Genomic DNA, 243,793 nt, shown 5'->3' with positions numbered 1-243,793 from the left:
ATTACTATGCAATACCAGCACTGGCCAGTAGGGGTCGCTGTGTATGGAGAGAAGCAGGGATAGGAAGTATCAGCATATCCCTCCCTGCCTATCTCTAATCACTGATCCGCAGGGGAGCAGCTACAGAGAGTCCAGACAGCAGCTCCCACCCTGCAGAGACAGCCTACAGCTCAGGGAAGTAAGGGATGGGGGGATAGGCTGCAAGGAGACATACACTGAGACACTAAGGGACATTGGCAGACATTATGACACAGAGACACATGGGGACACAGAGTCCCCATGTCTCTCAGTGTCCCCATGTCTCCCAGCCAGTGTCCCTGGCGTCTCAGTGACCCCTAGTCTCCCAGTGCCCCCAGTCTGCCAGTGTCTCAGTGTCCCCATGTCTCCTAGTGCCTCCATGTCTCCCAGTGCCTCAAGTGTCTCAATGTCCCCATGTCTCCAAGCTAGTGTCCCTAGTGTCTGTGGCCCTGGTGTCTCAGTGTCCCCATGTCTCCCAGTACCCCCATGTCTCAATGTCCCCATGTCCCCCAGCCAGTGTCTCTAGTGTCTGTGTCCCTGGTGTCTGTGTCCCCATGTCTTCAAGTATCCCCTATTTTTCCAGTGTTCCCATGTGTCCCAGCCAGAGTCCCGTAGTCTCCCAGTGTCACTGGTGTCTCCGTGTCCCTAGGTCCCCCCGTGTCCCCAGGTCTCCCCGTCTTCCTAGTGTCCTAGTGACATGGGGACCCTGGGATACATGGGGACACAGGGAGACATGGGGCATTGAGACATGGTGATACATAGGATCACTGGGAGACCTGGGGACACGACACTAGGGACACTGGGAGACATGGGGCACTGAGACACTGATACATAGGAACACTGAGACCTGGAGTAATTGACACATGGGGGCACTGGGAGACATAGGGGCACTGGGAGGTATCCATCTATACAGCAGAATCAAACTAAGTAGTTTTTTGGTGATTTTACAGCATTTTCTCTTATGTCACTCCTTGTGATTTACATCATGTGATGTCACCCATCCATATTTAATTATGCAAATTAGCAAGGTCGGTATGTTTTTCCAAGAAAGGTGGCAACCCTAACTACTTTTCACATACTCTTACTTAAGTATGGAAACTTAAGAGGGATGCATGGGAACAAAACTTGTGTGGACTGGCTGACAATGAATATAGTTAAAGGGACACTATAGTCACCAGAACAACTACAATTTATTGAATTTGTTCTGTTGAGTAGAATCATTACCGTCAGGCTTTTTGCTGTTTTCAGAGAAAATGCAGTGTTTACATTACAGCCTAGTGATAACTTCACTGGCCACTCCTTAGATGGCTGTTAGAGATCCTTCCTGGGTCATGGCTGCCTAAAATGCATCCAAACATTCAGTATCTCCTCCCTCTGCATGCAGACACTGAACTTTCCTCAGAGATTCATTGATTCAATTAATCTCTATGAAAAGATGCTGATTGGCCAGGGCTGTGTTTGAATCATGCTGGCTCTGCCCCTGATCTGCCTCTTTGTCAGTCTCAGCCAATCCTATGGTGAAGCACTTCTCTTGGATCAGGCCACCACTTCTAATGATGTCAGCAGACTGCTTGTTTTTCCGAGTCTAACAGCATGCAGAGTTACAGCTTCAGGCTTGAATACAGTAATATTTTGCTATATTAATGGAGGCATGAGGGGCTCAGGGGGGCTAGATGGTGGTGTTAACACTATAGGGTCATGAATTCATGTTTGTGTTCCTGACCCTATAGTGATCCTTTAAGGTAATGCAGACGTTGGTCTCTCTAACACTGTGGCATGTTCCCTTTCACTACACACAGCTTTTCTCTGTCCCAGACTATATACTAGGAGCGTCTGCTTGCTAGTAAGAAGGTAAGGAGACAAGTGGACCAGCGAGTGCTAGGGGACAGTCCTTAGAAAGCGTTGAGCGAGCGCATCATTAGATGCATTTATGCCAAGCTCAGGGTGCTGTCTGCATAGTATGCCCTTAGTTGGCCAGCTGCATGATTGGCAGGCAGCCTGACATGCATTCATGCCAGGCTGGCCTAATTCATTGGGCAGACATGTAATCTTTTTGGGCATGTTCGCCCCTTTTGGCAGGTTACGTGATTTGTGTCAGTGGCACACCCTTTTACTGTGCCCATTGACTTCCTGCTTGACTGGACACTGCTGTTAGGGGTTATGGATTTGCTTGAAAGATGAAAACATCAATTAGTGAGAGATTAGCCTAGGGTATGTGTTTTCTTATAGCTGCTGTTTTCTTTCTCTCCAGCACCATCTCCAGATACATGACGCTTGGGAGTGTTTTACTGTTTTTGGTCGATATGATCATGTAATTAGGCCCATCATAATTGTCAGCACCAGGCCCACTGGGCTCTTAATCTGGCCCTGTGTATAACGAATAAAAATATACACAGACTACAATGAGAAGGGTTTGCCCTTTCCCAAGGAAGAACAAAGTAAAGGTGCTGGATGCTTCTCATTACACTCATTATTAAATTTTATAACATGACAGGAGGCTTCGTATTTGCTTAAGTCTCTCTTTACTAGAACTCCACAGCAGCACAGAAAAACAACCAATCAGAAAAAAGTTAGGTACTATAAAACTCCCCTCCCCATGCATCATTTCCTCTTTCTTTGCTGCTCCGCATCAGTACAGGTCAGAGTACCACTGCCTCCTGCTCATAGTGGGTGGCTTTGGGGTTTTTATTGCCTATTTTCAGTATTTTATATTGTAGATTGCCTTTGTGGGATTTAGCTATATTTGTATATATATAGTCAGTAATTTATTTATTTTCCCTTGTGAGATTTTTTCTTATGTATTCAGTTTTGTTTATGCCCTTGTGTGATTTCATTCTATCAATGTATTTTTCCTATATTTGTGGGGGGTCCTTGGGGTCCTTACTGTTTTGTCTTTGGACTTGTGCCCCCTGTCCGTTCCCATTTCTGTGTTCATGCGTTTTTCATGCTATTTTTCCGCATTTATCCCGCGGTGTGCCTGCCGCTCTGGGGCTTCAGGGGGCTGACTACTTCTGCCTCCTTCGACCCCCGAGCTCCGGGACCGTGGAGTTCAACTCCGGCGGTCCCATGTGCCTTTTCGGTCGCGGGGTACTCGCGTGCGCCCAAGTACCCGGCGGCCGGATCTTTTTCCCCACGTGGCCGCCTCGCCGCGGACGCCTCCGCCCGTGAACGGCGTGTGTCCGACCGGGCGGGGGAGAGTGCGACCGGGGATGAGTGCGACCGCCCGCAGCCCCCTCCCTCGTCGTACATTACACTTTGGAGGTCTGCCTCCATCCAGCTCAGTGCTTACCTTCTGCACTTGGAGCTGTATACAGACCTTTGACTGCATGTCAGTTTAGTTTCACTAGTGACCGTTTTGAACTTGAACCTTCTATTAAGGGACACTCTGAGTGACATTCTCCTATGGATTACTATCCATATATGTGTGGGTGTATATATTTGCATATACGATTTTTTGTTACATGTCAGGATTGCTGTGAGTTTGATTGACATATTTACCTAAGTGTACTGTGATTTTACTGTCTAGTGTATATCAGATTACTGTATATCACAGAATACTGTGGGTTTTTGCTGACAGTGTATATCACAGGACAGTGTATATCACAGGTTGCTGTGTGTTTGCTGACAGTGTATACCTCAGATCGCTGCGGGTTTTTGCGGACAGTGCATATCGCTAATTTTGTTTGATCTACTGTCAGGGTATATCACAGATTGCTGTGAATTTCGAGTATTTATAAACTCAGTTATACAGGCTCTGTACAGGGGTGTACATCCTACATCCTACAGTTAGCTCTGGGATTCATTCGCTTCTCAGTATATATATTTTCTTTCAGATGGGACTACTCTGGTACGTATTCTCTGTCCATGGCATATATATATAGTTAACAGACTTGGCTCTGACTCTAGCTGGTATGGGAGACCAGTTTACACCAATACGATACAATCTATCAGGTTCTTGGGGGGACTAATTAGGTTGGCTGTTGTTTAACCCTACTCCTTGTGGTGTCCGTGATTACATTCCCCTTCACATGGTGTGCGGATGGTAATCTATAATATGCTAAGATATTTCAAATAGATCCGTGTGCGCATGTGCATACCTATCCACAGTTCATGGACAGTAGCGCTCAGTGTACCTTACATTCATGGACATGATGGTCACTGGACTATTTCCGCTTGTACCCAATACAGCTGGAATACCACTATTTGACTGCCGGGCACTTAGGGACTACCAGTCCCGGTTCAAGTTACTCACACAGCATTACGCTGTCTAAAAGGGTTGATTGTCTAAGGGTCCTATGTCACAAGATCCCCTGAGGATCTACAATTTTTAGGGACCTCTATCCGAACTCAGAGGTCCCCGTTACTCATTCAATAACCACTGTAAAGCGCGACGGAATTGGAAGTGCGCTATATAAATACATGTTAATAATAATATTGTGGTAATACACAACCCATTGAATGGCCTGCTATGTCTGTGCCCATAAGAATGACCTGCTATGTCTGTGCCCATAAGAATGGCCTACTATGTCTGTGCCCATAAGAATGGCCTGCTATGTCTGTGCCCATAAGAACGGCCTGCTTTGTCTGTGCCCATAAGAAAGGCCTGCTATGTCTGTGCCCATAAGAACGGCCTGCTATGTCTGTGCCCATAAGAATGGCCTGCTATGTCTGTGCCCATAAGAACGGCCTGCTATGTCTGTGCCCATAAGAACGGGCTGCTATATCTGTGCCCATAAGAACGGCCTGCTATGTCTGTGCCCGTAAGAATGGCCTGTTATGTCTGTGCCCATAAGAACGGCCTGTTATGTCTGTGCCCGTAAGAACGGCCTGCTATGTCTGTGCCCGTAAGAACGGCCTGCTATGTCTGTGCCCATAAGGACAGCCTACTATGTCTGTGCCCTTTAAAACGGCCTGCTAGGTCTGAATGGCCTGCTATGTCGGTGCCTACTTGAATGGCCTGCTATGTCTGTGACTATTTGCTTGACTAACCGTTCTGTGTCCATTCGTTTGGCCTGCTGGGCCTGTGCCCTACTGACGGGCCTACACTATTGGTACTGAACCCCCTCTTGGCCGCAGGCCTGGGGTAATATCACTGAGGAAATCCCAGTGCCCACCAGTGACATGGAGATAGGCGGTTGTCCAGACAAACACCATTGCCATAGTGTTCAAGAGGACACCAGTATACGGCCATCTGAATATGGTGGGAAGGGTGAAGGCCCTTAACCTCGTGCCTGAAGGACAGAGTTTCTTATGAAGACCCCGGACACATCCACGGTTTACTCCAAACCGGCGATGGCACATCTCCAAGGAGAACTTCGCACAGGCAAGGACCGGTACTCAGACTCCTACAGGAGAAAGCAGTGTGTTTTCCTTGTCTTTGCCAGCTACTCCGTATCTGCCCCCGGAACCTCATAGGTTCAGTAGTTTTTTCCTGCGTTGGGTTGGCTCCTGGCCCTGTCCGGTGGGACTGGGACTTACTTTTTCTTACCTCCCGGCCTGCTGTTTGCCTTCTATCCGGATAGAATTGGTGTATTTTTCTCTTATCTACATTGATTGTTGCTTTTTTTTTTTTTTTTTTTTTCATGACTTCCTTTTCCTTTCGCTCGGGTCGTCGTGAGGCCTGACTTGACCTCATCCGGCCTCCCGGGCACTCGTGGATCGCGGAGAACGTCTCCAGCTTTCCTCAGACTACCAATGGTCTACCTGGACCCCGCGCGCGTGCATGGGATCCAGTTAGTCGGTTGATAGTTTTCCATTGTTGTTTCCGAAGATTGCCCTCAGCCTTAAGCTGACATTAATATTTGGTGCGCCCTACAGTTTGGTCACCCTGAATCTCTAGGGACTCTAGTGTGCACCACGGGAGGGTGCGGCCCTCCATCACCTCTATCCGAGTATATATTTATTTTCAGGAACATAGGGCGAACCCTCTCATGCAGAGCCGGATAATGATTTGTTATTAGAGGGCGCAACCCCTCACTCGTCCTCAACTAGATACTGGGCTGGATACAGAGGACAGATTGGGAGGACCCATTCTCATAGAGGGAACCGGTCTCGGATGTAGACTCTGCTGTTGGTTACTAACGGGCACGGCCCGCTCAGGCTAGCAGCCGGACGCTCTCACGGTATGCGACCACAGTAGTAGAGAGCGCGGCTCTCTCATACACTCGACGCTCTACAGTACCGCCCATCTGTTCATCGCACAGGCTTGTACCTGTGCAGGACATTAATGACTACATAGAGGGGCGTCCCTCCTGCGTTCAATTGGAGCTGACATCCACGCTACTGACTTCGTCCTAGAGGACTGCCTGGTCCTGCAAGAATTGCATATTTAGACTAGATACCTTTGTTCTATCTCCTGTAATGGATCTACTGGATCCGGACCGCTGTAACACGCAAGAAATACTCAGAGGTATAACGGGGGGAGTCTCCCACTTATTTACACGCACTCCTGGAGAGGGTGCGGCTAACGGATGGCCCTCCGGTATTCTGAGAGTGCAGGTTTTGGCATATTCTGCACCATTTAATACAGAGATTGTTTTCGGTTTTTGGATATCCAGACCATTACGAACAAACTGCGCAGACAGTTTCTCCCATGTCAAGAGGTCAGGAGTTACGGTGACCTTCATGGAGAAAACGAGCACTGCCTTGCTCGGGTAACTAGATTATGGAAGGCCTATTACCCGGTCTGAAGGTGAAACCGTACGTATGGATCACATGGTAAGACCAGAAACCCCGGTTGCCTTGACTTCCCCGGCCATTATGACCTTGGGATAGATGGCAGACTGCCCCGTCTCCTCGGAGCGCGTGCCTGGTGAACATGGTTCGGAGATAGAGGACCCTCCGTTTATGCTCTACTTATCCCTCACGGGAGCCGTTTTGTTGCATTCGCGCTATCCTATTTTTCAACTACCGTCGAGGAGACCTACGAGACTTTATGGAGGTGCTTGGTGTGCCCCGACTCCTACACAGACATCTCTCACTCTTGGACGAAGGCATCTCTGGATGGAAATCTGCGTTCCGGCTTGCCTTTCCCATTCCTTCGAAGATTCTGGGATTCACTATTCCCAGAGTAGTCGACCACCGTTCCTCCACACCAGTTCAGTTCGGAACCTTGAATGGACGTCCTTTGGAGTCTTTTCTCTACTCCGTCCGAGGATTACACAGTCCATTTGGAATATTGGTATCACTTAGAGTACGGATGGTTTGGCCACACTCTTGCCTGCATTATGTATTTATCCTCGGATGAGACATCTCACCGGGTAGGACAGGAAGGAACGGAAGATCCTCCTCGGTTTTTCTATTGCGATTTTGGTGGTGGTCTTAGGTGCATTCCTTGAGATTGGAGATCTACCTGCAAGGCCGCATCGCCGAATGGCCCGGGCACGATCGGAGGAGCCGCCTTACGGATCATGAGTTGAGGCTTGGTGTCAGTTTTCTTCTCGCGACCCTAAGTCCTAGATCGGATTTCGAAATTCTACAACTACAGGAATGTGGCTAATAGGTCAGCTTGCCAGCTCATGGACCGACTTCTAGGAAACAGGTTGCAACACCACGTACAATGGATTTACCGGCGGATGGTGCTTTTTTCCGTATTTGAGATGCTTCGTCGGTTGGCATCTTCTTTGACCCGTCGGCTGTCATTTATCGTATTTGGAATGTCCAATTAGGATTACTCTGATATTTCCTGGAATAGATACCAGCGACACAAACAGCGTTGGATTGGTGAACTGAGCGTTGAAACAGCAAATACGAAGCCTCCTGTCATGTTATAAAATTGTAGATTATGCTAGCTTTAGTGTACCTATAATCTTAATTTTATTAATGACAGGAGGCGAGTATTTCCCACCCATTCTTGACCCTCCCTTGTTTAATGTTATAGTCTAGATTATCAGGTACGTATGCAACTCTGTTTGTTGTCTCTGCTACCTGTCGCTTGTTCCTTATGTCTGTGTTTTTTTCCATAAGTAGGGTTGGGATATTTACATATTAGGTTAATTTGGTTGCTACATTGGGTACCTACATGTTTATTCAGAGTACATTTCATTGGATAATCAACCTGTTCGATTCTGTTTTTCTCTCGTTTCAGTTTCCAGTCCATCTACACTATCTAGTTTGATGGTTACACTCGGATGGTGGACATCATTATATTCATCGTATCTAGGACTTCGTTTCTTCCCCATGATGTTCTCTGCCTTTTATTCTGTTTTGTCGCAGCTTGAAAGAGGAAATGATGCATGGGGAGGGGAGTTTTATAGTACCTAACTTTTTTCTGATTGGTTGTTTTTCTGTGCTGCTGTGGAGTTCTAGTAAAGAGAGACTTAAGCAAATACTCGCCTCCTGTCATTAATAAAATTAAGATTATAGGTACACTAAAGCTAGCATAATCTACAATTTTGCTTGATGAAATGCTTTATGCGTGAATGGAGTGTTGCCTATCTTTAATTTTACAAAAAGTGAATTTTTCAATGGATATTGGCATTTTATAAATAAACCTTGTTACATTCACTGGCACTTAATAACACAACTTTCTTGTATTAATGGCTCTCCGTAATATATTATTGTCACCCAAAAATATTAAAATCTATTCTGACATTCCTTATAAAAAAAAAAATACATTTATTCTACTCCTAATGCAGACATCAATACACATGTAAAAACTTAATAGATATTACAGCTTAACAATCAGTGGCGTACATACTGGGTTTGCAGGGGTCGCGGCTGCGACCAGGCCCGGCCCACCAGGGGGCCCGACCACCCTGCGACCCGGTATGTAGCCACTGTGGCAAGCCTCTTCTCCTGGGGGGCCCAGGAGCCGGCCACCGCATGGCCCCCCGAGGCTGGTCCTCGTGTCACCCAGCGGGCAGGCTGGCGGGTGCGCCAAGGAGCACTCTCCCTGGCTGAGTGCTTCCTCTTCAGCTCCCTCACGCACCGCACTGATACCGGAGCCGGAAGATGACGTCATCTTCCGGCGCCAGCATCCCTATGTGGCACGCGAGGGAGCTGAAGAGGAAGCACTCAGCCAGGGAGAGTGCTCCCTTGCGCGCCCGCCAGCCTGCCAGCCGGGTGACACCACTGGACCCCAGGGAATCCCCTCAGCTCTCCCACAGGTAAGGAGGCTGGGGGGGATTATATTTTTTTAAAAAGTGTGTGTTAGTTTTAGTGTGTGTGTGTTAGTGTGTGTGTGTTAGTATGTGTGTGTTTGTGTTAGTGTGTTAGTGTTTGTGTTAGTGTGTGTGTCAGTGAGTGTGTCTCTTATTGAGTGTGTGCCTTCTAGTGAATGTCAGTAAGTGTGTTACTGTGTGTGTCTGTTACTGAGTGTGTTTGTGTGCCTGTTAGTGAGTGTGTGTTTGTCAGTGAGTGTGTATGTCTGTCTGTCGCTGACTGTGTCTGTCAGTAAATGTGTGTGTCTATTAGCTAGTGTGTATGCGTCTGTTCGTGAGAGTGTGAGTGTGTGTCTTCAGCAATTACCTTTCTCCAGCGCCGGTCCCCTTGGCGCTGGGGATCCCTCCGCCTCTCAGCTCCGAATGTGCATGCGCATTACTCAATGCTTTCCTATGGACGTTCAGTGTCTTCTCACTGTGATTTTCACAGTGAGAATCGCGGAAGCTCCTCTAGCGGCTGTCTATGAGACAGCCACTAGAGGCTGGATTAACCCTCAGTAAAACATAGCAGTTTCTCTGAAACTGCTATGTTTTCAGCTGCAGGGTTAAAACTAGAGGGACCTGGCACCCAGACCACTTCATTGAGCTGATGTGATCTGGGTGTCTGTAGTGGTCCTTTAGGTGTGTGCATTTGCATGCACTGACCCTGCAACCCCTGCGACCAGGTGCCCGCCGCCATGTGTTCCGGCCCTCGCAGAGTAAGCGCGCGCGGGGAGTGGGGGGCACAGATCAATTTTTGCACCGGGGCCCCATGGGTCTTGTGTACGCCACTGTTAACAATGTTACAGAGAGATAGCTTTGATTAAAAGTAGTCATCTTTGTCCAGAAAATCAGAGGAACATTAGAAGAGTAGAACTTGGTCATTTGTCTAATGTTCTTTATATAGATTTGACTATAATGACTGCCGCTTCAGGGAGAGCCCTCAGTCACTAGGAAAAGGCTCCATCAAACTCTAATTTCAGGAGAGTTCATGAGATACATAATTTCCTGGAAATGTTCTATTCATCAGATAGTAAGTTCTCTATAAACTGATAATATTTATACCACAGCTGCCATAAGGTTATACATGGTCTTGTTCACAGTTTTATGAACCAAATGGTTTGTAGTAACAGGATGTAGAAAGGACTGTATTTTCTTTGTCGATCTAGGTAGTGCCTAGCATGGCACAAGTACTGTGTTAGCAGAAAAATAATTAAAGGTACACTATAGTCACCAGAACAACTACAGCTTATTGCATTTGTTCTGGTGAGTAGAATCATACCCTTCAGGATTTTTGCTGTAAGCACTGTCTTTGCAGTGTTTACATTACAGCCTAAGGATAACTTCACTGGCCACTCCTCACAACATATCAGTATCTCCTCCCTCTGCATGCAGAAACTGAACTTTCCTCATAGAGATTCATTTATTCAGTTTAATGAGGAGATGCTGATTGTCCAGGGCTGTGTTTGACTTGTGATGGCTCTGCCCCTGATCTGCCTCCTTCACAGTCTCAGTCAATCCTATGGGGAAGCATTGTGATTGGCTCAGAACAACACTTCTGATGATGTCAGCAGACATCTATTCTGAGGCAAACAGGGGCAGAGCCAGCAGCTTCAGGCTTGAATACAAGTAAGATTTTACAATATTTAGAGAGGCAAGAAATGGGCAGCGGTGCTAGATAGTGGTTTTAACACTATAGGGTCAGAAATATAAGTTTTGTGTTCCTGACCCTATAGTGCTCCTTTAAAGCAAATAAACTTTTTTTCTGAAAGTCTCCCACCTTTGCCAAACATATCACATTTTTATGCATGATTACTCACTTCTTTTCTATGTCAATCTGTAAAGCATAATATCCTTGCACCTGGCAGTGTACTGCTCAATATGGTTTGGGGGTGGAGTCTCCAAGCTTGGGTCTCCCTGAGGGTGTGTGTGGGAATGGTTGTTTTGGCAGGTGGTGGTCTTATTTAATCTAGTAAGTCACTTTGAACATGGTGGGGGCATTGCACACTGAGAAAGGCCATGTGCCTGAAATCACTATAGGTAATAAACAGCAATTGGATAAATACTTGCAAAAACATAACATACATGGATATCATTTCTAATTAGTGGTTTAATAGTTCCTTGATCCAAGGAGACATCTGACTGCCATTTTGGGGTCAAGAAATGATTTTTCCTAGTTTGTTGCAAAATGCAAAGTGCTTCAGACTAGGTTTATGCCTTCTTTTGGATAGACAGCAAAAACATAGGTGAGGAAGGCTGAACTTGGTGGACACAGGTCTATTTTCATCTATCTAACTATGTAACTATGTAATATGCATTTGTTTATTTGAATAAACTTTGGGCAACACTAGTGGCTCTTTGCACGTATAGCTTAATTTTTCTTGTTCGTTGGTCTCTTTGTTGTACTGGATGATGAAAACACTGCTGTGTTTTATACCCTTAAGGACACAACTTCTGGAATAAAAGGGAATCATGCTGGAATATTACCATCATGTATCCTTAAGGGGTTAAAGGTAGCAGTAGTGGAACATATTCTAACTTTTACAGGTTCTGCAGTCACCTTCCTCACAATCTTTTTTTGATTACTGTATTTAAGGAGATGGTTCTTTACTGAGCAGAGGGTGCCAATTAATTGTGCCACCTTGAAAAATCCAGACAGCTGTTTGTTTGCCTAGGTCAAAATTCACATCCAAAAAGTCATGAGTCATCAGCGGTCAAGTGACTTATCATGCCAAGTAACAGTCTCCTAATGGCTTTATCCAATTATCCAGATCGCAGTTTTCCACTATAGCAATGGGAAGTAGTGTCTGTAATTATGTAGAACTAGTGAAGTACATGGTGTTTCTTCAAATCTTCTTTTGTCCTGTGGAATTATGAAGAAAACAATGAAATTTAAAAATTTCACCCATTCAGATGAGTTCCTGGAACAACACTTCTTTGGATAACTTTTTTCTCCTTAATCCTGATCTCTTGACCACCCTTCAGGTACTTGTTGCTACCACCATCCACAGCCTCATTACCTCTGCACCCTTTTGGTCCTTTCTTCTTTCTCCACATCCAATCAATAACCATATTCTGCTACTTTCATCTTAAAGAAATAACATGTATTTCCCCCTGACACAAGGTGCAATAAAATTAAGTTTTCATCCACACATTTTTAAAAACTGCAGCCCACTGACTCTTCACCATACACATTTTCAAATTACCCTCTAACAGTCCATAGAGAATGCTGCTTCCAACATTATCTTTCTTGTTCTGCTCACACCTAACAACTTTGCCATTTATTGCACAATCTTCCTTAGGGAAGCACAAATGCTAACCAAGCAGTTTCTCTTACTACAGCACTCTAACTTCACTGTCTGATGTGGAAAGTCTGCTCAAATCAATCCAACTGTTATCTACTGTATGTTATGTTCCGAGTATAGTGAATAGATGTCCTATCTTCTGGATAACTTACACTTGCACTTGTGTATAATTATTGCCCACTTCCTTTAGACTGCAAGCTTGTTTAATCGGTATCTACATCACCAATTTTTTTCCATTCGCTGTACTTTTATTGTCACAATTACTTGTCTTCTCTATGTACCCATTTTACAGTAGCAAGTATTGGCGCTTTAAAAATGGAAATAATAATCAAAGAACATGAATAATAAGGTTAAGTGATTAAAGATACTTTTTTGGGTCCTGTATCACCTGGACATACTCAACACCTGCCTCAGAAGTGAGATCTCTTGGCCTTTAACCGTCATGTCTCCTTTTTGGAGGGGCAGGATGATGCTAATAGACTTAAGTCTTAAGTCTAACATAAGATGGATTAATCATGAGGTTTTCCTTGGTCTCTTTTATTTAGTCCCTCAGTTTCTTTAAAAGGACACTGAAGGCACCCAGACCACTTCAGCTAACTGAAGTGGTCTGGGTGCTGTGTCAATTTTGCACTTAGTGCTGCAATGTAAAACATTGGAGTTCCAGAGAATGTTTACATTGCAGCTCTAAGTCTATCCTCTGTGGCTGTCTAACAGACAACCACTGGGGCGCTTCCAGATTCGTAATGGACGTTTGGTCCGTGATCTGACGCTTGACATCCTCACGGACCTCCAGCATCAGATTTTCCCCATAGGAAAGCATTGAATAAGGTGAGTTATACTTACCTGAACCCAGGCCCGGACTGGCCATCGGGTAAACTGGGCAAATGCCAAGGATCAAAGGATCTCCCCGGCAGGCCCCTTAAGGGCTGGTGCTGCCTGACCTCCCTACCATAGAGGGAGCTCTGTACGGTGGGGAGATCAAAGATCTCTCTCACCAGCCTGCACACTGATGCACAGCCCAGGCCCTGTGCACACGGTCTACATCTGTCAAGGGGTGTAAACCAGATACTTCTTCCACTGGACCACCAGGGAAAATAATTCCTTCCCAGCATCCTCTCGTGCCAAGGATCAAGGTAAGGAAGAGGGATGGGTGAGTAGGTTTTTGTTTTTTGCCCCATGTCGTCCTTCCTCACCCAGAAGTCCCTGCCCCTCCTTCTTTTACACCCTGCCCCTTTCACCCAGAAGCCCCATGTATCTACTCACACCCTGCAGCCCCTGTCTTCCCCTCTCACCCTGCAGCCCTCGCCCTTCTCTCACCCTGCAGCCACTGCCCCACTATTACCCTGCCATCCCTGCCCCCTTTCACCCTGGGACCCCTGTCACAATCTCACCCTGCATCCCCTGCCCCCCTCTTACCTTGCAGCCCTTGTCCTCCTCTCACTCTGCATCCCCTGCCCCCTCTCACCCTGCACCCCCTGTCCCCTCCCACCCAGCAGCCCCTATTCCCCCACCAAGCAGCCCTGTCTTCCTCTATCAGCTTGCAGCCCCATGTCCCCTTCTCATACTCAGCATTCCCTGTCTCCCTGCATTCCCTGTCTCTCTTATACCCTGCATCCTCTGTCTCCCTCTCTCATACCATGCATCCTCTATTTCCCCCTCTAACCCAGAAGCTTCTGTCCCACCACCCAGCACTCCCACCAGGACCCACCTCTCACACAGCAGCCCCTGCCCCCCCCCCACACCTCACCTTGCAGCCCTTGCCCCCTCTCACCTTGCATCCCCATGTCCCCTCTCACACCATGCCCTTCCTCTCACCCAGCAGCCTCTCTCATATCCTGTATCCCCTGTCTCCACCTCTCAACCAGCAGCCCATGCCCCCCCCACCCACAGCCACTGTCCCCACCTGTCACCCAGTAGCTATTGCCCCACCTCTCACCTAGCAGCCCCATGTCCCCTCTCAAACCATGCAGCCCCACGTCGCCTTTCACACCCTGCAGCCCCAATGTCCCCTCCCTACACCCTGCAGCCTCAATGTCTCCTCCCTACATCCTGCAGCCCCATGTCCCTTCTCAACACCCTGCAGCCCCATGTCCCCTCTCACACCATGCAGCCCCATGTCCCCTCTCACACCATGCAGCCCCATGTCGCCATTTCACAACCTGCAGCCACATGTCCCCTTCCTACATCCCTATGTCCCTTCTCAACACCCTGCAGCCTCATGTCCCCTTCCTACACCCTGCAGCCCCATGTCCCCTCTCACACCATGCAGCCCCATGTCCCTTCTCACACCATGCAGCCCCATGTCCCTTCTCACACCCTGCAGCCCCATGTCGCCATTTCACAACCTGCAGCCACATGTCCCCTTCCTACATCCTGCAGCCCTATGTCCCTTCTGAACACCCTGCAGCCTCATGTCCCCTTCCTACACCCTGCAGCCCCATGTCCCCTCTCACACCATGCAGCCCCATGTCCCTTCTCACACCCTGCAGCCCCATGTCCACTCTCACACCATGCAGCCCCATGTTGCCTTTCACACCCTACAGCCCCATGTCCCCTTCCTACATCATGCAGCCCCATGTCCCCTCTCACACCATGCAGCCCCATGTCCCTTCTCACACCCTGCAGCCCCATGTCCCCTTCCTACACCCTGCAGCCCCATGTCCCCTCTCACACCATGCAGCCCATGTCCCCTCTCACACCATGCAGCCCCATGTCCCCTTCCTACATCCTGCAGCCCCATGTCCCTTCTCAACACCCTGCAGCCCCATGTCCCCTTCCTACACCCTGCAGCCCCATGTCCACTCTCACACCATGCAGCCCCATGTCCCTTCTCACACCCTGCAGCCCCATGTCCCCTTCCTACATCCTGCAGCCCCATGTCCCTTCTCAACACCCTGCAGCCCCATGTCCCCTTCCTACACCCTGCAGCCCCATGTCCCCTCTCACACCATGCAGCCCCATGTCCCTTCTCACACCCTGCAGCCCCATGTCCCCTTCCAACACCCTGCAGCCCCATGTCCGCTCTCACACCATGCAGCCCCATGTTGCCTTTCACACCCTGTAGCCCCATGTCCCCTTCCTACATCCTGCAGCCCCATGTCCCCTCTCACACCATGCAACCCCATGTCCCTTCTCACACCCTGCAGCCCCATGTCCCCTTCCTACACCCTGCAGCCCCATGTCCCCTCTCACACCATGCAGCCCCATGTCGCCTTTCACACCCTGCAGCCCTATGTCCCCTTCCTACATCCTGCAGCCCCATGTCCCTTCTCACACCATGCAGCCCCATGTCCCCTTCCTACACCCTGCAGCCCCATGTCCCCTCTCACACCATGCAGCCCCATGTCGCCTTTCACATCCTGCAGCAACATGTCCCCTTCATACACCCTGCAGCCCCATGTCCCATCTCACACCATACAGCCCAATGTCCCCTCTCACACCATGCAGCCCCATGTCGCCTTTCACACCCTGCAGCCCCATGTCCCTTCTCACACCCTGCAGCCCCATGTCCACTCTCACACCATGCAGCCCCATGTTGCCTTTCACACCCTACAGCCCCATGTCCCCTTCCTACATCATGCAGCCCCATGTCCCCTCTCACACCATGCAGCCCCATGTCCCTTCTCACACCCTGCAGCCCCATGTCCCCTTCCTACACCCTGCAGCCCCATGTCCCCTCTCACACCATGCAGCCCATGTCCCCTCTCACACCATGCAGCCCCATGTCCCCTTCCTACATCCTGCAGCCCCATGTCCCTTCTCAACACCCTGCAGCCCCATGTCCCCTTCCTACACCCTGCAGCCCCATGTCCACTCTCACACCATGCAGCCCCATGTCCCTTCTCCCACCCTGCAGCCCCATGTCCCCTTCCTACATCCTGCAGCCCCATGTCCCTTCTCAACACCCTGCAGCCCCATGTCCCCTTCCTACACCCTGCAGCCCCATGTCCCCTCTCACACCATGCAGCCCCATGTCCCTTCTCACACCCTGCAGCCCCATGTCCCCTTCCAACACCCTGCAGCCCCATGTCCGCTCTCACACCATGCAGCCCCATGTTGCCTTTCACACCCTGTAGCCCCATGTCCCCTTCCTACATCCTGCAGCCCCATGTCCCCTCTCACACCATGCAACCCCATGTCCCTTCTCACACCCTGCAGCCCCATGTCCCCTTCCTACACCCTGCAGCCCCATGTCCCCTCTCACACCATGCAGCCCCATGTCGCCTTTCACACCCTGCAGCCCTATGTCCCCTTCCTACATCCTGCAGCCCCATGTCCCTTCTCACACCATGCAGCCCCATGTCCCCTTCCTACACCCTGCAGCCCCATGTCCCCTCTCACACCATGCAGCCCCATGTCGCCTTTCACATCCTGCAGCAACATGTCCCCTTCATACACCCTGCAGCCCCATGTCCCATCTCACACCATACAGCCCAATGTCCCCTCTCACACCATGCAGCCCCATGTCGCCTTTCACACCCTGCAGCCCCATGTCCCCTTCCTACATCCTGCAGCCCCATGTCCCTTCTCAACACCCTGCAGCCCCATGTCCCCGTCCTACACCCTGCAGCCCCATGTCCCCTCTCACACCATGCAGCCTCATGTCCCTTCTCACACCATGCAGCCCCATATACATTCTCACACTCTGCATCTCTTATTCCGCCCTCACACAACAACCCCTATTGAAGACAGCTGGGGGAAATGACAAAACTTGACGTTGGTAGTTCAAGTTTCATCAGACATATAAAAAATACAGTAGTACAGTTGTTCCTAGTGTGTCTTAGTTTATCTTTGACTGAGTTGGAATTACAGTGAAATTTCAACACAGGCAATGTGAGTATTTCATAAACATTTTAGAAATACTCATTTTGGAGGGGGTGGTGACAATGCCACATTACACTTAATTGTGTATTGCTTGAAGCCTATAAAACCTCAGAGACTGTTACTTGTAGGATGATTTTCAGAGTTAGATTATCAGTGGGAAAGGGTGAGGCAAGAAAATGCAACTTAATTTAGAGAGAGTATATTGGTTATACCTGGTTTTCTTGACATCAAAATTCTTGAACTCAGCCTTATTGGTCCCAGTCATTTCCTCCTCCTCTTCTATATTTCTGTTTGAAACCTCAGGAATCTGAAGAACCCACACACAGGAATATACATATAAATTTAACTCAATATTCCTGTTGTACATTGTTCTAACGTTGTGGACTTATTGTATGCATCTACATTTGTATATAATCTCAACAGATAATAGTCAATTGATACTTAAACCAACTAAACAAATCTTACATTTAAAATACAGGTTTGCAACAAGCATATGCAATTGCACAACAAATAATCCCTCTCTGCACTAACCCAATTTGGTCAATAGGGGTCACTATTTGAGTCTCATTATTCCCGAGTGATAAGTACTGTTCTAACCCAGTTGATAAAGCCAGAGTGAGCTAAATTAAAAATTAAAAATAAAACACACAAAAGACTGCACAGTATCATAAGTAGTCCAAAATCTGTGGGTTTACACCAAGACTGAAGTTACAGGATGCAAAACTGGCTGTTCCCTATATTGGCCATTAGCACAAAGGCTAAACAAGCAAGATGTCACGGCACAGCCCGAGCCCTGCAGACAGCAAGGCGTGGCCGCCCCTTCAAGAGACTGAGTTTGAACTCACAGCTCCAGCATCCCAGTCAGGTTTTCTGCCATGACATCCACATGACGTCTTCAGTTTCTGTTTGCATTTTTTCTGCTTCCTGACCCTTTGCCTGGATTAAGCAGCACTGATCCACCTGCAACCCTTTTCCAATTAGGGTCAGCTGCATCTAAATAGCAGGCTGTAAAAGAAAGCCCTTCCCGAAACCGAGGATCTGGTCATTTTGCCTGTTTGGTATTTCCTGCCGGATCTCTGCTTCGCTACTGACTGATTTCCTGGACTCTGACCTCTGCCTGATTTACTGACTTTGTTACTCCACTGCCAGCCCTGACTTCTGCTTCTCGCCTGAACCTGCCTTTGGATTTCCCCTTAATCTGTACTGCGCTTCTGATTTTTGCCTCCTCCCTGTGCCATCTCCTGCAACTGGGCTCCAACTCCTGGTAAACTGTTACATAAGTCCCCAGGTGACTGTTACACAAGACGTTCCTGTTTAATGGCCAGTTGTCGTGCACCAAATACAAAGATACATAAACTAAAGGAAGGGAAAAAGAAAACCTAGTGAGTGCACTAAACGCGCATTTCACCCACTACACCGGGATCATCAGGAGTGCTGGCCTTGCATCCTGTAGCTGCAGGCCTGGTGTGTTATTCAGTTAACCAATAGAGATGTCCCAAACTATTCGCCAGCGAACATAGCTTGTTCACGTTCGTGGCGAACACATGCGATGTGTTGGTCTGCCCCCTATTCGTCATCATTGAGTAAACTTTGACCCGGTACCTCACAGTCAGCACACATATTCCAGCTAATCAGCAGCAGACCCTCCCTCCCAGAATGTGTCTGCTGACTGTGAGGTACCGGGTCAGAGTTTACTCAATGATGACGAATAGGGGGCGGACCAACACATCGCATGTGTTCGCCACGAACGCGAACAAGCTATTTTCGCCACCGAATAGTTCGGGACATCTCTATTAACCAATAGATTTGAGGTGTCTTATGATACTTTTTTTTTTACATTTTGTTAACCAGCTAAGACTGCTTACCACACAGGAATAATAAGACTCAAATAGTGACCCCTAGTAACAGAATCGAGGTAGTGCAGGGAGGAATTATTGTGTAATTACATGTGCATGTTGCAAATTTGTATTTTAAATGTAAGATTTTGTTGACTTAAGTATCAATTAACTATAGCGTTCATTGACATAGATATCTTAAAAAGGTTAGTATGATAGAAACATACGCCATTTTTAAAAGAAGAAACAAAGGATTTTTGACGTACATTCGTTTATGTCTTTTTTAATTTTTTTCCATATTTCTTGTTTTAAAAATCTGGCATAGATAGAGGATTAAATGTCCCATTGTTCACTACCAGTATGGTGCTGCATAATATCTTGATATACAGGTAAAAAAGGGTATGCATGATGATGCAGAGCTTCTGGGCTAACACAATTCAGTACCTGTAGGAACCTCACCAAATGGAATTGTATATTCTTAAGCACATTCATGTGTACAACAACAAATTTGTTTCTATAAATAACATTTTCTTAAAAAAAAAATATATATATATATATATATTTATTTTTTTCCCCCATGAAGGTTGGGGTATGCAGGTGGGGTGGGGTAACAGCTTCAGTTCAACAGACAAACCAACACAAAGGCAGCCTGTAAATATCATCCCTTATTCTTTCAGAGCCCTGATATGATTAGATTCTACTTACCAGTGGATGCTTCTTCACAGAAAGTCGTGTGCAGACTTTTTGCTGCAAAGACAGAGAAGTTTAAAAAAATATTATGTGAATTAGATCCAACTATATACTTCTCCCCAGTCAAACTTCATAGCATAAGAGTGCCTCAAGCAGACCCCATTGCTTGGCCAAGCCCCTACAAAATACAATTCCTGGATAATTTTTATGAAGTCATCAAACTATAGATGAAGGTAGAAAGTGATTTTTGCTTTAAGCACCAAGATCAGTCATGTTGAACATTTCCTATTTACTTTTTCTTTCAGACAGACCTCTCAGGAATAGGGGGGCTAAGATGCGTCAGAATGATTTCTTCCAAGTAAGTCATTTTCACTTACATCTTGACGGGAAAATAATTGACAGAATGGATGTGTGTATGCATGAGGCTGTTTAGTGTATAGATGTATCATAGTTACATAGCTGAAAAGAGACTTGCGTCCATCAAGTTCAGCCTTCCTCACATATGTTTTTGCTGTTGATCCAAAAGAAGGCAAAAAACCTAGTCTGAAGCGCTTCCAATTTTGCAACAAACTAGAAAAAAAATTCCTTCTTGACCCCAAACCAGCAGTCAGATGTATCCTTGGATCAAGCAGCTATAACCCCACTAATTAGAAATTATATCCCTGTATGTTATGTTTTTGCAAGTAGTTATCCAATTGCAGTTTAAACATCTGTATGGACTCTGATAAAACCACCTCTTCAGGCAGAAAAGTCCATATCCTTATTGCTCTTACTGTATAAAAACCTTTTCTTTGCCTTAGATGAAATCTCCTTTCTTCCAGCCTAAATGTGTGACCTTGTGTCCTATGTATAGCACTGTTTATGAATAGATTTCCAGACAATGGTTTGTACTGGCCCCGAATATATTTGTATAGTTATCATATCCCCTCTGAGGCGTCATTTTTCCAAACTAAAAAGATTTAAAATTTTTCTCATACATCATGTATGTATAAGGCAGTGTGTCTGTATGGATGTTTCTATAATGTTGTGTGAATGCATGCGTGACGTTGTATGAGTGTGTATGGGGATATGTACAAGGCTGTGTGAGTATGAGTATGTGTGTGTGTGATAAGGACGTGTAAGTGTGGATGGATTTTTGAATAAGGTAGTGCGAATTTGGTTATGGTGTGTGTAGGGTACAGTGTAAGTTTTAGCATTTGTGTGAGAGTATAAATATATGGCAGTGTGTATACACATGTGTCTCTATTATACAGTGATGACAGTCTTCCTTCTTCTCCGTGTTATGTGCAAATGCAAATATTACAAGTTTTAGAATGAAATGTTGTATTTGTTAAACTGTGCACATTGTCTTTAACCCCTTAAGGACACATGACATGTGTGACATGTCATGATTCCCTTTTATTCCAGAAGTTTGGTCCTTAAGGGGTTAAGAGATATTGCAAACTGACAAGGTGTTAGAAATGGAACATATTGTTTTTCATAACGGTTTCTTTAAGCAATAACCTCTTACCTACCTACAGTGCATATTATGTTTGTGTCATTTTGTCCCAGACGAATTACAATAGCAATAATGCATAAACAAGCTTCAAGGCTATTCTGACTCTTTCAGTACACAATATACTGTGGTAACCTTAAGTAGATAAGGATGTTCAGACTTTAAGATACCATCTTGAACTAAGTCAGGAAAATTTCCATGACATAAACACCCTTTAGTTATGGACTTTTTGTCAAGTTAAGGGAGGTCCTAAAATGAATAAAGTAAAAGAAGTGCGATGTTCGGTCCGCCCCCTATTCGTCATCATTGAGTAAACTTCGACCCTGTACCTCACTAAAATTCTAAATGCAAAACATTGTTATATAGGGGAATATTCACTAAATGCCAAACATTGTTATACAGGGGAATATTCACTAAATGCCAAACATTGTTATACAGGGGAATATTCACTAAATAGCAAACATTGTTATACAGGGGAATATTCACACTCCTCCCCCCGCCCCCACCCGTGAGCGTTGGGTGTGGGCCATAAAAATAATGAGGGGGGACCTACTGTCCTCCCCGCCAGCCTCCACCCCTGCGCGGTGGGTGGGGGCCATAAATCACAATGGGGGGGGACCTACTGTCCTCCCCCCGTCCCCACCCGTGAGCGTTGGGTGGGGGCCATAAAAATAATGAGGGGGTGACCTACTGTCCTCCCCCCGGCCCCCACCCCTGCGCGATGGGTGGGAGCCATAAAAATAATGAGGGGGGACCTACTGTCCTCCCCCCCCGGCGCCCACTCCTGCGCGGTGGGTGGGGGCCATAAATCACAATGGGGGGGATCTACTGTCCTCCCCCCTGCCCCCACCCATGAGCGGTGGGTGGGGGCCCTAAAAAAAACAATAAGGGGGGACCTACTGTCCTCCCCCAGCCCCCACCCCTGAGTGGTGGGTGGGGGCCCTAAATAAAAATCCCCCCCAATCAAAGGTGACTAGGGGCCCCTAGTCACCCACCCCCCCCCACCCCCAAAAAAGTTATCCCCTACCTAACCCCCTTACACTAAAAAATAGTGAGGGGGGAATAAAATAACTAACCTGTAAAGAAAAATTCAACTTACCATTTGACGTCTTCTTTTTTCTAAAATCTTCTTTTTTCAGACCCAAAAAAGGCCAAATAAAAAAGCCATCATACCTGTCGAATTTAAAATAAAATAAAAAAACCCGAGCGCAAAAAAAAAATACAGTCGAAAAAGAAAAAACCTGACGCTAAAAAAATTAATCCATCTTCACCCATGGAGGGCTCCGCGCAGACTGAGCTCTGCAGGGTGGGGGGAGGCTTATAAAGCCTTGACACGCCCTGCAATTATGCGAAGAACACTCTGATTGGCTGGTTTAAGCCAATCAGAGTGCTCTTTGTCATTTTACACAGCGTGGGAAAATTCCAAAGAACTTTCCCACGCTGTGTAAAATGACACAGAGCACTCTGATTGGGTGGCTTGAAATATGTTTCATTGTAACGTGAAGAGACACTGACGAACGCTATGCACCATTATAATTGTGTGTTCCATCAGTGCCTGTACGCACTGCTAATGTCTCTAGTTTAGGAACAACGTGCTGCTAACCATTCGCTCCTGTAAGGTCTCTGATTACAAGGTCCAGTGACTATTCCCTCAGACCTGCTATCTCTTCCCCATAAACCCTCTTCCTGAATCGCTTCAATTTGACAAAGGCCTGCCTCTGGACACTCTCTTTGCTACTTCCTTAAATGTGGATTGCTTTCTTTTTGTTGACTGGACCTAAGGATTAACGTTAACGTCATCTGATTCATTTATTATTCTTGACATCAAATTTAATTGGATTTCATTGCTATAAATCGGACTGATTTTTAGGTACCCACTCAGATTGTATTATTGGATTTTATTATTCTTTTACACTCGCTTTTTTGACAGTCTCCGATTTTTCTGCACATACAGGATAAAGGACTGCTTAGCTGTTCCTTTTTGTTAACATACTTTGTTTTAAAGTGATATACATGTTTGTTTGTTTTTTGTTTTTTTTCATTTTCAAGTAAATTAATCATTCATCATAGAGATTCTAACCTCCTCTTGCTTGACTCCTCTCTCCACTGGATCATAATGTAACTCCCTTTCTTCGGGAATCTAAAAGAAAAGAAAGTTATTTTCAATTCCTTCCAAGTAAGTCATTTTCACTTACAGAATCTTGACAGGAAATTACTTGACAGTATGGATGTGTGTATGCATGAGGCTGTTTAGTGTATAGATGTATCATAGTTTGTCAGGATATTTATATCGGCAGACATTTTGTGCTATGATAGAAATTAAAATGTATATTGTCATAGTCACTCTGAACATAGCAGACTCCATTTTGTTATTTCAAGCCAACAAAAGACACAAGATTTCTATCCTTTCTGTTACACTAACTACTGAGCCAGAGCTAAGAATGTCTTATATAAACAAATAGTGATAAGCAATGAAAGCAGGGGGATGAATATAAGACTGTCTAGATGTAATGGAATAGAATAATTCTAAACCCAGACATTCATGACAGAGAAGATTAAATAATTTAATTTTATTTTCTATATCTTACAAGATCCCATTGTAATTTAGGGGTCACATTTAGTTTATAACTGTCATTTTTAGGAATTATTACAGAATTTGCCGACACAATGTCTGGAAAAAATTCCAAAGAAACATTTGAAATAACAAGTAAATGTAAAATATAGTAACCATAAAGAGAAGACAAATGACGTCGAAATCGTCACCAGGAAAAGTTAACTCTTTCCTGGATAGGAATGTTTAGTTAGGCAAGACTGCCCTCTATAGACCAAATACTTAAATTGCGATCTGGAAGGTAACCACCCCTCTAGTTTTCTATTGGTCTATCAACTAGTGATGAACAGAAAATCTTTCCCTTTAAAAATTAGAACAAAGGGAGGGAGTGGGCAGTCAGGAAGCAGTCGGAGTGAGCAAGTCAGGAAGCAATCAAAGTAAGCAGTCGGGGGCAAAGCAATGAGAAGCAACTAAGAAAGCAAGAAAGAGTCAGGACAAGAAAGAGACCCATGACAAACAAATTCCTGAGACTACCTAAGAGCATATGAAGAGAATATCCACTAAATTGGTAATTATACTGGTTTTATTTAATTAATTTAAATTAATTAATAATATTCTAATAGCATGATATATGACTGGATAAATCACAATCAGATTTCAATATTCAGAAATCTTAGTTAACTAAGGAATATATGGTTATAACCATTCCATTCTGCAAATGGAATTAAGGGTAATTATATATTAATGTGACTTATCACATGTGTTAGCATATCGTTGTATTTATCCAGATGTATTGATTTGCCCTAAAATAGGATAAAATATATTTTTAGGCAAGTTAAAATTCTGCTTATAGAACATGGTAGATTACTCTTATTGGATGGTTCCAGGAAATGACTAATGAACTGGTTTAGATGTTATTTTATTAAAAATTACATGAGAATAGATCTTAAATACCTAGGAGGTCTAACCAGCATTGAAAGGGTTACTTCAGTTGTTAACTGCTAGCTAAAGTTTTATTGCCTTACGCTGCACTCTGTGAAAGAAAGTTTTCTTTGTCTGTGAAGTACCGTCATAAATCTTGTCTTGACAATTGATACTGTGTTAGCTATTGGAACGTCTTTGTTTTAACATTCCATTGTATTGCATACTGATGTTATACTAAATATTCATTGATTATTATCACGCATGTTACTTGTTATTATTTAATTTGTCACAATAAATTATATCTATTTTTAAAACAAATTGTGATTTTATTTGTATGGAATACATTTCACTTACATGATAACAAATCTTTGGGATCTGAGAATTGAAATAGTGGGCAATTCTCAACTGTTTACTATTATTATCCCATAAATATCACCACAAGTTACATAGCTGAAAAGAGACTTGCGTCCATCAAGTTCAGCCTTCATTACACTTGTTTTTGCTGGTAATCCAAAAGAAGGCAAAAAAAACCTAGTCTGAAGCACTTCCAATTTTACAACAAACTAGAAAAAAACTCCTTCTTGACCCCAAACCAGCAGCCAGATATCTCCTTGGATCAAGCAGCTATAACCTCACTAATTGGACATTATAAACCTGTATGTTATGTTTTTGCAAGTATTTATCCAATTGCAGTTTAAACATCTGTAGTGACTCTGACAAAACCACCTCTTCAGGCAGAGAATTCCATATCCTTATTGCTCTTATTGTAAAAAAAAACACCTTTTCTTTGCCTTAGATGAAATCTCCTTTCTTCCAGCCTAAATGTGTAAACTTGTGTCCTATGTATAGCCCTGTTTATGAATAGATTTTCAGATAATGGTTTGTATAATGTTATCATAACCACTCTGAGGCGCAATTTTTCCAAACTAAAGAGATTTATTTTTTTATCATACATCATGTATGTATAAGGCAGTTTGTGTGTCTGTTTGGGTGTATGTATTGGGCAGTGTGTGTGTCTGTATGCATGTATGGATGTATGGATGTTTCTCTAATGTTGTGTGAATGCATGCGTAAAGTTGTATGAGTGTGTGTGTGTGTGTGTGTATGGGGATTTGTACAAGGTTGTGTGAGTATATGAGTGTGTGTATAAGGACATGTAAGAGTGAATTGATTTTTTAATAAGGCAGTGTGAATTTGGTTATGGTGTGGTTAGGGTGTGTAGGGTACAGTGTAAGAATGTTAAGATTTGTGTGAGCGTATAAATATATGGCAGTGTGTATACACATGTGTCTCTATTATACAGTGATAACAGTCTCCCTTCTTCTCCGGATAGAATTAGCACATGTGCAGAAATTCACGTGAATGCGCCAATAAAATGCAATAATCTCCAAATAGAATGTTTCTATAGGAAAGAATTAAACAAATGCTTCCTTGAAGAATCTGTCACTTCCACTTAAAGGAAAATTCAAGCATGATGAATAAGGACGCCCATCTGGCTGCCAGGTTGCTGGCCACTCGGCGTTTCTAATTCAATTCACAGAAAAGATTTATCTTGAATTTGAATTATTTAGGAATTGAGTAAGGGAGACATGCAGTAAACCCCTAATGCACTTTAGCAAGCAAAAGTATTTAAGGGGTCTGGTGGGTCCCTTTCAACAGAGAGGAATGAAGAAGAAGGATGATCAGCCATGAAGACTGATGGTCAATTCGCTAAATACCAAAGTGCAGTAAATTGAAAATTAAATTGTGCAATCTAAAATAGTTTATTTAGAAATACTCTCCAGCTCAGCTGCAGTCACAGCTGAAACCAGAATTTAGCAAATCTGCTTTATTCACAGCAGTTTGGAGTTTAGTGAGTAAACCCTGAGATGATGAAGGTGAACTTACAAATGGGTGCTAAACTATATTAAATATTTCCCTTTTTTATTTGACCCCCATCCTGCTTACCTTTTGGAAGGATCGGGGAAAAAGGGGAGATATGTAGGGAAACTTCCCCACACTCAACTTTCTTCTTCAACACACACATGGTTGATGCAAGTATTTTTGGCTACACGGGCAAGATGCATTTTGCTGCTACCCCGCCCCACAAAAAAAAAGCATCTTAACCTGTGTGTCTCAACTCCCTTTTCAATTACCGTACCCCTTTTCGTGTTTCTTATCCACTCTTTTGAATATCTTATCCCTGTAGTGTATTTTATCGCCCCTTTGTGTGTCCCTTTCTCGTCCCATCACCTGTCTGTCTCTTCCCCCAGCACCTTCATGTTCAACAGATAAACCAACACTAAAAGGCAGCTTGCAAATGTCATCCTAATCTCATTCGTTGAGAGCCCTGCCATGATTAGATTCTACTTACCAATGGATACTTCTCCGTCGAAAGTCGTGTGCGGACTTTTTGCTAAAAAGACAGAAAAGTTTAAAAATATTACTTGCATTTTTTTCATATATACTTCTTTACTCATTTATCTCTTTATCCATCGATTGGCGCAACCTGTGTTTGTGTATTTTCTATAATACCAGAAAACCCTCCTGTCATCTGACCAACCTCTTCATAACTTACCGGCATAGCTGAATCCAAGGAATAGCGTCGTTTAGCTTTTAAACTCTGTGTCACCTTATCTTCTCTCTGTGCACATAGAGGAGAAACAATGTATTATCCGAAAAAGAATTAAAGAAAATTGAGGGTTAATGATGTGGTTATTTGCAGACATTAGTTCAATGAACATTTGAGGATCTTTTTTAAATTAAACCTTTAAAGGGTCTGTGTTTTGCTGCATTTTTCCAATGGCTGCAAAAAAAAGCTCAATATTTTTCAGGGGAAGTCCCATTCAAGTGTACGAGAGTAACACCATACAACGTTGTTTAAAAATATGCAAGATGTTGAGATTAACCTTCAATCATAAACAGGGATTTCCACAGACACTGATCTGCCTCATTCCAAGTACATACTGCTGCCCCTCATCCTACCAATATCACAGTTTGTAGAATCCTCACATACCCACCTGGGCACCTTACCACATATGCAGTTCATCTCCTCATGTTCCCCAGTCTAGCTCTCCACTCACTTCCAACACATTCACATATAACTGACATACTGCCTCATACAATTCAGAGATGTGGAAATTAACATAAAAATGTGTGTAATGTGTCTGTATGCTATGTTTTGCTCCCTTCCTGTATAGAAGGGGATGTGATCTCTGGTGGGGTAAGAGGGACTAAAGCTCTTTGGTAGAGTTAAGCGAACCCGAACTGAAAAGTTCGGGTTCGTACCGAACATTAGGTTTTTTAGACCCCGAACATGGACACATCACTGTATGCTCGGGTTGGAGTTCGGTGTTCGGTGATTTAATGGCGCGTTTTTAAAGGCTGTGGGGCAGCCAATCAACAAGCGTTTGACTTGTGTGCCCTTAGAAGCCATCACAGCCATGCCTACTAATGGCATGGTTGTGATTGGCCAGTGCAGTATGTGACCCAGACTCTATATATAAGCTGGAGTCGCGTAGTGCCACAGGCACACGCGGTCTTATTAGTGTAGGGAGAGGATGCTGCCGCTGATAGGGACAGCTTAGGAAATAATTCTGCAAACTAGTACATTAGTGGGGTGGGGTGCACTTCATATCTGAGAGTCAAATAAAAGCTTCAAATACCGCGGTTACATAAAAGTAATTTTTATTTTGGTTCTAAATAGTACATTCGTGGGGTGCACTTCATATCTGAGGGTCAAATAGAATCGTCAAATACTGCTGTCACATTGCAGTTTTAAAACGTAAACATTTTTGGGTGCTAAAAAGTACATTAGTGGGGTGCACTTCATATCTGAGAGTCAAATAGAAGCGTCTAATAGTGTGCTTACTGCGCAGTTGTAAACATTCTAATTGTTTTGCTGCTAATCTGCTAAATAGTACATTTAGGGGGCCTGCGGTGCACTTCATATCTGAGAGTCCAATAGAAGCGTCAAATAGTGCGCTTACTGCGCACTTGTAAACATTCTAATTGTTTTGCTGCGAATCTGCTGCTTACATTGGAGTTTTAAGAAGTCAATTCTTTTTTTTTGGCGCTAAATAGTATATTTGCGGTGTTCACTTCATATCTGAAAGTCAAATTGAAGTGTAACTTTGATTTGAATTTACTACATTGGTCACTTGTAATATTGTTTCACACCTACAACACTTGTTACACAGATCTAAGTGATAGAAAACATTGGTATTTTCTACACTAGAAACTACCAGATAACAAGCTGCTATATTTAAACCAGTGATCAATAGCTAAGAAGTACTTCAACATAATTGTAACTCTGGGGCAATACCCTCACAAGTCAAACTGAGAGGTCAGTTAATAGGGAAAACTGTTGCCTGGAGGAAATTCTAAAACAATTTCCATATGTCCTTTGCAGACTTAACATGCTGGAAAAACACAGGTGCCAACTGCTGTGGCTTTCTGCAGTGTGCATACCGGCAAGGAGGGCAGGGTTGAGGAGTGGGTGTAAGATGATGTGGAGGATGATGAGGTCCTAGACCCCACATGGAATCAAGGTCATGAGAGTGATGTGTGCAGTTTGGAGGAAGAGGCGCTGTGGCACAGAGGCACCAGCACAGCATAAGAGGGAGCAGGGTGCAAAAGCGGAGCGGCCGTCCCCTAGCGCTCGTCAGCATTTATTAGCTAGAGAATTACTCGTTATCCAAGTAATACATGTTGCGATCAAAGCATCCATAATAGACTTGAGCGAACCCGATCTGCAAAGTTCGGGTTCGTACCAGATTTAACGATCCATTCGTAGTTTCACAGTGAGGTGGGCAGTCCGGTGACCAGGACCCAGACACTGTCAGGATGTGACATTCACTGTAGCGGCTGTGCATGCTTTTGGCATTGTCACCCTGCTGCTGCTCACCTGTCTGTGCTGCAGCGTAACTTCGGCATTCCCGCTCACCGTCTCATGAGACTTTGTGAGCAGCAGCAGGCGATAGTGGAGTTTCAGCTGCAGCACGCATGGGTCAGTGGCTCTGCACCAGACTTCCCTCCAATTGATCAGAGTTAAAGGATTTCAAGTGGACTCATTACAATTACAGGGCCTCTAAAGAGTCCTGTATTGTTATTTGTCATCACTACCTTCCCGCGTCGGGAGTGGGTCATTTGCGTCCCTGCTGCCTTCCTTGCATGTGGTAGCCGTTTCTAAGGGTCCCTGTACGGAATGGAATCCTGATTCCCCATTACCTGTGGTCACCATGGTAGGCGCAGAAACTGGCATCGAAAGTTGATATGAATGACATCTGCATGCAAAGTCGCCGCCACGGGGATGTGCGATTTGCCCGAGGTTCTCTAGAGTCAACAAAGTTCCTGCGCAACTATAATGTCAACAGCTACTCTGCGGAACAGAGCTGTCTTTTTTATATGTCCCAATATTTTGGGGGCTACCCCAATAAAAAAAATATATATATAACAGTGTTGGCTACCTCATCCTCCACGGTCACCTCCTCCTCAACCTATGGGTCACTTAGTATAAACTAGGTACACATTAGCAGAGGCTTGTGAAGGCCTTTTCTCCATGCATCAGGAGTTGAGCATTTCTCCATGCATCAGGACTGCAAGAAATGCACCGCAGGCTGCAAATGTTTATTTTTTTGTATGTCCCAATATTTTGTGGGCCACAATAAAAAAACAAAAAACATTAAAAACAGTGTTGGCTACCTCATCCTCCTCCTCTACCCCCACAGTCACCGCCTCCTCAACCTATGGGCCACTTAGTATAAACTAGGTACACATTAGCAGAGGCTTGTGAATAGACATGTGCAATTTGTTTCGGTCCGAATATGAATTCGGACGAATTTCGGGCAATTCGGACATTCGGGTACTTCCGAATGTCCAAAGTTGCCGAGGTCCCGAAGTTCCGAAATTACCGAATTTCCGAAGCACAGTATTGCCTAAGTACTAATATACTTATCCAGCGAAAGAAGAAGAATATTACATTGTATACAATTTTAAATAAAAAGTATACAAACATAGCCAGGATTCAGCTGTAAGCTGAAGCTGTAAGCATTTGCAACACAACAATTAAGTAACATACATTCATATAAAATGTAAGTTACATAGATAGTCAATGTAATGACAGGGATGAATAAGTAGATAACTCCCTAATTCTCACGGTATTAGGGAGCTATCTACTAAAAGGCTGAAAGATCTGAATTGGTCTTTCAGACAAATTTACTAATACTAAGTAAAAATTACTTGGTATTAGTAAATTATGCCCCTACTCGCTATACCGTGAGCAGGGGGATGTCTATTAAACAGTAGTGATGTCGCGAACATAACATTTTCGGTTTGCGAACGGCGAATGCGATCTGACTCAAAACGTTCCCAAACCGCCATAGACTTCAATGGGCAGGCGAATTTTAAAACCCACAGAGACTCTTTCTGGCCACAATAGTGATGGAAAAGTTGTTTCAAGGGGACTACCACCTGGACTGTGGCATGCCGGAGGGGCATCCATGGCAAAACTCCCATGGAAAATTACACAGTTGATGCAGAGTCTGGTTTTAATCCATAAAGGGCATAAATCACCTAAGATTCCTAAATCACAATGGATATGGATTGACACCTTGACATATGGATTGACACCTGTCCTCAGAGACCCTGATACACACTGACACAGAGCAGAATAGGGACTGTTCCCCCTACATAGGGTCACTTGGCAGATATGGATTGACACCTGTCCTCAGAGACCCTGATACACACTGACACAGAGCAGAATAGGGACTGTTCCCCCTACATAGGGTCACTTGGCAGATATGGATTGACACCTGTCCTCAGGGACCCTGATACACACTGACACAGAGCAGAATAGGGACTGTTCTCCCTACGTAGGGTCACTTGACAGATATGGATTTACACCTGTCCTCAGAGACCCTGATACACACTGACACAGAGCAAAATAGGGACTGTTCCCCCTACATAGGGTCACTTGGCAGATATGGATTGACACCTATCCTAAGGATCCCTGATACACACTGACACAGAGCAGAATAGGGACTGTTCCCCCTACATAGGGTCACTTGGCAGATATGGATTGACACCTGTCCTCAGGGACCCTGATACACACTGACACAGAGCAGAATAGGGACGGTTACCCCTACATAGGATCACTTGGCAGATATGGATTGACACCTGTCCTCAGAGACCCTGATACACACTGATACAGAGCAGAATAGGGACTGTTCCCCCTACACAGGGTCACTTGGCAGATATGGATTGGCACCTGTCCTCAGAGACCCTGATACACACTGACACAGAGCAGAATAGGGACTGTTCCCCTTACATAGGGTCACTTGGCAGATATGGATTGACACATATCCTAAGGATCCCTGATGCACACTGACACAGAGCAGAATAGGGACTGTTCCCCCTACATAGGGTCACTTGGCAGGTATGGATTGACACCTGTCCTCAGGGACCCTGATTCACACTGACACAGAGCGGAATAGGGACTGTTACCCCTGCATAGAGTCACTTGGCAGGTATGGATTGACACCTGTCCTCAGAGACCATGATACACACTGACACAGAGCAGAATAGGGACTGTTCCCCCTACATAGGGTCACTTGACAGATTTGGATTGACACCTGTCCTCAGAGACCCTGATACACACTTACACAGAGCAGAATAGGGAATGTTCCCCCTACATAGGGTCACTTGGCAGGTATGGATTGACATATGTCCTCAGAGAACATGATACACACTGACACAGAGCAGAATAGGGACTGTTCCCCCTACATAGGGTCACTTGGCAGATTTGGATTGACACCTGTCCTCAGAGACCCTGATACACACTGACACCGAGCAGAATAGGGAATATTCACTAAATGCCAATCATTGTTATACGGGGGAATATTCAGTAAATAAGGATAAGGGGGGGACCCAACTGTCCTCTCCCCCGCCCCCACCCGAGAGCGGTGGTTGAGGGCCATAAAATTAATGAGGGGGGGACCTACTGTATGATGTTGAATCGACCAGGTAGTGTAAGGGTTACACCTGCTTCACAGTGACAGACAAAACTCCACGTTTAACACACCACAAACAACCGCAAACAGTCCATTTCAACAGCCGCAAACTCCCCATTTGCACAAGGTTGGATACCAAGCTAGCCATGTCCCGTTCCTTGTCCTCACTGATGTCATTGAAGGTCTCTTCCTCCACCCAGCCACGTACAACACCAAGGGTCTCCGAAAGGTGACAACAAGCCCCCTGGGACATCTGCTGTGTTTGGTCTTCCACCTCCTCAAAGCCACCTTCCTCCTCTGACTCCTCTTCTTCAGACTCCTCTCTCTGCGTTGCCTCTCTCTGCATTATTATAAGGTGTGTTAAGTAGTACTATTCTTATCAGTTTAATCCCTGTTGCGTCCCCTATCAGGGGACGTGTATATGGCATCGATTTTAGGAACCATGAGATGGAAAAAGATGCTTGGTCTGTCCTCCTAACTGGAGACTGTGTTGCTGTTTGGGTGGCAGGGGGAGCCATTTATAAATTACCCACTGCCAAGGTACATTTGAATTGTGGAGCGGGGCACGGAAACGTGGAGGTGTGGATGATGCAGGCAGGACCTACCCGCTGACGTTATTTTGGGCAACGACCTGGGGAGCTGACTTCAGCTTTTGTTCCTCAAACCGCAGTACAAGAGGCGTATCCGGTTGTGAGCCGGCAGCAGGCCCGCACCTCAGCTCCGCCTAACCACTCTGAGGCTCAGGTAAGCAATGTAACCCCCATGCCCAATGTCACGCCCTGGACATCCCCCCTAGAATTCGGTTCTGAAGTGGCCCTAGATCCCTCCCTGCAGATCTACAAAGATCGTATTAATAAAGACCAGGCAGGATTAGAAGGGGAAAGGTACACCTGGGACAAGGGGCTGCTGTACCGGCACACAGAAAAAATAGTGTTCGGATCCATTCCCTTACCCATAAAGCAATTGATAGTGCCGAGAAAATATAGACTGGAGTTATTACACATCGCCCACGACAATCCCCTGTCTGGGCACTTAAGGATCAGCCGTACTGAGCACAGGCTGACCCAGAACGTCAATAAAAACAATAAAAAAGGCTGCGCACACAAAATAAAGTCCAATTAAAAGGAAAGGAAAAAGTCCAACAGTTTTTTCTTACAAGTGTCCTTGGTTGATGAGGTCTTCTACTATTGTAGTGGTTCCACTTGTTATGAAAGATAAAAAGAGAAAGAAGGGCAACCAATGGTGTAGTATGTAAAATTCAAATGTAGGCGTAAAAAATAATAGTATAAAACTCACATTTACCAGAGCTAATGTCCAGCTCTGGAGTTAAGCACGTACAGCGGTTTAATCCCCGCTTATGGGATATACAGCAGGTTCCTCTTCGTGAATGGTATCCAATTCTCGGGATAAAAGAAACAGCCAATAGTGCTCACTGTGTGGCAGTATTGATAAAATAATAAAAGAATGTACTTACAAAGTAAGAGCAGACCCACTGCTCTATGATGACAGCTTGGGTGGATTGATCCCCACCTGAGGATTTCTTTAAGTGCAGGAAACTTCCAGGAACTTTCAAGGTTTCTTATAAAACCAGTAAAAATAAATAAAATAACAATAAAAGGCCAGGGTAAAAAACAAAGGTTATGTGTCTATAAAAAAGATAATTGGCACAAACAAATGACCAAAAATGCTTTAATATATAAAAAACACAATATTTAAATTTCCATAACGCGTTTCATCACAAAAGGACTTTTTCAAATTGTGACGAAACGCGTTATGGAAATTTAAATAGTGTGTTTTTTATATATTAAAGCATTTTTGGTCATTTGTTTGTGCCAATTATCTTTTTTATAGACACATAACCTTTGTTTTTTTTACCCTGGCCTTTTATTGTTATTTTATTTATTTTTACTGGTTTTATAAGAAACCTTGAAAGTTCCTGGAAGTTTCCTGCACTTAAAGAAATCCTCAGGTGGGGATCAATCCACCCAAGCTGTCATCATAGAGCAGTGGGTCTGCTCTTACTTTGTAAGTACATTCTTTTATTATTTTATCAATACTGCCACACAGTGAGCACTATTGGCTGTTTCTTTTATCCCGAGAATTGGATACCATTCACGGAGAGGAACCTGCTGTATATCCCATAAGCGGGGATTAAACCGCTGTACGTGCTTAACTCCAGAGCTGGACATTAGCTCTGGTAAATGTGAGTTTTATACTATTATTTTTTACGCCTACATTTGAATTTTACATACTACACCATTGGTTGCCCTTCTTTCTCTTTTTATCTTTCATAACAAGTGGAACCACTACAATAGTAGAAGACCTCATCAACCAAGGACACTTGTAAGAAAAAACTGTTGGACTTTTTCCTTTCCTTTTAATTGGACTTTATTTTGTGTGCGCAGCCTTTTTTATTGTTTTTATTTATCTTGTCTTAAAGGGTTTGAGGGATTCCCTTTTTTAAGGTTGCTGCCTAATAGTTATCTAGCACTGTCTCATTCTTTTTATTTATTATCATGACCCAGAACGTCTTCTGGCTAGGTATCTCACAGGACGTCAGGCGATACTGCCAGACCTGTGATACCTGCCAGAGGGTAGGGAAGAGGGGAGACTGATACAAAGCCCGGCTCCGTTCTCTTCCCATAATTGAGAAATCATTCAGTAGGGTAGCGGTAGATATTATAGGACCCCTGTAATGGACCGTTTCAGCAGACAAGGGGTTAAAATCCGTTTAGGCGATATGCCCCTTTCTGAGAGACAGGCACAGCTACTGCAGAACACCAAACTCCCGAACTGGATACAAAATAGCACTCCAAACTGGGACCTCACGAATAGCTGCTAGCAGACGAACAGGAAAAGCAGACATCAGCTTACACTCCTAGCAATCAATCTCCAGCAGCATACAGTGAATCCCCCCAAGAACGAGACAAGGCTCCGTGTTGAGGGTCAAGCAGTGGTCTGAAGTGCTGGCACACCCAGCCTGGTTTTTATTACGGTTGTGCACATACAGGACACACCCAGGGGGAGGCATAAAATAACCAATCAAGTAACAGTACAACCCACACATCCCCTCCCCTCAGATAAACAGTTAACATAATTATTACATACAGTAAAAATACAGTTTCCACACATACTCTGTAACTTTAAAACATACATCACATTCACATAAAAATACATATCCACAATCAATCCATTCAGGGGAACAACATATTAAAAATTGGCATGAATCAGACCAGGGGTTCAAAAATTAGTAAAAGTATCTTTTGGGCCCTGGCTGGCAGCATGGCAAAATCTGGCTCACACAGGTTTTACAGAGGCCTCTATCCTGGAGAAAATGGGGGGAAGTAATTCAATTATCCAGGGATAGAGGCAGACTCCATTGAGCACATGGTTACACAAAGACAGTAAAACACTTTAAAATACATGAAGTTACTTTTTATACATAACACACAGACATGTAACATATCCCCAGATAGCTGGGATCTGAACGCACAAAACTAGCGAACAGCGCGGAGATCCCATTCACACAGTTCAATTGCCATGGAGCTAAAGTCTTTCCCTCGGTCCCATCTCCACCTGCCATCTGTGTGTGTCTCCAGGACAAATCTATGAGGTCCACTACCTCAGGTACCTCTGGCTGGTGGAGGAGAGGGAGGCCGGTTGCCTCCACTCCCCAGGACGCTGGTTGCTGTAAGGTGGAGGGATCCACCATCACCTCCTCCTGGAAATCAGGCTGCCGCTGGGAAGAGAGACCGGTTGTCTCCTCTTTGGCTAAACAGCCCGGTCGCTGGGGGCAGGACCGACCATCCCTACCCCCTGTGCTGTATGTGCAGAGACCACGGTCCCATCTGCACAGTTGTGGGGCTTACTGTCTCCCCCTGGTACATTAAGCTGCCGCTGGGGAGAGGGGGTAACCAGCTCCTCTCCCATACATACTTCCAGCCACGGGGAGGGAGACCGACTGTCTCTGCTCCCAATACAGAGTCCTGCTGCTGGGGAAAGGAGACTGGGCTCTCTATTCCCGGTAGGACACTCTGCCGCTGGGGAATGGAGACTGGGCCTCCCAATTCCCTGTATATCACACTGCCGCTGGGGATCTGAGCCGACCGCCCAGCATCTCTGTAGCTCACCTTGCCGCTGGGAAGGGAGGACGCTGCTCTCCTCTCCCTGCAAGGTACACTGCTGCTGGGGGACAGGACCACTTGTCTCTGCCCCCTGTAACTCAGCCTGCCGCTTGGGAATGGAGCTTGGGCTCCCAATTCCCTGCAATACCGGTGGAGAGACCTTGGTCCCATCTCCACCTGCCGCCTGGGGTTCCTCCCAGTAAATCTCAACAATATCTTCCCAGCTGAATGGGTCTGGAACTGGATCTGTCTTCTTGCTGTCCTGCTGAATCTTCTCAATGGAGTGGAAGAGACCTCGGTAGTCCTGCTCCAGTTCCCACTCCATGTTTGCTAGGTGAAGCAGGTCTTGCCCTACCTCATGGGGGTCATCCCAGTCATGCCTAGCCTCCCTTGTGTAGAAAATGTCCTGAAGTCTGGTCTGCGCAGGGCTCCCGAAGTCCGTCTCTGCAAAGGACTCCCATAACAAGCCAGGACCATCAAACTCCTCTCCCTCTGGCTTGTCATGCTCGGCTGTCCAGGGTATATACTGTGCCATATACCACCAGAGTGCCTGGTAGGCATCTTCCAGCCAAATCTCCTGCCATACTCGGAGCTCCAATTCCTTCACCCATTCCTCCAGGGGCTGCTCTCCCAGGAAGGGCATCCGCAGGGCCACTTGCTTCTGCAACCGCTGCTCTTCACTGGGGAGACTCTCACCCTGCTGGTATTGTACATTATCCAGGGCCTGGTACCAGATGCTTTTCCTTAATGCATCCTGGCGATCCAGGTCCTCCTCCTCGTATAACATGCTGGTTCCATTCTGTTGCTTTTAGAGTCGCTGTACTGGGACATGCGTTGCCCCCACTTGTAAATCCAAAGAAATGGTGTTTCCTGTAGCTGTCCTTCTGGCTGTAGGAACGATCCCGCCGCTTGCCACCAATTGTAACGGACCGTTTCAGCAGACAAGGGGTTAAAATCCGTTTAGGCGATATGCCCCTTTCTGAGAGAAAGGCACAGCTACTGCAGAACACCAAACTCCCGAACAGGATACAAAATAGCACTCCAAACTGGAACCTCACGAATAGCTGCTAGCAGACGAACAGGAAAAGCAGACATCAGCTTACACTCCTAGCAATCAATCTCCAGCAGCATACAGTGAATCCCCCCAAGAACGAGACAAGGCTCCGTGTTGAGGGTCAAGCAGTGGTCTGAGGTGCTGGCACACCCAGCCTGGTTTTTATTACAGTTGTGCACATACAGGACACACCCAAGGGAGGCATAAAATAACCAATCAAGTAGCAGTACAACCCACACATCCCCTCCCCTCAGATAAACAGTTAACATAATTATTACATACAGTAAAAATACAGTTTCCACACATACTCTGTAACTTTAAAACCATATATCACATTCACATAAAAATACATATCCACAATCAATCCATTCAGGGGAACAACATATTAAAAATTGGCATGAATCAGACCAGGGGTTCAAAAATTAGTAAAAGTATCTTTTGGGCCCTGGCTGGCAGCATGGCAAAATCTGGCTCACACAGGTTTTACAGAGGCCTCTATCCTGGAGACAATGGGGGGAAGTAATCCAATTATCCAGGGATAGAGGCAGACTCCATTGAGCACATGGCAACACTTTAAAATACATAAAGTTACTTTTTATACATAACACACAGACATGTAACATATCCCCAGATAGCTGGGATCTGAACGCACAAAACTACCGAACAGCGTGCAGATCCCATTCACACAGTTCAATTGCCATGGAGCTAAAGTCTTTCCCATAGTCTTTCATTACATGAATAGGCTCCATGGCATAGCTATCTGGGGGTATCACCGCTCACACAGGGCAAGTACCGAATGGCCCCACTGTGTTCAAAGGGCCAGAATGAGTGACATGCACTCTGCCAGGGCCGAATAAGTTTTTTTAAAAGGGCCCAATCTCCCAGGGACCATAATCACATGGCAAGAGGCTGGCAAGCAGTCCTCTCCAGGCCCAAGTGGCGAAGGGCACTTCGTCACAACCCCTATCCAAGCCCAGCCCCTCCGGCAAGAAATAATTACTGACCGTGGTGGACTATGCCACCAGGTACCCAGAAGCAATAGCTTTGACTAATGTGCACGCAGAGACGGCAGCGGATGCCCTGATGCGAATATTTTCCCGGGTGGGATTTCCCAAGGAAATTATTTTGGATAGGGTCACCCAGTTTACCGCCAAAGTTGCACAACAACTCTGGAAGATATGTGGGGTTCAGCAAATACTGAACTCCGCTTATCACCCCCAGTCCAATGGGCTCTGTGAACGGTTTAATGGAACACTTAAACAGATGATCCGTACGTTCATAGACACTCAGACTTGGAAAGGTTCCTACCCCACTTGATGTTTGCCTATAGGGAAGTACCTCAGGAATCCACCGGGTTCCACGAGCGCACGGAAGAGGTAACTGTGATCTGTGCACCTGCCACTGAAGATTATGATAATTTGCCACTCCCAGATCTCCTAGACCAATAGGGCCAGAGCGGAGACCTGGGAGAAGTACAGTTAGCCCCCAGGAGCGAACCCAGGTCCCAGGACAAGGGGGCCACGTTTCCCAACCTACCTGGGTACACTCCATTAACCACTCACAAAGTTGAAACCCTAGACCAGACCCCCCTTCGCCAAACCGCCTATCCCATACCCGAAGCAGTTAAAGAAAATATACGGAAATGCTGCAGTTCAGGGTGATAGAACACTCTGACAGCCCCTGGGCCTCCTCGGTAGTACTAGTACCGAAACGGGATGGCACGACCTGTTTCTGTGTGGACTACCGGAGGCTAAACGATAAAACAACCTCAGACGCCTACCCTATGCCCCGGATAGACGAGCTCCTAGACAAAATGGCCAGAGGCCAGTACCTCACCACAATAGATCTGTGCAAGGGGTACTGGCAAATTCCATTAGCCGAGGACGCCATCTCCAAGTCGGCATTTGTCACCCCGTTTGACCTGTATCAGTTTAAGGTCATGCCATTCGGGATGAAGAATGCCCCGGCTAACTTTCAGAGGATGGTAGATCGGCTACTGGATGGGTTTCAGGAGTATGCCTGCGCCTACTTGGATGATATAGCCATTTTTAGCTGCTGCTGCTGGGCCGAACACCTGACCCACATAGGACCCGTACTAGACCGGATTAGGGAGGCCGGACTGACCCTAAAGCCCTGTTAGTGCCATATAGGAATGGCAGAAGTTCAATCCTTAGGGCACAGGGTCGGGAGCCTGCTACAGAAACCAGAACCCACTAAAATAGAGGCAGTCGCCAAGTGGCCAACCCCCCGCACTAAAACCCAGGTCCTCGCATTCCTGGGTACCGCAGGGTACTACAGGAAATTCATAGCTAATTACAGCACCCTAGCTAAACCTCTCACGGATCTAACACATAAAAACCTCCCCAAGATAGTAGTATGGGCCTCAGGGTGTGAACAGACCTTCCAACAGCTCAAGACGGCGCTCATTAAATTACCTGTACTTTCTGCTCCTGATCCAACTAAACGCTTTCTCGTCCATACAGATGCTTCTATGTTTGGATTGGGAGCAGTACTGAGCCAAGTCGGAGCAGATGGCGGCGAGCAACCCGGGGCTTATCTAAGCCAGAAACTTTTATCCAGGGAAGTAGATACACTGCAATTGAAAAGGAGTGCCTGGCGGTGGTGTGTGCCCTCAAAAAGCTGCAACCTTACTTGTATGGACAACTGTTTACCTTACTCACAGATCACAACCCGTTGGTGTGGCTGAACAGAGTGTCAGGAGACAATGCCAGGCTGTTGCGCTGGAGTTTGGCGCTACAGCCTTTAGACTTTACAATTCACTATCGCCCTGGGAAGCAAAATGGCAATGCTGACGGGTTATCCAGACAAACAGACCTTGAACAGTGATCTGTGAGTACTCCTCCGGACATCCCCAATTCGATCCTGGCCTGCTTCAGGACGTCCTGTAAGCCTGGGTACTTATGCACAAAGCGTTGTACGATCAGATTACACACATTTTCTTTTTAAAGGCACACTATTGTGACACCAGATATGAGTGGCAAAGTGCACTGGCAGAGGTTGGCAGAATACACACTGAAGGCCTGACACCCGCTTGAAGGACACTGACTGCTATTAGCTTACAGTGAAAAACTTTTTTTTCTTTTTAAAGGCATGCAATTGTGACACCAGATTAGAGTGGCAAAGTACACTGGCAGAGGTTGGCAGAGTACACGCAGAAGGCCTGACACCCATATGCTTGCTGCTATTCTATCTATTACAGTGAAAAAAAAATGTTTGTTTTTAAATGCAAGCTATTGTGACACCAGATATGAGTGGTGGCACTGGGCAAGTGGGCACAGTATCCACTGTGAGCCTGACACAGAAGCTGGCAGGCAGGCAACTGCAATTAGATTACACAGGAAAAAAGCAGACTGATGTTCTAGCCCTAAAAAGGGCTTTTTGGGGTGCTGTCCTTACAGCAGAGATCAGATGAGTCCTTCAGGACTGTAGTGGACACTGAATACACTGAATACCCTAGCCTAGCTATCCATCAAATCATCAGCAGCTACACTTTCCCTTCACTCACTAAGAATGCAGCTTTAGTATGAATCTAAAATGGATGCTGTACAGGAGGTGGGAGGGTCTGGAAGGGAGGGTCTGCTTGCTAATTGGCTTTAATGTGTCTGCTGACCGTGAGGCACAGGGTCAACGTTTACTCAATGATGACGAATAGGGGGCGGATCGAACCGCGCATATGTTCGCCCGCCGTGGCGAATGCGAACACGCTATGTTCGCCAGCGAACCGTTCGGTACATCACTATTAAACACTATTAAACAGCCTGTGGCTGCTCACTGTTAAAAAAAAAAAATAATTAAAAAAAAGGACCTGTTGCCGCCCCCGCCTCAGTTACTTAATCCACCAATCAGAGAGTTATGAGTCAAATTACACAGCGTGGGAAAATTCCAAAGAACTTTCCCACGCTGTGTAAAATGACACAGAGCACTCTGATTGGTGGATTTAAAACCAACCAATCAGAGTGCTGTGACAGGTAAATGTAGAGACTTACCTGTCAGTCTCTTCATTTACCTGTCAGAGCACTCTGATTGGATGGCTTAAACCCACCAATCAGAGTGCTCTGAGCCTAATTGCAGGGCGGGGCAAGGCTTTATAAGCCTTCCCCCGCCCTGCAGAGCTCAGTCTGCGCGGAGCCCTCCATGGGTGAAGATGGATTATTTTTTTTTGCGCTCGTTTTTGTTTATTTTAATTTTTTTTAATTGCGTCGGTTCTTATGGATTTTTATTTGTCCTTTTTTGGGGCTGAAGAAAGAAGATTTTAGAAGAAAGAAAACATCGAATGGTAAGTTTTATTTAATTTACAGGAACTTAGTTAAAGGTCCCCCCCTCATTATTTTTAGGGTGAAGGGGATAGGTAGGGGGATATTTTTTTTTAGGGGGGAGGGGGTGACTAGGGGTTTGGGGATCCCTAGTCACCTGGGGGGAGGTAACTTTTTTATAGGACCCCCCCTTTTTACTGTAGGGCCCCCACCCACCGCTCAGGGGTGGGAGCCAGGGGGGAGGACATTAGGTCCCCCCTTATTATAATTTAGGGCCCCCACCCACCGCTCAGGGGTGGGGGCCAGGGGGGGAGGACTGTAGGTCCCCCCTTTATTTGTATTTAGGGCCCCACCCACCGCTCAGGGGTGGGGGCCAGGGGGGAGGACATTAGGTCCCCCCTTATTTTACTGTAGGGCCCCCACACGCCACTCAGGGGTGGGGGCCCGGGGAGCAATAGGACCCCCTTTAGATTAAAGGGGGGACCCTATTTTTTATTTTTTATTTGTAACAGTGAGCAGCCACAGGCTGCTCACTGTTTACTAGACATGCCCCTACTTGTGGTATAGCGAGTAGGGGCAAAATTTACTAATACTAACTAATTTTTACTTAGTATTAGTAAATTTGGCTGAAAGACCAATTTAGGTCTTTCAGCCTTTTGGTAGATAACTCCCTAATACCGTGGGAATTAGGGAGTTATCTACTAAGCGGCGGCAAAAGAGGTTCCGAAGTGCCGAATTGCCGAAGTCCCGAATTGCAAAAGTCCCAAATTTCGGAATGCCGAACTGGACCGAAAATTTTCCCCATGCACATGCCTACTTGTGAAGGCCTTTTCTCCATGCATCAGGAGTTGAGCTCAGTTTGAACAATGAAAGAGAATACCCTGCACTCCAACCCTCTCTCAAATTAATAATTCTGTTGATCCTCCTGACAGCCATGCTTTAGATTTTGATTTATGTTCTTCCAAAGCTAAAATCAAAGATTCCATCTAGTGCTATTTTATGGCTCAGCTGTATTTTTAATTTTTATGTTATTTTAAAGGACCACTCTAGGCACCCAGACCACTTCAGCTTAATGAAGTGGTCTGGGTGCCAGGTCCAGCTAGGGTTAACTAATTTTTTTATAAACATAGCAGTTTCAGAGAAACTGCTATGTTTATCAATTAGTTAAGCCTTCCCCCTAATCCTCTAGTGGCTGTCTCACTGACAGCCGCTAGAGGCGCTTGCGTGATTCTCACTGTGAAAATCACAGTGAGAGCACGCAAGCGTCCATAGGAAAGCATTATGAATGCTTTCCTATGTGACCGGCTGAATGCGCGCGCAGCTCTTGCCGCGCGTGCGCATTCAGCCGACGGGGAGGAACGGAGGCGGAGAGGAGGAGGAGAGCTCCCCGCCCAGCGCTGGAAAAAGGTAAGTTTTACCCCTTTTCCCCTTTCCAGAGCCGGGCGGGAGGGGGTCCCTGAGGGTGGGGGCACCCTCAGGGCACTCTAGTGCCAGGAAAACGAGAATGCTTTCCTGGCACTAGAGTGGTCCTTTAAGTGATTTCCCTATCCACATTTGTTTGCAGAGCACTTGTCCTACTCTTATCCCCATTTTACTTCCTTTTGCAGCTCTCTAGCCCTTTCCAGGAGTTTTTTAGAGGAATTTTTGTGGCCAAAAGTTCGGGTCGCCATTGACTTTAATGGGGTTCGGGGTCAAGTTCGAGCCCGAACACGGACTTTTTTTTCAAAGTTCGGCCGAACCCGCCAGACCCGAACATCCAGGTGTCCGCTCAACTCTACTCTTTGGTTGTCTGGTAGAGGAGCATGTGGTCTGCACTTCTGGAAGGTAGAAACCACAGTAGTCACTCCCTCTTGGTCCCGTACGCCATACTGTGGATCCATCCAATACAGACATTTTACTTCAAGTTTATAACTCTGTATTAGTTTTACTACCTAGTGTTTTACATTGTGTCCATTTAATATTTCAAATGTATAAAGTATGAATAACTGTGTTTTAAGGGGTTTGGCTAGAAAGGGGGCCATCACACAAAATCTCACTTTAGTTTGAATTCTATTCATAGCCGCTTTACTAGTTTTGCCATTCATGAAAGGAGCAGGACTTTGTTTACAACAGCTTTGAAGCTCTGTTATGCATTCAATTTACTCTCTGTGAGTTGTATTGCTGCTGAGCTCTGTTATACACTCATACACTATGCACAATGCTGTGAATTGTTATACTGTGTAGCTCTGTGAAACACCCATACACACTGCACATAATAGCGAGAGTTCTGTTGTAGTGGATCTCTGTGATGTACTCATCCATAAACAGTCTTAGTTCCTAGAGAAGAGGAACATTGTGGTAGGAAAAAGTCATCTGTGCTATAAAATGTGTCTTTTTCACCTAAAAATGTGACAGTTGGTAGGTGTACAATGCTTAGCATCCCCGCACCAAGCTCTTATAAAACCATCACTATGTTACACTGTGCCATTCAGTGTAATGGGGTTTATAAACCAGGGACCAATACAGGACATAAGAGGCTGAGTTCCTTGCTTCAGTATAAGGCCTAAGATAGGTTGGGATGCTGTTCTGATGGATAAAGGCATTTGAAAAACTGGCTATGCCAAAGAAGATTTATCAGGTGGACAAAGGACAAACCCCTATAACGTGTAACTATGGTAAAGTTGAACAATTTTTGTGCCATTTTTGTGTCCTTATCTCGTATGCAGATTATGACACCTTGTATCTTATCATGTGGATCTTTAACATATTACATATCTCCATACCTTGTTGACTACCATCCACTCCAATTAGGAATGCCATATTTACAAACTAAATCCATTCGGTGCTTACCAGAGAAAAGCTCAACAAATGTTTTCTTGCAGGCCTCGTGATTGGAGTGTCTTGGTTTTCCTGTATGGATTAAACAAAGTGGAGATTTCTGAGACCATTTGGAGAATTGACGTCTTAGTTATAACAGGTATGGATTCCTTAACAATGTAGTTGTCAATTAATACCAACACTAATGATCATCTGAAAATATAAACAGATTGACAGTGTAATTAAACCCTAAACAGCAACTAAAATGGCTCAATTTTATTCTGACAAATAACCACAGTTTCACTCATTTAGAAGGATAAATAATTATTTGCATTACTTTATTACTGGGAATTATAATTACGCTTAGGTTAATTTGGCCTGGGTTTTGTTGGCATCAAGCAGTCGTAAATAGGGTTATGCTTTTTTTTTAAATTATTATATTATTCCATGAGCAGCGGCAGTGCAGTGCCAGCGAGAGGTTGACACTGCGATGGGAATATGCAGAATTATTAGGAGCCAACAATTGCAGTAATTGGCTTATAGCCTACACGTAAATATATCTATGTTGATCTACATCGTCAATCACCAGCTCTCATTTCACTTCTTGGGGCCCTGTAATGTATCATATCTAAATGAGAGCACAGGAAGCAAGTTTATCAAATTACTAATAAATAGATCATTTAATTCTGTTCCCGGTGTTTGCAACAATGTTGGATAAACCTTTGCTTTTACTGCAAATATAGCTGGGCCATTGAGTCACTACATTGTTGTGCCATTATTTGTTTAGGTATTTACGTTTTTCCAATAAAGACAGGGGATTATTCTCTTTTAAATTATATTCTGTCAATAAAGCTATTGCAAATCTTATTTTATATATTTTTTATTCCTTAAATTCTATGTGATTAGGACTAATATCTTGGATCTTTTAACTGATTTTTAGGTACTCATTCAGATTGTATTACTTGATTTTCCTACTCTTCTATATTCCCCTTTTCACAGGCTTTCATTTTTTTCTACACATACTGGATAAAAGACTGCTTAGTAGATTTTACCTTCTTCTTAATTTAATTTGTTTTCAGGTGATATACACCTTTTTATTTTATTTTCAATCTGATTAATCAACTGTCAAAGATTCTTACCTCCTCCTGCTTGACTTCTTTCCCCTGTGGATAGGAATATACCCTCTCCCTCTGTTTTCCTGGCCTCTATAAGAAACGAAAATAAACTAATTGACAACTCATTCTAAATAAGTGATTTTCAATTACACGATCTTGATAGGAAAATAGGAAAATACTTGACAGTATGGGTGGGTGTATGCATGCATCCATAATGAAAAAAAGCAGATTATAGAGAGCGCACGGAAATTGGTAGTATAGTGGATATTCTAAGCAAATGCTTCAAATTACCATTATCCACAAGAAAAAATTAATATACAAAAAGCTGCTAGATACACCAAAAACCTTCCCAAGTTTTAAAACATCATACACGACACAAATGGATAAAAACAGTATCAGCGCTTAGTTAATATACCCCTATTTTTTGTATAGGGGTCAACAAAAGAAATTTATTAAATAAAGAGTCCCGGTAGTAATCTTAATGGGGTGCTTTCAAATGTATGCAGGGATTTGATAGTTGTAACAGTAATTGATGTAGAAAGCCTTTGTCTCTATATGTTTCCAACCTTTAATAAAAAAGATACTTTCATAGTGTAATACAGTTACAACATTTTATTTCCCATACGATAATCCCCCCATAAGTAGACCTCTTACAATAAAGAATGGTGAAACTTATTTCTAAGGTTCACAATAAAAGTGTAGAAATGCAGAATATTAGTTGGTAGATGTAAGATTACCGCTCCGTGGGTGTTAATTCCAGACCGGTCCTGTGCACTCGGATCGATCCTCACTGAGACGTCAACTAGCCAGTATTACTGCAGTCTCTCCAAATTCAAAAATCCCGCCAGAACACGATCTACGCGTTTCGCTCGTTCAAACAAGCTTTCTCAAGATACAGTTTTCTGGGGGATTGCAGTTACGTATATATCTCTAGCAATTATAAAATTTCAAGGATAGAAAATCATCTGGTGCATTTAAATTTATTTATTTATTTTTTATTTTTTAATTCTTTATTTTATTTGTGCTTGGAATAACAGTAAGCGTGCAGAGCCACAACAGCTGCTGCAAGCGTAGTCGTAGCATTGTACATTGCGGCATTTCAAAACAGCACATTTTTTATAATATGGAATTAACAAGACCTGAGGTATCATCGATTAGTAGTGATTAATAAACATGCTATAATACGAAGTAATCAAGCTTGGTAGCTAAAAGTAAGTGGCAAACACGCCAACATGCTAGTCTAGGTATGTATACAATAAAGGTTGTTGATCGTAGGATTATGCATCTGAGAAAGCGTTTCTATATATATAGAGGCCTAACTGGGTAGTCGGTAGTGCTTCAGCAGAGACATTAGAGTCACAGAGTAAATATGCTTGGTCAGTTATGTCAGTAAGTCTGTGATGTCGATCACAGTGAGACTAGTCAAGATTAAAATGTTGGTCAGTATGTAAAACTTAACAGTATAGTGTGCAGGCTATATTGACTGACCGGGTCTATTACTAAACAGATAGGCATGTTTTTGTCTACATATTCGCTAGCAGTATAGCATGCTGGCAGCTGTGGGGTATGTCGTGTGTTTACTGCCTGAGTGATATTCAAGAGCGGCAGCCTGTGAGACACCTATTAAACTCTGGCTAAGCATGTAGTGTGAGTTTGTGATGGTCTGTGTAGATCTGAGTGCCACTAGGCAAGGTGAGCTGCTCGAGCAACTTAACAACAACTTAACAAGGAAAAAGATAAGGATCACACGGGGTTTGTGTGCTGGCGCCTGAGAGTAAATAATAATAATAAAATAAAGCTGTAGGCATAACACGAGTAATACATTTCAAGCTGTTAATATCTTGATCTGTCAGGCTGTTAAGGCATCTAATATCTACCCCTGCCGGAATGTGCTATATAGTAGGCTATTATGATATTGGCCTAGGATTGCAAAGTGGCTAACTAAGCATGGAAACATAAGAGTAAAAAATCAAACAAGAAAGGTTACTAGTGTAGTGCACCAAGCATTAGAGTAGCACGAGGGAGGGAGCACTTAGTCCTAAATAAGTTCATGGTCATTAATTGGTAGTGCGGCCAGCGGCCGTTCCTCTCAGTGAAGCAGTCCAGTTTCAGCCGACAGGCAGGTATGTGCTTCGTCCCTTCTTGAGCCTGGCATGTTGCGTGCTTCAGGCACCTTGCCTGCCTGGTAAGGCGGCAGGCTCTGTTTTCCCCGACCTGTTGCTTGGTCGCTGATTTGCGTCTGTAAACGCCGGTATTCCAGGACTGTTTGGCCCCTGGGTGCTGTCGCTTGATGAGAGAGCTAGCAGGTCTCTGCTGGGGCAGTAGTTGACGCGCGGGTCTCCTCCTCCGCCTGTGTTGGAGCGTGGTCTCCCGTTGCTTCTGGAGTCGGAGCGTAGCCCCGCGCTTTGGTAGCTTGCAAGGTGTAACCCTTATCCCTCTCAGTGTTTGGGAGGGGGTCAGGCCTTTATTAGCACACGGCCCGGGATCGCACTTTAGGAAGAAGGCAGGATGCTGTCGAGGCCTATGTCTCTGGGGTGGACTGGGCCGGTTTGGTGAGCATCTTGGAGGGTGAGGTGAGTCGAGTTGCGTGTTTGCAGTTTGCGGTCTGCTCTCAACCTTCCTCCAGAAGTCCGCAAGCAGCTTGTCAAGTCGGACTTCGAGTGGCTCCAGTAGGTCTCGTGTGGTGGGGGCCTGCATAGTATCAGCCATCTTGGGGTCTCTATTGTTCTCGTCAGTGCCCTGCCAGGTAAGCAGGATTGTGTCTCGCTTATTTGAAGCAGATGTGTCCGCCATTTTGGAGGTTCCGAGCCCCACGTTGTTTGTATGCTTCGCTCGCAGAATCGGGGGTTGTGGGGTTGAGGGCACTCCGTCTGGTGGGGACCGGAATATCCCCCACCGGTCCATAGGGGGGGGAGGGAGCTGTACATACTCTTGTGCAGTTTCATGCGGCTGGCGGGAAAGCGGCCGCCATTCCCCGCCGCCAGTTGCGGTAGGCCTCGCTCTGCTGCTGCGGTTCCCGGTAGACCTGGGTGTCAATTTTGGGTGTCAGGCTCGGGGAGCGCACCCCAGTGTAGTGGTCCAGATGACCAAAGGTTTGAGGCATATCAGCTTGGATTAAACCTGGGATTGTGCGCTCGACGGCAGGAGCTCAGGCAGAGCACGACCTGTCCGCTTGCTGGTTAGGCTCCGCCCCCTAAATTTAACCACGTATTCTCTGGTTCTTGCTATATTTCCAGTCTCATAGCTATATATCGTTTTGATTAATATAGATATGCACGATTAATATAGATGTATACAATTGAAACATAAATTGTACAGCTTAAATCAATTTCTAAACATCCTAGATGGATAGTTCTAATAGATCATTCAAATCAACATAATCTTATGAGATTAGTGGAACAATTAGGTTCTAATGTTTTATACATTGAGAATTAAAAATGAATTATTAACAATTACATATTAAACATTATATGTTCTTCTCTTTTGTCCTTCAATTAAAACATAATAAAGACACAAATGTGTCCTAAACAAATCTCCACATGTAATAAGTGATAAAACAATCATGTAAATATCCGTAATTAAAACATGAGTAATAAAACTTAAATCAACTTATAAACATGATGGGTGGTTAGTTCCGTTGAACAAATTAGAATCAACTTGATTCTCCTTGATCAATGGGACAATTAGGTTCCAATCTTATATACAGTTAGGGAAACTCATAGGCGATTCATATTATTATAATTTTTCATCAGTTCAAACATAATTAGAAACGTCAGTATATCCTAGATGAATTTTTAAATTAGAAAGAGTAGTTAATTATGTCTGGTTCTTTACATCAGCCCGGTCTTATACATCTAGCAGAGCAATTAAGCTCCGATCTTTTGTGCAATAAAAATAATAAACAATGTATTTTACTAACAATTTCTATTTCACATTACCTCTCATTTTCAAGAGATAATAGGTGGGATAATACAATCATAAACGAAAAATAAATGTTCTTTTCGTCTTTATATGCTTCTGATGGTGAATATGTGCAGACATTCCTTAAAGGCACAGACTTTCTTTTTATTTAATTTATTCAGCCTGTGTGTTCTGAACTTTTCAGCCAGGGATATCTCACATATTTCAGGGTCTAATAAGGATAGGCAACCAAATATCAATAAAAACATTGAAATTAAAAAAGGACTTATAAAAAAGGGCTTGTAAAAAATATTATAGTATTGATCCTGTTAAAAAATCTGATTTCTATTATCTATATCAAATCATAAAATATGTGCTATTTCCAATTCGGCATTAAGTCCAAATGGAGTTAGGGTTTTTAAAGTGTAAATCCAATAAGTTTCTCTGTGTTTTAAACTTTTCACTAAATCTCCCCCCCTCCAGGGGACTTTGATCTTCTGGATTCCGCAATAGGATAGAGATGCTGGATTACTATTGTGGTGTGTGCTAAAATGTTCTGACAAGGAATGTTTTTCGAATTTTCTGTTAATATTATACACATGCTCTCCCAATCTTGTCTTAAGCATTCGTTTCGTTTGCCCCACATACTGTAGACCACAAGTACAGCTCAATAAGTAGATGATCTGTTTGGAATTGCAAGTTATGCATTCCTTTATTTTATATTTTTTCTTAGTGGTTGTAGATGTAAATTCTAGAGTGGCCCCAAAAGGTGGACCTACTAGTTTACATATTCTACAGGACCCACATTTAAAAAAACCTAGGTGAGAATTTAAAAAATGTTTCTCAGGAGACGGTCTAATATGGCTATGGACTAGTTTATCTTTTAACGTCGGTGCTCCCCTAAATATAATTTTGGGTTTTGGTGGTAACATTGGAGCCATTATTTGGTCTTGTTTCAACAAGTCCCAATTTCTAAGTACTGCCTTCTTGATGTAGTTAGTCTGGGCATTAAAGTTGAAGATGAGAGGACAGAAAAACTTTTCCTTATTTTCGTCTATCTTTTTCTCTCTCGGTGCTTTTTCTCCGATGCTCTATCAAGTAGATCCAAATCATACTTTTTGTCTAAAAATTGTCTTTTCACTTTTTGAATTTGGTCCCTACACACTTCTTCCTCTGTGCAATTCTTTTTGATTCTTAAAAATTGGCTGTAGGGAACCTTCTGTAACCAGGAAGGAAAATGACAGCTGGATGTTCAAATAAAGCTATTCACATCAACTAGTTTAAAAAAGGTTTTGGATTTTTACATCTCTTGTTCCACATATAAAACTAGGTCTAAAAATTTCACATGTCCTTTACTGTAGGAATATGTAAAAAACAAGTTAAAATTATTATTGTTCAGATATGTTAAAAACTCCAACAGTTCCACCTCTGTGCCGTCCCAGATAAAAAAAGCAGTCATCTATATACCGTATTTATCGGCGTATAACACGCACTTTTTTCCCCTGAAAATAGGGGGAAAATCGTGGGTGCGTGTTATACGCCGATATCCCATAATTACTTACCTGTCCTGAAGCGTGGGCCGGCTTCACAGCGCGCACCGCGGTACAGGAACTTTAATTTCAGGTTCCGGTTTCCGGCGGGACTGAAAGGAAGTGTGCACACTTCCTTTCAGTCCCGCCGGAAACCGGAACCTTAAATTAAAGTTCCTGTACCGCGGTGCGCGCTGTGAAGCCGGCCCACGCTTCAGGACAGGTAAGTAATTATGGGAGGGGAGGAAAGAACACTATGGGAGGGGAGGGGGAGGAAAGTACACTATGGGAGGGGAGGGGGAGGAAAGTACACTATGGGAGGGGAGGGGGGGGAAAGTACACTATGGGAGGGGAGGGGAGGGGAGGGGGGGAGTACACTATGGGAGGGGAGGGGGAGGAAAGTACACTATGGGAGGGGAGGGGGGGGAAGTACACTATGGGAGGGGGGAAGTACACTATGGGAGGGGAGGGGGGGGAAATACTATGGGAGGGGAGGGGGGGGAAATACTATGGGAGGGGAGGGGGGGAAATACTATGGGAGGGGAGGGGGGGAAATACTATGGGAGGGGAGGGGGGGAAATACTATGGGGGGGGAGAATACTATGGGAGGGGAGGGGGGGGAGAATACTATGGGAGGGGAGGGGGGAGAATACTATGGGAGGGGAGGGGGGAGAATACTATGGGAGGGGAGGGGGGGAAATACTATGGGAGGGGAGGGGGGGGAGAATACTATGGGGGGGAGAATACTATGGGAGGGGAGGGGGGGAGAATACTATGGGAGGGGAGGGGGGGAGAATACTATGGGAGGGGAGGGGGGGGAGAATACTATGGGAGGGGAGGGGGAAGAATACTATGGGAGGGGAGGGGGAAGAATACTATGGGAGGGGAGGGGGGGAGAATACTATGGGAGGGGAGGGGAGGAGAATACTATGGGAGGGGAGGGGGGAGAATACTATGGGAGGGGAGGGGGGGAGAATACTATGGGAGGGGAGGGGGGAGAATACTATGGGAGGGGAGGGGGGGAGAATACTATGGGAGGGGGGAATACTATGGGAGGGGGGGGAGAATACTATGGAAAGGGGGGCACTATGGGATGAGGGGGAACACTATGGGATGAGGGGGGAATACTATGGGATGAGGGGGGGGAATACTATGGGAGGGGGGAAAATTTCCTGGAATTTCTTTCTAAAAATGAGGTGCGTGTTATACGCCGGTGCGTGTTATACGCCGATAAATACGGTACCGTTTGTATAGGACTAGGTTTGCTACCCAGCAGTGCCCTTGCCAAATAAACAGCTCTTCCCAATATGACATAAAAATGTTGGCATAGCTGGGTGCAAACCTAGTCCCCATGGCATTTCCATTTATCTGTAAAAAAAAATGTCCTCCTTATACCAGAAAAAATTATGTTTCAATATAAAATCCATACATTCTAGTAGAAATTCCACCTGTTCCATGTTAAAACTCTGATTTTCATACAAAATATGTCTCATGGCTTGTATTCCTAAGTCGTGTTGAATTATGGTGTATAATGAGGTTACATCACAGGTAACTAGCCACAGACCTTTTCTCCACGTGATCCCTTGAATTGTTCTCAAGAGATCACTACTGTCTTTAAGATAAGATTTCGAGAGTTTAACAACTGGTTGTAGCAGCACGTCTATATATTGTGAGAGATTTGCTGTTAACTGAAAAATATTATTATGTACTTTAAATGTATTTAATGTGTTGATATAAATATTATAAGTTTTATTCGGATTGCTTCAAGAACACTGAAATTGAGAAGCCATACCTTGGCCTATAGAGTATTACAGACTTTCATTGTATAGGAATGGAGACCACATCTGGTTCACTTTAAGAGTGATGTTGAAGGGCTTGTTTATAGTAACCTTTGACCTAGCCTTGAAAGCCTGAATTCCTTTGAAGACTCACATTTCTACAGGCAATTATTCATTACATCATGTATATAGAAGTTCTTTGTCTTACATAGCTTGCCGCCAAATATAACGTATGACTTTAATCATAGATTTCAAATGATGCTAAGTAACTCCCCTTTTTCTAAGATAGCCACTTATTTTAAAGTAAGGCAATCTTATGTATACTCCCCTCTGTAACTGAATTTTAAACCCATAAAACTGATTGTAGTTTAGAATTCGTGGCCAATACCTTTAACATCAAAAATGGATAACATCTAGAAAATTGCTCTCTGTATTGGACAAAGAATGTTAAAGACATTTGTTATTACCAGATGGATTGTTATGTTTGAATAAACATAAGTTAACTGCAAGATATTTGATTCGATTGTTATGAAAACTGATATGTGACAAACAAAGATTTCACGGAATGCCAATTTCCTACATTTAATGGTGGAGAATGCGGGCACCAACAGCACCAACAACAGCAAACTTTTGAATTAAGCCTGAATTATGACTGCTACAAGCTACAAGAAGATTACTAGAAGAAGATAAGAAAATCACTGAAGAAAAGTTGAAATTGTTCCCTGAAGAAAAAGCTTTAGTACCCGGCTTGAAACAGGAGAAACACAAGTGACTGATACAGCAGGATGGCATCCCAAAAATCCTTTATTTAAACATTCAGTTTTACTATGCGAAAATAGAGTTGCGCAGGGGAAAAATCGTTCGAACGTGGAAATGCTCAGTACTGACGGAAGAATATGACGATAATATATTGATAATATATTATAATTTTGACGATAATAATTGAGATGACAATCTGGATCCTTTTATCCATACTTTATTTATGAAGAAATAAATGTTATGACGAATTGCAGATCGAAGATGGCATTTCGGAGGATTCTCAAGAAATAACTACATATTCCAAAAAGTATTCTTCCATCAGATGATGCGCACACCTGTGGAAATCAAATACTTCAAGGGTATGTGTCTTTAACATGTCTGTAGAAGTTGCTCATATGTATATTGAAACAAATTGTATTAACTGTTTAGTTAATTATGGATTGGCAGCAAAAGACTGCTGTCAAATGTAACAGGATCTGTCTGTAAAAGAGTTAATCCTGAAAACGCTATTGTGTATTGAAATGGTTAGACAGATTAACTGGTAATGAGCAAAGCAATGTGGTTAAAAGGGAAAGAAAAAGTTGCATTACTGGCAAAAGGCTTTCTGGAAACTAAAGATTCTATAAAGGAATGGTGTCAACTTAAAAAGACCAGTAATTGTTATGTTTGTAATACATCGAAACAAAAAAAGAAATGTGTTGTTAAAAACAATTGAAAAATATATGTGTTGTTGCAAGGTCTAGTAATTTACCTAGCCCCTAGTTAAACTGTAAATCTCTTTAAAAGTGTTAAACGAAGGAAATCGCCCCCCATGGCTCTCTTTTGAGAGTGCATTGGATGCAACATTAGTTGAAACAAAAACTCAGACTCTCGGCAGTTGTTGAAAGGATTAAGTAATGTCAAGGAAATTAAGATTTTAATATAATGAAAGAAATGCTTAAGAATCAGACTGATCTGTTAGACAGAACCCTTAAACAATTTCTTACATGTCCAAGATTAGACTTTGTTACTAATTTTGACAATTTGCAAAAATTGTTAGTCTGGGGAATGTTACAGATATTTTGTGGAAAAATCTGAAAGATTTGGATTCTAGTTTGGAAGTAGAAGTTGTGTGAAAAGGGCAGAAGAGAAGAAAAGATATAGGAAAATGGGGAAATTGTGCAAGAAAAAGGGTCAGATGGATACTCTCAGATTAGCCAGATTGATTAAAAATGTGTCTAAATATGATGAGCAGAGAGGACCTTTTTACAATATGAGGGTTTTTGAAGGTGAAATGAATAAAATAAAAATTTAGTGATGTGGTAGCCACCAGATGTCGTTTGATCTGGCTGCCAGCCTCATTAAGTAAAGGGGTTAAAAATTAACTCATTGATGTGTTGGAGGATAAAGAATGTGAAAAGCCCAGAGTTTAGTTGCAGGGATTGTTTCCAAATATATTGCTAATGGTTGTACAGTGTGCAACTGGTTTGAATAGTTTTGAATTTTCTATTTTTGATTAATTTAAATGGAGAAAATTATGATATACATGTTTGTGCTAATTTAAGGAATAAGGCATGGAATTTGATTACTGACACAAAACAGTCTACTATGTCTAAAGAGTAACATAGGCAGAGTGTTAGTGAATATGTCTCTATAACATCAGGGTAACCAAATGAGCTAGATTAAGAGATGTTGCTGCTATGAAAATTATGAAATCCTTGCAATTGTTAAAAAGGAAAAACACAGGAATAACTAAAATGTTGCACAGACACACTTTTGTCTAGGGATACTTCAGCAGGACTGGCCCCTATTAAAAATGTGTCTAGTGAAGAAGGTAGAAGGAGAAATGAGGTTATTAATTGAATATGGTAATTTTAGAGTGAGGTTTAAGGAAAGACCACAAAATTAACAAAATTACCAGGGTACTAAAAACTATTCGGCCACACCCCAAGATAGATATTATAGGGTTTTATTAGAGTAATTCTATGGTATGCTATAATTGCAACCAATAAGGTCATGTTAGGAGATATTGTCCTAAATATGAAGAAAAAACTTACCCAGTGAAAGGGAAAGAAAATTGAATTTCCCAGACCATAAGAATCTACAGAGAGTGGCAGCTGTAAAAACAGAGCATACATCTTCAACCAACCCCCCCTCACATATCAAATTCATGTGAAGAGTGTATACTGATGTTAAATGCCATTGAAATTCAGCAAGTGAAATCTGCCTAAACTCACCAATAAATAGGGATGTGAAACCCCTAGCTATTATCAGATCTATCATGCTGATAACGAAGTGAAGATGGGCGACCATATATTTATGGAAGACTAGAGGGAAAAATAACAGAGTTTTATTAGAAACAGGAGCAGGAATGACTCTAATAAAACACGCTTGCCTTTAAAAATGTAAGTTATTAAATTTGGTTTTATGGCAAGCTTTAGGTGAGAGCAAAACAGGTTGAGTGGTTAAACCTAATAATTTAAGATAGTTTAGTCATGATATAACTGTAAAACAGAGTGAAGTGTCACCTTCTATACAACAAGATGATGAGGTTGTACCATATCTTAAAACTAAATACCCCACAGTGTGCTCTAAGTCTAAACAAGAGTGTGGGATAGTGAATTTGCAAGTTGTAATTGTAGTTCTAGACCCCCTGCAGTTAAACAATATAAGATCCCAAAGAATAAGAAGAAGGTGTGAATCAGGTGATAAAAGCATTGGTATCTCAAGGAGTGTTGAGAGTGGGTAATTCCAAATGTAAGTCACCATTTGGCTAATAATCAAGCCAATGGCACTTATGGTTTAATTGTAGACACGTATGTGGTGAATAAGTAAATCTCATCAGATATCATGGCGCAAATAGATGCTAATGTTAAGTACTTTCTGTATTGGATATAGTCAATGTGTTCTTTTCTATACCATTCAATCCAGATAGCTAGTATCGCTATGCTTTTACCTTTAAAAATCATCAATATCTGTTCCAGGTGTTGCTACAGGGCTTCCACTCCTCGCCAGCTTACTTTCATAAAGCAATGGCTCAAGTATTGGAACCCCTGGGGTATGGGAATAAGATTTTGCAATATATTGATGATCTGTTAAGTTCAAACAGTAACACGGGAAGAGCATGAGCAGATACTGTGTGATAATTGTCAAACACTGGCAGATAATGGGTTAAAACTGAACACATTCAAAGTGCAGATCTTGAAGGAAAGATTTACTTTCCTAGGAGTTAATATAGATCCAAAATGTAAAACACCATGTACAGCAAGGGTTAAAGCATTGCAGCAATTGCCAAGGCCAATGACAGTGTATCATCTACAGAAATGTTTAGGCTTGATAAATGTTAGCAGAGAATTTATATATGATATGGCAGGGATAGCAAAACCCTTATGCAATATGCTAAAATATAAAAGATAAGATCATCTGGACAGGGGAAGCTGAAAAGAGTTAAATCTGTTAAAAGATGCTCTCACATAAGCGCCTGTGCTAGCTGCTCCCATTGAAACAGTACCATATATTGTTCAATGTTACGCAGGTGTCTCTTCATTAATAGCAGTTTAATGCAAAGGTAGCATGAATCTTTACGAATACTGGGATAGTTTTCTAAAATTATGTATCCAGTGGAAAGAGGAATGTTTTCCTGTGTAAACAGCTCATGGCTGTATGATGAGCTTTAGAAGCAACACAACACAAGGCAGGATTTGGACAGATAAATTTACAAACCCCCCAAATATCTAAAACTGTTACAAAATTGTTGTGAGTTAGGAGTATATAGCCAGAGGGTAGCTCATTGAATATTGAAGTTACAAAATAAACCACCCAGGGTAGAAACCAGTAAAAGCTACGTTATTCCTGATTTGATGTCAGAAGGAAATGGAAATATAATCCAGATCTCCTTTTGAGAAGCAAATAATACAAGGGATTTCTAGTTTGTATGTGGAGGGACGAGATTTTATGTTGATGGATCACATCACACAGGTTATGTCATATATGACGATTAAACAAAAGAATTGCAAAGATAGACTGCCAGGCCATATGTCAGCTCAGAAAGCGGAGTTAGAGTCTGTAAAGAAAGTTCTAGAAATAACAGTATACGACCCAGTGAATATAATCAGTGACAGCAGTTATGTAGTTAAAGCTTTAACACTTCACCTCCCAATATGGAGAAAAGAGGAATGGTAGATTATCAGGATAAAGCTTTAAAACATGCAGGTATTCTGGCAGAACTGTTTAATTATGAAAAAAAAAAAAAAAAAAAAAAAGGGTTTAACTTGTTGTTGTGAAACAGACTTGTAGATCAGGAATCAAAGGAAACTTTGTTTGAGGAGTTGTAATACTACTGTGTAATGAGTGCAACTGTTAGTAAAAGACAAATAACAAATACCCTATAAGATCAGATAGAGAATGAAAGGATGTAGCTTTCAGTATAGAAAGAATGGATCTAGATACTGAAACTGGCATGTACAGGGTTAAACACAATGAAACACAAACATTTGTACCTAGTGGCTTATTACAAGGGCTGATTGTATTCAATCATAGTACACAGGGCATTTGGGTACAGGACAACTATTTAAGGTCCTGCAAAATAAATTGTATCATCCTAATTTAAAACAAAAAGTGTATAAATATATTGCAGAAGTGTCTCATATGTGTTCAATTAATCCAAGACCTAAATACAAGAAACCAAAATTGCAGAGAGTTCCTTTGGCAAAAATACCATGGTACTCTATATAAATTAATTTCTAAATTAAAATGAATAAAATAAAATAGAAATAAAAATGCTTTAAGATAAGAGTAATTGGTTAACATATTTACCAGGAGTATTAATGTCTATTCCTGCAAATCCAAACTCAAGTGTCACCTCATGAGTTAGTGACATGTAGAACTATGTAATCACTTTCCCTAATAAACCTTTTGTTCCAAGTTACAGCAGAACATGCTGAATAGTTGAAAGTATTACAGGAACATCTATTGTTAGAATTGAAGTTTGCTACTTCGAATGTCGTCCCTTATGGTAAACTATGTGTTAAAGTTGTACAGCGCTACGGCATCTGATGGCGCTATATATGTAAAAATAAATTAAATACATATAAAGAAGTAACACAGGGAAATTATGCAGATATGTTTAAGCCAGGTTATAAGGCAATGGTAAATCATTTAAAACACCAGGTCTATGAAAAGCAAGTTGGGAAGGTCCTTATGGTCCTTATGTTAGTCTAAGAATAAAAATTAGGACAAACTGTGTTATAGGTTTAAAAAGCAAACATTGGTACAAAGTGTAATAAATCAATTCTTGTGTCTAGTGATCAATGTAAAAGAAATTACTAATGTATAAGACATTTACTAATGTATAAGAATAGTAAACTGCCATCTGTTTTTCATTACAGAACCAATACTGTTTTACATGGACAAAAACCTGTATGATTTTAAATAAAAGGACAAATTGTTTGGACTTTCAAAGGACATTATGGACTTTCAAAGAGACTGTGCTTGTGGATTCGATTGGAGAGGACAATATTTCATGGACTAAATCAAACCGATTGTGTTTTCTGGTTAATGTAAACTGTATACAATTGTACAGCATAATAACTATGATACCGTTATTATTAATGTTAGGTAAAATCAATGCCCAAGGTAAATTAATGAATTAGTGAAAAATGTAAAAGTAATTGTAACAAGAAGGTTGTTCTTAGGAGTTCAGAAATGAAAGGGTTAAAATGACTTGCTTCTCCCTCTTGGAGTGTAAAAAGCAATACAGACAACTGGAAATGGCTGTGTTAAAAGGCCTTTCCTTGTAAACTGATACTTAGAGACCAATATCAGAGAACAACATTAAAATCCCATAAGTAATTGGTATAAGTTATTATGATGCATTATATTTACATAAAAGCATCAAAGAGGGGCTTGAAAAATATTATTATGTACTTTAAATGTATTTAATGTGTTGATATAAATATTATAAGTTTTATTCGGATTGCTTCAAGAACACTGAAATTGAGAAGCCATACCTTGGCCTATAGAGTATTACAGACTTTCATTGTATAGGAATGGAGACCACATCTGGTTCACTTTAAGAGTGATGTTGAAGGGCTTGTTTATAGTAACCTTTGACCTAGCCTTGAAAGCCTGAATTCCTTTGAAGACTCACATTTCTACAGGCAATTATTCATTACATCATGTATATAGAAGTTCTTTGTCTTACATAGCTTGCCGCCAAATATAACGTATGACTTTAATCATAGATTTCAAATGATGCTAAGTAACTCCCCTTTTTCTAAGATAGCCACTTATTTTAAAGTAAGGCAATCTTATGTATACTCCCCTCTGTAACTGAATTTTAAACCCATAAAACTGATTGTAGTTTAGAATTCGTGGCCAATACCTTTAACATCAAAAATGGATAACATCTAGAAAATTGCTCTCTGTATTGGACAAAGAATGTTAAAGACATTTGTTATTACCAGATGGATTGTTATGTTTGAATAAACATAAGTTAACTGCAAGATATTTGATTCGATTGTTATGAAAACTGATATGTGACAAACAAAGATTTCACGGAATGCCAATTTCCTACATTAACGAATCTATCCCTGAAATGATAGGTCTTCCAGGGGGTTGTGTAATGTTCTTATGTATTTTGGGAAGGTAATAAAATACGGGTTTTTTAGCATGTATCACCGTAACAAAATCTAGTTCTTTTTTAGTTAAAATTCCCATATAACTTTCCTTTTCTAATAACATCAACAGGGATTTTCTAAACTCCATAGTTGGATCTTTACTAAGATTTTTGTAAGTACTTTGATCATTTAAAATTCTATTACATTCGATGTCATAGTCCTTTGTGTTAATTATCACTATCCCACCCCCTTTATCTGCTTGTTTTATTGTAAGTGTGTTGTTTTCTTCTAATTCTTGAAGGGCTTTTTTTCACCCTTTTGATAAATTATACTTATGGCCTGATATTCTGTCCGGAATTTTTTCTAAGTCTGCCATGACTGCTAGTCTGAATGCATTCATAGGTGCACTCATCTGATTATTAGGGCAGAATTTAGACTGATTTCTTTGGTCCGTATGTTTAACCCCTTAAGGACCAAACTTCTGGAATAAAAGGGAATCATGACATGTCACACATGTCATGTGTCCTTAAGGGGTTAAAGCTGTCTGTAGATAATTCCCTTATGGTGGAACTGGGGTTATTAAGAAAGAAACGTTTCAATGATAATTTTCTCATAAATCTTTGCATGTCCAAAAAATTAGAGAAAGGATTTGATTTCATGGTGGGGGCATATTTTAAACCTCTACTGAGTACTCTGATTTGATCGTCTGTAAGAATCAAATCAGATAAATTAAAAATATGTGTAGGGACCAAATTCAAAAAGTGAAAAGACAATTTTTAGACAAAAAGTATGATTTGGATCTACTTGATAGAGCATCAGAGAAAGTCTCCAAAATTACTAGAATGGAAATTTTAGCACCGAGAGAGAAAAAGACGAAAATAAGGAAATGTTTTTCTGTCCTCTCATCTTCAACTTTAATGCCCAGACTAACTACATCAAGAAGGCAGTACTTAGAAATTGGGACTTGTTGAAACAAGACCAAATATTGGCTCCAATATTACCACCAAAACCCAAAATTATATTTAGGGGAGCACCGACGTTAAAAAAATAAACTAGTCCATAGCCATATTAGACCGTCTCCTGAGAAACATTTTTTAAATTCTCACCTAGGTTTTTTTAAATGTGGCTCCTGTAGAATATGTAAACTAGTAGGTCCACCTTTTGGGGCCACTCTAGAATTTACATCTACAACCACTAAGAAAAAATATAAAATAAAGGAATGCATAACTTGCAATTCCAAACAGATCCTTTCCTTTTGAGCTGTACTTGTGGTCTACAGTATGTGGGGCAAACAAAACGAATGCTTAAGACAAGATTGGGAGAGCATGTGTATAATATTAACAGAAAATTCGAAAAACATTCCTTGTCAGAACATTTTAGCACACACTACAATAGTAATCCAGCATCTCTATCCTATTGCGGAATCCAGAAGATCAAAGTCCCCTGGAGGGGGGGAGATTTAGTGAAAAGTTTAAAACATAGAGAAACTTATTGGATTTACACTTTAAAAACCCTAACTCCATTTGGACTTAATGCCGAATTGGAAAAATAACATATTTTATGATTTGATATAGATAATAGAAATCAGATTTTTTAACAGGATCAATACTATAATATTTTTTACAAGCCCCTTTTTATAAGTCCTTTTTTAATTTCAATGTTTTTATTGATATTTGGTTGCCTATCCTTATTAGACCCTGAAATATGTGAGATATCCCTGGCTGAAAAGTTCAGAACACACAGGCTGAATAAAGTAAATAAAAAGAAAGTCTGTGCCTTTAGATAGATAGATAGATAGATAGATAGCTAGATAGCGGAAAAGAGACTTGCGTCCATCAAGTTCAGCCTTCCTCACATTTAAGGAATGTTTGCACATATTCACCATCAGAAGCATATAAAGACGAAAAGAAAAATTATTTTTCGTTTATGATTGTATTATCCCACCTATTATCTCTTGAAAATGAGAGGCAATGTGAAATAGAAATTGTTAGTAAAATACATTGTTTATTATTTTTATTGCACAAAAGATCGGAGCTTAATTGCTCTGCTAGATGTATAAGACCGGGCTGATGTAAAGAACCAGACATAATGAACTACTCTTTCTAATTTAAAAATTCATCTAGGATATACTGACATTTCTAATTATGTTTGAACTGATGAAAAATTATAATAATATGAATCGCCTATGAGTTTCCCTAACTGTATATAAGATTGGAACCTAATTGTCCCATTAATCAAGGAGAATCAAGTTGATTCTAATTTGTTCAACGAAACTAACCACCCATCATGTTTATAAGTTGATTTAAGTTTTATTACTCATGTTTTAATTACGGATATTTACATGATTGTTTTATCACTTATTACATGTGGAGATTTGTTTAGGACACATTTGTGTCTTTATTATGTTTTAATTGAAGGACAAAAGAGAAGAACATATAATGTTTAATATGTAATTGTTAATAATTAATTTTTAATTCTCAATGTATAAAACATTAGAACCTAATTGTTCCACTAATCTCATAAGATTATGTTGATTTGAATTATCTATTAGAACTATCCATCTAGGATGTTTAGAAATCGATTTAAGCTGTACAATTTATGTTTCAATTGTATACATCTATATTAATCGTGCATATCTATATTAATCAAAACGAAATAATCATATATAGCTATGAGACTGGAAATAAAGCAAGAACTAGAGAATACATGGTTAAATTTAAATGCACCAGAGGATTTTTTATCCTTGAAATTTTTTAATTGATAGAGATATATATGTAACTGCAATCCCCCAGAACACTGTATCTTGAGAAAGCTTGTTTGAACGAGCGAAACACGTAGATCGTGTTCTGGCGGGATTATTGAATTTGGAGAGACTGCAGTAATACTGGCTAGTTGGCGTCTCAGTGAGGATCGATCCGAGTGCACAGAACCGGTCTGGAATTAACATCCACGGAGCGGTAATCTTACATCTACCAACTAATATTCTGCATTTCTACACTTTTATTGTGAACCTTAGAAATAAGTTTCACCATTCTTTATTGTAAGAGTTCTACATATGGGGGGATTATCGTATGGGAAATGAAATGTTGTAACTGTATTACACTATGAAAGTATCTTTTTTATTAAAGGTTGGAAACATATAGAGACAAAGGCTTTCTACATCAATTACTGTTACAACTATCAAATCCCTGCATACATTTGAAAGCACCCCATTAAGATTACTACCGGGACTCTTTATTTAATACATTTCTTTTGTTGACCCCTATACAAAAAATAGGGGTATATTAACTAAGCGCTGATACTGTGTTTATCCATGCCTCCATAATGTTGAGAAGATTCTCAATTCCAAAAAAAACTCGTGGCAGACTGGAAAATTTAGTCAAATGGAAAGGGTATGTTGATTCACAAAATGAATGGGTTCCTGATTATGCTATGCATGTTCCTGACTGATCAGTTTCATTCCACATACCCATTAATATGTCATAGCTCCCAGAAGTAGCTCTTTGGGGAAGGAGTACTGTCATGATTTTGACCACTATGTCATGATTCGGGGGAAATATTTTGAAGGACATTATATGTGTGACGGACCGCCTGGCACCCCGACCGGGTGCCTCCACCAATCGATGCTCCTAGTGCTCACCGAGGACTCCAAGCACTGCACCAGACCATCAGCACCGTAGTCCCCACGTCCATTACATTACATTACAGTTTAGCTAGGAACTCGCCGTCCTTTACCCACCCTGTGTCACGATACTGACCCATTCACACAGAGTATAACCCAAAGGAAGACGTATACCGGACCTTAGAGTGGCCGGACTAATGTCTTAGAGTAGTCAAAGGTATAGCCAGAGGTCAAGGGAGTTCAGAAGATGGACAAACGATATAACGAAGCCAAAATACGGATAACCAGAGAGCAGAATAGTCAAAACGGTAAGCTAATAGTCAAATGCCAGGAAAAACACTCAACCAACAAGGAACAAGGAACCAACAAGAACCACACTAGAGCGCCTGACAACTGACAGGGATACCCTTATATAGTGTGGGGTTTATAGCTTTAAAACCACACCCCCAAAAGGTCTGGGAGTGTGTTCGCGTTTGGGCTACGTCGGCATTTTCTTGCCGACTATGGTGCGCATGCACCGTTTCATAAACGTGGGCGTGTTGTGAGTGGCCAGCGTCAGAAGGGCTGTGCTGCTCACCGGAAGTGAGTGAAGTGAACGCCATGCTGCGCGGGTCCAAAGAGGAAAGGTAAGGTATCGTTACAGCGTTACAGTACCGCCCCTCTAGAACCACCCTCAGGGCGGGAAGAACCAGACTAGCGAGAACGCCGCCTTTCAAATAAACTAATCAGGCGAGGGGCGTGAACATCAGATGCATCCACCCATGAACGTTCTTCGGGACTGCAACCCTTCCAATCCAAGAGATATTGAAGTCTTCCCCTAGAAACACGGGAATCTAAAATGGACTTCACTTCGTTTTCGTTTTGGTCCTCAACTATAACAGGAAGAGGTTTTGAGGGTCTTTGAGTATAACGATTACATATTAAAGGTTTGAGAAGGGAAACATGAAATGAGTTAGGTATCTTCATGGTAGGCGGCAAACGCAGTCTATAACAGACAGGGTTGATACGTTTGAGAACTTGGAACGGTCCTATAAAATGTGGGGCAATCTTCATGGAAGGGACTTTAAGTTTTATGTTACGAGTACTCAGCCATACTCTGTGTCCGACCACGAATGTAGAGGCAGCCCTTCGATGCCTATCCGCATTATTTTTTTGAACTTGTGTTTAACTCCTAACCAAGTCTCTTTCATATCCTTGACAGTGCTGTCAACACTTGGCACTCCTGTAGACGAAAAAGAACTCGGTAACGTGGTAGGGTTGAAACCGTAAATGATGAAAAAAAAAAAGGGGCTGTGTTGAGTAGATTTGTGCACCTGATTATTATGGGCAAATTCAGCCCATGGCAGCAACTCTACCCAATCGTCTTGATGTTCTGATGTGAAACAGTGGATATCCTGCTCTAGACATTGATTCATCCTTTCCGTAACCCCATTTGATTGGGGATGGCAAGAAGAAGAAAGATTAAGGTTGATACCTAATTGTTTACAAAATACCCTCCAGAACCGTGAAACAAATTGCGGACCCCTGTCGGAAACAAAATCTTGGGGTATATACCACCTCCCTTATAAACAAAGAAGCCAGTTCGGAAGAAGAAGGTAATTTGATAAGTGGGACCAGATGGGACATTTTAGAGAATCTGTCTATAATAGTCAATATTACGCTAGGTCAACTACAAAATCCATGGCAATACTCTACCAGGGTATATCTGGAATAGGCAATGGCATGAGAAAACCAAAAGGACGACCTTTGGGTGATTTAGTAGAGGAACAGATACTACAGGCAAGAACAAATTCACAAACATCCTTCTTGTATGAAGGCCACCAGAATTGCTTCTCAAGTAACGAGATTTATGTATTCCTAGATGCCCTGCCAGTTTGGATTCATGCACAAGGGATAGGACTCTTTTTCGATAGGCTAAGGGCACGTACGATTTTCCCCGGGGAACAGTCAATGAAGTACGATCCTGGAATTTGGATAGTTCTTCCATCAACCCCGAAGAGATTTTAGCATGAACAGTGGCTACTATGTGATCAGCAGGGATTATGGAGGACAATAGGGTTTCGGGAGGTGATAAATGTTCATATTGGCGGGACAGGGCATCAGCTTTAGTATTTTTTGATCAAGGTCTATATGTTACAATGTAATTGAAACAAGTTAAAAATAAGGACCATCGGATTTGCCTGTCGGACATTCTTTTGGCTTCTCTGAAATAAGAAAGGTTCTTATGGTCAGTAAGAATGGTAAGAGGGACGGGTGACCCTTCTAGCAAGTGACGCCATTCTTTAAGAGCATAAATAATAGCCAACAATTCCCTATCCCCGATATCATATCTTTTTTCCGTTAACTTCTTTGAAAAAAATCCAAAGGGATGTAGAGGTTGATCATCCTAAGGTCTTTGTGACAGTACAGCCCCTATACCTGTTTCTGATGCATCTACCTCAAGTAGAAAAGGACGGGAAGGATTGGGATGTCTTAATACTGGGGCTGAAGAAAAAGCTTCTTTTAACCTCTCAAAAGCTCTCTTAGCCTCTAGACCCCACTCCATATGATTCCTTCCCTTTTTTGTCATGGCAGTAATAGGGGCGGTTATAGAGGAAAATCCCTTAATAAATTTCCGGTAATAATTAGCAAACCCCAGGAAGTGTTGGATGGCTTTAAGTCCAACGGGCAAGGGCCATTGCTGAATAGCTTCCAGCTTTTTTGGTTCCATTTGAAAACCAGTTCCTGATATTATGTAACCTAAGAAATGAACTTCGTCTTTGTCAAACAATCATTTCTCCAGCTTACAGTAGAGTCCGTTTTTCAATATTTTAGAAAGAACCAACTTGACGTGTTTATGGTGTTCTTTCATGCTTTCAGAGTAGATCAATATATCATCTAAATAGACTATTACAAACATCTGTAAATAGTCTCTTAAAACATAATTGATGAAGTCTTGGAAGACTGCAGGGGCGTTACATAACCCAAAGGGCATAACCCGGTACTCGTAGTGACCATAGCAAGTATTAAAGGCTCGTATTCCATTCATGCCCTTTCTTAATCCTGATTAAATTGTACGCTTCCCGCAAGTCCAATTTAGAAAAGACAGTTGCTCCTTTCAACCTGTCGAAGAGTTCAGTGACTAATGGTATAGGATAAGCGTTCCGTATAGTTATTTTATTTAATCCCCTATAATCAATACAGGGTCTTAAATCTCCCTTCTTTTTGGAAACAAAGAAAAAACCAGCAGCAGCTGGAGAGGAAGATTTTGTAATAAACCCTTTTCTTAGATTTTCTGTAATGTATTCTTCTAATACCTACTTCTCAGCCATAGGAAGGGGATATACAGTGCCTCTAGGGGGTATAGTGCCGGGTAACAAGTCAATGGCGCAGTCGTATGCACGGTGTGGAGTTAACTTTTCTGCCTCCCGTGGTTCAAAGACCGCTTTAAATACTGTTTGGGTATCTGGGTGGTCAAAGGTTCCATAGTAGGTACATTAATCAGACCTACTGGTTCGATTGGAGTAATACACTTTCTGAGACAAGAATCTCCACATTTTAGAATTTCCTTTCTCTTCCAGTCTATTGGAAGGATTTTGTTTGGAGAGCCAAGGAAAGCCAAGAATAACAGGAAAGATGGGAGAAGTGATTTGTTGCAGGGTAATAACCTCCTTATGAAGGGAACCTACGGACAATACCAGTGGACTAGTTTCTTGAGTGATCAGAGGTACCAACAGTGGTCTACCATCTATGGCCACAAGGCCAAGGGTGCGGATCTGTTTTGGAATGGGAGAGCATGTTTTTGACCGAATCTGTGATCCACAAAATTCTCGGCTGCCCCAGAATCTATTAAGGCAATGGTTGATTCCTTTTTTCTTTCCTATTCTATAACCACTGGTAGAAGAAGCCTAAGATCTTTCTTATCATTGAAGGAGGACATACACATAACACCCAAGGCCTGTAGGTGCTGGAGTTTTCCGGCTGGCTAGCACAGGTTAAGCAAGAATGTCCTTTTTTGCCACAATACAGGCATAACCCCTCCCTTCTACGGTATTGTTTTTCTGTCTCAGACAATCACGTAACTCCCAATTGCATTGGCTCTGGAGGAGTAACTGCTGTTGTCTCAGACGAGGGATATGTCAATGCTAGGCATTCCAGCACCCTTCTAGGTCAATCCCTAGTGTTTTGCCTATGCCGGAGTCGCTCGTCAATATGGGCAAGATATGTGATTAAATCTTCCAGCGTATTCGGTAAGTCTCTCGTAGCTACTTCATCTTCATCAAGAGTTTGTCAGACAATCCATTCATAAATACATCTACAAACGCTTGCTCATTCCATCTAACCTCAGCAGCAAGTGTACAGAATTCCAGAGCATAGTCAACTAGGGAACCTGAACCTTGTCTCAAAAGTAACAGAGTTTTGGCAGAATTAGTCCTTCTCCCTGGGGGTTTAAAGGTTCTCCTAAAAGCTGCGACAAATTCCACATAGTTAAAAACTATCGGGTTATCGTTCTCCCACAAGGGATTAGCCCAGACTAATGCTCGATCTGTTAATAGTGTGATTATATAGCCAATTTTAGCCCTGTCAGTAGGATATGCTCTCGGATGGAGTTCGAAATAAATGCTGATTTGGTTTAAGAAACCTCAACATCCCTTAGGATCACCTCCATATCAAAGAAGGGACGTAGCATAGGGTGTACTGTGGTCTCTGGGCAGGGATTTGCTCCTCCGGTTGGAGATGAGCAGTACCGGTTAGCAAGGTTTGTACGGCAAGAGCAATCTGGTCCATACGATGATCCAGTTCCTCAAACCGATTGTCAGGTACCGGCCCAAGAGGGTTAACACCTGCAGGGTCCATGGCCCTAGTGTAATGTCACGATAGTGACCCCTTCACACAGAGTATAACCCAAAGGAAGACGTATACCGGACCTTAGAGTGGCCGGACTAACGTCTTTGAGTAGTCAAAGGGATAGCCAGAGGTCAAGGGAGTACAGAAGACAGACAAACAATATAACCAAGCTAAAATACGGATAACCAGAGAGCAGAATAGTCAAAACAGAAAGCCGATAGTCAAATACCAGGAAAAACACTCAAGATGATAAGAAGCACTAGAGGAACCAACAAGAACCACACTAGGGCGCCTGACAACTGACAGGGACGCCCTTATATAGTGTGGGATTTATAGCTTTAAAACCACGCCCCCAAAAGGTCTGGGTGCGTGGTCGCGTTTGGGCTACGTCGGCATTTTCTTGACGACTACGGTGCGCATGCGCCGTTTCATCAATGTGGGCGTGTTGTGAGCGGCCGGCGTCAGAAGGGCTGTGCCGCTCACCGGAAGTGAGTGAAGTGAACGCCGTGCTGCGCGGGTCCGAAGAGGAAAGGTAAGGTATCGTTACACCCTGGACCCAAGACCAGGATCCAGCTTCCAGTGGGCAGACCTCTCCTACTCCAGAGAGTGTAGCAGGAACAGCTCTTATAAGAGCTAGTGATTATAGCAATCCAAAGAACAATCCCAAGAGCAGGGATTATAGCTGGTATAGCTTTCCCCTACAAGCACGAGACAAGTCTCTGTGTTGAGGGTAAACTGGAACTCATTTATTGGGGGCCATAACTGTCTGGCCTTATTTGCATGTCCCCATGCAAGGGGCACTTCCACATGAACCTCGTGGGGGACTACAACACAAAATCACAGACCAATAACAGTGATTAAATGCCTGACACTCCCATATCTAAACATACAATCCTTCCCCTCTGCCTGGGAGATAATTGAGTCAGCTACTGTTTTAACTCTATTATCTCCAGGCAGACAAAACACATATACCCACAAATGTTACATCCCCTGATAGCCCTGATCTGGGTGACCAACATATCCAAATATCACCCAGATCAGATTCAGGGATTTTACGGAAGTTTTTTTTATTTGACTGACTGCACGCATGATCCCATGTCCAAAATAGTTCCAGAGAATCAGGGCTTGCAGTCGGTCTAGTTCGGTAGTTTAAAAACAAATAAATTACCGAACACAGTCAATGTTCTTATCCTGGAGCTTGTTGCCCTCATCCAGACAAACGATCCCACCGAACAGTGCCCTTCTAACTTGTATAGAACCGAACGCGGTATTCAGGAGTTTCTGTGTCCAATTTTAGTTCCATGAGATTCATGCCCAAAGACCGCTGCCTGCGTTCATGCGAACAAGATGGCAACCACCTCGTGGTTGTCCATAGGAATTCGGCCACCCAGAAAAACAATTAGAACACTGCGGTGAGAAATGTTCCAAGTTGTTAATAGGTGTTAACAAGCTCCCGGGTGTTCCCTGGTTCGTGCGGTTGTTCGGTAGTCTAACAGGACAATGTTAAAATAGGAGGGGAATGCAAACTACCAAACAGAATAGCCATAAAGACACAAACAGTGTCTTTAGCCAGAGTTTATCACAGGGGCCATAGTCACAGGGTAGGAGGCTGGCAGACAGGCCCCTCCAAGAACCAGTGGCGAGGTTACTTTTGCCACATATCTTCCCCCCAAGGGAAGACTAACCAGGTACCTGACCTGCTGCCGGTCAGTACCCGAGTTAGTCTGGCAGCCTACCCACAACCAATCACTTAACTTGCAGATCTCTGGTGTCAAGCTTTGTCCTATCTGTCTCCAGCGGTCAAGTGGGCATCTGGTACTCCTGGATTCTCGGTTGCTCTCCGGCTTGTAGTTGGTTTTACTTGGTGGGCAGAGACCAGCGGTGCTCTGCCCCGCAGCCAGCGTTACAGCTGGGTAATTGAGAGGGTCGCCAATTCCGGGATTAAGGCCAACTGCGCTCTGCCCTGTTGCCAGCTCTTCTGCTGGGGGGGACTGGTACATAGTCCTGCCCTGTAACAAGGGGCAGGTAGGTCAGGTAGGGAAGAGGCCAGTGGCACTCTGCCCTTGTGCGAGCTCTTCTGCTGGAAGGGGGTCAGCGGATACTGCCCCGAGGATCCGGTTGAGGATCCGCTGTGGAGAGGAGAGACCGCTCACCTCCTCCCCTGTGTATTCCCACTGGGGCTGTTGGGGATCTGGGCCAGCTGCCCAGCATCCATGTAGCATCCCATCTTCACCTGCCAGTTGGGGTTTTCCTCCCAGGACCACTCTAGTGGGTCCTGGGGTAGTTGGGAAGAGCTGTCCCCTCTTCGGTATCTCTGGCTGCCGCTAGAGAGAGGGTCCGGTTGTCTCCTCTCCCGGCATGGTACTCTACCACTTGGGAGTAGGACCGACTGTCTCTACTCCCGGGAACTCTGGCTGTAGTTGGGGATCTGGGTCGGCTGCCCAGCATCTCTGTAGGGCCAGTGGAGAGATCTCGGTGCCATCTCCACCTGCAAGTTGAGGTTCCTTCCAGGACTAGTCTATAGGATCCCCGATTTCTGCAGCTGGTAGGGAAATAGGGGATACCGCAGCCAAGTCTCTGGAGGACAGATACTGCTGCTGAGGTGCTGGGCCGATTATCTCTGTTCCCAGCAGTGTACCTGGTTACCGCAGTAAGCTGAACAGTTGTTGGTAGCTCTGCTCCAGCTCCCACTCCATGGTGACCAGATGTATTAGGCCTGGCTCCAGGTCGCCAGCTCTAGGGAGATCCAGCAGGGCTTTCCTGATGCCGTGGATGTCCCAGAGCCGATATTCTGCCGGACACCCAAAATCACCCAAAGTAAACAACAAGGCAGCAATCCTAAAAGGGGATCCCTCTCAACCCTTTAGGATAACACCAGGGCAAAAGACAGAAAAGGGCTGCACCACATATGTTAGGATAAAATAGAATAAAATAAATACTGTGAGTCTTATTGCAGCTGTGCAAGTTGTCACATATACAAGTGTCTCTTATTCGAAAAGTAGGTTCAATTGTGGCTCCTAGGTTCTTATACTTGGAGGATGTGTAAGGTCTGGGTGTCTTTGGTCTCTGTATGTGGGTAAAGAAGAGAAAAAATAACCTGATAGGAATAAGTCAGGACTTGGTAAGCCATGTATTGGTAATAATGATATTGCACTCACATATACGGGAGCTATGACCACCTCTAGTGTGGATCGCCTATAGTGGTATAATCCCCACTTATGGGAAATGGTGAAGGTGTCACGCTGCCCTCCTGTCAGAGGGCAGCATGGGTCCCGGCGGCGCGTATCGCTACAGTGGTATTCCCACAAACTAAGGGAAATACTGCCAACCACTCACCAGAGGTGACCTCTCCTCTCTCAGCAGCCGGCTCTGTATCAATAAGGGCAACGCCCGCTGCTGCTGTGAATATTAAAGGGTTTCCTGTTTAACCCTTAAAGGGCCAGATCAATCACTTTAATTTGGGTGTGTTACACACAAACTTGATCACGTTTCCCTACAGCCTATCAGGAAACACCTTTAGCTATTTAAACCTTGTTTGTTCATTTCTCTGTGCCCTGTCGTGGTTTCCAGTTGGTTATCTGAGAGCGCGTACCTTGTATTGTTTTCTTGTGTATCTGACCTTGGCTTCCCTTATTGACTATCCGATCTCTGTATTCCTTGACTTTTGGCTTGGCTCCTGACTATTCTGAATTCTCCATTCCTTGACCTTTGGCTTGTTTATCGTTTGTGTTATACTTTTGTCTTGGCTTTTCCCTATCTTGTATCTTTTTGCCTTTTTACGTTAAATCCGGCCATTCTAAGGCCCGGTAATACGTCTTAGGTATTTTCTTGTTTTCTACTTAAGTTCTGCGTGTTGGGCATCTACAGAAACCCTGACAGAAGGTTGATCTTAGCTGGTAGTTGTCTAGGTGCTCGGAGAGAAAATAAGAATAGCCACAAATAGTGCTCTCAGTAAGACAATAATAGTTGTGTAAAATATAAAAAAAATCGTACTCACAAGTGTAGAGCAGGCTCACTCCTCTATGTTGACAGCGTTGGTGGTATGATCACCCCCTGGGATTTTCTTGAGAGTAGTAGTAGATTAAATAAAAATAAATTAAATATATCAGATTAAAAAAAAGTAATTTCCATAAAGCTCCATTTGAGAAAGTCTGTTATGACGAAATGCGTTATGGAAATTACTTTTTTTATCTGATACAATAAAGGATTTTGGTTTTACAACATTTTTATTATACCATTACCTTTTTATTCCAATATTTTTCCTGGCTTTTTAAATATTACAAGTATTAATATATTTTACTTATTTTTACTTCTTCTACTACTACTACTACTATCAAGAAAATCCCAGATTTTCCACATAATAAGAGACACTTTTAAATGTGACAACTCACACCGTAAGCCCGGGCCATTATAGTCCTCACCTTCCGGCATACTGTCACCAGCCACCCGGTGCTTTCACCCGGTGCGCCTGCTGTGCGGTCCTCTCGGCTACAGGGTCCCCATGGGCACACAACCAGTCAGGTTTTTGCTCTTAATCTGTTTTTTACCCTGTGGGTTACTTAACCCCTTTTTTCCATTTAGTAGAATTTGTGTATTTAGTTTGCACTTTGTTACCCTTGTCATACTTACCTAGCGTCATGCAGGCTAAGGGTGATGGGCCTGAATGCCAGCTCACTGAGTTCCCTCAAGTGCAAACTGAGGATGACATGGCCTCTGAGGAGTTTCATACTGACTGGAGTGAGGTGGGTGACTCTGAGGCTTTGGAGGCTGATACTGAGGAGGACGTTTCCTCTGCCACTGAAGCCCTTACTGGGGCTAGGCGCCTGCCCAGGGTGGTTTCACTCTGTCATCGGGTGGGGGCACAGCGCTTCTGGATACTCAGGGTAGCTGCTGGACGGGTGAGTCGGAGTTGGAATTTGACGTAGCCATCGGCTGGGTACAGCAGGCTGCTTTATTGGCAATGCCAATACAGCTATATCGGCCGAACGCCGGAATGTGATACTTTTGAAAATCAACCCTAAACTGGCAAATATGGCTTTATCAGAGCCCGGTCCCGCAGCTTAGGGAATGCTCTTTGGGGAAAGTTTTCTCAAAGACCTGGGGTCCTACTTGAACACGTTCATGGCAATTGATAAAGCCCAGGCGAATATGAAGAGGATGTTTTCTCCAATGGTTTTTGGAGGAGCCGAGCATAGCAGGAGCCGTCCACCTGGTCGTGGTTTCCGGGGCTCATTCCGTGCCACTTAAGGCTCCTTTTTCCTTACACGAGGATTCCATGACACCAAGGCTCTGACCTTCTTCAAATCCAGAGGCAGACCCGGAGAATTGGACACCGTTGACGGAGAGGTACCCACTATATATCCCATAAGCGGGGATTATACCGCTGTATGCGCTTTATCCCAGAGCTGGTTTTAAGCTCTTATAAATGTGAGTTCTTTACCATTACTCTTTATTATTCTCATATTTGAGCCATACATATTGCACTATTGGATGTCCCTCTCTTTTATCTTCTATATAAGTGGAACCACCACAATATCCGAAGACCTTACCATTGCACTCATCTCCTTAAAGGACCACTCTAGGCACCCAGACGACTTCAGCTTAATGAAGTGGTCTGGGTGCCAGGTACCTCTAGGATTAACCCTTTTTTTTATAAACATAGCAGTTTCAGAGAAACTGCTATGTTTATAATGAGGGTTAATCCAGCCTCCAAATCCTCTAGTGGCTGTCTCATTGACAGCCGCTAGAGGCGCTTGCGTGCTTCTCACTGTGAAAATCACAGTGAGAGCACGCAAGCGTCCATAGGAAAGCATTGTAAATGCTTTCCTATGCGACCGGCTGAATGCGAGCGCGGCTCCTGCCGCGCATGCGCATTCAGCCGATGACGTCGCGATCAAGATGGAGAGGAGGAGGAAAGCTCCCCGCCCGGCGCTGGAAAAAGAGGTAAGTTTAACCCCTTCCTCTCTCCAGAGCCGGCGGGAGGGGGTCCCTGAGGGTGGGGGCACCCTCAGGGTACTCTAGTGCCAGGAAAACGAGTATGTTTTCCTGGCACTAGAGTGGTCCTTTAAGGACCAATCGTAAGAACACACAAGTTGGACTTTCTTTATTATTTGTCTCTTTTATTGGAATTGGACTTTTAATATCTCTTACAATTTATTGTGGCGCAGCCTTTTTTATCGTTGTTTTTATCTGGCTTCTGTACTCCAAACTGTACGGGGTTATCCCCTCGATTCACTGTCTGTGCCTGTTCAGTGTTATGTCCCCAGGGAACTCAGCCTGTCGACGGAACAAGAGTTGTTGATTTCCTCAGAAATTCAGGAGGTGCTCGGAAAAGGTGCGATTCAAGAACCCGGGGCATCACAAGCATCCTTTTCCTGGTACCGAAGAAGGGCAGAGGGGTTTGTCCTGTGACAAACCTCCGTCCTCTCAATGCCTTCCTACGGTACCAGCACTTCAAGATGGAGGGCATCCATAGTCTGAGACCTCCTCCAAACGTCGGGCTGGTTGAACAAACTGGGACATGTATTTCACGGTTCCAATCACCATGGAACACAGAGATTTTCTCCATTTTATCTGACGAGGAAAACATTGTAGGTTTACATGTCTACCGTTCGGTCTCTCATCAGCTCCTTGGTGTTTAACCAAGGTTATGAAACCAGTTATGTCTTTCCTCCACACACGGGGTGTTCGGTTGATTATCTATCTGGACGACATCCTGATCATGTCCCAGTCGCGGGATCAGCTTCAGTTACATGTGACCTGGACAACCAATTTGCTTCAGAACTTGGGTTTCCTGATCAATTGGGAAAGGTCGGTGCTGACCCCAGTGCAATCCATAGAATTCTTGGGTTTCCGGGTGGACTTTACCCAGCAGTTCTTGTATCTCCCGGAGATACAAGCCATAAAGAAGGAACTCAGGCAAGCCCTTCGAGCTTCGGATCAGTCGCTCAGACAGTTGGCAAGGATCATGGGCCTACTTGCGGCTTCCATTCAGGCTATTTTTCCGGGGCCTCTACACTAACAGACCCTTCAACATCTCAAAGGCTCCTACGAGTCGAGACTGCAGGTCACTCCTACGAGTCGAGACTGCATTTGGACACCGAGTCCAGAGACTAGTTGATCTGATGGCTTGTGCAAATGGAGGCGTGGAACAGCAGAGCCATTTTTGGGTCCGTTCCAGATGTAGTGATTGAATCCAACGCCAGTTTGCACGGATGGCGTGCGTGCTATGGCAACGTTTCCAACGGAGGCAGGTGGTCTGAGATTGAGAAGTCACTGCATATCAAACTGTCTAGAACTCCTGGAAGTTGCCTTTGCTATTCGCAGTCTTGCCCCCGGTCGCACAAACTGCTGCATGATGCTCAAGATGGACAACGTGTCGGCGGTGCATTACATTAACCATGTGGGGGAAATGAAGTTGAGGGTATTGGCAATCTTGGCAAAGGATTTCTGGCAATTCTGTCTATGCCACAACGTCTCTGTGACAGCAGAGCATATCCCAGGCTTGGACAATTCGTGGGCGGTATTCGAGAGACTCTGGAGATTGGCACTTACACGCTTCGGCATTCCAAGGTATAAAGCAGTTATGGGAACCATTTGAAGTGGATCTGTTTGTGTCCTGGCTAAACACTCAGCTACCAAAGTTTTACAGCTGGAGACCAGACCCGGATGCGTTCCTTCAGACTTGACCTGGCGCTCGGCTGTATGCCTTCCCTCTGTTCAACTTGATTGCTCGCATGCTCTCGAAACTGGTCTGACAGAATTGTTTGATGGTGTTGGTCACTCCTCTGTGGAGGTCACAAACGTGGTTCCCTCGGTTACTGGAAATGGCGATCGACTGCCCACGTTTGATTCTGAACTTCCCGGCCCTCCTTCTGGATCCAGATGGGAACTTGCACAGTTTAGTGGAACAGGATCCCCTACTTCTGGTGGTGTGGCTCCTTTCCGTGGACCTTGGACTATCGTGGGTGTTCCTCAGGTAACTCCTCCACCTCCTCAACAACACATGGGCACCGGAACACGATCTGCCTATCGCTCATCGTGGCGACTGTGGTCTGGTTGGTGCGTGGGACGAGCGATGGATCCCATATCTGCCCCTTTACATATGATTTTGGGTTCCTTACTGGCATGTTTGAGTCGGTGAAGGCATATCGCACCATCAATTTGTTCCGTTCAGCTATTTTGGTGGGACATCGGGGCAAAGATGGATCTCCGGTCGGGAGACATCCTTTCGTGTGTCGTCTCCTCAACCTTGCTCGACCTCCTCAGGCTAGGTTCTCTGCCTTTGGGGACGTCAATGTGGTGTTACAGTTCTTGACATCTTGGTATCCAAATTGGGAATTGGTGCTTAAGCAACTGTCCGCTAAGATGGTAATGTTGTTCTGCCCGATGTCTTGCAAAAGGGTGTCAGATGTCAGGACACTTGATTGGGATGCTGTTACTTTCATCCAGAAGTTATATCCTTTAATATATCCGGCGGCATCCACAGCCCTAAGAGCCAAGCCCCTCACCCAGACATCCTTGCAGCAGCAGCATGAGGGCGCTTTAAATGCTCACTCCAGCCCCTGTGTGTGTCTGTATCTGCACGAGTCACTGTGTGTGTCTGCATGGGTCAGTTTGTGTCTATGTGTATGTCTCTGCATGGATCAGTGTGTGTATATGGGTCAGTGCGTGTGCATTAGTTTGCCTGAGTCAGTGTGTGTGTTAGTCTGCATGAGTGGGTGGCGCGAATGGGACGGCAAAATATGCTTGCACCGGCCCTGGCTCTCAATCTAATCTTTTGGGAAGATATACAGGGATTACCGAAATACTTTTACTATAAAATAGTAAGTTAAGCCTTTTTAATTTTGTGTATCGATATACATATTGTTGAACACGGTTTAGAGGGCTATCCTATAATAGGTTAATGCCTTTTTAGGCTTTCATTTTTTTTTATTCTTTATTTTTTTTTCTTGAGCATAAAGATACAACCATGCTTGCAATATCCCAACAGCTTGAGCAAGTACACCAAAGAGCATAGCATAACACTAGTAAGGCATTTGAAAGGTTTGCACATTTGTTGGATAAAAACTATAATAAATAGGCTGAACAACATGTCTAACCTTTGTATATAAGAGGAAAAAAAGAAAGATCAGCAGGATACATGTTTAGACATAAGATGATCGGCTAGTAATAATGCAATATAACATGCTTGGGGAGCAAGAGTATTGTGAGGTCACCGCTACCAACACATCCATTCTAACACCACTGCTTATAAAATAAAATGTATGATAAGAAACAAAAACATGTCAAACTAAAAAATAAAGTAATGGTGGTGGTTACTTTGGCCAGGTTATGTAAGGAGTAAAGCTGGGCATCAGTGAATAGAATTGTGTCAAAGGTCAACCAATAACGGAAACATCGAGAGGAGAACATGAAGGATCTGCTAAATGGTCGTCAGAGGAGGCATGATGGTATCGGCTAAGGGGGATGCCCTCACTGCCCCAGGTCTGTATGCAGGCCAACATCGTCGAGCACCATGGTGGCATATCAAGTTCAGTTTTTTTTTTTTTTTTTTTTAAAGGTGAATGATCATGAGCGTGTTTGCACAGTTCAATAATTAGCTTTTGTACTATATATTTTATTTTTACATATCTTTATCTTACGTTTATTTTGTAAATAAAGAGAAATAAAAAAGACAATAAAGATATAAAGTAAGAACATTATTTCACAACAAAAGAGGTAAAGCCTCTAGAAATTTTGTATCAAGAATATGCTCAGTTCACCAATTTGACCTAAAATGTTTGGATTGGTTGTCCTCTGATTTTTGAGGTTTCTACTATGCTCATATCTTTTTCAATTCACCACTATTCCCTGTTTGTGAATAAGCAGATATTGCAGTAAGTGAAATTAAGAATATGGTATTCTTTAAGCTGTAGGGGACCAGTCTCAGATTCACCTTGAGATTCTGCTTTTATAAATATGACTGTTAGTTTACATTTAACATTATTATGTTACCAAATGAACTGCACTAGTCCTGCACTGACTAGTCACAACTTACCCCCAGTTTCATGTCAAAGGAATGATGTCGATGATGTTTCATATGAGGACTTCTAAATTCATCCTATGTGCAAAGATAAAAGCAAGACATATCATGAACCATAACTTTATAGAATGAATGTAAAGAAAATGTGTTTAAAATGTCCCTACTACAGAGTTCTATTTGTTAAAAAAATTATATTGCATGTGAAAAATAGCCATTTTATGTATAGATTTGTTCAGATATGTAATAATAATAATAATATATAATATATATATATATATATATATATATATATATTTAAGGCTGGGCCTGTAGTTGAGGGAGGGGCTTGATTCCCATTTAGAGGGGCCTCCTACCATTTCTGTCACACTGTTATGGGTCTGGTGAGTTGCAGGTGACGACTTCCGGTCACTCACAAGTCGCCATGTGGCAGCCGGTACAACTGTTTGTTCAGCTTACCTGTCTTTTCACTGACCATTTCCAGCCCACGTCCTGCTCCAGCTTCAAGGAGACTGACCCGGAAGTTGTCCGCTGAACCGCAAGCTATAGCCGTCATGCCTCGGTCGCATCCCATGGGTCATCTTGGGTTGGGTCTATTTTGTTACTTACCCGTTCGTTTGTTAATTTTTTTCTTTCTGCGGCATTCAGGCCTTTAAGCATGAACGCCGGGTTTCTATACATAATACAGGGGAGCTTTCTGGACTTTGTTAAACTCCTTTCGTACTTTTGGCTCCACTTCGCATACTTTCGCGCTGTTACAGATGAACAGTTATTCTAGGGAACACTTCACGTTTCCAATTGAAGTGTTAGAGCGTTTTGCATGCTTTCTCCAGAAGCCTTACGCTCTATCAAGTTATACTTCATACCTTATTACTCCAAAAGTACTATCCACTTTCGGTTTTACACTCTCAGGTACATCATGTTACCACATACCATTTCACAAATCATTACCTTTTTTTTTAACTAGAATTTTACTGGCTCATAGGGCTCTAGGTGGCCATTAATTGTATTTTCAGGCCTCTATGCCTTTTGTTAGTGGTCCCGTGAGGCCAACACCCGTCCTCATACTCAGAGGTATACGCCCCTCAGGGCAACGCATAGTTAGCCACCTCGCATGGTTGCATGGAGAGGGCCTCACCGGTCACTCCCATTGTATTTTATGCTTTAATTTTCAGAGAGGCCAACACCCCGTCACAACGTTTGGTGGCCACAAAACCCCTCGGCCCAATACATAGAGCCTCTCAAGCCGCTTGTCAACTAGTAGGGCCTCACCTGTCACTTTCTTTAGTGGAATAGTTTTGCCACTTGGCACTAGATAGCCAGTCAGTACTCATGTGGGCCCCCACTAATCATGATGTGATATTTTGGAATGTCCCATATCCTTCCAGAGTGGGATCTGGTAGCTATGGTACTCGCTAGATCTTCCAAAACTTTCCCGGTTGGAACCTCACCCACTCCACCAAGTAATTTCTTTTTCACCACATGTTCCAACGGTCATTAACCCATCACATGTGGTCCCACCTAGTTACAAGAAGGACCTCCTGGAGGGCAAGGATGTTAATCTTGTTTCACTTCTAAATGCCTCCCAGGATGTCATCGAGAATAGGACCTATGCGTATGGGGATGTTTCAGTGGTCCTAAGTGCTTGAGAATCAAGACTAAATAAGAATAAGCCATCCCAGAATTGATCTTGGCTTTTGGTGTATATAGGAACATGTTGTACTTCGTTTACCTGGAGGGGGCATGAGGGGGAACTGGATGCATATATGCACATGCTGGTGGATCTGGGGCACAAGTACAGGGGTTCAGCTTTCTGCGACTACCTTCGTTCTTTTGCGGCAAAGGTGTCTGCAGCTCTGACTAAGTTTAATCTCAGTGCAGATTGAGCAAACTAGATACGGAGTTATTCTGCAGAGTGCAGACACTTTGCAGGTCTTAGGACATGGGCTTGTTCAGGGTGCGCATCCACTTCCCATTCCACAAACAAGTTTCCCAGGGGAATTCAATCCCATATACCACCACTAGATTTGAGAAGGTCTTAAAAGACAAGCTGGAGTGAAACATAAGTTTTTCGGTAAGTGCCAGAATTGCAACAAGTTTAATGTCGGCACCTGTGGCTTTAGCACCTGCAGATTGTTGCATGTCTGCTCTTATTGTTTCAGACCCCATGCCAAGTCCATGTGTCCTCATAAAGGTTCCCTAAACCCTACCTCACATGTGTAAACATTATGTTTCGGCTGAACTGTTATGTAATCTCCCATCACAGCATTTGGTCAATTTTCTTATTGATGGGCTATCACGGGTTTTCACACAGGTATTGTTCACATGCCATCTGGTACGCTGGCTTGCAAAAATTTGCGAACGGCGCTATGAGTTCCAGAGACGGTTGACGTATTGATAAAATGAAGTAAGATCAGGGTTTTGTTTTGGGTCCTTTTAAGTGCCCACCTTTCACATCTTGGAGGACAAACCCTTTTGGGGTAGTCTCGGGGGACTATACAAATGGGGGAAATACAAGCACAGAATAATTATTTGACCTATCAGTCCTCACTCCACAACAGTACCTAGTCTCAATGCTCTCATCCCCTCTGACAAGAGCTCCCTACAATACTCTACAATTGAGAATGCTATCTAGGCCATTTCTTGCTACAGGGGTAGGAGCTTGGCTTAGTAAGACAAACATGGTTAGCACATTCAAATTACTTCCCTTCCACCTTTCACTTTAGCATCTGCATGGCACTGAGTGGAGGGATCTATACTATTTTCCCACCTCAATTTCGGGTCCAAGAGCAGTCTAAGATTTTGACATTTTCGCAGGATCCCTAGGTGGGCTACTAATTCATGTATGCATATGCCAAACAGTCATTCATTACCTAGATGATTTCCTCACATTTAAAGACAACTCTCCCCCCCCTCCCCCCCTAATAGTCTCACTGCGGCGATCAGTCTCACCAGTAGAACGAAGTTCCAGACACCAGTATACACTTCCTAGGGATCCAATTGGATTTGGTTACAATGCAGTCCTGTCTTCCTCATGATGGGATTGATCACATCCTCACAAGTATAGACCTATACTTGCGGTTGGGCTCCTGCAACCGCAAGGAGTTAAGGGCCGGCTCAGTTTTGCCATGAGGATCATCCCACGAGGTAGATCATTAATTTCACAACTTTTGAGTTTATTTCCTGATCTTCATTCAGACAGTACCCCCCTCTCCCTAGACCCACACGCAACTTCCGACTTACTCAGGTGGCACACTTTCCTGACTACGTGGAACGGGAAACATGTTCATCCCCCTTATATCGGCTAATTCTCCATCCCTCTGGACAGATGCATCGGCCAACTCTGGTTTCACTGCCATCAGGAGCTCTGGGGGCTCATGGCCCACAGAGGTTAAGAATATACCAGGTTTCATCTAAACATCTGCCCTATTCGACTTATATCCAATAGTGGCAGCAGCAATGGGCAGGCAACTCGGTCAGATGTTTTCAGACACCCAAGCTACCTACCACATCATGAATAAGGGACGGTCATCTTCCCTGGTTATTATGAGGTTCTTAAGGAAACTTACGTGGGTGGCGGCTACACACCCATTTTCCTCACATGCATCCTTGTTCCTGGGGTCACTAATATGTCTGATGACCACCTATCTCATTCCGCTGTCATGCTTTTCACACTACTCTACCATCAGCTTCCCAGCTGGCCTCTCTCATCCCTCCATTCCAGAACGTATAACTGGAATTAATGTCTTGTTAACACATGCTCAGATTCTCACCCACCTGGCACTATCTGCAAACACTAGAAATCTTAGGATAGGGCTTGGCATTTTCAATAAGTTCACTACCGATTATCACGTAAGGGTTAAGTTTGCTATGGAATCCATGTTGGATTTCACTTCCTTTTGCCACCTCAATTTAAAATTGTCATTTAGCACCATTATACTCTACCCAACCGATACCCAACACTATATGCTGACACAGTACCCCTACAAAAATAGGATTCCTACCATTTTACCAGATTAAGGCCTTGTTTAATGGAATCCAAAAAATACATGACAATATTACCCGCTTAAGACTACCTATCCACAATTAATTGTTCCACTCCTTAGCTCACCTACCATGGTAATCAAACTGCTATTTACCTGGTTTTATGGCTTCTACAGCCAAGAGAGTTCACAGCCATAAACCTCGCCTCCACGGATTACCTTAAAGGTGCCATATCCACAAATTACTAGTGTCACTATGTCCTTTCACTCACTCCAAACTAGCCAGATGGGGCACACAGTTGACATACCCTACTATCCTTTGCCCATTCAATGGTGCCCGGAAGAAATATTGGTAAATTTTCTTAGCTCAACGCAAAACATCCACACCAACCTTTATTGGAGCTACACAGTACAATACTCTCCACTGTCATATTCATGCTCTATGTCCGCATGCCGTTAACTACATTAGGCCTAAATGCAACCTACTTCTCAGGCCACTGCTTTCGTACGGGGGAGGGGGGGGTAGCATCCTCTGCATCTAGCAATAACATCCCGGCCCATGTCATCGGGACTATGGGACGCTGGGAAACATTCACCTATGCAACATATATATACCCCAACCAGTTCAAGAGATCAGGAGATTTGTCAAGCATTTATCGATTTATCCAAGTTATAATGTACGATGGTTGTAGTATGAATACATTTTGTTGGTACACTTTCTTTTTGCCCTCTTTATTACAGGCCTACTGCATTTGTCGGTTCCGGCACACCACAACCGACTGGTTTTACTTTACTATTTGTATTCTCAACTATGTTATGTTTTACTATTTATCCTACGGCATTATTGCCCGAACATACATATGTATGTGTGTGTGTGTGTGTATGTGTATATATATATATATATATATATATATATATATATATATGAATTTCCTGGCTAATCATGACAGCCTAGACCAAGCATAGGCAATCTTTGGCACTCCAGATGTGTTTGACTACACCTCCCATGATTCTTTGCCAGAATTATGCGTGTAAGCGCATTATGGGGGATGTAGTCCACAACATCTAGAGTGCCGAAGGTTACCTGTTCTAGACTATATGGGTTAGCTCCGACCAAGACGATAGGACAGGAAAAACACTACAGATTTTAAATGGAATGATCCATCCCAAGGTCTCCAGTTTTTTTCCTGTCCTACGGCACTTAGGATGGGGCTCCCTGAACATGGATTACTTTTTTTTTAATTATTATTTTTTTACATTTTAATGCTTTTTCTTAGGTTTCTGTACTTTTAAGGTTTGCTTGTAGGCTTTAATCCCTTGGTCACAACATTGTACTGGGTCCCTAGGAGGTACCCGGCCTTTAGGAGCTTCAGATTGCGTTTCCTCTGGTTCCCAGATGATTTTTGCACGCAAACCCCGGTGCATGCGCAATTTGCGTGTTTATACAAACCAAACAAATTATACAGACAAAGGTATATAGATTTAAGAGGATGTCTACATCCCTTGTGTAAATACAACTATATGAAAGCGAGGAGACTGTATATTCTTTAAGCCATATCCTAGAACTGTCATATTGGTATTCTTGCATTTTGTGGTGGTCTAGTTTTAGACCTCCTCTAGAGATCATGACTACAGGTGACCTCCCGCATCATATTAATTCATTTATCTTTTGTCTTCAAATATAATTACAATACATAATCCTGCACTATATGGGTTAGGGTTAGTGTTGTACTTTTTTAGCTAAATATATTTGTTATACATCTAAAGCCCCAAGGTGTCATCATGGCCTATTTTTTTTTGTTTAGGCTATTTGTTGTTAATGAATACATAAAACAACACTCCAGACACCATAACAACTGCAGTGCCCATTGCGCTCAGAAAATGAGTAAATCCCTGCATGGTTGAGTTTAGCCCTGGCAGAGAACTTAGTTGTACAGTAGGCGGGAGCAGTGGCTAATGGCTACTTAGAATCGGGAGGGGTACCCAGGTAAAAAGATTATTCTTGATATTTAATTCATTTAAAATAATATAATTTTAATAAGCAAATGGAAACACACTGCTGAAGTAAAGGGGGCTTTGAAACTCAGAGTGCAATAAGATTAGACTAAGATTAGACTAATGAAACCCAACCTTCTGGTAGGTGGTTAAAGATCAAAAACCCAGCCTTAGAACAAGGTGGTTGCTCCAGTAAAACCCAACCTACTATGAGGTGGTTACAAATGAATGAAGCCCAACCTACGAGTAGGTGGTTACAGTCGGATAAGTGATTAAACAATCAACCTACAGGAAGATGGTTTCAAGGGAACCAAACCCAACCTCTAAGAGGTGGTTACAAATAGTCTAAGAATATTGAACTTCTTTTTTTTACTCTGGAAATTAATTGAAGAAAATCCTCATTGAAAGAGAAACTGCTACCAAACTCTCGACCTTGAACCAAACCTTGTCACCTTTACATTGCCAAACAAGACCTTACTTACCAAGGGATCACGTTCAGCTGAGACATGATGGTTGAACTCTTTCTTAGGATGATTCTGTATGAAAGATAAAGGCTTGATCCATCATGCGATATTATACAGTATATACAAGAGAACATTTACTTTCTTTTTTTATACACTGCATTTTTGTTATATATCTTGGCGCCACCACAAACCTTTTTAAAAAAAATGTAAGTCATTTGTTGCTATTAGATACCTAAAGGGACACTCCAAGCACAATTACCACTACAGCACTGATTTACCCCAGCAAAGGAGATTTACCCCAGCAGAGGTGGGAACAGTGGCCGATAACTACTTAAAATGGGGGAGTGGTACCAGTGCATTTCTGGCTGCAAAATCAGTACAGTGTACTTTAGTTTTTTATGTTGGTTAGAGTGTTCATTTAATTTATTTAATCCTAAACTGATGACTTCATGATCTGGGTTCCAGAACTACTTACTGCTGACAATAATACAATTAAGTAGAAAGTATTATTATCAAAATGAGAACATAAATATATACTACTCAGAGGGGTGAGAAAATATATCACTCTTGTAGAGTCACAGTCAAATTGCTCTGCAAAAAATATAATGTTCTAAAGGAGTACCTAGTCTGCTTAATGTCAAGTCCAGCCATTTTTTGTGTTAGCAGCAAATTCTTCCCATCAGTAGAACCCACCACACATTTCAAACCTGAACCTTATACTGTATCACAAAGAGGTTACTGGTCAGATATTTGCATATCATTTACCTGTAAACTGGGAACTAAAAGCAGCCCTGGAAAATTATGTACCAGCCCAATAATGTGTCGCGCCAGCATAGTGTGCTGATATAGAGGGTGAAAAAATAACTTGAAATTGAAAACTCTTACTCCAACGAAAGAACGCATATAGGGCTTCAAATAAACAAAAGAGCACCTTTATTTTAAGCAGACGTACATTTGCATGTAATCAATGTTTCAGTCCATCTACCTTGACACAGTAAGAACATTTTAGTAATGGGACTGAAATGGTGAATGTATGCGGTTGCACAGCTGTAAAACAAATTAGCTTGTTTATTTCAAAGTCCTATGGGTGCACTCTTCACTTTGAATATGTTAATGTGCTGGAGTATGCAACTAGCAACCAGACTGGGCCAATATGTGCTCATTACATACATGTTTTATATTAATGACATTTATGTGTGTATTATGCATATATACATGAGTGTATTATCAACATTTCTGCAGGAAGATCTTCAGTGTTGCTGGCTGGGGTTGGTGGCAGAGGGCCCTAAATGCTTGGGGCACCCGACGTGCAAATCCCTGTGGAAGCCCAATTTTGTTCTCGCAGAACCCTAGGGTAATTTGGAAATGCAGCATTAGATGATTGAGTAATATATAAACACATAATATAAATATATATATATATATATATATATTTTTTTTTTTATGTGTTTATAGATTACTCAATTATCTGGGGTGGTAAGGCATGCATACATATATGCCTTACGTATTATTGATATATATTTATTTTTCTAATATGGTGGGTAGGGGGGCTGTGAGGTGGGTAGGGGTTCTGTATGGTGGATAGGGGGGCTTTTAGTGGGTAGGAGGGCTGTAAGGTGGGTAGGGAGACTGCGAGTGGGTAGGGGTTCTGTATGGTGGGTAGAAGGCTGTATGGTGGGTAGGGGGCTGTGAGGTGGGTAGGGGTTCTGTATGGTGGGTAGAGGGCTGTAAGGTGGGTAGGGGGGTTGTGAGGTGGGTTGGGGTTCTGTATGGTTTGTATGGGGGATGTGTAGGGGTTCTTTATGGTGGATATGAGGGCTGTAAGGGGGTAGAGGGCTGTAAGGTGGGTATGGGGACTGTGAGGTGGGTAGGGGTTCTGTATGGTGGGTAAGGGGGCTGTGAGGTGGGTAGGGGGACGTTGAGGTGGGCTGTGAGGTCGGTTGAGGTTCTGTATGGTGGGTAGGGGCGCGGTGAGGAGGGTAGGGGGCTGTAAGGTGGGCTGTGAGGAGGGTAGGGGTTCTGTATGGTGGGAAGGGGGGCTGTGAGCAGGTAGGGGTTCTGTATGGTGGGTAGGGGGACTGTGAATAGGTAGAGGTTCTGTATGGTAGGTAGGGGGACTGTGAGGTGGGCTGAGAGGTGGGTAGGGGGGCTGTGAGTGGGTAGGGGGCTGTAAGGTGGGCTGTGAGGTGTGTAGGAGTTCTGTATGGTGGGAAGAGGGGCTGTAAGTATGTAGGGGGCTGTAAGGTGGGTAGGGGTTCTGTATGGTGGGTAGGGGGCTGTGAAGGGGGTGGGGGACTGTGAGGGGGGACAGTGAGATGGGTAGGGGTTCTATATGGTGTGTAGGGGGCTGTGATGTGGGTACAAGGCTGTAAGGTACTGGGGTACTGTGAGGTGGGTAGGGGGGCTGTGGTGTGGCTAGGTGCTGTGGTGTGGGTAGGGGCGCTGTGGTATTGGTAGGGGGCTGTATGGTGGGTAGGGGGCTGTGAGCTGGGCTGTGAGGTGGCTAGGGTTTCTGTATGGTGGGTAGAGGGGCTGTAAGGTGGGAAGGGGGGCTGTAAGGTGGGTAAGGGGGGACTGTAAGGTGAGCTGTTAGGTGGGCAGGAGGGTTGTGAGGTGGGTAGGGGAAGGGTAGGGGAAGCTGTGAAAAGCTAAATATAAAACCTTTTCTGCTGGTCAGGTGGGCAGCTTTCCAGCGAGGTAATCAACGTGCATGGGGCGGAGCTTGCGTGTGGGGAGGAGCTTCCATTCAGGAGGTGGAGCTTGTGGGGGCGGGGCATGCGGACGAAATTGATTTTCCCTGTGCAAGACTGACAGGTCTCCCTGCTGTCTGCCCGGCCCCAGCTTGCTGCGGGCCACCGGGAAATTTCCAGGTGGGCTAGTGCGGCCCTGCTGTCAGGATCACATCAATTACGTCTATCTGTACATTGTGTTAGCAAGTTTGTTACCAAAATACATAGATTGGAAGGAAAATCTATTTAATAAGAGGTCTCTCTCTCTCACCTGTCAATTAGCTCCCATAAACGCCCATGCTGAAGAACTGAGTTACAGGGAGAGCAGGAGACACAGGTGAAAAAGCACCCCTCCCCCTCCCCCAACACACAGAAAAATGCATCTTCTATTCTGTTTTTTTTAACTCCCTTATGAATTTCTTGCTTTTTTTGTCTTTCTTATTCCATCCTTTGATATTTATTTTACCTTGTTTAGTCCATCTTGTCTCCAATTTTCTCCTTTTTGTCTCTTACAGTCACCCTTTTAGTTCTCATTTAGCTCCCCTTGTGTATCTTTTACTTCATCCCAGCCCCTGTGTGTCTCTTTTTACCCTTCTCCAGCCTCTGTATTTCTCTTTCCCCCAGCCCTTTTTTGTGTATGTCTTAGTCCGAGCCCCTTTGTCTCTTTCTCCCCTTCCAAATCCCCTCTGTGTGTCTCTTTCTAACTCCAGACTCTCTGTGTGCCTTCTTCTCCCAGCCACTCTGTCTCTCTTTTTCCCCAGCCCAGCTTGGCCCCCTTACAAACCTTGTGTGTCACGTTGTTCCCCTTCCCCATGTCTCTTTGTCCCCCCCAACAAACCCGTTTCTTTCTCCTCCTCTGTGATCTTTGAACTGCACATGTGTAAATCTGTTAGGTATACTATGACAAACTCCCCTCTCCAAGTGAGTTTGCTGCAAGCTCCTGGAGAAGCCTGCTTGCCAGCCTAATGCCCACAGACTATGGGCCCTGCAGGGAAACCTGTAAAAGACTACCAAACTTGACTGACCGTTGGCACTGATTTAATGGAACTGTTTTCGGCATAGGACCATGTGCACGGTCGGTCAAAATTATGACTTCCAGGAAATTCTTGAACTGATCTGGGCGATTTTTGGGTATGTTGGTCACCCAGATCAGGGCTATCAGGGGATGTAATATTTGTGGGGTTTTACGTATTTTTACAGTACTTTTGAGGTGTTTTGAAAAAGTATGTTTTTTCTGTGCTTGGTGATCATTGGTTTAGAATTAGTACAGTTACTGATCCAATTATCTCCCAAGCAGAGGGGAGGGATTGTGTGCTGTGTATTGTAAATGTGTTATTATTGGTTTGTAAGTATGTGTCCCTGTCCCCAACAAGGTCCATGTGGGCGTACCCCTTGCATGGGGATTGTCTCAGCAGCAAAGTGTATTATTGGGAGAGGCAATGGTCGGTCTCTTTCCCCAGCGGCAGAGTGTGCAGTACAGGGAGCGGAAGTTGTCGTTCTTCCTCCCAGCGGCAGTGTGTATTCCAGGGAGAGCAGAGTGTCGCCCCTCCTCCCCAGCGGCAAAGTGCATAAACAACGGGTCTCACTCCCCAGCGGCAGTGTATCCTCCAGGGAGTGGAGACAACGTTTGTTTCATTTCAAACCCATTGTGTTGGTGTATAGAGCCCAAAAAAATTGAATTGTGTCGATGTCCCAATATTTATGGACCTAACTGTATGTGACAAACTACCCTCTCCAAGTGAGTTTGCCACGAGCTCCTGGAGGAGCCTGCTTGCCAACCTCCTGCCCAAAGACTATGGGCTCTGCAGGGAAACCTGTAAAAGACTACCAAACTTGACCGACCGTTAGCACTGATTTCATGGAACTGTTTTGGGCATAGGGCCATGTGCACGGTCGGTCAAAATTATGACTTCCGGGAAATTCCTGAACCCCTGAACTGACCTGGGTGATTTTCGGATATGTTGGTCACCCAAATCAGGGCTGTTCCAGCTAGGAAGCTGTCCTTGGCAGAGGTACCCAGTCGGGGTACATGGAGCTCCGCTACATATACCAAATGCACTTTTCCAGCATTCACAGGGAGAGGACAGTGATTGGTTGGATCAGTGTCACTTCTGGAGTGGGTGTGTAAAGCATAAGAAAGAGGGAAAAAATATGTATGTTCTTTTTGTCAGCCTGCAGAGTGACGTAATTGTCTTATTCAAAACTAAAGCTTTTGGATGAGACAGTTGTCTCAAAATGATGCATGTCCCTTTAAGTGGGCAAAGTCCAACAGGTTAGGGGCACACATCATGTAATTCTTATCATGCAACATTCTAACAATATTTAAAGGGACACTATAGTCACCCAGAACACTTCAGCTCAATAAAGTGGTCTGGATGCCAGGTCTCCCAGGTTTTAACCCTTCAGATGTAAACATAGCAGTTTCAGAGTTTAAGACAGTCTCTAGTGGCTGTCTTCCTGATAACCGCTAGAGGCGCTTCTGCGACGCTGGATGCGAAAATCCCATTCAGCATGTAGATCGTCCATAGGAAAGCATTGATAAATGCTTTCCCATGGATTGTTTGAATGTGCACGCGGCTCTTGCCGCGCATGCGCATTCCACTCCACTCAGGAGCTGACGTCGGCGGGGGAGGAGAGGTCATCAGCGCTGAGGAAGCCTGGAGCTGGATAAAGATACCCCTCTTACACACACACACACATAAGTTATATTAGGAGGCATGCTCCCATTTTATTCTTAGAACATTAGCCCCTATAATAAGCAGACCATTTTAAGTATGTGCAATAAAAAGGGTTTATAGTTCTAAACATAGGAATATCAAGTTTCCTTTTAATATTGAAAAACAAGTAAGAGTGGAGAAGTGTGTAAATATTCAAAGTGACAAAAAGCAGTGTTTAGGTGAAAGACCCAAAAAGAAGCTGAAGTAGCTTTGAATATACAAGTACTATAGTTTTACTTAATGATCAGCAGTTGGCGTCAGGTTGAACATCCCATAGCATATATGCAGAAAAATATATATATAGAAACAAATAATAGTGCAGACTGTAACTTGAATGTAGAATGCTACTTAGTACAAGTAGGCTTTATAAAGTGCCAGCATGCAATCGGTCATATTAATCTTATATTCAATTTATAAAGTGCAAATATATTTATTACATCTAAATCTGTGACAATAAACAATAAAACCACTGACTCTTTAATGTCGGAGGTGTTTACATTAAAAAGCCTGCAAGGACTAGCTATATACACCAAAACCACTTCATTAAGCTATGGTTGTTCTGGTGACTATAGTCTCCCTTTAAGTCCGAACAGCTTGGCATCTGTATATTTGGCCACCCTACTTTATAGGATCCCAGTAAAATAGACCAGATAATATAAAACATACATTGACTATATAAAGGTTAATTTGAGGGTTTATTCATTAAAATGTGAATTGTGGAGGGCTGACAAAAATTGTAATATTTAGGCTAATTAACCAAATTAGTGACTATAGTGGAGTTGGATATTTTTTTTAATTTGTTATATTGGCCTGAATTGTACAATTTAGTTTCACTACAATTTACACCCCATGGCATCCTATATATAAATGTATAATTTAAAGTACAATTAACACTTTGTATTAACACTTGCAAAATATTAAGCTTTTGCACAGGTCAGTCATGTAATTTACTTTTTTTAATATAAATGTTACACTGTCTGTTATTACTGTGACGTATTTAACATTAAATGATCACTCCACATCCATAATGCACTTCAGCTTGCTGAAATGCTTTATCTGATAGGAATATCTTGTTTTAAAGGACCATACCTCACTGATTTGTAGATATATCCCTAATAAATACATGTGTGCATTTATTTATGCATGTCGTAATTGTAGATACATTTTATAAGGGCTTGCAAAAGTTGCAGTTCTTATGACTGCAACATTTGCAAGCCCTCCCCTTTTTTCCCCTGGAAGAGACTTGCAATCTCTTCCCAGGGAAATAGCCAATCAGAAGTTTCTCATTTTGAAGCTTCTGAACTTGTGCCATTTATGCGCATGCATCTGGTCTGTGGAGCAGCTAAAGACACTGGTCTGAAGATAGTCTGTGGGGAAGAAGAAGGCACACACCGTCTGGGAGGTGTTTTATAATGTAATGTAATTATCAAAGTGCTGATTGACACATCCTGTTCCATGCTGCGGATCATTCTGGCAATGGCTTCTGGTATCCAGTACTCTTGTCACAATTCTTGTTTAGTTTTTCTTGGTTTTTTGGTTTTCTATTCTTTGCCTAGTTTTCCCTGCACCAGACCCTGCTAATCCACTTCCACGCTGAAGACTCCCATCTCACTATTAGGCATACTGGGTTCCGGTCCTCGCACCGCCACCCTGACAGTGTCTGGGTCCCAGGCTCCGGACCACCACCCTGACACTCATTTCTCTGATTAGTACTTCTCACATATAAAGGACTTCAGCTGAGTGTGGAGTAGTCCTTTATTTCCATTTTATAAAAGTGCTGATTATTCCAAGGGGAAAATGGGGAGGGCTTGCAAAGTCTGCAGCCATAAGAACCATTTTTATTTTCAGTGTAGAGTGTCCCTTTAACCCCTTAAGGACCAAACTTCTGGAATAAAAGGGAATCATGACATGTCACACATGTCATGTGTCCTTAAGGGGTTAAGGGATGTCTTTGTAAGTTTCATTGTTTGCTGGCTTTCTGAAATTTTTGACATGCCACTGTGTACAGATGTCTAAATAAGGTTCCTGAGTTGCCAATCACCTTTACCTTTGAATGAGAAAACAGTTTCTAGAAAATATGGCTCCGAGGACAAAAATTCCAATTAATGATGACTTACCTCTCGATCTTTGAGATGTCTAGTGTGTCTACAAATGCCAACAATTTGCGTCCTTTTCTTGACCTTGAAAACAGAGAGGTCAAAGTGAGAAACTGTGACAAAATGTCCTACATCAGCTCTGGCCCAGTCAGTCTTTGTACTCTGCACCGCACTATCATTCCAATCTTTTTTTTTGTTTGTTTTAACCATTAACAATGCATGTATATTAAAGATGCTGATTAGTGCATGCTCAATAGCCTCCCAATGAATTCCTAGGGGAAAACCTTTGCTTGGCTGAGATGATCAAGATTGTTTATCTCAGCCATAGAGACGAGACCAGCACGGTGTGGGGAAAAAAAGTTGAGATCTACGATGGACAGGTCAAATAAATAGACACACACAGACACACACACTCAGAAAGTATAATTTTTGAAAAACATATCATTTTTAAGGGCATTTCTGATGATCTCGGCAGCACTGGCCAGATGACACATGCGTCGAGTGTACATCTATGCTCTATTATTGATATAGCATGAAGACTTAAGTTATTAGAAGAAAGGTGGCTAGCTGACAAACATATAGAGAGTAGATTAACACTAGTGTGTACTTTAGACTGAATTAGAGAACAGATTAGCCATCGTGATTGTGTGTATTGATTGATTATCTGTTCAGCACAAAGAGTTTATTCACATGAAGGAACGTGGCTGGCATTTCTATAGGCATTAGTTAACTATTGTTTTTTTTCAGACCTAATCAGGGAGCAACTTAACCACCTCCTGAGTGTGTATAGTGATTTTGGATTATTATCCCAATATTTATATTTTTAATACTGTGTGGGGATGGGTAGCAAGCAAGATAACAAATAGAGAAGAGTGCAACTGGCAGTCACTCAAAGACTAATCCGGGACCTGCACAGACAGCCCCCGCATCGTTCACTGATAGAAGGTTTTTTGTTTTTTTTGTTAGGTTTTTAACACTAAGCTTGATATCTCCTAAGGTGGATTGCAGCTCCCTCCCTAACAGCTCGGCTCCATTCCGCACAGTACGCCGGCCTCCTCCACTCACCCACAGCAGGCCAGCCTCCTGCATTCTCCTTCACCACCTCTGCTGAAAAGGCAGACAAATCCCAGGTGCCAGGACAAAATTCCTAGTCGGATATACACACAAAGGGTGTGGAATTGGTGGTGCTGTATAGTTTTAACGTGTAAGTTTGGATATAAGTTGTAGCTGCTATATACACTCTGTGGGTACTCCTTATAACCCACCACACATAAATAATCACCAAAAGACAATAAAAACGGTAGACTTAACAGGTGTTTCCACCCTCTAAGCCTTCAGCTTTTAAGAGTGCAGCGCTGCATCTAGATGTGAGGTAAGTGAGTTTTTTCTACAAAGTGCTTAAAGACACTTACCCTCTATGTCACACTTTATGTATGATGTACATATAAAGGAAACATAAAAAATATATACAAATAATTGTTGAATAAGTAAAAATGAAAAATTTATTGCAGAAAAAGTATTTAAAAATTATTTTCTAGAAAATAAAATAGCCTTTTGGCTATAAGTGGACCTATATTTAGACCACTCAATATATTTGTATTGCTTTTATATGTTATTACTGTTTTTTAAATACTTTTTTCTGCAATAAATTTTTCATTTTTAACTTATTCAACTGCATCCTGCACAAGTGATTCAAATTTTACCTATATTGGTACAACCACTACCTAAGATACTACACTTAGATTGTATTATCTGTGTCTTTTACATATGATGTGGAGAGGAACATACACACTTTTCCTTTGAGAGAGGGGTCGTGTGATCTACCCTAAAAGACACAGACGTCTGGAAGTTTAGAGCCTTATAACTGGAAAAGGCTCTAAACAATGTGAGTTTATATACATTTATAACTCACAAACCCTTTTGGGACACTACTTAATATACTGCACAATTATTTGTATATATTTTTTCTGTTTCCTTTATATGTACATCATACATAAAGTGTGACATAGAGGGTAAGTGTCTTTAAGCACTTTGTAGAAAAAAACTCACTTACCTCACATCTAGATGCAGCGCTGCACTCCTAAAAGCGGAAGGCTTAGAGGGTGGAAACACCTGTTAAGTCTAACGTTTTTATGGTATTTTGGTCAAAATTCCAAGTCGCCTGGCATTTGTCGAGCCCTGAATGAGACAATTACAAAATGTTACAGGAACAAAAGTTTGAGGACCCTTCTTGAAAATGTACCAATTTTAAAAAACACATGAGTGAGCAGGCAAAACATTTTTTTTTCTTTTATTTCTTATGGGATTCATACTTAACTGTAGGTTATAACAGAATGGCACAATCATAAAACAAAACATGGCAACAGAGAAAAAAAATTTAATGATCCCTGTTCAAAAGTCTGCATACCCTTATTTCTTCTTATATATTGCCCCCTTTGTCATCAATGACAGTGTGCAGTCTTTTGTAATAGTTGTCTATGAGACCCCAAATTCTTGCAGGTGGTGTAGCTGCCCATTCATCTTGGCAAAATGCCTCCAGGTCATGCAAAGTTTTTGGTCGTCTTGCATGAACCACACATTTGACATCTCCCCAAAGTGGCTCAATGACATTAAGGTCAGGAGACTGTGATGGCCACTCCAGACAGTACCTTCACCTTTTTCTGCTGTAACCACTGGAGGATCAACTTGACCTTGTGCTTAGGCTCATTGTCATGCTGTAAAGTCTAAGAGCGTCCCATGCGCAGTCTTCGTGCAGAAGAATGCAATTGTCTGCCAGTATTTTCTGATAACATGCTGCATTCATCTTGACATCAATTTTGACAAATTCCCCGTGCCTTTAGAGCTTAAACGCCCCAAAACATCAGTGAGATACCACCATGCTTCACAGTGGGGATGGTATTTGTGGCGAAACCGACCTCGCCACGTGTCTTTGGAGGGGGCTGATTGCCCGCCTCTTGCCTTTGGACTATGGACCAGACTTTATGGGAATGTGATACCCCAGATAGCCATACCATGGAGCCTATTCATATAATGAAAGACTATGGGAAAGACTTTAGCTCCATGGCAATTGTACTGTGTGAGTAGGATCTGCGCGCTATTCGGTAGTTTTGTGCGTGCAGATCCCAGCTATCTGGGGATAGGTGAAATGTCTGTGTGTTATGTGTAAATGTGACTTTATGTATTTTAAAGTGTTTTATGTTGTTTTGCAACCATGTGGTTAATGGAGTCTGCCTTTAGTCCTGGGTAATTGGATTACTTCTCCAATTAACTCCAGGGCAGAAGGGAGGAAACCAGGGTGCATTGTGGGGATGTTTTTCTGCCAGCCAGAAAGGAACAAAAGATACTTTTAGTAACTTTTGAACCCCTGGTCGGATTCATGCCATTTTTTAATATGTTGTTCCCCTGAATGGATTGATTGTGGATATGTATTTTTCTGTGAATGTGATGTATGGTTTTAAAGTTATGAAAGTTGTGTAAAAGTATATTTTACACTGTATGCATAATGGGATTATGTGTCACACTAAGGGGAGGGGATGTGTGGGAGGTAACATCTATGTAATTGGTTCTTTTATGCCTCCCCCTGGGTGTGGCCTGTATGTGTGAGTTGGAAATAAAAGCCCGGCTGGATGAGCCAGTCGAGAGTACCTGTTTTACCCTCAAAGTGATGTGTCGTCTCATTATTGGGGGAAGGATTTATTGCATGCTGTTCCAGTTGACTGCTAGGAGTACAAGCCTATTCGTATGGTTCCTATTCAATGGTCTACAGCATTCATATGCTTGGGAGAATTTAAAAGGTTTCTCGGATTCGGTGATTGTGGTGTCTGCCAGAGTGCTTGGAGTCCTCAGGAAGCACTAGGAGCATCCATTAACGGAGGTACCAAGTCGGGGTGCCAGGTGATCCGTTACAGTATTCTTTTTACTATAGGCCTTGTGGACCTCTTTTCAAACATAGCACTTATGGTTGTGACCATAAAGCTCTATTTTGGTCTCAAATTACAGTGTGCCAGAAGCTTTGAGGTCAAGGTGTTGTCGGACATATTGTAACCAGACATTTTTGTGGCATTGACGCAGTAAAGACTTCTTTCTAGCAACTCAACCAAGCAACTCATTTTTTTTCAAGTATCGTTGTATTGTGCTCCTTGAAACAACCACACCAACTTTTTCCAGAGCAGCCTGTATTTCTCCTGAAGTTAACTGTGGGGTTTTCTTTGTATTCCAACAATTATTCTGGCAGTTGTGGCTGAAATCTTTCTTGGTCTACTTGATCTTGGCTTGGTATCAAGAGACCCCACGAATTTTCCACTTCTTAATAAGTGATTGAACAGTACTGACTGGCATTTTCAAGGCTCTGGATAACTTTTATATCCTTTTCCATCTTTATAAAGTTCCATTACCTTGTTACGCAGATTTTTTGACAGTTATTTTCTGCTCCCCATGGCTCAGTATATCCACATGAGAGCTAAAAAACTCATTGACTATTTATACACAGACACTACTTCTATTTAACATGTTTATAAATGATCTTGAAGACAGCATTGAAAGTCATGTTTCAGTGTTTGCAGATGACACAAAACTTTGTAAAATAATACAATGTGAGCAAGATATTACTTTGCTGCAGAGGGATTTAGATAGACTGGAGGACTGGGCACTCAAATGGCAGATGAAATTTAATGTTGAAAAATGCAAAGTTATGCACTTCGGCGTAAAGAATACACAAGCAACGTATACCCTTAATGGAAGCGAATTAGGGATAACAACACACGAAAAGGACTTGGGAATTGTTATAGACAACAAACTATGCAACAATGTGCAATGTCAATCAGCAGTGGCCAAGGCCAGTAGGGTATTGTCATGCATGAAAAAGGGCATTCATTCTCGGGATGAGAATATAATTTTGCCTCTTTATAAATCACTGGTAAGACCACACATTGAATATGCTGTGCAATTTTGGGCACCTGTTCTAAAGAAGGATATTATGGCACTAGAAAAAGTGCAGAGGCGGGCTACAAAATTAATAAAAGGAATGGAACATATCAGCTATGAAGAAAGGTTAACAAATTTAAACCTATTTAGTTTAGAAAAACGTCGCCTGAGAGGGGATATGATAACATTATACAAATATATTCAAAGCCAATACAAACCATTGTGTGGAAATCTATTCACAAACCGGACTTTACATAGGACACGAGGTCATGCGTTTAGACTAGAAGAAAGAAGATTTCGTCTAAGGCAAAGGAAAGTTTTTTTTACTGTAAGAACAATCAGGATGTGGAATTATCTGCCTGAAGAAGTGGTTTTATCAGAGTCCATACAGATGTTCAAAGAGATACTAGATGCATACTTGCAAAAACAGAATATTCAAGGATATAATCTTTCAATGTAGGGTAATAACTGCTTGATCCAAGGATAAATCTGACTGCCATTCTGGGGTCAAGAAGGATTTTTTTTCCTAGCTTGTTGCAAAATTGGAAGTGCTTCAAACTGTTTTTTTTTGCCTTCTTTTGGATCAACAGCAAAAAAACAAATGTGAGGAAGGCTGAACTTGATGGACGCAAGTCTCTTTTCAGCTATGTAACTATGTAACTATGTAACTATGTAACTACCTGCAATATAAAAAGCCACAGGTGTGAAATCAACCTTTAATTACCATTTTCACCTGTGTATGTCACAGGGCCAAATTCAAGGGTATGTAAACTTTTGAACAGGGCCATTTGGGTGATTTAAGTTATCATTAAGATTTAAAAAGGAACCAAACAACTATGTGATAATAAATGGCTTCATATGATCACTATCCTTCAATAAAATATTGTTTTACATGATCAGTCATATTTTCAAAATCAATGTCTTAATTTCTGCCAGGGTATGCAAACTTGAGCACATCTGTAACAAATCCTAGACATTGTTCTTTCCTAGCGACTCAAACAGAGCAGCTATTGTCATGCTGAACCCCTTGTTAGAAACCGTAACAACGGATCCCACATTAACTAGTGGTACAAAATCAGGAAACACCTCTCTTAGCATAGATTGCTCTAGCCCCCCACCCCAAAAAAAACAACTTGATCTGTACTCAAACTGTCAACAACTAGAATATCCTCGTATTTATTCCCCATATTACTCCTCATATTTGTCAATGGAGAATTATTTTATCAACATTTATAAAACATTTTTCTTTTAAGGGTAAAAAATGACTAAATCCACCTCTATTTCTATATTTTAATGAACTTTCTGACCAGCTTGATAAACTTATACTCCTTGTACTCATGGTGCCAATATGCAGTCCTAAAACATCTTAAAGGACTACTATAGTGCCAGGAAAACATACTCGTTTTCCTGGCACTATAGGGTCTCTAGGTCCCCCCTCCCACCGGGCTCTAGGAGGTGGAAGGGGTTCAATCTTGCCTGTTTTCCCCCTGCCGGGTTCCCTCGGCGCAGCGAACTCTCCTCCTCCTTTTCGCCATCATTGGCTGAATGCGCATGCACGGCAAGAGCCGTGCGCGCATTCAGCCAGTCCATAGGAAAGCATTCTCAATGCTTTCCTATGGACGCTGGCGTCTTCTCACTGTGAAAATCACAGTGAGAAGTGCGGAAGCGCCTCTAGCGGCTGTCAATGACAGCCACTAGAGGCTCGATTAACCCATTTGTAAGCATAGCGGTTTCTCTGAAACTGCTATGTTTACAGTAAAAAGCGTTAAACCTAGATGGACCTGGCACCCAGACCACTTCATTAAGCTGAAGTGGTCTGGGTGCCTATAGTGGTCCTTTAATAGCCACAACTCCTATACAGCTTAGCAAGCCTAAAGAGATGTGGTCCAACAAGCTTTTGAAGAACCTTGCTCATACACTGTTCAATCTCTTGCTATTTACAACTATTACACACCCATTTTTCAACATCCAAGAGTTATGATATAACGAAACTTACCACATAGAGAGTTAGCAATCCAAACGTGATTAATATAATTGCAATTATTACACCTTCAGTCAACCAGACTACACCTGTTAGAGAAAAGAATAGTTAAAGGAAACTTCTCAGAAGTTTAAATATTCTGTTTTATGTATTTACCCTATATTTAGCAAATACATGTTTAGAATGAATAATATAATATAGGAATTCATATAGCTGTATGTACCGCTATCCTCGACTGGTGAACCTGCATGCTGGCTACCTGTCAATCAAGTTCTGCCCTGTGCATTAGAGTTGTGCATAGCAAAAAATGTTGGTTCTGCTATTAGATTTATTGACTTCTCTCACTATTCTTAGGGTGAGGGCATAGATTGAGCAATTTTTTTTGTTTTATTTTGGGCAAGATGGCTAGGGGCTTGGGAACCCCCAAGTCCCCTTGTGTGAGGGCAATATGACCAAACTTAGGGAAAGTGGACAATGGCAAGTCCACCCCTCCCATTAATTATTAAATTACTCTCACCCATCGCTCTTAGATGGGTGCTTAGGGGCATTTGGTCCCCTTTGTTTAAATGAATAGCACCCACGGCCCATTAGGTCCCTCCTGGCTACTAAATTAACAGTCCCCACCCAGCAGCCATAGTATAGAATTAAGTTCTATAATAAAATAAGGTAACACAGTGTTTGTTTGTGAAGCAAGTTATCCCTTTTTTTTTTTTTCTGGCACTGCACCCTGTCCTAACAAATATGAAGAATGAGTAGTCTAAATGGGAGTTCACGTTTAGTCTGACTACATGTTGATTTTAGACCCATTTTTTTCACATTAAAAAGGCAATGCTCCCTATTTCTCACATTGATTGCTAGATCTTTATTGTCCACTTGTTGGGAAAAAAAAAAAAAAACCCAGTCCTAAACAGTTTTACAAAGAAACGTTTTATAAAGAAACGTATACTGAAACAAACCTTTATTGTCACTTTCAGGCGCCAGTCCACTTAGGTTAGAATGTATGTTTTCTTCAGTGTTGTTTGCAGATGCTGGTAATAATGTTTCTGGATTACCTAACAGACAGAGGATGATGGTGAGAGAGTTAGAAAAAGATAGGAGGGGGGGTGGAGCCTGACCAGCTTCCTGACTAGACGCATGGTCCCAGAGCTCCTGCAGCTAAACTCAATTAATCGCGCAATAAACGGCAATACAAGCACTTACATATACGAGACTACCCTGCCTGAGCTCAGTGTGCCCCACCGAACCTCCCGATGCCACTCGGAAGAAAATCAGAGCACGGAGTCCAGATATGGCATTTGGGGGGCATTTGGTCCCCTTTGTTTAAATGAATAGCACCCACGGCCCATTAGGTCCCTCCTGGCTACTAAATTAACAGTCCCCACCCAGCAGCCATAGTATAGAATTAAGTTCAATAATAAAATAAGGTAACACAGTGTTTGTTTGTGAAGCAAGTTAACCCTTTTCTTTTTTCTGGCACTGCACCCTGTCCTAACAAATATGAAGAGTGAGTAGTCTAAATGGGAGTTCACTTTTAGTCTGACTACATGTTGATTTTAGACCCATTTTTTTTCACATTAAAAAGGCAATGCTCCCTATTTCTCACATTGATTGCTAGATCTTTATTGTCCACTTGTTGAAAAAAAAAAAAAAACAGTCCTAAACAGTTTTACAAAGAAACGTTTTATAAAGAAACGTATACTGAAACAAACCTTTATTATCACTTTCAGGCGCCAGTCCACTTAGGTTAGAATGTATGTTTTCTTCAGTGTTGTTTGCAGATGCTGATAATAATGTTTCTGGATTACCTAACAGACAGAGGATGATGGTGAGAGAGTTAGAAAAAGATAGGAGGGGGGGTGGAGCCTGACCAGCTTCCTGACTAGACGCATGGTCCCAGAGCTCCTGCAGCTAAACTCAATTAATCGCGCAATAAACGGCAATACAAGCACTTACATATACGAGACTACCCTGCCTGAGCTCAGTGTGCCCCACCGAACCTCCCGATACCACTCAGGAGAAAATCAGAGCACGGAGTCCAGAGATGCATGACCGCGGCCTGCGGACGCCGGACTTGGGGAGAGACGGCCGCTTTCCCCGTCCTCTCGCTAGCTGCCCGGGAGGCAAGAAGCTCCCCCCACCCGGACCGGTGGGGGTTATCCCAGTCCAACCCTGGGAGAAAGCCCGGCTATCCAGGAGACAAGCGACGAACCCACACAGTAAGCCTTCTGGATAAAGCTAGCCGACAGGATGAAGCAAGCCCAGCCCCAGGAGGCAGCAGTGAAATCACCTGAAGTGCCATCACACAGCCCCAGCCACAAGCAAGCAACCCCCAAGCCGAAAAGAGCTGGCAAAGGGCGCAGGAGAAAGCAACACCTCCAGCCGGTTCCCGACTGTAGCAGTACTTACCGTCTCCAGGGGCCGGCCGGGGTCCTCTCTTCTCGCCGCGCGCGGTCCTGCTCCTGCACGAGCCGTGCGCGGCTCATCCGACGACGAGATCAGGAAGGCGGGCAGTGACTGGGAGAAGCGGTCAAGTGTCCCGCCTGACACTAAGAGCGCGCTGCGCGTCTCGGGCGCGCTCTTAAAGGGACAGTGGGAGACAAAATTAGAATCAGTCTCCCATTGGCCCCTGTCATGCCACGTTCCCCATACACTCACGTTTTGGGGGCGTGGATATAACAGGGGCCAGTCAAAGTGAACATTAGGGTATTTATACTCACCTGTTTCCTTTGCACCTTGCCCTATCGTGGTTTCTGTTCAGTTCCCTTTAGTGCTTGTAGCGTTCAGTTGGTTTTTTGGTGCTTGACCTTGGCTTTGTTCCTGACTCCGTTCTCTCTTTATCCTTGCTTGTTTATCCGCCGGTTTGTCCTCCTGTGTACCAGTCTCGGCTTGTTCTACTTTCCGCTGTCTCTCCATCCCCTTGACCTCGGCTTGTTCTGGACTCTGTCTTTTCTTGTACTCGTCTAAGTCCGGCCATTCTAAGGTCCGGTAAGACGAATCCTGTTTTCTTGTCTCTTGACTACCTGGACTATTCCTGCGTGTTGGGGTATATTACCGTGACATTACGATAGGGCCATGGACCCCGCAGGTTTAGGACAACAGATGGCCACTCATGAGGCTAGATTCGCAGAACAGGATCACCGTATGGATCAAATGGCTCAAGCCATCCAGACACTGTTATCCAGAACAGCTCCGGTACCTGTACCTGCGCCTCCTGTAACCCCTGTACCAGACACAGCTAATATGCCTAATGCTTCAGCACATCTAACCCCGCCACCTAGGTATGGAGGGGAAGCTAAGACATGTAGGGGATTCCTTAATCAAGTGGAATTCCACTTTGAAATGTACCCACGTTCATTTCCCACTGATAGATCTAAGGTGGGTTTTCTTATGCACCAGCTTACTGATAAGGCACTTGAATGGGCAAATCCTATTTAGGAAGCTAATGGGCCTATGGTACACAATTTCAATAGCTTCCTCACAGCGTTTCGTAGAACATTTGACACGACTAAAAGGTCAAAGAATGCCGCCAGGGCGTTAATGAGAATTAAGCAAGGATCTAAATCTGTAGCCGATTATGCTATTCAGTTCCGTACCCTTGCCTCACAGGTAGATTGGACTAACAATGGGCTTACTACTGCGTTTATGGAAGGCCTGTCTGAAACTATGTTGGATGAGGTAGCAGCTAAGGACCTCCCTGTACCCCTAGAGGACCTCATTGACTATCTCATCGATATAGATAACAGGATCCATGAACGGTTATATACCAAGTCCAGAAATAGACGCTTTGTCCCCGTTAATTCACCTAGAGCTGAGACTCCCGAGGGATCTAAAGGGTCAGAGGAGGAACCTATGCAGTTAGGGGTTGCTAAACTTACTGACGCTGAAAAACTTTATAGGAGAAAGGAGGGACTTTGTCTTTATTGTGGTAGGAGGGGCCATATGAGACAAGAATGTCCCGTGCGTCCGGAAAACTATCGCACCTAAGACCGTATAGAGGACAGGCCTTGGGTGTGACATCAGAGTCCTCACATTTGCCTCTTAATAAATTGCTTCTCCCTGTTTCCCTGCACCTTGGTAGTAACTGCATAGCAGGGAATATACTAGCCCTGGTTGATTCCGGAGCGGCCGAAAACTTTATAGATTCCAGTTTTGTCAAGGAGAATAACATACCCACTAGAGAGAAGGAGACACCCTTGGCCGTTGAGGCCATAGATGGTAGACCATTATGCTCTCCAGTTATCACACATGAAACGGTACCACTACATATGTCTACAGGGGTGTTACACTCTGAAACCATTCGGTTTCAGATCATTACTTCTCCTTCCTCTCACCTCGTGTTAGGGTATCCTTGGTTGCGTACTCATAATCCCACTATTGACTGGGAGTCAGGACAAATAGTATCTTGGAGTGATGCTTGCCAAGAGTCTTGTATTGTTCAAATCACCCCTTTGAATTCTATGAATATTCCTCCCGTGCCTACTGTTATACCCCCTCAGTACTTGTCTCTTAAATCTGTTTTTGATAAAAGGGAGGCTTGAAAGTTGCCACCTCACAGGCCTTACGACTGCGCTATTAATTTACTACCTGGTACTATGCCTCCCAAAGGGTGAATATATCCTTTGTCTCCTCAGGAGAATCTTGTTATGGAGAAATATATTAAGGAATCTTTACAAAAGGGATTTATAAGAAGATCCTCTTCCCCGGCAGGGGCTAGTTTCTTCTTTGTATCCAAGAAAGATGGCGAATTAAGGCCTTGTATTGACTATAGGGGCCTTAATAAAATCACCGTCAAAAATGCGTACCCCATACCTTTGATCACGGAACTATTTGATAGGCTTAAACATGCCACGGTTTTTACTAAATTGGACCTTAGGGGTGCTTACAATCTCATACGTATCAAAAAGGATCACGAATGGAAGACCGCATTCAATACCAGGACTGGTCACTACGAATATACTGTGATGCCCTTTGGCCTTTGTAACGCCCCAGCAGTTTTTCAAGAATTTATTAATGATGTCTTACGTCAGTACATACACACATTCGTAATAGTATACTTGGACGACATATTAATTTATTCTACTGATTTAGTCTCATCACATGCATGTTAAATTAGTGTTGAGAACTCTTTTTGTTAACGGTCTCTATTGCAAACTCGAAAAATGTTCATTTGATCAATCAGAAGTCCAATTCTTGGGTTATATAATCTCTGCTAAGGGTTTTCGTATGGATCCCAAGAAACTTTCTGCCATCATGGAATGGCCTCTATCTCAGGGTTTGAAAGCCATTCAGCGTTTTCTGGGTTTTTCAAATTATTATAGGCGTTTTATTAAAGGGTTTTCTGCCATTGTAGCACCTATAACCAGAATGACCAAAAAGGATGGTAATACTCATGTCTGGAAACCAGAAGCTCTTGAGGCTTTTGAATTCCTGAAGGCTTCATTCGCTTCTGCCCATATTTTACAGCATCCTGTCCCTTCCCTACCCTTTATTCTTGAAGTTGATGCTTCTGAGATTGGGGTAGGTGCTGTCTTGCCTTTGTACCAACTGAGGCAACTGTTATATGTGTTGTACCCGACAACAAGATAGACTAGAGTAACCTGAAAAGCTAGCTTAAATGCATTGTATACTACTGAGAACATGGGCATCTTACATAGTTTTGACATGATAAAGCCCTAAGAAGTATCTACGTTAACTAACATGTGCAGCGAGTTTGCATTCGATATGGCAATCTATATTGTCTCTTTTCAGCTAAGCTAGTTCGAGGACAGTACTTGGTTATTATAGCTTTGTATGTTTACATTATCTATCAGACCTGTCTACTGTTTCGCCTTATTTTACATGTGACTTATTGTATATTGTTCTACATGATGCATATTATCTGGGTTAAAATAAGAAGTATTACCTCTTTTGTTTCACATGCCTATCTAACCATCGTCATGCCTGAAAGAATATGCAAATAGATAGCATGTCTAGTCTGTATATCATAATTCTTCTCTTCTTGTTTTATGGACACTGTGATGCCTGCCATTACTCACAACCCATATGATTAAAAATGTGCAGATAACTCAGAGGTCATGCTGGGGATAAATAATGCTTCCCTCAGCTTACCAGTGTCAACGAGAGAAACAACTGTGTCATATCGTTTGCATACTGGTAATCCTCATACACATCATAGCTACTCCAGTTTTAAGTTATACTCTGTTGTATTAATGTCCAAAGGATGCGATACGACTGACCCCCATTACCACTGTTTAGTTAGTAGCTCCTAGCTGCACTCAAATTAATTGGTATACCTACTGTCGTCTTACACTACCACTGCATACCTGGAGACTAGCTACACACTATTATAAGCATGCTTTACACCCCACTCTAACTTACTTCTCACCATGTCTATGACTTTGCATAGCTCAGTATTTCTCCCTCAATAATTATGCCAGACATGTAATGCTTAGTCTGTACTTTAAAAAAAATGGTGCTGTATATTCAAATGCCATGTAACTGAAATGTCTTGTTTCATTAATCTTTCTTGCCAACGCTGTTGTTGCATTGGAGAAAATATCTGTTAAACTCATGCACACAAAAAAAAAGAATTAAAAAAAAAAGAAGAAAAAAAAGAAAAAGATAGGATTGCTAAGGAAGATTTAGGAGAAAACACTTTCCACTGGATTATATTTCTTGAATTTAGAAGGGTCTGCCTTATTAACTCTTTCTCAGTGTCAGGGGCTACATTTTGTCTTTTATTACTGTTAGCCCCGAGTCCCTTGTTTTGTGCCCAGCCAGGACATGGGACTCAGGGTTAACAGTAATGAATGGCAAGATGTCAATGGGGAGGAAGGGGTCAGGGAGTACCACCACTATGTGCAGACTACTGGCGTGTGTCCCAGGGGCTATGGCTGTTTAGAGCTTTACCGCAGGTTACTATAGGAATACTTTGAATACTGCTGTTTGTGATAGAAGACCACACTGACTGCATCTGGCAGGTGAATAGAAGTACACTGAACCACCAGGGAAAAGAAGCCAGAGGCTGGGGGCCACAATGTGTGTGGTTGTGTGTATACGTGTAACAGATTGTGTGTGTATATATGTGTAATATTGTGTGCATACTGTATATGTTACAGTGTTTGTGTATCTGTATGTGTAACAGTTTGAGTATTTGTGAGTGTATATATGTGTAATACTTTGTTTATATGTGTAAGTCTGTGTGTGTATCTGTGAATATGTGTAACAGTATGTATCTTTGAGTGTGTATATGTGTAATAGTGTGTGTATCTCTAACAGCTTATGCATATGTGAGTGTTTGAGTGTGTGTATGTGTTACATAGTCTGAAAAGAGACTTGCGTCCATCAAGTTCAGCCTTCCTCACATTTGTTTTTTGCTGTTGATCCAAAAGAAGGCAAAAAAAACAGTTTGAAGCACTTCCAATTTTCCAACAAGCTAGGGGAAAAAATCCTTCTTGACCCCAGAATGGCAGTCAGATTTATCCTTGGATCAAGCAGTTATTACCCTACATTGAAAGATTAAATCCTTGAATATTCTGTGTTTGCAAGTATGCATCTAGTAGCTGTTTGAACATATGTATGGGCTCTGATAAAACCACTCCTTCAGGCAGAGAATTCCACATCCTTATTGTTCTTACAGTAAAAAAAAACTTTCCTTTGCCTTAGACAAAATCTTCTTTCTTCCAGTCTAAACGCTTGACCTTGTGTCCTATGTAAAGTCTGGTTTGTGAATAGATTTCCACACAATGGTTTGTATTGACCCCGAATATATTTGTATAATGTTATCATATCCCCTCCCAGGCGACGTTTTTCTAAACTAAATAGGTTTAAATTTGTTAACCTTTCTTCATAGCTGATATGTTACATTCCTTTTATTATGTGTGAGTGTATGATTGTTTAAATATGTAACAGAATGTGCGTTTGTATCTGTTATATAGCTAATGGATGTGTAACTGTGTGCGTGCATCATTGTGGGCCACTTTAATATGTGTGTGTGTATACAGTCAGGTCCATAAATATTGGGACATCGACACAATTCTAATCTTTTGGCTCTATACACCACCACAATGGATTTGAAATGAAATGAACCTGGATGTGCTTTAACTGCAGACTTTCAGCTTTAATTTTGAGGGTATTTACATCCAACTCAGGTGAATGGTGTAGGAATTACAACAGTTTGTATATGTGCCTCCCACTTTTCAAGGGACCAAAAGTAATGGGACAATTGGCTGCTCAGCTGTTCCATGACCAGGTGTGTGTTATTCCCTCATTATCCCATGTGCAAGGAGCAGATAAAAGGTCCAGAGTTCATTTCAAGTGTGCTATCTGCATTTGGAATATGTTGCTGTCAACTCTCAATATGAGATCCAAAGAGCTGTCACTATCAGTGAAGCAAGCCATCATTAGGCTGAAAAAACAAAACAAACCCATCAGAGAGATAGCAAAAACATTAGGTGTGGCCAAATCAACTGTAGTAAATAGAAAGGGAGGGGAACAGCGCTACAGTACTGATCATAAGGGGGGATAGAGCTGCACACCTGAAAGATAGGGTAACCCTCAAACCCTTCAAAGAATGGAGAGAACAAAAGACAACAAATACAGGGTGCACTAAATAAAATAAAGAGATGAAAAAGTCTTTATAGGTACAATGTGGACCTTGAGTGAGTGTTCTTATGTTCTTTCTTTGGGATCTCAGTAGTCGAATATGGAATACAAAAGCAGAGAGGGGAGACCAATAGTGGAAAACCGTAATGCGGAAAGGATCACGAACAACACAGACGTGGAGAAGTGCCAACTTACAATTTAACGAGCTAAGCCCAGCTCTAGGTAAAACAGCATACAGTGGTATTTAGTACTCCCCACATGTAGGATATTGCTGGACAATTAGAGGTGTCTTCACAAGATTCTTTACACCATCCCAGACAGACGTCAGCATATAAAATATATAAAAGATGGAAAAATCCAATGGTGCAATAACTTTGGTAATACTGCAATAACAGACAACACTGAGGTCCTAAGAGTGCCAACTTACAATTTAAAGAGCTATGACCAGCTCTGAGTAAAACAGCATACAGTGGTATTTTAACTTCCCACGTGTAGGATATTCCTCTAATGATGCTTGCAGTGCAGGTCTTATGAAAATAAAATCACAAGAGAGGGCCCATAGTGTTTTCCATATATAAAATCAACTGTTTGGAACATCCTTAAAAAGAAAGAACGCACCGGTGAGCTCAGCAACACCAAAATACCCGGAAGACCACGGAAAACAACTGTGGTGGATGACCGAAGAATTCTTTCCCTGGTGAAGAAAACACCCATCACACCAGTTGGCCAGATCAAGAACACTCTTGAGGAGGTAGGTGTATGTATGTCAAAGTCAACAATCAAGAGAAGACTTCACCAGAGTGAATACAGAGGGTTCACCACAAGATGTAAACCATTGGTGAGCCTCAAAAACAGGAAGGGCAGATTCGAGTTTGCCAAACATCGCAAAAAGCCTTCAAAGTTCTGGAATAACATCCTATGGAAAGATGAGACCAAGATCAACTTGTACCAGAGTGATGGGAAGAGAATAGTATGGAGAAGGAAAGGAACTGCTCATGATCCAAAGCATACCACCTCATCAGTGAAGCATGGTGGTGGTAGTGTCATGGCGTGGGCATGTATGGCTGACAATGGAACTGGTTCTCTTGTATATATTGATGATGTGACTGCTAACAAAAGCAGCAGGATGAATTCTGAAGTGTTTCGGTCAATATTATCTGCTCATATTCAGCCAAATGCTTCAGAACTCATTGGACGGCACTTCACAGTGCAGATGGATAATGACCCAAAGCATACTGCAAAAGCAACCAAAAGAGTTTTTTAAGGGAAAGAAGTGGAATGTTCTGCAATGGCCAAGTCAATCACCTGACCTGAATATGATTGAGCATGCATTTCACTTGATGAAGACAAAACTGAAGGGAGAATTCCCCCAAAAACAAGCAGGAACTGAAGACAGTCACAGTAGAGGCCTGGCAGAGCATCACCAGGGATGAAACCCAGCATCTGGTGATGTCTATGTGTTCCAGACTTCAGGCTGTAATTGACTGCAAATTATTTGCAACCATGTATTAAAAAGTGGAAGTTTGATTTATGACTGTTAATCTGTCCCATTACTTTTGGTCCCTTAAAAAGTGGGAGGCACATATACAAACTGTTGTAATTCCTACACCGCTCACCTGATTTGGATGTAAATACCCTCAAATTAAAGCTGAAAGTCTGCAGTTAAAGCACATCTTGTTTGTTTCATTTCAAACTGTAACGGATCGCCTGGCACCCCGACTTGGTACCTCCGTTAATGGATGCTCCTAGTGCTTCCTGAGGACTCCAAGCACTCTGGCAGACACCACAATCACCGAATCCGAGAAACCTTTTAAATTCTCCCAAGCGTATGAATGCTGTAGACCATTGAATAGGAACCATACGAATAGGCTTGTACTCCTAGCAGTCAACTGGAACAGCATACAATAAATCCTTCCCCCAATAATGAGACGACACATCACTTTGAGGGTAAAACAGGAACTCTCCACTGGCTCATCCAGCCTGGCTTTTATTTCCACCTCACACATACAGGCCACACCCAGGGGGAGGCATAAAAGAACCAATGACATAGATGTTACCTCCCACACATCCCCTCCCCTTAGTGTGACACATAATCCCATTATGCATACAGTTCAAAATATACTTTTACACAACTTTCATAACTTTAAAACCATACATCACATTCACATAAAAATACATATCCACAATCAATCCATTCAGGGGAACAACATATTAAAAAATGGCATGAATCCGACCAGGGAAACAAAAGTTACTAAAAGTATCTTTTGTTCCTTTCTGGCTGGCAGAAAAACATCCCCACAATGCACCCTGGTTTCCTCCCTTCTGCCCTGGAGTTAATTGGAGAAGTAATCCAATTACCCAGAACTAAAGGCAGACTCCATTAACCACATGGTTGCAAAACAACATAAAACACTTTAAAATACATAACGTCACATTTACACATAACACACAGACATTTCACCTATCCCCAGATAGCTGGGATCTGCACGCACAAAACTACCGAATAGCGCGCAGATCCTACTCACACAGTACAATTGCCATGGAGCTAAAGTCTTTCCCATAGTCTTTCATTATATGAATAGGCTCCATGGTATGGCTATCTGGGGTATCACACTCCCATAAAGTCTGGTCCATAGTCCAAAGGCAAGAGGCGGGCAATCAGCCCCCTCCAAGGACACGTGGCGAGGTCGGTTTCGCCACACAAACCCATTGTGTTGGTGTACAGAGCCAAAAAGATTAAAATTGTGTCGATGTCCCAATATTTATGGACCTGACTGTATATGTATATATATATATATATATATATATATATATATATACACATACACAGTTGCAAGAAAAAGTATGTGAACCCTTTGGAATGATATGGATTTCTGCACAAATTGGTCATAAAATGTGATCTGATCATCATCTAAGTCACAACAATAGACAATCACAGTCTGCTTAAACTAATACCACACAAAGAATGAAATGTTGCCATGTTTTTATTGAACACACCATGTAAACATTCACAGTGCAGGTGGAAAAAGTATGTGAACACCTAGACTAATGACATCTCCAAGAGCTAATTGGAGTGAGATGTCAGCCAACTGGAGTCCAATCAATGAGATGAGATTGGAGGTGTTGGTTACAGCTGCCCTGCCCTATAAAACACACACCAGTTCTGGGTTTGCTTTTCACAAGAAGCATTGCCTGATGTGAATGATGCCTCGCACAAAAGAGCTTTCAGAAGACCTACGATTAAAATTGTTGACTTGCATAAAGCTGGAAAGGGTTATAAAAGTATTTCCAAAAGCCTTGCTGTTCATCAGTCCACAGTAAGACAAATTGTCTATAAATGGAGAAAGTTCAGCACTGCTGCTACTCTCCCTAGGAGTGGCCGTCCTGTAAAGATGACTGCAAAAGCACAGCGCAGACTTCTCAATGAGGTGAAGAAGAATCCTAGAGTGTCAGCTAAAGACTTACAAAAGTCACTGGCAAATGCTAACATCCCTGTTAGCGAATCCAGGGCCGGCGCGTCCATAAGGCGGCACAGGCGGCCGCCTTAGGGCGCACCGGCTCTGGGGGCGCAAGATTTCGGTGACCGGCAGGAGGGAAGCGCTCCCTCCTGCCAGGTCACCTTCTGGACCCCCGGCGGGCGGCAGCAGTTCTAATGAGAGGCGGCGAGGGAGCTCTAACCTGTCTGCTCTGCTCCCTCGCGCGCTGTGTGCTGATTCTGTGGGAGCCGGAATATGACGTCATATTCCGGCTCCCGGCATCAGCAGACAGCCCGCGAGGGAGCAGAGCAGACAGGTTAGAGCTCCCTCGCTGCCTCTCATTAGAACTGCTGCCGCCCGCTGCACTGAAGCCCCATGGACCCCAGGGACACATCCACACCAGCTCTCTCCAGGTAGGGAGGCTGGGTGGATATTTATTATTAATTTGTGTGTGTCTGAAAGTGTATGTGTGAGTGTGTGTGTGTGTGTGTGTGTGTGTGTCTGAAAGTGTATGTGTGAGTGTGTTTGTCTGAGTGTGTGTGTGTCTGTGAGTGTGTGTCTGAAAGTGTATGTGTGAGTGTTTGTTTGTCTGTAGTGTGTGTGTCTGTGTATGTGTTTGTCTGTGAGTGTGTGTGTATGTGTCTGTGTGTGTGTGTATGTGTTTGTCTTTATGTGTGTTTGTCTGTGAGTGTGTGTCTGTATATGTGTGTCTGTATGTGTTTGTCTGTGAGTGTGTGTGTATGTGTTTGTCAGTGTGTGTGTGTGTGTATGTGTTTGTCTTTGTGTGTGTATGTGTTTGTCTGTGAGTGTGTGTCTGTATATGTGTGTCTGTGTGTTTGTCTGTGAGTGTGTGTGTCTGTGTATGTGTATGTGTGAGTGTATGTATGTGTCTGTGTGTGTATGTGTTTGTCTGTGAGTGTGTGTCTGTGTATGTGTTTGTCTGTGAGTGTTTATGTGTGTGTGTCTCTGTGTATGTGTTTGTCTGTGAGTGTGTGTGTCTGTGTATGTGTGTATGTGTCTGTCTGTGTCTGTGAATGATTGTATGAATGTGTGTGTCTGTCAGTGTATGAGTGTGTGTTTGTGAGTGTCTGTCAAATCAGTGAGATTATGTTTGTGATTGAGTGTGTGTCTGTCAATGAATGAGTGTGTGTCAGATCAGTGAGTCTGTGTCTGTCAGTGACGTGTGTGTGGCTGTTAGTGAGTGTAGCGTGGCGGAGCGGAGCGCAGTACAGGAGCTTCTGTTTCCTGTACCTGGTCACTGAGAGAGCACTTCCTGTCAGTCCAGCCAGCTACAGAAAACTGAAGCTCCTGTAGAGGGTCTGCTCCGCAACGCTACAAGACAGGTAGGAGGCATACCAGGAAGGGGAGTGTGACCGCTAAGAGGGTGGGGGGTGCACCAACGGACGGAGAGGGGAGGGGAGAGAAAAACCAAGGGACAGGGAAAGGAGGGGGGAGGGGAGAGGAACACTAAGGGACGGGGAAGAGGGAGGGGCTGGTTAGGAGGCACATAGGTGAAGATGTTAATTTTAGAGGTGGGGGGGGGGGCGGAAAAATGCATCTTCGCCTATGTACCCAAAAATCCTGGCACCGGTCCTGAGCGAATCTACAATACGTAAAACACTAAACAAGAATGGATTCCATGGAAGGATACCACAGAGGAAGCCACTGCTGTCCAAACAAAACATTGCTGCACGTTTACAGTTTGCACAAGAGCACCTGGATGTTCCACAGCAGTACTGGCAAAATATTCTGTGGACAGATGAAACCAAAGTTGAGTTGTTTGGAAGAAACACACAACACTATGTGTGACGAAAAAGAGGCACAGCACACCAACATCAAAACCTCATCCCAACTGTGAAGTATGGTGGTGGGGGCATCATGGTTTGGGGCTGCTTTGCTGCGTCAGGGCCTGGACGGATTGCTATCATCGAAGGAAAAATGAATTCCCAAGTTTATCAAGACATTTGCAGGAGAACTTAAGGCCATCTGTCTACCAGCTGAAGCTCAACAGAAGATGGGTGTTGCAACAGGACAATGACCGAAAGCATAGAAGTAAATCAACAACAGAATGGCTTAAACAGAAGAAAATACGCCTTCTGAAGTGGCCCAGTCACAGTCCTGACCTCAACCCGATTGAGATGCTGTGGCATGACCTCAAGAAAGCGATTCACACCAGAGATCCCAAGAATATTGCTGAACTGAAACAGTTCTGTAAAGAGGAATGGTCAAGAATTACTCCTGACCGTTGTGCACGTCTGATCTGCAACTACAAGAAACGTTTGGTTGAAGTTATTGCTGCCAAAGGAGGTTCAACCAGTTATTAAATCCAAGGGTTCACATACTTTTTCCACCTGCACTGTGACTGTTTACATGGTGTGTTCAATAAAAACATGGCAACATTTAATTCTTTGTGTGTTATTAGTTTAAGCAGACTGTGATTGTCTATTGTGACTTAGATGATTATCACAATTTATGACCAATTTGTGCAGAAATCCATATCATTCCAAAGGGTTCACATACTTTTTCTTGAAACTGTGTGTGTATATGTATGTGTGTGTGTGTGTGTGTGTGTATATATATATACATATATATATATATATATATATATATATATATATATATATAAAAATATATTTGTGCTCGGAATTTTAATACGTAATAGATAGTATCTGTGAGCAAAGTTGGTTGTGGTGTGCCGAAACCAACGTACAAGTGGGCCTGTAAATAAAAGAGGGCCCACCAAGGAGAATGTATTTGTAACAGGGTGTAGGTGGGTGGGGACAATCAGCTGAACGGCAGAGGTGAGTAGGGGCTGGGAGTTTAAATAGGGGACTTACTCCTCCCACAAATTCAGGCCTAATGGCCTTTCTACTTGTACTCGGAATTTTAATACGTAATAGATAGTATCTGTGAGCAAAGTTGGTTGTGGTGTGCCGAAACCAACGAACGAGTGGGCCTGTAAATAAAAGAGGGCAAAAGATAAATTCGAGAAAATACACACTTTATTGCATTTTACAAGACCAAGTTCCTGAAAGCTTGACGAAGCTCTTTCTCCGGTTGTGGAATATATGCATTATATATGGAGGATTTCCATCGCCCCAGTCTCTTGATGATGTGGACCGGTGTGTTTGTGCTAGAGGCTGATGAGGCGGCTCCTATGCGGAAGGAGTGCCCAGAGAATGCAGCCGGGTTGAGTCCGAGCTTAGATAACAGAGTTCTGACATGTGACATGAATTTTGCCGTGGTAAGCGGGTGCCCTTGTAGTGTTAAGAGCGGAGAGTCTGGTAGGTGTGCGTGAAGAGTTAACCGCAGGTGATCTAGTACCTTGACCGGACACCAGGCATTATCAGTAGGGAAGAGAGGAATTATCGTAGGGTGTAGTGACTCATTGGTTTTAGTTGTAGGGATCGAAAGTAGGTAGTGGTCCTCTATCTTCGTGAGCTGTGATGTTTTAAGGCTTAGCGTGATATCTCCTTGACAAACCACGGTGAACTCTCTAGGTCTGAGAAAACCATAGAAAGCGAGATATATAGCGGATTTGATCACCGTATTTGTGTTGTGATCGAATGGGGCTATGTCAAGGAGATTGCTAAGTGATCTGAAGATCTGCCCATCTATAGGCAATCTAGTGATAGTGAGTGGAGGTGAAACCTTTGATATACCTTTCAGAACCTTTTTAATGGGGTATGATGACAAGAAAGGAGAGTTGTTAGGAAAATTGTTGAGGCTGTGGTGCTGAACCCCGGTGAGGTAAAGTTTAATGGTGTTATGAGAAAGTTTAAGGTGTAGGTGGCAGAAAGAGGCAAAAGCCACCATGGTTTGAATAAAAAAGTCACCTTGTAGACCGAATTCTGCGGTGAATTTGTTAAATATGGTAAGTGCCCTATTGTAAGTGATAGCAGTGTTGGGTGATAGTGCTTGGTGAGTGAGTGTTCTAGCGTGATGCAAGAGTGTGCTTAATCCAAGATTAGTTCGTGAAACCGTGGTGTCCTGGATGGCTGTAGGTGAGCCGTTGGGAGTGCCTGAGAGAATGCCTGGAATTGAGAACGAGAAAGAGCGTCAGCGGCCGTGTTGTGAATACCTGGGATGTGAAAACATACTAAGTGAAACTGACCGGATGCTGCCAACAAGGTCAGCTTGCGAACCAGGCGCATGATGGTCAGGGACGATGAGCCCCCTTTGCTAACGATTTCGCAAGCCGCCGAGTTATCTGAGTAGCATTTTACTGCCTTGCCAGACCAGAGATGACCCCAGGTGTGTGCGGCCGCCACAATGGGATAAATTTTGAATAGTGCTGAGGTCTCCCTGAATCCTGGCAAGGCATCCGTGTCAGTGGGCCAGTGGTCCCTAAACCAGTGGTTCCCGAAAATGGCAGCAAAACCGGTGTTGGCTGCTGCATCTGTGTGGATGATGGGTGAAGAGGTGGAGAGAGGGGGGATAAACATGGAGATACCATTCCAGTCTTCCAAAAACTTCCCCCACATAGCTAAGTCAGCTTTGGCGTGGGGGTCCAAAGAAACTGGGCAGGAGTCCGGCACTCCGTGGAGCAGGCAAAGAAGTCTGGATATGAAAGACCTTCCCTGCGGAATGATGCGCATGGCGAAGTTCATGGATCCCAGAAGGGACTGAAGTTCCCTCCTAGTGCAAACATCATTCCGCAGGAACCTGTCTATCTCCCCTCTCAAGCGTGACAGTTTGTCGAGGGGAAGGCTAGCTCTGAGGTTAACAGAGTCCAGCTCTATCCCCAAAAAGGTCAATTTAGTTGTGGGGCCTATAGTTTTAGCTGGGGACAAAGGGACTCCAAGTGTTGTAAATAGTGCTGTAGTACTTCTGATTGCGGTGGATGTTTGTGACCCTTGCTCTATCAGTAGAAAGTCATCTAGGTAGTGAATAACGGAGTGACACCTGATGACGTTCAGAAGCAGCCAGCATAGTGACTCGGCAAAAATGTCGAACAGTTTTGGGCTGCTTCGAGAACCGAAAGTGAGTCGTGTTGAGAAGTAATATTTCCCTCGCCATTTAACACTGTGTAAGTCCCAGAGTGAGGGGTGCATGGGTAGTAATTTAAACGCGTTTGTGATGTCTGTTTTGCTGAGCCAGGGTCGATTACCAGAGGATATGATGGACTGTATGGCGTCGTCGATGGTTACGTACTGAAGTGAGAATTTGTCTGCTGGAATGAGTGCATTTATGCTTGGAACAAAAGAGGAGTGCGGTGCCGATAAATTGATAATTAGACATTTTTTATTAGAATATTTGTGACTTGCAATACCAATGGGGTTAGTGCGCCAGGAGGAAAATGGTGATGAGGTGAAGGGCCCGATCATGAAACCGTTGGTGATTTCAGAGGAAATGAGAGTGTCTATGGAGGCTGGGTCTAGACGTGCTGACTGGAGATTAGGACATTCTAGTGTACCTGGGGGAATGGCTACTATACCCGTAGAAACCCTTGTGTGAACCCTGTGGTGAGATATTCCACCAAGTGCCTGCTAGGGTGAGACCTTAGGTAAAAGACCAGGTTGTCGATGTTTATGTCGGTTAGTCATTTGTTTGGTGACAACCTGGCCGGACATATGGTCTTGGTATGTGCCCTGAAACAAATGGAGCAGATGTGCAATAATCTACAGGTGCTGAAACTGCAGGAGCCTGCGTTGAAATTATTGCACACCTGCGCCTTACCTAAAAAGGAGATGGGCCTACCCAGCTTGTCCCGTAGACCACCCGCTGGTTTGTTGTGAGGGGTGAAAGTGGAGTGAGGGGTGGGAGTGGAGGTGGTTGGATCTGCTTCAATGGGATATAAGTCCGCCATGCGGGGTGTGGAATTACATATGGCACAAGCCGGGGACCTGAGTCCAGCGAAGTGGCGACAGAATAGTTCTGTGTCCATCTGAGCCCAGTTCGTTCTTACATTGAACTGCTTCAGATGGGTCGCCGCCTTCGCTGATACTGACTTGTGATAGTCATAGAAAGAGGAGCCCCCGTACTTGATGCCTAGATCCACCACCTTGTGAATATAGAGGTCTAACTCTTCTCTCCTGTGGGGATATACCGTGCAAATTATGTCGCGGTATATCCCGAAAGCTATCACGAACTGGGGGATAGAAAGGTTTTTATTGAGCCTGGGATCTCTCGTCTTGAGCACTACTGAAATGTCACCGTAGTTGTATGCCTTGTTCTCAAGTATATCCTGAGAGGCTATGAGCAAAGACACCAGACACACGTCCTTCCCGTCTAAGATATATTTTCTGATAGAGTCTGGGACGGAGTGTGCTGGTGACTCAAAGGGTGTTATGGCTGTGCCTGGTGCTGGAGGGGGGAGTATCGGGGGGCATGTTGGTATAGCGGGTACAGCTGTGGTGGAGACTGGGACTCCCGTGGTAGTACCTGGGAGGAGATGGTGCTCTCCACCTTAGATAGCCTGCTATTGAGGGTCTGTAGGTTGGCCAAGATTGCTGCCAGGGTATCCTGGGTGGCCGTGCTGTTGCTTGGTGGTTGTCCTTGAGAGCTAGTGCCTGGCCTAGGCTCGGGGGCTTGGTGGGTAAGCAGCCTATAAAGTTCTGCCTTTCTAGCTGTGGCTGGAAAGGGGATTCCCCTGAGCCTAAGCTCGGCCGTAATTTTGGGAATAGTCCATGCTCTCAAGGACGTGGGGGTTGAAAGAGTGAGTGATTCGCCTGGAGACTCGGATCGGATTGGCGTGAATGGTGTCTCTTCTGTCAATTCTTCGATGGGAATTGGTTCTTGGGACATCCTAAAAAGGAATGATTATGTGAAAGATATATTAGAAGGGGAGTAAGGTAAGTTGGAGGGGTATGGGGGGTGGTGTATATGGAAGAACTGGACTGTAATGCTAGATGCCGATGCGAAAAACTTAACTGTTAAATGTTTGGGTAGGTGAGGCCCTGCTAATGCCAAGTGGCGGTGAGAGGCTCTACCTATGATTTGGCTTATGACATAGTGGCCACAGACGTGGTGGCGGGGTGTTGGCCTCTCGGTGACAGTAAAGAGAAATCAAAACGTGTGGCCGTGACAGGTGAGGCCCTGACTAGACCCCTGTAGTAGGGCATGCAAGGCTTATAACTATGATTTGGGCGTGGGGCCATACCTCCGTGTTGAGGTGGGGTGGGGGTGGATGGCCTCGCGGGATCGGATTTCCTGATAGGGTGAGCTAAGGCATTAGCCTAGACCCTGTAGCCAGTTCGATTGTATACTTAAGGATAAAGTGAGAAGACTGGAGTGGTGTGTGGATACTAACCTTGACTGGTTGCAAATGGTATCTGGAACCTTCTGGTAGTAATAAGTGTGGCGAGTCTTGTCTGTTGCTGTCCTTGAGGAAGAATCCTGGGGATTTAAGACAAATGTTGATGTATTTATGCGTATCGTGGTGGCGTATGGTTTGTATTGGGAGTTGTTTTTTAGGGGCGCAACGTGAGATCCTGCATTGAGGGATCTGGAAAGTTTAGGTGTGTGAATGGGATGATTTAGATTTTTGTGAGAAGGCTGAATGAGGCCTTGGGGTGGCGAATGGACGTACTTGGGTAAGGACGTAAGTACCTGAAGGTGTGGCTGAGTACCGGGTCAGGTTTTGGTGTTTTCAGAGCCTGATGGCCGTATGACCGTATGTCTGGATAGAGAAAATAGTAAAGAAATAATGTACCGTGGGCGTAAACCTGTGGGAAAGTAGTAATGAAATTGAGACCGCGTGAGGTCTTGTATGAAATGTTGTAAAAAGAGTAGTGAACTATACCTTGGTTTGACGTACAGAAATTACGTTAAGCGTAACAGGTTAACTGTGTTGAACCGGTGGAGGCCTAGAATAATACTGGAGCTAAGGATTAACCAAAGAAAATTTCCATAGTTAACGACAGATGTGATGGTATGTAATAAAACCCAATCGTTTAATTGAATTTGAGGCCTAGACCTTGATGACTCAAAGTGATAAAATACAATACCTGTTCCTGTAATAAAAGACCTTGAAATAACAACTTTAGCGCAGAAAAGCGAGAAACCGATGCAATCTGTAAAGCCAAAATATGTGACAGCGTGATTATATGGAAAAGGAATAGTACAGATGTTGATGTAACGGATATTGTAGCATGTAGTGTTTAATGACGTAATATCTGTATGTCGGGTTTAAAATATGTTTGCTGTATATTTAGAAAAAAATTATTATTTGTAGTGACGTATGAAGTATATACAATTTTTAAAAGGATGAAGTTATTAGTTAATTATGTGTATGGAAACCCGTATGTTTATAATAGTAGTGGAGATTTTAAATGTAGTAAAATAATTTAAACCGGCCAACATAGATAGAAAAAGAAAAGGCTGGTAGTTAGACCAGATTTGTATAACCACATACTGACATGTAGGTATCAGCAGTTAACTGACCGAACAGGGAATATACGTTTATATAGTAGAATTTGTGTAAATGAAATTTGTGCATTACTTTAGCATGTTTGAATAGGATGTTACCGAATATGGATTAGTACATGGTGTTTGTTTTTTTAACCGTACGAAATAGGTCGGTACTGAGTGACCGAACGGCAATATGGGAATACAAAGAATAATATGAGCGTTATACTTTATTTATAGATTCGGTAGTTTCAGTACGAATATGTTAACGATGCGTAAGTGTGCCGAGCATCTGTCCGTTTTGGCGCGAACGCTGAATACGTTTAAAAAGAGCATGTATTCGTGTGAAGAAGATAGATGGAGCCTACCCTACGTTTTTAGGCCCGAACGGAGGGAAATAGCCGAACGCTATTTCTCGCCTAGCTTACGTGAACGTGCCGGTCTCGTGACCGGAAGCCGGGTACATCGACCGGGAGGAAAAACCGAGTGGAAGGACCTCAAACGGACGGAGGATAGTTCAGAACTTCTTGTCTGCAGGAAACAGGAGCTGTTCTGGTGGGAAGCTTGGACCGGAAGTGCTGGTTGCTATGGGGACAATCATCTGAACAGCAGAGGTGAGTAGGGCTGGGAGTTTAAATAGGGGACTTACTCCTCCCACAAATTCAGGCCTAATGGCCTTTCTACATACATATACATATATATATATATATATATATATTTTATAATATAATATATATTTATTTTTTTATAAATTATGGTGGAGCATGGGGCAGGGTTACTGAAGCCCCTTGTCTTATAATCACCTAGCAATGCCCGTACAAAGTGTTAAAGATATAGAAACATTGCGGGAGACTGAGAATCAGTTGAGGATAAGAGGTGCACATGAGAGCAATCCATTGATGCATTTTCTGGTAGACAAATGGTCAATGAGAGAGAGAGAGAGAGCACGAGACAATATGCACAAGCTAGGGGTATGGTTATCAGGATTGATAAGTCAGTGGCTTGAAACGGGTTAGGAGAGTTGCATGGCTGATAGGAGAGTGCCAGAATCCTTACTCCCAGATAGACATGGATAAACAACGATGTTTATTTTTGGTCACAAGCACACCTCTAGTGGCTGTAAGTCTGACAGCCACTAGAGGCACTTTCTCATTTACTGAAAGTGAATGCTGATCATAGTTAAGAGTTGTATTTAATGCTTTTCTATGAGATGCAGCTGACTGTTGCACATGCGCATTAGTTCCCAAAGATTATCTATGATAAGGATTGGATTTCACAAGAGATCATTCGACAGGACAGAGCCAGATTACGCACAAGGCAGCAGGGTTCTAATCCAGAGTGTCCTCCACTAGACCACCAGGGATAACAGCCCCCTCCTGCCAAAAGGTAAGCAGGAGGGGGGCAAAAGAACAACTTCACTTCAGCCAAACGCAGATGTAACGGATCACCTGGCACCCCGACTGAGTACCTCAGTTGAAGGATGCTCCTAGTGCTTCCTGAGGACTCCAAGCACTGCAGCAGACACCACAACCACCGAATCGGAGAAGCATATGAATGCTCTCAAGCATTTGGATGCTGTAAACAGCCGAATAGGAAAAAACATGCGAATAGGTTTACACTCCTAGCAGTCAAACTGGAACAGCATACAATAAATCCTCCCCCAATAATGAGACGACACTTCACTTTGAGGGTTAAGCAGGAACTCTAGGTTTATTCACACAACCTCCTTTTAAGACATTCTCCCATGCAAGGGAGGGATCCACCACAATTAGTACATTACCCAATCACACAATGGTTACATTCCACAGATTCACACCCCTTAGCCTGAGAGGTAATCCAATTATACATACAGTTTAAAACATACTTTTTAACAAACATTCATAACTCTAAAACCGTACATCCAATATTAGTAAATCATATTATTAATCAGCACATTCCACATACAAACATATAAAAAAAATCATTTGAATCCATTCAGCCGTTCGGGAGATAGGTATAAGTCCTTTATGACCGACTGCAGGCACATTTTCATGCCCAAAACAGTTCCATGGATTTGGGTTGTACGGTCGATCTATTTTACACCGGGAAAATGTCCCATTCGAATGAGCGTTCGAATCTTCGAACGGGACTTAGTCTCCAGCCGCAGTGTCGAAGAAGGTACGGGTCAGCGGTGTTCGTGCAAGTGGGTAGCCGCAAACCGTTCCATAGATTTGGCTGCACACACCGCTGACCGCGTTCGAATAAGTTAAAATGGGCGTAAACACGTGTCGAAGTCCTGAAATGGCGCCCACTTCGACGACTTAGACGACTTCGGCCACTTCGACAACTTCGACAGCTTTGACGACTTCAACAGCTTCGACGACTTCGACTGTGTCCGAAGTGCCATATAACAAGTACCGATCCTTCCCCAAAGTATTTAACCCCTTAAGGACACATGACATGTCTGACACGTCATAATTCCATTTTATTCCAGAAGTTTGGTCCTTAAGGGGTTAAAGGGCCAGGAACAGCATTATAACAATCCATTAGGCCCAAATACTGTACTTGAAGGGCCAAATAACCCAGGGGCCATAGTCAGCAGGTAGGAGGCGGGCAAACAGGCTTCTCCAATGCCCAGTGGCGAGGTTGTTTTTTTGCCACATTTCTCCCCTTTTCCAAACAGACTATTAGGGTATCTGACCTCCTGCCGGTCAGTGCCCTTGTTAGTCCAGCAGCCCACCCACAAAACAGAAACAGCAGTGCAGCCCACCCACAATACATGGTTACTACTAGTGATGTACCGAAGTGTCCGCCGGCGAACAGTTCCCGGCGAACTTAGCGTGTTCGCGTTCGCCGCCGCGGGCAAACACATGGGCGGTTCGATCCGCCCCATATTCGTCATCATTGGGCAAACTTTGACCCTGTGCCTCTCGGTCAGCAGACACATTCCAGCCAATCAGCAGCACTCCCTCCCTTCCACACCCTCCAACCTTCCTCCCAGCATCCATTTTTGATTCATTCTGAAGCTGCATGCTTAGTGAGAGGAGGGAAAGTTTAGCTGCTGCTGATTAGATAGGGAAATTGATAGCTAGGCTAGGGTATTCAGTGTCCACTACAATCCTGAAGGACTCATCTGATCTCTGCTGTAAGGACAGCACGCCAAAAAGCCCTTTTTAGGGCTAGAACATCAGGCTGCTTTTTTTTTTTTTTTCTATGTAATGTAATTGCAGGTGCCTGCCTGCCAGCTTCTGTGTGAGGTTCACAGTGGATACTGTGTCCTCTTGCCCAGTGCCACCACTCATATCTATTTTTACAATAGCTTAAGCTTTAGATTTAAAATAAAGATTTTTTTTTCACTGTAATAGAAGAGCAGTTGCCTGCCTGCCATCTTCTGTGTCAGGCTGGATGCCTTGCCCATTTGCACAGTCAGTGCCACCACTCATATCTGTTGTGACAATAACTTAAGCTTTAGATTAAAAAGAAATATTTTTTTTTTCACTGTAATAGAAGAGCAGTTGCCTGCCTGCCAGCTTCTGTGTCAGGCTGGATGCCTTGCCCATTTGCACAGTCAGTGCCACCACTCATATCTGTTTTTACAATAGCTTAAGCTTTAGATTTAAAATAAATAAAAAAATTTCACTGTAATAGAAGAGCAGTTGCCTGCCTGCCAGCTTCTGTGTGAGGTTCACATTGGATACTGTGCCCACTTGCCCAGTGCCACCACTCATATATGTTTTTACAATAGGTTAAGCTTTAGATTTAAAAGAAATATTTTTTTTCACTGTAATAGAAGAGCAGTTGCCTGCCTGCCAGCTTCTGTGTCAGGTTGGATGCCTTGCCCATTTGCACAGTCAGTGCCACCACTCATATCTGTTTTTACAATAAGTTAAGCTTTAGATTTAAAAGAAATAATTTTTTTTCACTGTAATAGAAGAGCAGTTAGTTGTCTGCAAGCGTCTGGGTGTCAGGCCTACTTCAGCGTGTGCTCTGCAGACCTGTGCCAGCGTGCTTTGACAGTTGCCAATCATATCTGGTGTCTCTTTAGCGTGCTTTTACAAAGAAAAAAGGTTTCCAGTGTAAGCTAATAGCAGCCAGTCAGTGTCCTTCAAGCGGCTCTGTCAAGCCTTCCTTCAGCGTGTGCCCTGCACAACCCTGCCAGCGTACTTTGACAGTTGCCACTCATATCTGGTGTCTCTATAGCGTGCTTTTAAAACCAAAATTTGTTTTTCACTGTTATAGATTGAATAGCAGTTACTTGTCTTCAAGCGGGTGTGTCAGGCCTACAGTGTGTGCTCTGCAGAACTGTTCAAGTGCACATTGCCAATCATATCTGGTGTCTCTATAGCATGCTTTTACAAAGAAAAAAGGTTTCCAGTGTAAGCTAATAGCAGCCAGTCAGTGTCCTTCAAGCGGCTCTGTCAGTCCTTCCTTCAGCGTGTGCTCTCCAGAACTGTTCCAGTGCACATTGCCAATCATATCTGGTGTCTCTATAGCGTGCTTTTAAAAACAACATTTTTTTTTCACTGTTATAGATTGAGTAGCAGTTACTTGTCTTCAAGCGGGTGTGTCAGGCCTACAGTGTGTGCTCTGCAGAACTGTTCAAGTGCACATTGCCAATCATATCTGGTGTCTCTATAGCGTGCTTTTACAAAGAAAAAAGGTTTCCAGTGTAAGCTAATAGCAGCCAGTCAGTGTCCTTCAAGCGGCTCTGTCAGTCCTTCCTTCAGCGTGTGCTCTCCAGAACTGTTCCAGTGCACATTGCCAATCATATCTGGTGTCTCTATAGCGTGCTTTTAAAAACAACATTTTTTTTTCACTGTTATAGATTGAGTAGCAGTTACTTGTCTTCAAGCGGGTGTGTCAGGCCTACAGTGTGTGCTCTGCAGAACTGTTCAAGTGCACATTGCCAATCATATCTGGTGTCTCTATAGCGTGCTTTTACAAAGAAAAAAGGTTTCCAGTGTAAGCTAATAGCAGCCAGTCAGTGTCCTTCAAACGGCTCTGTCAGTCCTTCCTTCAGCGTGTGCTCTCCAGAACTGTTCCAGTGCACATTGCCAATCATATCTGGTGTCTCTATAGCGTGCTTTTAAAAACAATTTTTTTTTTCACTGTTATAGATTGAATAGCAGTTACTTGTCTTCAAGCGGGTGTGTCAGGCCTACAGTGTGTGCTCTGCAGAACTGTTCAAGTGCACATTGCCAATCATATCTGGTGTCTCTATAGCGTGCTTTTACAAAGAAAAAAGGTTTCTAGTGTAAGCTAATAGCAGCCAGTCAGTGTCCTTCAAGCGGCTCTGTCAGTCCTTCCTTCAGCGTGTGCTCTCCAGAACTGTTCCAGTGCACATTGCCAATCATATCTGGTGTCTCTATAGCGTGCTTTTAAAAACAACATTTTTTTTTCACTGTTATAGATTGAGTAGCAGTTACTTGTCTTCAAGCGGGTGTGTCAGGCCTACAGTGTGTGCTCTGCAGAACTGTTACAGTTCACATTGCCAATCATATCTGGTCTCACAGTAGCTTGCACGCATAGTACCACTAATCCCCAAAAAAATGACAGGCAGAGGCAGGCCACCCCGCAGGGGCCGTCGTGGTCGTGGTGCTGTGATTCCCTTTTGCCCTAGAATAATGCCCAGTTTTCAGAAGCCACGTACCCTGAACTTGAAAAGTTCTGAGGACATAGTTGACTGGCTATCACAGGACACCCAATCTTGTACAGCCTCCGCTCGGAACCTTGACGCACCATCCTCCTCCAGCTTAGCTTCAGGCACCTCTCAAGATACCACTCACCCGCCTGCCGCCACCACCAAAACTAGCACCACAGCCGCTTTACTTGGTATGTCAGAGGAGTTATTCACACACCCGTTTGAAGAAATGAGTGATGCACAACCATTATTGCTAGAGGATGTAGATAACAGGGATATGTCTCAGGCAGGCAGCATTAAACACATGGAGGTACGGTGTGATGATGATGATGTTGTACCCGCTGCTGCTTCCTTTTCTGAGTTGTCAGATACAAGCGAAGTGGTTGATGATGACGATGCGTCCATGGATGTCACGTGGGTGCCCGCTCGGCAAGAAGAAGAACAGGGCGAAAGTTCAGATGGGGAGACAGAGAGGAGGAGGAGGAGACGAGTTGGAATCAGGGGGAGGTCGTCGCAAGGAGCTAGTGGCACAGTCAGACAGCATGCATCGGCACCCGGGGTCAGCCCGACAGCACGCCAATCAACGCATGCTGTGTCCACCACCAGAATGCCGTCATTGCAGAGCTCAGCAGTGTGGCATTTTTTTTGTGTGTCTGCCTCTGACAACAGCGATGCAATTTGCAACCTGTGCCAAAGGAAACTGAGTCGTGGGAGGTCCAACACCCACCTAGGTACAACTGCTTTGCGTAGGCACATGATCTCACATCACAAACGCCTATGGGATCAACACATGAGTACAAGCAGCACGCCTACTCTAAGCCGCCATCCTCCTCCTGGTCCAGCATCTTCAGCCACGTCAACCACTGCTGTCCTCCTTGCCCCCTCTCAACCATCCGCCACTCCGTCTCCCGCCTTGAGCAGTTCCCGCTCATCTGCCCACAGTCATGTGTCTGTTAAGGACATGTTGGAGCGTAAGAAGCCAATGTCACCAAGTCACCCCCTTGCCCAGCGTCTGACAACTGGCTTGTCCGAACTATTAGCCTACCAGCTTTTACCATACAATCTGGTTGAGTCTGAGGCGTTCAAAAAATTTGTAGCTATTGGGACACCGCAGTGGAAGGTGCCCGGCCGGAATTTCTTTTCACAAAAGGCAATCCCCAACTTGTACTCGATTGTGCAAAAGGAAGTCATGGCATGTCTGGCACACAGTGTTGGGGCAAGGGTCCATCTGACCACTGATACCTGGTCTGCAAAGCATGGTCAGGGCAGGTATATCACCTACACTGCGCATTGGGTAAACCTGCTGACGGCTAACAATCAAGGAATGCGTGGCATTGCAGAGGAGTTGGTGACACCGCCACGAATTGCAGGCAGTCCTGCTGCCACCTCCTCTACTCCTCCTACTCCATCCTCTTCCATAACCTCCTCGGCTGAGTCCTCTTGTGCTGCTGCGTCTTGCTCAACATCAACGGCACCCCCCAGCTCCCCAGGTACTATTCCACATCCCGGATACGGCAGTGTCACGCCGTCTTGGGTTTGACTTGCTTGAAAGCAGAGAGTCACACCGGACAAGCACTCCTGTCCGCCCTGAACGCACAGGTGGAAAAGTGGCTGACTCCGCAGCAACTGGATATCGGCAAAGTGGTGTGTGACAACGGAAAAAATTTGATAGCGGCATTGAAGTTGGGCAAGTTGACACATGTGCCGTGCATGGCACATGTGTGTAATCTGATCGTACAACGCTTTGTGCATAAGTACACAGGCTTACAGGACGTCCTGAAGCAGGCCAGGAAGGTGTGTGGCCATTTCAGGTGTTCCTACACGGCCATGGCTCACTTTGCCGATATCCAGCGGCGAAACAACATGCCAGTGAGGCGCTTGATTTGCGACAGCCCTACACGTTGGAATTCAACACTCCTAATGTTCGACCTCCTGCTCCAACAAGAAAAAGCTGTTAATGAATATTTGTATGACCGGGGTGCTAGGACAGCCTCTGGGGAGCTGGGAATTTTTGCCACGTTACTGGACGCTCATGCGCAATGCCTGTAGGCTCATGCGTCCTTTTGAGGAGGTGACAAACCTAGTCAGTCGCAACGAAGGCACCATCAGCGACATCATACAATTTGTTTTCTTCCTGGAGCGTGCCCTGCGAAGAGTGCTGGATCAGGCCGTAGATGAGCGTGAAGAGGAAGAGGAAGAGTTGTGGTCACCATCACCACCAGAAACAGCCTTATCAGCATCGCTTGCTGGACCTGCGGCAACGCTGGAAGAGGATTGTGAGGAAGAGGAGTCAGAGGAGGAATGTAGCTTTGAGGAGGAGGAGGAGCAAGACCAAACACAACAGGCATCCCAGGGTGCTCGTTGTCACCTATCTGGTACCCGTGGTGATGTACGTGGCTGGGGGGAAGAACATACCTTCAATGACATCAGTGAGGAGGAGGAACGGGAAATGAGTAGCTCGGCATCCAACCTTGTGCAAATGGGGTCTTTTTGTCCTGCCTGTTGAGGGACCCTCGTATAAAAAGGCTGAAGGAGAATGACCTGTACTGGGTGTCCACGCTACTAGACCCCCGGTATAAGCAGAAAGTGGCGGAAATGTTACCGAATTACAACAAGTCGGAAAGGATGCAGCATTTGCAAATTAAATTAAAAAGTATGCTTTTCACACAGTGTATAAGGGTGATGTCACAGCACAACGGGAATCTAACAGGGGGAGAGGTGGAAGTCATCCTCCTCCTCCTCCCACGGCCATGCCGGCAAGGACAGGACGCTTTAAAGACGTGTTGTTGATGGAGGACATGCGGACCTTTTTAAGTCCTATGCATCGCCACAGCCCTTCTGGATCCACCCTCAGAGAGCGACTCGACCAACAGGTAGCAGACTACCTCGCCTTAACTGCAGATATCGACACTCTGAGGAGCGATGAACCCCTTGACTACTGGGTGTGCAGGCTTGACCTGTGGCCTGAGCTATCACAATTTGCGATAGAACTTCTGGCCTGCCCCGCTTCAAGTGTCCTGTCAGAAAGGACCTTCAGTGCAGCAGGAGGTATTGTCACTGAGAAGAGAAGTCGCCTAGGTAAAAAAAGTCTAGATTACCTCACCTTTATTAAGATGAATGAGGGATGGATCCCGAAGGGACTGACACTGGGCGATACATTCGATTAAAAAAGGCCTGATGAGATGAGCTGCCTTGGGCTAAAAATGGTCCACACGCTGCTGTATTTTTTTTTTTTTTTATTCTTTATTTTTGCGGTGCTTTGCATGACAGTAAAACAGTACATTGCAAGTCATAATTTCCAGTATATAGCATCAACATATTTATCTTGCATCTTGTGAGACTGCACCAATTATATAATTTTATAAAATACAAGCAATAACTTGGATCCGGGTCATTAACCGCTTAACCTATGTTATTTTTGTGTTTGAGTCGTATATTCGGTGCTGGTATCCGCGTTCCGTGTGTGAAGTAGTTATGGAGTATGTGGTGCCTCCATGGTTATGACACTTGGGTGTGCCTGTATTTGTCGGTATGGTGTCCCGTGGGCATATTGATGGGTGTGTACTAGTGAGTGACTTCTGAAGCGTGTGGGCTGTCCAGTGAAGCCTCCTGCCGTGAGTGTGGTCTCTGCCTCACGTGATCGAAACTCCTAACCTAGGGAGTCGCGGGGGGGGGGGGGGTCGTGGTAAGAGTGTAGCAGTCACTCCATTAAGCGTTTGTGGTATGTCCCCGTCTTAGGTGTACCAGTCGTGCGAGAGTGGGTCCCGTTGAGCCTGTGGTGTCAGTCAAGTACGGTCCATGTCAGGGTTAGGCCTGTCGATTGTTGTACGTGTGTCAGTCTTCTAGTAGGGATCGCAACAACATAAACAATAAACCGTTTAAACGTCCTTTTGTAACTCAGGTATGGTGTGAAGTTAGATAGGTTTCTCCTGACCTATGCTTTTGTATGCAATTCTTGACTCGTTTTAGACTTCACAAACCCTCGAGCTTAAAGCTCTACACCCACTAAGAGTGCAGGACAAACCCTAATCTTTGCAGAATAATGTACGTTGCCATATGGACACTTTGACGGTAGTTAATGGGTCGTATACAACCTGTACCTTTACTATGCTGCCCTCTTAAAGGCCGGCTACTGTTCAGTATTCTAGATTAGTCATCTATATAAGGTCAGCATTTAATGGGCTTTAGCAATATATACATTTTGTCAGACTATTTAATCTTGCTTTTGTAGCTTGAAAGTAGTGAGGTGTGTTTATTAAATTTTAGTGCCCCTATTCAGCCTTAGGAGGGTAATGTCCCCTAGTCATGGGACACTGAGTTTGGCTTTAACCTCTATCAGATGTTTGGAGACCTTACAAACTGACAGCCACCGGCTCAAAAACAGGGTTCAGGAGAAAGAACAAGGTAATAAACAATTGTGATTTTCGCATTGAGTGTACGAACTGTAGGAATTATGGTAACGTTTCCAAAACGGCACTTGGTTACCAAAATTGGTCTAAAAAAAAAAAAAATATATATATATATATTGTTGCCCCCAAGAACAATGGGGTACTATAAGAAATGTTAAACGTTCAATGAAAATAACTTTGCAGTCTTTAGACCTGAGGTAAAGGTGAGCGCTGGGAAGGTGTCCCTACTGTGCCTCATTGTCAGCCAGTCCCCTGAGGCTGTCTTGGGTCCAAGGACCGACGGCTTCTGTTCCGCGGTACAAACGTTGCGGTGCGCTCTGGGTCCCAATTGGTAGTAGAGGGTCTTGAGGGTGAGTTGGCGGTCGGTGGGTCCAGTCCCAAGGCCTGTATTATTGTGGGTGCCTCTTCCATGGAGGCAAGTGTGAGTTGGGATCCGTTCTGTGGTATCACCAGGGATCCGTGTGCCCCCCATCGATAGGTGATGTCTGCTGCCCTCAGTCTGTTGATGAGGGAGCTGAAGGTTTTGCGCCACATGAGGGTAGACTTTGTAAGATCCTGGAAAAAGGTTAGGCTAGCGCCCTCAAATATCAGGGGTGTTTTACCTTTTAATGCAGACAGGACCTGAATCTTGTCGTGTACATTTGGGCACCTGAGTATCACATCTCTGGGTGTGTTTGAGCGTACCTTTGAGGACGTAGGCAGGCGGTAGATCTCCTCAGTGACCATCTTCTTGACCGTGGTGTGAGGCAGAATAGTGTCCAGAAGGCGCCTTGTGTAGTGCGGTAGTTCATCTGGCAAGATGGCTGCCGGGATGCCTTTAATTTTTATATTAGTGCGCCGATGGCGTTCCTCCATGGTTGTCTGCTGTGCCATTATGGCTCTTTGTTGCACCTGAAGGTGGTGCATTGATTCTTGCAGCTCAGCTAGGTGAGTTTGCATGTCTGTAATGTGTTTTTCATTAGTGTGTACCCTGTTTATAGTGGCAGTGATGTCCTTTTTGATGGGGGCCAGTTCTGCCGCAAGGATTTTATGGAAGTCCGAAAATAGGATTTTTAAATCATGCCTGGATGTTGGGGTCATGTCTGCTGGAGGGTTTAGTTGGTGTTGTGGCCCTATGTGGGCTTCTGAGGTTGTTTCTGCCTCCGGTTGATCCGTGTGTTGGTAGTGGGGCGTGTCCGCGGGAGTAGTTTTAGCCGGAGCAGGCCTTTGAAGCATGGTCCCTATGTCCCGGTTTTGTTCTATGGCTTGTGGGCGCTGTGAGCGGCGGCCCATGGCTGGTGTGTGTGCCGGATGGTCTGACCTTTGGAGGGAGGCTTCGTCCCGTGCTTGTCGCGCTCCGTAGCCGTCGAGTTGTTTCTCCAGGTCTGGGATTGTGAGCGTAGGGTAGGCCCCAACCTTCCGTCTCCGCTTCTGCTGGGTGGAAGCCGCAAAGAAGGGCATCGATCGGCTCGGGAGTAGGTAGGGAGTCCAGCTGGGGGCTGGAGGAGGTTGGATCGGCTGAGGGTGTTGGGATTTTTAATGGATTGTGCCCGTTTACTGGGGAGCTTGTCGAGATGGCGTCCGTTTAGCTCGCTGGTTAAGCTCCGCCCCCCACGCTGCTGTATTTTAGCTCTGAATGACGTTTGACTTGCGTGACTTATCCGCCACCAACTAGGGTTCAAGCCGCCATGTTTTAGGGCACTTTCTGCCTGTGAAACAAACATCAATTTTTCTGGCCGCTGCTACAGCAGCTGCAACAATACAGCTGCAACAATACCAAATTTTTCAGACATGTGTACATGCCTAATTTTTAGGCCCACTGGTGCAGCACTGTGGCTTCAAAAAACAAACCAAAAAAAAATCCTCCAAGATGGCACCAATATACCAGTGGTCTAAGCATCTTCCCACCTTGGCCTAAAAAGGGGAGGTGATTCCACAATTAAAAATCACTGCCATTTACACGTCCACTGATAGGAGACGCGGAAGGTATTAAACTGATCAGAACAATACTAAACTCACCACTCCTATCTGGTGGCACATTAGCTTGCCCGCGCAGTGCCCCAAATTTCAAGTAAGAGGACCGACCAAGCATCTTCTTCCATCTCCCTGTTACATAAATCAATGCCATATCCATAGAAATTGTACATAATACCCAGGAGAGTTTTACAGGGCCAAATCTTGTCGCCTGTTGAAGAGGTGACCTTGCTCGGGTCCCAGGTGTGTGGTTCCTAAAATGGCTGCCATATACACGTCCACTGATAGGAGACGCGGAAGGTATTAAACTGATATGAACATTTACTAAACTCACCACTCCGAGTGCTGTTATTTATTTAATTTTTTTGTGGTGAGGCTTTACAGGACAGAGTGCTTCTCCACGGGACATGTTAACTCACGGGCAGCTGGCTCATCAAGGAACCAGAGCAGCTTGAATGAGGTGAACTTGCTCGGGTCCCAGGTGTGCGGTTCCTAAAATGGCTGCCATATACACGTCCACTGATAGGAGACGCGGAAGGTATTAAACTGATATGAACATTTACTAAACTCACCACTCCGAGTGCTGTTATTTATTAAATTTTTTTGTGGTGAGGCTTTACAGGACAGAGTGCTTCTCCACGGGACATGTTAACTCACGGGCAGCTGGCTCATCAAGGAACCAGAGCAGCTTGAACGAGGTGACCTTGCTCGGGTCCCAGGTGTGCGGTTCCTAAAATGGCTGCCATATACACGTCCACTGATAGGAGACGCGGAAGGTATTAAACTGATATGAACAATACTCCACTCCTATCAGTAGGTCCGTCCCATTGTGATTTATGCCCCCCACCCACCGCGCAGGGATGGGGGCCGGGGGGGAGGAAAGTAGGCCCCCCCATTGTGATTTATGGCCCCCACCCACCGCGCAGGGGTGGGGGCCGAGGTGGGGAGGACAGTAGGTCCCCCCATTGTGATTTATGGCCCCCACCCACCGCGCAGGGGTTGGGGAGGACAGTAGCTCCACCCAGTGTGTATCATGGGCTTTGAGGACAGGTGTCAATCCATACCTGCCAAGTGACCCTATGTAGGGGGAACAGTCCCTATTCTGCTCTGTGTCAGTGTTTATCATGGTCTCTGTGGACAGGGAACAGTCTCTATTCTGCTCTGTGTCAGTGTGTAACAGGGGTTTTGAGGACAGGTGTCAATCCATATCTGCCTAGTGACCCTATGTAGGAGGAACAGTCCCTATTCTGCTCTGTGTCAGTGTGTATCAGGGATTTGACTATCTTTATTCAGATTCAAAAATTACAATTCCAGGAAAAATGTAACAAACATTTACAAGAACATGTTATGCACATCATAGAAACAACGTGAACCTCTTTAAAGCCACAAACTTAGGACAAAAAATACGTACACAAAATTTGTAAGGGTTTGAAAGAATATTCTGAATCCTTACATGTTTACTTTATCGTTTGTTTGATTTTTGTGAACCATATATAAACTACAAGCAGCGTGAAAACTATAAAAACTCAAGTGGCCATGCTGATCAAATTAAATAGTATGCTTTACACAGCGTATAAGGGTGATGTCACAGCACAACGGGAATCTAACAGGGGAAGAGGTGAAAGTCATCCTCCCCCTCCCACGACCCCGCCATATCTGCCAAGTGACCCTATGTAGGGGTAACAGTCTCTATTCTGCTCTGTGTCAGTGTGTATCATGGTCTCTGAGGACGGGGAACAGTCTCTATTCTGCTCTGTGTCAGTGTGTATCAGGGGCTTTGAGGACAGGTGTCAATGTTAGGTGATTTCTGCCCTTTATGGATTAAAAGCAGACTCTGCATCAACTGTGTAATTTTCCATGGGAGTTTTGCCATGGATCCCCCTCCGGCATGCCACAGTCCAGGTGTTAGTCCCCTTGAAACAACTTTTCCATCACTTTTGTGGCCAGAAAGAGTCCCTGTTGGTTTTAAAATTCGCCTGCCCATTGAAGTCAATGGCGGGTCGCCCGGTTCGCCGGTTCGCGAACATTTGAGGAAGTTCGCGTTCGCCATTCGCGAACCGAAAATTTCGGGTTCGCGACAACACTAGTTACTAGACCTGAGTAAGGGAAAAACTTGTCCAGGTCCAGGTGCCTCACCCCGGCTGTGTGGGGGACTGGTAGACTGTTTTGGTGGGTTGCTGAGTGGGCAGAGACCAGCGGTACTCTGCCCTGGTGCCAGCACTACCACGGGAGTAGTCTGGTTGGAGCCTGGTTGCTGGGGACCGACTGTCTCCCCTTTAGATACACAGCTCCGCTGTTGGAGGGGGAGACCGACTGTCTCCCCTTTGGCTAGCAGCCTTGTTACTGGGGGACAGGACTGACTGTCCTTATACCCTGTGCTGTAGGTGCAGAGACCACGGTCCCATCTGCACAGTTGTGGGGCTTACAGTTTCCCCCTGGTACACTAAGCTGTCGCTGGGGAGAGGGGGTAACAGGCTCCTCTCCCGATAGAACACTCTGCCGCTGGGGAATGGAGACTTGCCTCCCAATTCCCTGCTGTATCTGCCGCTGGGGAATGGAGACTGGGCTCCCAATTCCCTGTACATTAATAATCTGCCGCTGGGGAGAGGGGGTAGCAAGCTCCTCTCCCATACCTATTTCACACTGCCTTCCTAGCATACCACTCTGCTGCTGGAGGGCAGGAACAACTACCTCTACCCCCTGTGACTCAGCCTGCTGCTGGGGAGGAAGGACGGCACCTTCTGCTCCCTGTAACACACACTGCCGCTGGGGAGCAAGGACAGCACCTTCGGCTCCCTGGAACTCATGCTGCCGCTGGGGAGGAAGGACGACACCTTCGGCTCTCTGGGACTCATGCTGCCGCTGGGGAATGGAGACTGGGCTCCCAATTCCCTGTACATTAATAATCTGCCGCTGGGGAGAGGGGGTAGCAAGCTCCTCTCCCATCGCTATTTCACACTGCCTTCCTGGCATACCACTCTGCTGCTGGAGGGCAGGAACAACTACCTCTGCCCCCTGTGACTCAGCCTGCTGCTGTGGAGGAAGGACGGCACCTTCTGCTCCCTGTAACACACACTGCCGCTGGGGAGCAAGGACAGCACCTTCGGCTCCCTGGAACTCACACTGCCACTGGGGAGGAAGGAAGACACCTTCGGCTCTCTGGGACTCACGCTGCCGCTGGGGAATGGAGACTGGGCTCCCAATTCCCTGTACATTAACCCCTTAAGGACCAAACTTCTGGAATAAAAGGGAATCATGACATGTCACACATGTCATGGGTCCTTAAGGGGTTAATAATCTGCCGTTGGGGAGAGGGGGTAGCAAGCTCCTCTCCCATACCTATTTCACACTGCCTTCCTGGCATACCACTTTGCTGCTGGAGGGCAGGAACAACTACCTCTGCCCCCTGTGACTCAGCCTGCCGCTGGGGAGGAAGGACGGCACCTTCTGCTCCCTGTAACACACACTGCCGCTGGGGAGCAAGGACGGCACCTTTGGCTCCCTGGAACTCACGCTGCTGCTGGGGAGGAAGGACGACACCTTCGGCTCTCTGGGACTCACGCTGCCACTGGGGAATGGAGACTGGGCTCCCAATTCCCTGTACATTAATAATCTGCCATTGGGGAGAGGGGGTAGCAAGCTCATCTCCCATACCTATTTCAGACTGCCTTCCTGGCATACCACTCTGCTGCAAGAGGGCAGGAGCAAGTACCTCTGCCCCCTGTGACTCAGCCTGCCGATGGGGAGCAAGGACGGCACCTTCGGCTCCCTGGAACTCACGCTGCCGCTGGGGAGGAAGGTGACACCTTCAGCTCCCTGGGACTCACGCTGCCGCTGGGGAGGAAGGACGGCACCTTCGGCTCCCTGGAACTCACTGGAACTGCTGGCTGCCGCTGCGAAGAGAGACCGATGCTCTCCTCTTCCCGTAACTGTATCTGCCGCTAGAGTTCCTCCCAACATGCCAGCCGGCCTTCTCTCTCTGCCCAGTATTGCAGGGTCTCGAACACTAGGTTCCTCACGAACTGCACATATTTCTCAGCTGGATTGGGTCCAAAGTACTTCAGCCGCAGTTTCATCATAGCGTCAAACTCTTCCATAGTGTGGCAGTACGCCATGCTTGCTGTAGTCAGGGGCGCTGTACGGATACTAGCGTTGCCCTCAATTTCTAACTCCAAACGTTACCAGTGTCTCCGAGCTGCGTCTCCTCGCACTAGGACGCCATCCCACCGCTGCCACCAATGTAACGGATCACCTGGCACCCCGAGTACCTCCGTTGAAGGATGCTCCTAGTGCTTCCTGAGGACTCCAAGCACTGCAGCAGACACCACAACCACCGAATCGGAGAAGCATATGAATGCTCTCAAGCATTTGGATGCTGCAAACAGCCGAATAGGAAAACCCATGCGAATAGGTTTACACTCCTAGCAGTCAAACTGGAACAGCATACAATAAATCCTCCTCCAATAATGAGACGACTCTTCACTTTGAGGGTTAAGCAGGAACTCTAGGTTTATTCACACAACCTCCTTTTAAGACATTCTCGCATGCAAGGGAGGGATCCACAACAATTAGTACATTCCCCAATCACACAATGGTTACATCCCACAGATTCTCTCCCCTTAGCCTGAGAGGTAATCCAATTATACATACAGTTTAAAACATACTTTTTAACCAACATTCATAACTCTAAAACCATACTCTAAAACCATACATCCAATATTAAATATGTAATAGTTACATATTATTAATCAGCACATTCCACATACAAACATATCAAAAAATCATTCAAATCCATTCAGCCGTTCGGGAGATAGGTATAAGTCCTTTATAACCGACCGGAGGCACATTTTCATGCCCAAAACAGTTCCATGGATTTGGGCTGTGCGGTCGGTCTATTTTACACCGGGAAAATAACTAAGTCCCATTCGAACGAGCGTTCGAATCTTCGAACGGGACTTAGTCTCCAGCCGCAGTGTCGAAGAAGGTACAGGTCAGCGGTGTTCGTGCAACTGGGTAGCCGCAAACAGTTCCATGGATTTGGCTGCACACACCGCTGACCGCGTTCGAATAAGTTAAAATGGCCGTGAACACGTGTCGAAGTCCCGAAATGGCGGCCACTTCAACGACTTCGACGACTTCGGCCACTTTGACAACTTCGCCCACTTCGACGACTTCGACAGCTTTGACGACTTTGACTGTGTCCGAAGTGCCATATAACAAGTACTGATCCTTCCCCAAAGTATAAAGGGCCAGGAACAGCATTATAACAATCCATTAGGCCCAAATACTATACTTGAAGGGCCAAATAACTCAGGGGCCATAGTCAGCAGGTAAGAGGCTGGCAAACAGGCTTCTCCAATGCCCAGTAGCGAGGTTGGTTACGCCACAGCAGACTCACCTACAGACACAAAATTCACCACACACAATACTCAATAAAAACACACAGGCACAGCCTCCTCCTCCCCACTTATAGCTCTTAACCTTTCACACACAACACTCACTCTCTACACACACACTCACACAACACTCAAAGAACAGAGCCCTGGGCCAATCAGACATCCTGCCTAGGGCTCTGGGTAATCTTAATCTGGCTTGTGCCATGATGATCATTTTACAGTCTAAATGCATTTTAGAATATTAGCACCACACCTGCAATATGAACCCCAACCTTGCAGCATTTACCCCACACTGCACTTTAATTAGATGCATTAACAGATTAACAGAAACAGACTCACATACACACACAGATACATACAATGCCGTGTGCTTTGGCCAGAGTCATCACAGAAGCTTCCGCACTTGACATACATAATGCCAGAACTTTAGTAATAAGGCTGGCTGGAGCACACATGGCAGGCAAACAGTGCTGCCAAGCCTGTCTCCTCATATACATTAAGTTATGCCTGATTATGACCTTCATGTGGACCATGCAACCTGCAATATGGGCACTGAGGTATGGCAAAGCTCTCTCTTCAAAAACAGATGATAACCCTGACGTATTTAGTGTAAAAATAATGCTACTGATCAAATATGAGTAGCTACGAGTCTGGAATTGGCCCATGAGTTATTATTTTGAGATGCCTTGTTTAAATCATGTAATCTAATCTGACACCTCTGTGAAAAAATACATAACTACTTTTAAAATTGTGATTTATTTCTTCTGGTTATTTGGAAGGAAACTGATATTTTTTTGGATAGCTGCATTTCTTTGCCACCAAAATGTAAAACGAATACCTGCATCTGAGCATGATGTTTGCATATAGTAAATACAGTTGCCTGGCTAAAGATAACAGATATCTGTACTATACAGGAAATGCAAGATACTATTACTGTATAAATTTACTTACTGTGCGACACGCAATTTATAAGGTGCCTCTCCCCACTTGGAGCAATCCAAACCACCTTGCAATTCTTTGGACGTTGCTCACCACTAAGGATGAGAGAATTGTGCACAAAGTAACCATGGATTTTGTGTTTATTATATATTTTTCCATTTTTTGCTTGAACAGATGATCCAGGGGGGTAGTCACACTCGACAAAGAATTTATAATGGTTCGTGGTCATAGATATTCTTGTAGCCGTTGAGTTAATTGGATTCTCTGTGCATTTCTCCACATGATCAGCTAAAAAATTAATAATATTCAATAAGAATTCAAAATAAGGGTGAAAGTCTGAAACTATATTTTGAAAGGTAACAGGGACACAGTACTACTCATTGAGCTATCACATTGGAAATACTTGATAGAGAAGAAGCTTAGAATTTAACAGAGCCATACAAACACTGTAACCACTATACCGTGAGTGCTTAGGAGCTTCATTTAGCTTTCTTGAGCTACGCCTGGTGTGAGCTCAGCTCAGACTGAGAGCTTCCACCACTCCTGTAGGCTATGGTGAAGGTAGGAAGTGGTGTCTTGGTGCCCGCCAGACCCCAGGTAAGATGCAAACCATTCAAACATGGGTTTATTACTTATATTTGGGTGTGGGCCCAAAGGCACTCCTGGCATCCTAACAACTACAGATATATTTATGGTGCTTGCAGTGCTCCTCAGTGGGCTCCACTGACTCTTAGGATAACTGATACCGGAGAAACTGACGGAAGCGAAGCACAGAGAGATGGACACAGGTTTCTTCAGGAAGGAAGAGATTCTTTATTGGATCACCGATCGGGACTCAGAGGGACTAACGTCACCAAAATACAACAAGTTCTGAGCCCCGGACAATAGTGCAGGCTCCTTATATAGGCACATAACTCCTCCCATATTAAGCTCCACCCGCACATTCTCTTGACCAATCAATACAAATAAGAATTAACTTCCTGCTTGACCGCATGGCCTGTCCAGCACAATGGAGGAGGGGAATACTACATCCTGTATTCTTGCACATGCTCCGTACACTACTGATCGTATCTTGCCTCGTGCAACCAACTGATCGATACGTCAGCATATGCACGTACACATGCCACGTGGTAATCTCGGCCTACTAAATTTATTTTTACCGAGATTCCACCACATTCCCCCCTTTGATGCCTCTTGATATTTCACAATTACTTGAGGCATCACTTAACCTTGGTTTGCATACACCGCAAGTTACCTTGAACCAGACCAGACTTATCTTATGATGTGAATCTTCAACACTCATCTTCCTGTATTGGTTCTCCCTGATCTAGAGCCTCATATTTATAAATTGCCATTATCTGTGCAGCAGCCTTCCTCTCTGCTATATTTTCTATCAGGCTTTGCACAGACCTAACTACTAAGGGTATAAGACACGGCAGGAGTAGACACAACATTAAAATCAGTAGGACTCCACCTACCACTGCCTTAAGCCCTCCAAACCACTCATACCAGCTACCAAACCAACTACTTGGATTATACCCTTTCCATACCTGAGTAGGCACATGCGCTAGTTTAACCATATGGCTAGTAAGCTCAGCTATTGCTTGCCCTTCGTCATCTATTTGAAGACAGCAATTGCTCAGGTTAAACTTCCCACATACACCTCCCTCTACTGCCAAAAGGTAATCCAAGGCTAATCTATTTTGGTAGACTGCTGTCCTCATCCTGGTATTATGCTTCGCTAGAAGATTGAGCGCTTGTGATGTCTCGTTAGTAATAATCTCAACCACCGCCTGTAATCTTATAATACGGTTGAGCATATAAATAGGGGTTCTATAACCAAAGGTACCATCTTCTGCCCACGTGGCTGGCCCATAATAATCTATAATACGCTGGGGAGGCCATTCATTATCTTCCCAGGCGCCTATCTCTATGGGTCCCCTTTTCTTCCTATGATTCACATCATACACTTTAACACCTAAAGTCTCACCTGTTTCAATAGGTAACAAGAAGAAGGATGGTTTGAGCATACCCAACACACATGCCCCTTCCCAGTCCTGTGGCAACTCCGAATAGGCTTTCTTACCACAGATCCAGTACAAATTTGCTGGGGCTCTCCAGGTAGATGTGATGGATAGATCAAACCACACATCCTTTAAATTGGCGTATCTAGCAAACGGGTTAGATGGTTCTGAGACATTTGAAGCCGACCACCAAGTTGTATTCTTTGTATCATCATCATAAGCTTTTTGCCCTAGACAAGTTAATTCTCCTACAGAAGTATTATACATTATTCCTTTCCTTGCTATGCAAACATAACCTATGATGGAGGTCTTTAATCTCCACTCAGATTTACCTCTAACACTCATATGATAATCGGCTTGTGTAGATATTAATTGGTCAACTGCCTCAGAACCGGACATTACCTCCTTTGCTTCCCAAGGCCATTGGTCTCCCATGTTAGTACCTCCACACACATAGCAGTTGGTAACATTAAGACTACCGGCAATACTTTCGGCTAAATCAATGAACAGGTTTTTAGCATTATGGGGGATCTTATTATCTATACTCATCTCTTCATAAAAGGAATGGTATACTTGATGAGTTTGGGAGGATACCGTATCAGTCTCTATCCCTATAAACAATACTGTCCCAGGATCTAAACCCGTCCCATATATTTGAAACCCAAATAAATTACCATATTTGTCTAAGAACTTGTCGGGGTTATTTATAAGTATATGGACTGGATTGCATTCCATAGACTTACAATATGGGCTGGTAGGCAACTTAGTCACTATCATGTCCTTGTCTACTGTCTGTCCCCAAGTTGCCCACCCCACACAAGACCAATATGGGCAAAAGTTATCATCTCTATTTGGGCATCTAGGACTCACATATTTATTTTTACTACTGGGACAAATATATTTATCGTTAGACCCATACGTCCTCTCCCATCTAAGATCCCCACATACATTCCACGGCTTTCTACCACTTGATATCGCTTTACACGCATCAAATAGCAGAACACCCGAAGAATGTACGGATTCTAACACCGTCTTATTAATTAGGGTCCCCTGAGGATCTCCATTCCTGAGAGTCAACCAAATTGTACGGGGTTGATACTCTGGACTGAAGCACTTAGGTTCTCCTACTCCTAAATGGCACACACTATATTCTATATTAAGGTATCTACATCTTGATACATCTCCTTTACACTCGTACTGTGAATGCCAAATTAGGGTTTGGGAAATATGGTTACCTGTTCTTGTAGTCTTAATGCATACCTCACAGCTAGGAGTGTCGGTACTTCTACCTTCCTGAATATAAAAATACACATAAATAAACATTATCAAGAACACATCTTTCGCCGTCATCCTCAGTCTTCGTCCGTGCGAAGGCACCTCAGCTTCCAGGATGTAATGGCTGCAGGGAATGGAGTTCTGCTCGTCTTCACAGGAGTCCCTTCGAGACTTTCCCTGGCTTATACACTATACGTCGGTGGGCGGACAGGCTTTATTATGGCCCTCTCACTCACGCACCAAATCCCTGAAACAATAAAATTTTGTAATCCACACAAGTTCCTCGTTACTCCGACTGAGTTGTGCATTTCAACCGGATCTTGCAGGGATTCTCTGGGTCTGCTGTAACTTGCCAAGAATCGACTGCTGCTGGTTTAACCCTGGAGTGATGTATCCACGGAGTCACTTCGGCTACTTTTATCGCTGTAGGGGTAGACAAAAGAACAACATAAGGACCTCTCCACTTGGGCCCTAACGGTACACTATTCCACTCTTTAATCCACACTTGGTCTCCTGGATGGTAACTATGAACAGGGGGATAAATATTCACAGGTAATCTATCTTGTACCCATTTCTGTACCTCCTCCATAGTCTTACCCAACTCTACAACCTGCTGCCGGGTAATTCCTTCTCCCAACTGACTCAAGTCCCCCCTTAAGTTACCAAGTACGGGAGGTGGTCGCCCATACATGATTTCAAAAGGAGAGAGGCCCATCCTTCTGGTAGGGGTACTGCGGATTCGCAATAGAGCTATGGGTAAGAGAACGTTCCACTTAAGTTGGGTTTCCTGACACATTTTAGCCAACTGATTCTTAATAGTTCTATTCATTCTCTCTACTTTACCAGAACTCTGGGGTCTATATGCCGTATGAAGCCTCCACTTTATACCAAGCATATGAGTCAGTTGTTGTAGGCACTGATGAACAAAAGCTGGACCATTGTCCGATCCTATAGAGCAGGGTAGTCCATATCGGGGTATTATTTCTCGTAGCAGGAATCTCACAACTTCTCCTGCTTTCTCTGTACGAGTAGGACATGCTTCTACCCAGCCTGAATAGGTGCACACAATTACCAACAGGTAACGATGTCCACACGATTTAGGCATCACTGTATAGTCAATTTGTAAATCGGACATGGGGAGTCCCCCCATAAACTGGACTCCTGGTGGCTTTACTGGTCCTTGTCTTGCATTATTTTTAGCACACGTTACACATCTTTGTACAATGGCCTGAGTCAAGTTGGATAATCTTGGTATGTAGAAATGTTTTCTGAGAGATTCTTCTGTGCTGTCTCTCCCAGAATGTGTCCCGTTGTGATAGTTTTGGACAATTTCTACCGCTAGTGATGCTGGAATGACTATTCTTCCATCTTCTAACTGATACCATTTGTTCTCCAAATACTTTCCAGGTTCAGTCTTTAACCACTCCTCTTCTTGAGCTGTATAAACTGGAGTCCATTGAGACAGTGGAGTTGGTATAAGAGCAGCTATATGCCCCACATATTCCTGTCTTCCTGATTCAGCAGCACGCTTAGCTGCACTATCTGCCATCCGATTTCCCTTAGTTACATCACCATCTCCTCTCAGATGCGCTCGACAATGTATGATACCGACTTCTTTCGGCTCCCACACTGCTTCCAATAGTTGTAGGATTTCAGCTGCGTACTTGATTTCTTTGCCTTCTGAATTCAATAGTCCTCTTTCTTTATACAAAGCTCCGTGGGCATGAGTGGTTAAAAACGCATACTTGGAGTCCGTGTAGATGTTCACTCTTAAACCTTCAGCCAATTGTAATGCTCGTGTTAGTGCTATCAATTCTGCCTTTTGTGCTGATGTTCCTTTCGCCAGTGGCCGAGCTTCTATCACCTTGTCTATTGTTGTTACTGCATATCCTGCGTAGCGGATCCCTTCTTTCACATAACTACTGCCGTCGGTATAATATTGAACATCGGGGTTCTGGATGGGAAAATCACGAAGATCTGGTCTACTTGAGAATACTTCATCCATTACTTCCAAACAATCATGTTGACTTTCAGTAGGTTGTGGCAAAAGGGTAGCTGGATTTAAAGTGTTTACAGTCTCTAAATGCACTCTTGGGTTTTCACACAACATTGCTTGATACTTGGTCATACGGCTGTTACTAAACCAATGATTTCCTTTGTAATCCAACAACGTCTGTACTGCATGTGGGACTCGTACATAAAGTTCTTGACCCAGAGTGAGTTTATCGGCTTCAGCTACTAGCAGGGCGGCTGCAGCTACGGCTCTTAGACAAGGTGGAAGTCCGCTGGCCACTGCATCCAATTGCTTAGACATATAGGCAACAGGTCTTTGCCATGATCCCAAGTACTGTGTCAATACTCCCACAGCCATTCTTCTTTGCTCATGTACATACAGGTAGAATGGTCATGTGTGATCAGGTAGACCTAATGCTGGGGCACTCATCAAAGCCTTCTTCACATCTTCAAATGCCGTTTGCTGTTCTTGAGTCCATAAGAAGGGGTCGTGCTCTGTACCTTTGATAGCTGCGTACAGAGGTTTTGCCAGTATCGCATAGCTGGGAATCCATATCCTACAGAAGCCTGCTGCCCCCAAGAATTCTCGCACTTGTCTTCTATTCTTGGGTATCGGTATTTGGCACACAGCTTCTTTTCTCTCTGGCCCCATAATTCTTTGACCTTCAGAGATATGGAATCCCAGATATTTGACAGTTGGCAAACACAACTGAGCCTTCTTTCTAGACACCTTGTATCCTGCCTTCCAGAGAATGTGTAGTAGATCGTGCGTTGCTTGCTGACAGATTTCTTTTGTAACTGCTGCTATCAACAAGTCATCTACATACTGTAACAATACACACTCTCCTGGGATGGACTCGAAATCTAGTAGATCTTGACTTAGAGCTGAACCAAATAGGGTAGGTGAATTTTTAAACCCTTGGGGCAGTCTTGTCCAGGTCATTTGGCGTTTTGAGCCCGTTACAGCGTTCTCCCATTGGAAAGCGAAAATACATTGACTTTCTACGGCAATTCGGAGGCAAAAGAAGGCATCTTTGAGGTCTAAGACTGTAAAGTAAGTAGCCCCGCCCGGAATTAAAGCTAGCAGGCTATATGGATTGGGTACAACTGGATGTATACTAACAACCGCATCATTGACTGCTCTCAAGTCCTGCACAGGTCGATACTCATCTGTACCGGGCTTTTGAACAGGCAGCAATGGGGTGTTCCAGGGGGAAGTACAGAATTTTAGGATACCATACCGTATGAACTTATCCAGATAAGATTGGATATTCTTCTTAGCCTTCTGCGGGATGTGATATTGTCTTAGGCTTACTGGATAAACCCCAAGTTTTAGTTCAATTTTAATAGGTGGAATATTGCGGGCCAGTCCTGGTGGGTTGTTCTCTGCCCAAACTCCTGGTATGTTGAATAAGGACTCATCACTCCTAGGGTTTTGGCTAGTCAACGCTGTATAAAGTCGCCACTCTTCTTCCTTTGGTACGGATAATGTCATAATACCTGAAGGTCCATTAAACTTTAAGGATGTTGTTCCATTTGGTAGGAACGTAATCTGCGCTTGTAACTTAGATAGCATATCACGTCCCAGCAATTGGACTGGACATTCAGGCATATAAAGGAATTGATGTTTTACTACGTGGCCTCCCAATGTACAGAGTCGACTTTTAAGAACCGTTTTTTCAGCACTTCTTCCAGTTGCTCCTATTACAGTAATAGTCCTTCCAGATGGAGGAGCAACTAGATTAGTCACCACTGAATGTTCAGCACCAGTGTCGATCATGAACGCACTCCTTTTTCCCCCTATTGATACATCGACCATAGGCTCCGCTCGACCAAGGGGGATGGAGCCCGGTCGGTATCAATAGTCCTCCATGACCGTGTCAGCCAATCCTACAAAGTCCCTGCCTTCTCTATCGCGGGGCCTTTGCGCTGCTGGGAAATACCTATCTTCCCTAACACTTCCTCTGTTCCCATTGCTCCCTCTATTACCATTGCTCCCTCCGGGGCCTCCTCTACCTCTCGCTCTGCCTCTAAAGTTTCCATAACCTGTCCTAGGTCTGTCTCTCTCACACTGTTCTCTTCGAGGACACTCATTTCTCCAATGCCCTTCTTCCCTACAGTATGCGCACTGATTTCTACTTAGAGGTTCCTCATTCCACTTACTATCGCCTCTATCTGGGCCCCGTCTATCTACGCCTGCGATCGCTACCGCTAACATATCTGCCTTTCTATGCATCTTGCGCTCTTCCTCTTTCTTACTTTCTGTTTCCCTATTCATGTATACCTTATTCGCTACCTCCATTAGTTGGGTGATAGACATACCTGCAAACCCTTCTAACTTCTGTAGCTTGCGCTTAATATCTCCGTAAGCTTGGCTGACAAAGGCGGAGTTCACCATTCGGGAATTATCTGCGTCTTCCGGATTAAAGGGGGTATACAAGCGGTATGCCTCCAATAATCGGTCATAAAAGACACTGGGCGCTTCATCACTTTTCTGAATCACCTCAACTGTCTTCGACATATTAATGGCTTTCTTTCCTCCGGCTTTCATGCCAGCAATTATAGCGTCTCTATAGGCTCTGAGTTGAACCATATCAGCACCATTTACATTCCAATCGGGATCGGTGTTGGGATAATGTGTTGCGGCCCATGCTGATGGATTGGCTTGATTCAAAGTACGGGCTTTATCCTCTAGCGCTTTAATGGCCGCTTGATTAATTCTTGTCCTTTCCTCATTGTTAAACAAAGTCATTAATAACTGCTGGCAATCAGCCCATGTCGGGTTATGTGTCTGTACTATTGAGGTGAACAGATCAGTCATAGCTTGTGGTTTCTCAGTATACGAGGAATTGTGGGTCTTCCAATTCAAGAGATCGGTTGTTGTGAACGGGACATATACGAAGACTGGGTCAGCATGTGCCATTTGACCTGCGGCATCGATATAGGCTGACCCGGGATTCAGATGAAGAGGCATCTGATAATGTTTTAATTGTTGGGTACCAGTCAGTTGTCGGGTTAGTATGGGGCTACGTGGAGGGGCGTCAGTTAGAGGTTCCGGTCGGGGGGTAATAAAACATGAGGATGTGGGAGCTTGGTTTTGGGAAAAGGTAGTAAATAAAACACTTCGAGCCGAGCTAGAAGAAGCTTGACCGGAAGTCTGAAGTGGCGCCAAATCAGGATATTCGGATCTAATGGGGGTTGGCTCTGGTTCCGGAAGGGGAGATTTAGTACGAGAGGGGGTGGATTCTGTACTGGAGGAGGAAGCGGAAGTGGATGGGGCAATGGGGGAAGGGGTGCAGGACTTCCTGCATTTGCGTCACTTCCTCTTAACGGAAAGTAAGGGGGCGGCAAAGGGATCTCGGACTCAGGGGGCGTGTCCAAAATGGGCCTAACACCAGTCCTAGTGGACAAACAAGTCCTAGCCACCATGAGGCGACATTGCTCCTCGTGGCATGTCTGAATCCATTTTGGCGAGTCATTTAGGCCTGTCTCCAACAATCAATATAAGGAAACTGCCCGTAAAGTTCAGGCCTACCTGATACAGCCACGTGTAAGCGCTGTACCAGTGTTGGATCCAAACTGCCACGTGGCGGCCATGCCGCAACCAAAGTGGGCCACTCCCTAGTACACAAAGTGACCAAACGTACAGGAGACATTTTAACCCCAAAATCACAAGTTTTGAATCCCTTTTTAAAATTCTTCACCATACAACCTAAGGGATCCGGGATCGTTGACTGCGACGCGCCCATACTTATCAATGGAACGTCGTTGACAACGAATACTATGCACGCGTACTATTCAACAATCACACCCGTTTCCTCTGGCAACAGCACCACGTGGTACAGTTACCAAGTGAAGCGTACACAATAACACAATAAACACTCAGGGAATTCCCGTACACACACAGCTGTTACACCAGTCACTAGATAATCAATATTATGCCCTTTGGCGAAACTATACAGTCACCCACGCTATAATTATCTATATACGAATTACCCGTCTATAACACACCCCAGTAACATCGTCTTTTACAAATAGCGGTTACAGTACGGTTAGCATAGGTCAAAGCACAATTTAAGGTCACAATACAATTATTAGTGGTTATGGTGTTAAACATGCATAGACGACAATGATTAGTACTTATATACAGTGTCAGTAAATATACAGGGTTATGGTACCGTGCACTATAATACAGCAACACACTATTAACACTCTCGCTAGACGGCTGAGCTCGCGCTATCTAACAAGATATACACTTTACTAAACAATCTTTATCACATTTACAATTCCCAACTAAACTATTGGCCAGTACCTTGAATGGACTACCAAAAACAATCTACATACGTTTTGGTTAGCCACACTGCCCAAGCACCACATATAGCGAGCTAGAGGACCGAATTTACACAGACGCCTCTTAGTCGATTACTATCAAAAATCTAGTGGGTTCCAAATTTACACGCCTTCCCACTTAGCCAAGATAGGTTGAGAGCTAGCGAACCGAATTTACACAGACGCCGCTTAGTCTCCCGGTCCCTCCGACCTAGCGAACAAAATATACACCCTAGAACGCTAGTCTAGACAAGACACCGGTGTCCGGCTAGGGCTATTTACACCAGAGCCCCGCCTGACTAACAAAATCAAACGGTCTGACTAAAGAGCGTTCGATCGAGCGGTGCGCCTTCGCTCCTTCCCTCCGACAGAGGGGGCAGATTCCATACACAATTCAAACCCCTGATGGGCCTACCGCACAATCGGTATACCCCTAGTGGGTCTGCCGTCTAAAACAGCAGTTGTCTTACCTCCTCGTTCCTGAACCTGAGTTCACACTCATCGACGGGGACACCCCAGCACTTCTTACGTAGAGGCCGATGATCTCCTGGACAACAGACCAGTGGCGCCGAGACGAAGGGAGGTCCACGCAGAAGTTCAGGGGTGCAGCCGTAGAGAACGTGGGCAAAGATAGACCGTCTCACGCCTCTGCCTCTCAGCTACCGTTGAACGATGAGCTTCCCGGCCAATGCACCAAATGATACCAGAGAAACTGACGGAAGCGAAGCACAGAGAGATGGACACAGGTTTCTTCAGGAAGGAAGAGATTCTTTATTGGATCACCGATCGGGACTCAGAGGGACTAACGTCACCAAAATACAACAAGTTCTGAGCCCCGGACAATAGTGCAGGCTCCTTATATAGGCACATAACTCCTCCCATATTAAGCTCCACCCGCACATTCTCTTGACCAATCAATACAAATAAGAATTAACTTCCTGCTTGACCGCATGGCCTGTCCAGCACAATGGAGGAGGGGAATACTACATCCTGTATTCTTGCACATGCTCCGTACACTACTGATCGTATCTTGCCTCATGCAACCAACTGATCGATACGTCAGCATATGCACGTACACATGCCACGTGGTAATCTCGGCCTACTAAATTTATTTTTACCGAGATTCCACCACATAACCAATATACATTCTTTGGCTTTCGGTAATGGTGAAGGTCCCCCGTTCATTTTGAGCTTTTATACTCTTCCCTACGGTTTTTATTTTCACCACACCCCACACATAACACTCTCCTCCCCTTTTTGCAACACATTATGATCCCATACAATATGAGCTGACTTAGCTTTCGTTATCTTTTCCATTCTCCATTTCTTTCTTTCTACCTTACTTACAACAGCAAAACACATCAAGAAAGTAACTATCCTCCAGGGCTGCCATCAGAAATGTTGGGTCTCCCTGACATAGTTCAAGGTCTGGGGCACACCCTGGAGTTCGACCACAGTGACTGCTCTGCCCATAGTGCCCACCCTTGAGTCTGCCCACAAATATGCAGTGGGTGTGTAGTGAATGTGTGTAGTGGGAGATTGCAAGAGTTGGAGAGAGCTTCTGGCAGCTGAAGATTGTGTGTGCTTAACTCCCTCTTTACTATACGGACTGCCTTGGGAATGCAGGGGCAATGATGGAACATAGAGAGGGATGGTGAATTTTCTGCATAGACAAGCACTGATTCTATGGAGGTCCCGAATGGCCAAAACGACATTTGGCCCCGCACCCGTGACGATTTTAGCCAATCCAATGCTTTCCCATAGGGAGATGTCCAGCTTTTGCTAGCTATTTTAGATATACACTTAAAGGGACACTCTAGGCACCCAGACCACTTCTGCTCATTGGAGTGGTCTGGGTGCCAACTCCCACTACTCTTAACCCTGCAGGTTTTTTATAAACTGCAATAATTACCTTGCAGGGTTAACTCCACCTCTAGTAGCTGTCTATTAGACAGCCACTAGAGGGAACTTCCTGGTTTCTAGCACAGGAAACCTGTGCTAGAGCGTCGCTGGACGTCCTCATGCTGTGTGAGGACCTCCAGCGTCGCTCAAAACCCCATAGGAAAGCATTGAAATAATTTTTCAATGCTTTCCTATGGGGAGACGTAATGCGCATGCGCGGCATTGCCGCGCATGCGCATTAGGTCCCCTCGGCCGGTGGGCGAGATCAGTCTCGCCCACCGGCCGACGCAATGGATAGGAGGAGCGTCGCGGAGGCGTTTTCTTCTATTTGTGCAGTGCAGTAGCCTTTTAATGTATCTGGCATTCAGTTTCAGTGTGTGTGTGTGTGTGTGTCTGTTTGAGTGCATGTCCATGAGTGAGTGTAATAGTGTGTGTTGTCACATTGTTTTGCAGTGTATGTGTGTACCTTACATGCTTTAAAAGAGGAGGCCAGGTAGACTTACACAGGCCTCCCAATCACCCTGATTTTTGCAAGTCAGTCCCTATTTGCAGGTTCTGTCCCACCATCCCAACTTTGTTTTCTGATGTCCGGTTTCTGCGGACACCATGCAGTTGTCCCCAACCAGTGGTGTCGCTAAGGGGGGGCCACAGGGGGCCATGGCCTCCATACATCATGCTGTGCCCCCACTTTGTGCCCCCCAAATGCCGGCAACTTGCTGGCCATGTGCTTAAATTCTATTCCCTCGGGCTGTAACAGCCTGTGACAGGCCGAGGAAATGCAGGACAAAGGAACTGGAGCGCTGGGTGCTGTCTGTGGAGAGATGCTGGGGCTGGAGGGAGCACTGACAGGCTCCCCGGCACAGGCCCCGCCCCCAAACGAAGCCAGACCTCCTGCACATAAGCCCCGCCCCCGCCATTAAGCAGCAGACCTTGCTGCTACTAGAAAGGCCAGAAGATGGCTGTCTGACCCCCAGCAACAGCCTCCAGTGACAGGTAGGCTTGGTATGTGTGTGTCTCTGCTAGTGAGGAAGTTTGTGTGTGTGGACTCAGCAGTCTGTGTGTGTGTGTGTGTGTGTGTGTGTGGACTCAGCAGTCTGTGTGTGTGTGTGTGTGTGTGGACTCAGCAGTCTGTGTGTGTGTACTCAGCAGTGTGTGTGTGTATGGACTCAGCAGTGTGTGTGTGTGTGTGTGTGTGTGTGTGTGTATGGATTCAGCAGTCTTTTTGTGTATGGACTCGGCAGTCTGTGTGTATGTATGTGTGTGTGTGTGGACTAAGCAGTCTGTGTGTGTGTGTACTCAGCAGTCTGTGTGTGTATGGACTCAGCAGTATGTGTGTGTGTGTGTATTATATTATAACAGTTTGACTGTTCAAAAAAAAAAACCACAAGGGCCTACCATTTGTAAAAGTAGACACTCCAGGGTATATCATAAGGTGCATATTGTGCCTTAGCATGCCCCCATTTTTTCACCAATATATGCCAAATTATGTGGTAAAAAATAATTTGGGGCATTTTTTTACATACGGATTGCATTTTTGCTGGGCATTTTGTATATTTCATATGTGCCACTAAAAACCTCCAAATTATGCTCAGCTAAGTCTTCTGAGTAAAAAGACATCCCCAATTAATGTCTTTGGCACTATTTTGTGAAGCTACAGTGCCATATTGGAGACCAAGCCATATCAGTTTTTACAGAATTTTGAATTTTGACGCTGGGCCTAAGTGAGTTTGCACAGTATATTTTGCAAACCTTATGTGTGCTACGACTGCATAATACTTCATATGTTGCTCAGCTATGTCAGCTGAGTACAACAATACCCCCGTATGTACCTTTGCCAGGTATATGTGGACATCAGAGGGGCACATTTGGGACAGTCATTCCAGTTTTTTTCAAACTTTAAATTTTTACGCTGTGCCCATGTCCCATTTTAGAGTATTTTACCAGGCTATATAATCCAAATACCCCATAAAGCCATAACATTTCTTAAAGAAGACATCCCAGGGTATTTCAAAAGGCATATTTTGAACCTTAGTGTGGGATCATTTTTCCGCTAGCTTGTACCAGGTGTAGTGGTAATAAGCGTTTTTTCTGCTTTTTTGACACACAAAGTGAGTTTGCACAGTATATTTTGCAAACCTTATGTGTACCACCACTCTATAATACTTTATATGTTGCTCAGCTATGTCGGCTGAGTACAAAAATACCCCCATATGTACCTTTGCCAGGTATATGTGGACATCGGAGGGGCACATTTGGGACACAGCCATTCCATTTTTTTTCAAACTTTACATTTTTACGCTGTGCCCATGTCCCATTTTAGAGTATTGTACCAGGCTATATAATCCAAATACCCCATAAAGCCATACCATTTCTTAAAGAAGACATCCCAGGGTATTTCAAAAGGCATATTTTGAACCTTAGCGTAGGATCATTTTTCTGCTAGCTTGTACCAGGTATAGTGGTAATGAGCGTTATTAAATGTATTTTTTAACTTTTTAAAACTTTTTTTACTTTTTAAAACTATTTTTTTTAAACTTTTGTTTTGCTTTTTTTGAAAGTTTCCTAAAGTTTCGTAAAACTTTTTTTTACAGATTTAACATTTTCTAAGCTTTTTCTTTTACCGTTAACCCCTAACTAGCAGTAAGCAGCACTAACAGTAAATTCCCCATTTTCCCATAACTCCCACCCACCCCAGCTAGCAAAATATTTAATTATACAATATTTAAATTAGTTAATTAAATAAATTTAACCCCTGAGGGTTAAAAAATAAATAAAAGCTAATCCTTAGGGGTTAAAAAAAATTAGATCACAGTATAATATTGTGATCTGTATTTTGATCACTGTAGGCAGTGATAGACTGGCAGTGAAGGGGTTAATTTTAACTGGGTAAAGGGTTTATTTTTTTAAATTTTTTACTTAACGTTATTAAAACTTTTTTTAACTTAATTTTTTAACTTTTTAAAGCTTATTTTAAAACTTTTATTAACGTTAACCCCTAGTTAGCCTAACACTAAATCCCCCATTTCCCCACTAACTCCCACCCTCCCCAGCTAGCTAAATTTATAATTTTAAAATATTTAAATGAATTAATAAAATAAATGTAACCCTTGAGGGTTAAAAAAAAAAAAAAGAATTAACCCTCAGGGGTTAAAAAAAAAATCAGATCATATTAAAATGTAATCCATGCCAATTGATCACTGTAGTCAGTGATTAATTGGCAGGGAAGGGGTTAATTTTTTATTAACATGGGTAAAGGGGGGTGGGATTTTAATTTTACTTTTTTTTTTACACCAGGGGGCAGGATCACTGAAGATCCGTCTCCCTGCACTTCACACTGAACCCGGAGTATACACAGCACATGTGCCCGCTCAGACATGCTGTCAGAGCGGGCACATGTACTGGGGCGCACTATCGGGTGCTCCCGGTCTGCCTCTAATACAGAGGCAGACCGGAGCACCATTAACCCCACGATCGCCGCAATTGCGGCGATCTGGGGTTAATTTTACCGCGTGACGGACGAGGTCCGTCACCCGTTGTTAAGGGTATCCCCTGGATGACGGACCTCGTCCGTCACCCGTCCTGAAGGGGTTAACATGCAGCAGGGGCGGGGTCAAACTGCGGCGAGGGCAGGGTTAAATGTGCCCCCCTACTTTTGTCCCTGGCCCACCATGTTCCCCCCCTAAAAATGAATCTTAGAGACGCCACTGTCCCTAACTAGAATAACGCAAGCACATCAGACATTCTTGCACTATGATCAGGGCACTGTGACCCTGCAGAGAGCACTGAAACAGTGCTCCGTGCCTGGTCTGCCCTCAATCGGCTGGCCTTACATGACTGACAGCCAGTCTGGCATGTATTCACACCAGGCTGTCCTGGGAAGTAATTCAGGTGGATCCTCCCCCTTTCTGAGCTTCTTTAACCCCTTCAGGACGGAGTCAATAGTGCACGTTCTGATCAAAACAAAACGTAAACAAAAACTAGAATTTACGCTATATGTCTGTTCAACCGTAGTTCCCCTCTTTCAAATTATATGCACCCACACTTACAGGGCCGGACTGGCCTACCGGGATACCGGGAAATTTCCCGGTAGGCCGCCAGCCCTGGGGCCGTTTTGACATGTGGCTGCACTCAGCCACAAGACATGAAAAAAATCTTTTCTGTTTGCTTATGCGGCCGTGCGGCCGCAGCCACAACCGCACGGCCGCAGCCACACCTGCACCGGCCGCTGCTGCTTGCTGTGCGAGGGCACAGCTACTTCCTGTGTCAGCCGCCGGATGTGAGCGGCAAATGACGACATGACGTCACATCCGGCGGCTGCGCGGCGGCGGCTCTACAGAGACTGCATCGCGGCCTCTCTTCCCTGAGCTGTTGTTGAAGGTAAGAATAAAGGGGCTTGGGGGACCTATTGTATTGGGGAGGGGGGACCTATTGTATTGTGTATTGGGGAGGGGGACCCAGGGCCGGACTGGGTATGAAAACCAGCCCTGGAAAAAAATTACATACCAGCCCCATAGCATTGCGGAGTCATCAGAATTCAGCTTAACAGCCCATTAAAATGCGGACGGCATATAACGCCGTAACAGCGTTAAAGGGACACTATAGTCACCCAGACCATTTCAGCTCAATGAAGTGGCCTGGGTGCCATGTCCCTCAGGTTTTAACTCTTCACAGGTAAACATAGCAGTTTCAGAGAAAGTTCTCAATGCTTTCCTATAGACACTCTGCGCGATGGAGGCGAATTGGGCCTCCAGCGTCACAGATGCACCTCTAGTGTCTGTCCGGAAGACAGCCACTAGAGGCTGGATTAACCGCAAATGTAAACGTAGCAGTTTCTCTGAAACTGCTATGTTTACCTGTGAAGAGTTAAAACCTGAGGGACATGGCACCCAGGCTGATACCGGAGAAACTGACGGAAGCGAAGCACAGAGAGATGGACACAGGTTTCTTCAGGAAGGAAGAGATTCTTTATTGGATCACCGATCGGGACTCAGAGGGACTAATGTCACCAAAATACAACAAGTTCTGAGCCCCGGACAATAGTGCAGGCTCCTTATATAGGCACATAACTCCTCCCATATTAAGCTCCACCCGCACATTCTCTTGACCAATCAATACAAGTAAGAATTAACTTCCTGCTTGACCGCATGGCTTGTCCAGCACAATGGAGGAGGGGAATACTACATCCTGTATTCTTGCACATGCTCCGTACACTACTGATCGTATCTTGCCTCGTGCAACCAACTGATCGATACGTCAGCATATGCACGTACACATGCCACGTGGTAATCTCGGCCTACTAAATTTATTTTTACCGAGATTCCACCACATTCCCCCCTTTGATGCCTCTTGATATTTCACAATTACTTGAGGCATCACTTAACCTTAGTTTGCATACACCGCAAGTTACCCTGAACCAGACCAGACTTAACTTATGATGTGAATCTTCAACACTCATCTTCCTGCATTGGTTCTCCCTGATCTAGAGCCTCATATTTATAAATTGCCATTATCTGTGCAGCAGCCTTCCTCTCTGCTATATTTTCTATCAGGCTTTGCACAGACCTAACTACTAAGGGTATAAGACACGGCAGGAGTAGACACAACATTAAAATCAGTAGGACTCCACCTATCACTGCCTTAAGCCCTCCAAACCACTCATACCAGCTACCAAACCAACTACTTGGATTATACCCTTTCCATACCTGAGTAGGCACATGCGCTAGTTTAACCATATGGCTAGTAAGCTCAGCTATTGCTTGCCCTTCGTCATCTATTTGAAGACAGCAATTGCTCAGGTTAAACTTCCCACATACACCTCCCTCTACTGCCAAAAGGTAGTCCAAGGCTAATCTATTTTGGTAGACTGCTGTCCTCATCCTGGTATTATGCTTCGCTAGAAGATTGAGCGCTTGTGATGTCTCGTTAGTAATAATCTCAACCACCGCCTGTAATCTTATAATACGGTTGAGCATATAAATAGGGGTTCTATAACCAAAGGTACCATCTTCTGCCCACGTGGCTGGCCCATAATAATCTATAATACGCTGGGGAGGCCATTCATTATCTTCCCAGGCACCTATCTCTATGGGTCCCCTTTTCTTCCTATGATTCACATCATACACTTTAACACCTAAAGTCTCACCTGTTTCAATCGGTAACAAGAAGAAGGATGGTTTGAGCATACCCAACACACATGCCCCTTCCCAGTCCTGTGGCAACTCGGAATAGGCTTTCTTACCACAGATCCAGTACAAATTTGCTGGGGCTCTCCAGGTAGATGTGATGGATAAATCAAACCACACATCCTTTAAATTGGCGTATCTAGCAAACGGGTTAGATGGTTCTGAGACATTTGAAGCAGACCACCAAGTTGTATTCTTTGTATCATCATCATAAGCTTTTTGCCCTAGACAAGTTAATTCTCCTACAGAAGTATTATACATTATTCCTTTCCTTGCTATGCAAACATAACCTATGATGGAGGTCTTTAATCTCCACTCAGATTTACCTCTAACACTCATATGATAGGCGGCTTGTGTAGATATTAATTGGTCAACTGCCTCAGAACCGGACATTACCTCCTTTGCTTCCCAAGGCCATTGGTCTCCCATGTTAGTACCTTCACACACATAGCAGTTGGTAACATTAAGACTACCGGCAATACTTTCGGCTAAATCAATGAACAGGTTTTTAGCATTATGGGGGATCTTAATATCTATGCTCATCTCTTCATAAAAGTAATGGTATACTTGATGAGTTTGGGAGGATACCGTATCAGTCTCTATCCCTATAAACAATACTGTCCCAGGATCTAAACCCGTCCCGTATATTTGAAACCCAAATAAATTGCCATACTTGTCTAAGAACTTATCGGGGTTATTTATAAGTATATGGACTGGATTACATTCCATAGACTTACAATATGGGCTGGTAGGCAACTTAGTCACTATCATGTCTTTGTCTACTGTCTGTCCCCAAGTTGCCCACCCCACACAAGACCAATATGGGCAAAAGTTATAGTCTCTATTTGGGCATCTAGGACTCACATATTTATTTTTACTACTGGGACAAATATATTTATCATTAGACCCATACGTCCTCTCCCATCTAAGATCCCCACATACATTCCACGGCTTTCTACCACTTGATATCGCTTTACACGCATCAAATAGCAGAACACCCGAAGAATGTACGGATTCTAACACCGTCTTATTAATTAGGGTCCCCTGAGGATCTCCATTCCTGAGAGTCAACCAAATTGTACGGGATTGATACTCTGGACTGAAGCACTTAGGTTCTCCTATTCCTAAATGGCACACACTATAGTCTATATTTAGGTATCTACATCTCGATACATCTCCTTTACACTCGTATTGTGAATGCCAAATTAGGGTTTGGGAAATATGGTTACCTGTTCTTGTAGTCTTAATGCATACCTCACAGCTAGGAGTGTCGGTACCTCTACCTTCCTGAATATAAAAATACACATAAATAAACATTATCATCAACACATCTTTCGCCGTCATCCTCAGTCTTCGTCCGTGCGAAGGCACCTCAGCTTCCAGGATGTAAGGGCTGCAGGGAATGGAGTTCTGCTCGTCTTCACAGGAGTCCCTTCGAGACTTTCCCTGGCTTATATACTATACGTCGGTGGGCGGACAGGCTTTATTATGGCCTTCTCACTCACGCACCAAATCCCAAAAATAATAAAATTTTGTAATCCACAATAGTTCCTCGTTACTCCGACTGAGTCGTGCGTTTTAACCGGATCTTGCAGGGATTCTCTGGATCTGCTGTAACTTGCCAAGAATCGACTGCTGCTGGTTTAACCCTGGAGTGATGTATCCACAGAGTCACTTCGGCTACTTTTATCGCTGTAGGGGTAGACAAAAGAACAACATAAGGACCTCTCCACTTGGGCCCTAACGGTACATTATTCCACTCTTTAATCCACACTTGATCTCCTGGATGATAACTATGAACTGGGGGATAAATATTCACAGGTAATCTATCTTGTACCCATTTCTGTACCTCCTCCATAGTCTTACCCAACTCTACAACCTGCTGCCGGGTAATTCCTTCTCCCAACTGACTCAAGTCCCCCCTTAAGTTACCAAGTATGGGAGGTGGTCGCCCATACATGATTTCAAAAGGAGAGAGGCCCATCCTTCTGGTAGGGGTACTGCGGATTCGCAATAAAGCTATGGGTAAGAGAACGTTCCACTTAAGTTGGGTTTCCTGACACATTTTAGCCAACTGATTCTTAATAGTTCTATTCATTCTCTCTACCTTACCAGAACTCTGGGGTCTATATGCCGTATGAAGCCTCCACTTTATACCAAGCATATGAGTCAGTTGTTGTAGGCACTGATGAACAAAAGCTGGACCATTGTCCGATCCTATAGAACAGGGTAGTCCATATCGGGGTATTATTTCTCGTAGCAGGAATCTCACAACTTCTCCTGCTTTCTCTGTAGGAGTAGGACATGCTTCTACCCAGCCTGAATAGGTGCACACAATTACCAGCAGGTAACGATGTCCACCCGATTTAGGCATCACTGTAAAGTCAATTTGTAAATCGGACATGGGGAGTCCCCCTATAAACTGGACTCCTGGTGGCTTTACTGGTCCTTGTCTTGCATTATTTTTAGCACACGTTACACATCTTCGTACAATGGCCTGAGTCAAGTTGGACAATCTTGGTATGTAGAAATGTTTTCTGAGAGATTCTTCTGTGCTGTCTCTCCCAGAATGTGTCCCGTTGTGATAATTTTGGACAATTTCTACCGCTAGTGATGCTGGTATGACTATTCTTCCATCTTCTAGCAGATACCACTTGTTCTCCAAATACTTTCCTGGTTCAGTCTTTAACCACTCCTCTTCTTGAGCTGTATAAACTGGAGTCCATTGGGACAGTGGAGTTGGTATAAGAGCAGCTATATGCCCCACATATTCCTGTCTTCCTGATTCAGCAGCACGCTTAGCTGCACTATCTGCCATCCGATTTCCTTTGGTTACATCACCATCTCCTCTCAGATGCGCTCGACAATGTATGATACCGACTTCTTTCGGCTCCCACACTGCTTCCAATAGTTGTAGGATTTCAGCTGCGTACTTGATTTCTTTGCCTTCTGAATTCAGTAATCCTCTTTCTTTATACAAAGCTCCGTGGGCATGAGTGGTTAAAAATGCATATTTGGAGTCCGTGTAGATGTTCACTCTTAAACCTTCAGCCAATTGTAACGCTCGTGTCAGTGCTATCAATTCTGCCTTTTGTGCTGATGTTCCTTTCGCCAGTGGCCGAGCTTCTATCACCTTGTCTATTGTTGTTACTGCATACCCTGCATAGCGGATCCCTTCTTTCACATAACTACTGCCGTCGGTATAATATTGAACATCGGGGTTCTGGATGGGAAAATCACGAAGATCTGGTCTACTTGAGAATACTTCATCCATTACTTCCAAACAATCATGTTGACTTTCAGTAGGTTGTGGCAAAAGGGTAGCTGGATTTAAGGTGTTTACAGTCTCTAAATGCACTCTTGGGTTTTCACACAACATTGCTTGATACTTGGTCATACGGCTATTACTAAACCAATGATTTCCTTTGTAATCCAACAACGTCTGTACTGCATGTGGGACTCGTACATAAAGTTCTTGACCCAGAGTGAGTTTATCGGCTTCAGCTACTAGCAGGGCGGCTGCAGCTACGGCTCTTAGACAAGGTGGAAGTCCGCTGGCCACTGCATCCAATTGCTTAGACATGTAGGCAACAGGTCTTTGCCATGATCCCAAGTACTGTGTCAATACTCCCACAGCCATTCTTCTTTGCTCATGTACATACAGGTAGAATGGTCGTGTGTGATCAGGTAGACCTAATGCTGGGGCACTCATCAAAGCCTTCTTCACATCTTCAAATGCCGTTTGCTGTTCTTGAGTCCATAAGAAGGGGTCGTGCTCTGTACCTTTGATAGCTGCATACAGAGGTTTTGCCAGTATCGCGTAGCTGGGAATCCATATCCTACAGAAGCCTGCTGCCCCCAAGAATTCTCGCACTTGTCTTCTATTCTTGGGTATCGGTATTTGGCACACAGCTTCTTTTCTCTCTGGCCCCATAATTCTTTGACCTTCAGAGATATGGAATCCCAGATATTTGACAGTTGGCAAACACAACTGAGCCTTCTTTCTAGACACCTTGTATCCTGCCTTCCAGAGAATGTGTAGTAGATCGTGCGTTGCTTGCTGACAGATTTCTTTTGTAACTGCTGCTATCAACAAGTCATCTACATACTGTAACAATACACACTCTCCTGGGATGGACTCGAAATCCAGTAGATCTTGACTTAGAGCTGAACCAAATAGGGTAGGTGAATTTTTAAACCCTTGGGGCAGTCTTGTCCAGGTCATTTGGCGTTTTGAGCCCGTTACAGCGTTCTCCCATTGGAAAGCGAAAATACATTGACTTTCTGCGGCAATTCGGAGGCAAAAGAAGGCATCTTTGAGGTCTAAGACTGTAAAGTAAGTAGCCCCGCCCGGAATTAAAGCAAGCAGGTTATATGGATTGGGTACAACTGGATGTATACTAACAACCGCATCATTGACTGCTCTCAAGTCCTGCACAGGTCGATACTCATCTGTACCGGGCTTTTGAACAGGCAGCAATGGGGTGTTCCAGGGGGAAGTACAGAATTTTAGGATACCATACCGTATGAACTTATCCAGATAAGATTGGATGTTCTTCTTAGCCTTCTGCGGGATGTGGTATTGTCTTAGGCTTACTGGATAAACCCCAAGTTTTAATTCAATTTTAATAGGTGGAATATTGCGGGCCAGTCCTGGTGGGTTGTTCTCTGCCCAAACTCCTGGTATGTTGAATAAGGACTCATCACTCCTAGGGTTTTGGCTAGTCAACGCTGTATAAAGTCGCCACTCTTCTTCCTTTGGTACGGATAATGTCATAATACCTGAAGGTCCATTAAACTTTAAGGATGTTGTTCCATTTGGTAGGAACGTAATCTGCGCTTGTAATTTTGATAGCATATCACGTCCCAGCAATTGGACTGGACATTCAGGCATATAAAGGAATTGATGTTTTACTACGTGGCCTCCCAATGTTCAGAGTCGACTTTTAAGAACCGGTTTTTCAGCACTTCTTCCAGTTGCTCCTATTACAGTAATAGTCCTTCCAGATGGAGGAGCAACTAGATTAGTCACCACTGAATGTTCAGCACCAGTGTCGATCATGAACGCACTCCTTTTTCCCCCTATTGATACATCGACCATAGGCTCCGCTCGACCAAGGGGGATGGAGCCCGGTCGGTATCAATAGTCCTCCATGACCGTGTCAGCCAATCCTACAAAGTCCCTGCCTTCTCTATCGCGGGACCTTTGCGCTGCTGGGAAATACCTATCTTCCCTAACACTTCCTCTGTTCCCATTGCTCCCTCTATTACCATTACTCCCTCCGGGGCCTCCTCTACCTCTCGCTCTGCCTCTAAAGTTTCCGTAACCTGCCCTAGGTTGGTCTCTCTCGTACTGCTCTCTTTGTGGACATTCGTTCCTCCAATGCCCTTCTTCCTTGCAATACGCGCACTGATTCCTACTCAAAGGCTCCCTACTCCATCTACTATCGCCTCTATCTGGGCCCCGTCTATCTACACCTGCGATCGCTACCGCTAACATATCTGCCTTTCTACGCATCTTGCGCTCTTCCTCTTTCTTACTTTCTGTTTCCCTATTCATATATACTTTATTCGCTACCTCCATTAGTTGGGTGATGGACATACCTGCAAACCCTTCTAACTTCTGTAGCTTGCGCTTAATATCTCCGTAAGCTTGGCTGACAAAGGCGGAGTTCACCATTCGGGAATTATCTGCGTCTTCCGGATTAAAGGGGGTATACAAGCGGTATGCCTCCAATAATCGGTCATAAAAGACACTGGGCGCTTCATCACTTTTCTGAATCACCTCAACTGTCTTCGACATATTAATGGCTTTCTTTCCTCCGGCTTTCATGCCAGCAATTATAGCGTCTCTATAGGCTCTGAGTTGAACCATATCAGCACCATTTACATTCCAATCGGGATCGGTGTTGGGATAATGTGTTGCGGCCCATGCTGATGGATTGGCTTGGTTTAAAGTACGGGCTTTATCCTCTAGCGCTTTAATGGCCGCTTGATTAATTCTTGTCCTTTCCTCATTGTTAAACAAAGTCATTAATAACTGCTGGCAATCAGCCCATGTCGGGTTATGTGTCTGTACTATTGAGGTGAACAGATCAGTCATAGCTTGTGGTTTCTCAGTATACGAGGAATTGTGGGTCTTCCAATTTAAGAGATCGGTTGTCGTGAACGGGACATATACGAAGACTGGGTCAGCATGTGCCATTTGGCCTGCGGCATCGATATAGGCTGGCCCAGGATTCAGACGAAGAGGCATCTGATAATGTTTTAATTGTTGGGTACCGGTCAGTTGTCGGGTTTGTATGGGGCTACGTGGAGGGGCGTCAGTTATGGGTTCCAGTCGGGGAGAAATAGGGTATGAGGATATGGGAGCTTGGTTTTGGGAAAAGGTTGTAAATAAAACACTTCGAGCCGAGCTAGAAGAAGCTTGACCGGAAGTCTGAAGTGGCGCCAAATCAGGATATTCGGATCTAATGGGGGTTGGCTCTGATTCCGGAAGGGGAGATTTAGTACGAGAGAAGGTGGATTCTGTACTGGAGGAGGAAGCGGAAGTGGATGAGGGCAATGAGGGAAGGGTTGCAGGACTTCCTGCATTTGCTTCACTTCCTCTTAACGGAAAGTAAGGGGGCGGCAAAGGGATCTCGGACTCAGGGTGCGTGTCCAAAATGGGCCTAACACCAGTCCTAGTGGACAAACAAGTCCTAGCTACCATGAGGCGACATTGCTCCTCGTGGCATGTCTGAAGCCATTTTGGCGAGTCATTTACGGCCTGTCTCCAACAATCAATATAAGGAAACTGGCCGTAAAGTTCAGGCCTACCCGATACAGCCACGTGTAAGCGCTGTACCAGAGTTGGATCCAAACTGCCACGTGGCGGCCATGCCGCAACCAAAGTAGGCCACTCCCTAGTACACAAAGTGACCAAACGTACAGGAGACATTTTAACCCCAAAATCACAAGTTTTGAATCCCTTTTTAAAATTCTTCACCATACAACCTAAGGGATCCGGAATCGTTGACTGCGACGCGCCCATACTTATCAATGGAACGTCGTTGACAACGAATACTATGCACGCGTACTATTCAACAGTCACACCCGTTTCCTCTGGCAACAGCACCACGTGGTACAGTTACCAAGTGAAACGTACACAATAACACAATAAACACTCAGGGAATTCCCGTACACACACAGCTGTTACACCAGTCACTAGATAATCAATATTATGCCCTTTGGCGAAACTATACAGTCACCCACGCTATAATTCTCTATATACGAATTACCCGTCTATAACACACCCCAGTAACATCGTCTTTTACAAATAGCGGTTACAGTACGGTTAGCATAGGTCAAAGCACAAGTTAAGGTCACAATACAATTATTAGTGGTTATGGTGTTAAACATGCAATGGACGACAATTATTAGTACTTATATACAGTGTCAGTAAATATACAGGGTTATGGTACCGTGCACTATAATACAGCAACACACTATTAACACTCTCGCTAGACGGCTGAGCTCGCGCTATCTAACAAGATATACACTTTACTAACAATCTTTAACACATTTACAATTCCCAACTAAACTATTGGCCAGTACCTTGAATGGACTACCTAAAACTATGTACACCCGTTTTGGTTAGCCACACTGCCCAAGCACCACATATAGCGAGCTAGAGGACCGAATTTACACAGGCGCCTCTTAGTCGATTACTATCAAAAATCTAGTGGGTTCCAAATTTACACGCCTTCCCACTTAGCCAAGATAGGTTGAGAGCTAGCGAACCGAATTTACACAGGCGCCGCTTAGTCTCCCGGTCCCTCCGACCTAGCGAACGTAATATACACCCTAGAACGCTAGTCTAGACAAGACACCGGTGTCCGGCTAGGGCTATTTACACAGGACCCCGCCTGACTAACCAAATAAAACGGTCTGACTAAAGAGCGTTCGATTGAGCGGTGCGCCTTCGCTCCTTCCCTCCGACAGAGGGGGCAGATTCCATACACAAATAACCCCTTATGGGCCTACCGCACAATCGGTATACCCCTAGTGGGTCTGCCGTCTAAAACAGCAGTTGTCTTACCTCCTCGTTCCTGAACCTGAGTTCACACTCATCGACGGGGACACCCCAGCACTTCTTACGTAGAGGCCGATGATCTCCTGGACAACAGACCAGTGGCGCCGAGATGAAGGGAGGTCCACGCAGAAGTTCAGGGGTGCAGCCGTAGAGAACGTGGGCAAAGATAGACCGTCTCACGCCTCTGCCTCTCAGCTACCGTTGAACGATGAGCTTCCCGGCCAATGCACCAAATGATACCGGAGAAACTGACGGAAGCGAAGCACAGAGAGATGGACACAGGTTTCTTCAGGAAGGAAGAGATTCTTTATTGGATCACCGATCGGGACTCAGAGGGACTAATGTCACCAAAATACAACAAGTTCTGAGCCCCGGACAATAGTGCAGGCTCCTTATATAGGCACATAACTCCTCCCATATTAAGCTCCACCCGCACATTCTCTTGACCAATCAATACAAGTAAGAATTAACTTCCTGCTTGACCGCATGGCTTGTCCAGCACAATGGAGGAGGGGAATACTACATCCTGTATTCTTGCACATGCTCCGTACACTACTGATCGTATCTTGCCTCGTGCAACCAACTGATCGATACGTCAGCATATGCACGTACACATGCCACGTGGTAATCTCGGCCTACTAAATTTATTTTTACCGAGATTCCACCACAAGGCCACTTCATTGAGCTGAAATGGTCTGGGTGACTATAGTGTCCCTTTAACGCTGTTACGGCGTTATATGCCGTCCGCATTTTAATGGGCTGTTAAGCTGAATTCTGATGACTCCGCAATGCTATGGGGCTGGTATGTAATTTTTTTCCAGGGCTGGTTTTCATACCCAGTCCGGCCCTGCACACTTATAATATATCATTTTGTTCAGGAGAAACAGGGCTTTAATCTATCATTAACTATTCAAATATGGAACATAATTTATTATGAACAAAATTAAAAAAAAATTGAGAAGGGGCGGGGCCTGACAACGGAACCGAGCGGTCGCACATTGCTGCAGCTCCCGCTCGGATTTCTACAATCCGGCCGATCTGAGGGCATCCGACACCAACCTGGGTCGCAGAATCTCGGTCTGAGTCCGGGACAGACAGCCGACACTGCCGATGCCGTTCTTCCACACGCCCGGCTCAAAAACGCGACGCCGAGGCGGCAAGGCCTACCACGCGGGCGGACGGCAGAGAGACTCAGGGGAAGGAGTTTGGCCCTGGGGAGCACCAGACCTAGACGACTGGTACCTTAACCTGCCACACACAGGTGAGATGGGGCGCAAATCTCAGAAGCTACCCACACATACCCCTAAGCCACAGCGCGACATAAGCCAGATGCTACAGGCCCCAGGCGCAACGCGGCCCACGTCTCAACGAGACGCTTCACCACCACCCTCAGAGGAGGAAGACCCAACAGATAGCCCACCACTCACTCCCTGTCACCCAGCTCACTCACGGGTAACAGAGGAAAATGCCCCAGCATCCAGGAGCGATATCCAGGCTATGCTGACAGGCCTACAGCAGAACCTCAAGCAAATGTGGGAGGCTGACCTGGCAGCGCTGAAAGGTGATGTGCTTGCAGTGACAGCACGTACACAAGCCACCGAAACGGTAGTGGGGACCTTACAACAGGGCCTACAAGAGCTGGAGGAGAAAGTACAAAAAATGCACACCACTCAGACTACCCTATCTAGACAAGTCAACCTGCTGGACGACAGGGGGAGACGCAAAAACGTCAAAATCAGGGGGGTGCAGGAATCCGTACTGTTGGAGGAACTACCACATTTCATCAGACGCCTCGTAGCCGCACTACTCCCGGCCAGACAAGCCAAAACCTTCCTATTCGATGGAATATATAGAATTGCGAAATCCCCGCAAGCACCTACTGCAGCCCCACGAGACATCATACTACGGTGCCAGTCCATGTCAGACAAACTAGGACTCTTAGCAGCGCTACAGGGAAAGACACCTCTGGAATTTGAGGGTTGCCGACTATCATTCTTCCAGGACTTCAGCAGAGCCACACTACTATGGCGTAAGCAAATGCAACTACTTACTAAACCACTCCACGCAGCAGGCATCACCTACAAGTGGTCCACTCCGGGAACCCTGTGGGTTACCAAAGACAACAAGCATTATAAGGTCATGGACCCCTCCGAAGGACCTGCTCTAATGGCAACACTGGGACTCCTAACTCCGACGACAACCTCACCGCCGCACCCAGGCCACCGACCCAGGAGTGTGGAGGTGCCAACAACGGCAGCAACAAGACCCCGTGGAGACACCAAGACCTGAAATACCGCGCCGGGTCCTTGGACTATTATTGAACTCTCTCAATAACAAAGTTAGCAATGTTTGCAGACCTCTATATTTCTGGTCCACCTCCTTTTTAGTTGCAATAAGATAATGACCCGTTGGAGGCTTCACCAACTGGCCCTGGTGACCCTCTACCCCCCCCCCCCCCCGCCCTAGGGTAACAGGGCATTTCAAGCAAGGGAGCTCTACATAATAGATACTCTAATGACCTCACACAGAGGCTTTTACTCACCTCCCACTCACCTAGACATCTACTAGACTCGAACACTCGTTACCTCGCGCTTACACATAGCCACCTTCATCACTGTAAATAGCCATGCCACACAGCGCACCTCCGGTCCAGGCGATAACCATGCAGCTCCTACAAGAAGGTATAACAGAAATAGACCGAAACCACATAGGGAGCCACTATGGGGAACGTCACAGCGCCCCACACACCAAACGCGGCACTAGCCCTGGACCCCATATGGAGCATCATTCTTACACAGATATCAGGGATCGGGTGGGATTTGACCTACACAGGGAAAGGCATACCGGACGCTACACGCCCCACACGCTAGATGTCTCCAAAGTACTCGCGCTGGCACACATAGACGGGTATATATTCCCCTACACTCTCACCAGTTAAGGCCCTCGATGCAACATTTCAGCCCACTAAATTTTAAAAAATGTGCGAATTGTTCCTCACCAGTATATACCATGTTGAAAATTTTTATGAGCCATGTTCACACTTATGCGGAATTACCAACATGTTTGTTTTTTCCACCGCACGCAAAAATAAAGATTTACAAAAAAAAAAAAAAATTGAGAAAATAAGATATTTTTTAAATTTGCATTTCCGTCTGACATTTTAACTGTGAATGTCATAACACTGTTCGGTTTTACTGCACAAAAATGCACATATTTGTAATCAGCGATGTCTCACGAGTACAAAAGTAGTAGTACCCCCCCATTAACAGGTTTTATGCTGTTTTGGAAAGTTACAGGGTCAAATATAGAACATTTCAGTTTTTTATTGAAATTTTCCAGATTAGTAATGTTACCTTTGAGACGGTGTGGTAGCCCAGGAATGAGAATTACCCCATAATGGCATAGCATTTGAAAAAGTAGACAAGCCAAGGTATTGAAAGTGGGGCATGTTTAGTCTTTTTTAGTAGCCACTTAGTCACAAACACTGGCCAAAGTTAGCGTTCATATTTGTTTTTGTGTGAAAAAAGCAAAAAACGAATATTTGGCCAGTGTTTGTGACTAAGTGGCTACTAAGAAAGACTGGACATACCCCACTTGCAATACCTCGGGTTGTCTACTTTTGCAAATGGTATGCCATCATGGGGGTAATTCTCATTCCTGGGCTACCATACGCTCTCAAAGGCAACATAACCAATCTGACAAATTTCAATGTGAAAAAAATGAAATGCAAGCCTTATATGTGACTCTCTAACTTTCCAAAACACCATAAAACCTGTACATGTTACTGTTCTGGGTACTGTTATTCTCGGGAGACTTCACTAAACACAAATATTAGTGTTTTAAAACAGTAAAACATATTACAACAATAATATAGACCATAAAAGTGCCGTTCGCTTGTAAAAAAAATTCAAAAAACGTCACTTTTACTTAAAATATCATCGCTGTAATACAATTTACCAGTTTGAAACACTAATATTTGAGTTCAGCGAAGTCTCCCGAGTAAAACAGTACCCCCTATGTACAGGTTTTATGGTGTCTTTGAGAGTTACAGGGTCAAATATAGTGCTTGCGAATTAAATTCTCTGTACTTTCTCCCTTTGTTGTCAGGCATGTCAATCAAATTTTAATTAACCAAATCACATAATTACGTTAAAAGATTATTTAAATATACATGTAGAATTTTAATATATATGCATTTAAAGGTATTTAAATTCTACGTGTATACTAATGTAATCTTTTATGAAATTATATGTATTTATCTATATATATATATATTTGCGGTTATTTGTATTTTATATATAGATAGATATATATAGAATGTCATTCTAAGTGTATTTTGTTACCGATATATATATATATTAATAACAAAATACAGTTAGAATGAAATTACATATGCATATATCATTTATATTAAATTTTGTTTCAATATTTTATTTATTTATTTTATTATTTTATTTATTTCTTATTTTAATTATACGTATTTATATATAATATATATGTACATCTATAATATATATATAATATATATACATATTATATATATGTAACGTCATTCTAAGTGTATTTTAATATTAATATATATATACTTATATTAATATTAAAATACACTTTGTATGACGTTACATATATATAATATGTATATATATTATATATATACATATTATATATATATAAAAATGCATTTAATTTATTTTTAAACATGTTTAATTATTTTTTTTTTTTTACACTATCTACCAGCAGGGGGACTGTCTGATATTTCAAACAGTCCCCCTGCTGGCAGATCCATAGCCAGCTATAGGGGGCCATGTGATCGCTCTTTGAGAGCGATCACATGGCCCCCGGGGGCCTCATTTGCCAGAGGGGGGCTGCCTGGGCTGTCAGGCAGCCCCCCAGAAGAGGATCGCGGCGGAGGTGAGTACACCTCTGCTCCTGGGGCTAAAAGCCGTTACGACGTACCATGCCGCCGCAACGGCTTTAAAGCCCATTTAATGCAGGACGGCATGGAACGTCGTAACGGCGTTAAGGGGTTAAGTGGAGTTAGTAACATGATTGCATCACTGGCCGCCCCCTTTACCTCCCTCCCCCTGGCATCCCACTTCTTGGGGCGACAGAGTTGGGAAGTATCTTGGCTTCTCTTAGCTGCTTTGGAACATTTATCAAAGCACTAGAGAAGACTTTTAACAGGCAGAGTGGGTACCTGCAGTGTATAAGGTATGCACCTGTATCCAGGGCTGGATTTACACGTCGGGCCTGCAGGCACAGATTTCTAAGATGCACCTTGCTCCCCCACTCAAAAAAGGAAATTCAGATGAAGTTAATGACTTTATTAACTGGGCATCACAGGCATAAAAACATCTAAAAATCATATTTGCATCTGGTAACTGCATAAGTAATTAGGGTTGACACCTGGCCGGTATTTTATTGCAAGAATACCAACAATGCAAAAGCCTTTATTTTTGTCTGATTGACATCTGGGACTGGTAGAGACAAATGTATCAGCAGATCTAGCAGATACTTTCAGATCAATGTTTAGCTCCTCTCCCTTCCTTCAGCTTCCTCTCCTCAATGCATCACTCACACTCAGTACATTGTATCCATGGAGCAGCACAGCTAAGGGGAATGGGCCTTGACATTGCTAGGAAACAGGCATAAAACAAAGGTATATGTGGATTGGCTATGTGGATATTGGGGGTGGGTTTTTGGGTAAGGGAAGCATATATATAGGGGGCCATTTTAGATTAGGGGCCATCTTGTTAATCCTCACTTACCTGTTTTTGCCAACCCTCCCTCCCTTTTTTCAGTGTATAGCTCCCACATGGTCACAGCGGCGGGGATGGATAGAAAATTTGAGGGGTAGGTCATTTGATCATAGGTATGTTAGTTTAAGATCGCAATGAACAGTTAAGTTTGGAATGGTAATGGTAAGTTCGAGCTCGTTGGTAGCTCTGAACCTGTTGTGTGTAGGGTGTATCTTGCCCTCGGTGGAAATGGTTTATGTTCATTTATATGTTCTAGTTGGTAATTGTTATGTGGGTCATTGTCGGAGTAGCTATGTTAAAGGAATGGGGGTTAATAGTGTATTATGTACTGTGTTGACAATGACCTTATAATTTTAATACTTTTTATATCAGTAAAGCTGTGATATTAATTTTCCAAATACAAGGTGTCTGAGTATTTTGGGGGGGGGTGTATGGGGTTAATTAAGCAAATGCCAAAAAAGGGAGTATGCATATGTCAAGTGAGGGGTGCTGCTTTCTGAGAGGAGTGTGCTGTTGCTGCTTGCATTCCCAGCACTGAAGAGGTTAACAAGCAGAGCAACAGATAACAGCTACAGTTTTCAGGTGTGCAGTTGTCAGTCACCCCTCCTCGCCTTCCACAAACACACAGTAAAAAGCCAGGTCTCTGCAGGTACGGTTTATAGAGGTAGATCAGATCTGCTAAGATATGAAGATGTGGACACTTGGGAACATAAATAATAAATATAACTATATACAGCAACATTTATTTCTATCTGATATACTGTACGAGTCTTGGGCAGTAAATCTATTAACCTTTTTCAGTAGTGTTTACCTCTATGGTAGGGGTGGCCAAAAACTAGATCCCTAGCTGTTTTGAAACTACAGCTTCAGTTCATTCTAAACGCATGCAAAGCATCATGGAAGTTGTAGTTCTAGAACACCTTGGGACCTACCTTCAGGGGACCCCTGCTCTATGGTGTTACATTGAGCGGAGTTCTCCTTGTCAAATATTCTATGTAACTAGTTCAGACTGGCTTGCCTTCCTGTTATTATAACTCTTTTAACACCCCGTAGATATTCCCTACTTCCTGATACCTCATTTAATTAACTTCCCATTTCAAGTTGTTATATTTCTTGTCAGGAAGTGAAATGTAAGTCCATTTCACATTTTAGGTCAAAGTAGTCAAAATGAAAACATTACTTTTTTTTTCTAATAAAATGTGTTATTTTGACCTGAGATGTGAAATTCTCTTTGAATTTCAACAATTCACACCTTAATGAATAACCCCACTAAAAGACAGGACAGATGTAATGTCATGCGAGCTCACCTGTTGGAGTTAAGAGCAGTAATTGTAATCCCAGGAGCAGAACCACAGAGGAATACATGGGGCCACTACAAAGTTACTGCAATGAGCAGTGAGATCCAGTTTGTGCAGGACCCGATCAGCCTTCTGCCATAGTGTTTAGGTTCCTCAATAAGAGAGGAATGTAATGAGATGTGTGACAACTTGTTCAGAGAAAGTGTCACATGACAATGCTGTGTGTGAAATGCATTTAAACAGAAGGATGCACATTTATGTCAGAGCAGAGTGAGATGTTAACTAAACTGAGAATTGTTACCATGTAACTGTGTAATGGAACAGGAGGTGTGTGACACAGTAACAGTTCGAGTCACTATTTAAAAATTGTAGGGATCTTTTCAAATAACAGATCAGCCCTGCTCATTTTATTGGCTTCCATGGTGATTGTTTTACCTTTAAACCTTTGCAGCCCTTATTTGTAAGTGGCACTTTCATTCAAAGCAAACATATCCGCTCTGAGAGTGGCGTATAACTGCAGTCATTTATAAACGGGAAGCTATAGTGTATAGTCAGTCAGGCAAATTATGTATGAATTCTGGTTCACACTGTAACAGTGGGATCTGAACATGAGGTGTGAATGTTACAATCAAAGTGATACATAAATAAACACAAGCAAACTTTTTCAATCAAAATGTTTTATTTTATAATACACCTTGGAGAATGGTTGTGAACCTTTATTACAGATTTCATAATTCCAATTAAACCATATAAATAATAATAAAACCATAACTTTAAACCAAACCAACATATTAACCATAACCACTTTCCAAGGCTCCGCCCCCCCTCCAAAGCCAGGAGCCATAAATATCTCTTCAACCAAATCCACCCTCCTGTGATGACCAGGAGGCGACTTATATCCCATAATAAGGTCACGACATAGGTTCCTGAAATAAAAAAGGGGGAGGGTGGGTGGGAACAGCAGCAGCTCAAATATTTTAATACAGCCAACCTTCAGATTTTTCTGGCACAAGCTGAGGCAATTAATTTTGGAGCCCTTTAATTTATACCCCTTATTTTCCCTCCACTATGGTCCTCGCGCTGCTATCCACCATCAGTGCTCATGCCCTGGTTGCGAGCTTGCTGCCTTTCTACCAGCGCGAGCTGCCCTGCCATTAACCCTAGCCTGCATTTAACCACTAGCGCGAGCGCTATACTTACCACCCACTTCGCTCCATCAATCCTCATGGGGCTGCTCCTTTTGTAGACTGCGTGCCCAACATTCAGGCAGTCTATCAAAACTGGGCAGTTTCATTTTTTTTTTGTTTGTTTTTTAAGTTTTAATTGTTTGCATTATTCTAATGCATTTTCTATATAATGCCGTGTAACCATTTTAGCCAATGTTTTTTACATTTAATCTCCACTTTACATAGACAAAGTGGCTTTCATTTTGGACACGGGTTGGTAAACATTTCAAGGTAGAAAGGCATTGAACTGAAATCTCATAAAAAGCAAAGTATGGGAAGTACGTATTATTTAAATTGACACTCCTCTTCTTTCTCCCCAGTAAATGCTGGGTAAGTAATGCATAGTGATGTTGCGAACACGAAATTTTCGGTTTGCGAACGGCGAACGGGAACTTCCGCAAACGTTCGCGAATCGGCGAACCGCCATTGACTTCAATGGGCAGGCGAATTTTAAAACCCACAGGGACTCTTTATGGCCACAAAAGTGATGGAAAAGTTGTTTCAAGGGGACTAACACCTGGACTGTGGCATGCCGGAGGGGGATCCATGGCAAAATTCCCATGGAAAATTACACAGTTGATGCAGAGTCTGGTTTTAATCCATAAAGGGCAGAAATCACCTAACATTCCTAAATCACAATGGATATGGATTGACAACTGACATGACATATTGACACCTTGACATATGGATTGACACCTGTCCTCAGAGCCCCTGATACACACTGACACAGAGCAGAATAGGGACTGTTCCCCCTACATAGGGTCACTTGGCAGATATGGATTGACACCTATCCTAAGGATCCCTGATACACACTGACACAGAGCAGAATAGGGACTGTTCCCCCTACATAGGGTCACTTGGCAGATATGACGTGGTCATGGGAGGAGGAGGATGACTTTCACCTCTTCCCCTGTTAGATTCCCGTTGTGCTGTGACATCACCCTTATACGCTGTGTAAAGCATACTTTTTAATTTATTTTGCAAATGCTGCATCCTTTCCGACTTGTAATTCGGTAACATTTACACCACTGTCTGCTTATACCGGGGGTCTAGTAGCGTGGACACCCAGTACAGGTCATTCTCCTTCAGCCTTTTTATACGAGGGTCCCTCAACAGGCACGACAGCATGAAAGACCCAATTTGCACAAGGTTGGATGCCGAGCTACTCATTTCCCGTTCCTCCTTCTCACACAGAGCAGAATAGGGACTGTTCCCCCTACATAGGGTCACTTGGCAGATATGGATTGACACCTATCCTAAGGATCCCTGATGCACACTGACACAGAGCAGAATAGAGACTGTTCCCCCTACATAGGGTCACTTGGCAGATATGGATTGACACCTGTCCTAAGGATCCCTGATACACACTGACACAGAGCAGAATAGGGACTGTTCCACCTACATAGGGTCACTTGGCAGATATGGATTGACACCTGTCCTCAGGGACCCTGATACACACTGACACAGAGCATAATAGAGACTGTTCCCCCTACATAGGGTCACTTGGCAGATATGGATTGACACCTATCCTAAGGATGCCTGATACACACTGACACAGAGCACAATAGAGACTGTTCCCCCTACATAGGGTCACTTGGCAGATATGGATTGACAGCTGTCCTAAGGATCCCTGATACACACTGACACAGAGCAGAATAGAGACTGTTCCCCCTACATAGGGTCACTTAGCAGATATGGATTGACACCTATCCTAAGGACCCCTGATACACACTGACACAGAGCAGAACAGAGACTGTTCCCCCCTACATAGGGTCACTTGGCAGATATGGATTGACACCTGTCCTCAGAGACCCTGATACACACTGACACAGAGCAGAATAGGGAATATCCACTAAATGCCAAACATTGTTATACAGGGGAATATTCAGTAAATAAGGATAAGGTGGGGGACCTACTGTCCTCCCCCCCGGCCCCCACCCCTGCGCGGTGGGTGGGGGGATAAATCACAATGGGGGGGACCTACTGTCCTCCCCCCCCCCCCGCCCCCACCCGAGAGCGGTGGGTGGGGGCCATAAAAATAATGAGGGGGGGACCTACTGTATGATGTTGTATCGATCAGGTAGTGTAAGGGTTACGCCTGCTTCACAGTGACAGACCAAACTCCCCGTTTAACGCACCGCAAACAATCGCAAACAGTCCATTTCCACAAACGCAAACTCCCCATTTGCACAAGGTTGGATACCAAGCTAGCCATGTCCCATTCCTTGTCCTCACTGATGTCATTGAAGGTCTCTTCCTCCACCCAACCACATACAACACCAAGGGTCCCCGAAAGGTGACAACAAGCCCCCTGGGACGCCTGCTGTGTTTGGTCTTCCACCTCTTCAAAGCCACCTTCCTCCTCTGACTCCTCTTCTTCAGACTTCCCTCTCTGCATTGCCTCTCTCTGCGTTATTATAAGGTGTGTTAAGTAGTACTATTCTTATCAGTTTAATCCCTGTTGCGTCCCCTATCAGTGGACGTGTATATGGCAGCGATTTTAGGAACCGTGAGATAGAAAAAGATGCTTGGTCGGTCCTCCTAACTGGAGACACTGTTGCTGTATGGGTGACAGGTGGCGCCATTTATAAAGTACCCACTGCCAAGGTACATTTGAATTGTGGAGCGGGGCACGGAAACGTGGAGGTGGGGCAGGCAGGACCTACCCGCTGACGTTATTTTGGGCAACGACCTGTGGGAGCTGACTTCAGCTTTTGTTCCTCAAACCGCAGTACAAGAGGCGTATCCGGTTGTGACCTGGCAGCAGGCCCACACCACAGCTCCGCCTAACCACTCTGAGGCTCAGGTAAGCAATGTACCCCCCATGCCCATTGTCACGCCCTGGACATCCCCCCTAGAATTCAGTTCTGAAGTGGCCCTAGATCCCTCCATGCAGATCTACAAAGATCGTATTAATAAAGACCAGGCAGGATTCGAAGGGGAAAGGTACACCTGGGACAAGGGGCTGCTGTACCGGCACGCAGAAAAAATAGTGTCCGGATCCATTCCCTTACCCATAAAGCAATTGATAGTGCTGAGAAAATATAGACTGGAGTTATTACGCATCGCCCACGACAATCCCCTGTCTGGGCACTTAAGGATCAGCTGTACTAAGCACAGGCTGACCCAGAACGTCTTCTGGCTAGGTGTCTCACAGGACGTCAGGCGATACTGCCAGACCTGTGATATCTGCCAGAGGGTAGGGAAGAGGGGAGACTGATACAAAGCCCGGCTCCGTTCTCTTCCCATAATTGAGGAACCGTTCAGTAGGGTAGCGGTAGATATTATAGGACCCCTATCCAAGCCCAGCTCCCCCCGGCAAGAAATATGTACTGACCGTGGTGGACTATGCCACCAGGTACCCAGAAGCAATAGCTTTGACTAATGTGCACGCAGAGATGGTAGCGGATGCCATGATGCGAATATTTTCCCGGGTGTGATTTCCCAAGGAAATTATTTTGGATAGGGTCACCCAGTTTACCGCCGAAGTCGCACAACAACTATGGAAGATATGTGGGGTTCAGCAAATACTGAACTCCGCTTATCACCCCCAGTCCAATGGGCTCTGTGAACGGTTTAATGGAACACTTAAACAGATGATCCGTACGTTCATAGACACTCAGACTTGGAAAGGTTCCTACCCCACTTGATGTTTGCCTATAGGGAAGTACCTCAGGAATACACAGGGTTCTCTCCTTTCGAACTATTATTTGGGAGGAGAGTGAGGGGCCCCCTAGATTAAATTAGGGAACACTGGGAGGGAGACGAGACCGTTAGCGGCACCCCCATCGTACCCCATGTGCTAGAGTTTAGGGACCGCCTGGAGATGCTGATCCAGAACGTACGCGACAACCTCCAAGCGGCCCAACACAGGAAGCGCAGATGGTACAATAAGGGAGCCAGGGACCGCAGCTTTAAGGTGGGGCAAAAGGTGCTAATTTGGCTACCCGTCGACAAGGACAAGCTGCAGGCTTCCTGGCAGGGCCCATACAAGGTGGTAGAGCAGGTTTGTGATACCACATTTGTGATCGGTCCGGTCACAGGCACGGGAGGCAAGCGCATGCTCCATGTGAACATGCTCAAGCCATACCACGAGCGCACGGAAGAGGTAACTGTGATCTGTGCACCTGCCACTGAAGATTATGATAATTTGCCACTCCCAGATCTCCTAGACCAAGAGGGCCAGAGCGGAGACCTGGGAGAAGTACAGTTAGGAGAACGGTTAGACCCCCAAGAGCGAACCCAGGTCCTAAGACTAATCCAGGACAAGGGGGCCACGTTTCCCAACCTACCTACACTCCATTAACCACTCACAAAGTTGAAACCCTAGACCAGACCCCCCTTCGCCAAACCGCCTATCGCATACCCGAAGCAGTTAAAGAAAATATGCAGAAAGAAATTGAGGAAATGCTGCAGTTCAGGGTGATAGAACACTCTGACAGCCCCTGGGCCTCCCTTGTAATACTAGTACCGAAACGGGATGGCACAACCCTTTTCTGTGTGGACTACCGGAGGCTAAACGATAAAACAACCTCAGACGCCTACCCTATGCCCCGGATAGACGAGATCCTAGACAAAATGGCCAGAGGCCAGTACCTCACCACAATAGATCTGTGCAAGGGGTACTGGCAAATTCCATTAGCCGAGGACACCATCCCCAAGTCGGCATTTGTCAAACCCTTTTGGCCTGTATCAGTTTAAGGTCATAACATTCGGGATGAAGAATGCCCTGGCTAACTTTCAGAGGATGGTAGATCGGCTACTGGATGGGTTTCAGGAGTATGCCTGCGCTTACTTGGATGATATACCCATTTTTAGCTGCTGCTGGACCGAACACCTGACCCACATAGGAGCCGGACTAGACTGGATTAGGGAGGCCGGACTGACCCTAAAGCCCAGTAAGTGCCATATAGGAATGGCACTTAGGGCACAGAGTCGGGAGCCTGCTACAGAAACCAGAACCCGCTAAAATAGAGGCAGTCACCAAGTGGCTAACCCCCCGCACTAAAACCCAGGTCCTCGCATTCCTGGGTACCGCAGGTTACTACAGGAAATTCGTAGCTAATTACAGCACCCTAGCTAAACCTCTCACGGATCGAACACATAAAAACCTCCCCAAGATAGTAGTATGGGCCCCAGAGTGTGAACAGACCTTCCAACAGCTCAAGACGGCGCTCATTAAATCACCTGTACTTTCTGCTCCTGATCCAACTAAACGCTTCTATGTTTGGATTGGGAGCAGTACTGAGCCAAGTCGGAGCAGATGGCGGCGAGCAACCCGAGGCTTATCTAAGCCGGAAACTTTTACCCAGGGAAGTAGATACACTGCCATTGAAAAGGAGTGCCTGGCGGTGGTGTGTGCCCTCAAAAAGCTGCAACCTTACTTGTATGGACAACCGTTTACCTTACAGATCACAACCCGTTGGTGTGGCTGAACAGGGTGTCAGGAGACAATGCCAGGCTGTTGCGCTGGAGTTTGGCACTACGGCCTTTTGACTTTACAATTCACTATCACCCTGGGAAGCTAAATGGCAATGCTGATGGGTTATCCAGACAAACAGACCTTGAACAGTGATCTGTGAGTACTACTACGGACATCCCCAAGCCGATCCTGGCCTGCTTCAGGACGTCCTGTAAGCCTGGGTACTTATGCAAAAAGCGTTGTACGATCAGATTACACACATGTGCCATGCACGGCACATGTGTCAACTTGCCCAAATTCAATGCCACCAACAAATTTATTCCGTTGTCACAAACCACTTTGCCGATTTCCAGTTGGTGTGGAATCAGCCACTTTTCCACCTGTGCGTTCAGGGCGGACAGGAGTGCTGGTCCGGTGTGACTCTCTGCTTTCAGGCAAGTCAACTCCAAGACGGCATGACACTGCCGTATCTGGGATGTGGAATAGTACCTGGGGAGCTGGGGGGGTGCCGTTGATGTGGAGCAAGACGCAGCAGCAGAAGAGGACTCATCCGAGGAGGTTATGGAAGAGGATGGAGTAGGAGGAGTAGAGGAGGTGGCAGCAGGCCTGCCTGCAAGTCGTGGCGGTGTCACCAACTCCTCTGCAATTCCATGCTTGGCAGACGTCAGCAGGTTTACCCAATGCGCAGTGTAGGTGATATACCTGCCCTGACCATGCTTTGAAGACCAGGTATCAGTGGTTAGATGGACCCTTGCCCCAACACTGTGTGCCAGACATGCCATTACTTCCTTTTGCACAGTCGAGTACAGGTTGGGGATTGCCTTTTGTGCAAAGAAATTTTGTCCGGGTACCTTCCACTGCGGTGTTCCAATAGCTACAAATTTTTAGAACGCCTCAGACTCCACCAGCTTGTAGGTTAAAAGCTGGCGGGCTAATAGTTCGGACAAGCCAGCTGTCAGACGCCGGGCAAGGGGGTGACTTTCTAACTGCTATTCAGTGTATAACAGTGAAAAAAGTGTTGTGGTTTTAAATGCACGCCATTGTGACACCAGATATGAGTGGCAATGTGCACAGGCAGAGGTTGGCAGAGTACACGCTGTAGGCCTGACACCCGCTTGAAGACAACTAACTGCTATTCAATCTATAACAGTGAAAAAAGTTTTTTTCTTTGTAAAAGCACGCTATAGAGACACCAGATATGAGTGGCAAAGTACACTTGCTGAGGCTGGCAGAGCACACGCTGAAGGCCTGACACCCGCTTTAAGGACACTGACTGCTATTAGCTTACAGTGAAAAACTTTTTTTCTTTGTAAAGGCACGCTATAGAGACACCAGATATGAGTGGCAAAGTACACTTGCTGAGGTTGGCCATAGCACACGCTGAAGGCCTGACACCCAGACACTTGCAGACAACTAACTGCTATTCAATCTATTACAGTGAAAAAAAAATGTTTCTTTTTAAATGTCAAGCTTAAGCTATTGTGACACCAGATATGAGTCGTGGCACTGGGCAAGTGGGCACAGTATCCTCTGTGAGCCTGACAAAGAAGCTGGCAGACAACTAACTGCTATTCAATCTATTACAGTGGAAAAAAAAAATGTTTCTTTTTAAATGTCAAGCTTAAGCTATTGTGACACCAGATATGAGTGGTGGCACTGGGCAAATGAGCACAGTATCCACTGTGAGCCTGACAAAGAAGCTGGCAGACAACTAACTGCTATTCAATCTATTACAGTGGGAAAAAAAAATGTTTCTTTTTAAATGTCAAGCTTAAGCTATTGTGACACCAGATATGAGTCGTGGCACTGGGCAAGTGGGCACAGTATCCTCTGTGAGCCTGACAAAGAAGCTGGCAGACAACTAACTGCTATTCAATCTATTACAGTGGAAAAAAAAAATGTTTCTTTTTAAATGTCAAGCTTAAGCTATTGTGACACCAGATATGAGTGGTGGCACTGGGCAAATGAGCACAGTATCCACTGTGAGCCTGACACAGAAGCTGGCAGGCAGGCAGGCAACTGCAATTACATTACACAGAAAAAATAAATAAAAGCAGACTGATGTTCTAGCCCTAAAAATGGCTTTTTGGGGTGCTGTCCTTACAGCAGAGATCAGATGAGTCCTTCAGGACTGTAGTGGACACTGAATACCCTAGCCTAGCTATCAATTTCCCTATAAAATGAGCAGTAGCTACACTTTCCCTCCTCTATCTAAGAATGCAGCTTCAGAATGAATCTAAAATGGATGCTGGGAGGGTCTGGAAGGGAGGGTCTGCTGCTAATTTGCTGGAATGTGTCTGCTGATTGTGAGGCACAGGGTCAAAGTTTGCTCAATGATGACGAATGGGGGGCGGATCGAACCGCGCATGTGTTCGCCCGCGGTGGCGAATGCGAACACGCTATGTTCGCCAGGAACTATTCGCCAGCGAACAGTTCGGTACATCACTAGTAATGCAGCCTGCAAAGCACGTCTCTCCAGCATGTCAATGCTCAAGGCAATGTTGTTGCTGCATTCTAAACCAGGTGGATGGCAGCACCGGGCAAGGAATGTAGTTCAAAGGTTTACGTGGGTCTTCCTACCATAGAGCTGTAATACCCTGTAGGGTTTCAACTAATTTGCATGTTCTTGATATGTTAAAAAAAAAAAGTAAAGGATATGATGCACATGCTAAAACAAGTATTAGACTTTTAAAGTGGAACTGTCACTTTTCTGGAAGAGACGGCTCCTCATTCTTTCACCCCAGTAAACCTAATTAGAAGAGTTGCTGTGGTGAGTAGTGCAAGGAGGTAACTTATGCCTCGTTTCCACTGAGCTGATCGGTTCGGGTCTGGCCTACTTAGGCGAGCATTTCCACTGCAAGTTGGAATGCCTGGAGGCTTGCGTGGTTTACGCCAAATGCCTAGTGTGGCGTCACACTAGTGCGATAACATACGTGATGCTACAAATAACGCTACAAATAACAATAATTGAGGCTTTTTGGCTTTTGGTTCTTTGAAATTAAAACACATGCCGCACTTTATGAGAGAAGATTGCGAGTGATGAAGAGAAACACAGCAGAAAAGAGAAGAAAACTTATGGCTTGGGTCTTGAGCCGGAAGGAGAAGTACACCTTTGTGCAGCAAAGACAAAGACTGCAGCGCTATAGGGTAAGCAACTTTATGCCATTTGTCATGTAGTTCTACACTTATTAAAAAATTTAAATAATACAGAATATGTAAAAAATCTAATATAAGATGGGAAGGATATACATTATGTATTTAACAACATATATGTTGCACACATATGTAAAATTCAAGAATTACACCTTATACACAAATACTCCTTATGTTATTTATGTTGCTCGCTTTTATACATGATGCTATCTGTCCGTGTAAAGTATTTTATGTTGTTTTATTAGTGATATGGTAACATCTGTCTTTTTTTTTTTTTTTTTTTTTTTTAGATGCTTCTCCTTTTGTCAAAGCAGCCCCGCCGACCAGTCATTTGGGCTCTCCGCCGCGCCAATGAGTGGTGGGATGTGACCGTCCCTGGATTCACACACACACAGTGGGTGCACAATTTCAGAATGTCGGAGGAAACATTTTTATACCTTTGTGCAAAGCTACGTCCAGCGATGGAGAAGCAAACCACCAACTTCAGAGCCTGTTTGCCTGTGAAGAAAAGAGTTGCCATTGCACTGTGGAAGCTGGCTACCAACAGTGAATACAGAAGTATAGGTCATCTTTTTGGTGTCAGCAAATCATCAGTGTGCAGGACTTCTGTAAGGCTGTACATGCACATTGCTAGCTCCTGAAATTATTCATTTTCCGGACTGGCAAAAGCTTAAAGACATGGCTGACTACTTTGAGAACAAGTGGGGCCTTCCACAGTGTGTTGGTGCTATTGATGGGTCACACATACCAATAATAGCACCACAAGAATACCATACTGACTACTCCAACAGAAAAGGCTGGCATTCCATCATCCTCCAAGGAGTAGTGGATAGAAAAGGACTATTCTGAAGTGTGAATGTAGGAAAGCCTGGGAGTTTGCATGATGCTCGGGTTCTACGACTGTCCACATTTTGGGATTGGGTTGGCCAGGGAGGCCTGTATCCTGTTTGCACTAAAAACATTGGGGGGTGAATGTTGGCTATTATGTGCTCGGGGACTCTGCCTACCCTTTACAAAATTGACTCCTGAAACCATTTCCTGACAATGGCCGTCTGACACCAGAACAACAAACCTACAACAAGAAAACATCCAGGGCACGGATCATAGTTGAAAATGCATTCGGAAGACTTAAGGGTAGGTGGCGTTGTCTTATGAAGAGGGATGACAGTGACATTGCACTTGTCAAATCCATGGTGCTTACTTGCTGTGCTCTTCACAATCTTTGTGAAAGACATGGAGACTTCCACCAGGATTGGAATACGTCTGCAGAAGAGCCAGGATGGATAATTGCACAGGATAGTGAAGAAGAGTGCAGTGAAATATGTCAGGCTCTGATGCAGCACCTCAACATTTAATTTCTTAATCTGATTTTATTAACATTTTATTACGGTTTTTTTAAACTTTTAATAAAGTTTTACATTTAATCAGACACGCAAAGTCTCTCCTGTTTTTTATTCCACAAAAAAAGTGATATTTCAAAATATACTTACAAGTACAAAGTAAAAAAATAAATAGTAATCCTTTTTTACAAAAAACAAAAATAAATATTTTTACCAAAAAAACGTAAATTAAAAAAGTGTACAGGTCCTGTGCTGGCTGAAAGGCACTACTGCCTGGGCGGAGACCTGCGATCATGACTGCCTCCCAGCACTTGAACAAGCTGCCCAAGGACACCAAGGAAGGCCTGGTTGAAGGTAGCCAACTGCTCCATCTGCTGCCGGGCGATTTCTGCCTCCTGGCGCCTCACTTCCTGGGCATCCTGACGCAGTGCCTGAAACCGCCGCTCAGAAAGGTTCTCCATCCTTTTCTGCTGCCTTTCCTCTGCTGCCCGCAATCCTCCATGACTGTGCGCAAATCCAGCTGAAACCATCTCCTATCACCTGGAATATACAAAAGACCAGAATAGTGTTTTTTTTTAGCAATTGGTACAAAAAACAGGTGGATATATATATATATTATCTTACATAATGTAAATAAAGAAAAGATGTAACACATAAGAACAGTATAAGCACAAATTAAAATAAACTCAATAAACACAATATACTTAAGATAAGCTCAAAACACAATGAAATTTAAATAGCAGTATATACAGACAATGTACAATTATGGTTATGGTTTTAATTATGCAAACAAACTACTTAGAAGAATTTTGAGTGAGTTCACAGTTTGCTGTGAATTAAAAGTTAGGAAAATACACAATTATAACTTTCACTCTGAACATCATGTCTTACCAGTGTGCCAGGGTGCATTGGGCATACTCTGTGGTTGGGTCGATGTTGACGTCATCGTACTGGTGCTGCTGAACGACGTTGATTGACCATCGTCATAAACATAAGAAAAGGTTGAAGTATCATTGGAGAGTCCATCAACTGTATCTGAAAAAGCACAGATCAATAGTTCAGTCCACTGTACAAATAAAATGTTGTTGTTTTTTTGTGCAAATAGTTAATGGTTTTGTGCAGTGAATTTATAAATGGTTAGCAGAGCGAAAGCCAATGCAAAGTAGGGAAAAAAAAAACCAACGGGTTCTATCATGGATTCAAGAAGTGCAGATGCAGAGTCCAGACCTCCCTTCCTGCCTTGGTTTGCCGGCCTATGACTGTAAATGGCATCCATGTCGTCGTACCACTTCCAAGTACTTCGACTGTTTCCACTACGGCTGTTGGCATCCTTAATTTTTTTATATTGGCCTTTCAGCTTTTTAAGCTTTGCCCTACACTGACCCGATGTCCATTCAAATCCCTCAGCTGCCATCCGCTGAGAAATATCTTTATACACCTTTTCATTTCTCACTGATCCATCACGCTCACTCTGAATAACACTATCGCCAATTATAGTTCGGAAAGTGGATAGTTCCTGAGTCAACCAGACCTTGCTGTTGTTTGCAGGCATCCTTCTCCTATTATCTTGACTAAACGGCGACGTGGTGTTTGTTTCGCGCTTGCCTTTGACGTGAGCAATGAAGTTTTTCTGTCTGCCAATCAGTGGAATGTATCGTGTGACACCAGTAGCTCCGCCCTAACCGCACCGTACCATTTCCTATGGCCCTATATCTGAAGGGGGACCATGAATGGTGCGGTTTGGTTCGGTTGTATGGGCCACTTTCATAATGGAAACACTCAAAATAGCGTACCGTATTGAACCGACCCGAATTGATCCGCTCAGTGCAAACGAGGCTTAAAAGAACGTTTACAAGCACAATATTTAACTGTTCAGAAGATCACTGATCAAGAGCATTTATTGCCATGTATCAGTGTTACTTTTGGCAGCCAATTTCAATTAAGGTTTAGTCATAGACTTTTGACTAAAAAGCCATGTTAGCTTTATTCGTATTTTAATCATATACATTGTTTTAGTTTTAGTCGACTAAAATTTGACAAAAATAGTTAGTCAGTAAAATTAAAACTGCCATGTATAACATAGCGAGAGTCAAATTAATCTACCTACCATATTCTGGCTGTGCCAGGACAGCTAAGCATACAGAATAATTGTAAAATAAAATAAAAAAAAAACACACAAACTAAAATTAATTTTAAGTTCACAATCAGATTGTACAACCATCGTAGAAGTGACAGATCTCTTAGAACTCTTAGAGCAAGTTTCCAAAGTGATTGTTTGACTTGTGTGTTAATTTTTGGCTGAATTGCTATTTGTACAAATTAGACAGATTGTCAGGTTGTCCAAATGCCATAACTCTGAAGGACCATATGGACTTTGAACTAAAGAAACAACTTGCTCAGCATTTGGTTTGTGATTCGGAGTTCCATCCACAGTGCAATAAAAGAAATGATTGATAGGAAAAAATGTGCTTGAGCCCCTAATACCCCCCAACTTTTCGGCACCTCAAGCCAGGAGGTGCCGAAACGTTGGGGGGTATTAGGGGCTCGTGTTTCTGCCAGGATAGGCTTGAGTAAGTTGTGGTTAGTACCACTGTTTAAAGTATTTCCCTTATTGTTGTTACTTCAAATTTGATTTGATGCTCCATTTGATTTTTGTGCTTTGTGTTTGTTACAACCTGTTTGGTTTAATAAAGCATTTATGTGTATCTCTTTGGAGTAGTCTAGTGTGCAATCTCTTTTTGTATTGTAATTAAAATTGCCTCATCTTAGGTGCATAATAAAAACAGTTCAACACACGGGGTCTCTGGAATAAAATCCTGGAAGAACCCTGTGGTTAAAGAACTAATATTTACTAGACATGTGCAATTTGTTTCGTTCCAAATGTGAATTCAGACAAATTTCGGGAAATTGGGATGCTTCCAAATGTCCAAAGTGCGGAATTGTGGAAGTGCTGAAGTACATGGATTTCTGAAAAGTGGTAAAACAAAAGAGGGAGGGGAAATTACGTGAATGATGATAGGGGTAGGGTTATGGGTTAGGGTTTAGGGTAGGATTAGGGGTAGGGATAGGGCTAGGGAGCCCTACAGATGTTCCGAATTGCCGAAGTCCCGAATTTCGGAAGTGCCGAACCGAATGCCAAAGTGCCGACATTTTTTACTTACCCTAATTTCCAAACCAAATTTTTTTGCCCATGCACATCCCAAATTTTTATATCAAAATATATACAAATATATATACAGATATGTTCCAAGGCAGGGGATGTAGAGCAGTTGCTGGTATCAATATATGTATCAAACGTCGTTTAGATCGTAATCGGCTGTACAATTTAATGTGTAATACAACAATTACGTTGCAACTATTGCGGAAGAAGAAATATTGGAACAAAATTTTAAGTTTCCATAGAGAAGTGACTTTTATCCCATTTTACTAGCTAGTTTAACACCAGGGTACTTATGTAGAAATGTAAGAAAAAGGATATTAATCTATCCTGTGGTACCACGAATCATGGAATTCTGCCACAGGATTGATATATATAAAACTGTCTAAAATATCAGAAAGGACGTAAACCTTGAAAAACATTTTTTTAGTACTTTGCTATCTGGAACCCAAGTACCTAGGCATGATCTTTAGAAAAGCCATCGAGGTATATTTATCATTAAGGCCTCTATGCCAGACTGTGTCCAGAGTTCGAATCCAAAATAAGTCTTGTTGGAGTAGCAACGCTCAGGCGAAAGCAGCAAGTTGCTACCTCAACGAGAATTATTTTGGATTCGAACTCTGGTCACAGTCTGGCTTAGAGGCCTTAATGAGAAATATACCATGATGCCTTTTCTGTGACTTGTGGCATACCACCGTGTTCACCACTTGACATCATATGGGCCTGAAGTATCATTGATAAGATGATCTGTGGCCAAATAAGTTTAAGGTTAGTCTCGAACACATCTTAGCTATATTTAAAATAGTCCTAGCCATTTCACAGTATTACTATTCACAGTTTTGTTTGTACTATTGTAAATATTAAAAATTTTCCCATTATATATTTATGTATTCAACAAAGTATATTATTATTTTTAAGTTCTTCTCTTGAGGCAATTACTACTTTTCTGGTGCTCCCCCCATTGCATGGGGTCACATCTAGTATCTGTAGTTAAAGTGTTGTATTAATAATATGATTATCACCTTCATGACATTTCGACACCTTTGTGAACTCTCCTTTTTCTTAAAGTTAATTTCGATAAAATTGTTATGAAATTAATGTAGTTTTTTTTCCAAATCTGGAAATGCATGTTATTAGAAGATAAACTGAAACCAGCTTACTGCTTTAGGCACTATGGTGCATTCATTTTTTGCAACATGGCAGTGGCAAAATATGCTGCAGTACTATTATGACAATCACTGCAGACATCTCTGATCAAATAAAAAAAATTTAGTACTTTGTTTGTTAGATATTTATATACTAGTTGCTGTAATGAAGAACCAAAATGTGGACGTTGATGTCTATCAGGGTATCAGTCTGCAAAAGTTGTTTCTGTACAGAGCTATATGTCTGTCATTGCTCTGGATCTGTAATATACTGATTCTGTGTAACATATTCTTCCTCCCATTGTGGTCAGCGGCCGTGCATCTGCATGAATGACACTTGCGGCATGTTAATGGACACCGGCCGCTGCAGATCCACGGATAATTATACCCCCATGTCTGCTCACGTGATTGACGATGGCATGCATGTAACGTCACAGAAGTGCCGGACGCGCACGTTATGAGTTCAAAGAGACATCTCGGCCAATCAGAAAGGTAAAGCAGGTATTTAAACATAAAATGACCTTTCCTCAGTGTCCTGTCGTAGTTTCCCTAGTGGTTGTCCGAGAGCGCGTTCCTGATTCAAGTTTCTTCTGTTTTTTTACTTTGGCTATGATTTTGACTTCCTTCTATTCTGGTATTCCTGACCTCTGGCTTTCCTTTTTTGTTGTGTCCCCTGACCTCGGCTAGCATCCTGACTATTCTTTGGTACGTTAGTCCGGCCATTCTAAGGCCCAGTAATACATTACCTATCTGTGTGACACAATTCTACATGCTGGATCATATAGTAATTCTGATAGTGCTGAAATAATAATTCTCATAGAGAACCATTGCTTTATGCCGATTGATTCAAAATAGAAACTGGTTAAGATATGAAGCAGAAATAACAGACCGATAGCTGAAAAAGTAGTAATGAACAAGTAACACGTACAACAAATTTCTGTTATGTGAATTGTTCATTTGACAGACACATACACATTATTCTTTATTATTTAATGTTTAGCATATGTGTAATGGAACATATTTACCTATAGGGTGTATTGATTAGGCAGTGTAATAATGCCCCAGTTTGGTATCATTCGGTATGGTTTGCTATTCCACTTTACCATCCCAACTCGTATCATAGTTTAATATTTTAGACTACTTTCTAGAACAGAATATTTTCATAAATCTCCATGATTATGTTAATTGTACTGAAATTTTAGGCCAAATATCGGAAATAAAAACAGTTAACTCCGTTATGTTTTTTTTTTTTTTTAATCTTTTTGTAATTCAGAAAAGGAGGCGAAGACACAAAATAACTATATATAAGTGCAGAGTGTTCAATGAAAATTGCTCACCTTGTAATCACACGTTTTCATAAATGCCTTGATACTGGATAGCGGTAGGGTGTGGTTGACTTAGAAAACCAGATAATCTAAAAGTATTTGCTATTACCAAACTTGGGCCTCAAATTTTTATTGTTGGATACATTCCTCAAATTATTTTATATTTTTGGATAGATTTTTAAAAAAACATTTTTTATTTTAAGAAATATATCATACTTAAAAAATATAGTAATATATCATAAAATACGAACACAATTTTTATAATATTAAACATTTTAAAAGTTTTAAAAACTTTTGTAAAAATATTAAATTGAGGACTTAGTATTGCTCATTTTATTGGTCTTGAAAGTTTAAAAGTCTGAGTTGGTCTTTCTTGTCAAACCATACTAGCTGTTTAGGAACTCCAGTTATTGGACCACATACATGTCATCACCCAAAAAAATGAAAAAATCCCAGTGTTGCATAAGCGAGAATTATTCCTCCAAGCACAAGATGTCTTTTAGGCCAAATTAATAGGTTTAAGTTTTAGTTGTTTTCATTTTTGCAGCTAAAACAATACATTGCAATGATGAAAGGCTTAATTGTTTAATTCCACAACAATACAAATACCAATGTCTCAAAAGCATATTATAACCCCTAACCAAGGGGTAGAAGGGCAGGGGAAGAGGAAATAGGATCATAACTCCATATTAGAACAGCTAAGTATGAGAAATTGATGCCTCCTGAGGTACTTGGCTCTGCAAGTGTAGAACCAAAATCTATGTACTGTTACTATACTGACTCCTGAGTCCTGTCCATTCTGGGGGTACAGGGAATCAAGTTGGCCATATCCCAGGTGTGATTTGGAATGAGTCCCAAGTGCACCATAATATATTTTTTTCACTAAATGGTAAGTTGTGTTGCATAAATAACTTGAAAATGGCTGGACTTAGTCCAAAGCATCTTCAGCATCCATACTTAGGATACTTAAGTTTTCATGTAGGTTATAAGGTATGCCTGCACAGAAGATTCTGTGGAAATCAATTCTCATCATTAAGAGTGACGTCGACATGATGGAGGAGGAGGGGCAACCGCCAACCGCCAGCCGACGGCGAGACCTGACTGAGTCGCCCTCGGAGGAACGCTGACTACATGCGGTTTCGCGCAGTGTTTGGACAGGGGGGTTTTGCGGTCTGAATGATCCATGCCTCAAGCGGTGTTTTCTGATGCACAGACTGCCTAATGGACTTGGATATTTGAATCCTCCCTGTTACAGTTTTCTGCACCGGAGGAGGTAATAGTGATTCACAAACCCCTGGAGACATGAGCAGCCATATCAGCTATATGACTCATTACTAAAAAAAAATTTGGTTTATGTTTCACGTGATAACACATTTACAAAGCTGAAAATAACTATGGAATTGTCACATGCTAAATGTTAAACCAGCTCATATTCGCACCTAAAATGTCTCTATTTAAAATGAAGAGAAAATAAGTGTTTGAAGAAACGCAAACAATAGAAAAAAATTAATAACTTTAAACAGACTATATCTATGTACATATTTATATACTCTTTTGTCTTCCGATGATTATTTAGTACTCCAACCTCATATTTGCTGGATATAGCCACTGGACAACCCAAAGGAAAGAAAAGAGAAAGGGGGACACAGAAAAGAAGGGAAGAAAGGGAGGTTGAACTGAAATAAAAAGAAAGGGAAAAAGATAATTAAACAAGTGTGTAAATAATTCATCAGAGCTCCATCAGCATTTGTATACTACGGAGCCTAAATCTAGTTTTCAAACTTTAAAAAATCAAGAAAAAAGTAAGAAAAAAAGGAATACTCTAACCATACTTTTAACATCACTTACAATTTATAATGGCTTCAAAAAAATCCAGTGAGGTTAAATCCTCAACAAGAAAGGAAAAAAGGATGTCTCTCAGGATAAATCAATGAATATTTATTTTTTTCCTCAACAACATAAAAATCTGAAACAGAAAACAATTGATAATGATTCCAGCCTTGATAATCTGGAAAATGAGGGAAAAACCTCCACTGAAAATGACCAACTAACCTTATCCATGCTACACACTAGTCTAAAATCAAATCTGGATGAAATAAAAAACGAACTGGCCTCTACGGCAGCAGAAATCAAAGCAGAAATTAAACTGGAAATCATAATTCTTGCTACTAATATGTAGAGAATTGAAGATCAGTTCCAAGAAATTGACTTTCAAGTAAAATCTCTTACAGATGATTGCCAGAAGGCCAAGGTAAGATTCGGGCCCTCGAACTCAAATTATCCAATTTAGAAGACCGAAGCCGCCGAAAAAATTTACGTTTCAGAAATATTCCGGAGAAAGACTCTCAAGAAGATTTAAAACAAACTCTGTTTGACTTTTTTGTAATCTTGGGAATTTCGTTTAACCCAAACGATCAGATTATAGAAAGGTGTCACAAGTTATTTAAACCTTAACCCATTCAGAATGATTTGCCAAGAGACATTATTGTTTGTTTGTTTTCATACGAATTCAAAGAATTAATTTTGATGTCAGTAAGAACAAATCAAAGCAACTTAGGCCGCTTTCAAAATCTCTAAGTATTTCCCGATCTCTCTTTTGAAACCAGACAAAATAGAAAACTATTTAGTCCATCAACCCAAATTCTTAGGAATCATAATATAAGATACAGGTGGCTATATCCCTTAAAGTTATCTTGACTTATGAAGATTAGTGATGTACCGAACTGTTCGCTGGCGAATAGTTCCTGGCGAACATAGCATGTTCGCGTCCGCCACCGCGGGCGAACACATGCGGTGTTCGTTCCGCCCCCTATTCGTCATCATGGAGTAAACTTTGACCCTGTACCTCACAGTCAGCAGACACATTACAGCCAATCAGAATCACACCCTCCCTAGCAGACCCTTCCACCTACTGGACAGCATCCATTTTAGATTAATTCGGAAGCAGCAACCATTTTTTTTTCAATGTTTTTTTTTTTTTTTTTTTTTTTAGTGCATATGAATGTTACAAGCAGATACTCCCCCCCCAGACACTCTGTATTACTGCAGATACTCCCTCCAGACACCCTGTGTTACTGCAGATACTCCCTCCAGACACCATGTGTTACTGCAGATACTCCCCCCAGACACCATGTGTTACTGCAGATACTCCCTCCAGACACAGAGCAGAATAGGGACTGTTCCCCCCTACATAGGGTCACTTGGCAGATATGGATTGACACCTATCAAGGATCCCTGATAAACACTGACACGGAGCCCTCCATGGGTGAAGATGGATTATTTTTTTTTTGCGCTCAGGTTTTTTATTTCATTTTTAAGTTCGACGGGTATAATGGCTTTTTATTTGCCCTTTTTTGGGGCTGAAAATGAAGATTTTAGAAAAAAGAAGACGTTGAATAGTAAGTTGAATTTTACTTTACAGGGTAGTAATTTTATTCCCCCCTCACTATTTTTTAGGGTGAGGGGGGTAGGTAGGGGCTTTTTTATTTGGTTGTGTGACTAGGGGCTTGGGGACCCCTAGTCACCTTTGATGGGGGAGGGGGATTTTCCGCCACTCTATACACACTATACACACTATACACACTGCACACACACTATACACTCTGCACACACACTATACACTCTGCGCACACTCTGCGCACACTCTGCGCACACACACTGCATACACACTGCACACATTATTACACACACTGCATACACACTATATACACACAATATACACACACTGTACACACACTGCACACACCCTATACACACACTGCACACACTGCACACACCCTATACACACACTGCACACACCCTATACACACACTGCACACACCCTATACACACACTGCACACACCCTATACACACACTGCATACACACTATACACACTATACACACTGCACACACTACACACTATACACACTATATACACACACTGCGCACACTATACACACTACACACACTGCATACACACTATACACACACACTATACACACACTGCACACACTATACACACACTGCACTAACTATACACACACGGCACTAACTATACACACATACACACACTGTACACACTATACACACTGTACACATATACACACACTGCATACACACTGCGCACACTATACACACTGTACACACTCTATACACACTATACACACACACTATACACACAATATGCACACACTGTACACACTATACACACACTGCATAAACATACATTTAAAAAAAATTGCAGTTGTTTTTTACATTTCAAAGTTGGGGAGGGGGGTGCCAAATAAAGGATCCGCCCCGGGTGCCAAATGCTCCAGGTACGCCCCTGTATAGAGGGGAGCCATGTTACTCTGTATATAGAGAGGAGCCATGTTACTCTGTATATAGAGAGGAGCCATGTTTACACTGTATATAGAGGGAGCCATGTTATTTTGTATATAGAGGGAGCCATGTTTACACGGTATATAGAGGGAAGCCATGTTACTCTGTATATAGAGAGGAGCCATATTTACACTGTATATAGAGGGATCCATGTTTACACGGTATATAGAGGGAAGCCATGTTACTCTGTATATAGAGGGAGCCATGTTATTCTGTATATAGAGGGAAGCCATGTTATTCTATATATAGAGGGAGCCATGTTTACACGGTATATAGAGGGAAGCCATGTTTACACGGTATATAGAGGGAGCCATGTTATTGTGTATATAGAGGGAGCCATGTTTACACGGTATATAGAGGGAAGCCATGTTACTCTGTATATAGAGGGAGCCATGTTATTCTGTATATAGAGGGAGCCATGTTTACACGGTATATAGAGGGAAGCCATGTTACTCTGTATATAGAGGGAGCCATGTTATTCTGTATATAGAGGGAGCCATGTTACTCTGTATATAGAGGGAGCCATGTTACTCTTTATATAGAGGGAGCCATGTTACTCTGTATATAGAGGGAGCCATGTTACTCTGTATATAGAGGGAGCCATGTTACTCTGTATATAGAGGGAGCCATGTTACTCTGTATATAGAGGGAGCCATGTTACTCTGTATATAGAGGGAGCCATGTTACTCTGTATATAGAGGGAGCCATGTTACTCTGTATATAGAGGGAGCCATGTTACTCTGTATATAGAGGGAGCCATGTTTACACGGTATATAGAGGGAAGCCATGTTACTCTGTATATAGAGGGAGCCATGTTATTCTGTATATAAAGGGAGCCATGTTTACACGGTATATAGAGGGAAGCCATGTTAATCTGTATATAGAGAGGAGCCATGTTTACACTGTATATAGAGGGAAGCCATGTTACTCTGTATATAGAGGGAGCCATGTTATTCTGTATATAGAGGGAGCCATGTTTACACGGTATATAGAGGGAAGCCATGTTACTCTGTATATAGAGGAAGCCATGTTACTCTGTATATAGAGGGAGCCATGTTATTCTGTATATAGAGGGAGCCATGTTACTCTGTATATAGAGGGAGCCATGTTACTCTTTATATAGAGGGAGCCATGTTACTCTTTATATAGAGGGAGCCATGTTACTCTGTATATAGAGGGAGCCATGTTACTCTGTATATAGAGGGAGCCATGTTACTCTGTATATAGAGGGAGCCATGTTACTCTGTATATAGAGGGAGCCATGTTACTCTGTATATAGAGGGAGCCATGTTACTCTGTATATAGAGGGAGCCATGTTTACACGGTATATAGAGGGAAGCCATGTTACTCTGTATATAGAGGGAGCCATGTTATTCTGTATATAAAGGGAGCCATGTTTACACGGTATATAGAGGGAAGCCATGTTAATCTGTATATAGAGAGGAGCCATGTTTACACTGTATATAGAGGGAACCATGTTACTCTGTATATAGAGAGGAGCCATGTTTACACTGTATATAGAGGGGAGCCATGTTACTCTGTATATAGAGGGGAGCCATGTTTACACGGTATATAGAGGGAAGCCATGTTACTCTGTATATAGAGGGAGCCATGTTTACACGGTATATAGAGGGAAGCCATGTTACTCTGTATATAGAGAGGAGCCGTGTTTACACGGTATATAGAGGGAGCCATGTTACTCTGTATATAGAGAGGAGCCATGTTTACACTGTATATAGAGGGAACCATGTTACTCTGTATATAGAGAGGAGCCATGTTTACACTGTATATAGAGGGGAGCCATGTTACTTTGTATATAGAGGGGAGCCATGTTTACACGGTATATAGAGGGAAGCCATGTTTACACGGTATATAGAGGGAAGCCATGTTACTCTGTATATAGAGGGAGCCATGTTTACATGGTATATAGAGGGAAGCCATGTTACTCTGTATATAGAGGGAGCCATGTTACTCTGTATATAGAGGGAGCCATGTTACTCTGTATATAGAGGGAGCCATGTTACTCTGTATATAGAGAGGAGCCGTGTTTACACTGTATATAGAGGGGAGCCATGTTACTCTGTATATAGAGAGGAGCCGTGTTTACACTGTATATAGAGAGGAGCCATGTTTACACTGTATATAGAGGGAACCATGTTACTCTGTATATAGAGAGGAGCCATGTTTACACTGTATATAGAGGGGAGCCATGTTACTCTGTATATAGAGGGGAGCCATGTTTACACGGTATATAGAGGGAAGCCATGTTACTCTGTATATAGAGGGAGCCATGTTTACACGGTATATAGAGGGAAGCCATGTTTACACGGTATATAGAGGGAGCCATGTTATTGTGTATATAGAGGGAGCCATGTTATTGTGTTTATAGAGGGAGCCATGTTTACACGGTATATAGAGGGAAGCCATGTTACTCTGTATATAGAGGGAGCCATGTTATTCTGTATATAGAGGGAGCCATGTTTACACGGTATATAGAGGGAAGCCATGTTACTCTGTATATAGAGGGAGCCATGTTATTCTGTATATAGAGGGAGCCATGTTATTCTGTATATAGAGGGAGCCATGTTATTCTGTATATAGAGGGAGCCATGTTACGCTGTATACAGAGGGAGCCATGTTACGCTGTATACAGAGGGAGCCATGTTACTCTGTATATAGAGGGAGCCATGTTACTCTTTATATAGAGGGAGCCATGTTACTCTGTATATAGAGGGAGCCATGTTACTCTGTATATAGAGGGAGCCATGTTACTCTGTATATAGAGGGAGCCATGTTACTCTGTATATAGAGGGAGCCATGTTACTCTGTATATAGAGGGAGCCATGTTACTCTGTATATAGAGGGAGCCATGTTACTCTGTATATAGAGGGAGCCATGTTACTCTGTATATAGAGGGAGCCATGTTACTCTGTATATAGAGGGAGCCATGTTACTCTGTATATAGAGGGAGCCATGTTACTCTGTATATAGAGGGAGCCATGTTTACACGGTATATAGAGGGAAGCCATGTTACTCTGTATATAGAGGGAGCCATGTTATTCTGTATATAAAGGGAGCCATGTTTACACGGTATATAGAGGGAAGCCATGTTAATCTGTATATAGAGAGGAGCCATGTTTACACTGTATATAGAGGGAACCATGTTACTCTGTATATAGAGAGGAGCCATGTTTACACTGTATATAGAGGGGAGCCATGTTACTCTGTATATAGAGGGGAGCCATGTTTACACGGTATATAGAGGGAAGCCATGTTACTCTGTATATAGAGGGAGCCATGTTATTCTGTATATAGAGGGAGCCATGTTTACACGGTATATAGAGGGAAGCCATGTTACTCTGTATATAGAGAGGAGCCGTGTTTACACGGTATATAGAGGGAGCCATGTTACTCTGTATATAGAGAGGAGCCATGTTTACACTGTATATAGAGGGAACCATGTTACACTGTATATAGAGAGGAGCCATGTTTACACTGTATATAGAGGGGAGCCATGTTACTCTGTATATAGAGGGGAGCCATGTTTACACGGTATATAGAGGGAAGCCATGTTACTCTGTATATAGAGGGAGCCATGTTTACATGGTATATAGAGGGAAGCCATGTTACTCTGTATATAGAGGGAGCCATGTTATTCTGTATATAGAGGGAGCCATGTTACTCTGGATATAGAGGGAGCCATGTTACTCTGGATATAGAGGGAGCCATGTTACTCTGGATATAGAGGGAGCCATGTTTACTCTGTATATAGAGGGAGCCATGTTATTCTGTATATAGAGGGAGCCATGTTTACACGGTATATAGAGGGAAGCCATGTTACTCTGTATATAGAGAGGAGCCATGTTTACACTGTATATAGAGGGAACCATGTTACTCTGTATATAGAGAGGAGCCATGTTTACACTGTATATAGAGGGGAGCCATGTTACTCTGTATATAGAGGGGAGCCATGTTTACACGGTATATAGAGGGAAGCCATGTTTACACATTATATAGAGGGAAGCCATGTTACTCTGTATATAGAGGGAGCCATGTTTACATGGTATATAGAGGGAAGCCATGTTACTCTGTATATAGAGGGAGCCATGTTACTCTGTATATAGAGGGAGCCATGTTACTCTGTATATAGAGGGAGCCATGTTACTCTGTATATAGAGGGAGCCATGTTACTCTGTATATAGAGGGAGCCATGTTACTCTGTATATAGAGGGAGCCATGTTACTCTGTATATAGAGAGGAGCAGTGTTTACACTGTATATAGAGGGGAGCCATGTTACTCTGTATATAGAGAGGAGCCGTGTTTACACTGTATATAGAGGGGAGCCATGTTACTCTGTATTTAGAGAGGAGCCATGTTTACACTGTATATAGAGGGGAGCCATGTTACTCTGTATATAGAGGGGAGCCATGTTTACACGGTATATAGAGGGAAGTCATGTTACTCTGTATATAGAGGGAGCCATGTTTACATGGTATATAGAAGGAAGCCATGTTACTCTGTATATAGAGGGAGCCATGTTACTCTGTATATAGAGGGAGCCATGTTACTCTGTATATAGAGAGGAGCCGTGTTTACACTGTATATAGAGGGGAGCCATGTTACACGGTATATAGAGAGGAGCCATGTTTACACGGTATATAGAGGGAAGCCATGTTACTCTGTATATAGAGGGAGCCATGTTTACATGGTATATAGAAGGAAGCCATGTTACTCTGTATATAGAGGGAGCCATGTTACTCTGTATATAGAGGGAGCCATGTTACTCTGTATATAGAGAGGAGCCGTGTTTACACTGTATATAGAGGGGAGCCATGTTACACGGTATATAGAGAGGAGCCATGTTTACACTGGATATAGAGGGAAGCCATGTTACTCTGTATATAGAGGGAGCCATGTTTACATGGTATATAGAAGGAAGCCATGTTACTCTGTATATAGAGGGAGCCATGTTACTCTGTATATAGAGGGAGCCATGTTACTCTGTATATAGAGAGGAGCCGTGTTTAGACTGTATAGAGAAGGGAGCCATGTTACTCTGTATATAGAGAGGAGCCATGTTTACACTGGATATAGAGGGAGCCATGTTACTCTGGATATAGAGGGAGCCATGTTACTCTGGATATAGAGGGAGCCATGTTACTATCTGAGGTGGTTAACTATGATTGGCCCTGGCATGTTTGTAAGTCTGGCCTGCATGGTTGTCTGGCATGAATAAAAGTAGCATGTTTCAACTATATTAGTAGTTAGACGGTTGTGTAAATGGACTGTTTGCGGTGCGTTAAACGGGGAGTTTGGTCTGTCACTGTGAAGCGGGTGTAACCCTTACACTACCTGATCGATACAACATCATACCTGATGTTTTAAAGCACGTTATTCCAAACAATTTAGGAATGTTAGGTGATTTCTGCCCTTTATGGATTAAAACCAGACTCTGCATCAACTATGTAATTTTCCATGGGAGTTTTGCCATGGATCCCCCTCCGGCATGCCACAGTCCAGGTGTTAGTCCCCTCGAAACAACTTTTCCATCACTTTTGTGGCCAGAAAGAGTCCCTGTGGGTTTTAAAATTCGCCTGCCCATTGAAGTCAATGGCGGTTCGCCGGTTCACGAACGTTTGCGGAAGTTCCCATTCGCTGTTCGCGAACCGAAAATTTCGTGTTCGCGACATCACTAGTCCTAAATTACACATTCTGTTGAATTTATATTTTCTTATCTCCTGCTCTGTTAATAGTGTGTTAGACTATGCAGAAGACCCCACTATGTGATTAAAGTTCAATTTACACAGCAGGAGATAAAAAGTTGATAACTTATTGAAAATTAAACTATTTTTAATGTTGGCTGTGTCAGTCACAGCCAGGGGAGGTGTCGCTGGGACTACAGAAACATAAACAAAAGTTATATAACTCCTAAATGGCAGAAAATAGAGCAGTTAAACTGCAGGGGCATTATCAATACACCAAAACTGCTTAATTTAGCTAAAGTTGTTTTAGTGACTATAGTTTACCTTTAAATGTTCAGCTCAAGAAAAGAGCAGTAAGTCTCACCTGGTGGAAACAGGATTAGTATCCATATAAGCATACACACAGAGGAGTACATGGGAAGTTGCCCTCTCTCTGCTCTTCCATCGAAATAACTGAATCTCGCCTGATACTGATTTCCATTACCCATAAAGGGAAGTAGAATTTAGACCTACATATTAGAAGAAGACAGCTATCACTAGAAGATGAAGTTATGTGTGTTTTCGGGGAGGTGGTTGATTAATGCCATTATTGGGACAGAAAAAATCATGTGATTAATTTCTCTTCTGCGGGACATGATGGATGTAAAGGTAACAAGTCCAAAGAGTGCCTAACCTGGGTACTGCAGAAATGTGTGGACTACATTCCCTTCAATGCCTGGCCAGCTTTAGTGCTATAATCTCAAATCAACTACCATAATGCTTGATGATTTGTTTTTTGTTTTTTCACACTTCATTTGTCAACTTTATGTTGTTCAATGAAGAAACAAGTTTGGATTTTTTTTTTTTTTTTACTAAAGGGGTTTTTCTAAAGTTCAGAATTGCAGAATTAAGGGATATTCCATGATTCTGACCTTTAATTTGCAATGCCGGCATTCAATAAAGAAATGATTAGTACCCAAAGCAAATTAAAGGGACACTCTAAGCACAAAAGCAACGTCAGCTAAATAAGGAACACTATAGGCACCCAGACCACTTCCTCTCAATAAAGGCATCTGGGTTCTGTGTCCCCCTGTTTTAACCCTGCATCTGAAAACATTGCCTCTAGTTGCAGTCACTGGGAGCGCTTCTGGTGAAATAGCACAGTAATACTCTGCTATTTATTTAAAGAAATTAGATAGACCATCTGTATGTGCACTAGTACTTTCAATAATTTCCTAAAGCAGAATTAAAAAAAACACTGCACATCAAAACAAAAATAAAAAATATACTATTTGTCAAGCACTCTAGCCTATCACTGCCCTCCAGGTTGAACGGAACTGATATTAGTAATGTGGGAGAGTAAGTGCCATATTATTAAGGTGAATAAAGAGGAGGTGGTCTGTGGGTTCTGAAAGCCCTATTTTTGTCAATCTGTTCCATGGCCCCAAACAAGTTCACAAAAAACAGCACCAATAGACTTAGGGCAGCGTAACCACTACACTGACAAGATATGGTCACAGCCATGTGACATATACAATACATCTATTTCTGAAATGTAGCTATTTAATGGTGTAAGTTTCTCCATCACTTTTAGAACACTTGACTAAATTCCTTCATTATATTTTTCCTATTTATTAATCACTATTCAGAATCCTTTGATTAATATCCTGCTTTGTACTGTGTTAAGGTGCCATCATAAGTGGCTCAGTAATGGCAGTGTGGTATTTTGCATATGTGGCATTATAGCCAAGGTCGGATTTACATGTCACAGAATACTAAGGTGCCTCCTGCTATCTCCCCCCAGTGAAAAGGCACATAAAGTGAAGCTAATGAATGTAATAATTGGACAATGTGGGCATGAAAATGTCTAAACAACATATACTCCTATTAAACAAAATAATATAAATAATGCATTGTCTCACCCCTCCCCCTCCTGGGTTATATATTCCTCATTCTGTGGTCCTCTACCAGGGGCCTGGAAGTCTGAGGATTCTGCACGGTATCTTAGCTGTTCCTAGAAGTGCACTCATCTGGACAGCAATCTCATATGTCCCACCTGGAATTTATTGAAGCCACTGCCCCAGCTTGGGGGTCACAGCCATGAGGACAACTAATGCCTTCACTTTCCACAGCTCTTCTTTCTGTTGTTGGTATTTGTCCACCTGCTCATGTTCCTTCTTCCTGATGTTATAGTCACTGGGTATTGCCACATACACCACCACTTCAGTGTTCCGTTCCTTGTCTACCACCACAATGTCAGGTTGGTTGGCCAGTACTTTCTTTTCTGTCTGAATCTGAAAGTCCCACGGGATCTTAGCCCTGTCATACTCAACTACCCATTGGTTCATTTCTCATCTGGTCCTAGACAGGTGCAGCCCACATTCTCTGCAGATATTTCGGTACACAATCCCAGCAACTTGGTTGTGTCTCTCCGTGTATGCTGTTCCTGCTAACATCTTGCATCCAGCTACTATGTGCTGGATTGTCTCAAAGGCATCTTTGCACAGTTTGCACCTTGGGTCTCGCTTGGTGTGGAAGACCATTCCTTCTATTGGTCTGGTGCTGAGTGCCTGTTCCTGTGCTGCTAGGATTAGTGCCTCAGTGCTGTCTTTCAGTTCTGCCTTTTCCAACCACTGGTAGGATTTTGTAATGTGAGCCACATCCACTATCTGCTGGTGGTACACCCCATGGAGAGGTTTGTCTTGTCATGGAATGTTCTCCTTTTCTGCCTCCTCTGTTGTTGTCTCAGAGCATCGTGATGTACTTGTGGATGCTCTGTGTTTCATCCAGGTCTGTGGCCTTGACACTCATCATGCCCGACCTTCTTCTTTCCAGCTGGTGTACAGTCTCTGTGTGCTGGATTTCGGTGGAATCCTCCTTTCTTCTCTTGACCAGGTTATTATTCCAGCTGTGTACCTGATGGCTTGGATCTTGTTCTTGCCATTGAGCTGGGACTTCAGGACCTGCCTGACTCTCTAGAGCAACTTGGATATTGCTATCCTCCTTGCCTCTTCCTTGTGGTTGCCAGGTGTTTGTGCTAGCCCAGAAACACTCCTATAACAGCAGACCCAATGAGAGGTGTGTGTATATATATATATCTGTGCAAAAGCATGCAAGATTGAAACTAATGATAAATGTGGGTAGAGTAAAGGGAGAGGTAAAGGTCTGAGAGGGGTTAATGTCAGAGTTAGATTACATAGGGCTTTTAGTGTTTAAAGAATTAGACGCTGATAGGGGTAATAGGGGTAGTTTTGGTGTAAGGGGTGTTTAGGACTAAAGTGAGGATTAAATGTAGTATTTTTGTACATGGCATGTTTAGGGTTACTGAATTTTGCGTTAGATTTGCTTAAATGTAGTATTGGGGTACATGAGTGTTTAGCTTTTAAAATTATTCAAACTTGGATTTAAGAATTTTTTCTTCAGGTTTTGGCTTGGGTTTTTAAGTGCTTACATTTGGCACTAAGGAAATAATTTAGCTTTTGGGAATGGTTACATTTAGGGTTATGGAAAATGGGTGTTTAGACCATGTGGAGTTTACAGGCTTCTTTGCAAAGTACTTATCCTCCTATGAATTCTGTAGTCAAGTCACTTACTATGATTGATATTAGAGCTGCAGTACTTATCACACCTATACAGTGTGTATCACTCAATGCTATCCTATGATATACAGTGTGCATCATGCAGTGCTGTCCTATGATATACAGTGTAGCATTCAGTGCTGTCCTGTGATATACAGTGTGTATAACTCAGTGCTGTTCTATAATCAGGGCCGAATTAACATAGGGGCTGATGGAGCTATAGCTCCAGGCCCATGCCCATGGAATAGGCTTATTGATTAAAATAAAATATATATATATATATAGTATACAGATCAGTGCACTCGCTTATTAACTAAACAGTGATTTCAAATCGTAAAAAGTACTACTTAAAAACACCTCACCTAGGTAACAAATAATGGGGGTTTGGTTACATTATATGATCATACATTGCATAATCCCGCCAACTGCATCAAAGTACCCCATTCTTGGCAGGTCCTACTCTAGCAGCCTAATGCTTGCTCTTATGAGATTAATCCACTTACTTGGGAAATGCTTCCTTACTGGGACTCTCTGCAAGTCAAGGCTAAATAGGGTCCTGGAATGAGACACCTGTGACAGGGAGGGGTGCAAAACCACTGTTTAGTTAATAAGCGAGTGCACTGATCTGTATACTTTGTATTTTGGTCTCAGTAGCACCCTGTAATAAATCCATGAATAAATGCATGTTTAGGTGAGTGCAGCCCTCCTGACCTTGTGTGTATATGTATATATATATATATATATATATATATATATATATATATATATATATATATATATATATATATTACACATTACTCTTCAAATACTCTTGCTTAACTATGTAAACTTAAGAGGGATATATGGGAACAAAACTTGTTTGGACTGGCTGAAAAATAAATGTTAAGGTAATGCTGACTTTGGTCTCTCTAACACTGTGGCACGTCCCCTTTCTTCTAAACTCACTACATACACCCTTTTCTCTGTCCCAGACTATATACCAGGAACTTCTACCTGCTAGTAAGAAGGTAAGGAGATGAGTGGACATGTGAGTGCTAGGGGACAGACTTATTAAGCCTGGAGTGAGCTTATCATTAGACACATTTATACCAAGATCAGGGTTCTATCTGCAAAATATGCCATTAGCTGGCTAGGCTGGCTTTCCAATTCTTTGGGCAGACATGCCCCCTTTTGGAGCATGTTCGCCCCTTTTGGCAATTTTGGTTCCATGATTCGAGTTAGTGGCCTATCCTTTTATCCCGCCAATTGATCTCCTGCTTCACCGGACACTGCTGCTAGGGGGTATGGATTTACTTGAAAGATGAAAGCAAAAGATTAGCACAGAGTATGTGTTTTCTTATAGCTGCATCCTATGAGTTTTCCTCCAGCACCATCTCCATCAGATATATGATGCTTGGGAGCTATGACTGTTTTAGGGTTTTTGGTCAAAAGGTTCTCTCATTAGGCCCATCATAATTGTCAGATTCAGGCCCACTGGGCTCTTAATCTGGCCCTGCCTATGATATAGCTGTCTGTTATATATAGTGTGTATCCCTCAGTGCTGTCCTATTATATAATTTTTTTATCACTCAGTGCTGTCCTGTAATATACAGTGTGTACTAGTCAGTGCTGCCCTTACTCCTTCTGCAAGACATTTCCTATGTGAGAGGCTGTTAGTGGCAGATGGGAAGTAATTCCTTCCACTTCCTGTCCAGCCTCACACAAAGTCACTGGAGAAGCTGGGACAGTACTGAGTTTTACAGCCTCCATTGTTCCTGAAGCCCTGCTACCAAACATAGGAAGCTGACTTGACAACAGAGAACACTGGCCAAATCTCCTGCTGGTACTTGTCTCCATCCAGCCCACCTAAGCTCCAAAAAAGCCCATTATACTTTCTGAATACAGGCCTGTGACAAACGCCCTGTGGTCTGGTCATTTGCCACAAGCTCCTGGAGGAACCTGCTAGCCAGCCTCCTGCCCCAGGATTATGGGCCATACAAAATACCCTGCAAACTTCTCTGTTTGTGTGATTTGGGACTATGTTGTTCGGGAACCAAACAACCGCACGAACCAGAGACCACCCGGGAGCTTGTTAAGCCCAATTGACACTGTGTTCCAGCCTGCCCAGATGCCCAATCACAGATGGGGATGTCGGTAGTGGGGACAGTCAGTCCCCCTCCCCGGCAAACGAGTGAGTTACAGGGAGAGGAGCAGGTCAGTTTCTCTCCCCAGCGGCAGAGTGTGTTACAGGGAGTGGAGACAACCGGTCTCACTCCCCAGCGACAGTGTATAGTCCAGGAAGAGAAGCGTGTCGACCTTCCTCCCAGCGGCAGAGTGTGTTAACCAGGAGCAGAGACAACCGGTCTCCCCCTCCCATGGCAGCATGCAACCCCAGCGTAAGAGCTGGCATCAGGGCAGAGTGCAGCTGACCTCTGGCCTACCTGTACCGTTATACCGGATCCTGTCTCCCCACCAGCCCCAGAAACAGGAGACCTGATAGACTTGTCTTGGGAAGATGTCTAGTTGAGGTGGCAACCTGCCCAGATGCCCAACAGCAGCTAACCTCACTGGAAGGAGGGACAATCTGTCTCTCTTCCCAACCACAGCCGGAGATACCGGGAGTATGGACAACTGGTCCCACTCCCCAGCAGCTATGCCTGTCATCCGGGGACAAGCCCTCTGGTGTGGATGGTGCAGATGGGACCGAGGTCTCTGCAACAGCCCTACAGGGATGCTGGGCAGCCGGTCCAGATCCCCAACAGCTAGATACAGCCCAGGAGGAGGATACAGGTGGTCCTCCTCCAGAACAGCATGGTGATAGCCTGGGAGAAGAGGGTGTCGTCCCTACCCAGCCACAGCGGGAATGCCAGAGAGAGGGGGTAGTTGATTTCTCTCCCCAGCAACCATTTTCCAACCGTGTCCCGGGTGCAGTGGAGGCAACTATGGTTAAACAGGCCACCACAGCTGAAGCGCTGGCTACGGGGCAGCGTGCCACTGGCCTCTGCCCACCCAGCACCAACAGCTCCACAACTGGGAGAAAGGGAGAGAGCAGGGGTGACGGACAGCACCCACACAGAAACCGGGAACTGACAGGACAGATCGTGGAGCAGGAGGCTACCAGGTCAGACAATTGTTTGGTGGTGGGCTTCGAGACTACCTCAGGCACCGACCGACAGGAGGTCAGGTACCTGGTTAGTTTACCCTTGGGGGGTGGGGGAGAATATGTGACAAATGCCCTGTGGTCTGGTCATTTGCCACAAGCTAGCCAGCCTCCTGCTCCAGAACCAAACAACCGCATGAACCAGAGACCACCCGGGAGATTGTTAAGCTCAACTGACACTGTGTTCCAGGGTAGAACTATGGATTCCATTCGGTAGTTTGTTTGTTCAGTTTTAAACTTCGGTTTGGTTTTAAACTACCGAACTTGACCAACCGTTGGCACTGATTTCATGGAACTGTTTTGGGCATGGGACCATGTGCATGATCGGTCAAAATTATGATTTTCATAGAAAAACCCATGAAACCTGAACCGATCTGGGTGATTTTTGGATATGTTGGTCACCCAAATCGGGGCTACCAGGGGATGTGACTATTGTGGGGTTTTCATATGTTTTGGGGGTATTTTGGGGGGGGTTGTTATATTGCCTTTTTCTGTACTGAGAGATAATTCAATTATATGTTTGTGTGCTCAGGGTATTATCTCTCAGGCACAGGAGAGGAGTATGTTAGATGTTTGCTTGTAACTAGTCTCCTCTCAGGTTCAGGAGGAGGGATTATCCTGTTTTGTGTGGGAGGGTTATGAGCGTGTTTGACTGTGTCTAAACTGTATAAAAGCACACCATCTGGCCAGATTAAAGCATTCAAGCTTGTACTCCCAGAACTAAGTGTCGTCTGGTTACTGGGAGGGGAAAGGGCTAATCACTAATCACTTTTCCAGTGTGGAGGATTCAATGGGGAAAGTCCTTGTAAGGACTAGAGCTCCCAGGACTGAGTGTCATACAGTGCCTGGTGGTGGATAGAGTGAGTTCCCCATTCGGCTTCAGGACCCCAGTCAAGCCTCGGCGACTGTGGGCAGAAGTGCTGCGATTTGCCCTCTGTTCCAGCTAGGAAGTGGTTACAAGACATATTCTACTTATTGGAAAATCCAGTCCTGTCAGTTGCAACAAAACATGTTGTATGTACAGGATCAGAAGGTTCTGAGAGTCTGGCTCAAATGAGTTTAGAGCCTAAGGGAGTTCTGAGGTGATCAATATATAAAATGCCATGTGTTTCACAAACCATTCATAAAAGGCATACATATAATTATAGCACACCCATTGATCCATTCAAGAACAGAGGTGTGCAATATTCAGTAAATAGATATAATAATAATAATAATTAATAAGACGAATATCAACACCAGAGAATGCACAAACGACGGCCGATACACACCACACATTGATCCTTGTTCAGCCTACATCTTTAAATAACACAGAACCAGTAAGCATTAGCACAGGCACGGCCAAACTCGATAGTCTACTCACCTGGGGTGAGTGTAAGTACTGCCCCATGTAACCTGTAACACAAACACACAGGAATAAGCCCTGTGCTCAGACTCCCACTACCCTTGTGAGGCAAAAATGACTGTAGCAGGCCATGTATGTCATATTAAGGGTTAATTAGTGTGTAGGAATAAGAATTCCCCTTTTTGTCTCATTAGAGATTTTGCCTTTTAGTTGAAAGCAGCACGGTGATTTGTTAGGGTACACCTTGACATTGACAGATGAGCTTATCTGTCATTTCAGTTAAACTAACATCCTCTGTTATTTGAATGTGTGTAGGGATTTGGAATAGTGTGCAGTTAACTTTTCTTTTGTTATAAGTCAACTACATTTTCAGTTGAACTGTTTTGGAATTTGCAATTTACTTTGAATTCCTGACAACATACACTTCAGTGAAACTCTGACAGTGTGATCAATAAGATAACTGAAATATGTGCTAGCTGAGCTCTGGTTCAAGCAGCAGTGTTTAGCATCCTACAATACTCAGGCCAAGAATGTCTACACTCCAAAGATATAAAAGTTTTTGAGGCGCTGTTTTTCATAACAGTGTGATGGACCGGACTTACCAAGGACCATCAGAACAGCACCGGACACCATAGCCACTGCAGACTCCACAAACTGCCGTAACTAGGTTGGGATCTCGCCATCTCCTTCCCACCCTGGTCAAACCTCTGGACCCAGGACCATGTGGGAAGGACCTCTCCTCCAGGAGGGAATAGCTGTGGGAAGGACCTCTCCTCCAGGAGGGTATAGTTGGGGGAAGAAACTCTCCTCCAGGAGAGTATAGCTGTATAGCTGAAGAGAGCTCTTACAAGAGCTAGCAGTGATATAGCAGTTATAGCTGTTCCCTACAACACGAGACGAGGCTGCGAGTTGAGAGTAAGAAGGTCTCGTTATTAAGCTCAAAGGCATTTCTTTCATACACATTTTTAGGCCAGAGGCACACCCCCTGGACTTGATGGAACACAGGGACAAAAGGTACACAAACCAATAGGAACAATAATTATCACAGTAACACTCCCACATACAGTCAGCAAGCCCTCCCCTCTGTCTGTGATACAATTAACAAAGACAATGGACTAACTCAATTAACTTTAGCAGAAAAAAACATAAATTTTTACAAACCCCAAAAAAACAACATATCCCACACAAAAGTCATACAACATATCCAAAAATCACCCAGATCGGTTCAGGGGTTCAGGATTTTCTGGAATTCTTATTTTTGCCCCACCATTTACATGGTCCCATGCCCAAAACAGTTCCATACACTCGACAACAAAACACTGCTGGACAATTTAAGATGGCCGCCGCCACATGTTTTGAATCTGTTCAAGTTAAAAGTCCAAGGGGCAGAAACAGTACTTTTGAACATGGGTTATCACAGGGCCCATAGTCCCAGGGTAGGAGGCTGGCACGCAGGCCCCTCCAAAAACTCCCTTAAAAAGGGGAGTTTGTCACATACAGCACTTCAGAAGACAATATAAGGAGTAGAGTAATGTCCCCCATGGAATTTATTTTGTTCTGTATCCTTACCCGTTCATGTGTCTCTCTAGCTCAGCCACTACAGATCTTGTGGACAACATTTCCCCTGATGCTTTTGCTAGCATTATGGCTGTAAGAGAATTATGGGAGATAGAATACACAACATCTGGAGTGACAAAGGTTGCCTAGCCCTGCTCTAGCTGCCCTGACTCCCTTTTATGTCTCTCCAACACTCCCTTTCAAAATCCCTTGTGGGTCACACTCCTTCCCTAACTAGCTGACGAGTGTCTTTTCAGCCCTCCCTCCTGACACTGTGTGTGTTTGCCCAACATTCCCCTCCGTACTGCCAGGCCATCTCATATCCTCACCTACCAGGATTGAGGCTCATCTGAGTTGTATCACATCAGTGATGTACATGCTATGTTGCTTCAACTGCCATTGAATAGGTGCTTACTCATTGGCTTTTTGATTGGCAAAAATTGTCTTTATTTTTGTCTTGTTTTGCAGCTCTTACGCCCAACATCCTTCTGCTCCAATAAATACAATCCAATAAGAATGACTAGGTAACAGTTAATAACTTAAGATAAAATCTTAAGAACAGGATTGTATTCCCTTTCCTCAAGAAGCATGACGTCAATTTTTATGACTATCATTATAATGACAATGGTTGCGCAACTTCTTTACTTACTCGTGACCATGGGAAATTCCAATTCAATTCTCAGAAGTCACATCATCTACTTACAGTCACAATCCTACTAAATAATCTTCTCGTCTATAGGTTGGTTACCTTATAATAGTACTGGTTTTAGTATGCCTGCATTAACATAAAGTAATCAACATAGATAAAAATTAATAAATGCATATTTAGAGCAATTGAGAAACCTCAAATTAAAAAAACAAAAAACTTCATAAATCAGCACTCAAATGGTTGTCAGCAGTACCACTGTCTGATAATGTTCCAAAAATTAAAATAAATCTCTTGCGTGCTTTTTTTTTTTTTTTTTTACAACAACAGAATATTCAAGGATATAATATGTATGCGAACAGGTTGCTGATCCAATGAGAAATCTGATTACCATTATGGAGTACATTTTGGGGTCATATTTGGAAATGGCTACAATTGGGATTAGATGCCTTCTTTTGGATCAACAGGATTAACCCCTTAAGGACCAAACTTCTGGAATAAAAGGGGATCATGACGTGTCACACATGTCATGTGTCCTTAAGGGGTTAAAGAAAGGGTTTTAATGCTGAATTTGATGGACTTTTTTCAACCTAGACTACTATGTAACAAATAACTAAAAAAAGCAAACCTAATAAGGCCCATGGAATTTATTTTGTTCTGTGTCCTTACCCGTTCATGTGTCTCTCTAGCTCAGCCACTACAGATCTTGTAGACAACATTTCCCCTGATGCTTTTGCTAGCATTATGGCTGTAAGAGAATTATGGGAGATAGAATACACAACATCTGGAGTGACAAAGGTTGCCTAGCCCTGCTCTAGCTGCCCTGACTCAATAGATTTGTTATATATATATATATATATATATATATATATATATATACAGAGTCCCTGGGTATTTCCTGACCTGGACCTCTCTCTGTCCAGGAGTAGAGTCTACTAGAAAGGTTAAATAATCTATGTATCAGATATCTGATTTAACGTCTTTACTGTCCACTCTTGCCTAGCTCTATTATTATAGTTCCACTGGGTTATACCCATGTTAATCTTAGATTTATTATAGTTAGGGTTACTATTTTGTTACTTTTTTCTATTCTTCCAATTTACTGTGCTCTCTCCCAGTGCAATCTCTCTCTTCTGGAGGACCGTACTTGGATTCATTCTGTTCTTTGGTTTAAATGAAAATGTACCAAAGCTAATCTAAAACATTACAACAAATCAGGTAATGTCACTTCAGCGTTAAGGCCTAAAGAAGTGTCTTAATGGTTAAAATCCAAAGCGGGTTCTGACGGCTTCACCTGACTGATCGCCTGTTTTGTTTTGGTTCTTTTTAACAATTGTACTTTTAGAAACTGGGATCTCCATTGTGAAATCGAGCACACGTGCTGACAATGAGTGATATTTTAATTTACATAGCACATTGTGTAAATACTCACCAAATCTCACCTTTAACATCCTTAGAGTCTTTCCTACATATTGGAGACCACAAACACTTTCCAATAAATATATATTCTATTTAAAATGCCTAAAAACAAGTTTTTGTTGAGCTGGTGAAGAGAAAGATCAGTTTGGCTTTTTAACCTTTTTTGTAGATATTTTACAGGTTTATATTTTGGAGTTATTTTATCTCCACAATACTTAATAATTATGGTTGTCTTTTAATTTGTGATGGTTGAAACTATAAACTTTATTTTCGTGTGATAATAAAATAATGTGGTATTTTTTATTTTTATCTGCTCTTTTATTTATACATCTTTTTTTATTTATGTTTTTTATGTAATAAAGCACTCTCTCTGTACATCTTAATTTGGTTTTATTGCAAATTTCTTAATGTTTAATTGTGTCTATTTATTACGAAGCTGTGAATTTAAATGATCAATGAATGGACTTTTTAAAAATGAAGTTGTTATGGTGCCCCGAGGCACTATTACCTGAAGGGGTTATACTGTTCTCAAACAGTTTAACCCCCAAGATGCCTCCAGTTGCGATGTCCACTACTCAGCTAGAGATTTGAAAAAAAAAAAAAAAACCTTAGGAAATTATTAAAGCAGATATCACATCTTTATTGTTCTTCCTCTAACGAATCCTTTTTAACCTTAAGGGAAATATCTTCTCTAAACAGATGACTGCTTGTCCTTTGCACAGTCCTGTTAATAAACATAGTTTATGAGATTAAGAATCACCGAGGACAATCTTCATTATTTTAAGTTTTTTTTTGTCTTATGCCTGTTGTCATTGTATCAGATATTTGCAAGTGTCTTCCCCATCTTTTTTAAATAGCAAATGACAAAAAAAAACCAAAAAACGAAAAACGGTGCTGCATTCATTACGGTGATGTCCTTCCAGCGCAATTCATGGTAGTTCAATTTCCTTTGCACTGTAATACTCATCATTCTAAGTTAGGCAAAGTCTAGCTGTGCATGATGGGAGTTACTTTTGATATTATCTCCTTTGTTTATGAGAAATAGGTTGGTAAACTAACGGAAATAGGGTAACAGCAAGGGTATGCTATAATGACTCCACAATAAACTTCACAGTAATTGCACGGTGTCTTATGACGCCATAAGGGTCTACATTTTAAAAGCAAATAATTTCAAGGAAATTGTTCACGTTTCCAGTAAGGAATATATACATGACCTAACAAAGAAGAAATGAAACTTAATAGAGAGAAGCATATGTTGTGTGTTTTTTTTTGTTTGTTTGTTTTTTTTTTAAATGAGAGAATCGCCCCTCTCTGGAGTATATAAAAGCAAGATACTAATAACGGTACTTATTAACCTGTGAATGCTCCAAGGAGTTAAATATTTTATGACAGATAAAATGAATTGGAGAAATTCTCTAAATCTGGTTATAAGAGAAGATTTTTTTGAATGTGTATTTTAGATTTAGCAATTGATAACACAAGCCAGTTTAGTCTAGGCACAGCCAGAGCGCACATTGTTTTGGGCGAGGAATGTTCGGAGATGGCTGCCTATGGGGTGGAATGCAAGCCACGTTGCTACTTTTGTTAGTCGTGTGTTTTAACCTCTTAAAGGAACACTATAGTGACATAAACACAGACAATTCCTGCCACCTGTTAGCTAAGGGAAAGGTAAGCTTACTTACCTTTTATTCTATGAAAAGGCAGTGTTTACATTAAAATGTTTGTAGGGACATACTATAAACACCAGAGCAACTACATTAAATTGACTTTTTAGTGTCCCTTTAAGGACAGAGTCAATTGTACAAGTTCTGACCAAAACCTAGAATTTGAACTGCATGTCTGTTCAACCATAATTTACCGCTTTCATATTAAGTGTACCCACACTTATTATATATCAATTTATTCAGAGAAACAGGGCTTTCACTTCACATCAAATATTTATATATGGAATTACATTTAATATGAAAATCTATCTAAAAAAGTGTGAGAAATTTTATTTTTGCAGGTTCTGCATGGCTTTTTTTTTTACTGTGAATGCCATAAAACTGTTAGCTTTTACTGCAATAAAACACTTTAAATTTGTATGATGTGATGTCCAAGTGTACAACAATGCCACTCATGTACAGATTTCATGGTGTTTGAGAAAGCTACATGGTCTGATATAGAGCTTGACTATTTCAGTTTTTACACATTGAAATTTGCCAGATTGGTTTACTGTGACTATGTTGCCTTTGTGACTGTATGGCAGTCCAGGAATGAAAATGACCCCCATCATGGCATACAATTTGTAAAAGTAGACAACCAATGTTATTCAAAATGGGGTATGTCCAGTCTTTTTTAGTATCCACTTAGTGCTCAAACTCTGGCCAAAGTTAGTGGTCACATTTTTTTTGCATTTTTCGCACAAAAACTGCACTTTCACTAACTATATCATTGTCATGATATATTTGACTGCTCTAAACCACTCATATTTGTGTTCAGCGATGTGTCACAAGTACAACGGTGCCTCACATGTATAGGTTTTATGGGGTTTTGGAAAGTTACAGGGTAAAATATAGGGCTTGCCTGTTTCAGTTTTTACACATTGAAATTTGCCATATTGGTTTGCTGGGACTATGTTGTCTTTGAGACCATGTGGCAGCCAAGAAGTGGAAACTACCCCCTTCATGGCATACCATATGCAAAATAAACAACCCAGGGTATTCAAAATGGGGCTAAAAGGGGGCGGGGCCGGGCCGCCGGGCCGACTGGCCGCCATCTACATGAGCTCCCGCATTAAACCTACAGAAACAGCCTTTATATGGCCCTAAACTGCTTAAAAACCGAAACCCGCATCGCCCTCCGACGAAGGAGAGACTCCGGTACACTCCAGCTACCCGCACAAACCTTACTGCCTGAGAGCAGCTGGGGAGAGTCGAGCCCGGCCTACACGCGGCTCCTGAACATAGGCGCCCGTTGCCGGCAGCATGGCACCGCGGAAAGGTGCATCATCACCCCACCACGAGCAGAGCAAATCAGGCGTGGGGGGCCCTCGGCCCGGGGCGCGGCCCTGCTCCCCCCCTCATGGCCGGCGGGGGTTATCCCGGCCTCATGGCGGCGACACGGGCCGCAGCGGGAGCCTCCGCGCGGGCTCTGTGCAGACCGCCTAGACTGGCAATGGCCGAGTACTGGCAGGCCAGCCAGCTGACAAACACAAAGAAAATGGGGAAAGGAATCCCACTTAAGTGGGGGCACCACGACAGGGACCGAGACGTCTTTGCAAGGTCTGAGCAAGGGGCCATATGAAGATTGCTCACCATGGGGTGCCGATCTGGTAGGCCCGGGCAGAACCTGGTGTTGTGGGGCGCCCGATGGACCCTCTGCGGCGGACTCCGGCCGGCAGGAAAAGTGAGTGCCCCAGCCCCTGGGTCTGCAGGGTCCCCAGAGAGTCATGTCCCTGCTGCCGCGAGCCCGGTGGGGTGGGATAGCGCGGCCCTTCCGGCGGGCCGGTGGCCGGGAGCAGCGCGCACCGCCCCTAAGTATGTGGCCGGCACAGGAGAGACATTGGGACACAAGCTTTACTGGGTCTGAGGTTGCGCTGGGGAGGTGCAGGGAGTGAGTGGCCCACGGACTCTAGGTTTGGGGAGTCAAGTGATCTGCTTCAACCCCCGAGTGCCCACAGCGCTGCGGAGGCCTCAGGTGCTGTGTTGGGACCGACCGGGGGGACAGATGGAGCCCTGGCAGCACGGGAGACGCACCGCGACCGAACCGGGGGAGGCCCTCATCGGACAGCTATTGAGAAATGCCCTGAAACCAGTGAGAGACATTACTACTTACCTGAAAAGCACTATGGGAAGCGATACAATCTGCAGCATCATGCCTTATGCACGTTAAGCTCCTGTCCCAGGTTCAGCGTTTTTTTGAGGACTAAAAAGCTTCTATAATTTGCTTATGCTATAACATTTTTAGACATGTCATAATTTAATAATATATCATATCAAATACGTGGTCTAAGCACTGAGAGTGATGCTGCGCATAGCTACATACACGGTACTTGATTGCTGTATTATGGGCTGTGGAGTTGCCCTTTGCCGCATACTAGATAACCAGATCGCTATATCAAATAATAATACGCCATAGCGAAGAAACGAATAAGCCCCTCGTGTTAAACGGTTGACACCCTGGGACGAGTGATTAAGCTGCGCTCACGCTAACATGCTCGCTCCACGTGACCATTTCATACTCAGCAACCGCATATAAAGTGCAAACCTATTAAACATAATTCAGCTTCTTTGTTGTTAGTTTTAAAGCTATAGTTTTTTTTTTTTTTTTAGGTTTTATCTGAAGCAAATACTATTTTTGTGAAGTTACTGTATACTCAATTTACTCGCCTGCCTGTTCATTTAATTACGTATAAGACTAGAGATCAATACCGCTTATTACTGCGTGCATGGTAAATAAGCGAGTACTGCACTCACTGACCATTGCATACTTAGCACCCGCATATAACATGCACAACTCTTACTCATAATTCAGTTTTCTGTTTTTTTTTCTGTCAGACTCATAGATATAGTTTTCTTTTTTTTATCTGAAGCAAAAACTAATCTTGCAAAGTTACTGCACACTTAACTCATTTGCCTGCATGCTTATTTAATTACGTATAGGACTACTTATGCGGAAAGCGCCATCACACGCATAGTTGGACACAGTGGTGTATCCTTGTTTTGTGCTGCCCTGGGCAGGACAAAACTCAGGCGCCCCCCTCCCACCCACGCCACCCTCACCCAACCCTCCCCCCCCACCCGCGCCACCCCCACCCAACCCTTCCCCCGTCCCGCCTTCTAAATACACACACACACACACACATTCACTGACAAATACGCATACACTAGGTAACAGAAACACACACACTAACAGACACACTCACTAGCAGACACACACACACTCACACTAACAGACACACACACACTCACACTAACAGACACACACATAGTCTAACAGACACACACTGACATACACACACACTAACACACACACACACACACACAGACCCACACACTAACAGACACACAGACACACATACAGACATACACATACACACACACACACACACACACATACACACACATACAGACACACACACACACACACACAGACATACACACACACACACTAACAGACACACACACAGACACACTAACAGACATACACACACTAACAGACATACACACACACAAACACACACAGACATACACACACACACACACACAAACTAACAGACACACACACAGACCCACTAACAGACATACACACACTTACACTAACAGACACACACACACAGACACACTAACAGACATACACACACACACACTAACAGACACACACACACAGACACACTAACAGACATACACACACACTTACAGACATACACTTACAGACATACACACACACAAACTAACAGACACACACACAGACCCACTAACAGACATACACACACTTACAGACATACACACACACACTAACAGACAGACACACACACACACACAGACACACTAACAGACATACACACACACTTACAGACATACACTTACAGACATACACTTACAGACATACACACACACACACACACACTAACAGACACACACACACAGACACACTAACAGACATACACACACACACTAACAGACATACACAGACATACAAACACACTCAATCACTCACATATTTAATACATTTTTTTTTTTTTAAATTTAACCCCCCCAGCCTCCTTACCTTTGGGAAAGCTGGGGGGGGGGATATCTGTCTCCCTGGTGGTCCAGTGGCTGCTGGGAAGTGCGGGTAGGTGGGCGGCCGGCGAGGGAGCACTTCCTCTGAGCGGTCTGCTCAGCTCCCTCGCGCGCCGCAGAGTGATGCTGGGAGGCGGAGCCGGAATATGACGTCATATTCCGGCTCCCAGCCTCACTCTGCGGCGCGCGAGGGAGCTGAGCAGACCGCTCAGAGGAAGTGCTCCCTCGCCGGCCGCCCACCTACCCGCACTTCCCAGCAGCCCGCCGGCCGCCCAGCATGCCTTGTTAGCCGCAAGGCTAACAAGGCATTTGCCCTGGGCATTTGGGGGCGGCTTTTTTTGCCGCCCCCTGAAAAAGGCCGCCCAAGGCAAATGCCTTGTTTGCCTTGCGGCTAATACACCCCTGGTTGGACATAGGAATGGCCCAGATAACTAAATAGCCTACATACTGCGTTATTATGCCTGTTAAATGCCTTTGTTTTATGTTATTGCTTGTCTCATCTGACTTATATGCCTCTGCGCAGGCAACCAAATGCTCTCTCTCGCAATTCAAAAAATGTCTGCCTACGCTTCGTTGCGACTTTAATAAACATATTTAAAACAAAATGGGGCTAAAAGGATATCTGGAGAACACGTATACCTGTAGTGAAGATTTAGAAAATATTAAGAGCAATGCATGCACACCATAATAAGCAGATGATATAAGACTTGGGGGGAGAAAAGAAAAGAAAAAAAAACTGTGAAGTGAGTGTTTTTCATGTCACTACTTGACGCTTTCTCAACATAAAATAAACCAACACTACTGTTTAACCCCTTAAGGACACATGACATGTGTGACAGGTCATGATTCCTTTTTATTCCAGAAGTTTGGTCCTTAAGGGGTTATAAAGCCTTGGAGGGAGATGTAAAAATACCTCCCAGCCTAAACAGATCGGGATGTGTAACGTGCTTTTTTTGCAGCTAATCCATGTCAGTGTAGTGAAGGAAGACTAAATTGGAATCCATTTAACCCCTTAAGGACACATGACATGTGTGAAATGTCATGATTCCCTTTTATTCCAGAAGTTTGATCCTTAAGGGGTTAAAGAGACCGACTTAAATTGGGATTTAAAAACAAGAAGGCTCAACTCGACACACCACTACCCTTAGTACACCTCGCTCCACCAGCGCCTATTACACACAATTAACCCATAGTGCAATAACTATAGACACATTTCTAATAAATATATAAAACCCTTGTTTTCATTGCATTCTGAATGAATATACTCAATGTAACAGCTACCATTTGAATTTTACTATTTGCACTTTCAAATATGTCATTATCTAGGTAATCACCTGTTTTGATGCAAAACAAGACATAGATACAAATGTAAAAAAAAAAACAAGAAGGGACAGCAGTCAATTCCACTTGACACCAGGTGTAATAAAGCAGGAACATTAAATCCCACAACGGTTAGGCAAAAGAAGAAAAAACTCTCCAGGCACTCAAAGTGTTGAATAAAAAATGGCAGAGCAGCAACGTTTCGTCCGATTAAGAGGTCTTAAATTGGGACTCAAACAGATCTTAACAATAGTCCACCTTTTTCTTATATGGTGTTTTAGAGTATATTACAATATTTGTGATATTTTTATTGTCGATTTTTTGGTTAAAGAAGACAGAGGAGTCTGTTAGATCTTCAATTAACAAGAAATAGTATTTCCTTAAAGGAGATATTTTCGACTAGTGACATCAATTTTGCCCACACTTCCATTATGATGTGATTATGGCTACTTTCTCCAATTCAATTATTCTCATCCATAATATTTCCTATAACGAAAAATTAAACATATGTTCTTAGGAATGTATCCCATTTATCCCCAGACGCAAGCACCTCTCCCATTGTCTCCTAAAATACACATTCATTTTCCCATTAAGTTAATTTAAAGGATCACTATAGTGTCAGGAAAACAAACCCGTTTTCATGACACTATATAATCCTTGGGGGACCATCACCCTCAGAGACCCCCTCCCGTGGCACTGAAGGGGTTAAAACCCCTTCAGCAGCTTACCTTAATCCAGCGCCGGGCTCCCTCAGCGCTGGTGACCTTTCCTCCCCCGCCAACGTCGGCTCCCGAGTGGAGCGGCATTCGCAGCAAGTTCCGGGCGCGCATTCAAACGGTCTATAGGAAAGCATTTCTCAATGCTTTCCTATGGACGTTCTGCACACTGGATGCAAATTTCGCATCCAGCATCGCATGAAGCGCCTCAGCGTCTGTCAGGAAGACAGCCACTAGAGGTTGGATTAACCCTGCAACGTAAACATAGCAGTTTCTCAAGGGTTAAAACCTGGGTGACTATAGGGTCCCTTTAAGTGCGGTACTGCTATTTTGTGCGAATTTTCAGAATTGGCAGAACATTGGCTGCCAACACCAATAACTTTGAGTATATATACTGCCATGGTGGAGTAAACAAAACGTTTCCTGCTGGTTTTGTGATATTTTATATAGATGTTTATTAACAAATGTTATTTTCCTTTATTTTGGGAGGCACATACGTTTCTTTTGTTTGCTTTACTTAATATTCAAAACAGATCCAGTTATTTTTAGTACTCACTTAGTCACAAACCCTGCCCAAAGTTAGTGTTCATATTTTTTTTTTCTTTTTTCACACAAAAACTGCACTTTCACTGATGGTATCATTGTCAATATGCATTTTACCGTTCCAAAACACTCATATTTGTGTTCAGTGATATATCACTATTTTGCCTTTGAGGCCGTGTCAGCCAGGGAATGAGAATTGCACCCATTGTGGCAAACCATTTGCAAACGTAAACAGCCCAGGGTATTCAATGGGGCTAAAATATATATTTTACTTGCCAAGTCCCTCAAGTCAGAAGATGTCCAAAGACTTTGTGTCAGGCACTTTTCTTACTCCTCCTCAAACCCTGTAAAAATTCACCCAGAGAAAGTGTTGAGTTTGCAACAAGATAGGAGTCAGAAAGGATTCCAGTTATTACTGCCCTTCTTACACATCGCTACCTGCCCCCTGCATAAAAGACTGTTTCAAAGTTTGCCATACAGAGCTAAATTACTGAATCACTATATGTGGGACTTTGTCAGTTTGTTTGTTTGTTTATTCTAGATTTCTGAGTTGGTTTGCTCAACCATTAACTCAAATTTGTCATCCGACATAAAGAGGCAGAAGTAATTCACTGTTACTGTGATGCCTGGTGTACTCTTGAATGGAGGTATTTCTGAGGCAGTCAGGTTTGGGGTACACAGTTTTCCTCTGGCACTACGAGTGAGTCCTAAGCACTTTTTGGTAGATGGTGGAGGGCACCATCACTGGAGGATCCACTTAGGGACTTAATGTCAGAGGCTGTCATAGTGTAACTCTCTGCAGGAGTGTCACTATCACAGCCTGCCAGAATGTTATATGCATCAGTCCCCATATAATAACGTTCCATATTAAGGGGATTCATTTTGTGTAACTATGAGGGTAATTGAATTTATTTGCCTAGTACACACTACACACTACACACATCTTCCACCCACAAAAAAAACCACAACCAAGCCAAACATTTTAATAACATTTCTGGTCACAGATCAAACAGCTGCAGCAGTGCTAAAAGTTTTTTTTTTTTACCTGTTTATTTTTAATAGAAATAACACAAATGGCTCACTGATCACTGATACAGTACCATACAGCACACATACTGTACAGTAGAGTGATCAGGCAACAGGGAAGGAGTTAAAAAATGTAAAAACTGCTGCGGCTGACAAAAAGGGTTAATAAATACAAAAACATTTTGGTCTAAACAGATAAAAAAAAAATTGTATTAGCACCAAGGTACTAACCACCCTTGTCAGACTTATCACCGGGTTAATAAATCAGTTTTACTCTTTTGTCACTTTTAAAACTTTTCACAGTTTAGTCAATGAACTCTCTCAATTATCTCTCTTGTTACAAATCACTGGCTGAGACATTGTAACTGTGATCGAGGTGACAGGTTGTTACCGCAATCACGTGCTGCAGATCGTTGCTATTGGATGTCAGGGTTGCCTGGGAGGTCCTACTGAGCACGATTTGCAGCATGGGCATTGAGGTGGGCAAGTGGGAGGGTTAAAACGCTGGTGAGTTCTATGCTGCTGTAACAGTGTTTAAGCCCGCCCGTCGCAGTGCGGCATAGCATGCCATAACGGTGTTAATGAGTTAATATACGTTTTAACCCTTTGGTTTGCAATGTGCTGGTCATATCTTTGGCACTCAAAGGGCTAAACAAATAAAAAAAAAATGTTTGTTTGTTTTTATCTTTTGACAGTGATACATGGTTACATAGCTGAAAAGAGACTTGTGTCCATCAAGTTCAGCCTTCCTCACATTTGTTTTTTTCTGTTAAACAAAAAGAAGGCAAAAAAACAAACAAACAAAAAAAACAGTTTGAAGCACAATTTTGCAACAAGCTAGGAAAAAAATTCCTTCTTGACCCTAGAATAGCAGTGAGATTTATCCATGGATCAAGCAGTTATTACCCTACATTGAAAGATTATATCCTTGAATATCCAGTAATTTTTCTATCACATAAGTTGTAAGGCCATAGGCCTGTATTTGTGGGAGGAGTTAGCGTTCCTATAAAACGCTACTCCTCTCTCCTTACCTTGCCGTGACGTACGCCGTTTACCCTCGTCCAGTCGGATATCCGGGTCACGACAGCACATTTCCGGTCCCATCATCCCTTGCTGCCTTCCCGCCAGCAAGCACCATCGAGAAAGTTCAAACGACTGTACGCCAGGTAATCGGCGGGAATAGCCTCGGCTCGGACTATTCCCGCCGTTCGACACTTCTATTTCGCCCATATTATTCATATATTATCACAGCACGTCAGCAATCTATTTGCTACTTCATTTCAAATCGGCTATTCCGCCGTTCGGCAATTTTTTACGATTTCATTTGAAAATATTATATAAAATTCGTTCTCTGTTAAGTATATTTCCTCCGATAGCTGTATTTCCATTGCATGCTCAGGAAACTGGCGTCGGTCTGTTTCTGTACAAATAGAGATTTTTTTTTTTCTTCTATGAATATGTACTGCTATCCTGGGCTCTAAATATTGTTCTGCTATTAGAAGTGTTAGATGTATATATTTGCATACTCCACAGGTTACACATTTTTAATGTAAGTCTGGGTTATACTTTTAGTGTGGGGTAAACTCCCTGTAGGTACTCGTATTACTGGGTATATTTGACATGTGTTTTCCTGTCGAGATGATATTGAAGATAAGCTAAGTATTATTTATGTTCCTTTTCTGTTATGTGCTACCTCATTTACAGGTCTCGCACGGCATTTCGCCACAGCCAGCGTGTAGCCCCACTAATCTTGGCGGTTATCAGGTACTAAACTATCTCGAGCCACGTCGCTATTTACTGCCTATACTAGGCCACGCTACGCCAAAGGGTTATTAACATACGGGGGCTTGATTCTTGCCTTGCCTCGTCAGGCCACGGCTTCACTCTACTACTCGTTATTATCTACACTATCTCACATTAGACGTTCTATACTCCTTCAACATTCATTAACCTATTTTCTAACTAAACCTCTTTTAGGCACCATAGTTTCTATAATCTCATTTTGTTGGCCTAAACTACTTTCCTCGGTTCCTTCAGAACAATCAGGGCCGACGGGGTCACGCTTTACAATATGTTCACAAAAAAAAAAAAAAAATTCTCTTTTTCTTCTCTCCTCTTTTCCTCCCCTCTTTATTATTACTCTTAATTACTCCCCTTTTCCCTCTCCCTCCTCCGGCTTTCCTACGTCATAGGTCTGTTACAGAATTTCCTCACTGAAACCGCGCTTGGGTTTTCGCTAGGTACGTTGCATTCGCCCTACTTGTCAAGCCCCCGTGCAGGGTCAGAGAACTGGCTGTATAGGGCTAGGAGCTGGCCTTAATTGTACGATAGATGGTCCCGCGAGGCCAACTCCCCAATCTCAACACGGAGATTTCGCCCCTCGGGCCAAACCATAGGTAGAGCCTCGCATTCACCCGCCTATTGGGTTTATAGTCAGGGCCTCACCTGTCACGGCCACACGTTTTGAATCTTTTATCCGTCACCGAGAGGCCAACACCCCGCCACCACGCTAGTGGCTCGAGCCCCACGACCAAATCATAGATAGAGCCTCTCACCTGCCGCTTGGCAACTAGCAGGGCCTCACCTGTCACGGGGTAGAGAGCTTTTCGCTTCGGCACTAGTTAGACAGCCAGTTCTAATTATCCTTAATGATACCTTTTTAACCAGGTTGTTGCTGTTGTGTTGTTTTTTTTTTCCAGCATGTCTCAAGAAGCCGACACACGCGAAGAGTCGTCACCCCCTAGCACTCCCGCTAGGCCTGTCACCCCTGTTGGGGCTGGGACCCCAAGGGAATTCCAAGAACCTTCCACGCCGGGCTCTTTGAGATCCTGGACGGTCCCAAAAATATCGGCCGAATTACGCCGAAGGGGCATCCCTTTCCCAGCAACAGCAAGGAGGGCCGAGCTTTTTAGGCTTCTCACTGCACATCCAGAAGATCCAGGTCTGGGTACCAGCTCACAGGGGAACAGCTCGGACATACAAGGGACACTAAATACCATCCTGTCGTCTCTACAGTCTATCAATGATAGGCTGACCAAATTGGAAAACGCCAACTCAGCCGACACGGGCTCCTCTCCCGTTGCTTCAGTGCAAGCACCCACTCCTGACTGCTCACAGGGTAGGCCCCCGGCCTTTCCATTCTCCCCTGTTTCTACTACGCAAGTTATAACCCCAGCACACATGGTCCCTCCTGCCCTCCGTAAGGACATACTGGATGGGGAGGATGTAGATCTGGTTTCCTTGCTGATTGCCTCCCAGGACGTTGTGGAGAGCGGAGTGTACAACTACGGAGATTTAGCTGTCGTTGTGAAGGCTAGGGACCCAAGGCTCAATAAAAGACTTACCGTGCCGGGGTTTGTCCTGGCCTTCGGCGTCTGCAGGGATGTGTTGTGCTCTGTTTGTCCACAACGTCGGGAGGAATTGGACTTGTGTTTACACGGGGTGGTAGACCTGGGCCACAGGTACGGGGGATTCATGTTTTATGATTTCCACAAATCCGTGTCAGCAAAAGCAGCCGCAACCTTGGCCCAGTTTAACATCCGCACTGACTGGAGTCTCTTAGACACGGAACTCTTTTGCAGACATTTCGCGGGTTTAGTACCTCCGTCTTGTTCAGTCTGCTCTTCCACCTCTCATACCACCAACCTGTGCCCTTCGGAGGCTGACCCCTCCTTTTCTGGTGTCACAGGAGGAGCTAGCAAGACTGACCAGCGTAGTCTAAAAGATAAGCTTGGTCGTCCCATCGTCTATTTAGGCAAAGCCCAAATATGTAACAATTTTAATGCAGGGGCATGTAGTTTTAGTGCCTGCAGATTACTACACATCTGTTCCGTATGCTTTAGGGCACATACTAAAACCATGTGCCCATCCAAACTGAATCCAAAGAAATGACTAACCGAGGTAAATACAAGTAACCTAGAATTCTACTTGAAGTCGCACCCGTCTCCTGACTTGGTGGAATACTTGTTACTTGGGTTTTCGGAAGGATTTCACACCGGCTTAGTGTCACTCCCCGCAGGCACATTAGAATGCCCAAACCTCCTATCAGCTAAGAACGATCCACAAACAGTGGATGAACTGGTCAGTAAAGAAATCCAAAAAGGCTTCATGATAGGCCCATTTTCCTCCCCCCCCCCCTTCACCTCCTGGCGCACAAATCCAATAGGGATAGCCACCAGTAAATATTCCAATAAAAAACGTTTAATAATTGATCTGTCTGCTCCTCATTCATCTGTAAACCCAAGCCTTAACTCCCTCATACCGTCTACTGAATTCTCTCTTCACTATGCCACAGTGGATAATGCCATACAAGCAATCTTAAGGGCAGGTAAAGCCGCTTGGCTCAGTAAGACTGATATCTCCAATGCCTTTAAGTTGTTACCTATCCATCCTTCGTTGTGGCATGTTCACGGCATCAAGTGGAGAGAGAATTATTATTTTGCGACTAGGCTTACCTTCGGGGCTAAGAGCAGCCCTAAAATATTCAACACGTTTGCGGAGACTCTCTGTTGGCTCCTCCTCAATGTCGCTAGGTGCCCCACGGTGATACATTACTTAGACGATTTTTTGTTGATAGAATACGACAGCTGCACTCCGATCAGTCTAAAGAGCACTATAGCACTATTTACGACATTAGGCGTCCCTCTATCATTGGACAAAACAACAGAACCAACGACCAAACTCGACTTCCTAGGCATCACGCTGGATTCAGACACGATGCAGTCGAGTCTCCCTGAGGACAAGCTCGGTCGCATACGCAATGAGATAGACAGGGTACTTACACTCGTAAAGACCTACAGTCTTTGTTAGGTTCCTTGAACTTTGCAATGCGCATAATTCCCCAGGGTAGGTCATTTATTTCCAGGTTGTTGTGTTTATTGCCAGATCTGCCAGATGATCGTATCGGTCACCTAGATCCCCCGGCAATGGCAGACCTGGCCATTTGGAAAGAGTTTTTAGAACATTGGAATGGGTTCTCTATGTTCATCCCTCCTATCTCCGACCACTCACCAGTCTTTTGGACAGACGCAGCTGCCAATACCGGGTTTGCTGCAATATACAAAAACTCTTGGTTGAGAGATTGCTGGCCGGAGGAGACCCTCGGGTTACCCTCCTTTCACGAAACGTCAGCCTTATTTGAAATCTACCCGATAGTGGCGGCTGCCTTTACATGGGGTAAAGACTGGTCAGGTATGGCCGTTAAATGTTACACGGATAACTTGGGAGCCTGCGAAATAATCAATAAGGGCCGTTCATCTTCATTGGTCATTATGAAGTTAGTTCGCAGACTAACATGGTTGGCAGCCACATTTCAATTCTTTCTGCGTTGCGAACACATTCCTGGTTATTCTAACTCCGCTGCTGACGCTTTGTCCCGTTGTAAATTGCAGGAATTCTTCAGCCTCCACCCAACGGCCGACAAATACCCAACCCAAACCCCGAATTTCGACAGATTAATCCTGGATTAGACCGGGTTTTGGCCCACAGTTATGAATTGGCTCAGGCTGCTTTATCTGTGAATACCAAAAGAACGTACGACAGAGCCATGACCGTCTTTCAAAAGTTTTCAGTAGATTTTGACTTAAAAGATTATTCTGTTCGTACCATGGTCGCATTTGCTGCTTTTTGCCACCTTCAACTCAAACTCTCATACAATACAATTAAACTATACCTGTCAGGCATACAGCACCACGTCTTGACCGCCATTCCAAACTGTACTCCATTCCTCAGTACTTACCCGATAAAAAACATACTAAAAGGCATAAATAAACTCGATCATCACACAAAAAACAAACGTCTACCCATAGATGGGGAGAAATTCCGGGCGTTATCTGACATACTCGACACACTACCGTTTGAACCATCCACTAATATAGTTATAAAAACCTCGATGTACGTAGCCTTTTACGGGTTTCTAAGGCCCAGTGAGTTCACAATAGCAACACAATCGAACCAGCCGTTATGCCTCGTTAAAGAGGATTTAAACAAGGTAAATGACCATTACGTCCTATCACTCCGACACTCAAAGACCAAACAACCAGGCCATCCGGTTGGAATACCCTTGTACCCGACTGGGAATAACTGGTGCCCGGTTAAAGTCATAGACATATACTTGGGCCAGATCAAAGATAGTCCCAGCCACTCACCGCTTTTTACGCTGCTAGGTAATCCCCTTACTACGACCAAGTTTATGTTTCACATTCGTACTCTGTGCATTAAGTTAGGATGGGACCCCTCATCCTATTCTGGACATTCATTTAGGATAGGGGCCGCGTCAGCCGCGTCCAGTACTAATACATCAGTTCATATAATCAAGAAACTAGGGCGTTGGGAATCAGCTATATACCACCGATATATACCTCATCCAGAGAAAGAATTAAGACAAGCATTTAAGAATCTTGTATCGTAATTGTGTGAAGAATAAAGTGTGTTTATCTGCAACCTTTTTGCCCTCTTTTTACAGGCCTACACCCTACGTCGGTTCCGGCACACCCCACCGACTTTAACATCAAATGGTATTTCACAGTCACTAATTAACCGGCCACAAGTTGTAAGGCCATAGGCCTGTATTTGTGGGAGGAGTTAGCGTTCCTATAAAACGCTACTCCTCTCTCCTTACCTTGCCGTGACGTACGCTGTTTACCCCACCCACCGCACCCTCTCACTTCCACACAATACCTTCGGGGGGGGCCCTCTTTTTACAGGCCTACACCCTACGTCGGTTCCGGCACACCCCACCGACTTTAACATCAAATGGTATTTCACAGTCACTAATTAACCGACCAAAAATGTAATAGATCAGGAGGTGGGTGGTCGGCTTTCCAGAGAGAAGTGGGGTCATATTTCATAGGTGGTACCCACCACTTGAAATCCTAGCATCCACCACTTTATGTGAGGCTTGATGGACTGAACTTTGTTTATACAAGCTTTTGATAGTGAAGTAGTTCAGGGAATACTGTTGGTGCTGAATTGAGTCTTTGAATAAGCTTAAACGTGGATGGTTTTAGCCAGTCGTCATCTTGCTGTAAAAATCCTGTAGATGTCTGTGTATCAGACGACTTTGTGATCACTGTGCTCTCCACGCACATTAAACGAATAACTTTTCTGCAGTGGAAGCAAAGAGAGCCATATTAACATATTCCAGACATTAGGCACAAGTTCCTTACACTTGGGTTTCATGGTTTATTTTTTCTGTGAATTAAATACGGAATTACAAAATGTATGCCAAAACAGCAAAGCTGCAAAAAAATGTAACTTTTAGCGGTTTTATCTCAAATGTAACAAACTAATTTTGCATCTTGCATACAAGCAAACTGAAAGTTGAATATTTATTTGAGGTTAAAGCAAAGCTGAAATTGCAACAATTTTAAAAACAATCAATATAACACTGTGACACTAATGTTTACTTTAATTTTCAGTTAAACAAAACTGAGCAGCAGTGCTAAAAGTTTTTTTTTTTTTTTTTTTTACCTGTTTATTTTTAATAGAAATAACCCCCACAAAAGTCTCACTGATCACTGATACAGTACCGTACAGCACACATACTGTACAGTAGAGTGATCAGGCAACAGGAAAGGAGTTAAAAAATGTAAAAACTGCTGCGGCTGAAAAAAAGGGTTAATAAATAAAAAAAACATTTTGGTCTGAACAGATAAAAAAAAAAAATTGTATTAGCACCAAGGTACTAACCACCCTTGTCAGACTGATCACCAGGTTAATAAATCAGTTTTACAGTTTTGTCACTTTTAAAACTTTTTTACAGTTTAGTCAATGAACTCTCTCAATGATCTCTCTTGTTACAAATCACTGGCTGAGACATTGTAACTGTGATCGAGGTGACAGGTTGTTACCGCAATCACATGCTGCAGATCGTTGCTATTGGATACAGGGGGACTGTCAGGGCAGGTCCAACAGTGAGCGCGATCTGCAGCATGGGCATTGAGGCGGGCAAGTGGGAGGGTTAAAACGCTGGTGAGTTCTATGCTGCTGTAACAGTGTTTAAGCCCGCCCGTCGCAGTGCGGCATAGCATGCCATAACCGTGTTAATGAGTTAATATACGTTTTAACCCTTTAGTTTGCAATGTGCTGGTCATATCTTTGGCACTCAAAGGGCTAAACAAATAAAATAAAGTGTTTTGTTTGTTTTTTTATTTTGACAGTCATTTTTCTATCACATGAATGTAATAGATCAGTAGGTGGGTGGTCGGCATTCCAGAGAGAAGTGGGGTCATATTCCATACGTGGTACCCACCACTTGAAATCCTAGCATCCACCACTTTATGTGAGGCTTGATGGACTGAACTTTATTTGCAACGCAAAAGTAAAAATGTTTATACAAGCTTTTGATAGTGAAGGGGTTCAGGGAATACTGTTGGTGCAGAATAGAATCTTTGAATAAGCTTGAATGTGGATGGTTTCAGCCAGTCGTCATCTTGCTGTAAAAATCCTGTAGATGTCTGTGTATCAGACGACTTCGTGATCACTGTGCTCTCCACGCACATTAAACGAATAACTTTTCTGCAGCAGAATCAAAGAGAGCCATATTAACATTTTCCGGAAATTAGACACAAGTTCCTTACACTTGGGTTTCATGGTTTATTTTTTCTGTGAATTTAATACTGAATTACAAAATGTATGCCAAAACAGCAAAGCTGCAACAAATTTAACTTTTAGCGGTTTTATCTCAAATGTAACAAACTAATTTTGCATCTTGCATGAAACATGCTTTTATACAAGCAAACTGAAAGTTTAATATTTATTCGAGGTTAAAGCAAAGCTGAAATTGCAACAGTTTTAAAAACAATAAATATAACACTAATGCTACATATAATTTTCAGTTAAACAAACAAACCTAAACAAAAAACGGTGGCACCTGTATTGTGATGCATTCTCAAAGAAATATATATTCTTAGATACCCATTGTTGCATTCTGAAAGTGAAGTGACTTACAAACAGATTGGACACAAATAGGGCAAAAAAGTCTAAACAGTAGTTAAGTAAATATGTCCCTGCAGTAATGGCTGCACGATAGCCTTGTACCAGTTGCCCAGGGTGAACTTAATATTCGGATACTAATACCATGTAACAAAATAAATGGTAAAAGTAAGAACAAATTGGCTACAGTGTGCTATGTATAACCCTGCAAATCCAGGAGTACGGGTGCCTCGTGGGACCTGGAGAAAACTGCAAGGTAGTAACTGCTGAAAAGAAAAAGTTGCCCAGCATAAAATAAATATATACATAAGCTAATATCCCCCTAGGGAATACCCCTGTGTTGGAAAAAATGTGTGTATACAACAGGGTCCCAATAGGTGTATCGGAGGATATAGCCAAGCAGCACGTTGCTAACAGGAGATGGGCATGATATCGGTCTAAGCAATACCCATAGTACGTACCCATATCAACCATCTTGATCGCATGCAATTTGGTCGCATGCATTTTGGTCGTGACAAATTGGTCGAATTACACTGTTTGTGCATTTTGATCGCATGCAATTTGGTCGCCATTCATTTTGGCCGCACTGTTTGTGAGGGTTAGGGTTAGAGGGTTAGGGTTAGGGTTAGGGTTAGAGGGTTAGGGTTAGAGGGTTAGGGTTAGAGGGTTAGGGTTAGAGGGTTAGGGTTAGGGTTAGGGTTACAATTGTGCGCTCATTCTGTGTAACTTTGGTAGACCGAAATCAGTGACAAAAAAACGTAATCTCGCGAACTCTGACAGTACGACACCACTGGGAAATCATCCATGTTGTCACAACTACGTTCAAAACTACTTCCCTAACTATATTCAACCTTAAAATATGTTCAAAACCAATAAAAAAATTTTTTTTTTGTTATGGTAAAAATGGCGACAAAAATCCATGCAATCACAATGCCATGCGACCAAAATGCATGGCGACCAGATTGCCTCGACCAAAATGCATGCGACCAAAATGCCCTAAAGCGTACGTACCCAAGCAATAAAATTAATAGCTAGTATGTGCCTTGGTGGGCATTTGGCTGGGATAGCGGCAAAGCTGTACAGTTGCTAGCAGATATCACTAGCTGCAAGAGCTAATATCCCCCTAGGAAGTGTCCCTGCGTAGCAATCAGGTACAGCAGGGTCCCAATGGGTGTACCGGAGGATATAGCCAATGATAAGTGAGCAGCTAGTAATAGGTCATAGAGCAATGAGATTTGCAGGGTTATACATAGCACACTGTAGCCAATTTGTTCTTACTTTTACCATTTATTTTGTTACATGGTATTAGTATCCGAATATTAAGTTCACCCTGGGCAACTGGTACAAGGCTATCGTGCAGCCATTACTGCAGGGACATATTTACTTAACTACTGTTTAGACTTTTTTGCCCTATTTGTGTCCAATCTGTTTGTTCACCACCTTTCCGTCTGTGTACACTTAGTATGTGCAGTTGCAGTCACTTTTTCTGCCCCAATTATCCATTATTGAGGCAGTAGTGAACAGTAACTCTGTTAGTCTTTTTGTGTGTGTTTTTAGTTCGATTTATTAAAGTATTTTCTAAGATACCTTTCATTATTGAGGGACAGTCCTCTTTTCCTTTTAGCTCGCATTCTCTACCTAGGGTTATCCCCTGTACTGTCCCTTCATTTCACAATTGATTACTATAGGGCTTATCTTCCATGAAGTGACTTACATTTGAAAATAGAGAGCCTCTCCCCATTAGGCAATTCACAGCATTTGGTGAAGAATGTATAATAAAAAAAAACTGAGCTAAGAAGGGCCAATACAGCGCCTCATTCATTGGCCGAGAACTCCCTGCATAGTCCTACCTAGCAGAGTTAAACTAACTGGATTCTCCTAGCAAGGGAATCTGGAAGAAGGCAGTGCAGCTGTGGAGATGTAAGAAGTCAAACCGTTCTAAAACGATGAAGACACCAAGTCACTCCTGGCACTATACCCACTACAGCAAGCCATCATGGTTTTCATGTTTGGAATGTTCATTTTAAGGTTATCTATAAGTATTAATGTTTTTAATTTTTTTTTTACTGTTTGGAATTACATTTCTTAAACATAGACTTTAGGCCGCAATGCGCAATATGGGAAAAATAGTTGAGATGGATACATTTCCTGCTTGGCTATTTTAGGCTACAATTTGCAGCTTTCATCACCTTACCGGCAAAATACTAGCTTTCTTTAAGGGACCCACTCGATTTCCATGCCAGGTTTTGGAAACTGCTTCACTCTCATGAATTTCCTGTATAGAAAGAATAATAATGCTTTTTGTCCAATGTAATTTGGCATGAGATTAATATATTGGGTTTATTCGCTCATTTAAGAAAGTGCGTAATTTAAGTATAAATCTTAGGCTAACCTGTGGGAGTTATTAGTTAATGTGATTTTCATACCATGCCAGTTATGTAAAGAAAAATAAAAATATACTGAGAATTTTAGAAACATAACGGCACAACTCATGACTTACTATAGATTGTTTAGCAATATTAAAAACGTTAGGTTGGCTTTAATCCTGCCTCTCCTTTCCAAAATCCCATCTCCATTTTCGAACACTTTCTTTTTGCTGGGTCCTATAGCTGTGTACAGGCTACAGCTCCCTTTCTGTCCCTCCAAACCTGCAATGTCTCTCTCGTAAAAGGGTTGTTGTCATCCCAGGAAGCATGAAAATGTTCCTGTGAGTTTTAGTTCAGCTAACAGCTTTTAAAAGAAAAAAAATTAACAACCACATAAAAACCTGCTCTGCTCTCAATGCTCTGTTGTGCAGTGATTTATGGCATAAAGTCAACACTGTGAAATATCCCAAATAGCAAATATCTTTAGGATTTCTTAATGATTATAAAATATTCACTATGATCATGTAACCTCTATTTTCTCTTGTCCCTCATTTCCTTTTCATCAATACAGAACTGAATTCAGTGGCCACATAGTCTATTCCACTGGCGTACATACCGCGCAGGGGTCACAGCTGCAATCGGGCCAGCCCTGCAGACCCCTGCGACTGGGTGCCCGCCATCATCGTTTGTTAAAGGATCCATCGGGGTCTGTCAGGGCCACCTGATGGATATGGATTGTCAGGGGGCCCAGTCAGCGCTGGGCGCTTTATCAGTGCAACCAGACCCCCTTTGGTGTGAAGAGATCACACACTGGGAGGAAGTGACTGCACATCACTCCTCCCAGCTAACACACACAGCCCGTGCGGGAGGAAGAACAGGGAGTCAGAGTGGGAACTCTGACTTCCATCAACCTGAGCCACCACTGGACCCCAGGAAAAGTCACCCTCCTCCACCTTAAAGGTAGGAAACAGGAGGGTGACTTAAATATTATGTGTGTGTGTGTGTGTTTGTATGTGTGTCTGTCTGTATATATGTATGTGTCTTTGTATGTATGTCTTGTGTGTGTGTATGTGTGTGCTTGTCTGTCTTTATGTGTCTGTGTCTTTCTGTATGTATGTGTGCCTGTCTGTTTTTATGTATGTTTGTGTGTGTGTGTCTGTTTGTGTCTGTGTGTATGTGTGTGTCTGTACGTATCTGTGCCTGTTTGTTTGTATGTAAGTGTGTCTTGTCTGTATGTGTCGTGTGTGTGTCTCTGTATGTATGTGTATGTGTGTGTCTGTCGGGGAGGAGTTGGAGGGAGGGGCCCATAACCCCCTCTTACCAGGAAATGTCACCTACCGTTTCCAGGAGAACATACCTGCAAACAATCTTGATTAAGAAGATGTTGTGACATCTCCAAATCCCTGTTGAGACCATGCTGGATATGGCTTTTACTTGAAAATTTTCCTTGTGTTTCCTGAAAGAAATGTTATGTCATAGAGAGATGTCACAATGGTGAGTAAAAATCTCAAAAGAGGGGGTGTTCAACAGATAAAAGTAAATAATTATTTAAAGCCATATACAAATCACAAACAAAGCTCTCAAAAGTGTTACTGTCTGATACGATGGTTAGGTGAACTAAGACAGATAAAGCCACCATTAGTGATGTCACGGACGCAAAATTTTTGGTTCGTGAACCGCGAACGCGAATTTCGGCAAATGTTTGCGAACCGGCGAACCGCCATAGACTTCAATGGGCAGGCGAATTTTAAAACCCACAGGGACTCTTTCTGGCCACAATAGTGATTTAAGGGGGGGGGGAGACCTACTCTCCTCCCCCCACCCCCGGCCCCCACCCCTGGGTGCCGGGTGGGGGCCATAAAGATAATGAGGGGGGGACCTACTGTCCTCCCCCCAGGCCCCCACCCCTGGGCGCGGGTGGGGGCCATAAAGATAATGAGGGAGGACCTACTGTCCTCCCCCTCTCCGGCCCCCACCCCTGTGCGGCGGGTGGGGGCCATAATGATAATGAAGGGGGGGGGACCTACTGTCCTCCCCCCCGGCCCTTACCCTTGGGTGGCGGGTGGGGGCCATACAGATAATGAGGGGGGGACCTACTGTCCTCCCCCTCTCCAGCCCCCACCCCTGGGCGGCGGGTGGGGCCATAATGATAATGGGGGGACCTAATGTCCCCCCCCACCCCTGGGTGGCGGGTGGGGGCCATAAAGATAATGACGGGGGGACCTACTGTCCTCCCCCTCTCCGGACCCCACCCCTGAGCGGTGGGTGGGGGCCCTAAAAAAACAATAAGATGGGGACCTACTGTCCCCCTCCAGCCCCACCCCCGAACGGTGGGTGGGTGCCCTAAAAAAAACAATAAGGGGGGACCTACTGTCCCCCCTTGGCCCCCACCCCTGAGCGGAGGGTGGGGGCCCTAAATACAAATGGGGGGGGACCCTAGTCACCCCCTCCCCCCAAAAAAAACAATATCTCCCTACCTACCCCTCTCACCCTAAAAATAATGAGGGGGGGACCTTTAACTAAGAACCTGTAAAAAAAAAAAAAAAAAACTTACCATTCGATGTTTTCTTTCTTCTAAAATCTTCTTTTTTCAGCCCCCCAAAAAGCCAAATAAAAAACCATAATAACCGACGCAATTAAAAAAAAAAAATTAAATTTTAATGACACAGAGCACTGTGATTGGATGGCTTGACATCCATCCAATCACAGTGCTCTGTGTCATTTTACACAGCATGGGAACGTTCTTTTCAATTTTCCCACGCTGTGTAAAATGACAAAGAGCACTCTGATTGGCTTAAAGCAGCCAATCAGAGTGTTCTTAGCCTAATTGCAGGGCGTGGCAAGGCTTTATAAGTTTTTTATTTTTATAAGTTTTTTATTTGGCCTTTTTTGGGGCTGAAAAAAGAAGATTTTAGAAGAAAGAAAACATTGAATGGTAAATTTCATTTTTTTTTTACAGGTTCTTAGGTCCCCCCCCTCATTATTTATAGGGTGAGGGGGGTGGGTAGGGGGATATTGATTTTGGGGGGGGAAGGGAAGGGGGTGACTAGGGTCCCCCCCATTTGTATTTAGGGCCCCCACCCACCGCTCAGGGGTGGGGGCCATGGGGGAGGACATTAGGTCCCCCCCCTTATTAGTATTTATGGCCCCCACCCACCGCGCAGGGGTGGGGGCCGGGGGGAGGACAGTAGGTCCCCCCCCCTCATTATTTTTATGGCCCCCACCCACCGCGCAGGGGTGGGGGTGAGGGGGGAGGACAGTAGGTCCCCCCCCCTCATTATTTTTATGGCCCTCACCCAACACTCACGGGTGGGGGCGGGGGGGAGGACAGTAGATCCCCCCCATTGTGATTTATGGCCCCCACCCACTGCACAGAGGTGGGGGCGGGGGGGGAGGACAGTAGTTCCCCCCCCCCCTCAATATTTTTATTCCCCTATATAACAATGTTTGGTATTTAGTGAATATTCCCCTGTATAACAATGTTTGGCATTTAGTGAATATTCCCCTATATAACAATGTTTGGCATTTAGTGAATATAGGGGAATATTCACTAAATGCCAAACATTGTTATATAGGGGAATATAACAATGTTTGGCATTTAGTAATTATTCCCCTATATAACAATGTTTTGCATTTAGTGAATATTCCCCTGCATAACAATGTTTGGCATTTAGTGAATATTCCCCTGTATAACAATGTTTGGCATTTAGTGAATATTCCCCTATATAACAATGTTTGGCATTTAGTGAATATAGGGGAATATTCACTAAATAGTGAGGATAGGTGTCAATCCATATCTTCCAAGTGACCCTATGTAGGAGGAACAGTCCCTATTCTGCTCTGTGTCAGTGTGTATCAGGGTCCCTGAGGACAGGTGTCAATCCATACCTGCCAAGTGACTCTATGTAGAAGGAACAGTCCCTATTCTGCTCTGTGTCAGTGTGTATCAGGGTCTCTGAGGACAGGTGTCAATCCATACCTGCCAAGTGACTATGTAGAAGGAACAGTCCCTATTCTGCTCTGTGTCAGTGTGTATCAGGGTCTCTGAGGACAGGTGTCAATCCATATCTGCCAAGTGACCCTATGTAGGAGGAACAGTCCCTATTCTGCTCTGTGTCAGTGTGTATCAGGGTCCCTGAGGATAGGTGTCAATCCATATCTGCCAAGTGACCCTATGTAGGAGGAACAGTCCCTATTCTGCTCTGTGTCAGTGTGTATCAGGGTCCCTGAGGACCAAGTGACCCTATGTAGGGGGAACAGTCCATATTCTGCTTTGTGTCAGTGTGTATCAGGGTCCCTGAGGACAGGTGTCAATCCATACCTGCCAAGTGACTCTGTAGAAGGAACAGTCCCTATTCTGCTCTGTGTCAGTGTGTATCAGGGTCCCTGAGGACAGGTGTCAATCCATACCTGCCAAGTGACTCATGTAGAAGGAACAGTCCTTATTCTGCTCTGTGTCAGTGTGTATCAGGGAATATTCCCCTATGTAACAATGTTTGGCATTTAGAATTAAAAAAAAAATGTTTGCAGCTTCCGAATGAATCTAAAATGGATGCTGTCCAGTAGGTGGGAAGGTCTGCTAGGGAGGGTGTGCTGCTGATTGGCTGGAATGTGTCTGCTGACTGTGAGGTACAGGGTAAAAGTTTACTCAATGATAAAGAATAGGGGGCGGACCGAACATCGCATGTGTTCGCCCACAGCAGTGAACGCGAACATGCTATGTTCGCTGGGAACTATTCGCCAGCGAACCGTCCAGGACATCACTAGCCACCATACTCCTAAAAGAGATGCATACAATGGATACGAATAAAACCTTTTTAACCATAGTGGTGATGGTGCTTGGAGTGTTCTTTTAAAAGGTTATCTCTCTCAGTATAAACATGTTTTTCCTATTTGTAACTGTTTGGATTCCATTTCTTAAACCTAGAATTGTCAGCAATGGTCTAGGGAATTGCACATTTCAGACACACAAAAAAAAAAGCCAAAGTTGAAAAATAGGCGAGATGGACAAATATCAAGTTTGGCTATGTTGGCCTAAAATGTGTGGTTCTCATCAGTTCAAGAGTTAGTGAAAAAACGACTTTGTCTTTCCTTATTTCGTCCTACTGCAGTGTTTGCCTTGTTTATGCCGTTTAAATATTCATCATCAATACCAAATTAAAAGGACAGCATTTTTAATTGCAAAACTATTGCAAATTTGCAACGTTTTGGTATTTACCATATACCGCAAATATCTAAATTAAGCAGCAATTATCTCATAGGACCACTCCAAATGAAAAGTGGCTCTAGTGACTGCCGAAGGTCCTCGTTCGTTTTTTCACAGGCGACTTTTCAGTAGTCATCCAATTAAAATCTTACCTCCTAAATGTTTTTTTTTTTCTTTAAGAAATCCCCGTTAACTGCAGGCCAGGTATGGCTTTCAAAAGCTACACTATCAGGAATTTCCAGTATAGAAAGAATAATAAAGGTGATTTCCAATGTAATATTAGTATAGGATTAAGATATTGGAGTTAATTCTCTCAACTAAGGAAGTGCAAATGTTAATTGTAAGTTTTATACAAAGATTAATGTAATTTTCATACCATGCAAGACATACAATGGAAATAAAAAAGGGAAAAGAAACCATCGCTAAGAATTTTAGTAATATAAAAGCACAATTCATAAATATGGGTTGATAAAAATTATCAGTAGTGTTAGGTTGGCTTTAACCCAGCCCATACCTATGTACAGCTCCCATTCTGTCCCTCCAAACCTGCAGTGTCTCTCTGGTAAAATAGTTTGCTGATGTCATCACAAGAAGCATGGAAAATGTTTCTGTGAGTTTTAGTTCAGCCAGACGCTTTCAAGTTATAAAAGTTATAATAAATTAACTACGACTTCCAGAAACTACTGCTCTGTCCTTAAAGGGGAAACTATAGTGGCAGGAAAGCAAAGTTGTTTTCCTGGCACTATAGCTCCCTATTGTGCCCTCTCTCTCTCATCCCCTTCCCCCGTAGAGCAGAAGGAGTTTAAAACCCTCTAACCTGCCCCCCCCCTCTTCCCCTCCCCCTTCTCCAATTTTATTACTATAGTCTTTGTATAATCCATATGGCATTGGACATATCATAATCCTTATATGCATAATATATATACATTTATAAGAATCCAATAAGTACCAACTCCATATGCTGTAAGGCCAATACACATGTTTAACTATATTAAAAGAACTGCATTCCTTCCCCTTCTCTCCTTTTAGAGGAGGGAAGAGTATCACATAAATACAGTATACAATTAAGGCTCGCCTTCCCTTGGGGGTTGGATTGGACTAGGTGATTGAGGGCTATTGCCTTAAATTGGATTCCCTTTCATTCCAACTTACAGGGGCAGAGTTTGGACACACTGTATTGCCCTTTGGAGCATCAGACATGACATTCTGATACTGTCACAACATTACAATTTGCAATATTTTGGGTAAATGAGCTCCGCTAGGTTCACATGGACATGAGCATTCGGGTGCCCCATCTGGTGGTAGGGCGCCCGGGCATCCACTTTGTGGATTACTGTATAACTATATTTGCATTGCTCTCCGATCAGGAGAGGTATTGAAGGGGTAGGATCTACATTGGGTTCTTCCCGATTCATCCCATAAGAAGAGTCTGTCGTTGGAGAGAGGAGTTGGGGGGGTGGCATTAGCAAGTCAAGCCCATATTGCCGATTCGGCTACCGATTGGTTTACCAAGCTGGCATTTTTAGGGGTATGCTTCCTATTTATATCTATGGATGGACCATCCATGAAGTTACTCCTACTGGTGTGTATCACAGGAGACTCATATTGTAGCTCACTTTTCCTAGACAGGTTTAGGAGGCATATGGGTGATATTACTGCTAGTCTCATTTTGCCTAAATTGATATTTTGGGGTGACTAATTATTGAGTAATAAGATTGGCTAATTATCCTTTTCAATTCAGTGTGTATAATATTATTTCTAGGATCCCATAGGTTCATATATATGAGCACTGCTTGAACGTCTGGCCAGTTATAATAAAGCCTTGTACTTAGTGCCACCCAGTGCTCATTTATTATAACTACACCCTATATTCAGGATACATTCAGTTTGTTCTCACTGATTAAGTCTAGGGCTGTCTTTTAACTTTTACTTTTGAAGTTACTCCGGGTAGCAATACTCTGATATTGCGCTTTCCCTTCTGTCACTTGCGTGATTCCAGCGGCCGATGTCCCTCAGCGCTGGTTCAGGCTCTGGCAAACAAAGAAAGGCAGAACTGTCCAGTGACCTCTATAGTGGTTAAAAATTAACTTTTTTTTAACTTGATCAGATATCAGCGACGAGCTACACAAGTTTTTTAGTCCAGGGCAGATCAGTAATTTATTTGACAGGGCTATTCTTTGCTGTATTTAGTGATATTATTATCCTGACTACCCTTGGGTATAAGTTTATTTTATAATTTTTCTGGCTATGTATTCAGGTCTGACAGTAGACTTTGGTGCACCTTTAAGGCACTGTTTAGACGTTAAGTGCCGGTTAGGCATTAGATTTTGTCAGACTCTGTACTAGCCACACATTGACTATTGACGACTCTCTCAATCAGATTATCATTTAACATTGAGACAGATCCGCTATGTACATATGTCTGGGCAATTGTGTTTTGGCTCAGCTAAATTCTAAGACTCGCTAGCACAAGCTTTATATCATTTTATTCTAGTTAGTCTGAGTCTCACTTAGCTAATTTTGATCTAGCTACTGCTATCCACTTATACTGTCAATCAAGTCCCTCAGTAATACTGACTAATTAGATACTTTGTATCCACGATCAGTGTTTCTGTGAAACAGTTACAGATTATCGATTTTAGCAGTAAGAACACATATTGCAGCAGGAAAAATAGCCAAGTTTCCCTGCTCACATTTATTATTATTTTTATTGAATTCTTTATTTTATTGTGCAAGAAGTAACATACATGCATGCAGTGCCACGACAGCATTAGCAGGCTTAATAAAGTAGTGTTAAACATGTGTGACATTTGAGATAGCTGCACATTTATATGGGTCAAGAGTAATACAGATTTTAAGTGTAACTCATGTGTGTTCTGAATAAGGAATAGTCAATCTGTTAAGTATAACACAAGCGTGTCTAGTTATTAGTAATTATAAGGTACATTCACAGGGCTGAAAGACTGGCTATGCATGTGTTATGAGACTGCTGGAGTGGTGCAGAGGTAGGGAAAGGCAGAGCATTATGGAGCAACAAGTCAGGGTATGCAAAACGAATGTAATAATTGGGAACTGTGCTCAGCTGCAGTGGTAAGAGTCCTTGTAGCTGCTAATCTTCACCCAATGCCTCTTCTGTGCTGGAGTAGATAGTCCTTTTTTTGACCCGATAGGGCACTCCGCAATCCCGCCTTGCTATGGTATGGTCTCAGGATCCGGCTGAAGTTGTGAGGCAGGCGATCAGGGGCGGCCCGGTCAGGTTGTGGCAGGTTAATTGATGCTTTTACCGCCTTTCTCGTGCTGGGCTGCCTGGCTGTGTTCCGGTGGACAGCGTGTGAGCGTCGTGAGCAGGGTCGTGTGGTCCGTCATTTTCGGGTTCTCTGTACCTTGGGCAACGTGGGTTTGCCATTGGATCGCGAGGGTGTCTTGCGAGCTAAGTGTTCTGACTTGCCTTGTATCTGAGCCTGTTGTTGCCTTATTTCTAGTTTTTCCCAGAAAGCTGTAAACAGGCTGTTTAGTTTAGCTTCGAGGTCCCAGCACGTGGCGGCGGCCATATTGCCTAGCTTCATGTTTTCCAGCTGCTCCCAGATTTTTGTCTCTGGGGCTCTCACAGGTAAGTTGCCTTTCTGGGTTTAACTGGGATAAACCCCGACGGTCCTGGGGGGGAGCAGGGCTTCGGTGGAGCAGCTCCTCCAGTACATGGGCGAGGAGAGCAGCCGCCTCTCCCCGTTTCCATCATCCACAGGCTGCAGCCTTCCATCATGGATCCCCGATCTTCCAAACTCTCGATGTGGGTATCAGGCTTGTCACCAGGTCGCCCCTATTGTAGGTGGCGGGTCCCGGTGTGTTTTTGTCTCGTTTTCCACAAGTTTCTGTCGAGGTTTGGCAAGTATAGTGGGAGCCCAGCATACATACGACTTCTCGGCTTGCTGGCATGGCCCTGCCCCCCTCACATTTATTATTTTAGCTGAGACAATACTAGTCTTTCACTATTCTTTTTGTATATATTTTCTTTGTACCCTATATGTCTCCCCTCCCTTCCCGTTTTGGTTGATGTAGTGCTACACATTTAGAGCTAGAGATTTCTCTAGCCCCTTTTTTAATTTTGGACATATTAAAAGTTACATTTTTAACCACTATAGAGGTCACTGGACAGTTCTGCCTTTCCTTGTTTGCCACTTATTCCTAAGGGTTATTCTGGACTACTTCTGTTATATTGCCTTTGCTCTGGCTGATGTCGGCAGGGGGGAATCTCATGCGTATGTGCGGAGATGGCTGTGCTTGCATTAGGACTCCCCCCATAGGAAAGCATTGTACAATGCTTTCCTTTGGGGTTTCTAGTGACCCTGGATGTCTTCACGCATACCGTGGACATGTCTGGCTTCAGTTACTTGACCAAAAGTAGCCTAACTGATGGTATAACATCAGCATTGTGAATCATCCCATAGAAAAGCATTAGAGCAGCGGTACCCAAACTGTGTGACGCAGCGCCCAGGGTTGTCGTGACCAGCATACGGGGTGCCGCAAATGTTTCTCCGATACACTATCAGTTGGGCCCATCGGGTGGCCCATTCACTTTGGAACACCTGATGGGTATTACTTCTTTATTGATCAGCAGGGGCCCGATCAGGCATCAGGGCCGTTTAAAAGCATGACTGGGCCCCCTGTGGTATTGGCCGGCTGGGAGGAGATGGCACCCTATCACTTTCTCCCAGCTTATTACGGACAGTCCATACGGGAGGGAGGAGGCAGTGGTGGCATAGGCAGCATGAGGGGAGAGGAGCAAGATGGGATAGCTCCTCCAGACATTCACTCTCATTGACCTCAGCCAACAACAGGATCCCAAACTACTCACCCTCTTGAAGACAATAGGTATGCTAAGAGGAAGGTGGCTGCAAATATAATACAACATTTATATGTGTCATACTGTGTGTGTGTTTACCTGTGTGGTGTGTGTATGTGTCAGTGTGTGCATCTGTTTGTCAAGGTGTGCACCTGTGAGTGTATCTGTTTGTGTTGTCTATATGAATTTGTGTGTATGTGTCAGTGTATTTATATGTATCTGTGTGTTAATGTGTAGGGATATCTGTGTATGTATGTGGATGTGTATGTGTGTATGTGCATACTGCCAAGCAATCAAACCAGCACAACATGCAAACACATTCCTGCAATCTAACACAAATATGACATACAAACACACCCCTGCCATCAAACTCCAAAATGATATGCAAACACACCCCTTCACACAAACACCAATACTACACACAAATGCACATCCAAACACACCCCTGTAATCAGGTCCAGACTGGCCATTGGGCTAACCAGGCAAATGCCAGGTGGGCCGCGATGGCGGGCAGAGGCCGACTGGGAAGATCACAGGATCTTTCCTGCCGGCCAATGCAGGGCTGGCACAATCCGAGCACCGGCCCTGCTGTGTGCTTTCATGGGCCGGTAGTGCTTTCCCTCACCGGCCGACAGGCACTTCAATACAGCCTGTGTGAGAGGGAGGGAGGGAAGAGCCGGGAGAAGGAAGGTTCCTCCGCAAGCTCAGCAATTCGGAGCGTAGTCGCGGGTTACTGAACTCAACCTGAAGCCAGAGGAGCTGCAGACAGGCTACAGTTGCTTACCTCCACCGGACCACCATGCCACAGTCACTGAGGAAAAAGTAAGAAGAGATGGGAGGGGACATAAAGTTTATTAATGTGTTTTTTTTGTTTGTTTTTTAAATAATAAAAGAATATGCTTATTTTCTCCTATTCCCCCCATCCCCCATCCCCAATATATACCTACACAGTCACACACAACACCCTTCATACACACACATACACATACCACCCTTCACCCACACAGAGCACCCTCACAAATGCAGCACCCCTCACACATAGAGCACCCTCACACACAGCACCTCTTACATACACATGGAGCACCCCTCACACACAGCGCGAGCACTCCTTACACAAAGAGAGCACCCTTCACACACAGTGCACCCATCACACACACACACTATACCCCTCACACACACTCGGCACCTCTCTCACAATGCACCCTTCTCTCTCACACACACACACACTGCACCCCTCACAAACACACATTGCACCCATCATATACACCGCACCCTTCCATTCACTACACCCCTTATACTCACACTCTGCATTCCCTATGCACACACTAGATCCCGTGTATGCAAAAACACTCACTACGTTCCCTAAAAAACACATTCTGCAGCCCCTAAACACAGTCACCTGCAAACACACACACATACTACAGCCCCTAGCCACACACATTACACCACAAGCACAACACAACTGAAACTGACCTATTTACACAAAACAAAACATTACAATCAGCTCTCTTTATATACAATCCCACAAGAAGCTTCCAAACAAATTCACAATACCATCTGTCCTCTGGTATCCTACTTATTGAGACACCAGAGACAAGTCACAAGTAAACGCAGTGAAAGTGTGTCATTAGACCCACTTGCGCTGCTCAGAAAAAATACAGGGCCTTTTTCTCTTGCAAGAGCACTTCAGCAGGGCTCTGTGCATTGGCTGCCCTGGAGAAGCATTGAACCAATATAGTCACTTTGAGGAGAGCTTGCTGGTCATTGGTGATGACACAAAAGCCCTCCCTCCCTACAAACACACCCTTGTATTAAAACTAAAATTATATACAAGCACCAATTCAATCAAGCACCAACACTATACATTGTACTATAGTGCCAGTATATGCCGCAGCGCTGTACAGATATACATCCTAGAACCTTGTTTTTACTTTGAGAGCCTTGGAAAAATATTGAAATATTAAGTGCTCCTTGAAACGTTTGGGAACCAACTCAACAGAAGATCCTAGTTGGTTGACCATTTTCTTGTCTGACTGATTAGTACAAATAATGGTTAGGATTTCTAAAAGATTATAAAACCATTTCCTATTATCATGTAACCGTTCTCTATTCCCTTCTTTCATTTTCATTTTGAGAACTCCTTGAGTGCAATATACGCTCATACATCTATTCAAGTATTATTCACTCGGTTGTACCACAATCTTTCAAAGTGATGTCTTTCAATCCCAAAATCTGATAGTTACAACACTTTGTTGGAACAGAACAAAAGCCAGAATCAGGTACAGTGGGCAGCATCACTGACAGTGACAAAGTCTAAAGCAATACAAGATTCTGTAGGATCCACAAAGAGATTAAAGGGACACAACACTACCCAAATACAAAATACATTTTTTTAAATCACTGTTTAATTGATATTCCCCAATAAAAACTTCCATGCATTTAATTTTGTATTCTTACATTGGAGTTCTGTCTTAAAACAGCTTGCAGAAACTGCAGATCTCTTGTCTGCTGCCTTTGCAATCCCTCCTCTTCATTTTTTGGTGTGTCAATCTTTATTTTAGCAAGTGCACTGAGAAACAACTAGTTTAGATATATAATGAGGGTGCTGGACTATCCAGGGAGTTCATTATTCATTTTTTTCTTTGGTCAGCAACTTCTAGGAGACCTATACCATCTAAGACTCCCACAAGAATCCTATATGGGGTAACTACATGTAAGGAATTTCTTGTGTTTTCTCCTATTTTATTTTATGTACTGCTTTGCAATTTGTTATCTGTATGTCATTTATTTCTGTATTTTGTACTCAGCACTGTGAATCTTTTTTGTCAGATTAAATGTTTACTTAATCAGCTTGTGTCTCTGTTCTCTATGAGCTTCACTCTCCAGAGGAGAGCTCAGGTAAACACGTTACCAAAAAGGGTTAATTA

The 243,793-nt window shown here is 43.7% G+C and overlaps 1 protein-coding gene across 1 annotated transcript; it reads right to left on the bottom strand.

The window, feature by feature from the left end:
- Window positions 1-11,877: 11,877 nt before the first annotated feature.
- Window positions 11,878-171,797, bottom strand: LOC134573201 (uncharacterized). The gene is made up of 10 exons (XM_063432782.1): window positions 171,665-171,797; window positions 138,812-139,087; window positions 101,763-101,858; window positions 100,069-100,142; window positions 79,184-79,246; window positions 45,052-45,111; window positions 27,340-27,405; window positions 27,136-27,177; window positions 17,500-17,594; window positions 11,878-12,021 (listed from the first exon to the last, which is right to left on the bottom strand). Exons 1-10 carry the CDS (start codon window positions 171,720-171,722, stop codon window positions 11,982-11,984), a joined length of 870 nt encoding a protein of 289 aa, XP_063288852.1. The 5' UTR covers window positions 171,723-171,797; the 3' UTR covers window positions 11,878-11,981.
- Between the last annotated feature and the right edge of the window lie 71,996 nt (window positions 171,798-243,793).

The sequence above is a fragment of the Pelobates fuscus genome, chromosome 9 (genome assembly GCF_036172605.1).
Source record: "Pelobates fuscus isolate aPelFus1 chromosome 9, aPelFus1.pri, whole genome shotgun sequence".
In the NCBI taxonomy this organism is placed as follows: domain Eukaryota; kingdom Metazoa; phylum Chordata; class Amphibia; order Anura; family Pelobatidae; genus Pelobates; species Pelobates fuscus.
Note: the sequence above shows the minus strand (reverse complement) of the source record. Positions and strands in the feature narration are given on the sequence as shown.

Bases quoted from the DNA above. Each gene is read 5' to 3' on its own strand.
- LOC134573201 (XM_063432782.1), bottom strand. From the start codon at position 171,722: ATGTATTCCTCTGTGGTTCTGCTCCTGGGATTACAATTACTGCTCTTA. The intron at 139,088-171,664 runs GTGAGCTCGCAT...TTAATTTTTTAG, and splicing joins ACTGCTCTTAACTCCAACAG to CTGATCATGTGGAGAAATGC. The intron at 100,143-101,762 runs GTTTGTTTCAGT...TTTCTCTAACAG, and splicing joins GCCTGAAAGTGATAATAAAG to GTGTAGTCTGGTTGACTGAA.